At 39.0% G+C, this 274,377-nt stretch overlaps 1 protein-coding gene across 4 annotated transcripts; it reads right to left on the reverse strand.

The window, feature by feature from the left end:
- Positions 1-27,786: 27,786 nt before the first annotated feature.
- On the reverse strand, positions 27,787-170,443 carry WARS2 (tryptophanyl tRNA synthetase 2, mitochondrial). 4 transcript variants are annotated; one of them, XM_057500600.1, is made up of 7 exons: positions 170,310-170,402; positions 149,639-149,721; positions 107,111-107,368; positions 70,038-70,118; positions 66,681-66,766; positions 30,561-30,679; positions 27,787-28,853 (listed from the first exon to the last, which is right to left on the reverse strand). In XM_057500600.1, the coding sequence occupies exons 3-7, from the start codon at positions 107,357-107,359 to the stop codon at positions 28,405-28,407; spliced, it is 984 nt and encodes a 327-aa protein (XP_057356583.1). In that variant the 5' UTR covers positions 107,360-107,368; positions 149,639-149,721; positions 170,310-170,402; the 3' UTR covers positions 27,787-28,404. The 4 variants fall into 4 exon arrangements, with proteins under 4 accessions (XP_057356583.1, XP_036780336.2, XP_057356582.1 ...); XM_036924441.2 differs by lacking the exon at positions 149,639-149,721 and having other exon boundaries at positions 170,310-170,443; XM_057500599.1 differs by lacking the exons at positions 70,038-70,118; positions 149,639-149,721 and having other exon boundaries at positions 170,310-170,443.
- Between the last annotated feature and the right edge of the window lie 103,934 nt (positions 170,444-274,377).

The raw sequence follows: 274,377 nt of genomic DNA on the forward strand, positions 1-274,377 counted from the left end.
AGTACTGGACAAAATTCAATATCCATTCATAATACAAATTCTCAATAAAATGGATATAGAAGGAACATACCTCAACATGATAAAGGCCTTATATGACAAACCCAGAGCTAACATTATACTGAATGGTAGAAAGCTGGAAGATTTTCCTCTAAGATCATAAACAAGACAAGGTTGTCCACTCTCACCACTTTATTCACCATAGTACTGAAAATCCCAGCCATAGCAATCAGGCAAAAAAAGACAAAAGACATCCAAATTGAAGGAAGAAATAAAACTGTCACTATCTGCAGATAACATGACATTCTATGTAGAAAACCCTAAATACACCACCAAAAACACTATTAGAACTAAAAATGAATTCATTCAAGTTTCAGGATACAAAATTAACATACAGAAATCTGTTGTGTTTCTTTATACTTAACAATGAACTAACAGAAAGAGAAATTAAGGAAATAATCCCATATTTAGGAATAAATTAAACCAAGGATATGAAATTCTATAAAGTATTCTGAAAACTATAAACAACTGATGAAAGAAATTGAAGCTGACAGAGATAAGTGGAGAGATATACTGTGCTCATCGATTGGAAGAATTAATATTGTTAAAATGTCTGTGCTACCCAAAACAATCTACAGTCAATGCAATCCCTATCAAAATACAAATGACATTTTCAACAGAACTAGAACAAACAATCTTAAAATTCGTATGGAACCACAGAAGGCCCCCAAATAGCCAAAACAATCTTGAGAAAGAAGGACAGAGCTGGAGTATCATGTTTCCAGATTTCAAACTATACTACAACAAAACAGCATGGTACTGGCACAAAAGCACGATGAACCAGAATAGAGAGCCCAGAAATAAAGTCACACTTACATGGTCAGCTATTCTACAGCAAAGGAGCCAAGAATTTGCAATAGGGAAAAGACAATCTCTTCAATAAATCATGTTGGGAAACCTGGACAGCTACATATAAAAGAATGAAACTGGACCACTTTCTCATACCATATTAAAAAATAAATCCCAAATGGGTTAAAGATCTAAATGTAAGACCTGCAATTATAAAATCTTAAAAGAAATATAGGTAGTAAACTCTTGGACATTGGTCTTAGCAATATTTTTTTTTGTATCTACCTCCTCAGGCAAGGGCAATAAAAGCAAATATAAACAAATGGGACAGCATCAAACTAAACAACTTTTGCATAGCAAAGGAAACTATCAACAAAACAAAAAAGCAACCTACTGAATGGGAGAAGATCCTTGCAAATGATATATCCAACAAGGGATGAATATCCAAAATATATAAATTATACAACTTAACACCAAAAAAAAAACCCCACAAAAAATATAAGCAATCCAATTGAAAAATGGGCAGAAGACCTGAATACACATTTTTCAGAAGAAGACAGACAGATGGCCAGAGGCACAGGAAAACAAGCTCAACATCACTAATCAATAGGGAAATGTGAATCAAAGCCACAGTGAGTCAAGAATGGCAGGTATAAAAAAAACAACCCAACAAATAGCAAGTTTTCACAAGGATGTAGAGAAGAACCCTTGTGCATGGTTGCTGGAAATGCAAATTGGTGCAGTCATTATGGAAGACAGTATGGAGGTTCTTCAAAATTTAAAAATAGAAATACCATATGATCCAGCAATTCCACTTTGGGAAGTTTACCCAGAGGAAACATAATCATAAATTCAAAAAGATATATATGCACTTCTATGTTTACTGCAGCATTATTTGTTAAAGTCAAGATATGGAAACAATATGTGTCCACCAATAAATAAATGGGTAAAGAAGATGTGATAAATATTTATATAAAATGGAATATTACTCAGCCATAAAAAAGAATGAAATCTTGTATTTGTGACAACATGGATGGACCTAGATGACCTTATGCTAAATGAAATAAAACAGAGAAAGACAAATACTATATATGTGGAGTCTAAAACACATAAGAAAGAAAATAAAAACAGACTAATAAATACAGAGAACACACTGGTGGGGGAAGAAATGGGTGAATAGATAAAGAGGATTAAAAGGTACAAAATTCCAGTTATAAAATAAATCAATCATGGGGATATAAAATACACATAGGGAATATAGTCAATAATATTGTAGTAACTTTGCATGGTGACAGATGGTAATTAGACTTATAGTGGTGATCATTTCTTAATGTATATAGATATTAAATCACTGTGTTGTATACCTGAAACTAAACAATATTGTATATCAACTATTCTTCAATTAAAAAATGACACATTTCTTGAGTGAGTGTGTCACACAAAGCAAAACTATTTTTACTGGATTGTGAGGAATTGACCATGCTTAGGGGATATAAGTTTCATCTGCCTGACTAAGATGTAATAAACGGAGATCAGAGACTCGGTGTTCATGCTTTTATTGTATACAATGTTTTGCACATTGCTGGGTGCACTGATCAATCATCTTGGAATATGGTGAAAGGGAAGAGTTAAGATGGGAAATGTTAAGAGAAATTTATTGTGCAGGCATCCTTTTCATCAATTCCAGGTATCCTGTTAGAGGGACAGTAGTGGTCCAAGGGTGGGGAAATTTCTGTTCAGACTTTTCCTTGAGTTGAGACATATGTGTGCTCTCTGTATTTATTAGTCTGTTTTTATTTTCTTTCTTTTGTGATTTAGATTCCACATATAAAGTATTTGTCTTTGTCTTATTTCATTTAGCATGAATATGCCCAAATCCTCTCCAGAATCAACATCCTCTCCTTCCCTGCCTTTCCACACTGGGCTATGAAAGCATAGAGAAAGAGATAAGTTGAACTGAAATTGACTCTTCCATGCTATCTCCCATCCCCACTTCCCCACCAATAGTTTTGTAGCTGCTCCACAGTAAGCTGTGATGACTGGTTGATTTAGTGGGTTTGTGTGCATACTAATGAGATCATCACAAAGGTTCCATCCAACTAGTTTAGCCTTATTTTAAGTACATCCATGATAGCCTATAGATGCATGTTATTTGGCCAAAGAGAACTGAGAAAGGGCCACTCTTAATATATCCTTACCGAAGGTTATATTTTTGGAAAAAGTATACCAATGAATTGGATTTTCCCAAAGGAGCCGAGGCATCATATAAGTTTATGTACCTGTGTCAGACTACGTAATGAAAATAACTTAAAACCCACTTTCAAGGAGCTTTCTGTTTTCCACCTCTTTTTATATTTTTCATTCGAAATTTCCCCATGGCAAACATTAGAAACTCAAGATCAAGTTGTTTGATATTTTCTTGTGGTTTTCCAAATACAAAGACTTTATGCTTTCCTGAGGAGGCATATCATTAGTACCCTGTACCTAGATGTAAAGCACAGTACACAAACATTTAAAATGCTGGCCTTCCTGACAAAGACTAGTTAATCATGTGGTCACTCATTATGTTTCCACTTTAGCATGCCCAGAAGTCTCACGTATTTGAATGGAATGTTGGGTAATTTGAAGGCAAACAATGTTGGGTTTGATTCTAAATCCACCAAATCAGAAGTATTTTCTATCTACAGCTACACATCCTGCCTGTTATCTCATAACTGTCACTAAGGCAGGACTCTTTCTTTGATCAGTTAACAATGTTTTTAAAGGATTCAGGGATTGAAGGCACAGTCCTTCAAAGACATAACCCTGGAACTCTATATATTATTCAGATGATTGCCTAAAACATTTATTTATTTATTTTTGGTATCGTTTATCTACAATTACATGAGGAACATTATGTTTACTAGGTTCACCCCTTAACCAAGTCCTCCCCACAACCCCCATTACAGTCACTGTCCATCAGCATAGTAAGATGTTGTAGAATAACTACTTGTCTTCTCTGTGTTGCACAGCCATCCCCGTGCCTCCCCCCACATTATACATGCTAATAGTAATGCCCCCTTTCCCCCCCCTTATCCCTCCCTTCCCACCCATCCCTGCCAGTCCCTTTCCATTGGTAGCTGTTAGTCCTTTCTTGGGTTCTGTGATTCTGCTGCTGTTTTGTTCCTTCAGTTTTTTCTTTGTTCTTTTTTTTCTTTTTGGTATCATTAATCTACAATTACATGAAGAACATTATGTTTACTAGGCTCCCCCCTTCACCAAGTCCCCCCCACATACCCCTTCATAGTCACTGTCCATCTGTGTAGTAAGATGCTGTAAAATCACTACTTGTCTTCTCTGTGTTGCACAGCCCTCCCAGTGCCCCCCATGCACTAAACATGCTAATCGTAATGCCCTCTTTCTTTTTCTCCGCCCTTATTCCTCCCTTCCCTCCCATCCTCCCCAGTCCCTTTCCCTTTGGTAACTATTAGTTCATTCTTGGGTTCTGTGATTCTGCTGCTGTTTTGTTCCTTCAGTTTTCCTTTGGTCTTATACTCCACATATGAGTGAAATCATTTGGTACTTGTCTTTCTCTGCCTGGCTTATTTCACTGAGCATAATACCCTCTAGCTCCATCCATGTTGTTGCAAATGGTAGGATCTGTTTTTTTCTTATGGCTGACTAATATTCCATTGTGTATATGTACCACATCTTCTTTATTCATTCGTCTACTGATGGACACTTAGGTTGCTTCCATTTCTTGGCTACTGTAAATAGTGCTGTGATAAACATAGGGGTGTGTCTGTCTTTTTCAAATTGGGCTGCTGCATTCTTAGGGTAAATTCGTAGAAGTGGGATTCCTGGGTCAAATGGTATTTCTATTTTGAGCTTTCTGAGGAACCTCCATACTGATTTCCACAATGGTTGAACTAATTTACATTCCCACCAGTAGTGCAGGAGGATTCCCCTTTCTCCACAACCTCACCAACATTTGTTGTTGTTTGTCTTTTGGATGGTGGCAGTCCTTTCTGGTGTGAGGTGATATCTCATTGTGGTTTTAATTTGCATTTTCTGATGACTAGAGATGTGGAGCATCTAATCATGTGTCTGTTGGCCATCTGAATTTCTTCTTTGGACAACTGTTCAGCTCCTCTGCCCATTTTTTAATTGGATTATTTGTTTTTTGTTTGTTGAGGTGTGGGAGCTCTTTATATCTTTTGGATGTCAATCCTTTATCGGATCTGTCATTTATGAATATATTCTCCCCATACTGTAGGATACCTTTTTGTTCTATTGATGGTGTCCTTTGCTGTACAGAAGATTTTTAGCTTGATATAGTCCCACTTGTTCATTTTTGCTTTTGTTTCCCTTGCCTAGGGAGATATGTTCATGAAGAAGTCACTCATGTTTATGTCCAAGATATTTTTGCCTAAGTTTTCTTCTAAGAGTTTTATGGTTTCATGACTTCCATTCAGGTCTTTGATCCATTTTGAATTTACTTTTGTGTATGGGGTTAAACAATGATCCAGTTTCATTCTCTTACATGTAGCTGTCCAGTTTTGCCAACAACAACTGTTGAAGAGGCTGTCATTTCCCCCTTGCATGTCCATGGCTCCTTTATCAAATATTAATTGGCCATATATGTTTGGGTTAATGTCTAGAGTCTCTATTCTGTTCCACTGGTCTGTGGCTCTGTTCTTGTGCCATTACCAAATTGTCTTGATTACTGTGTCTTTGTAGTAGAGCTTGAAGTTGGGGAGTGAGATGCCTCCCACTTTATTCTTCCTTCTCAGGATTGCTTTGGCTATTTTGGGTCTTTGGTCATTCCATGTGAATTTTAGAACTATTTGTTCCAGTTCTTTGATGAATGCTGTTGGTAATTTGATAGGGATTCCATTGAATCAGTAGATTGCTTTGGGCAGGATGGCCGTTTTAATAATATTAATTCTTCTTAGCCAAGAGCATGGGGTGAGTTTCCATTTGTTAGTGTCCTCTTTAATTTCTCTTAAGAATGTCTTGTAGTTTTCAGGGTATAGGTCTTTCACTTCCTTGGTTAGGTTTATTCCTAGGTATTTTATTCTTTTTGATGCAATTGTGAATGGAATTGTTTTCCTGGTTTCTCTTTCTATTAGTTCTTTGTTAGTGTACGGGAAAGCACAGATTTATGTGCATTAATTTTGTATCCTGCAACTTTGCTGAATTCCAATATCAGTTCTAGTAGTTTTGGATTGGAGTCTTTAGGGTTTTTTATGTACAATATCATGTCATCTGCAAATAGTGACAGTTTAACTTCTTCTTTACCAATATGGATTCCTTGTATTTCTTTGTTTTGTCTAATTGCCATGGCTAGGACCTCCAGTGCTATGTTGAATAACAGTGGGGAGAGTGGGCATACCTGTCTTGTTCCCGATCTTAGAGGAAATGCTTTCAGCTTCTCACTGTACAGAATGATGTTGGCTGTGGGTTTTTCATATATGGCCTTTATTATGTTGAGGTACTTGCTCTCTATACCCGTTTTGCTCAGAGTTTTTATCATGAATGGATGTTGAATTTTGTCGAATGCTTTTTCATCATCTATGGAGATGATTATGCTATTTTTGTCCTTCTTTTTGTTTATGTGGTGGATGATGTTGATGAATTTTCAAATGTTGTACCATCCTTGCATCCCTGAGATGAATCCCACTTGGTCATGGTGTATGATCCTCTTGATGTACCTTTGAATTCAGTTTGCTAATATTTTCTTGAGTACTTTTACATCTGTGTTCATCAGGGATATTGGTCTGTAATTTTCTTTTTTGATGCAGTATTTGCTTGGCTTTGGTATTAGGGTGATGGTGATGCTGGCTTCATAGAATGAGTTTGGGAGTATTCCCGCCTCTTCTATTTTTTGGAAAACTTTAAGGAAAATGGGTATTATGTCCTCTCTGTATGTCTGATAAAATTCCCTGGTAAATCCATCTGGTCCGGGGGTTTTGCTCTTGGGTAGTTTTTTTATTACTGCTTCAATTTCGTTGCTGGTAATTGGTCTTTTTAGATTTTCTTTTTCTTCCTTGGTCAGTCTTGGAAGGTTGCAGTTTTCTAGGAAGTTATCCATTTCTTCTAGGTTTTTCAACTTGTTAGCATATAGGTTTTCATAGTATTCTGTAATAATTCTTTGTATTTCTGTGGGGTCCGTCATGATTTTTCCTTTCTCGTTTCTGATTCTGTTGATGTGTGTTGATTCTCTGTTTCTCTTAATAAGTTTGGCTAGGGACTTATCTATTTTGTTTATCTTCTCCAAGAACCAGCTCATGGTTTCATTCATTTTTTCTATTGTTTTATTCTTCTCTGATTTTTACTATGTCCCTCCTTCTGCTGACTTTAGGCCTCATTTGTTCTTCTTTTTCCAATTTCGATAATTGTGTCTTTATACTATTCATTTGGGATTGTTCTTCCTTCATTTAATATGCCTGGATTGCTATATACTTTCCTCTTAAGACTGCTTTCGCTGTGTCCCACAGAAGTTGGGGCTTTGTGTTATTGTCATTTGTTTCCATATATTGCTTGATCTCTATTTTAATTTGGTCATTGATCCATTGATTATTTAGGAGCATGTTGGTAAGCCTCCATGTGTTTGTGAGCTTTTTTGCTTTTTTTGTACAATTTATTTCTAATTTTATACCTTTGTGGTCTGAGAAGTTGGTTGGTAGAATTTCATTCATTATAAATTTACTGAGGCTCTTTTTATGGCCTAGTATGTGGTCTATTCTGGAGAATGTTCCGTGTGCACTTGAGAAGAATGTGTATCCTGCTGCTTTTGGGTGTAGAGTTCTATAAATGTCTATTAGGTCCATCTGTTCTCATGTGTTGTTCAGTGCATCTGTGCCCTTACTTATTTTCTGTCTGGTGGATCTATCCTTTGGAGTGAATGGCATGTGGAAGTCTCCAAAAATGAATGTATTGCATTCTATTTCCTCCTTTAATTCTGTTAGTATTTGTTTCACGTATTTTGTTGCTCCTGTATTGGGTGCATATATATTTATGATGTTTATATCCTCTTGTAGGTCTGACCCCTTTATCATTATGTAATGTCCTTCTTTATCTCTTGTTACTTTCTTTGTTTTGAAGTCTGTTTTGTCTGATACCAGTACTGCAACACCTGCTTTTTTGTCCTTGTTGTTTGCACGAAATATGTTTTTCCATCCCTTGACTTTTAGTCTGTGTATTCTTTAGGTTTGAGGTGAGTCTCTTGTAAGCAGCATAAAGATGGGTCTTGCTTTTTTATCCATTCTGTTACTCTGTGTCTTTTGATTGGTGCATTCAGCCCATTTACATTTAGGGTGATTATTGAAAGATATGTACTTATTGCCATTGCAGGCTTTAGATTTGTGGTTACCAAAGGTTCAAAGTTAGCTTCTTTACTATCTTACCATCTAATTTAATTCACTTACTGAGCTTTTATAAACACAGTCTGATGATTCTTTATTTCTCTCCCTTCTTATTCCTCCTCCTCCATTCTTTTATACGTTAGGTGTTTTATTCTGTGTTGTTTTGTGTTTCCTTTGACTGCCTTTGTGGGTAGTTGATTTTATTTTTTGCCTTTAGTTAGTATTTGGTTGGTCTGCTTTCTTTTCTGTGATTTTATTTTCTCTGGTGACTTCTATTTCCCCTTAGGAGTCCTTCCATCTAGAGCAGTCCCTCTAAAATATCCTGTAGAGGTGGTTTGTGGGAGGCAAATTCCCTCAACTTTTGCTTGTGTGGGAATTATTTAATCCCTCCTTCATATTTAAATGATAATCGTGCTGGATACAGTATCCTTGGTTCAAGGCCCTTCTGTTTCATTGCATTAAATATATCATGCCATTCTCTTCTGGCCTGTAATGTTCCATGGTCTAAGAGGCTGTTTCTTCCCCAAGTTTGGGGAAGTTTTCAGCAATTATTTCTTCAAGTACACTTTCTATCCCTTTTTCTTTTTCTTCTTCTTCTGGTACCCCTATAATGCAGATATTGTTCTGTTTAGATTGGTCACACAGTTTTCTTAATATTCTTTCATTCCTGGAGATCTTTTTCTCTCTCTCTGCATCAGCTTCTCTGCATTCTTGTTCTCTAATTTCTATTCCATTTATGGCCTCTTGTACCTCATCCATTCTGCTTTTAAGTCCTTCCAGAGATTGTTTTATTTCTGTTTTCTCCCTCCCAACTTTATCCATTAGCTCTTGCATTTTTCTCTGCAGCTCCATCAGCATGGTTATGACCTTTATTTTGAATTCTTTTCAGGCAGATTGGTTAAATCTATCTCCCCAGGCTCCTTCTTGGGGGTTGTCTGTGTGATTCTGGTCTGGATGAAATTCTTCTGCTTTTTCATGGTGATAGAGGTAGTCATGGGCAGTTGGTCCATGTGTTAGCTGGGAGAACAAAGTCCCTTCCTGCTTGCTTGTCACCTTCCTCTCCTGTGAGAATGGCGACCCCTAGCAGCTTGTGCTGAGCAGCTGCATGCCAACGGGGTCTCTTGAGTCTGGCCCAGGTAGCTGTGAGGGAGGTTCTGCACAGCTGCTGTGGGCATGGCTGGTCTCAGGCTGCTGCTCTGCTATGACAGGGCCGCACTGGAGGGGGAATGGGCGGGAGGCTGTTTATCACTGTGAGGGTCCTCAGAGCTGTGCTGCCACCCAAGGGGTTAGGGCTCCCAGAGTTCCCCAGGATTCCCAGCTACTAGGCTCAGTGTGCCGGGACGCTTCCATCTGTCTGTGAAGCTTCTGTCCCTTTAAGACTTTCAAAAGGCACTCACATTTCTTTTGTTCCAGGGGCGCCATCTATGGGAACCCGCTCACAGGTTTTACTGTTCCGTTTCCCTAGTATCCAGCACACCACGCACTGTGTGTCTGTGCTCCCAGTGTGGATGACTAGGGCTTGGTATTTAGCAGTCCTGGGCTCCCACTTCCTTCCTGCTCTGACTCCTCTCCTCCCACCGGGGAGCTGGGGTGAGGGCTGTGCTCGGGTCCTGCTGGGCCGTGGCTTGTATCTTACCCCTTTCGTGAGGTGCTGGGTTCTCACAAGTGTAGATGTACTCTGGCTGTTGTACTGTATCTTCTGGTCTCTCTTTTAGGAATAGTTGTATTTGTTGTATTTTCAAAAATATATATGGTCTTTAGAGGAGATTTCCACTGCCCTACTCACACCACCATCTTGGCTCCTCCCAGTCTGAAAACATTTTTGGAATGTCTCTTTTGGGAATGTCTTAGGGGGTTTGCTAGCCACATAAAAGATGGCATCATCACTTGTCCCAGTACTCTTTTCCCCTTTGCCCACTAATATGGGTGCACTCCCATACAGAGGAACTGACTCCAAAAGCAAGGAGCATCAAGTGCAAAGCACCATCTTTGCCTAGAAAAATTATGTCACTTCAATAATGTCCCAGTGACAGAACACACAGCAAGCAAAGTGGTGGTCTAAAGTAACTGTGGGTTAGTCCCAATTACATCCAGTGGCTCCAGACCTCCAGAACAAAGTAGCCCCAGACTAGATTGCTAGATGGGGTATGCCTGCCTGGAGAGCCCCAGGCATCCAGGGTCTCTTTATTTTAGAAAGAGCTTGTTCCAGGATAGCATCCATATTTGGAAGTTTTTGAGATGCTCTAAGAAGGTATCAGAGGAATTGAACTGATTTAGCTGTCAGACCCTTCACCTTTCCACCCCCCCCCCAAACAATAACAAACAAAAGAAAACAAAAAAACCCAAATGCTTTAGACTAGGAGGAATCAGACTAGGAGGGCCAAATGGTGTAATTATTAAAGTTTGCTGATGGGTTAAATGATGATACATTGTCTATAAGTTAAGAAATAACAACCCAATGGCCAACCACATGTTTCTGAATGCTCCCAACACAATCTTCCAAAGTACAGAACAAGGGGAGACTCTGTGCTCACTACTACTGGCCCAAGCCTGCTACCTATAAGGTGCTGGAGATGTGGGGAATCTCATGCTCCAGCCTATATACAATACTGGGAGCTGGAAGTGGAAGCAGTGTCTCCTTTTCTCTCCCTTGATACTTCCAGAGCATTATCCCTTTCCTTCCCCCAAAATCCCTGGTTTTGGGACCCATGCCATCAACTTGCAGACTTCCAAGGCCACTCCTCTTCATTTCTTACTGATTTTACTCCTGGTTCACTCTCACTGTCTGCAGTGCTACTCTGGGTATAGTTTGTGGTTGTGCATTGAAGTAAATGATTTTAGCTTCTAGTAATTAATGATCCTCTAATGAGTGGTCCTAGCTTCTTTGACCTTCTGTTCTCCAGAGATCATACTTTTCACCCATATATCAACAATCATTCCTTAGGCTATACCTCAAATTTTGTAAATACCAAGAATTACATACCCATAATTTTCAATTCAAGTTCAGACCAACATCTCTTGCCTTTCTGGCTCACTCTGTCAATTCTTTGGCACTACTGGGACCTTCAACCAATTGATCTTGTCATCTTTTCACTATTTTCACAATTCTCACAGCCTCACTCCCCCCTTGCCCCATCTGGAGACCATAGGTCATTGTTATACATATTTAGGTTCCTTGACACTTTGCCCTTTTGTACAATTACTTAGCAAAGCATAGCTGTAGGTTAAATCTACCTTTTCCTATATTCTGTCTATACTCACATAGCAGAATGTGGCTGGAGCAAACCAACCAACTGCTTTGACTGCTCTCTTAAACTCATGTCCCTTAGCCTCTAGAGGGCCCTTAGATGCTGCCTGGCAACTATATTACATTTCCGTGGTCTATTCCCTTTCCTTTTTCCTATATGACTCTCTCACACCTCCTCTTCCTTTCTCTTCACACTTCCCAGCGTGTCCTCCTTCATCCTAATTCTCTGCTGTGGACCTTGATTCCTGTTTAACGAAGAAAATTAAAGGAATGAAGAGACTTCTACTTGCCTTTCTAAACATGTAAAAAAATCCATCTACATCTGTGTCCACATATTCTTCATTCTCTGCTCTGTTCTTCCATCTAATCCTACCCTATTCATGGGCTCTAGATTCCATCCCTTCTCACTTACTTAAGAACATTGCTTTAGTAATTGTCCTCTCTCATTCCTGTATCATCAAATGTTCCTTCTCTACTGGATCATTCTCATCAGCATACAACATGCAATTTTTCCCCACTTAAAAAGTAACAAAACTCTTGACTTTCTTGACACTAACATATTGTCCCATTTCTCTGCTTCCCTTTAAAGCATTACTTTTTGCAAGGATTATCAAGGTCACCACCTCTCATTTCTCTTTTTCCACTTCCTCATAAACCTATTCAACTTTTGACCCCACCATCCACCCAAACTGTTTTTATCAAGGTCACCAATGACCCTCACATTGTTAACCCAATGGTCCTTTTTCAGTCCTCACCTTACTTGACACATATTAGTCCTTTTTCAGAAAACAGCCTTTTCACTTATCTTCCAGGGCAATACTCTCTCCTGGTTTTCTTTCTGTCATGTTGGCCTTTCTTTCTCAGTCTTCTTGCATATTTTCTCATTTCCCTCTACCTTGAAACAGGATCAGTCCTTGAACCTCCTGTTTTCTCTGTGCACACTCACTCTTTTAGAGATTTCATCAAGACTCCTGGCTTTAAATATTATCTTTATATTGATGATTCCCAAATTACTATCTCTAGCCCAGACCTTTCCCTGACTTCTAGTTTTAAATATCCAACTGCCTGCCAAACATCTGCACATGTCCAAAGCCAAACTCTCAATCTTTCCAATTTGTTCCTCCTATAGTCTTTCCCATCTCAGTAAACAGCAACTCCATCCTTCTAACTTCCCAGGTCAAAAATCTTGAAGATATCCTTGATACTTTTTTTCTCTCTCAAATATCATGTACTATCAGCAAATCCTGTTAGCTCTACTTTCACAAATGTATCCCAAATTGACCATGTCTTACCACTTCCAACATTATTGCTCTACTCCTTGCCTTCCCTCTTACATGGATGATCAAAATAATCTCCTCACTGGTCTTTCCACTTTCATCTCTGACCCTTGTAGTTTATTTCACCAACATAATAGTCAGCATGAACGTTTTATAGCTTAAGCCTGCAATGGCCTTCCAGTTCCATTGCCTTAAAGTAAAAGTCAAAATCCTTACAATGTCCTGTAAGGTTCTGACCACACTTCAGTTGTGACCTCATCTACCACTCTCCCTCTCATTCACCCAACTCTAGCCATGCTGGACTCCTTGCTACTCTTTTAATAAGTCAAGTGTGCTCCTGCTTCAAGGCTTTTGCATTTGATGTTCCCTCTGTCTGGACTGATCTTCCCCTGGATATTACATCACTGCCTTCTTCATCTCACTCAGTTTTATGCTTAAATTTAACTTCAGTGAAACCATCCTTTATAACCCTATTTAAAAGAAGCCCTCTATGTTGGCTAGGGCTGCCACAGCAAGATACCATAAACTGTTAAACAGAAATTATTTTTCTCACAGTGTGGAGGCTGGAGATCAAGGTATTGGCAGGTTTGGTTTCTTCTAAGGCCCTTTTCTTTGGCCTGCAGATGGCCACCTTCTTGCTGTGTCCTCACATGTTCTTTTCTCTGTGCACAAGCACGTCTGATATCTTTTTTGTGTACTAATCTCTTCTTACAGAGATCTCAGGTTGGATTAGGGTCTTCTCTAACTGTAGGTCCTCATGGTAACTTACTTACCTTTTTAAAGGCTCTACCTCCCAATAAGGCACATTCTCAGGTGCTGGGAAAGGGTGTCAATATATGAATTTGGGAGCAGGGGGAGAAACTTAATTCAGGCTATACACAGTCCATCCCTACTTCCTTTATATTTCCGCATAGACAGCACTCCTTACCTTATGATCTACTTTTTGCTTTCTTTGCTTGTTTATCTGTCTCTCTCTACCATAATGCCAATTCAAAGAAGATAGGGATTTTTACCCATTTTGTTGGCCACTGTACCTGTGTCCAGAGCAATGCCTAGCACATGGTAAGCACTGAATAAATATTTGTTAGATTATTTAATGAATGAACATAGTTATTTTCCTTCTGAAGCCTTCTGGATTTGCAACCCCAAACTCTCTCTCTCCTCTCAGAGTAGTTTTCTGTCAATAAGCATTTATTTAGCATCTATTCTGTGCCCAGTATTGTGCTTCAGACTGAGAGTTAATTCACAAAACAAAAACAATAATAAAACCCCCAAGATATAAAAATGTAAAAATCTTTTTACAACAGTTTCTACTCAAATGCGCTTACAAACAAGTATATATGTGATTAAAAAAATAGAAATTTATGGTTCAAACTTTAAATAAAATCAGTAGATTGGTTAGTGCCAAAGTATACAGGGAAGACTTATCTGTAAAATAGGGATAATAATTCTTATGCTTTATATAGATTTGTGAAGATGAAATATGGTTATAGTTAACCAATCACTTCTTCATATGTTAAATTAGGGAAAGATCAGAAAGTTACAAGAAGAAAGACAGAGACTTCTGGGGGCTGTATAAGCTCTCTTATGGAAGGTTCATAAGGATCAAGAGGTCTTAACCTGCCTGGCAGTACCCAGAGGCCTGCTGGGTCTGGTCAGCCAATATAAGCAGATCACAATGATGTAATTCCTGTAACATGAAGCCTTGCTAGGGTGCAGTGGTAGGGCATGCTGGAGCCTCACAGAGGAGCCCCTCTTTTGCCTGACCATGCAGTTCCATTTACTCTCAATAAAAATGCAGTAAAAAGTTCACTTGCGTCCAAACTGTTGAATGCTTTTGACTCCAAATTATTTGGAATAGAAATTCTGGCAGACAGTATTTTGGGGAAGAAGATGGATGAAATGTCCTTAAAGTGAAAGAAGGAAATAAAGTGGTTATATTTTACTGGACTGGATTGTAGTTTAATCACACTGCAAGATTTTAAAAACATATAAGCTAGAGCTAAAATAGTTTCTAGCAGCAAATGACTTTGTGTTCCTAATGGGTGGGGGAATTAAACCCTTTCTTCAAAAGAATCATACAACTTTGGGGAAGTTGGGCAACATTAACTGCTACCTCTTCACTATGACAGAGTCTAGAGTGCCTGAGTCTCAAGCCTGGCTAGTTTGGGGATGTGCTAACTCTTCTTCTTTATGTTAGCACTATACAAAGTGTTTAGCTCCTATGCCAATTACATAAGATCAGTTTACTGTGTATAATATAATAAAATTTTATTTAGCTTTTGGATTATCTATAGATCTCAATTACTTGGATTGTTTCTTGCTAATAAGAATAATGGCAAACTGACTTTAATCTGAAATCATAATGAAGTCTTTTATGAATTGCATCCATTTTCTTTCCTCTACATTTATCATTCATTAAATATGAAGTGTGCACAGGTTTTATACAAAACACACTAAATAAAAGTGTTTATCTTAGGCATTCTCCTTTCCAACCAACCACTAAGACCACATTGGTAGAGTTTGTTCTAGCCTACAAATTTGAGCACTGAAAATTATGATAATATGGGTGGTGACAGGAAAGATGATAGCTTCCTCTTATGAATTGATGTCACAGACTTTCAGAAATAATTTGAACATTCCTAACTTGTGTTTAATGTCATTTTATGACTTTCTCACTCATAAATTTAATCCAGGCTCAACTGTTTTTATTTCTAAGCTATATAATCCTTTATAGGGTAATAAGTACTATAATTTAACCACCCACAGTGTAAAAATAACTCCCTCTTCTTATTTGTCTCTCTTGGCTTCAGGAGATCCTCATTAATTCTAGTATTGATGATCAAATTTCTGTTTACTCTGTTTTGTGGAGAAAGTGAAGGTTCCTTTGGCCAGGATTCTCATCTAGCCCTGCTTGGCTTGCTCACTACACACATGTGGGCAATACGTTGTTATTGATTCTATAAAAAGAGCTTTCCCAGTGCTCTGGGCTGCTGCAAGACTGCAGGAGAGCAGAGAAAGGAGTGGTGGCAGCGCCTAGGACAGAGAGGCCCAGAAGCTGAGACCAGCTTGCTACATGCAGACTTGCTCTGAGTGAATGGGATTCTAGTGATTGACTTGCTACTGTGGGAATAAAGTTGGGTATAAACCCTTTCACCCCAAGAACGTTCCACTGTCATTTTTTCGGTCTCACTGAATCCATAGTGAACTTGTCTGGGGCTGAAATCCATTGGCAAGACTATCTACAAATGTAAATTCAGTTATTTCCCCTTTTAGGATTTACATAGACCAAATGACCTAAATTTTCAGGCTGTCTATAATCACACACACACACACACACACACACACACACACACACACACACACACACACACACACACACACACACAAAACTAAGCTAAATTATTTTGAGTTAATTTGATGAAAAAGGGAAGCAGGCAGGAAATAGCAGAAAGTCATAACAATACTTATGTTTTCAGGACTCATTATCCTTTTGCACCACTTTCTCTCCAGTGGAACTCCTTGACAGGGGATTTTATTCCTTTTTTATCCCCCCAGTATAGTGGTTCTCAAACATTAGTGTGCATCCTGATCAACTGACGGGCTCATTAAAACCAACTGCTGAGCCCCACACTCAGAGTTTCTCACTCAGCCAGTCCACGTGAATTGGCACAGCTAAGAATTTCCAGGTGAAGATGATGATGCTGGTCTGGGAACCAGACTTTGAAAACCACTGCCTCACTATGTAGGAGGCTCTTACAAAATGTTGGTTTAACTAAATTGAAGTAACACCACTGGAGGGAAGACATTAGACCAAGGGGTTGGTAAGATTAGTGTATTACATAGTGGATCTGTGGCATCTTGCTACACTGATGGACAGTGATTGCATTGGGGTATGGGTGGGGACTTGATAATATGGGTAAATGTAGTAACCACATTTTTTTTTCATGGGAAACCTTCATAAGAGTGTATATCAATCATACCTTAATAAAAAATTTTAAAAACATATTAGTGTATTAGTTGTGATAAGAGCTAAAGAACTATAACAAAGAGATCCCAAGACAAAGTGGCTTGAATATGATGAAAGTTTATTTCTCACATAACAGTCCAGAATTAGGTGGGAAATCCAGGGCAGAAAGGGAGCACTGCTTGCTGAGTCCAGGGACCCAGGATGAGCAGTTGATTGTCTCCACCTGTAGGGAAAAAGGAGGTTTGTATGGCCAGGATACTCACCTGACCCTAATCTACTGATGATTCAATTGGCCTACTGCTAGACTAATCCTTCCACACCCATAGACAATAAGCTATTATTGATTTATTCACTATATAAAGAGCTCTGCCCAGTGCTCTGGGTGGAGACAGAGATGGAGGTGGATTATGGACCTGCAGATTGCTGGATGCCGACATGATCTAGTGCTCAACCTATTGCATAGTATTCCATGGAGCTATCGTGGTGTCTTGCCAATGGGTTTCAGGAATGACAGTGGAACGTTCTTGGGGTAAAGGGTTTATTACCCAGCTTGTTCTCCAGGCAATAGGTTGAGCACTAGAATTATCTCTGCATCCAGCAGTCTGCTGGTCTGTAATCCACCTCCATCTCTGTCTCCACCCAGAGCACTGGGCAGAGATCTTTATATAGTGATGCTGTCAATAATAGCTTATTGTCTATGGTGTGTAATCAGTAGCCTAGCAGCAGGCCAGTGACATCATCAAGTAGGTTAGGTTCAGGTGAGGATCCTGGCTACAGGAACCTTTACTTTATCCACACTCCACTACTCCAGGATTCTTATCTCACAAGCTACACATTCTCGGTCTTCCACAGTGGTCCCTGTATGAGAAAGCTGGAGCACTGTAACCAGATTCCACAACAGCAACAGGGGATAAAAACAACATAGAGATAATAACAAAAATTAAAATTCAACAAGATTTTGATACAGGTAACAAAAATTTTAATAATCTTCAAGCATAAGGAGGTTATTTCAGCTATATTCAAAACCAGCTCTACTCAAAAGAGTTCATGACTCACACTTAGTAGTGGTAAGGATAGAGAGCTCCATGCACCCCAGCAAGTAGCAGTTTTATTTGCTAGGGTGTATGACCAATCCACAAAGATCTTAAGGACAATAAGACACATGTTTTAATGACACCAACATAGGTAAATCTTGTCTATCAGGTAGGATGCATGCAAGAGAGTGGTCCTGTGATAGGACTGCAGTGGGAAGGGGGTCCCTTCCAGATCTAGTATACCATACCTTTACTCCTCTCCCCATGGGGATTACTGAGGGGGTCTCTAGATAGTGCTACTGGAAGTGTATGCACTGGCCATATAATAAAACAAACTCCCTGGTAAGATGCTCCTGCCTTCTGGAGATTTAGGATATACTACTGTGATCTTTGGAGGCACTCTACTATTACTGCAGGAATACACAGGAGGCTAGCTTCCAGGCCTTGTCCCCAAGGTGCCAGGAGAGCCAGCCATCGTTAGTCCATGTGTCAAAATGTCCAAGGCTATGTCCACTCAATGGAGTCTCTGGGGTTCAGTGCAGTTGGTACTGGCAGCAAGATATCATTCTGGTGGCCAAACCTCAGCTTCAGTGATTCTTCCTTGGTTTGTACTTGCAGTTGTATAGGAGAGGGAGCAATGTGTGTTAGCATGTCTACAGAGCTCAGGGCTCCCTTTCAGGGTTTCTCATTCAAATGCCGTTAGAACTGTTCATAAACGGACTGACCATCCCAGCAGACTATCAGTGTCTGACTTCAGTCTAGATTTTAACAAAAGATTTTACCTCCTTATCATGCCTGCCACAGTAGGATTGTATGGCACATGAAACTTCCATTTGATTCCCAGCTGTCACACTCATTCTTGCAGTGTATGTCCAGTAAAATGGGTGCCCTGATCACTCTCAATTACCTGTGGTTGGCCATAGGCTGCAAAGAGACACTCTAGGCCTCTTTTTTTTTTTTTTGGTCATCGGTTGGTCTGCACAACATGTAGGAAAAGCAACCAGAAGTCCAGTAACTGTGTCCACACAAGTCATGGCATATTGGTACCCTTCTGACATGGGCAGAGGCCCAATATAATCTATCTGCCACCTGACAAGGGGTATCAGCCCCTCAGCTATTGCCTCATGTTGCTGTGGAACTCAAAGTAAGTCCCTTTTAGAGCATACAACACACTCCCACTGGGCTCTGCTGACTTCTTCAAAGGTCAAAGGAAAGCCCCACTAATGGACTACAGCCCACATTGTCTTTTGCCCCACATGGAATAAACGCTGATGTAACCATTGGGCTACATCAGAGGCAGGCTTTCCTTCTAGCTAACGTACTTGGGCCAATTCATATGCTTCATCATTTCCTGGGGATTCCAGTGGCAAATGACCTGTCACATGATATACTGTAACTGTTTTAGTCTGACCACAAGCCCATAGGTCTTGCCACAATTCCTGCCCCCAAAGTTGTCAGTGACCAACCACCCAGTTGGCATGGTACCATGTTGGTAGCCACAGGGTCAAGTCCTGGTAGATAGCCTAGCTGTCAGTGCAGACAACTATTGGGGAGGGCTTCTGGTTGATCACAAGCCACACTGCCCACAACTCTGCCCATTGACTTCTCTTCCCTTCAACCGTCTTCCATTCATATTGTTTCAGTCTTAGGGTGGAAAGCTATGGCCCTCCATTTTGGGGGATTCCATAGCTAGAGCCATCTGTGTACTATGCATTTTCAGGTATAGGGGCTCTTCCCTCCCAATAGGGACTCTCTGTTACTAATGGTTCTAATGTAAATTCTTTCTGCTTTTCACTAGTATATGTCATTGGCTCCAATAAGCACTAGAGTTCTTTACTCAAGGGGCTACTAGAGAGGGTACTTTGCTGCTGTGGGTAAACACCCCACTTGATCAGTGTAGGCATTTATACCATACCACTCCTTGGCTTTTGGGTCCAGTCTCATACCCACCCCATGATGGGATAGGTGGTTATTACCTTTATTGAGGCCATTCCAGTGATAGGTCCTGTAGCCAGCAAGGTGTGAAACATGGCAGCCAATTATTTTTCTATCAAGGTGTATTGTATGTCTTCCCCTTTCCAGAGTTGTGACCAGAATTCAATAGGTTGGTGAGTTCGTTCAAGCTGCTGCCAGAGACCCCAGCCATAACCATCTTCAGTCACATGAACATCCAGTTCACAGGGCCTTGATGGGTCTATCACACTGAAGGTCTGCATGGCCTTGACTGCCCATTTTACTGTATTAAAGGCAGATGCACATGCCTCATCCCAGTCCCACCTGACACCCTTTTATATCAAGCAGTATAAGGGCTTCAGAATTTGTGCCAAGTGCAGAATAAACACTCTCCAGTAGCCTAGAAGACCCCAAAACTCCTGTAACAATGCTACAGTTGTAGGGGTAGGAAAGGCCTGGACTTTATCTATGACTGCTTCTGGTATAACTTTAGTCTTACCCAACCAGACGACCCCCAAGAATTTGACTGATAAACCAGGTCTCTGAACCTTGATGCTGTGAACCTTGACAGCCCATCCTTTCTCCTGTATATGTTGCATCAGTCTAGTTGCTACACCTTCTAGATCTGAAAGAGAATCAGACGTGAGCATGACATCATCACTATAATGGTACAGCTGCACCACTGGGGGTTTCTTCTATGCTGCCAAGTCCTGGCCTACAAGTCCATTACAGATGGTGGGGCTGTGGAGGTATCCCTGTGGAAGGACAGTGAAAGTCCATTGCTGTCCTTCCCATGTGAAAGTAAACTATTCCTGACTTTACTGATCAATGTCAATGGAAAATAAGGCATTAGCAAGATCTACCATATAATGTTCCTAGTTCATGTCTGAGGGCATTCATCATATTTGCAATAGAGGGGACAGCAGCATGCACATAATTCATGGTCATATGCCAGGAGCCATCTGGATTTTTTACTGGCCACACTGGGGAATCGAAAAGACTATGTGTGGGCTTTATTATACCCAACTTTTCCAGTTCCTGAAGGGTTTCTCCAATTTCTTTGTGCCCTGTAGGCAATTCATATTGTTTGGTATTAGTCACCCACCAAAGCACAGGCAAAGCTTTGGGCGGATGCCTAGCATGTCCTCTCAGAACTGTGTTTACCACACATATTCTCAGTCTGAACTCACCTACAGTAGTCTGAAAACATAGACCCTTCAGTATATCAATCCCCAAAATATATTCATGGATGGGAGTTTTTGGGGTTAGATGCCCTATTCCCAAAGGGATTTGGGCTTTTTTCACTCTGATACCTTCTGCCCGTATCCATCTATAATAGTGGGGGTCCCAGGAAACCACTCAGGGTTACCATGAATCAGTGAACATTCAGCCCCTGTGTCCACCAGAGCCAAGACACATTGTATGTTCGCTGGGGGCCAATGGATAGCTATTTCAGCATGTGGTCTCTGGTCCCCCCATGGTCCCTCAGGGCAGATACCTTGACCTTCCCCTCATTCAAATGGTGTTCCCCAATCACCTTCCTGTGTGGATTCAAGTGAGGTTGGGTCACCCTCCAGCAGGAAGTCTTGTAAACACACAGGCTGGACTTGTGGCTCTGTTGCTGGCCTGTCTCTTTTTTCTTAATGGCTGGAAGTGCTGTTCTGGTTTCAGTTGTTGCCATAGCTCTAGTAAGATCCTATTTGACCTACCATCTAATTTCCTCCCATCTGCTCCTGCCCGTACTAAATCAACCCACATCTGGGTCCTTGTAACCCTCATGGGGCTCTAAATTCTTCCTGTGAGTGGCAGACCTTATTTCTTTCTGCGTTCTCATTGCTTCAGCCCCTCCTAAGTCTAATACTGTATGGTTAACCTCACTTATGGGCTGCCTTAAATGAGGGGTAAGAATGGCCACTAGAGACCCAAAGAGGGAATGTGGGAGCCATCTGAAGCACATCATTTCTCATCCCTGCAGTAAAAGGCTCCTCATATCAGCCATAATTCTCTGGACTGTAGGTCTCATAACACCTGTTGGAGCTCAGCCATCTAGCAGGGGAGGATGGTAAACCACCCTGATTGGGCCACACAGCATGAAGTACAGCCATAAACCAATCAAGGAGGGAGTGATTTCCTGGGGTCTGATGTGCATTTTGTAGTCACTGCCTCAAAGCAGGATCAATTGCCAAGGCAGCTTTCCAATCTCTGATCCCAACAGAACAATTCCATCTACCCCTAAATCCCACAGACACAGGAGCCACGCTGATGTTGACTCTGAGGGCTTCTGCCTAAACCGGGAGCCCAAATCCACCAACTCAGCCTAAGTATAGGGGCAGAGCATAGAGTGCTCCAGGACCTGGGGAGGGGCTGCATATCTCCTGGAGGAACCCTCAGTTGCTCTGTGCTTATTTTTCTACAACCACTGGTTGTGCTTTCAATAGAGGAGGGGTCAGTGTCCCTGGCACCATCCCTTCATCCTTCCCCAGCTCCTCCATTTCTGGGGCTGATGGCACCTTTCTCTCACCTCCCCCGAGTGCCTCCTCTGCTACAACCTTTATGTTTTCTACGGTGCCTCACAGCAATGCCAGCTCAGTCTTCAGCAGCTCTCTTACTTCACCTCAATGCCTCACAGCTGGCATTCTTGCACCGCCTCTTCTGTACTTTCCTCAGGAGTACATCCTTTACCTCCATGGCCTTTTCCTCCTTCAGAGCACCTGGCAGAACTGCTGTCTCATTCTGTAAGGAATCTTTTACCTCCTTCACTGGACCTCAGAGCTCACTTTCTCACACTGCTGTTTCTTGTGGATTTTTCAGGGGTCTGTCCTTTTCCTTCATGGCCTTCACCTCTTCCACAGCACCTCATAGTGATGCCACTTCAGTCACCAACATATTTTTACTTCCTCAATGGCACCTCACAGCCGGCGTTCTTGTGCTTTCTTTTGCATCGATGCCATTTCATTCTTCAGTGAATCCACAGCAGTTCACAGCTCATGTTCTCATGCTGCCAGTTCTTGTGTCTCTTTCAGGTGCATGTTCTTCTCATATGTAGACTTTTTTAATACTGTGAGAAGCAGCCAACCCACAGTCCCCGCTGCCTCATGGGCACTCTGCTTCTCAAAGGATCTGCTTACTATATCAAGAGCCACCCCTACAGCCTCAGGTGTTACCTCCACCTGCCTCCAGTCCTGGGGTGGGGCCCAGCCCTCTAATAGGCAAGCCACCTCAGACCACATACCCACTGGGGAACAGTCAACTGTCTCCCCATTCATAGAGGCAGCCACATGAAGCACCCCTCCCATAAGGGCAGCTTGTTCTTTTCTTTGGTCAACAATGAATCCTGTTGATATTGCCAATTGTCTTGCCAATGGGTTTCAGCCCCTGCAAGTTCACTATCAATTAAGTGAGACTCAGGAATGACAACGGAATGTTCTTGGGGTGAAAGGGTTTATTACCCAGCTTCTTCTCCCAGTGATAGGTTGAGCACTAGAATTATATCTCTGTCCAATAGTCTGCAGGTCTGTAATCCTCCTTCATCTCTGCCTCTATGCAGAGCACTGGGCAGAGCTCTTTATATAGTGACTCAGTCAATAATAGCTAATTGCCTGTGGGTGTGGAAGCTGTAGCCTAGCAGCAGGCCAGTTACATCAAGTAGTTTAGGTTCAGGTGAGGATCCTGGCCATAGGAACCTTCACTTTATTCTCACCTGGCTTTCCATATTCATCTCCACATGGACAAGGAACCTGAAGGTTTACATTGTGCCTCATTTCTAATTCTTGGTGTTTAGATGGTACTTTTAAAACAGGTGCTCCACAAAATGGTTCTTCATTGCATATATTAGGTTGATCCACATGGACCTACCAGTTTTGTTGGTAAAAAAATAATAATCAAATATTGACAATTCTATATGGTTTAATCTAATAATTCTATTCTCACTTTGCCCACATGGTGTATGGGTTTGTTTTTCCCTAAGTGCTTTCATATTTCTGTTTCTGATTGGAAAGCTCTTTCTCCTTACTTTATCCATCTTATTCCTTCCTTTAACATCTTGGTTAATCACTCATCCCATGCTGACCTAGCATTTTCTGGCTAATATCTCTGCATTCTTCTCTAACTACAGGCATATTTTATTTCCCCTGTGCCTTTCACAATGTAGGCCCTACACAAATATTTGTCATAAGGCTGAATTACATATCTGAGGATAGGTCACTGAGGGTCTGAACCCCAGGTTCCTTCCTTGGACAGAAGAAGATCCCTGTCTAGCCAAGATAATGCGATTGTTGAAAGTGGGCTTAAAACAATCAACAGTAAAGCCTCCAGGTTGTTCTGCTGGTGCGGTGTTTGAAAATGTTATATGCTAAGTGATAGGCAATCTACTTTCAGCTCAATTTCAGGAAGGAGTGGATTCTACCCAGCCAAAGCAATTTCAAAAGACCCTTCTGGTTGACAGAGTAAAAGAGAATGTTGATCACAGAGGGGAAAACACATAGTTAATGAGAACAGACAGAGTCATCACATTAAAGAGAAAGAGCTGCTGTGTGGAACAGTCACCCCCTGTACCTAGGAACACAGGCACACAGTGCTTGACAGCATGAACTGGAGGAAAACAAAGGCTGTACAGCCTAAAGACTATGCTGTGTGCACAAATGAAGAACTTTTGGGGAATAATTATAAGAGCATTGAAGCAAGAGGAAGAGGAAGGGAGAAGGGAGGCAGGAAGGGAGAAGTGAGGGCTAAGATCATGGGACACACAGGACAGAACCACAAGTGCTGAGAGAAGAATCTAGACTAGTCAGAAAGGGGCAGACCACTCCCTTGGACACACTAGTTAAGGTGTACACTGGGTTCCTAACTAGGGGAAGCTAGAGAAGAATAGTAAGTGTGTAACTTTAGGCAAGTTGCTGAATCTTACTTATTTGAAAAAGTAGCACTGATAGTGCCTATCTTATAGGGATAATGTAAACACTAAATATTACATATGAACACACAAAGTGCCCAGCACATAATAACTATGTAATATGGACAGCCTTATTACTCAAGTATTGTTTGGGAAACTATATGGTCTGTCATTCTCAACTAATCCTTTCACCTTCTCCATGAATTCTCCATGTGAAGAACTCTCCAAGGAGACTCATGAACTGTATACATTTAACCGGTCTCACACGCACACATACACACAAATAAATCAGTAAGCTGAATGCCTTAAAACAAGTGTCCAAAAGGCATTTCTGTGAAGACGGAAATATTCTGTATTTGCACTGACCAGCATACTAACCATTAGCCCGTGAGAGTACTGAGCTCCTGAAAGACCTCCTGCAGGGGCCTCAGTGGCCTAGTGGGTCTCTGGATCAGATGGCCTGAATCTGCCTCTTATAGCTGAATTATGTTAGGCAAGGTACTCAGCCTCCCATGCCTTGGCTTCATCCTTAGTAATATGAGATTGATAATAATATCACTGTAGTGAATCATGAAGATTAAATGAGAAAATACATAGAAAGCAGTGGTTCTCAAAGTTTAGATGCATTGGAATCACCCAGAAGCTGTTACAACACAGATTACTGGATTCATCCCCAAAGGTTTTGATTCAGTGGGTCTGGGGCAGAGACAGAAAATTTGCATTCTTAATCAGTTCTTAGGGGGTGCTCATGCTGTTGGCCAGGGGACCACACTTGGAAGACCATTTATAAGACCTGTAGTATGGTACCTGGTATGTGTGAGAATTCAATAGTGTTTGTTTTATCATCAGCATCTTCATGGTGTACATCAAGGTTTCTGGAAAAAAAAAACCCTGTACCTTATTAGGGATCTCTAGACCATTTTTCTTTTTTTTTTTCTTTTCTTTTCTTTATTTTTGAGAGGGCATCTCATATTTATTGATCAAATGGTTGTTAACAACAATAAAATTCTGTATAGGGGACTCAATGCACAATCATTAATCAACCCCAAGCCTATATTTCAACAGTCTCCAATCTTCTGAAGCATAATGAACAAGTTCTTACATGGTGAGCAAGTTCTTACATAGTGAATAAGTTCTTACATGGTGAAGAGGGCAAGGGCAGTCATCACAGAAACTTTCGGTTTTGATCACGCATCATGAACTATAAACAATCAAGTCAGATATGATTATTCATTTGATTTTTATACTTGATTTATATGTGAATCCCACATTTCTCCCTTATTTATTTATTTATTTTAAATAAAATGCTGAAGTGGTAGGTAGATGCAAGATAAAGGTAGAAAACATAATTTAGTGCTGTAAGAGGGCAAATGTAGATGATCAGGTCTGTGCCTATAGACTAAGTATTAACCCAAGCTAGACAAGGGCAACAAAACATCCACGGATGCAGAAGATTTCTCTCAAAACAGGGGGGTGAGGTTCTAAGCCTCACCTCTGTTGATCCCCATTTTCTCACCTGATGGCCCCCCTGCGACTGTGCCTGTCTTAGGTTGTTCCTCCCTTGAGGAATCTTACCCGTCTCTGGCTAACCAGCCGTCTTCCGGTCTAGCCCATTTTCTGACATTATTTTGATAAATGTTTATGAAGCACCTACAAAGGGAAAAATATCTCTTCTGTATTCCAAGAGACAGCCTGTCAAGGAGGGCTTGGAGTAGGTACAGCTACAGAGCACCAGGTTACCTGACCATCATTACTACCATCTGAAATGCCTTTCATCATTTCAACTCTCCACAAGACACAGAAAATTTAAAAAATCGCCTTTTGAGGTGAGCCACAAGCTAGATTTCTCTCTAATTCTTCTTGATAAAAATGATGTTCTGAGGCCTGTAAGTGGTAGATGGAAAATATGTGAAAACACATCTAGGCTCTTGACTCTTATATCAACTTCCTGAGATCCTGGGTACATCCCTCAATCATGGACCTGGATTTTGGACTTGATGAGCTCTCAAGTCACTTTCAAAAACATCAGCAGGATCCTCACAAACCCAACCTCACCTGTGCAGGGATTTACTCCTTGGAAGTTATCATAAGTCATCTAGTTTTTCTCCTCTGAGATTCTTTCTGTGGTCCCTTTAGTTCTTTGGATGAAAGGTGTTGGAAGAGGATTAACAAAAAAAAACCCCAAACAGACAAAGACAATTGGCTTGATAGAGTCATCTTTAATTTTGTCATTTTCTAGTATTCATACTATGGTTCCTTTGGAATAAAAAAAAAAAAGCCTTGATGAAAATATGCCCCAAGAGCCTCTAGGACTATAGACACCATTCCAGGAAGAGATCCAAAAAAGGGTCTTTCAATTTGGATTCTGAAATGCAGTATTTTATGTTATTTATATCTGTTCTAATAAAGGACCACTCACTCTACTTCCTTCTCTTAAGAAACATGAGTAAAAGTTCTTTGCAAATATCCTAGTCTTTTATGTGTAAAGGGTGAGGATTGTTCCTACAGGTAGAAAACTTATAAACAATTTCTGTTACAAAATCAGTCTTACTAACAGGTCCTGATATGGTAAATCAGGATTATCTTTTCCATTTTCAAGAAGTGCAGAGAAGCTGGCTTTAGAGTGACTTATTACTTAGAGAGACTGGGACAGAGGTGAGATGAGAAGCTCCCACTTACTAGGAAAATCTGATTTGTCAGGTCTGACTACTGTTGTAATCTGACAGAATATACTTTCAACTGTCTCCACAATAAGCATAGGAAACAGAACTTGGGACCTGAGTTGGGGATTTTGAGGAGCAAATGTGATCAAGTTTGGCGGAAGCCAGATTTGAAGCAGGCAGCTATTTGTTGAATTGCTAATATAAGCAGTATCAGTGGTTCAGGTTGTGTATTTTCAGTACTCACCTTCAAAATAGGAATATCTGGAGTCTCACACATGCTGTCTCTCCGGGTTTTGTGCTGATGAAAAAGCACTGCTCTCAGGAGTAAAGGTTTTAATCTCAGATTTGCTTCTTACATCCTGAGTGATACCATACAAGCTAACTGTACTTTCTGAGCCTCACTTTCCTCAGGTGTAAAATGGAAATTCCTCTTTTGCATATTTCACATGGGGTTGGTGAGATTCAACTGAGAGATGAATACAAGGAAGTATTTATTAAGAACAGCATCCAGGGACCTGTGCTCTTGTATAATAAATAAATCAAGCTGAAATAAAGCAACCTTCTCATAAGATTGTATCATGTATTTCTGAACTAAAAAAAAAAAAGCTGGAACAGTCAATGTGGTCTAAAGGGGAACAAAGTAATCAGTTTAAATACATTAAGGCAGGTGCCATCTCAGTGACAAATGAGTGATGGTAATCAACTTATTTTTATAAGATCTGAATACAAACTGGTCCAAATGACATCTCAAAGATTGTAAGGCTAAGACCTCACATACTACTTTTTAAAAGAGTTAAGATAAAGTGAGCACCTGAGCTAGTACATACTCCACAGAGAGACACAAATGATACACTCATTTGCTAAATTACTGTTAACTGCCTCAAATTTACATAGATAAATTCAGGCCAAGGAGTGTGCCTCAAATATTTGAAGATTCAGGTGGCTGTACATTCTCTGTTTTGTTTGTTTTGGTTACAGCAGTTGCTGATTGGGATTCAACACTGTTCTATTTGAAGGCTACAAATCTTATTCATCAAATGAAACCAGTGATTATGTGTACCAAATTAAATGTCCCCAAACTATAACTTTTTGCTTGTGCAGAAAGCTGCCTTTATTGGAGTGCACTGACCACAAGACATGAAAGCCATTTTGTGGTTAGTCGATTAGTGGCAACTTCCTAGAGAAACCCCACCAATTTCTTCACCTCCTGGCACACAGGATATGCTAATTCTTTGGCTTTAACTGATCCAACTCGTAAAACCTTCTCTAAGTGGCCTTTGTCCATCTTCAGTTTTTCAATTTCACTCTTAATTGGAGCAAATTTCTCAATCACAGCATCTGCCACCACCAGCTTGTAGTGTGCAGTGTCCATGCCAGCACTGCGGCGGACCACTTCCTCCACAGAGAGTCCTGTCACTGCGGCGTGAATGGCAACCAGGTTGGACACACCCCTGCGGCTGTCTGGGTCGTAGGTGACCTCCGAGGTGAAGTCCGTCACAGCCTTGCGGAATTTCTGTACTATCTCCTCTTGGCTGTCTGTTATTCTGACAGTGGCCAGTTTATCAGGATCTGATTTTGACATTTTGACAGAAGGATCACGGAGGGATTTTACCTTCTTCATGGATGCTAGGTAAAAACACCCCAGGCACATATCGAAAACAAAAACAAAACAAGAAAACATGAACAATATTAAAAAAATCACCAGGAATGTCAGTGTTTAGACCTTAAAAAGTGCCAAGAATACTAAGTGACTTTATTATTTTTATCTGGTATATTATCTCTATTATGTTATATTCATACTATATTTATTTTGTAGTATACTTATACATATTTCTATTTGAATATATAAATATGAAATACTGTGAAAAATTCAAGCAATTTATGTAAGCATGAAAGTAAAGGTCATCTGAAATATGTAATAATACTGTATACATTTTGTTAATCACATTTTCTTGCACCTTTCAGTGTATACATACACATAAAAATGTATAATCTTACACAAATGAAATTATATCAGTCATATAGTTTTTCCTGTGTATACCATTTTAAAAGTATCTCTTTTTTCTCCCTCTTTTTCTTCTCTGATCTTCCCTAATAGCTTATCACCCTCTGCCCACAACCACTGCCCTTCCTACCTCCAACTGATTTTAACAACCTGTGGCAATCCTTCCATTTCTTTACCAACACACACACACACACACACACACACACACACACACACACACACACACATACATGTATGAGGGAGAAGTCACTTGGTTACTACTCTGATAGAATCAAGATGTTAAGTTGTGCTTCACAAACCAGTGTTATTAATAATTGCCTATTTTATGGCTATTACGGAAACAAAGTTTAAATAGGTAAAATAGTAATAGGCCAAAACATTAACATACTTTTTATTTCTAAAAAAAGGTTGACTTCAGTGCATGGGGTACCCTGAATTTGTGTGAACTGTTGGAATGACTTAGAAATTATACCTGCCTTATGCTTCTAACTTGATACTCAGCACGTTATACCCCTTTAAAATGCTATCAGTTTAATGAAGACAGACAGAGCTTAGGTTCCGTGAAGCTTGGCCCTGCCATACATTTACACTGCTACCAAAATATTGATAGAGATTTACACAGCTTCTTTCCTCAAGAAGATTCCAGACTAGCACAGCCTTGAAAGTTGCAGTTGAGGTTTCAGATTCAGTAAGTAGATTGTATACTCCATCTTGGCTGTACATTTAAGAAGTCGGAGTGTAAGAATTACCAATTCCTTATTTTATCTAGATTGATTCAGCAGTTCTCCTGTGCATTTAGTTTTATTGTGAATAGGGAAGGCAAGGTAAACTGGTTTTGAAATCAAAGAGCTTAATTGTAGAACTCAGCTTTGCCACTGTCTACATACACTACTCGGACGTAGAATCAGCCTTGCCACGCCTTAGTTTCCTCATCGATACAATAGGGAAGAACACCTGTTCTACCAAGTGAAACGTGTTTATATATATATATATTTTTCATTATAAAGTATTACATAATTTACCTTATATAAACTATATATATATAAACTAAAAAAACCCATTTTCTTATACAATACTTTATAATGAAAATGGTTATTTTTAGTTTTTAGTCTCTTCTATACTTTTCTATTTTGGTTATTTTATTCAATAATCCAATGAAGTGTACCAGTCCTACATTACAGAAAAATATGGAGATTCTGGTTACAAATCCTGAAGACTGTCCATGAGAAAGCCAAGTTTAGACCCAAGAAAGTTCCAAGCCTTGGTCCATTATCCAATCTTCTTTTCAAAACACACCTTGATTTAATACTCTTACGTTTGTTACTTACTTAGGATGGATTTGGGCACTGGGAAGAACTCCCCATACTTCTTGTTAAACCCTCGTGCTAGATCCTGAACTAGCTCCATGTGCTGGACTTGATCTTCCCCGACAGGAACGTGTGTGGACCTTTAATAAAAGCCAGACAGAAAAACTCAGCAAGGCTCCTGCTTATACTGCAACAATATTGCAAGCAGCTGCATTTCCCGTGCCTATTTCACTGTTAGGTGTTCAACAAATGTTCACCAACTACAGAGGGAATGTCGAGACCTAAGTCTTTATCTGTGTATCACATTAATGTCAAAGATAGGTTTGTCTACTCTAGTTCTGTTTCTTCCATAGCAGAAGAATATAGCCATCAACACCAGTGTGACAGGATCTTGTGGGGAGAGAGAAATGCTATCTTAAATAGCATATGCTCTAAGCAGTTGTATTTTAAAACCACTCCTCAGTACATATTATCCTAGCCTTGAGCAGATGCTTTTTACTTTAGAGCTTGTGCTCACACTTGAAAGATACTCCATCCACTCTTCAAATCAAAGATGGCAGAAGGTTCTTCAGGCAAGAATTTTTTCTCCCTGTTATACACGGAATAGCTCAAGGTCTTTTTGGAATATGTGCCTACATTTTCAAGTAAATTGCAATTACAGGACAATGAATATGCTGCAGAGAAGTTAATGAATAAAATCTATCAGTACAACGTAGATGGACCTCAAAAACAATGTTGAATTAAAAAAGCAAGTTGCAGAAGACATGTACAATACACTGACATTCATGTAAATCTTAAAAGTGCATATGAACATACAATATATAGTTTACAGATGCATATATAAATACAAAACTCCCTAGAAGCTTCTCCACAAATTCATGGCAGAAGTTGCCTCCAGAAAGGAGGAAAGAGAATGGGTATAGAAAAGGAACAAAGAAGATCAGGATTTTATTCTGTGATATTTTATTTAAATATAAAGATGTGAAACAAAAACTATCAGGATATAGGGATTTTATTTGTAATTATTTTAATACCATATGTAAATTTACGATATTCGATCACAATGAGGTCAACAAGGGGCGTTAACAGCTATAGAAAGTCTTGATGAGAAAAACTTTATACAGGTATCCCCTGCTCTTCAGGCATTTGTTAAGCCATTTTGCTTTTATGAAAGACCTACATTAGCAACTGTTTTCGCTAGCGGAAAGAAATACAAAGAGGATTTTCACTTTCATGAGAAAAGGTGAACAGCAAACATAGCATTCAGCGTTGGGGTTGCAGCGAGAGCCGTTAAACCGGCAGCGCGCACCCAGCGCAGCCAGTGGCACTGCCACGCCCCTTCCCTGGAACCACACTGGGAGTCTCTCAGCGTCAAGCCGCCCTAGCTTTGAACTGTGTGAGCAATCTGGGCTTTATCTCGGTTTATTTGGTGCATCCTAAGGTATCAGAAAAGCCCGAGAGGTTATTTTTTTGGGGTCTGGCAACGCTCAAAGAATTTTCCATATTAATTAATTGCTGCTTTGCTTTATGCCATTTTGGCTTATGAAAGTTTTCATAGGAATGCTCTACTTTTGGATAGCATTCTCCTGGTTTCCCCCCTGTAGTTAAATATTACTAGGGCAGGAGATGGGTGGTTTTAGTTCTTTAATGCTTGGCTGAGGAGTTTACATTTGATAATACAGAAAGTAAAGTGCTGTAGTTTCTTGATCAAGGAAATTTAATGTCCTGTGAAAACAGCATCCTTAATGTGAACTTGGATATTTCCATGGTACCTGTACATTCTGACTGGAAAAATAACAGCTTTACAAAACAGCCACAAAAAAGGAAAACTGCTAGAAAATTATGGCACTTTGCTATAGAGAGGAGAATCTCCTAGCCAAGTAGTTAATTAGTGGTTCTTGAAAAACTGGAAGAGAGCTTATTATTTTCCTGTTAATTACTCTCCACAGACTACTGGTCCATTTAATAAAATTGTCTAGAGCATAGGAATTGATGTTAGTTTTGACTAGCGTAAAGACAACCACTATAATAAAATACTTGAGAACATTTTGAAAAATTTGAAATATCCCTGCAATCATTTTTTTTGCAAATTACTTTCCAGTCTTTGTTGTCTATATAGATGCATATTTTTTATATATGCATGCCATCTTTTATGTTAACATAAGACACTTCCCATGTTTCTATGTGTTCTTCATTAATAGAATTTTAATAGCTTGCATAAGAATGTTCCTTTACTACAGTTAGAGAACCATAAGGAACTTATTTTATGGCAGATTCTTTTGAATATTCATATAGTGGGAAATTTTGATTTGAGTAAAAAAGTTATTTCTTACAATAACCCAAAAGTCCTGTGGAGACAAAGCTGGTGAATGAATGTTCAATGATTTCTGGTCAAAACAAGGTATGACTGTCAGTTGATGAAACTTGTATTTGTATCATAAAATATTTTGTATATATATATATCCAAAAGAAATGCTGATAAATGTTTTGATTATAGGCATAAGAATAGGTTTCAAAGCAACTCTTTGACACTTCTTTTGCACTTAAGTTATAAAAAGAAATAAAATATATTTATTAAAAAATCCCTGAAAATTAGCCATATTTTCACATAGTCCCTCAAACGCAGTTGTGTGTGTGTGTGTGTGTGTGTGTGTGTGTGAGAGAGAGAGAGAGAGATACAGTATAGCATTTATTTACGAGCATAGGTTTTGGGGTCAGGTTAGCTTCAAATTCCAACTCTGCTACTCTCATTTTGTGTGATTTTTGAGTAAATCATAGAATATCTATCATAGGCAACTTTCCTACTGTAAAATAGGAGTAATAATATTTACCCTATACTATTGTGGTGGAGATGAAATAGGACAATGAATATAAAGTGCTTTAGCACAGTGCCTGAAATCTTGTATGTCTTCAAATGATGTCTGCAAAATAGAATTCTAAAGTGGTATATTGTATCACAGAAAGCTGCTTAAGACACACCCCCTATACAAGTAGAGTTTCACTCCTTATCTGACTCTGATTCCAACATCTCTCTACCTTGGCCAAAAGGAGGGCAGGTTGCAAGAGAAAAGAACGCTAGGGTCATCATGTTACTATTAACGAAGTAGATAGTTAAGAGCTGATGAATATTTATTTGCTTATGTGTAAATTTTCAAAGGAGAGTAAAAAGAAAACAGTATCAGCACAGAGCAATGTGTTGGCTTATTTTTCTCCTTTTGTCCCCTAGGTGTTGACACTGCTAAAAACATTCTCTTGGCTCTCTGGTTCTCTCCCACCATTGAGGAGGTTATTAACTTCCACATGAGGATCCACATATCTCTAGTCTGATTTCTAAGGTCTCTAGCTCTGCCATCTCTTGAAGGATTAGGTTGTATCTTTGCCTTCCTACTAGAAAATGGCACTAAATACCCCACATTTACTCCCAAACTCAACACTGAAGAATCAACATTCCAGTTTTGAAATGATGTTGGCATTGTGTCTAAGACAACCTGTCTCAATTTCTTACTAAGATACCCATGAAGACAGAGAAAATATAAATAACTGAAAACCAGCATCAAGAGTTAAAACTAAGGACAGAATTTGAGAAGACTATCCATTGACTGTGAAGATCAATAGAACTGAAATGAAAATAGTAACTGAGCTTCTTGTGGTATCTACTCAGAGCAAATGTTCCATTGCTGGAAACCTCTTCCAACTGGGGGTAAAGGCAGACAGCCTTATACTGCAGCCAGAGTGATGCTAACCCTTTTCTCCTCATCAGCCTGATTCTTTCCACATTCAGTCATGACAGCAGGTCTCAGAAAGTAACGGACGAGCAGTGGAGGCAGCAGGAACTGGTCACGGGGTGGTGCATTCTCACAAGAGTGAGAACGTAAACCCTATGAGCACAAAGATTTATTTGTCTTGTCCCTACTGTGCCCCAGGACATAGAATGTTTTCTGGCAAGGGCTAGGCAGCAATCAAGGAATATGTGTTGAACAAATGAATGAATGAAAAAGTAAAGATGAGAGACTAAAGCAGAATAAGACCAGAGAGCGGGTATCCTGGTGACTGCTCTTTTTCATGTAACACATCTATTTAGAGAGTGAAAGAGCCAGGCAGGCAGTAGGAGAAAACTCCATCTCAGGCCAGCAGAAAAGTTGAGCGACACAGGCAATCAGATTAAGAGTGCAGCATACTGTTCTGAACAGGAAACTCAGCTAGCATCCAGGTAGTCAGAAACCAGAATGCAAGGGCCTTTTGTATATTTTTGTCTATTGGCAGATACCATTTCAGGATTGTTATCTTGTTGCCATATGGATTTTAAAAGCCCAACACATAAAAACTGGACAAAAAACAAGTAAAAGACCCCAAAGTGGGGCATATAAAAATACTGTGGGACCAGGAAAAGGAAACTTTACCCTTCAGACCCTGAGGAAGATGTAAAATGAACTTCTACAAGAATAGATAGTTCATTTTGTTTTTTAAAGAAAACTACTTTGTGACTTCAATAGGATTCAAAAAAGACAAGGCTGTTATACAACAAGGGCAAGAAACCACAAAAGGAGAAAAATACAGGTGGTGACAGGAAACAATACAATGAACAGAAGTGAAATAGAGAAAGCCTAACACAAAATGGAAGAATCAAGAACAGTGAGAAGAATCCTAAGGACAGGTCTGATTTAAGGTGACAGTCCTCCTACAGGAAGACCTCAGGACCATCTGAACAGAGCAAAACCTAAAACTGAAGGAAACTTCAAGGAGTCAAACACAAACAAGTAAGCAAACAAAACTGAGTATGAGTATGGAGGGGCTCGACAAGTTTCATGAGAAAACACTAGAGACTCACACCAAAACACAGCCCAGAAAGAATTCTGAATTATAAGGTTAAAGAAAATGTCCTATATGCCACAGTCAGAAACAGAAACAAAAATAGGGAAAACAGATTAATAATACAACAATGGAACAATGTTTACAGGATTGAGAGAAAAAGGTAGTAAAAACCTAGCCAAGCTATCTTTCATGTGTGAACTATAATAACTGTTATAATGATAATAAAGTAGATAATAGCAATTGAATAAACACTTCCTATTCATTGTACATTTTGCTAAGCACACTTTATGCATTATTATGGTACATAATCCCTTTTTACAGATGAGGCATGTCAAACAGAAAGAAATTCTCTGGCATGAAAAAGACTGGGAAAAATTGTGAATCAAAAGTAAGGACACAAAAACTCAGAAATGGGGAGGCTGAGGTATAAAAACTATGAACACCAAAACTATAAAGTCTAAATTCTGGCTACAAATTGAAATAGAAAATAATGTAATCTGAAACCAATCCACTTATAACTACAATCTGTTGAAAATCCCAGGGAGTGTGATCAAAAGGGAGTGTGAGCATAGGTTGAAGTTCTAAAACCAATCATGTAAGATGCTAGCCTCCAGCGTCCCTGTGACAACCTCTAAACAGAGCATACCTGCACCTTCCATTTTTCACTATGAAGGTTCTCCATTCTCCTGCCTGCCTTCGAGTCTCTGCAAAACACAAATGATGACTCCCTTACTCTAGCAAGCTCTGAATTGTATTTGGGTGGTCTTTGCTTAATGACCTAAAAGCGTAACCACTGTACATGATTAATCATTTTTCACTTGGAGAATAGTCAACAAATAACTCAAAGAATATTTTTGAAAAGTGAGAAAAGAATGGACACTGGCCAGACAATATATGACAAGAACACTTGATCCAAACTTCTGGAGCAACCAGCTCAGGAAGTCACACAACATCTACAGCAACTGGTCCAGAATAATCAAGACACGGTCAATGATTGCCAATGAGTCCCAATTCTTTGTCCTCACTTTGTCCAATGTAGGACCAACCAGAGAAGTCAAAGAAGCTCCCCAAACCAATCACATAAAATGCCCCACTTCTAGTTAGCCAACCTCCAGCTTCCCTGTGAGAACCTCTAAACAGAGCATACCTGCACCTTCCTTTTTTTACTATAAAGCTTCTCCATTCTCCTGCCTGCCTTTGAGTCTCTGCAAAACACAAATGATGGTGGCTGACTCCCTTACTATAGCAAGCTCTGAATATCCTGTTTGTTTGTTTTGGGTGGTCTTTGTTTAAAGATGATCACTACTAGAATAAAAAAAGATAAAGGGAAAGAAAACACAATCTATACAGCCAAAGACACAAAACAAGGAATCATGAGAATCAGAATTATTTAATAATGTGGAAAAATACAAGATAAAAAACCAGAATGTAAATTTTTTGGAGAATACATAAAACATGCATTCCCACACAAATAGAGGCCACAGTGGTTACAGTGGGGACTCTGGCGTTGGGCAGTTCTGGGGTCAGATTTTTGTTCTGTCACTTGCCAGCTAGACCTTCTCAAGTCTGTTTTTCCACTTTAAAAACTGACTAATAGTTGTTCCTACTTATGGGATTGTTTGAGGGGTGAGTATAATAACATACAAAGTTGCAGTCTAGTGCCTGGTATATAGTATGCAAATAAGAAATATCAGCTTAAAAAACTGACTTGAAGAAATGTACCAATACGTTAATAAGAATAGAAATAGCAGTAATTTTTAACTTTTTCCTACTGAATATAAGAACATTTAAGGTATGTTCTACTGACTCTCCCACTAGACCCTATAAACAGAAAATGGATTCATGTATCCTGGATAGTCCACAGTTCAGATGTCTAAGTCGGGGGTATGGACCTGCTGAACACACTGCTCATCCATCCTGCTGGAATGTTCCTTCCTTGGCTCCTGCCCGCTGGCTCCCTTATTTCAGGTTCTAAGCTTAACTACCACCTTGTCAGAGAAGCCTTCCCTGACCACACTCTCCAAAATTGGTTCCACGCTTGTTTTTTTTTCATGTATCCTATTTATTTTCTTTATGGTATGAATCCCAATCTAATTACTTAATTTGTTTGCTTATTTAATTGTATTTGTTCTCTTTGCTGCTAGAAGATAAGCTTTTTGAGAGCTTGTCTTTTCTATTTCCAGCACCTACTAGAGTTGCCTGGTACATATGATGAGCTCGATAAATACTTATTGAGTAAATGTATGATTTTAAGAGGAAGTCATTATAATCTACATCATTATATACCAAGAGAGAAATTAAAATCAGTTTGTGATCAGTATATAGGATAAGGGCATGGACTCTGAAGACAGACTGAGTTTAAATCACAGCTCCATTAGCTGCTAGGTGAGTTATCATAGCCAACTTTTTTATCTTTGCTAAACCTCTGTTTCTGCTGTAAAATGGGAGCCATAATGGTGCTTGCCTCATACAGTTTTTTCAAGGATTAAATGAGATAACCAAGCACAGCACTTGACGGTAGAGCTCAATAAACACTAGCTAGTGATATAATATATATACTTATTAATATCTGACACGATGAAAGACAAAATGGTAAAAAGAAAGATACTATTAGGGATCTTGGTGTGGGGTACGTTGTGATTTTTTTAATACCAGGATTGTTTTCCTTTTTAATAACTAATTTATGCCATAAACACAAATATCAGCGTATAATCCCAGAGACAGTCACAGACCAGGGCAGCAATCCTGAGATAGCTAGAAAACATATTTGAAACTGACAGTTCACATATCTGATCAGGTATTCCCAAAATATAAATGGCGTGTTACAGGAATTTTGAGAATTCTTTTAATTTAAGAAAAACAGGGACAGAATTATGAATGTAAAGGTAAAACACAGGGACCATGACAATGGATCACGAAATAGTTTCTCTTCTTTTGAGAGTCAGTAAATGAGTCAGAAATGGATTTAGGAAACTCTACGGAATGATTAATAGGACTATGTCCATTACTCTTTTCCATATATCCTGGAGCAGAAGATCAGCCACTCAATGAGTAGCAAAAACAAAAATATTCCTTTTTGTTTCCCTCGGTGCCCATAGCCCTGCACGTGCTTCTGAGGTGTACACGTACAGACCCCACCTTTCTAAATTTCTCTTCTTAGATCAGCTACTCCTGTCTTGTAATTATAGTCAGGCTGACATGAAGAGGTCACCTTGACTCCCCCAGACCAAATTAGCCAACAGGGCAGGTTTAAAAGCAATTACAGTAGCCCATAGGAAATCACAATGGACTGCAACTAACATAGAAAAAACAATTACCATAATCAATACACTTTAAGCACATCAAAATGAGTGTTTCCACATGTCAAAATGGTTCCAGATTCACAAAGCAACCAAACTAAACAGAAAACACATTTAGTTTTCATAATGACTCTGCATGCATCTTTGCCTGATGTTGGATCCTTGCTTTTTTTTTTTTTTTTTTTTTTTTTTTTACAATTCTGTGATGCTTTGCTTTTTAAAAAAAGGATTAGAAAAATTTTAATTTTTTTCACCTGGTCCTATTGCTCCACTTGAATTTTTCATCTGATTTTAGTTTATTTGTTTCTAGTCCTTCGTCCCTCTGCTCCTGCTGCTCCATTCACCTCCTGTAATTTATCTTGGCCATTACTTCGCAGCCATTGAGTTTACACTTGACAGTGATTCAGCCTGTCTTTGATTCTGCTCACTTATGGGGCTTATTCTCTTCACATCTTCACCCTCTCTCCTCATAGCCTTCCTTTCACTTCAAATAATTTAGTGCTGTTCTTTTAAAATTTATACCCTATATAATGATATCCATATTAATATATCTTCTTTTTCCCCACTTTTCTTTCTTTTTTTTTTAACTTACCCTGGCTGTGCTTTCTTAGACACAACATAAAACAAAAGTATTTCATAATTCTGATTGTAATAACTTCTGTCATGTAATAATGCTTCTGATCTTCTTTGGTGACTAAGCCATTTTTCTTTTGTTCAGTTCATTTCTGTGTCCACGTTTACTCGGGATCCACCCCACCCCTCTGGCAGAATTAGTGTCCAGATGAATAATCACTGACTATATATATGTGTGCACAGAGATTTATTCTCTTACTGTTTTTTTTCCCTGCTTCTTTGGCTGTGTTTGTGAGTTTTCAGTACTGCCGCATTTAACTGAGTGTGTGAGGCTAGGGTGTGAGTTTGGTGCTCTTTTTCCTTCGGTGAAGGATTAATTCACCATCACAGGCTGCTTGTTGGATATGCTATAATGGTTCTCTAATTTAGCAATTATTTATTCAAGACCTATGATGTGCAAGGCTGGTGCTGGGTGCTGTGAGAGAGACAATGAAGGTTTTACCTTCTAGGGAGTTAAGGCCTCTGGGAGGAGAGGGAACCCCAAATGAAGATGTAAATTCTGGCTAATCCTCTTTTGGTGCACCTTATCTCCCTGAAAGGCAACAGCATCCTTCTGGTTGCTTAAGTCAGAAACCTAGGTCATCCAATATCTCCTTCTCACACACATTCAATCAATTACAAAGTCCTTTCGTCCGAAAATCTCTCAAATGTGTCTACTCTTCATCTTCACTGTCACCATCGAGGTCCAAAGAGACTAGTGAAAAAGCCTCTCAGCACACTGCCCCAGATGCTCTTGTCTCCCTGTAATTCGTTATCTGTATTCCAATCAGTTTTCTCTTGAAAGCATAAAATGGATCATTTCACTCTGTCCTGAAAAATGTACAAATAGCTTCCCATTGTGTTTAGGAGGGTGAATTGGATTGCCGTTGACTGCTCAGTGCATTCCATCCCTCCTATTCTGTTTGGTGATTTTCAGGGACTAGCAGACTGAAAACATTTCCCAGACTCCCTTCCAGTAGGGTTCTTGTTTAGCCAGGCACTTGCCTGATAGCTGCAAGATGAAAGAGAAAGAGAAGACATGATTGGTTTCACAGTAGTAGGTGAGTATGAGGATATTAGTAGATTGCAGAAATGCGGCTTGGCCAGTGACTCTCAGAATATCATAAACATTTGCAATAGAATGGCCTCCTAGAGAAAGGACAGAATTCAAGAACTGGAAGTGTCCAAAGCAGTTGAGGAACTGATTATCCCAGTTGTCCTCAATGGCAGTAGTCTGAGCCTCAGACATTATGGTGACGCAGCTCTTCTCTGGGATTACCAAACCTGAAGTTTCTGACCAACCATCTTACTCCATGTGTCTGTTTTTGGTTGGTTTTGGTTCTGCTTACTCAGTTCCTTCATGCCTCGGTTTCCTCATTTTTCCTATGTCATTTCAGCTTTTGGTTTCACTATCTTCTTACCATTTTCTCATATTTGTCTGTTCAAATTCTTAAGAAAAAGTGATTATCACAAGAAATCATTCTTATTTCTATTTTAGTAGACTTAGTGATACCTCTCATTTCTTGATCTGTAAAACAGGGATAATACCACTTACTGTTCTTAATTTGAACAGATAATGTGTACATAGGAGCTAGTAAGGTGCCTGGCAAATAATGCTCACCATGTGTTGATTCTTCCCTTCCCTTTCCCTCAAGTCCATGTCTAGTGCTGTTTTCTAGATTAGTGACATTATAACTTAATAAGTATTTGCTATATGTTACTAAAAACTATGTGTTCATGTATTATATATGTTATTAATATGTGTAATACATAATATATATATGGAAAGAATATTTACTTAATATAGAGCCAGCCATTTGAAATTAGATATTCAGAAAAATAATGCAGATGCAAAATAAAAATTAGAAACACTTGCTACTTTTGAATATTCTGTCTTTCTTCAAATATCTGCTACTTTATTACACTTTCAAGCTTAAGATGGTCTCAGCTCTCCATTCCTTACCAAGTTCTGCCAAAACAATGACATAAATCTTTCATATACTTATCTGGAAGGCTCCTCTTTCATTCCTTTCCCTGATGTTTGTTCTCCAGCCCACATATCTCACTCTAATGCTGATTTTGACAGAAGCAAACTCTAAATATATGTTTTCCTGCATCAAAGTTTTATGAAGAGGCCACCTACAGATTTACTGGTGGGAGAAAATACAAACTTTTTGTATCTATCTATATTTGTTTTTATATCTATCAATATTTATAATGTAAATATTCTTAGGCATTCTGGCTGGGACACTTTTCAAAATCCAGAAATATCTGAAACAAAACCAAACAAAACTAAATGAAAAGTACCCCCAAGTGCTTGAGCTCTGTTATAAGGAAAACAAGTACAATGGCACAAGCTAAAAATCAGACCTGGGTTTAAGTCCTGTCTCTGCTACCTATTGTCAAGTAATTAGGAATTTCTAAACTTGGGAGGAAGCATAATGGGACAAGATGAGAAATGTGTGTTAGCAGAGTAAATGCTGTATGAAGCAGAGCTGATTTCATTGTACTCGTCTGCATGCTTTGTACAGGTCTAAATGACACACACATGCCCAGGGAATGTGGGATATGTGTGGTGTGGCAGTGGCTTGCAAGAGAACCGTCTGAAGGAAGATGGCAGGAGAAAAAGAGCTCACAGAACAGAGTCTATGAGCTGGAGCACATGCACCTGGCAGTAGGAGGCCTGGCCTGAGACCAGAGTGGGGAAAAGGGGTGGGATGTAAGGCTGTTTCTCTTAAAAACAGGGGCATGTAGATGTCTGCTTCATGTCTATGATCTAATTATGATCTAAGACAGACAGTTTCTAGGCTAAAGGGGGAGAAAGTCAACTTGAATATAGATAATTACCTAGTGTTATAAAAAATACTTTTTATATGCTTTAACAAATTATATGTAAAATATCAGAATCCTTATGTATCTTAATGGAGATAGATAAGAATCTGCCACCATAATCCTCCTTTTAGAAAAGAGGAAAAGAAAGGCAGATCATGGCAAGCTTAGCACATCTTCTAACCACCAAATAGAACAGAAGGAGTTAAAGAAGGAATAATTACAGCATGGGAATTTCTTTGCTAGTGGGAGTGGTCTGGAGACAACTGAGGCTGGATAATGACTACTTATCCTCGGAAACATTAACTAACTGTAAGAACCTGCTGACGTCAGGCAATGTAAGGCAGACAGCAAAATTTCAGAAAGCTCTTAGTGTTTACCTGCTACCTTTGAGATAACTATTGTGTAAAAGAGGATATTGACAACCTTAAGCCTGGCTCAAGAAAAGGAAACATATGACAGATTTGGGGATCTTAAGGAGCTATTTCTGCCAATGTTAGCCTTTTTTATATACTGCTCATCCTTTAAAAATGTGTGTATTGGCTATATAGTAGGTAATAACAATTCATACATAATTTCATAACTCCCATTAACCCACTTGGTAGATGAAAGAAACTAAGATTTTATCATTCTGCCAATTGTATTTTGGGCAATTGATAAAAATAAATTCATCATCACTTTAGCATTTATTATCTTGTACTGTTTTGGTTGTTCATGTAGTGATCTTGTCCCATAACATAACCACTGGCTCTTTAAGGAAAGTCAGCACTAGCCTAAGGCCAAAATCATGCCCCAACGCTCCACTGCTCACTGCTGGCTGCACAGCTTTGGGAAAATTGTTGGCCCTCACTGGGTTGCATTTTTCAAATCAGGAAATTGAAGAAGAGTCCCTTTCAAGTTCCTTCCTCCTTTGTGTCCCATGGCTTCGGAAGGCGGGTAATCACTCTTGTTCAAGTTTACTCTTTGTCATAGCCCTGAGCTCACAGGACCCTCCCATTATATCTCTTGAACTGCTAAGGAAATCTACTGTGTTTGGATGCTTCTGCATCCTGGTGCTGTAAATCTCAGCCTCTGGTTCTAGAAAGAAGTTGCCCTTGAAGAGAAAACCAGAGATGAGATTGTAATCATTACAGACATAGTCACCATCAATCACAATCAAGTGACAGCTCCCAGTCACAGCACTGCCTGGCCCACATTTCATTTTAATCCTCTAATAATCCTGTGCAAGATAATTATTATTCCCATTTCATAGGTGAGAAACCAAGGTTCTTTACAGAACCTTCTAGGTAAATATGCCACTTTGCTAGGAAATGTATTTTTAGATTGCCATTAGACTTTCACTTGCTATTTCTGGAGAAAAGTTCTAGACTTCCCAGGATAAGTCAAAATTACTTATTATAAATAATAAATGCCATCAGAAGTCTAGCTCTCAAGTTAATACAACAAATAATATAATCCTTATATATAAGATTTTTTAATCAGAATAAAGTTGATGTATATCATATTGCTTTCAGATGTACAACACAGTGACTCAATAATTATATACATTACTAGGTGCTTGCCATGATTAGTGTAGCTACCCCATTACCATAAAGATATTATACTTTTATTGGTTATATTCTCTATGTTGTACTTCCATTTCTATGACTAATTTATTTTACAATTTGCAGATTGTACCCTTTTATCTCATTTGCCTATTGTACCCATTGCCCCCCACACCTCCAAATAGTAAACCACACTCTGTTGTCAATATTTATGGGTTTATTTCCTTTTTGTTTATTTGTTCTGTTTTAGTTTCCACATATAAGTGAAATCGTATGATATTTGTCTTTTTCTGCCAGGCTTATTTCACTAGCATGATACCCTCTAGGTCCATCCATGTTGTCATAAATGGCAAAACTTCATTCTTTTTTATGGCTGAGTAATATTACATTGTGTATATCTACCACATCTTCCTTATCTATTGATGGTCACTTGGGTTGTTTCCATATCTTTGCTACTGTAAGTAATGCTGCACTGAACATAGGTGTGCATACATATATATTTTCATTTCAGGTATTATTGATATACAATTTTTTTTACAACTGTAATCAATATTTATTGCATACTTACTATGTGACAGGTATTTTTCTGAGCACTTCATATTCAAAGTCTTTAATCCCTAACTCAATTCCATGAAGTTACATTCTATTATTACTGCTATTTCATCTATTCAGAAATTGAGGCAAAGGAGGACAAAGAGGTAAATCTGTCCAAGTTCATATGAGAAGTGGTTGAGCCAGGATTGCAATGGAAGTGAAGTATTGCCTGTTCTGTCAAGTATGTTGTATTGTGCTGGTTTGCTCTATATACATTCATTGATATACAATTTTATGAAGGTTTCACATGAGCAACATTGTGGTTTCAACATTCACCCATATTATCAAGTACCCCCAACCCCATTACAATCACTGCCTATCAGCGTAGTAAGATGATATAGAGCCATTACTTGTCTTCTCTGTGCTATACTGGCTTTCCTATGACCTACCTGTATTGTGAGTGTTAACTATAATGCCCTTAATATGCTTCTCCCTCCCTCCCCACCCACCCTCCCCAATCCCTCCCCTTTGGTAACTGCTAGTCCTTTCTTAGAGTCTGTAAATCTGCTGCTGTTTTGTTCCTTCAGTTTTGCTTCCCTGTTATACTCCACAAATGAAGGAAATCATTTGGTATTTGTCTTTCTCTGCCTGACTTATTTCACTGAGCACAATACCCTCTAGCTTCATCCATGTTGTTGCAAATGGTAGGATTTCTTTCTTATGGCTGAATAGTATTCTATTGTGTGTTTATACCACCTATTCTTCATCCATTCATTTACTGATAGACACTTAGGTTGCTTCCATATCTTAGCTATTGTAAATAGTGCTGTGATAAACATAGGGGTGCATATATCTTTTTGAAACTGGGCTCCTGCATTCTTAGGGTAAATTCCTAGGAGTGGGAGAAGGAGGTGGTGGCATGAGTAGTTCAGCAGAAATCTCCTCCCAAAAACATATGTATTTTGGAAAATACAACAAAAGCAACTATTCCTAAAAGAGAAACCAGTGGATACAGTACAACAGCCAGGCTACATCTACATCTGCAAGAACTCAGCATCACATGAAGGAGGTAAGACACAAGCTGTGGCCTGGTGGGGGACCCAAGCACTCCTCCCACCCCAGCCCCCTGGCGGGAAGAAAGGAGTTGGAGTGGGGAGGGAGTGAAAGCCCAGGCCTGCTAAACAACCAGTTCTAGGAATCCGCACTGGGAAAGCAGACACACGGTGCACAGTGTGCTGGATATTAGAGAAATGGAAGGGCAAAATCTGTGAGAGGGTCCCTGCATATGGCTCCCCTGGGACAAAAGAAAAGCAAGTGCTTTTTGAAAGCCTTAAAGGGAAAGGAGCCTCACCACTGGATGGAATCATCCAAGTACACTCAGCCCAGCAGCTGGGAATCCCAGGGAATTCCAGGCAACCAAACCCCCTAGGCAGCAGCACAGCTCTGAAGCAACTCACAGTGAAAAGCAGCCAGCCAGTCATTTCCCCGGCCAGAGCGGACCCTGACACACCGGCCAAGTAGCGCATGAGCTGGTGGCAGCAGCGGCCAAGTGAGCAGCCTGGGAGCGGCCTCTACGAGCCGGTGGTGGTGGTGGCAGCAGCAGCCAAGCAAGTGGCCCGGGAGTGGCCCATGTGAGCCTGCGGCGGCGGTGGCCTAGTGGCCCCGGAGCGACCACACCCCCAGCAGTTGCCCAGAACCTCCTCCCAGTGCACAGCTTCCCAGGCCAGACTGAAAGGCTGCTACCAGCGTGCAGCTGCCTGGTGGGGGCACTGCTCTTGCAGGAGAGTACACCTGGTACGCCTGCCACTCCCCACTGGGCTCTGCCCTACCCTGATGGGGACCCCACACACAGCAGCTTAGGGGATTAATTCGGAGTGCGGGTAACTGACACAGGCAGCGGAGAAGGGCAAGGTGACCAGCAAGCAGGAAAGGACTTTGTTCTCCCAGCTGACACATGTGCTACCTGCCTACAGCCACTGCTATCACCATGAAAAGGAAGAAGAATTTGGTCCAGTCCAAAATAGTCCAGACAACCCCTGAGAGAGGGCCTGGGGAGATAGATGTAACCAATCTCCCAGAAAAAGAATTCAAAATGAAGGTCATAACCATGCTGATGGATCTGCAGAGAAATGTGCAAGAGCTAAAGGAGCAAGTACAGAGGGAGACTACAGAAATAAAACAATCTCTGGAAGGACTTAATAGCAGACTGGATGAGGTGCAAGAGGCCATTAATGGAATAGAAACCAGAGAAAAGGAACACAGAGAAGCTGATGCAGAGAGAGAAAAAAGGATCTCCAGGAATGAAAGAATATTAAGAGAACTGTGTGACCTATCCAAACAGAACAATATTCACATAATAGCTGTACCAGAAGAAGAAGAAGAAGAGAGAAAAAGTGTCTTTGAAGAAATAATTGCTGAAAACTTCCCGAAACTGGGGGAGGAAATAGTCTCTCAGATAATGGAGGGCCACAGAACTCCCAACACAATGGACCCAAGGAGGACAACACCAAGACACATAATAATTAAAATGGCTAAGATCAAAGACAACGACAGAGTATTAAAGGCAGTCAGAGAGTGAAAAAAGGTCACCTACAAAGGAAAACCCATCAGGCTATCATCAGTCTTCTCAACAGAAACCTTACAGGCCAGAAGAGAATGGCATGATATATTTAATGCAATGAAACAGAAGGGCCTTGAACCAAGGATACTGTATCCAGCATGGTTATCATTTAAATATGGGGGGATTATACAATTCCCAGACAAGCAAAAGGTGAGGGAATTTGCCTCCCACAAACCACCTCTACAGGGTATTTTGGAGGAACTGACCTAGACGGAAGCATGCCTAAGGCTAAATAGATGTCACCAGAGAAAATAAAATCACAGCAAAGAAAGAAGACCAACCAAACACTAACTAAAGGCAAAAATGAAGTCAACTACTCACAAAAGCAGTCAAAGGAAACACAAAAGCACACAGAATAAAACACCTAACATATAAAGAATGGAGGAGGAAGAATAAGAAGGGAGAGAAATAAAGAATCATCAGACTGTGCTTACAAAGCTTAATAAGAGAGTTAAGTTATACAGTTACCTGGTAAAGAAGCTAACCTTGAACCTTGGTAACCACGAATCTAAACCCTGCAATTGCAATAAGTACATATCTTTCAATAATCACCCTAAATGTAAACAGACTGAATACACCAATCAAAAGACACAGAGTAACAGAATAGATAAAAAAGCAAGACCCATCTATACGATGCTTACAAGAGACTCACCTCAAACACAAAGACAAACATAGACTAAATTCAAGGGATGGAAAAAGATATTTCATGCAAACAATAGGGAGAAAAAAAGTTGTAGCAGAACTGGTATCAGACAAAATAGACTTCAAAACAAAGAAAGTAAAAAGAGACAAAGAAGGACATTATGTAATGATAAAGGGGTAGTACAACAAGAGGATATAAACATTATAAATATATATGTACCCAATACAGGAGCACCAACATATGTGAAACAAATATTAACAGAATTAAAGGAGGAAATAGAATGTAATGCATTCGTTCTAGGAGGCTTCAACACACCACTCACTCCAAAGGACAGGTCTACCAGATAGAAAATAAGTAAGAACACAGAGGCACTGAACAACACACTAGAACAGATGGACTTAACAGACATCTACAGAACTCTACACCCAAAAGCAGCAGGATACACATTCTTCTCAAGTGCACATAGAACATTCTCCAAAATAGACCACATACTAGGCCACAAAAAGAGCCTCAATAAATTCAAAAAGATTGAAATTCTACCAACCAACTTCTCAGACCACAAAGGCATAAAACTAGAAATAAATTGTACAAAGAAAACAAAAAGGATCACAAACACATGGAGGCTTAACAACATGCTCCTAAATAATCAATGGATCAATGACCAAATTAAAACAGGGATCAAGCAGTATATGGAGACTAATGACACCGAGAGCATAAATCCCCAACTTCTGTGGGACACAGTGAAAGCAGTTCTAAGAGGAAAGTATATAGCAATCCAGGCCTATCTAAAGAAGGAAGAACATTGCCAAATGAATAGTCTAAAGTCACAATTATTAAAACTGGAAAAAGAAGAACAAATGAAGCCCAAACTCAGCAGAAGGAGGGACAGAATAAAGATCAGAGAAGAAATAAATAAAATTGAGAACGATAAACCAACAGAAAAAATCAATGAAACCAAGAGCTGGTTCTTCAAGAAAATAAACAAACTAGATAAGCCCCTAGCCAGACTTATAAAAAGAAAAAGAGAATCTACACACATAAACAGAATCAGAAATGAGAAAGGAAAAATCATGACAGACCCCACAGAAATACAAAAAATTATTAGAGAATACTATGAAAATCTACATGCTGACAAGCTGCAAATCCTAGAAGAAATGGACAACTTCCTAGAAAAATACAACCTTCCAAGACTGACCAAGGAAGACACAGAAAATCTAAACAGAACAATTACCAGAAAAGAATTTGAATCGGTAATCAAAAAAATACCTAAGAAAAAAACTCCTGGTCTGAATGGATTCACTGCTGAATTTTATCAGACATACAGAGAAGACATAATATCCATTCTCCTTGAAGTTTTCCAAAAAATAGAAGAGGAGCAAATACTTCCAAACTCATTCTATGAAGCCAGCATCACTCTAATACCAAAACCCGGCAAAGACCCCACCAAAAAAGAAAATTACAGAACAATATCGCTGATGAACATAGATGCAAAAATACTCAACAAAATATTAGCAAACCGAATTCAAATTTACATCAAGAGGATCACACACCATGACCAAGTGGGATTCATCCCAGGAATGCAAGGATGGTACAACATTCGAAAATCCATCAACATCATCCACCACATCAACAAAAAGAAAGACAAAAACCACATGATCATCTCCATAAGTGCTGAAAAAGCATTCGACAAAATTCAACATCCATTCATGATAAAAACTCTCAACAAAATGGATACAGAGGGCAAGTACCTCAACATAATAAAGGCCATATATGACAAACCCACAGCCAACATCATACTGAACAGCGAGAAGCTGAAAGCATTTCCTCTAAGATCGGGAACAAGACAGGGATGCCCACTCTCCCCACTGTTATTCAATATAGTACTGGAGGTCCTAGCCATGGCAATCAGACAAAACAAAGAAATATAAGGGATCCAGATTGGTAAAGAGGAAGTCAAACTGTCACTATTTGCAGATGACATGATATTGTACATAAAGAACCCTACAGACTCCATTCCAAAACTACTAGAACCAATATGTGAATTCTGCAAAATTGCAAGATACAAAATTAATACACAGAAATCTGTTACTTTCCTATACACTAATGATGAATTAACAAAAAGAGAAACCAGGAAAACAATTCCATTCACAATTGCATCAAAAAGAATAAAATACCCAGGAATAAACCTAACCAAAGAAGTGAAAGACCTATACCCTGAAAACTACAAGACACTCTTAAGAGAAATTAAAGAGGACACTAACAAATGGAAACTATCTCGTGCTCTTGGCTAGGAAGAATAAATATCGTCAAAAAATGGCCATCCTGCCCAAAGCAATATGCAGATTCAATGCAATCCCTATCAAATTACCAACAACATTCTTCAATGAACTGGAACAAATAGTTTTACAATTCATATGGAACCACAAAAGACCCTGAATAGGGGGCTTCTAGCTTCCCAACTTCAAGCTGTACTACAAAGCCACAGTAATCAAGACAATTTGGTACTAGCACAAGAACAGACCCACAGACTAGTGGAACAGAATAGAGAATCCAGATATTAACCCAAACATATATGGTCCATTAATATACGGTAAAGGAGCCATGGACATACAATGGAGAAATGACAGCCTCTTCAACAGCTGGTGTTGGCAAAACTGGACAGCTACATGTAAGATAATGGAACTGGATCATTGTCTAAACCCATACACAAAAGTAAATTCAAAATGGATCAAACACTTGAATGTAAGTCATGAAACCATAAAACTCTTAGAAAAAAACAGGCGAAAATCTCTTGGACATAAACATGAGCGAATTCTGCATGAACATATCTCACCGAGCAAGGGAAACAAAAGCAAAAATGAACAAATGGGACTATATCAAGTTGAAACTTCTGTACAGCAAAGGACACCACCAATAGAACACAAAGGCATCCTAGAGTATGGGAGAATATATTCATAAATGACAGATCTGATAAAGGATTGCCATCCAAAATATATAAAGAGCTCACGCACCTCAACAAACAAAAAAGCAAATAATCCAATAAAAAAATGGGCAGAGGAGCTGAACAGACAGTTCCCCAAGGAAGAAATTCAGATGGCCAACAGGCACATGAAAAGATGCTCCACATCGCTAGTTATCAGAGAAATGCAAATTAAAACCACAATGAGATATTATCTCACACCAGTAAGGATGGCTGCCATCCAAAAGACAAACAACAACAAATGTTGGTGAGATTGTGGAGAAAGGGGAACCCTCCTACACTGCTGCTGGGAATGTAAACTAGTTCAACCATTGTAGAAAGCAGTTTTTAGGTTCCACAAAAAGCTCCAAATAGAAATACCATTTGACCCAGGAATTCCACTTCTAGGAACTTACCCTAAGAATGCAGCAGCCCAGTTTGAAAAAGACAGATGCACCCCTATGTTTATCGCAGCACTATTTACAATGCCAAGTAATGGAAGTAACCTAAGTGTACATCAGTAGATGAATGGATAAAGAAGATGTGGTACACATACACAATGGAATATTATTCAGCCATAAGAAGAAAACAAATTCTACCATTTGCAACAACATGGATAGAGCTAGAGGGTATTATGCTCACTGAAATAAGCCAGGCAGAGAAAGACAAATATCAAATGACTTCACTAATATGTGGAGTATAAGAACAAAGAAAAAACTGATGGAACAAAACAGCAGCAGACTAACGGTTGCCAAAGGGAAAGGGACTGGGGAGGATGGGTGGGAAGGGAGGGATAAGGCAGTGGGAAAGGGGGCATTATGATTAGCATGTATAATATGGGGGCGGGTCCTGGGGCAGGCTGTTGATCACAGAGAAAACAAGTAGTGATTCTACAGCATCTTACTATGCTGATGGACAGTGACTGTGATGGGGTATGTGGGGGTGACTTGGTAATGGGGGGAGTCTAGTAAACATAATGCTCCTCATGTAATTGTTGATTAATGATACAAAAAAAAAATTCCTAGGAGTGGAATTCCCGGGTCGAATGGTACTTCTATTTTTAGTTTTTTGAGGAACCTCCATGTTTCGTTTCACAATGGTTGAACTAGTTTACATTCCCACCAGCAGTGTAGGAGTGTAGGAGGGTTCCCATTTCTCTGCATCCTTGCTAGCACTTGTTGTTCCTAGTCTTTTCTATGTTGGCCATCCTAACTGGTGTGAGGTGACATGTCTTTGTGGTTTTAATTTGCATTTCTCTGATAATTAGTGATGTGGAGCATCTTTTCTTGTGTCTGTTGGCCATCTGAATTTCCTCTTCTAAGAAGTGTTTGCTCAGATCCTCTATCCATCTTATTAATTGGTTTATGTGTTTTTTGGGTATTGAGGCATGTGAGCTCTTTATATATTTTGGATGTTAACCCCTTATCAGATAAGTCGTTAATGAACATATTCTCCCATACTGTAGGATGCTCTTTTTTTCTGCTGATGGTGTCCTTTGCTGTATAGCAGCTTTTTAGTTTGATGTAGTCCCATGTGTTCATTTTTTATTTTGTTTCCCTTGCCAAGGACATGTGTTCAGGAAAAGGTTGCTCATATTTATATTCAAGAGATTTTTGCCTATGTTTTCTTCTGTGAGTTTTATGGTTTCATTGATTTACATTCAGGTCTTTTATCCATTTAGAGTTTACTTTTGTGTATGGAGTTAGACAATAATCCAGTTTCATTCTCTTGCATGTAGCTGTCCAGTTTTGCCAAGGCCAGTTGTTGAAGAGGCTGTCATTTCCCCATTATATATCCATGGTTCCTTTATCATATATTAATTTACCATATATGTTTGGGTTTATATCTGGGCTCTCTATTCTGTTCCATTCATCTATGGATTTGTTCTTGTGCTAGTACCAAACTGTTTTGATTACTGTGGCTTTGTAGTAGAGCTTGAAGTCAGAGAGTGTAATACCCCCAGCTTTGTTCTTCCTTCTCAGGATTGCTTTGGCTATTTGGGGTCTTTTGTGGTTCCATATGAATTTTAGAACTGTTTGTTCTAGTTCACTGAAAAATGCTGTTGGTATTTTTATAAGGATTGCATTGAACCTGTAGATTGCTTTAGGTAGGATGGCCATTTTGACAATATTAATTCTTCCTATGCATGAGCATGGGATGTATTTCCATTTATTGATGTCTTCTTTAATTTCTCTCATGAGTGTCTTGTAGTTTTCAGGGTATAGGTCTTTCACCTCCTTGTTAGGTTTATTCCTAGGTATTTTATTCTTTTTGATACAAATGTAAATGGAATTGTTTTCCTGATTTCTCTTTCTGCTAGTTCATCATTAGTATATAGGAATGCAACAGATTTCTGTATTTTGATTTTGTATCCTATAACTTTGCTGAATCCAGTTATTAGTCCTAATAGTTTTTTGGTGGAATCTTTAGGGTTTTCTACACATAGTATCATGTCATCTACAGATAGTGAACTTTCTACTTCTTCCTTACCAATTTGGATGCCTTTAACTTCCCTTTCTTGTCTGATTGCTATGGCTTGGACTTCCAGGATAATGTTGCACAAAAGTGATTAGAATGGACATCTTTGTCTTGTTCTTGATTTTAGAGGAAAAGCTTTCAGCTTTTCACCATTGAGTATGATGTTGGGTGTGGGTTTGTCACGTATGGCCTTCATAATGTTGAGGTATGTTCCTCCTATACCCATTTTGTTGAGAGTTTTTTTTATGAATGGATGTCGAATTTTGTCCAATGATTTTGCTGCATCTATTGAGATGATCATGTGACTTTTACATTTCATTTAGTTAATGTGGTATATAACCTAGACTGATTTGTGAATATTGAACCATCTTCCTATCCCTGGAGTAAATCCCACTCAATCATGGTTTTATCATGGTATGATTCTTTAATGTATTGTTGAGTAAGGTTTGCTAATATTTTATTGAGGATTTTTGCATATGCTTATCAGGGATATTAACCTGTAATTTTCTTTTTATTTGTAGGGTCTTTGTCTGGTTTTAGTATTGAGGTAATACTGGGCTTGGAATGAATTTGGAAGTGTTCCTTCCTCTTCAGTTTTTTGGATTAACTCTTAATATGGGTGGTAGAATTCACCTGTGAAGTCACATGTCCTGGACTTTTATTTGTTTGGAGTTTTTTTTAACCCTGTTTCAATCTCATAACTAGTAATCAATCTGTTAATATTTTCTATTTCTTCCCAAGTGACTCTTGGAAGACTGTATGTTTCTAGGAATTTATCCATTTCCTTTAGGCTGTCCAATTTACTGGGACATAATTTTTCATGGAATTCTCTTAAAACCTTTTGTATTTCTGTGGTGTCAGCTGTAACTTCACCTTTCTGATTTTTGTTTATTTGTGTCCTCTCTCTTTTCTTGATAAATGTGGCTAATGATTTTCTATTTTGTTTATCTTCTTGAAGAACCAGCTCTTGTTCATGGTTATTTTTCTGTTGTTTTCTTAGTCTTTTATTTATTTCTGCTCTGATCTTTATTATGTCCCTCCTCCTACTAACTTTGGGCTTTATTTGTTCTTCTTTGTCTAGTTCCTTTAATTGTAGGGTTAGATTATTTATCTGAGATTGTTTTTATTTCTTGAGGTTGGCCTCTATTGCTATGTACTTCCCTCTTAGAACTGTTTTTGCTGCATCCCACATATTTTGAACTGTTGTATTTCTGTTTTCATATGTCTCCATGTACTGTTTGATTTCCTCTTTGATCTGTTCTTTGATCCATTGATTATTTATCTGTTGTTTGGCCTCCACATGTTTGTGTTTTTCCCAGTTTTTCTTCTTGGAAATGATTTCTAGTTTCCTACCATTATGGTCTGAGAAGATGCTTGACACAATTTAAGTCTTCTCAAATTTGTTGAGACTTGTTTTGTGTCCAAATATGTGATCTATTTTTGAGAATGCTCCATGTGAACTTGAGAACAACAGGTATTCTGTTGCTGTTGGGTAGAATATTCTGCATAATCTGTTAAGTCAATATCATCTAATGTGTCATTCGATGACTCTGTTTCCTTTTTTATTTTATATCTGGATGATCTATCCATTGATATAAGGAGGGGTGTTAAATTCCACTACCATTATTGTGTTGCTGTCAATTTCTCCCTTTAGGTCTGTAATATTTGGTTTACATATCTATGTGCTCCTATGTTGGGTGCATAGTTATTTACTATTGTTATATCCTCCTGTTGGACTGATCCATTTATTTGTCTTGTTCTTGTTTGTCTCTTGTTAGTTTCTTTGTTTTGAAGTCTACTTTGTTTTAAATAAGTATTGCAACTGCAGATTTTTCATCCTTATTTACATGGTACATATTTTCCACCACTTCAGTTTCAGTCTGTGTATATCTTTATGTCTGAAGTGAGTCTCTTGTAGGCAGCAAATAGATGGGTCTTGTTTATTTTAATCCATTCATCTACCCTATGTCTTTTGACTGGAGCATTTAGGCCATTTGCATTTAAAATACTGATTAATATGTATGTACTTACTGCATTTTGTTAAATGTTTCCTGGTCATTTTTCTTCTGATTCTTTCTTCCTCTCTTGCTCTTTTCTTTTGTGTTTTGTGACTTTCTTCAGTGTTATTAGTGGGTTTTCTTCTCTATTTTGTATATCTACTAAAAATTTTTGGTTTGTGGTTACCATGGGGTTCTTATATGGTATCTTATGAATGTAACAATCTATAATAAGTTGATGGTCATTTAAGTTTGAACACATTCTAATAGCACATATTTTACTCCCCCTTCTCCATATTTTATGAATATAATATCTACTTGTATACATTTTTATTAAGTGATTCCATTACCTAATTTTTTTATATAATTGCTTTTGCTACTTTTGTCTTTTTGGCCTTCATACTAGCTTTTAAGTAATTGATCTACTACCTCTAATATCTTTGCTTTACCAGTGGAAATTTTTCCCTTTCTTAAATTCTTGCTTCTCTTTGGGTTTTTTTCCTCTTAAAGAAGTTCCTTTAACAATGCTTGTAAGACTGGTTTAGTAGTGGTGAACTCTTTTAACTCATGTGTATTCGTGAAGCTCTTACTCTCCTTCAACTCTGAATGATAACCTTGCTTGGCCGAGTATTCTTGGTAGGTGGTTTTTTTTCCATTCAGCACTTTGATATATCATGCCATTCCCTTCTGTCCTGTAGTTTCTGCAGAAAAATCAGCTGGTAACCTTATGGAGTTTCCCTTATATGTAATTAGTTGCTTATCTCTTGGTGCTTTTAAGATTGTCTTTGTCTTTGATCTTTGACATTTTGATTACGATGTGTCTTGGAGTGCATTTCCTTGGGTTCATCTTGTTTGGAGCTCCCTGTGCTTCCTGGACTTGGTAGACTTTTTCTTTCCCCAGGTTGGGGAAGCTTTCAGCTATTATCTCTTCAAATAGACTTTACACACCTATCTCTCTCTCTTCTCCTTCTAGGACTTCTATAATGTGGATGTTAGGACATTTGATGTTGTCTCAGAACTCTCTTATCCTATTATCATTTAATTCTTTCTTCCTTCTGCTGTTCAGCTTCAGTGCTTTACATTACTATCTTCCAAGTCACTGATCCATTCTTCTGCCTCTTTTAGTCTGCTGTTCACCCCCTCCAGTGTATTTTTATTGCATCTATTGAGTTCTTCATCTCTAATTGGTTCTTTTTTAGACACTTGGTTGAGATCTACCTTGAGTTCTGCTATTGTTTTCTCATGTTCAGTGAGTATCTTTATAACCATTGCTTTTAAACTCTTTATTGGGTAGATTGGTTAACTGTTTCACTCAGTTTTCCTCCTGCATTTTTTTTTTGTTCTGCCATTTGGAGCATATTCCTCTGTCTCCACATTTTGTATGAATTTCTGTGATGAGTTCTATGATTCAGTTGAAATGGTTTGCTCTTCTAGTCTTGAAAGATTGGCCTTGTGTGGCAGAGTCTGTTGTGTAGACTGCATGTGCCTCATGGTTTTGGCATGGTAGTGGCTGAGTAAGTGTGAGGCAGGCTTTTCCTGGTGCTGGGGCTTCCAGGCCTTGTCCCTTGGGGCACAACACTGGGGGCCCATTGGTGGGGCTCCTGGGTGGACACCTGTGGTTTCTTCACTGGTGAGGGGAGGATGGTGAGCCAGCAGTGGGTTTAGGGTACACTCCAGGTAACTCCAAGATTGGTGCCTGCTAAGTCCCCTGTCCCTCCTCACCTATATGCCCATGCATACTCTTGGCCACTCAGGACAGCTCCAGATTCCCACTGACAATGTGGAGTCAGGCTCTGTTCATGTTCCCCCTTGGCCCCTGAGTGTTCTGGACTGCTCCTGGGAGTTCCTGCACTGGTGCCACTGATATTGCTGGTGGCCAGATCAGACCCCCTAGGTGCATGGCTCACACTCCCGTGAGCCGGGGAACTTTCAGGTTCTACTAATTGGGGCTGGATTGGTGGATAACAGCAAGCAGTAAGGTGGGACTTCTGGATTGCCTGCAGGTGTGTCTGGGTATGAGCAGAGGTCAGGGGGCTGCCAAGATCAAAGTCTGAGATTGGTGTACACACCCAGATATTGTTCTTGGCCATACTAAGATGTACAGGGGTGCAAACAATGGCTCCAGCAAGCTCTTCCAATCCCAGATTGCCTCCAACTGGTTTCCTTGCCAAGCAGTGGATATGTAGTTCTGAAACGTGGCTTCTTTCATTTATGGTCTAGTTGCACTTTAAACTGCCAGGCATTTTTCCTGTGCCGCAGGGTAGTAAGTCCAAGCTCCCAGCTTCTCTTTTGCTGCCTCTGGAGGTTCTAGGTAAGCCCCTCTTAGATCCTGGATCCTAGCTCCACATCTTCTGCAGTGTGAGCTTTCAGACTTTATTTGAGCATTTCTTTCACCAGACTGGGTATGAAACTGGCCAGAGTTTGACTGGGTCTAGGATCAGACTGGGTCTGACTTAGAAACTGGACTGAATACTCTGATGGACTGGTAGGACTTTCCTATAAGTTTAAAGCAGAATGGATGGTAGTCCACATCTAGTAAAGGGCATTCTTTATTTTTCTTTTTTGACTTCCATATTTTTTTTTGAGAGGGCATCTATCATATTTATTGATCAAATGGTTGTTAACAACAATAAAATTCTATATAGGGGACTCAATGCACAGTCATTAATCAACCCCAAGCCTATATTTCAACAGTCTCCAATCTTCTGAAGCATAACAAACAAGTTCTTACATGGTGAACAAGGTCTTACATAGTGAAGAAGATCTTACATGGTGAAAAGTGCAAAGGCAGTCATATCACAGAAACTTTCGGTTTTGATCACGCATCATGAACTATAAACAATCATGTCAGATATGATTAGTCGTTTGATTTTTATACTTGATTTATAGGTGAATCCCACATTTCTCCCTTATTATTATTATTTTTTTTAAATAAAATGCTGAAGTGGTAGGTAGATGCAAGATAAAGGTAGGAAACATAATTTAGTGCTGTAAGAGGGCAAATGTAGATGATCAGGTCTGTGCCTATAGACTAAGACTTAATCCAAGCTAGACAAGGGCAACAAAACATCCACGGATGCAGAAGATTTCTCTCAAAACAGGGGGGTGAGGTTCTAAGCCTCCCCTCTGTTGGTCCCCAATTTCTCTCCTGATGGCACCCCTGCGACTGTGCCTGTCTTAGGTTGTTCCTCCCTTGAGGAATCTTACCCGTCTCTGGCCAACCAGTGATCTTCCAGGGCCATACAGGGAAATGTAAAGTTGGTAAGGGAGAGAGAAGCAATATTCTTTGAAAAGGTTAGCTTTTTACTTCTTTGCAGATTTATGCCCTGTGGCTTCTATGCCCAACATTTGTCTTGAGGTATCTTTACCACCTGGAAGAATTACGATACTCGGTAATTTTCGATATGAGGCATGAATTCTACTAAAGGGTTGTAATTAGGAAGGAAGAAGAAAAGCTATAGAAGTAGCAGACGGAAGAAAACATGCGAAGATTGATTATTTCTTTGACATATCTTCTTGTAGAGTAACATAAGCATGTATAGGTTTTAAACTACTAATTAAATTGCGCACATACATTAACATAATAGGAATATGGCTACATAACAAAAGCAGATCTACAATTACTGGCCATATCCAGTGAAACCAAGAAAACCAGTTAGGTACCATAGGTATTTGTGAAAACTTATCAATGATATGATGGATATTGTCTAACTGAATTTGAATAGTTTGAGAAAAATCAGACAAATTAAAACAACAGATTCCTGGGAACTGTTCACATCCCATGTATTCTTTCAACAGTAGATAGTCTATAGTCGCAAGATTTTTCAGCGCTACAACTTGCACTTCTCCTAATTCTTGGTTGAGTTCTAACGGTATAGATTCAGTCAAATTTGTTGTTTTACTGTATGCACAGGCCAGCTTAGATATCTCCTTCTCGATTCCAATGGCAAGTCCAGGAACCGGTGTGATGAATGCAGCTACAACTTTGTTGAAGTTTTTTGATGTTCATCTTCTGGAATGACTCTTCCAGAGGATGTTGATGTTGGAAGTTCTTCTTCATATCGTATCTTAATTCCTTTTCTGTGTAGCCAAATTAGGCTTTGATCCTCTGTATAAACACAAACAAACCCTTTGCCCACACTTTGATAAGACCTTTATAACATTGTGAAGAACCTATTGGAGATCACCACATAGGAACTGCTATTTTTTTTTTTAAGAAAAAGGAATATTATCAGAAAAATGTACTTCCATAGCTGATCAGTTGACACCCTTTTGAAGATCAAAATTAAGGATATGTAAAGCATGCATTAATCGTTGATTTGCAGTTAGTTTTATCCTATCAGGGACTAATCCCCCTTTTCTTTCTCTATTTTTTTTGTTATCATTAGTCTACAATTACATGAAGAATATTATGTTTACGAGGCTCTCCCCTATACCAAGTCCCCACCACAAACCCCATTACAGTCACTGTCCATCAGCATAGCAAAATGTTGTAGAATCAATACTTGTCTTCTCTGTGTTGCACAGCCTTCCCCTTTCTCCCACCCCCCAGATTATGCATGCTAATCATAACCCCTTTCTTCTCCCCCCCCTTATCCCTCCCTACCCACCCATCCTCCCCAGTCCCTTTCCCTTTGGTACCTGTTAGTCCATTCTTGGGTTCTGTGATTCAGCTGACGTTTTGTTCCTGCAGTTTTTCCTTTGTTCTTATACTCCACAGATGAGTGAAATCATTTGGTATTTCTCTTTCTCCACTTGGCTTATTTCACTGAGCATAATACCCTCTAGCTCCATCCATATTGTTGTAAATGGTAGGTTTTCTTTTCCTCTTATGGCTGAATAATGTTCCATTGTGTATATGCACCACATCTTCTTTACCTATTCATCTACTGAGGGACACTTAGGTTGGTTCCAATTATTGGCTATTGTAAATAGTGCTGCATTAAACATAGGGGTGCATCTGTCTTTTTCAAACTGGGCTGCTGCATTCTTAGGGAAAATTCCTAGGAGTGGAATTCCTGGGTCAAATGGTAAGTCTATTTTGAGCATTTTGAGGAACCTCCATACTGCTTTCCACAATGGTTGAACTAATTTACATTCCCACCAGCAGTGTAGGAGGGTTCCCCTTTCTCCACAATCTCACCAACATTTGTTGTTGTTTGTCTTTTGGATGGCAGCCATCCTTACTGGTGTGAGGTGATATCCCGTTGTGGTTTTAATTTGCATTTCTCTGATAACTAGCAATGTGGAGCATCTTTTCATGTGTCTGTTGGCCATCTGAATTTCTTTTTTGGAGAACTGTTGGTTCAGTTCCTCTGCCCATTTTTTAATTGGATTATTTGTTTTTTGTTTGTTGAGGTGTGGGAGCTCTTTATATATTTTGCATGTCAAGCCTTTATCAGATCTGTCATGTACAAATATATTCTCCCATACTGTAGGGTACCTTTTTGTTCTATTGATGGTGTCTTTTGCTGTACAGAAGCTTTTCAGCTTAATATAGTCCCACTTGTTCATTTTTGCTGTTGTTTTCCTTGCCCAGGGAGATATGTTCAAGAAGAGGTCACTCATGTTTATGTCTAAGAGATTTTTGCCTCTGTTTTTTTCTAAGAGTTTTATGGTTTCATGACTTACATTCAGGTCTTTGATCCATTTCGAATTTCCTTTTGTGTATGGGGTTAGACAGTGGTCCAGTTTCATTCTCTTACATGTAGCTGTCCAGTATTGCCAGCACCATCTGTTGAATAGACTGTCTTTTCCCCATTGTTTATCCATGGCTCCTTTATCAAATATTAATTGACCATATATGTTTGGGTTAATGTCTGGAGTCTCTAATCTGTTCCACTGGTCTGTGGCTCTGTTCTTATGCCAGTACCAAATTGTCTTGAATACTATGGCTTTGTAGTAGAGCTTGAAGTTGGGGAGAGAGATCTCCCCACTTTATTCTTCCTTATCAGGATTGCTTTGGCTACTTGGGGTCTTTGGTGTTTCCATATGAATTTATGAACTATTTGTTCCAGTTCATTGAAGAATGTTGCTGGTAATTTGATAAGGATGGCATCAAATCTGTATACTGCTTTGGGCAGGATGGCCATTTTGACAATATTAATTCTTCCTAGCAAAGAGCATGGGATGAGTTCCCATTTGTTAGTGTCCCCTTTAGTTTCTTTTAAGAGTGTCTTGTAGTTTTCAGGGTATAGGTCTTTCACTTCTTTGGTTAGGTTTATTTCTATGTATTTTATTCTTTTTGATGCAATTGGGAATGGAGTTGTTTTCCTGATTTCTCTTTCTATTGGTTCACTGTTAGTGTATAGGAAAGCCACTGATTTCTGTGTGTTAATTTTGTATCCTGCAACTTTGCTGTATTCCGATATCAGTTCTAGTAGTTTTGGAGTGGAGTCTTTAGGGTTTTTTATGTACAATATCATGTGATCTGCAAATATTGACAGTTTAACTTCTTCTTTACCAATCTGGATTCCTTGTATTTCTTTGTTTTGTCTGATTGCCGTGGCTAGGTCCTCCAGTACTATGTTAAATAACAGTGGAGAGAGTGGGCATCCCTGTCTTGTTCCCGATCTTAGAGGAAATGCTTTCAGCTTCTCGCTTTTCAGTATGATGTTGGCTGTGGGTTTAACATATATGGCCTTTATTATGTTGAGGTACTTGCCCTCTATATCCATTTTGCTGAGAGTTTTTATCATGAATGGCTGTTGAATTTTGTCGAATGCTTTTTCAGCATCTATGGAGATGATCATGTATGTGGTTTTTGTCCTCCTTTTTGTTGATGTGGTGGATGATGTTGATGGATTTTCGAATGTTGTACCATCCTTGCATTCCTGGGATGAATCCCAGTTGGTCATGGTGTATGATCCTCTCATGTATTTTTGAATTCAGTTTGCTAATATTTTGTTGAGTATTTTTGCGTCTACATTCATCAGGGATATTGGTCTGTAATTTTCTTTTTTGGTGAGGTCCTTGCCTGATTTTGGTATTAGGGTGATGTTGGCTTCATTGAATGAGTTTGGGAGTATTCCCTCCTCTTCAACTTTTTGGAAAAGTTTAAGGAGAATAGGTATTATGTCTTCTCTGTATGTCTGATAAAATTCCGAGGTAAATCCGTCTTACCTGTGGGTTTTGTTCTTGGGTAGTTTTTTGATTACTGTTTCAATTTCTTTGCTCATAATTGGTTTGTTTAACTTTTGTGTTTCTTCCTTGGTCAGTCTCGGAAGGTTGTATTTTTCTAGGAAGTTGTCCATTTCTTCTAGGTTTTCCAGCTTGTTAGCATATAGGTTTTCATAGCAGTCTTTAATAATTCTTTGTATTTTTGTGGAGTCTGTCATGATTTTTCCATTCCCATTTCTGATTTTGTTCATGTGTGCTGATTCTCTTTTTCTTAATAAGTTTGGCTAGAGGCTTATCTATTTTGTTTATTTTCTCAAAGTACCAGCTCTTGGTTTCATTGATTTTTTTCTATTGTTTTATTCTTCTCAATTTTGTTTATTTCTTCTCTAATCTTTATTATGTCCCACCTTCTGCTGACTTTAGGCCTCATTTGTTCTTCTTTTTCCAGTTTCGATAATTGTGATGTTAGACTATTCATTTGGGATTGTTCTTCCTTCTTCAAGTGTGCCTGTATCGCTATATACTTTCCTCTTAAGACTGGTTTCGCTGCATCCCACAGAAATTGGGGCTTTGTGTTGTTGTTGTCATTTGTTTCCACATATTCCTTGATGTCTATTTTAATTTGTTCGTTGATCCATTGATTATTTAGGAGCATGTTGTTGAGCCTCCATGTCTTTGTGAGCCTTTTTGTTTTCTTTGTAGAAGTTATTTCTAGTTTTATACCTTCATGGTCTGAAAAGTTGGTTGGTAGAACTTCAATCTTTTGGAATTTACTGAGGCTCTTTTTGTGAGCTAGTATGTGGTCTATTCTGGAGAATGTTCTATGTGCACTTGAGAAGAATGTATATCCTGCTGCTTTTGGATGTAGAGTTCTATAGATGTCTATTAGGTCCATCTGTTCTAGTGTGTTTTTCAGTGCCTCCATGTCCTTACTTATTTTCTGTCCAGTGGATCTATCCTTTGGGGTGAGTGGCGTGTTGAAGTCTCCTAAAATGAATGCATTGCATTCTATTTACCCCTTTAGTTCTGTTAGTATTTGTTTCACACATGCTGGTTCTCCTGTGTTTGGGTGCATATATATTTAGAATGGTTATATCCTCTTGTTGGACTGAGCCCTTTATCATTATGTAATGTCCTTCTTTATCTCTTGTTACTTTCTTTGTTTTGAAGTCTATTTTATCTGATACTAGTACTGCAACGCCTGCTTTCTTCTCTGTGTTGTTTGCCTGAAATATGTTTTTCCATCCCTTGACTTTTAGTCTGTGCATGTCTTTGGGTTTGAGGTGAGTTTCTTGTAAGCGGCATATAGATGGTCTTGCTTTTTTATCCATTCTGTTTCTCTGTGTCTTTTGATTGCTGCATTCAGTCCATTTACATTTAGGGGACTATTGAAAGATATGTACTTATTGCCACTGCAGGCTTTAGATTCGTGGTTACCAAAGGTTCAAGGTTAGCCTCTTTAGTATCTTACTGCCTAACTTAGTTCGCTTATTGAGCTGTTATATACACTGTCTGGAGATTCTTTTCTTGTCTCTCTTCTTATTCCTCCTCCTCCATTCTTTATATGTTGGTTGTTTTATTCTGTGCTCTTTTGTGTTTCCTTTAACTGATTTTAGTGGGTAGTTGATTTTATTTTTTGCCTTTAAGTAGTATTTGGTTGGTCTGCTTTCTTTGCTGTGATTTTATTTGCTCTGGTGACATCTGTTTAGTCTTAGGAGTGCTCCCGTCTAGAACAGTCCCTCTCAAATACCCTGTAGAGGTGGTTTGTGGGAAGCAAATTCCCTCAACTTTTGCTTGTCTGGGAATTGTTTAATCCCTCCTTCATATTTAAATGATAATCGTGCTGGATACAGTATCCTTGGCTCAAGGCCCTTCTGTTTCATTGCATTAAACATATCATGCCATTCTCTTCTGGCCTGTAAGGTTTCTGTTGAGAAGTCTGATGATAGCCTGATGGGTTTTCCTTTATAGGTGACCTTTTTCTCTCTAGCTGCCTTTAAAACTCTTTCCTTGTCCTTGATCTTTTCCATTTTAATTATTATGTGTCTTGGTGTTGTCCTCCTTGGGTCCTTTCTGTTGGGAGTTCTGTGTATTTCCGTTGTCTGCTCGATTATTTTCTCCCACAGTTTGGGGAAGTTTTCAGCAGTTATTTCTTCAAAGACACTTTCTATCCTTTTTTCTCTCTCTTCTTCATCTGGTACCCATATAATACGTATATTGTTCCTTTTGGGTTGGTCACACAGTTCTCTTCATATAGTTTCATTCCTGGAGATCCTTTTATCTCTCCCTGTGTCAGCTTTTATGCATTCCTGTTCTCTGTTTTCTATTCCATCTATGGCCTCTTGCCTCTTATCCATTCTGCTTATAAATCCTTCCAGAGTTTGTTTCACTTCTGTAATCTCCTTCCTGGCATCTGTAATCTCCCTCCCGACTTCATCCCTTAGCTCTTGTATATTTCTCTGCATCTCCGTCAGCATGTTTATGATTTTTATTTTGAATTCTTTTTCAGGATGACTGGTTAGGTCTGTGTCCTTCTCTGGTGTTGTCTCTGTGATCTTTGTCTGCCTGTAATTTTGCCTTTTCATGGTGATAGAGATAGTTTGCAGAGCTGGCACGAGTGACGGCTGGAAGAACTTCCCTTCTTGTTGGTTTGTGGCCTTCCTCTCATGGGAGAACAGCGACCTTTAGTGGCTTGTGCTGGGCAGCCACGTGCAGAAAGGGCTTCTGCTTCCTGCCCGGCTGCTATGGAGTTTATCTCCGCTGTTGTTGTAGGCGTGGCCTGGCTCAGGCTGCTACTCCGATATGGTGGAGCTGCGTTGGAGGGGGAACGGCCAGGATGGCTGTTTATTTCTGTGAGGGGCCTCCATGCTCCCTGCTGCCCAGGGGGTTAGAGTACCCAGAGATCCCCAGATTCCCTGCTGTCCCAGGATGCTTCCGTCCAGCTGTGCATTCCCTGTCTCTTTAAGACTTCCAAAAAGCACTCGCTTTTCTTTGTCCCAGGTGCAACGTCTGCAGGAGCATGCTCACAGGTCTTACTGTCTTGTTTCCCTAGTTTCCAGCACCTCACGCATGCACTGTCTGCGCTCCAGTGCGGATGACTAGGGCTGGGTATTTAGCAGTCCTGGGCTCCCTCTCCCTCCATTCTCTGACTCCTCTTCTCCTGCTGGGAGCTGGGGTGTGGGGTGCTCGGGTCCCGCTGTGCCAGGGCTGGTGTCTTACCCCCTTCGCGAGGCGCTGGGTTCTCGCAGGTGTGGCTGTAGTCTGGCTATTGTCCTGTGTCTTCTGGTCTCTCTTTTAGGAAGAGTTTTCTTTGTTGTATTTTCAAAAATATATGTGGTTTTGGGAGGAGATTTCTGCTGCTCTACTCATGCCACCATCTTGGCTACGCCCTCTAAAGGGCATTCTTTAGTTGTAAAGCTAAGCAGATATTCTTCTGGCTGTTTCCATCATAATTGCACAAGGGCTCCGGGTTCATACCATAAGGTACATATATTGTCATTTCCATGTTATAATCATGTTTACATGCAAAGAATCTTAGTTTTCCCAGGGGAGAATCACTTTTATGGGTCAAGGATTTAGGGGGTAAAAGAGGTGGAAAAGGCTGATGGAATTTCTCTTTTTCTTTAGAAGCTTTCACAGTAGCAAGTCTTGGCTCTAAGCGCATGCTGATCGGAAGGTTTTATCCCTAGAAGACCAAATAGAGGGCCCAGGTGGGTGATGTGGGGATAGCAGGGAAGAATTGGGAAAGGAGTGGGGTCAGAAACCCTGGCCAGCAGTACAAAGAGCACAGGTGTCAGCATCTTCTGGTCGTATAGTTCTGAAACCTGTAAGTGGCAGCAATAGCTGACTAAATGTACTGTGGGTCCAGTAAAAGGGCACCCTATATCATGTTGAAAAACTTGTGCTCCACCTGCAGGTACAATACAGTAGCCACTAGACACAAGTGGCTATTTAAATTTAAATTAATTAAAATTCAGTAAAATTTAAAATCTAGCTCCTCTGTCCATTTCAAGTGCCCAATAGTCACACATGGCTAGTGGCTATGGTGGTGGAAAGCACATGCACATTTCCATAACTGTAGGCAAATTCTATTGAACAGCATCAGTCCAGAATCTAGATTATATGAGAAATCAACCTTTAAAACTCTTAAAGTGTATTACTGGCAGAGTATACGTTGCATAGTGGTTAAGGGCAAAAACCCATTATCAAACTTTCTAGACTCAAATAGTGGGTCCAAACTTTTCTAGCTACGTGACTTTGGGCAAGTTGCTAACTACTCTGTGCCTTAGTTTCCTCATCTGCAAAATGAGGATTATAATAGTGCAATTTTCATAACGTCGGTGTGAAGGTTAAATAAATTTCTGTTAAGTACTTATAATGGTTTCTAATTAGCACTTATTAACTTTTTAATAGCACTTATTATTCCACATAATAAGTAGAAGCACTTAATAAGCATTTACTGTTAGGAGGAATAATAAGTGCTACTTTAGTGTTAGTTCTTAATAATTACTAGTTTCCCATTTAAACATACTTTTATAATTTAGTAGCTATTACTGGGGAAGAGATGCAAACTGATCCACCTGTCTGAACCTTTCTAAATCCCACTTCCCCATGAACCATATCTTTTTGGGATAGGTTAAAACACTGTTGTCAGTATGAATATGTATAGAACCAGGGGTGAACTCTGCTACTTACTTGTACAACAGAATGTCAGCTGCCTGGAGTACTGGGTACGTGAGCAGGCCAACGATTCTTTTGTGCTCCTGTGTAGCAGCCTTTGCCTATGAGGTGAGAAGAGAACAGACAAAGAAATCTTACATGAACCTTAATTATACTGCTAAGTTAAGAAAACTTTTAAAAAAATTAAAGTATAGTTGATATACAGTATTGTACTGGTTTTAGGTGTACAATGCAGTGCTTTGACAGTTACCTACATTATTAAATGCACACCCTAATAAGTGATCTGTCAATGTAGAAATAACAATACTATCTGTCAACATAGAAAGATATTACAATATTATTGACTATATTCTTTATTCTGTATTTCATCCCCATAAGTTTTGTGCCTCTTTATCCCCTTGACCTATTTTACCCACCCGAAGTTAAGAAATCTTTAAAGCAAGTAAAGGGTAATCTGAAACCACCTGTCATAATATTACATCTGTGCTCCTTTTAACAACTCTAGCCATCTTCTGGATAGCTTATCTTTATGCTGCAGGCTTAGGCCAGAATAAGGTAAATCTGCTTCATCATTGCCCCTCTAAGGGATCCTGCGCTGCCACTATTTCTTATTCATTTAATTAAAGTAAGGGTGTAAGAATTTTCCTGGTTCCAAATCAGTTACATAAAAACAAGTAAGATCAGAAAATATCACAAAATTAAATTTCTATAAATTAACATGAGTTAAGATCAAATGCCCTATATATCTATGGAAACCTACCAGAAAGTCCCACACTGTGCTATTGACAAAGCTGTGATGTTCCCTTAAAATCATATTTTAAAAACCAAAAACAAAAAATCATAGCATTTAAAAAATAAAACCCAGAGGAATTTTAATCTAACCAATTCTAAATCTGTCTTGAGGTTTAGGTACTGAAGCAGAAAGGGTAAAGCAATCCCAATGAACAGGACAGTCTATAGAGACCAAAATATTTTCTTAAAAATAAGGGAATTTGATGGAAATAGAGGTGATATTAAAGCCTCTAACATTAGAAGTATTTAATAACCAAGGAACAATGGGTGTCAGCTATAAACTACTGGTATGTAACTACTGAATAGTAACCTTAGTGGTACTAATTTGCTGCAGCTGAACATTCCCTGAGAGGTAATTCAATTTTCTGAGCAGAACTAAATATTGTGTGCAGTTTACTGGTAATTGTTTCCAAGGTTTAGATATATCATCTTTTGTAAAGTGATAAATGGATATTTTGGTATGTAGATATTATTCATTTAGTTACATGAATCACTTCCCTGAGGTCCAATTACTTCTGAATGAACTGAACAACTTTACACATAAACCTGCATGATTCTGAGGACCATGCTCACATTACCAACAACTCAGGCTTCCCCTAGCAACATGCAGACATACCCTTTGAGTCTGGGTCCAAAAAGCAACAACTTCCCTCTTTAACGATCTTAAAGTCAGTGCTCCATAATTTAGTTTCATACTTAACTTTTCTGGTTACTTCAAGCAGTTTCTGGCTCACAGCAACTAATGCTATAAGCTGTTCAAAGGAAATTTGAAAGTTTGAACATAAAATTTCCTCAGTACTTCTTATTACAAGACCCATGATAAAGGCCAGTTCACAATGATCACTAGGTAACGATCAAGAAAGTTTAATTTGGAAATGAGCAAATGGGAAAAGAACCCCATTTTTAAAAATTGCTGTTGCATTAGATTTATAGTCTTTTTATATTAGAATACTGGATCTTGAAATTACAAAGGACAGGGGAGAGGTGGAGAGCACTAATATTTATTGAGTGCCTATTATGTGCCCCAGATGCCTTACAGCTGTGTCATCTCATTAATCCCCCAAATAACCCTGAACTCAGTCCTCTACCCCAATCAAAATCAAGCGAGGTGCCCTCAGATCCTCCCATAGCATTAACACCCTTGCCTCTGAACACTTCACACCCTTTCTGATTGCTTGTTTAATTGTCTCTTCCCAAACAGACTACATGCCTTGTGGAAGAAGCTGTACCTGTCCATCTTGCTGACTGCTGTACTTCCAGTACCTAGTGTGCTGTGAGACTCATGGAAGGCATCATCAGTATTTGTTAATGAAGAGATGCTCTAGAATAAAGCTGGCATTTAAAATCTATGTTTCACACACAAATAAAATATCACATACTAGTGGTAAGGCTTCTCCAGAATACAGGTTTCCACTCTATCCAAAAGTTCACCTTATGCCACTTTGCTTTTATGATAAAGACCTACATTAATATCTGTTTTTGCTAACCAAAAGAAATCTGAAGAGCATTTTTGCTTTTATGAGATGGTAATTGCATTTTCACTTTATGCCATTTCGGTTTACCAAAGGTTTTGTAGGAATGCTCTGTTTGTGGAGGGCAGGGAAACCTACAGTGAAGCATTCCCTAGTAATGTGTTATTAGTAGGGCCTTATACACTGTTTTAGAATGGGAACATTTCTCATTAAATTAATAATCACTTCTTATAAAAAGGATTTCAGCATTCAACTTAGTGTTAGAGCATTAGGATAAATTGGGAAAGTCTTGCCTAATACCAAAATACAGTAGAGAGTTTGGCAAAATTTTGTTTCTAATTCCTAGCAGGTAATGATTCAGTAGCATTACAAATACCAGTTATTCAAGTACTGCCACTTTAAAGCTCTGTCTGTTTCTTTCTGAAGGCTTCTCAACAAGCTTTTGAGGAAACCAGTGGCTCTAAAAATATGTAAGAAAGAAGCTTGAAAATTAAATTAATGCTGATGTAGTTGAGGGCTACCTATCTTTGTGTTAACCAATTGCAAAAATAGATGGAAATAAAGTACTGTGAATTATCTAATTTACTTTCTCAGTTGAACTTTTTGAAAAAGTACAGCCTTAATTTTTCTGCGGGTTTGAACTGTTGCCTGGTCTCAACTTGTTTAAATGCTAAATAAAATATGTTGTCTCTTCTCCCCACAATGTAAACATTTGTGCCTTACTGCCAGTTAAGTCCAGTAGAGATAGGAGGTAGCTTCAGAGTCCAGTAATCCAGAAATTGTGATTGTTAATTATAATGTGGTAGGTTCAGAGTCACTACCAAATTCTAACCAAAGATCACTCTGATTCAACCATACACATATAAAATCAAGTAATTAATAAGTTGGATATTTCGATGCAGTTTTTAAGTTGGAAGGAATCTCAGTGAACCCTTTCACTTTCCACTTAATACCCTGAGGCAGAGATTTAAAGATGCTGTTATAGCCACTAGTGAGTAGCAGCCCAGGGGGCCAGTAAGTTCAGGGTTCCCAGAGACCGATGCAAAAATAAACAGAGAGTGGGACTTCGATATCCTTTCTGTTTATTAGTCAAATCACTGGCATTTACCTTCCACTGGTGCAGATGTTGTAATCGGGGTAGACTGACCATGCAAGTAAGGATCCAACTTAATTGTATGTGTTCAGACACCTAAAGAAATAAAATAGAACGCGAACAAAGGTGGTCAATATTTTCTTACATATAGTGTAAAATTAAACAGATAATAGGTATTACCTTAAATGGCTGAAAAGACCCCAAATCAAGGTGGTTAAAAAAAATAACAGCTGGATGGGGCTGATTCATGATGTATAGAATTTTAAATGAAGAAGATATCTTCAAAACTAACTGATACAATTACTAATATAGTGTTTAAATCCTTTTTGCAACATCCCTAACAAGTGGCTGGCCAGAGACTGCTTCAACATCTTCAGTGAGAGGATTTCATTATGTCCTGAGGCATTTTTAGAAAGCCAAGTAGTTTAAAAGACATATGCACACACACATACATACACACAGAACACACACAAATATTCTCTAAATAACTTCTAAATGTATGAAAGCAGCTATAATACCTTACATGTAAATGGTAGAGAATGATATCAGACTTAAAATTAAAGATTGAATCCTTTGGACCTAGAGTAATTTGAAATTTAGGAATTACTTTATCATTCCAAAGGGTGTTTCTATAGTTTCTGTGTCTTCTTCCTCCCTTTTTTCTTCAGAAGAGGCCTAATCAATAAGAAAATATAACCTTTTCTCAATTTGTTTTTGTTTTCACCAAATTTGATAAAGTAACCAAACCTGGCAACAACTGGGAAGATTCTTGGGTCCAGGCCAGGCTCTCATGGATGACCTAGTGTTTAAGGCCTATGTATTCCCTTTCTGGACCCTGAGGATTCTAAGCCCTTCATCCATTGTGGCTTTTTTCTGTGTGTCCATATGATTTCCTTAAAAAGCAGTGACTGTTGCCAACTCTGAAAAGTGGCCCCAAATGCATCTTTGTGGGTTTTGCAAAGGGAACATAAAGTAATGGAGCTGGATCAGCCCAGGCCTGTTTTACTAGCAAAGAATTGCCATCTGGTATAAGATGGTTTCTTATTTTTTTCCTCAAGTCATGGAGAGGGAAGAGTTGTTTTTCACATGTTTGACAAGGAATCACTTTTAAAGTTTTGCACGTTGCTGGGCTGAATCTGTCATCTTTCTTCCAAGAGGCATTTGGGTTTCATTGAGGACAGCACTGTCTATATACAAATTGCTAACTGCTGCTGTACACAAACAGCTCTCAGACAAAAACAGTAACCCTGGATGGAAGCAAGAGGATTATAGTTGCTTCTAATCATCAAGAAAAACACATTCTCATTAGAACTAATAAAACAAGAGCTGTGTTTGGCATGAAGAAGTAGGAGAGAATTTTTTTTCTTCTTAACTAAATTGGGTAAAGGAATGAAAACGCAGAAAGTAATCACGGACATGTGCAATGAGACAAGCTGACTCCTTTCCTTCAGCTTGGGCTGAAATACTCAGTTGTGGTGATATGTAAAAATTTACCATCAGGGCTCCATGAAATCAAGTGTTTTCCTTGGAGTAGCTTTTTATTTGGATATATGGAATGAAACTTATTTAATATTCTGGTATTTCCAATAAGGGACATAAAATTAATCCAAATTATTCTTATAAAGAAAAAAATAGGTAAAAGTTCAAAGGCAATGAATTTTCACAATTTATTATGAATAATTAGATAAGAAGGGGTAGTATACTTGAGGATTTGGCTCTCTTCATTTACTCATATTTATGACAACTGCTTGGAAAGGTTCAGATTTCTATCTGGGGAAAAGTGAAAATGGTATCTAAATATAGTTATTTATTTATACAAAATAAATAACAAAATAACAATATGATCTGTTTTAGCCACAGAATAACAAAAGCATGGAACAAACAAGGTGGCCTAGTCACCATCCACAAACAAGTCAACAGTGATAGAAGATTTCTGACCCCCTAATTGTAACAAGTAAAGACACAAATTCTTCAGTTAGAGCAGTTTCGCCCATCTTGTTCACTGTTGTAAAACAGAGTACACACTGTAGGTGCTTAATATCTTTTGAATGTATGAACAATATCAAAAGCTGCATAAAGAATGGTATGGACCGAAACCAATCCATTCAATTTAGCGACAGACTTGTTGATAATGCAAACAAAACAGTTTCCAGGGAATGAACTGGGATGGAAGCTAAACTGGAGCGGACTGGGTTGAAGTGTGACTAGGCAGGAGGTGAAAACAGATGTACAAGAAGTATATAACAGAGCAGTTAAGAGCTCTATCTTTGGAATAAGGCTGCCTCGATCTGAACATTAGTTCTGCCACCTGTTATGTGGGATTAATGGGATTAATACATAAATCAAGTAATATGGAAATCAAATGTACAAATGCATATGACCTGATTGTTTCTCCTACGACTCCTGATGCATGATCAATAAGAAAATGAGTAAAGACAAAACAGTTCCTACAGCTCATGACCGCCCTCACTTGGTTTCGGTGTCCTTGAGGAGCATCACGCCCTAGGGCTGGACTCAAGGTCAGATAATGATTGTGTGTTGAACCCCCTACTCAAAATTCTTTGGATGTTTGGGTTCATTTGCTCAATAGATATGAGGAGTGCCTTTTCGGCATTACTCTTGCATTGTTATGCCTTGAGTCCCCTGGCTGGCCCTTTCAGGTCTTCGATGTCTCATCGTGTCTCCTCCCTTATCTGCCGGTCAGAGGCAGGGAGGGACCGACATGTTAGCTGGGTGACTGTGTAAGTGACCTATATCTCAAAAAAATGTTTTAAAAACTATGTGCAGGTGGAGTTCATCACTATTCCTTGAGGCATCACCAATTATTCTGTGGCAATAAACATAACATAGTTTGACTAGTGCTGATATTTGGATCTTTGGCAGTTTTCCTCTGTATAGGAAGTAGGTGACCCTCAAATCAAAGCCAACTCCAGATCCTTTCAAAGTGGTTATAGTGAAGAGACTGGATTCTCCTTGATGAGAAAGATAAACATACCAGAGCTGTCACTGTGTTTGATGAGACTTCCATCCCACTTACCCCTGTTCCAATCAGGATTTCCCCATGACCACTAACCTAGGAGTGCTCATCACAGTCAGCGATGGTGATGGGTAACTCACAGTCGCTATCTCACTCGACATATTTAGCAGCACTTGACACAATTGATCACTTCTTCCCCTTGATCCACTTTCTTCACTTGGCTCCCCAGACACTATTATTATAGTTTTTCTTCCTATTTCAATGGTTTTCTTTTTGGTTTTGGTTATTTATTTATTTATTTACTTGTATTTATGTATGTGTGTATCATTAATATACAATTACATGAGCAATATTGTGGTTACCAGATTCCCCCATTATCAAGTCCCCACCACATACCCCATTACAGTCACTTCCATCAGCATAGTAAGATGCTACAGAGTCACTACTTGTCTTCTCTGTGCTCTACTGCCTTCCCCCTGCCCCCCTACATTATGTGTGCTAATCGTAATGCCCCTTATTCCCCTTCTCCTTCCCTTCCCACACACCCTCCCCATTCCCTTTCCCTTTGGCAACTTTTAGTCCATTCTTTGGTTCTGTGATTCTGCTGCTGTTTTGTTCCTTCAGTTTTTCTTTGTTCTTTTGCTCCACAGATGAGTGAAATCATTTGATCTTTGTCTTCTCCGCCTGGCTTATTTCACTGAGCATAATACCCTCTAGCTCCATCCATTTTGTTGCAAAAGGTAGGATTTGTTTTCTTCTTATGTCTGAATAATACTCCATTGTGTATATGTACCACATCTTCTTTATCCATACATCTACTGATGGACACTTAGGTTGCTTCCATTTCTTGGCTATTTTAAATAGTGCTGCAATAAACAGAGGGATGCATATGTCTTTTTGAGACTGGGAAACTGCATTCTTAGGGTAAATTCCTAGGAGTGGAATTCCTGGGTCAAATGGTATTTCTATTTTAAGTTTTTTAAGGAACCTCCATACTGATTTCAACAGTGGTTGAACTACTTTACATTCCCACCAGCAGTGGAGGAGGGGTCCCCTTTCTCTGCATTCTTGCCAGCAACTGTTGTTACTATTCTTTTATTTTATTTTATTTTTATTATGGTATTATTGATATACACTCTTACAAAGGTATCACATGAAAAAACAATGTGATTACTATTTACCCATATTATCAAGTTCCCACCTATACTCCAACGCAGCCAATGTCCATCAGTGTAGTAAGATGCCACAGATTCAGTTTGCCTTCTCTGTCCTACACTGTTTTCCCGATGAGCACACACAATATGTGTACTAAACATAATACCCCTCAATCACCATCTCCCTCCCTTCCGACCCACCCTCCCACATCCTTCTCCTTTGGTAACCACTAGTCCCTTCTTGGAGTCTGTGAATCTGCTGTTGTTTTGTTCCTTCAGTTTTTCTTTGTTGTTATACTCCATAAATGAGGGAAATCATTTGGCACTTGTCTTTCTCTGTCTGGCTTATTTCACTGAGCATAATATCCTCCAGCTCCATCCATGCTGTCGGAAGTGGTAGGATTTGTTCATTTCTTATGTCTGAATATTATTCCATTGTGTATATGTACCACATCTTCTTTATCCATTCATCTACTGATGGACACGTAGGTTGCTTCCATATCTTGGCTATTGCAAATAGTGCTGCGATAAACATAGGGGTGCATATGTCTTTTTGAAAAGTTGTATTCTTTGGGTAAATTCCAAGGAGTGGGATTCCCAGGTCAAATGGCATTTCTATTTTTAGTTTTTTGAGGAACCCCCATATTGCTTTCCACAATGGTTGAACTAGCTTACATTCCCACCAGCAGTGTAAGAGGGTTCCCCTTTCTCCGCATCCTCGTCAGCATTTGTTGTTCTTAGTCTCTTCAATGCTGGCCATCCTTACTGGTGTGAGGTGATATCTCATTGTGGTTTTAATTTGCATTTCCCCGATGACTAGTGATGTGGAGCATCTTTTCATGTGTATGTTAGCCATCTGAATTTCTTCTTTGGAGAATTGTCTCTTCATATACTCTGTCCATTTTTTAATAGGGTTATTTGCTTTTTGGGTGTCGAGGCATGTGAGTTCTTTATATATTTTGGATGTTAACCCCTTGTCAGATATGTCATTTACAAATATATTCTCCCATACTGTAGGAGCCTTTTTGTTCTGATTATGGTGTCCTTTGCCGTAAAGAAACCTTTTAGTTTGATGTAATTCCATGAGTTCATTTTTGTTTTTGTTTCCCTTACTCAAGGAGATGTGTTAAGGAAGAAGTTGCTCATGCTTATGTTCAGGAGATTTTCGCCTTTGTTGTCCTTTAAGAGTTTAATGGTTTCATGACTTACATTCAGGTCGTTGATTAATTTCTAGTTTACTTCTGTGTATGGGGTTAAACAATAATCCAGTTCAATTCTCTTGCATGCAGCTTTCCAGTTTTGCCAACACCAGCTGTTGAAGAGGCTTTCATTTCCCCATTGTATGTCCATGGCTCTTTTATCATATATTACTGGACCATATATAGTTGGTTTTATATCAGGGCTCTCTAGTCTGTTCCATTGGTCTATGGGTCTATTCTTGTGCCACTACCAAGTTGTCTTGATTACTGTGGCTCTGGAGTAGACCTTGAAGTTGGGGAGCATAATTCCCCCAGGTTTATTCTTCCTTTTCAGGATTGCTTTGGCTATTCGGCATCTTTTGTGGTTCCATATGAATTTTAGAATGCTTTGCTCTAGTTCATTGAAGAATGCTGTTAGTATTTTGATAGGAATTGCATTGGACCTGCAGATTGCTTTAGGCAGGATGGCCATTTTGACAATATTAATTCTTCCTATCCATGAGCACAGGCTGTGTTTCCATTTATTGTTATCTTCTTTAATTTCTCACATGAGTGTCTTGTAGTTTACAGTGTATAGGTCTTTCACTTCTTTGGTTGGGTTTATTCCTAGGTATTTTATTCTTTTTGATGCCACTGTGAATGGAATTGCCTTCCTAGTTTCTTTTTCTGCTAGTTCATCATTAGTGTATAGGAATGCAACAGATTTCTGTGTATTAATTTTGTATCCTGCAACTTTGCTGAATTCAGATATTAGATCTAGTAGTTTTGGAATGGATTCCTTAGGGTGCTTTATGTACAGTATCCTGTCATCTGCAAACAGGGACAGTTTAATTTTTCCTTGCTGATCTGAATGCCTTTTATTTCATTGTGTTGTCTGATTGTCGTGGCTAGGACCTCTAGAACTATGTTGAATATAAGGGGGGAGAGTGGGCATCCTTGTCTTGCTCCTAATCTTAAAGGAAAAGCTTTCAGCTTCTCACTGTTAAGTATAATGTTGGCTGTGTGTTTGTCATATATGGCCTTTATTATGTTGAGGTACTTGCCCTCTATACCAATTTTGTTGTGAGTTTTTATCATAAATGGATGTTGAATTTTGTCAAATGCTTTTTCAGCATCTATGGTGATGATCATATGGTTCCTGTCCTTCTTTTTGTTGATGTAGTGGATGATGTTGATGGATTTTTGAATGTTGTACCATCCTTGCACCCCTGGAATAAATCCTACTTGATCAAGATGGATGATCTTTTTTATGTATTTTTGAATTTGGTTTGCTCATATTTTTGTATATATTTGTTCATTAGGGATATTGGTCTATAATTTTCTTTTTTTGTTGTGTCTTTGCCTGGTTTTGGTATTAGAGGGATGTTGGCCTCGTAGAATGAGTTTGGGAGTATTCTCTCCTCTTCTACTTTTTTTGGAAAACTTTAAGAAGGATGGGTATCACATCTTCACTGAATGTTTGATAAAATTCAACGGTAAAGCCATCCGCTCCAGGGGTTTTGTTGTTAGGTAGTTTTTTGATTACCAATTCAATTTCGTTACTGGTAATTGGTAGGTTCAGATTTTCTGTTTCTTTCTCAGCCGTCCTTGGAAACTTGTATTTTTCTAGAAAGTTGTCCATTTCTTCTGGGTTATCCAGTTTGTTAGCATATACTTTTTCATAGTATTCTCTCATTGTTCTTTGTATTTCTGTGGTGTCTGTAGTAATTTTTCCTTTCTCATTTCTGGTTCTGTTTATATGTGTAGACTCTTTTTTTCTTGATAAGTCTGGACAGGGTTTTATCTATTTTGTTTATTTTCTCGAAGAACAAGCTCTTGCTTTCATTGATTCTTTCTATTGTTTTATTCTTCAAGATTTTATTTATTTCTGCTCTAATCTTTATTATGTCCCTTCTTCTACTGACTTCAGGCCTCATTTGTTCTTCTTTTTCTAGTTTCATTAATTGTAAGTATAGACTCTTCTAATGGGACTGTTCTTCTTTTCTGAGGTAGGCCCATATTGCAATATACTTCCCTCTTAGCACAGCCTTCACTGCATCCCACAGATTTTGTGGTATTGAATTATTGTTGTCATTTGTCTCCATATATTGCTTCATCTCTGTTTTTATTTGGTCATTGATCCATTGGTTATTTAGGAGCATGTTGTGAAGCCTCCATGTGTTTCTGGAATGTTTCATTTTCTTTGTGTAATTTATTTCTAGTTTCATACCTTTGTGGTCTGAGAAACTGGTTGGTACAATTTCGATCTTTTTTAGTTTACTGAGGCTCCTTTTGTAGCCTAGTATATGATCCATTCTTGAAAATGTTCCATGTGCACGTGAGAAGAATGTGTATTCCGTTGCTTTTGCGTACAGAGTTCTGTAGATGTCTGTTAGGTCTATTTGTTCTAATGTGTTGTTCAGTGCCTCTGTCTCCTTACTTATTTTCTGTCTGGTTGATCTGTCCTTCAGAGTGAGTGGAAATTTTAAGTCTCCTAGAATGAATGCATTGCATTCTATTTCCCCTTTTAATTCTCTTACTGTTTGTTTCACATACGCAGGTGCTCCTGTGATGGGCACATGGATATTTATAATGGTTATATCTTCTTTTTTTAAATTTTGGTCTCATTAATCTACAATTACAGAAAGAACATTATGTTTACAAGGGTCCCCCCCTTCAACAAGTCCCCCCCACATACCCCTTCACAGTCACTGTCCATCTGCGTAGTAAGATGCTGTAAAATCACTACTTGTCTTCTCTGTGTTGCGCAGCCCTCCCCATGCCCCCCACACACTATACAAGCTAATCGTAATGCCCCCTTTCTTTTTCCCCGTCCTTATCCCTCCCTTCCCACCCATCGTCCCCAGTCCCTTTCCCTTTGGTAACTATTAGTCCATTCTTGGGTTCTGTGATTCTGCTGCTGTTTTGTTCCTTCAGTTTTGTTTTGTTCTTATACTCCACATATGAGGGAAATCATTTGGTACTTGTCCTTCTCTGCTTGGCTTATTTCAGGGGAGATCCACCCATGTTGTTTTGAATGGGAGGATCTGTTTTTATCTTATGGCTGTGTAATATTCCATTGTGTATATGTACCATATATTCTTAATCCATTCATCTACTGATGGACATTTAGGTTGCTTCCATATCTTGGCTATTGTAAATAGTGCAGCGATAAACATAGGGGTGCATCTGTGTTTTTCAAACTGGAGTGCTGCTTTCTAAGGGAAAATTCCTAGAAGTGGAATTCCTGGGTCAAATGGTATTTGTATTTTGAGCATTCTGAGGAACCTCCATACTGCTTTCCACAATGGTTGAACTACTTTACATTCCCACCAGCAGTGTAGGAGGGTTCCCCTTTCTCCACAACCTCGCCAACATTTGTTGTTGTTTGTATTTTCGATGATGGCGATCCTTACTGGTGTGAGGTGATATCTCATTGTGGTTTTAATTTGCATTTCTCTGATGATTAGCAATGTGGAGCATCTTTTCATGTGCCTGTTGGGCATCTGAATTTCTTCTTTGGAGAATTGTCTATTCATATCCTACACCCATTTTTTAATCGGGATATTTGCTTTTTGTTTGTTGAGGCATGTGAGCTCTTTATATATTTTGGATGTCAATCCTTTATCGGATCTGTCATTAATGAAATAAGTTCTTCCATACTGTAGGATACCTTTTTGTTCTATTGATGGTGTCCTTTGCTGTACAGAAGATTTTTAGCTTGATAGAGTCCCACTTGTTCATTTTCGCATTTGTTTCCCTTGCCCGGGGAGATATGTTCATGAAGAAGTCACTCATGTTTATGTCCATGAGATTTTTGCCTGTTTTTTTCTAAGAGTTTAATGCTTTCATGACTTACATTCAGGTCTTTGATCCATTTGGAGTTTAGTTTTGTGTATGTGGTTACATAGTGATCCAGTTTCATTCTCTTACATGTAGCTGTCCAGTTTTGCCAGCACCATCTGTTGAAGAGACTGTCATTTCCCCATTGTATGTCCATGGCTCCTTTATCAAATATTAATTGGTCATATATGTTTGGGCTAATGTCTGGAGTCTCTATTCTGTTCCACTTGTCTGTGGCTTTGTTCTTGTGCCTGTACCAAATTGTCTTGATTACTGTGGCTTTGTAGTAGAGCTTGAAGTTGGGGAGCAAGACCTCCCCACTTTATTCTTTCTTGTCAGGATTGCGTTGGCTATTTGGGGTCTTTGACAGTTCCATATGAATTTTTGAACTATTTGTTCCAGTTCATTGAAGAATGCTGTTGGTAATTTGATAGGGATTGCACCAAATCTGTATATTGCTTTGGGCATGATGGCCTTTTCGATGATATTAATTCTTCCTATCCAGGAACATGGAATGAGCTTCCATTTATTAGTGACCTCTTTAATTTCTCTTAAGAGTGTCTTGTAGTTTTCAGGGTATAGGTCTTTCCCTTCCTTGGTTGGGTTTATTCGTAGGTATTTTATTCTTTTTGATGCTATTGTGAATAGAATTGTTTTCCTGATTTCTCTTTCTATTAGTTCATTGTTAGTGTATAGGAAAGCTACAGATTTCTGTGTGTTAATTTTCTATCCTGCAACTTTGCTGAATTATGATATTAGTTCTAGTAGTTTTGCAGGGGAGTTTTTAGGGGTTTTATGTACAATACCATGTCATCTGCAAATAGTGACAGTTTGACTTCTTCTTTACCAGTCTGGATTCCTTGTATTTCTTTGTTTTGTCTGATTGCCGTGGATAGGACGTCCAGTACTATGTTGAATAACAGTGGGTAGAGTGGGCATCTCTGTCTTGTTCCTGATCTCAGAGGAAAAGCTTTCAGCCTCTCACTGTTCAGTATGATGTTAGCTGTGGGTTTATCATAGATGGCCTTTATTATGTTGAGGTACTTGCCCTCTATGCCCATTTTGTTGAGAGTTTTTATCATGAATGGATGTTGAACTTTGTCATATGCTTTTTCAGCATCTATGGAGATGATCATGTGGTTTTTGTCTTTCTTTTTGTTGATGTGGTGGATGATGTTGATGGATTTTCGAATGTTGTACCATCCTTGCATCCCTGGGATGAATCCCACTTGGTCATGGTGCATGATCCTCTTGATGTATTTTTGAATTCGGTTTGCTAATATTTTGTTGAGTATTTTTGCATCTACGTTCATCAGGGATATTGGTCTGTGGTTTTCTTTTTTGGTGGGGTCTTTGTCTGGTTTTGGTATTAGGGTGATGGTTGCTTCATAGAATGAGTTTGGGAGTATTCCCTCCTCTTCTATTTTTTGGAAAACTTTAAGGAGATTGGGTGTTATGTCTTCTCTGTATGTCTGATAACATTCCAAGGTAAATCCATCTGGCCCGGGAGTTTTGTTCTTTGGTAGTTTTTTGATTACCAATTCAATTTTGTTGCTTGTAATTGGTCTGTTTAGATTTTCTGTTTCTTTCAGGGACAGTCTTGGAAGGTTGTATTTTTCTAAGAAGTTGTCCATTTCTCCTAGGTTTTCCAGCTTGTTACCATATAGGTTTTCATAGTATTTTCTAATAATTCTTTGTATTTCTGTGGGGTCCGTCGTGATTTTTCCTTTCTCGTTTCTCATTCTGTTGATGTGTGTTGACTCTCTTTTCCTCTTATTAAGTCTGGCTAGAGGCTTATCTATTTTGTTTATTTTCTCAAAGAACCAGCTCTTGGTTTCATGCATTTTTTCTATTGTTTTATTCTTCTCAATTTTATTTATTTCTTCTCTGATCTTTATTATGTCCCTCCAGCTACTGACCTTAGGCCTCATTTGTCCTTCTTTTTCCAATTTCAATAATTGTGACATTACAATATTCATTTGGGATTGTTCTTCCTTTTTTAAATATGCCTGGATTGCTAAATACTTTCCTCTTAAGACTGCTTTTGCTGCATCCCACAGAAGTTGGGGGTTTGTGTTATTGTTGTCATTTGTTTCCGTATATTGCTGGATCTCCATTTTAATTTGGTCATTGATCCATTGATTATTTAGGAGCATGTTGTTAAGGCTCCATGTGTTTGTGAGCCTTTTGCTTTCTTTGTACAATTTATTTCTAGTTTTATACCTTTGTGGTCTGCAAAGTTGGCTGGTAGGATCTCAATCTTTTGGAATTTACTGAGGCTCCTTTTGTGGCCTAGTATGTGGTCTACTCTGGAGAATGTTCCATGTGCACTTGAGAAGAATGTATGTCCTGCTGCTTTTGGATGTAGAGTTCTATAGATGTCTACTAGGTCCATCTGTTCTAGCGTGTTGTTCAGTGCCTGTGTCCTTACTTATTTTCTGTCTGGTGGATCTGTCCTTTGCGGTGAGTGGTGTGTTAAAGTCTCACAAAATGAATGCATTGCATCCTATTTCCTCCTTTAATTCTGTTAGTATTTGTTTCACATATATTGGTGCTCCTGTATTGGGTGCATATATGTTTATAAGGGTTATATCCTGTTGTTGGACAGAGCCCTTTATCATTATGTAATGTCCTTCTTTATCTCGTTACTTTCTTTATTTTGAAGTCTATTTTGTCTGATACTAGTATTGCAACACCTGCTTTTTTCTCTCTTGTTGTTTGCGTGAAATATCTTTCTCCAACCCTTGACTTTTAATCTGTGCATGTCTTTGGGCTTGAGGTGAGTCTCTTGTAAGCAGCATAAAGATGGGTCTTGCTTTTTTTATCCATTCTATTACTCTGTGTCTTTTGATTGGTGCATTCAGTCCATTTACATTTAGGGTGATTATTGAAAGATATGTACTTATTGCCATTGCAGGCTTTAGATTTGTGGTTACCAAAGGTTCAAGGTTAGCTTGTTTACTACCTTACTGTCTGACCTCACTCGCTTATTGAGCTGTTATAAACAAAGTCTGATGATTATTTCTTTCCCTTCTTTTTCCTCTTCCTCCATTCTTCATAGGTTGGGTGTTTTGTTCTGTGCTCTTTTTAGGAGTGTTCCCATCTAGAGCAGTCCCTCTAAGATACCCTGTAGAGGTGGTTTGTGGGAGGCAAATTCCCCCAACTTTTGCTTGTGTGGGAATTGTTTAATCCCTCCTTCATATTTAAATGATAATCGTGCTGGATACAGTATCCTTGGTTCAAGGCCCTTCTGTTTCATTGCATTAAATATATCATGCCATTCTCTTCTGGCCTGTAAGGTTTCTGTTGAGAAGTCTGATGATAGCCTGATGGATTTTCCTTTGTAGGTGACCTTTTTACTCTCTCTGGCTGCCTTTACTACTCTGTCCATCTCCTTGATCTTTGCCATTTTAATTATTATGTGTCTTGGTGTTGACCTCTTTGGATCCCATCTCTCGGGATTTCTGTGTGCTTCCACAGTCTGAGCAACTATTTCCTCCCCCAGTTTGGGGAAGTTCTCAGCAATTATTTCTTCAAAGACACTTTCTATCCCCTTTTCTCTCTCTTCTTCTTCTGTTACCCCTATAATGTGGATATTCTTCCTTTTGGATTGGTCAACAGTTCTCTTAATATTGTTTCATTCCTGGAGATCCTTTTATCTCTCTCTGCATCAGTTTCTATGCATTCCTGTTCTCTGGTTTCTATTCCGTCCACAGCCTCTTACATCTTATCCATTCTGCTTATAAATCCTTCCAGTGATTGTTTCACTTCTGTAATCTCCCTCTGGACTTCTGTAATCTCCCTCTAGACTTCATCCCTTAGCTCTTGCATATTTCTCTGCAGCTCTGTCAGCATATTTGTGATTTTTATTTATTTTATTTTATTTTATTTTATTTTTTTTAATAATTATTTTTTTATTGAAGGGTAGTTGACGCACAGTATTACATTACATTAGTTTCAAGTGTACAACACAGTGGTAGAACATTTATATACATAATTCGAGGTTCCAGCTATCACCCTACCAAGATGTTACATTATCTTGACTATATTCATTATGCTATACATTACATCCCGGTTACTTATTTATTTTACCATTGGAAGTCTGTCCTTTTTTTTTTTTTTTTTTTGTGAGGGCATCTCTCATATTTATTGATCAAATGATTGTTAACGACAATAAAATTCTGTATAGGGGAGTCAATGCTCAATGCACAATCATTAATCCACCCCAAGCCTAATTTTCGTCAGTCTCCAATCTTCTGAGGCATAACAAACAAGTTCTTACATAGAGAACAAATTCTTACATAATGAATAAGTTACATAGTGAATAGTACAAGGGCAGTCATCACAGAAACTTTCAGTTTTGCTCATGCATTATGAACTCTGAACAGTCAGTTCAAATATGAATACTCATTTGGTTTTTATACTTGATTTATGTGTGGATACTACATTTCTCTCTTTATTATTATTATTTTTAATAAAATGCTGAAGTGGTAGGTAGATACAAGATAAAGGTAGAAAACATAGTTTAGTGTTGTAAGAGAGCAAATGTAGATGATCAGGTGTGTGCCTGTAGACTATGTGTTAATCCAAGCTAGACCAGGGCAATAAAACATCCACGTATGCAGAAGATTTCTCTCAGAACAGGGGGGGTGAGGTTCTAAGCCTCACCTCTGTTGATCCCCAATTTCTCACCTGATGGCCCCCCTGCGACTTTGCCTGTCTTAGGTTGTTCCTCCCTTGAGGAATCTTACCCGTCTCTGGCTAACCAGTCATCTTCCGGGGCCATACAGGGAAATGTGAAGTTGGTAAGTGAGAGGGAAGCCTTATTGTTTGAAAAGGGTTGCTTTTTACTTCTTTGCATATTTATGCCCTGTGGCTTCTATGCCCAGCATTTGTCTTGAGGTATCTTTACCACTTGGAAGAATTATGATACTCGGTAAATTTGATATGAGGCACGAATTCTATTTAAGGGTTGTAATTAGGAAGGAAGAAGAAAAGCTATAGAAGTAGCAGGCAGAAGAAAACATGGGAAGATTGATTATTTCTTTGACATATCTTCTTGTAGAGTAACTTCAGCATATATAGGTTTTAAGCTACTACTTAAATTGCGCACACACATTAACATAATAGGAGTACAGTTACATAACCAAAGCATATCTGTAATTACCAGCCATCTCCAGTGAAACCAAGAAAACCAGTTAGGCACCTTAGGCATTTGTGAAAACTTATCTATGACATGGTGGATATTGTCCAACTGAACTTGAACAGTCTGAGAGAAATCAGACAAATTAAAACAACCCATTCCTGGGGACTGTTCACATGCCATATGTTCTTTTAACAGTAAATAGTCTGTAGTTGTAAGACTTTGGAGCGCTACAATTTGCACTTCTCCAAATTCTTGGTTGAGTTCCAACACTATAGATCCAGTCAAATTTGTTGTTTTACTGTATGCACAGGCCAGTTTAGATATCTCCTTCCTCATTCCCATGGCAAGTCCAGGAACGGGTGGGATGAGTGCATCTACAGCTGTAGCAGTGCGTGGATCTTTGTTGGGGTTTTTTGATGATCATCTTCTGGCATGAGTCTTCCAGAGAGTGCTGATGTTGGAAGTTCTTTTTCATATCGTATCTTAGTTCATTTTTGGGGTAGCCCAATTAGGCTTTGATCCTCTGTATAAACACAAACAGACCCTTTGCCTACACTTTTATATGCCCTTTATACCCTTGTGTAGAACTCGTTGGAGGTTACCACACAGGAACTGCCCTTTTTTTTTTTTCTTTGTTTTTGGTATCACTAATCTACACTTACATGACGAATATTATGCTTACTAGGCTCTCCCCTATACCAGGTTTCCCCTATAAACCCCTTTACAGTCATTGTCCATCAGCATAGCAAAATGTTGTAGAATCACTACTTGCCTTCTCTGTGTTGTACAGCCCTCCCTTTTCTCCTACCCCCCCTTGCATGTTAATCTTAATACCCCCCTACTTCTCCCCCCCTTATCCCTCCCTACCCACCCATCCTCCCCAGTCCCTTTCCCTTTGGTACCTGTTAGTCCATTCTTGAGTTCTGTGATTCTGCTGCTGTTTTGTTCCTTCAGTTTTTCCTTTGTTCTTATATTCCACAGATAAGTGAAATCATTTGGTATTTCTTTTTCTCCGCTTGGCTTGTTTCACTGAGCATAATACCCTCCAGCTCCATCCATGTTGCTGCAAATGGTTGGATTTGCCCTTTTCTTATGGCTGAGTAGTATTCCATTGTGTATATGTACCACTTCTTCTTTATCCATTCATCTATTGATGGACATTTAGGTTGCTTCCAATTCTTGGCTATTGTAAATAGTGCTGCAATAAACACAGGGGTGCATCTGTCTTTCTCAAACTTGATTGCTGCGTTCTTAGGGTCAATTCCTAGGAGTGCAATTCCTGGGTCAAATGGTAAGTCTGTTTTGAGCATTTTGATGTACCTCCATACTGCTTTCCACAATGGTTGAACTAACTTACATTCCCACCAGCAGTGTAGGAGGGTTCCCCTTTCTCCACAGCCTCGCCAACATTTGTTGTTGTTTGTCTTTTGGATGGCAGCCATCCTTACTGGTGTGAGGTGATACCTCATTGTAGTTTTAATTTGCATTTCTCTGATAATTAGCGATGTGGGGCATCTTTTCATGTGTCTGTTGGCCATCTGTATTTCTTTTTTGGAGAACTGTGTGTTCAGTTCCTCTGCCCATTTTTTAATTGGGTTATTTGTTTTTTGTTTGTTGAGGCGTGTGAGCTCCTTATATATTCTGGACGTCAAGCCTTTATCGGATGTGTCATTTTCAAATATATTCTCCCATACTGTAGGGATCCTTCTTGTTCTATTGATGGTGTCTTTTGCTGTACAGAAGCTTTTTAGCTTAATATAGTCCCACTTACTCATTTTTGCTGTTGTTTTCCTTGCCCGGGGAGATATGTTCAAGAAGAGGTCACTCATGTTTATGTCTAAGAGGTTTTTGCCTATGTTTTCTTCCAAGAGTTTAATGGTTTCATGGCTTACATTCAGGTCTTTGATCCATTTTGAGTTTACTTTTGTATATGGGGTTAGACAATGGTCCAGTTTCATTCTCCTACATGTAGCTGTCCAGTTTTGCCAGCACCACCTGCTGAAGAGACTGTCATTTCGCCATTGTATGTCCATGGCTCCTTTATCAAATATCAATTGACCATATATGTCTGGGTTAATGTCTGGATTCTCTAGTCTGTTCCATTGGTCTGTGGCTCTGCTCTTGTGCCAGTACCAAATTGTCTTGATTACTATGGCTTTATAGTAGAGCTTGAAGTTGGGGAGTGAGATCCCCCCTACTTTATTCTTCTTTCTCAGGATTGCTTTGGCTATTCGGGGTCTTTTGTGTTTCCATATGAATTTTTGAATTATTTGTTCCAGTTCATTGAAGAATGTTGCTGGTAGTTTCATAGGGATTGCATCAAATCTGTATATTGCTTTGGGCAGGATGGCCATTTTGACGATATTAATTCTTCCTAGCCACGAGCATGGGATGAGTTTCCATCTGTTAGTGTCCCCTTTAATTTCTCTTAAGAGTGACTTGTAGTTTTCAGAGTATAAGTCTTTCACTTCTTTGGTTAGGTTTATTCCTAGGTATTTTATTTTTTTTGATGCAATTGTGAATGGAGTTGTTTTCCTGATTTCTCTTTCTGTTTGTTCATTGTTAGTATACAGGAAAGCCACAGATTTCTGTGTGTTGATTTTGTATCCTGCAACTTTGCTGTATTCCGATATCAGTTCTAGTAGTTTTGGGGTGGGGTCTTTAGGGTTTTTTATGTACAGTATCATGTCATCAGCAAATAGTGACAGTAAAACTTCTTCTTTACCAATCTGGATTCCTTGTATTTCTTTATTTTGTCTGATTGCCGTGGCTAGGACCTCCAGTACTATGTTCAATAACAGTGGAGAGAGTGGGCATCCCTGTCTAGTTCCTGATCTCAGCGGAAATGCTTTCAGCTTCTCGCTGTTCAATATAATGTTGGCTGTGGGTTTATCATAGATGGCCTTTATTATGTTGAGGTACTTGCCCTCTATTCCCATTTTGCTGAGAGTTTTTAACATGAATGGATGTTGACCTTTGTCAAATGCTTTTTCAGCATCTATGGAGATGATCATGTGGTTTTTGTCTTTCTTTTTGTTGATGTGGTGGATGATGTTGATGGACTTTCGAATGTTGTACCATCCTTGCATCCCTGGGATGAATCCCACTTGGTCATGGTGTATGATCCTTTTGAAGTATTTTTGAATTCGGTTTGCTAATATTTTGTTGAGTATTTTTGCATCTACGTTCTTCAGGGATATTGGTCTGTAGTTTTCTTTTTTGGTGGGGTCTTTGCCTGGTTTTGGTATTAGGGTGATGTTAGCTTCATAGAATGAGTTTGGGAGTATCCCCTCCTCCTCTATTTTTTGGAAAACTCTAAGGAGAATGGGTATTATGTCTTCCCTGTATGTCTGATAAAATTCCGAGGTAAATCCATCTGGCCCGGGAGTTTTGTTCTTTGGTAGTTTTTTGATTACCGCTTCAATTTCGTTGCTGGTAATTGGTCTGTTTAGATTTTCTGTTCCTTCCTGGGTCAATCTTGGAAGGTTATATTTTTCTAGAAAGTTGTCCATTTCTCCTAGGTTTCCCAGCTTGTTAGCATATAGGTTTTCATAGTATTCTCCAATAATTCTTTGCATTTCTGTGGGGTCCGTCGTGATTTTTCCTTTCTCATTTCTGATACTGTTGATGTGTGTTGACTCTCTTTTCCTCTTATTAAGTCTGGCTAGAGGCTTATCTATTTTGTTTATTTTCTCAAAGAACCAGCTCTTGGTTTCATTGATTTTGTTATTGTTTTATTCTTCTCAATTTTATTTATTTCTTCTCTGATCTTTATTATGTCCCTCCTTCTGTTGACCTTAGGCCTCATCTGTTCTTCTTTTTCCAATTTCGATAATTGTGACATTAGACCATTCATTTGGGATTGCTCTTCCTTTTTTAAATATGCTTGGATTGCTATATACTTTCCTCTTAAGACTGCTTTTGCTGCGTCCCACAGAAGTTGGGGCTTAGTGTTGTTGTTGTCATTTGTTTCCATATATTGCTGGATCTCCATTTTGATTTGGTCATTGATCCATTGATTATTTAGGAGCGTGTTGTTAAGCCTCCATGTGTTTGTGAGCCTCTTTGCTTTCTTTGTACAGTTTATTTCAAGTTTTATGCCTTTGTGGTCTGAAAAGTTGGTTGGTAGGATTTCAATCTTTTGGAATTTTCTGAGGCTCTTTTTGTGGCCTAGTATGTGGTCTATTCTGGAGAATGTTCCATGTGCACTTGAGAAGAATGTATATCCCGCTGCTTTTGGATGTAGAGTTCTATAGATGTCTATTAGGTCCATCTGCTCTACTGTGTTATTCAGTGCTTCCGTGTCCTTACTTATTTTCTGCCCAGTGGATCTATCCTTTGGGGTGAGTGGTGTGTTGAAGTCTCCTAGAATGAATGCATTGCAGTCTATATCCCCCTTTAGTTCTGTTAGTATTTGTTTCACATATGCTGGTGCTCCTGTGTTGGGTGCATATATATTTAGAATGGTTATATCCTCTTGTTTGACTGAGCCCTTTATCATTATGTAGTGTCCTTCTTTATCTCTTGTTACTTTCTTTGTTTTGAAGTCTATTTTGTCTGATATTAGCACTGCAACCCCTGCTTTCTTCTCACTGTAGTTTGCTTGAAATATGTTTTTCCATCCCTTGACTTTTAGTCTGTACATGTCTTTGGGTTTGAGGTGAGTTTCTTGTAAGCAGCATATAGATGGTTCTTGCTTTTTTATCCATTCTGTTACTCTGTGTCTTTTGATTGGTGCATTCAGTCCATTTACATTGAGGGTGACTATTGAAAGATATGTACTTATTGCCATTGCAGGCTTTAAATTCGTGGTTACCAAAGGTTCAAGGTTAGCCTCTTTAGTATCTTACTGCCTAACTTAGCTCGCTTATTGAGCTGTTATATACACTGTCTGGAGATTCTTTTCTTCTCTCCCTTCTTGTTCCTCCTCCTCGATTCTTCATATGTTGGGTGTTTTGTGCTGTGCTCTTTCTAGGAGTGCTCCCATCTAGAGCAGTCCCTGTAAGATGTTCTGTAGAGGTGGTTTGTGGAAAGCAAATTCCCTCAGCTTTTGTTTGTCTGGGAATTGTTTAATCCCACCGTCATATTTGAATGATAGTCGTGCTGGATACAGTATCCTTGGTTCAAGGCCCTTCCGTTTCATTGTATTAAATATATCATGCCATTCTCTTCTGGCCTGTAGGGTTTCTGTTGAGAAATCTGACGTTAGCCTGATGGGTTTCCCTTTATAGGTGACCTTTTTCTCTCTAGCTGCCTTTAACACTCTTTCCTTGTCCTTGATCTTTGCCATTTTAATTATTATGTGTCTTGGTGTTGTCCTTCTAGGATCCTTTCTGATGGGGGTTCTGTGTATTTCCGTGGTCTGTTCGATTACTTCCTCCCCCAGTGTGGGGAAGTTTTCAGCAATTATTTCTTCTAAGATACTTTCCTTCTCTTTTCCTCTCTCTTCTTCTTCTGGGACCCCTATAATACGGATATTGTTCCTTTTGGATTGGTCACACAGTTCTCTTAACATTGTTTCATTCCTGGAGATCCTTTTGTCTCTCTCTATGTCAGCTTCTATGCGTTCCTGTTCTCTGATTTCAATTCCATCAATGGCCTCTTGCATTCTATCCATTCTGCTTATAAACCCTTCCAGAGTTTGTTTCATTTCTGCGATCTCCTTTCTGGCATCTGTGATCTCCTTCCGGACTTCATCCCATTTCTCTTGCGTATTTTTCTGCATCTCTGTCAGCATGTTTATGATTCTTATTTTGAATTCTTTGTCAGGAAGACTGGTTAGGTCTGTCTCCTTCTCTGGTGTTGTCTCTGTGATCTTTGTCTGCCTGTAGCTTTGCCTTTTCATGGTGATAGGAATAGTCTGCAGAACTGGGACGAGTGACGGCTGGAAGGACTTCCTTCTTGTTGGTTTGTGGCCCTCCTCTCCTGGGAGAACAGCGACCTCTAGTGGCTTTTGCTGCGCAGCTGCGTGCAGACAGGGTTTCTGCTTCCTGCCCAGCTGCTATGGAGTTAATCTCCGCTGTTGCCGTGGGCGTGGCCTGGCTCGGGCAGCTACTCCAAAATGGTGGAGTCGCGTTGGAGCAGGAGCTGCTGGGAGGCTATTTATCTCCGTAAGGGGCCTGCCTGCTCCCTGCAGCCCAGGGGTTAGGGTGCCCAGAGATCCCGGATTCCCTACCTCTGGATTAAGTGACCCGCCCTGCCCCTTTAAGACTTCCAAAAAGCACCCGCCAAAACAAAACAACGACCACAAAAAAATAAATAAATAAATAAATAAATAAATAAAATTTTTTTAATTAAAAAAAAAAAGTTTTTAATAAAAAAAAAAAAAAAAGGGGGGTGGTCGTTCGTTTTTCTTTATTCTCTGGTGCCAGCCTCAGGCCTCTGCTCACCGGTCTTTCTGCCCTGTTTCCCTAGTATTGGGGTCCCTATCCCTTTAAGACTTCCAAAAAGCGATCGCCAAAACAAAACAGCAAAAAAGCAAAAAAAAAAAAAATGGTCGCGCTCTTTTCTTATGTCCTCTGTCGCCCAGCCTCCAGTGCCCGCTCACTGTTCTTGCTGCCCTGTTTCCCTAGTATTGGGGTCCCTATCCCTTTAAGACTTCCAAAAAGCGCTCGCCAAAACAAAACAGCAAAAAAGCAAAAAAAAAATGGTCGCGCGCTTTTCTTATGTCCTCTGTCGCCCAGCCTCCAGTGCCTGCTCACTGTTCTTGCTGCCCTGTTTTTCTAGTAACGAGCGCCCTGCACTCTGGCCCGGATGGCTGGGGCTGGGTGTTCGGCAGTCCTGGGCTCCGTCTCCCTCCCGCTCTGCCTGCTCTTCTCCCACCGGGATCTGGGGGGAAGGGCGCTCGGCTCCCGCGGGGCCGGGGCTTGTATCTTACCCCCTTCGCGAGGCGCTGGGTTCTCTCAGGTGCGGATGTGGTCTGGATATTGTCCTGTGTCCTCTGGTCTTTATTCTAGGAAGGGTTGTCTTTGTTATATTTTCATAGATATATGTTGTTTTGGGAGGAGATTTCCGCTGCTCTACTCACGCCGCCATCTTCCGCCCCTCTCTGTGATTTTTATTTTGAAATCTTTTTCAGGGAGACTGGTTAGGTCTGCCTCTGCAGATCCTTTCTCAGATGTAACTATCTTGGACTGGACCAGATTTTTTTGCCTTTTCATGGTGATAGCAGTGGCTGTAGGCAGGTTATGGGTGTGTCAGCTGGGAGAGAAAAGTCCGTTCCTGCTTGCTGGATGCCTTGCCCTTCTCCGCTGCCCGTCATGGCTATCTGCACTCCTGGAGCAGCCACCGGGTTAATCTCCTAAGCTACTGTGGGCGGGGTGTCTGTCACAGCAGTGCAGAACCCTTCGGGGAGTGGCAGGCACGCCAGGTGTGCTCCTCCATGCTAGCGGCAACACTGCCAGGCAGCTGTGTGGCAGCAGAGGCCTTTGGGTCTGGCCCAGACGGCTGTACATTGGGCTGGGATTCCAGTCAGCTCCTGGGAGCACGCCTGCACCCTCTGGCTCCGCTGCCGCTGTGCACGGGGCTTTTCCACGCAGGCTTCTACTGGGCTCTGGCTTCATTGCCACCAGTGCGCACAAGCCACGCCCAGGCTGTTTGGTCGCACCACTGTAGGCTAGCACAAGCCTCTCCTGTGGCGCACAGATCTGCTCTCGTTTCCTTCCAGCACTTCCGTCCCCAGTGCGCACTCCCACTCTCCTGCTACTGGGCCCGTGTGTCGGGGTTCACGCCAGTCGGAGGAACAACTGGCAGGCTGCCCAGTCCTGTGAGGGGCTTCAGAGCTGCACTGCCTCCGTTTAGGGTGCCTACGTTTCCCTGGTATTCCCAGCAGCCGTGACAACTTCGTCCAGCTATGGGGTTCCTGTCTCTCTAAGACTTGCAGAAAGCACTCGCTTTTCTTTTGTCTCAGGGGCACCAGTTGCGGGGACCTGCCCACACATTTTGCTTTTCCGTTTCTCTAATATCCAGCACCCTGTGCACCTTGTGTCTGCATTCTGGGTGTGGATTTCTAGAGCTGGTTGTTTAGCAGTCTTGGGCTTTCACTCCCTTCCCGTTCCGACTCCTTTCTTCCCGCCGGGTTTTGGGGTGGGGGAGTTTTTTGGTCCCGCCTGGCCGTGGCTTGTATCTTACCCCCTTCATATGATGTTGAGTTCTCACAGATGTAGATGTATCCTGGCTGTTGTACTGCATCCACTGGTGTCTCTTTTAGGAATAGTTGTATTTATTGTGTTTTCATAAATATATATGTTTTGGGGAGGAGATTTCCTCTGAACTACTCATGCCGTCATCTTCCCATCTCTAATATATCTTCTTGTTGGATTGACCCCTTTATCATTATGTAATGTCTTTCCTTGTCTCTTGTGACTTTCTTTGTTTTGAAGTCTATTTTGTCTGATACAAGTACTGCAATTCCTGCTTTTTCTCCCTATTAGTTGCATGAAATATCTTTTTCCATCCCTTCACTTTTAGTCTGTCTATCTTTGGGTTTAAAGTGAGTCTCTTGTAGGCAGCATATAGATGGGTCTTGTTTTTTTTATCCATTCAGTGACTGTATGTCTTTTGATTGGTGCATTCAGTCCATTTACATTTAGGGTGATTATCGATAAGTATGTACTTATTGCCATTGCAGGCTTTAGATTCGTGCTTACCAAAGTTTCAAGGTTAACTTCCTTACTATCTAAGAGTCTAACTTAATTCACTTAATATGCTATTACAAACACAATAAAAAGTTTCCTTTCTTCTCCTCCTTTTTCTTCCTCCTTCATTCTTTATATACAAGGTATCATATTCTGATCTCTTTGTCTATCCCTTGATTGACTTTGCCGACAGTTAATTTAATTTTGCATTTGCTTAGTAATTAACTCTTCTACTTTCTTTACTGTGGTTTTATTACCTCTGGTGACAGCTATTAAACCTTAGGAACACTTCCATCTACAGCAGTCCCTCCAAAATAGACTGTAGGGATGGTTTGTGGGAGGTAAATTCTCTCAGCTTTTGCTTATCTGGAAATTGTTTAATCCCTCCTTCAAATTTAAATGATGATCTTGCCGGATAAAGTATTCTTGGTTTGAGGCCTTTCTGCTTCATTGCATTAAATACATCATGCCACTCTCTTCTGGCCTGTCAGGTTCCTGCTGAGAAGTCTGATGTTAGCCTGATGGGCTTTCCTTTGTATGTGATCTTATCTCTCTCTCTGGCTGCCTTTAACACTCTGTCCTTATCTTTGATCTTTGCCATTTTAATTACTATATGTCTTGGTGTTGTCTTCCTTGGATCCCTTGTGTTGGGAGATCTCTGCACCTCCATGGCCTGAGAGACTATCTCCTTCCCCAGATTGGCAATTGCCTCTCCCTCTTCTTCTTCTGGTACCCCCTATAATGTGAATATTGTTCCATTTGGATTGGTCACACAGTTCTCTCAATATTCTTTCGTTCTTAGAGATCCCTTTTTCTCTCTGTCTCAGCTTGTTTGTATTCCTCTTCTCTAGTTTCTATTTCATTTATCGTCTCCTCCACCATATCTAATCTGCTTTTAATACCCTCCATTGTGCTCTTCAATGACTGGATCTCTGACCGGAATTCATTCCTGAGTTCCTGAATATTTTTCTGTACCTCCATGAGCATGTTAATATTTTTATTTTGAAATCCCTTTCAGGAAGATTCATCAGGTTGATTTCATTTGAATCTTTCTCAGGTGTTGTATTCATAATTTTACTTTGAACCAGTTCCTTTGACATTCCATATTTGTATATGGTGCCTTCTATTGCTTAGTAGCTCCTCTCTGGAGCTTCTCAGCCCCTGAAGTAATGTCAGGGGTCGCAGGGGAGCAGTATTGTTGCCTGGAGGGAGGAAAGAGCTCTTTCCTACTTCCCAGTTGCTATGCCTGCCTCCATTGCCAGAACCAGTGGGCCGAGCACACAGGTATAAGCCTCTAAGCTTTGCATTTGTAGGTGTTGTAGATGGGGCTTCCCTCTGGCTGGCCTAACACCAGCATAGGGTTTTCCGGTTTGCAAGCCAGGTGGGGCTGGCCGGGAGAAAGGCACAGCAGGCTGCATATCACGGAGGGGGTCCTTCGAGCTGTGTAGCCAGCCAGGGAGCTGGGGCACCTGAAGATAGTGCTGGGCAGAGTGCCTGCAGACAACTTTTTCTACCTGTCCTTTCGCCTGAGTAGTAAGCTGTGAGCAATCCTTGCCCCTTTAGCAGCCGTCTTGCTGTTAGCAAGTCTTGCAGACTGCCCGCCTTTCTTCTGTCCCAGAGCAGCCGGATATGGATCCCTGCTTTCCACAAGTGGGTGGAATCTCAGTCTCTCCAGGTATTCTGCCTGTCTTAGCTTTCTAAACCCTTAATCACAAGAGTACAATGAAAGCACCATGAAATGTAGGTTTGTGCTCCCAGAGCAGATCTCTGGAGTTAGGTATGCAGCAGTCCCAGGCCTCCACTCCCTCCCTGCTCCATTTCTCTTCCTCCTGCCAGTGACCTGGGGTTGGAGAAGGGCTTGGGTCCCGCCAGGTCATGGCTTTGGTACGTTACCCTGTTCCGTGAGGTTTATTCTTTCCTCCAGGTGTATACAGTTTGGTGCAGCTCTCTTTCCTGTTGCTCTTTCAGGATTAGGCTTGTTAATTATATTTTCATATTATAAGCAGTTTTAGTAGGAAGCCTCTCTCACACCTCTCACACTGCCCTCTTTAATCCTCAATGGTTTCTTTTCTCAGCCTCTTTGTGTGGTTCCTCTTCTCTCCTATCTGTCAGTATTGCAGAACTCTAAGTTTTTGTCTGCATTTTTTTCACTTTTATTCTTTTCTATACCCTCTCTTTTTGAAATTTCATCTCATACCATGGCTTTAATTACAGTCTATATAACTGATGACTTTTAAACTTGGAACTACAGCCAGACCTCTTTGCTGAACTCCAGACTCAAATATCCAGCTATCTATTCTACCATTTTTTGGGCATATCTAATGGACAACTAAAACTCAACACATCGAAAACTGAACTCCTGATCTTCTAACCCAAACGTGCTCTCCCCACAGCTGTCCCCTCTGATGTGGCAACTGTGTCCTTGTAGTTATATAGGCAAAAACCTCGGAGGCATTCTTCATTCCTTTTTATCTCCCACACTTCATATCTAATCCATCTGCAAATCTTATTACTTCTATCTTCAAAATATATCCACAATCTTACCACCTTTCATCACTTCTCCTGCTACCGGTATGGTCTAAGGCACCATCACTCTCACCTGGGTTACTGTAATAACCTGGTAACTGGTCTCCCACTCTAGTTCCCAAACAGTGTATTTTTAACATTGCAGCCAAAGCAGCCTTTTAAAACATAGATCATGTCACTTTTCAGCTCAAAATCCTGCATTTCTCATTTATTCAGAGTAAAAGCCAAAATTCTTACAATGGCATATCAGACCAGCATGACTGCCTCTCCCTATTCCACCCTATAGCACCTGTGATTTGGATACCTCTCCCCTCTGCCTTTGTTTCCTCTCCTCCAGCCTTGCTGGATCCCTTTTGTTCCCCAAACACAACAGGCACTCTCCCACCCTATGGGCTTTGCACTAGCTCTTTTCTCTGATAGGTATTCTTTTCCCCAGATACCTACCTGGCTAATTCTTTCACCTTTGCTCAAATATTATCTTATCAAGGTGGCTCACCCAGCCTGCAGTTTAAAATAACAATCTGTTTCCCTCAATGCCACTTCCAATTCCCCTTATTTCCCTTATTTTTTTCTGTATAACATCACATTCTAATATACTTTATGCTTGACTTAAAGTTATTTATTTTGTTGTTACCCCAACAGCATGTAAGTACCATGGTGGCAATGACTTTTATCTCATGTATCAACATGAGACAATTCAAAAACATACTGCTGTATGAAAAAATAAAATTGCAGAATGGTGCTACAATGTGGCTCCACTTAAATAAAAATTTTAAACCACACAAATAAAATTATTAGATACTGTTCATAGACTTATATGTGAGAACAGGTACGAAAAATTGGCTAGACTGACACACATTATATTCAAGAGTTTAGTTGCCTGGGGATAGAAAAAAGGGATGAAAGGAGGAGGGGTAAAGGGAGTAGACAAAGAAAGGATTAAGGAGGACTTCAACTTTATAATTACTTTTTTAATATAAGGAAGTCAATCAAATATGACAAAATGTTAACAATAGTCATCCTTGCTGCTGGGAACATGAATGTTGTATTATTTTCTGTACTTTGCTATATTTAAAACATTTAAAATGCATTTAACTAACAAAAAGAGTACAGAAGAGCATGACTACAAAAGCTATTTCTGCTAGGTATCAATCAAAGTCATTCAAGCGATTAGCTGGTCTAAGTTACTCTCAGTGCCCCTTAGGATTTTACTATTTCTCATATAAATGTTATCTCCCCAGGAATCAGTTCCTGTAAGTTTTGGTTAGGACACTTGGAAGACTATTTGGACTCACAGATTCCCATTTATTGTTTCCTCTAGGAAACTAGCAATTTCATGCTGCGTTATTTTTATTAGACTCTTATCATCCCCATGATAAATCCCCTTAACAGGAACTCTGTTTGAGGATCTGATTTTAATTAAAATAACTATCATCAAAGATAAACTTTCACTCCCTCTTTTCAACTGGTCTGCTTCCTGTCAGTATTTACATTTGCCAATGAACACCTTTCTGTACACATTTGGATTTTTCTATTCTTTTTCTCAATCCAATAATCCAAAGGTAAAGAAATAACTTCAATCAGTCTGCTCCTGACTTAAATGTCACCACTGTCTAAATTCTACTGAGTACTGTGCATATGTGAATATTGTGTATATATGTTTTTTTATCTATAGCACTATATTGGTCAGCTTTTCTTGGCTATGTTGGGTAACAAATAACCCCAAATATAAGTGGTTTATAGCAATGGCTTCTTTGTCATTTACACCACATAGTGGTAGCCATAGGACATCTATGACTCTGCTCCATTCACCTTGTCATGCCAGAATCCAAGCAGAGAGGGCACCCCATGTCTGAACTGCACTGGTCTCAGAACAGAAGGAAAAGGAGCAAGGGAGTTAGAAGAAACATGGAGTGGCTTTTAAAAATTATGCTTAGGCTTGGCATTTATCACACCCACTCACTTTCCATTGGCTAAAGCAAGTCATACACAGACAATGCCAACATCAGTGGGGCAGCTTCTTCTGTAGGATGCCCTGCTCAGTCACGTGGCAATGAATGAGGACATAATCCTCATACATGGGGGTTAGCAAACTACTGCTCATAGGCCAGGTCTGGTCTATGGATTGTTTTTGTTCAGCCTGGACTAAGAAAGGTTTTTACATCTTTTAAGGGTAGTCAAATTTAAAAAAGAGAGAGAGAGAGGAGAAGGTAACAGAAAAGGAGATGGTTAAAGAGAAGAGATGGTGATGATTGCAGTGATGACAGAGAAGGCATATGGTCTGCAAAGCCTAAAATGTTTACTATCTGGGCCTTTACCCAAAATTTGCTGATCCCTGTTCTTATAGAAAATGAGCACTAATGAAAATATTCTTAAAATGAATGAACAGATGAGAAATCTCAGCAGGGAAATAAAAAAACTATAAAAAAGAACAAATATTCTATTAATGGAAACCTATGATATCTGAAATATCACTGGAAGGACCTAACCACAGATTTGGAGGACAGAAGAAAAAGTCATGGAATGAAAAGATAGATCAATAGAAATTAATCATTTCAAAAAAGAGAAAAAAGATTGAAAAAAAGGATAACTAAATTTTCTGGGAGCAGGAAGTTGGGTGCTGTTTTCTCTTTTAGGGGGAAACTATTTCCTATAGTTATTTTTACATTAAACTATTCACAGGTTATTGCACTGCTTGCCAATACAGAAATGGTAGTGGGGGATGAAAACTCCACAGCAATGTGACTGATTTAAAGGACTCCGTTAGCCCATGGAGTCTAGTAACTAACCCAGTGACCAGGTAAACAAAACACTTTCACCTAATGTAAGAGAATCTGACTCTGAGCTAACAGCCTACCAGATAAGATATTACTGTTATCTACCAGATAAGATAGCATACGTTAAAGATATTGCTAGGCATTGCTGGGCAACATCGCTTATAATAAAAATATCCCTGATTGGTACATTGCTTTTAGACTGAGAAGACTATCAAAGTTGATGGAAAGTCATAGTTTGTGTTTTCCTTAGTATGGTGGCTCATATAGCTGGCACATCTCTTTCAGGGACGGGAGAGCTATACCTATGGAATGGGAAAAAGGATATTGGCTCCCAGGGGAAACGAAACTTCTAAATCAAGATGGATTACAGACCCACTGAAGTGGCTCCCATCTTCTGGCTTCTAAGCTGTCACCTGGAGAGAAAAGAGCTCCTGGACCTATACGTGTATTACTACATGGACTGTTGCAGCAAGGACTCCTGCTTAGAGGAGTTATCTTGCTGGCACACTGACAGTCTTATTCTGTGCCCTTCTAAGTAGTCTGGTACCAAGCATGGCCTGTGGTGGTTTGTGACTCTGCATATTTACTTGAACCTAAGAAAGATAGCCTGGTGACCACTGGGCATGAACACTTAAAACTGATCTGCCAAATGGGATTTATGAACCTCACAGGATATACAAGACCATCTACCAAACATAATAGAAAACAGAATTTTTATTAATATGCATTTTTTATTTTGATTTAAAAATTTTCACTTTATAGGTAACTTATACAATGTATATTATAAATGTATAAAATATGTATCAACCTTAAGGGCAAGTCACATAAATTTTTTAAAGATAGGCATGAACTGAAATGTTTTGAAATCACTGAATTAGAAAATTCAAATTATTTTCCAGCACAAATTGGTGGATAGTTTGTTAAATTATCAAAGGACTGGAAACAGAGACCATATTCTCAAACTAAAATGCAATTAAATCAGAAATCGATTTTTTCAATGCTGTTTTTAAAAAGTGCTATGTATTTAGAAATTAAAGAACACATTTCTAAATAAATCATAGACGAGAAATAATAGTGGAAATAGAAATCATTTAGAAATAAATTATAGGGAAAATACCACACATCACAACTTTGTGGATGCTGATAAAACAGTACTTAGAAGTGTTTACTCCTGAATGTCTATTTTAGAAAGGAAGAATGGCTGAAAATTAGTGAGGTCGACTAAGTTAGAAAAAGAGCAACAAAGTAATTTCAAAGAAGGAAGGGAGGAAATAATGAAAGTAATAGAAAACAAAGATATAATAAAGAGGCTCACAAAGCCAAATTTGTTCTCTAAAAAGATTAGAGAGGTGTCTAGCAAAACTCATCAAGGGGAAAAAAAGGAGGAAGGGAATTTCAAGGAAAATAACTCACAGGTGTTGATAATGATAAAATTTCAGTTTTCAAGTGAAAATTAAAATTTTGGAAAATTAGCACACATCACTATATGCCAGCTTCCCAATACTTAAAAACTTTCCTGATATGATCTGTGTTGATATTAACAAATGCATTTTTAATATTGTAAATAAAATCGGTCAAAATTGTAAGACCTACAAGATTGTAAGATCTATTTGTAGATAAGATAACTCAGTCTTAAATGTGAAAAACTTTAAGAAATGTAGGAGATAATAAAGAATAGCTTTATTCTTAGGCCAGAGAAGAACTTAACAATATACCCCAGAAACACAAAACCATAAAAGAAAATATTGAATTGACTGCATTAAAATGACTTCTATATAACAAAAAACAGAATTAAAAAATTTTAAAAAGCAACTAACTGAAAAAATATTTAACAGACAAAGGATTAGTATTCAGGATATCTAAAGGACTTCTCTAAATCAATAAGAAATACAAGACAAAGAAAAACAAATAGGCAAAAGATACGAACAAATAATTCACAGAAAACTGAAGCGTTAAAACCTGAAAAAATGTGTAACCTTATCAGTAATCAGGGAAATGCAAATTAAAGCAATAACAAGATAGCACATCTTCTTATTATTAATAAATGTCTAATTATATTAAATATTGCCGTAAACAAAAAGGAACTTTTCTGTTAGTGAAAAGTAAATGAATGACAATTTGGAGAGCAATCTGGCAATATCCAGCAAGGTTGGTGATGTATATGTCATATATCCTCATGATTCCACTCTCTGGTATGAACACCTATAAAAGTTTCCACATGTACACAAAAAATACATACAAGAATGCTCACTGTAGTATTGTTTGCAGTAACGAAAAGTTGGAAAAAATCCTTGGCCAGGAAAATGGATAATACATTGTGATAGATCCTAACAACAGAATATTGTAAAGAAGTCAAAATGAATAAATCTTAACCATGTAATGCTGCACACAAAAACAGAGATGCAGGAAGATATGTGCAGTATGATTACCATTTATAGTAAGTTTTATAACATGCAAAATAAATAATATGGATTGTAATGGCCAAGTCATATGCAGTAAAAAGTATAAACACATGGGAATGGTGAATATCAAATTCAATATAGTGGTGACCTCTAGGAAGTTAGAGAGTGGAATGGGATTAGAGAGAACCAAACAAATAATTTCTACTACTAATGTTTTATTTCTTAAAAAGAAAAACAGCTATATGAAGCAAGTATGCCAAAAGGTTAGCATTTCAAAATACAGCCATTCCAATTCATGCTTCTGTGAATGTTTGAAGTGTTTCTTAAAAGTTCCCGAAAAAGCTTTGACAATGAACTCTTCTGAAAATATTTTATTTTTAGACAGTCACTGTCATTAGTTTGATCTCCATCTTCTAATTCCACTCTACCCTTAAACAAATCTTCACAATATAAAGGAACCTGGGGTGGGGCAGTAAGTGTGTCGTAGGGCAGGACGACAGAGAAAGTAAACATTTACAAGCTATTATATAGCATATCATTTAAATATCTCTATTACAGACATTAAAAATGTGGGTCAGTGAGCTTGAGCAACAGTGTATCTCAACAAGAAGAGGTCACGGTGAGATTCAAGCCAACTATACCTAGCTTCAAAACCTGTGCTTTTCCTACTCTTGCTCTTATAATGAAAAATAACTCTTTTTGAAGGTATAACTCAGATATGACCTAATCCTGAGGTCCAGGGTAGATGCAGCACAAATACCAGAGATTGCTCATCAAGTTGCCCAGGAGCACAGAGCTCAGGAAGGAAGTGCTCCTAGTGGAAATGTTTTAGAGAAGGAAATACATGAGGAGTTTGTTTATATACTAATTCTCCTAACTTATCTTTATTATTCATGCCATGGACCATTTAGATCCTTTGCCTCTCCCTAGAAACTTTGGGGGTGATAACCATTTTACACATGGATTCCTCAAGCCCATCAATCTATACAGATGCTTGTTTGCTTATTTTCTAGTGCAAGTTGAATATGCACCTGTGATTGGCAGCCTAACAACTTTGAGTTCAACAAACATAAACATGTACTCAGATACATTTCTGAAATTACTAGGACAAGTGAAAACATGAGAGATTGTGTCCAGGTTCAGGCATTGGTTTTATACCTCTACGATAATGGACAATGAGTCAGGCATAACTTTCATTTGTACACCTTGAGCCAAGATTGATGTAAACCAATTCATTTGGCCTTCACTCAGAAATGGGTTCCCCCTTAGCCCCCTTTCCTTTATTATTATTATTATTATTGATTTTAGTTTCCTGGGAAACAAAACATAACTCTTTAGAGAATGAGGCCACATTCCAAAGCTGCATATTCCTCCCTTGACTCTTTTCTGGACTGTTTTGGACCCTCTGTAATATAAAGTCTGATGGTTGAAACTGTCAGCAAGCCAGCGCCTTAAAGCTACAAACTCAAGGCTTTCATCTTCCATCTGCAGGGCTATTAGATTGCAAGGAAAGTAACAACAAAAGATATGGAGACATGCACCTCAGAGACAGCTGTGGGAATCAGACTGGATCTGCACTCAGGCCTGCTGGAAGTAACAGACCATTGCCTCTGGCATCGGGATAGAAACCTCTGCTAAACACACATAGGAGGGTCTGCTCTTCACACTCTCCTCTCTCTTCTCTCTCTCTCCTCTCTCTCTCCTCTGTCTCTCTCTCTCTCTCTTGCTCACTCTTGCTCTCTTTCACACACACACACACACACACACCTTTCAGAGGAGAGGTTCTATAAAGTTTTTCACATATGGCAAACATATTTTAGGGGAAGCACCATGACTAGAGGCCAGTGGGAGAGGAAAAAAAAAAAAGAAAATAATGAGAAAAATCTTCAGTAAGTCTAAATTGTTCCAGTCATACTGCTGAGAAAGAATGCAAAGGATTGGAGATGAAAATTATTGGTAAAATCAATATTATAACATAGCTAAATTCTTTCCATACTTCAAATGTTTATTAGAGCTCATTCTAATATACAAGAGCACCCAGAGAACTAGACTTCATATTTAGTTGTAAGTACTTTGCTCTAACACAATGGATATATGTGAAAAGAGCACATTATATAATATTTAAAAAAATACTTTTCTCTAACACAATTTCAAGAATTATTAATTTTACTTGTAAATAGCTGTGTGTGTTGCAGGGGATGCAGGTATAACTAATTTTAGTTAACTGACTCCCTGCACTTTAAGTATAATTGTTTTCTAAATTCCTGTCCTCTAAGTTACATATTTAGTGATCAGTTAAATGCTTAAATGCTTAAATGCCCTATAAAACTCCCAAGATAAAGGAACTAACAAGAAACCTTGTTAAAATTTAGACAACTGATCTCTGAGCTATTTTTTCATAAGAATTGAAACAACTGACTTGAGTTATTGGTACAATAAATTAGATCATCTGAACATAAAATAACCTGATGATAAAAAGTAGTGAGTGTAAGAAACATGGGCCTGATGTTTTCAGGGGCCTCATTCTGCAGGGGCTTTCTAGAAACTGAGTTTAGACTTTTGCCCTGAGGGTAGGAGAGAGGCGCTGATATACTCTAAGTAGAAAAATGACCTTGGCTACGATGTGGGGAATGGACTATTAATTTGCGGGACTGAGGCAGGGTGAAAAAGTAACTTCATTGTCCAGGCAAGAAATCATGAGCAATTTGAGATCAGCACCGGTTCTCTGTTGCCCCTCTGCCATTTGCTCTTGAGGAAATGCATGTGGGGGGCAGAATACAGTTCTCTCCTCATGACTACATCTTCCAAAGTGGTACCTTAGGAAGAAAAAAAGAGTCCTGGATTTGCCACCTACAAGCTGTGGAATCCTCAGGTCGCTAATGAAGAAGATGTATTTGTTAAGTATTTATTAAGGACCAAGAATCTCCTGAAGATGGTTTCAAATATATTTTCTAATTTAATTAATCTCTTCATACCTTAATTTATTTATCTTTAAAAGAAGAGTAATGCCTAACTCACATGCTGTTTTGAGAATTAAAAGAGAGGTCTATACAGGAAAAGGCCTAGTAAGTCTTACATATTTAAAAATATTAGTTTTCTAATAAGTATGACTTTCGATGTTGTTTTTCTCCTAGGTCTAAGAATGCTATGTGTATTTTCTTGTCAATCCCCATCTACTGGAGACTCCACAGGTTGACTCCACAGACAGTTGTTAATTATTGATTATTGTATCACAAGACATAAAATATGAACAACATGATGATTCTTTCACCTTCTAGAACACTGCATATATAGGGCCTGGAGCTTAAAATAACAACTGTTTCAGGCAGACTAGCTTATTTGATTAGACTTCTGCTTAAGAATGGTTCTAAGAAGCAAAAGCCATTTCATACCTTCACAGTTTCAAGAAAAAGCTTGAGGAAGAACTTCCCGTCATGCTCCAAGAACAAATTGAAGCTTTATGGCCATTCTCAAGGAATTGATGTCTAGGCACTCTATAGGCACTAGGTAAGCATAGTTTCTATTCAAACTATTAAAAATGGTGATAAGCAACTATGCGAGATGATAGTTTATAGACACTAAACATCAGCTAACACACATTAGTGCAAGGAGAAAGCAACAAAAAAATTAAAGTTTACTTTTATGTTAAAAAAATCTGATTTTATAGCAAATAGAAGAAAATATATCAAAGGCATTAGAAAAACGGGAGTATTAAAAGTCAAAGCTTTTAATTTTTTTGAAGTGCAGAGAGTAAGAAATAAAACACAATTTGATCAACAAATCAAAAGGTATATTAAAAAAGAAACTTAAGATACATAATCAAATGTAACTTGTAGACCTTGCAATCAAGGATCATCATTCAAACAAGCCACCTATAAAAGATATTTGGGGAGAATCAGCATAATTTGAATACAGACTGGGTGTTAAATGATAATATGGAATTATCATTACCTTTGTAGGTGTGATGACAGTATTGAGGTTAGGAAAGAAAATTTCTTAAGTTTAAAGAGAAGCACACTGAAGTATTTATGGAGTGAAATGCCATGACATGTGGCATCTGCTTTAAACCTTCAATGAGGAAAATAACATCAATGAGACAAATCACAAAATGCTAGTAAGTGATGGGAGCACAGTGTGCTATTATCCCTCCTCTTTCATAGATACTTAATAAAGTGTTCTTTATTACATAAAGAAGGAAAGAAAACCTGATAAAGTATCCAGCCCATCCAGTGAGTTCTAATAAGGTTGGTTGCCCGAGTTACAGAAGGAAATCACCCAAAGTGTATCCTGAGGCCAGAAAGACACTTTTCATACTGTCTTTGTGGGACAAATCATGGAAGTGGGCTAGTGAGTACTTCCCTCACATTTTACTGGAAAACTACCCAAATTCCCCTGAGGAAGCTGAAGCCAGGGTAGGAGGAACAGAATCGTGAGGCCGTTTAGAGTTGTACTAAGGCCACTGAGGAGACAGGCAACACCAGACACCTGCACTCTCCCATCTAGACCCATGACCACTTTAGGAATAAGTGAGCTTGCTAGGTACCATAAAAAATCATAGAGAAGGTGAATTTTATTGTCCCTCACTTATGAGGTAGTTCTCACAAAGTCTCCTGGATTCTGCGTTACTTTTTCAATTGCTGTTTTGAACAACAAAGTACTATGTGTCCCTCAACTACTGCAAATATTAGATGCTTATGGAGATCATTGCCAAAAATTCTTAACAAAGGGGAAAAAATCATGTGGCAATCATTTTTGGGAATATGAGCTCAAAGTGCAAGTATCGGATGTGATTGTAAGTAAGCCTTTAATTTTAAAGGTTACTTAAATAAAGCAATCTGACAAGTGGTTAATTTGTGGAAATTAGATAGTTTTACCTACAGGAAGTATGGAAATAAGTACTGAGAATACAATCTTTAGAAACAATATCACAGAAGGATCAAAAGAGAGTTTGTATCAGAAACAGCTTAGCTGGAGTGAAGACGATATGCTATGGAAAATGCATTAGATGACATAAAAAGTAGCTCTAATGATGACCAGCATTATAATGCCAATGACGGATATGAAGAATTTGAGGAAACATTGTTTTATGAAATACGAAAGGCACTTTTCTGTGAGGCAGAAGGTGAGAGTGCTCCTGAGGTAGGATAATCAAGAGGGTGAGAGATCTGGGGACAAATAGTTTGAGGAAGGGAAGCCCTATGGGGTAAGGACCTGTAGGGTAAGGATGGAGTGTAACAAATACCTCTAATATGTGCAAAGCAGTCATGTGGAAGACAGAGTTGATTTATGATGTATTTTCAGAGAGCACAAGTTAAATGAATGGAGTGAAGTTACAGGGAGGCAGTTGTTTTCTCAATATAAGTGCTTCATAACAACGAAATCTGTCCAAGGTCAAATTTGAAAAGTCATTGGTACTTAAAGGCTTCCTGACCAATTGTAAGGAAGGAAATTGAAGTAAATTGTCATTAGATTCTACTGTTTTTTCAAATTATCTCCAAGTTGGCAACATGTTTAAGTTGATAACTGCATTTCTTTTTTGAAGATACTCTTTTCTTTTATTACATATTTTTAAATGTTTGTTTTGTGTGAACTAGTATATTAAGTTTTACAGCAAAAAAAATATGTAAAAATAATGATTGTCAGAAGTGTATGATCTAGGAAGGAGATATACACATGAACAGCACATACTACACATGAATACCCATTAGCATGTGCTGAAATGTGTAACCATTCCTTTGCTGGGCTTTGTCATGGGGTTAAAGCAAATATGTAATGAGGGCAAGATCTAGTTAACATTTTCTTCTCCTTTGCTAGGGAGTCTCATAAATGTCCTGTCTCTAGTCCAGGCTATTTGCCTGTCCAAAAGTAAACTGATTCATCCATAGTGAAGATATGAGTCAAATATTTTGGCTTTGTTCTGGCGCCTTTCTTGGCTTGGACTCAAGACACTGGACATAGTCTTACTATTCCCAGCTAGTTCTCTCAAATCTTATCAAAAGCTATTATACAAAGAATGAACAATGGGAATTATCCAATAGGCCTTCCAAATGCAATATCCAGTAAAGCAACAATGGACTTACATAAAACCACTGGTTGCTAAATTCTACCCTTGATCACCAGATTAGTCAAAAGCATGAATTCATCAGTTTGAATGCAACCCAGTATAGAAAAATAATTCCAGGGTTAGAAGGACTAATAAGATTCAAGTTTTTGGTACATGAAGCACTATAAACTCACCAAGTAGAGTGGAGGAAAAGATGAAAAATAATTCTGTATTATAATGACAATGATATGACTTCAGGGAAAACATGAAAATGAAATAATCACATTTAATGAAGTCACTCTGGAACAATTTTTTAAAAACCTTAAAAACAGGAGCTATATAAATCATTCAAATTTTTCCTTAAATAATATGAAAATATGTCTTGGTTCTTAACATAGAAGCTGACCTGAGATTGTTGGAAAAGGATGCTTTTCTCTGGGTTTATGCCACAGGCAAGAAGAGCAGCAGTCATGTCCAAAATGCTCTGCCGAAGGATGGCTGGGTCTTGGGGGACAGTGATGGAGTGAAGGTCAACGATGCTGTACAACATGGAGCCATGTTCCTCCTGTAATCTCACCCAGTTATTAATGGCTCCCAGGTAATTGCCAAGGTGGGGGATTCCTGTAGGCTGAATGCCAGAGAATACCCGCCTCATGGCATCTTTCTGGAACAGAGGAAAACAAACATAGCTGCTTTAGAGGCAGAATCTACAAATCCTATGCCCAGGTTAAGTTATGATGGCTAGTCCTGTTTTTTAAAACTGTACTCTGACAGTCATCATCCTAATGCATTCATTTTGTGTCTACTCTGGGTAAAGCACTGTTAGGTGCCTTTAGAGACAGAAAGGATATTTAAAATGTGGGGGGTTTTTTGCACTCTAAAATTACAAATACAAAGGCACATATAAAAGAGGCTGCCTGCCCAAGAGAATGCAATCTCATTGGAGATATGTTTATGAAAAGGTAAGTAACAGTAATATGTGGCAGCATGTTCATGATCAGTTTAGAAACATACATAGTGGGGTACAAGCAGGGTTTCACATGAGGAAAAGATGACTGGATCTGGGAATTAGTGAGAAAAACTTCAGACAGAATAAAATTTCACTGGCATTTAAAAGGGCCTCAAGATTTTTCATGTGATTTCATTCATTTGGCAGTTAAGGCAATAAAGGACATAGCATAAGGCTAAAGGTCATTGCTATTCACCTAATTTTCTTTAAAATAATTGCTGATATAATTTAGTGTGCAGTATCTCAGTCTGGAAATCAGGAAACCTACACTTTTTAACATTACTTCTTGATAAAGTTATTTAACTTTTCATGCTACAGTTCCTATTTTGAAAAAATCAAACAATGCTTTTTATTTCTTCAAAGGAGTTTTTTTTTTAGATAATTATTTTTTATTGAAGGGTAGTTGATGCACAGTATTACATTACATTAGTTTCAAGTGTACAACACAGTGGTAAAACATTTATATACATAATTCCAGGTTCCAGCTATCACCCTACCAAGCTGTTACAATATCTTGACTATATTCCTTATGCTATACATTACATCCCGGTTACTTATTCATTTTACCATTGGAAGTCTGTCCTTTTTTTTTTTTTTTTTTTGTGAGGGTATCTCATATTTTTTGATCAAATGGTTAACGACAATAAAATTCTGTATAGGGGAGTCAATGCTCAATGCACAATCATTAATCCACCGCAAGCCTAATTTTCGTCAGTCTCCAATCTTCTGAGGCATAACAAACAAGTTCTTACATGGAGAACAAATTCTTACATAATGAATAAGTTACATAGTGAACAGTACAAGGGCAGTCATCACAGAAACTTTTGGTTTTGCTCATGCATTATGAACTATAAACAGTCAGTTCAAATATGAATACTCATTTGGTTTTTATACTTGATTTATATGAGGATACCACATTTCTCTCTTTATTATTATCATTTTTAATAAAATGCTGAAGTGGTAGGTAGATACAAGATAAAGGTAGAAAACATAGTTTAGTGTTGTAAGGGAGCAAATGTAGATGATCAGGTGTGTGCCTGTAGACTATGTGTTAATCCAAGTTAGACAAGGGCAATAAAACATCCACGTATGCAGAAGATTTCTCTCAGAACGGGGAGTGAGGTTCTAAGCCTCACCTCTGTTGATCCCCAATTTCTCACCTGATGACCCCCCCTGCGACTGTGCCTGTCTTAGGTTGTTCCTCCCTTAAGGAATCTTACCCGTCTCTGGCTAACCAGTCACCTTCCGGGGCCATACAGGGAAATGTAAAGTTGGTAAGTGAGAGAGAAGCCTTATTGTTTGAAATGGTTAGCTTTTTATTTCTTTGCATATTTATGCCCTGTAGCTTCTATGCCCAGCATTTGTCTTGAGGTATCTTTACCACTTGGAAGAATTATGATACTCGGTAAATTTGATATGAGGCACGAATTCTATTTAAGGGTTGTAATTAGGAAGGAAGAAGAAAAGCTATAGAAGTAGCAGGCGGAAGAAAACATGGGAAGATCTGATTATTTCTTTGACATATCTTCTTGTAGAGTAACTTCAGCATGTATAGGTTTTAAGCTACTACTTAAATTGCGCACACACATTAACATAATAGGAGTATAGTTACATAACCAAAGCATACCTGTAATTACCAGCCATCTCCAGTGAAACCAAGAAAACCAGTTAGGCACCTTAGGCATTTGTGAAAACTTATCTATGATAGGGTGGATATTCTCCAACTGAACTTGAACAGTCTGAGAGAAATCAGACAAATTAAAACAACCCATTCCTGGGGAATGTTCACATCCCTTATGTTCTTTTAACAGTAAATAGTCTGTAGTTGTAAGATTTTGGAGCACTACAATTTGCACTTCTCCTAATTCTTGGTTGAGTTCCAACAGTATAGATCCAGTCAAATTTGTTGTTTTACTGTATGCACAGGCCAGCTTAGATATCTCCTTCATTCCCATGGCAAGTCCAGGAGATGGTGGGATGAGTGCATCTACACCTGTGACAGTGCGTGGATCTTTGTTGGGGTTTCTTGATGATCATCTTCTGGCATGAGTCTTCCAGAGAGTGCTGATGTTGGAAGTTCTCTTTCCTATCGTATCTTAGTTCATTTTCGGGGTAGCCCAATTAGGCTTTGATCTTCTGTATAAACGCAAACAGACCCTTTGCCTACACTTTTATATGCCCTTTATACCCTTGTGTAGAACTCATTGGTGGTCTCCACACAGGAACTGCCCTTTTTTTTTTTTTTGGTATCACTAATCTACACTTACATGACAAATATTATGTTTACTAGGCTCTCCCCTATACCAGGTCCCCCCTATAAACCCCTTTACAGTCACTGTCCATCAGCATAGCAAAATGTTGTAGAATCCCTACTTACCTTCTCTGTGTTGTACAGCCCTCCCTTTTCTCCTACCCCCCCCATGCATGCTAATCTTAATGCCCCCCTACTTCTCCCCCCGCTTATCCCTCCCTACCCACCGATCCTCCCCAGTCCCTTTCCCTTTGGTACCTGTTAGTCCATTCTTGAGTTCTGTGATTCTGCTGCTGTTTTGTTCCTTCAGTTTTTCCTTTGTTCTTATATTCCACAGATGAGTGAAATCATTTGGTATTTCTCTTTCTCTGCTTGGCTGGTTTCACTGAGCATAATACCCTCCAGCTCCATCCATGTTGCTGCAAATGGTTGGATTTGCCCTTTTCTTATGGCTGAGTAGTATTCCATTGTGTATATGTACCACTTCTTCTTTATCCATTCATCTATCGATGGACATTTAGGTTGCTTCCAATTCTTGGCTATTGTAAATAGTGCTGTGATAAACATAGGGGTGCACTGATCTTTCTCATACTTGATTGCTGCATTCTTAGGGTAAATTCCTAGGAGTGCAATTCCTGGGTCAAATGGTAAGTCTGTTTTGAGCATTTTGATGTACCTCCATACTGCTTTCCACAATGGTTAAACTAACTTACATTCCCACCAGCAGTGTAGGAGGGTTCCCCTTTCTCCACAGCCTCGCCAACATTTGTTGCTGTTTGTCTTTTGGATGGCAGCCATCCTTACTGGTGTGAGGTGATACCTCATTGTAGTTTAATTTGCATTTCTCTGATAATTAGCGATGTGGAGCATCTTTTCATGTGTCTGTTGGCCTTCTGTATTTCTTTTTTGGAGAACCATCTGTTCAGTTCCTCTGCCCATTTTTTAATTGGGTTATTTGTTTTTTGTTTGTTGAGGTGTGTGAGCTCTTTATATATTCTGGACGTCAAGCCTTTATTGGATGTGTCATTTTCAAATATATTCTCCCATACTGTAGGGATCCTTTTTGTTCTATTGATGGTGTCTTTTGCTGTACAGAAGCTTTTCAGCTTAATATAGTCCCACTTACTCATTTTTGCTGTTGTTTTCCTTGCCCGGGGAGATATGTTCAAGAAGAGGTCACTCATGTTTATGTCTAAGAGGTTTTTGCCTATGTTTACTTCCAAGAGTTTAATGGTTTCATGACTTACATTCAGGTCTTTGATACATTTTGAGTTTACTTTTGTATACGGGGTTAGACAATGGTCCAGTTTCATTCTCCTACATGTAGCTGTCCAGTTTTGCCAGCACCACCTGTTTAAGAGACTGTCATTTCGCCATTGTATGTCCATGGCTCCTTTATCAAATACTAATTGACCATATATGTCTGGGTTAATGTCTGGATTCTCTAGTCTGTTCCATTGGTCTGTGGCTCTGCTCTTGTGACAGTACCAAATTGTCTTGATTACAATGGCTTTATAGTAGAGCTTGAAGTTGGGGAGTGAGATGCCCCCTACTTTATTCTTCTTTCTCAGGATTGCTTTGGCTATTCGGGGTCTTTGGTGTTTCCATATGAATTTTTGAATTATTTGTTCCAGTTCATTGAAGAATGTTGCTGGTAGTTTCATAGGGATTGCATCAAATCTGTATATTGCTTTGGGCAGGATGGCCATTTTGACGATATTAATTCTTCCTAGCCACGAGCATGGGATGAGTTTCCATCTGTTAGTGTCCCCTTTAATTTCTCTTAAGAGTAACTTGTAGTTTTCAGAGTATAAGTCTTTCACTTCTTTGGTTAGGTTTATTCCTAGGTATTTTATTTCTTTTGATGCAATTGTGAATGGAGTTGTTTTCCTGATTTCTCTTTCTGTTGGTTCATTGTTAGTATATAGGAAAGCCACAGATTCCTGTGTGTTGATTTTGTATCCTGCAACTTTGCTGTATTCCGATATCAGTTCTAGTAGTTTTGGGGTGGAGTCTTTAGGGTTTTTTATGTACAATATCATGTCATCTGCAAATAGTGACAGTTTAACTTCTTCTTTACCAATCTGGATTCCTTGTATTTTTTTGTTTTTTCTGATTGCCGTGGCTAGGACCTCTAGTACTATGTTAAATAACAGTGGAGAGAGTGGGCATCCCTGTCTAGTTCCTGATCTCAGAGGAAATGCTTTCAGCTTCTCGCTGTTCAATATAATGTTGGCTGTGGGTTTATCATAGATGGCCTTTATTATGTTGAGGTACTTGCCCTCTATTCCCATTTTGCTGAGAGTTTTTATCATGAATGGGTGTTGACCTTTGTCAAATGCTTTTTCAGCATCTATGGAGATGATCATGTGGTTTTTGTCTTTCTTTTTGTTGATGTGGTGGATGATGTTGATGGACGTTCGAATGTTGTACCATCCTTGCATCCCTGGGATGAATCCCACTTGGTCATGGTGTATGATCCTTTTGATGTATTTTTGAATTCGGTTTGCTAATATTTTGTTGAGTATTTTTGCATCTGTGTTCATCAGGGATATTGGTCTCTAGTTTTCTTTTTTGGTGGGGTCTTTGCCTAGTTTTGGTATTAGGGTGATGTTAGCTTCATAGAATGAGTTTGGGAGTATCCACTCCTCCTCTATTTTCTGGAAAACTTTAAGGAGAATGGGTATTATGTCTTCCCTGTATGTCTGATAAAATTCCGAGGTAAATCCATCTGGCCCGGGGGTTTTGTTCTTTGGTAGTTTTTTGATTACTGCTTCAATTTCGTTGCTGGTAATTGGTCTGTTTAGATTTTCTGTTTCTTCCTGGGTCAATCTTGGAAGGTTGTATTTTTCTAGGAAGTTGTCCATTTCTGCTAGGTTTCCCAGCTTGTTACCATATAGGTTTTCATAGTATTCTCTAATAATTCTTTGTATTTTTGTGGGGTCCGTCGTGATTTTTCCTTTCTCGTTTCTGATACTGTTGATTTGTGTTGACTCTCTTTTCTTCTTAATAAGTCTGGCTAGAGGCTTATCTATTTTGTTTATTTTCTCAAAGAACCAGCTCTTGGTTTCATTGATTTTTGCTATTGTTTTATTCTTCTCAATTTAATTTTTTCTTCTCTGATCTTTATTATGTCCCTCCTTCTGCTGACCTTAGACCTCATCTGTTCTTCTTTTTCCAATTTCAATAATTGTGACATTAGACCATTCATTTGGGATTGCTCTTCCTTTTTTAAATATGCTTGGATTGCTATATACTTTCCTCTTAAGACTGCTTTTGCTGTGTCCTACAGAAGTTGGGGCTTAGTGTTTTTGTTGTCATTTGTTTCCATATATTGCTGGATCTCCATTTTAATTTGGTCATTGATCCATTGATTATTTAGGAACGTGTTGTTAAGCCTCCATGTGTTTGTGAGCCTCTTTGCTTTCTTTGTACAGTTTATTTCTAGTTTTATGCCTTTGTGGTCTGAAAAGTTGGTTGGTAGGATTTCAATCTTTTGGAATTTTCTGAGGCTCTTTTTGTGGCCTAGTATGTGCTCTATTCTGGAGAATGTTCCATGTGCACTTGAGAAGAATGTATATCCTGTAGCTTTTGGATGTAGAGTTCTATAGATGTCTATTAGGTCCATCTGTTCTACTGTGTTGTTCAGTGCTTCCGTGTCCTTACTTATTTTCTGCCCGGTGGATCTATCCTTTGTGGTGAGTGGTGTGTTGAAGTCTCCTAGAATGAATACATTGCAGTCTATATCCCCCTTTAGTTCTGTTAGTATTTGTTTCACATATGCTGGTGCTCCTGTGTTGGGTGCATATATATTTAGAATGGTTATATCCTCTTGTTTGACTGAGCCCTTTATCATTATGTAGTGTCCTTTGCTATCTCTTGTTACTTTCTTTGTTTTGAAGTCTATTTTGTCTGATATTAGTACTGCAACCCCTGCTTTCTTCTCACTGTTGTTTGCTTGAAATCTGTTTTTCCATCCCTTGACTTTTAGTCTGTACATGTCTTTGGGTTTGAGGTGAGTTTCTTGTAAGCAGTATATAGATGGGTCTTGCTTTTTATCCACTCTGTTACCTGGTGTCTTTTGATTGGTGCATTCAACCCATTAACATTGAGGGTGACTATTGAAAGATATGTACTTATTGCCATTGCAGGCTTTAAATTCGTGGTTACCAAAGGTTCAAGGTTAGCCTCTTCAGTATCTTACTGCCTAACTTAGCTCGCTTATTGAGCTTTTATATACACTGTCTGGAGATTCTTTTCTTCTCTCCCTTCTTGTTCCTCCTCCTCGATTCTTCATATGTTGGGTGTTTTGTGTGGGCTCTTTCTAGGAGAGCTGCCATCTAGAGCAGTCCCTGTAAGATGTTCTGTAGAGGTGGTTTGTGGAAAGCAAATTCCCTCAGCTTTTGTTTGTCTGGGAATTGTTTAATCCCACCATCATATTTGAATGATAGTCGTGCTACATACAGTATCCTTGGTTCAAGGCCCTTCTGTTTCATTGCATTAAATATATCATGCCATTCTCTTCTGGCCTGTAGGGTTTCTGTTGAGAAGTCTGATGTTAGCCTGATGGGTTTCCCTTTATAGGTGACCTTTTTCTCTCTAGCTGCCTTTAACACTCTTTCCTTGTCCTTGATCTTTGCCATTTTAATTATTATGTGTCTTGGTGTTGTCCTTCTTGGATCCTTTCTGTTGGGGGTTCTGTGTATTTCCGTGGTCTGTTCGATTATTTCCTCCCCCAGGTTGCGAAAGTTTTCAGCAATTATTTCTTCTAAGATACTTTCCATCTCTTTTCCTCTCTGTTCTTCTTCTGGGACCCCTATAATACGGATATTGTTCCTTTTGGATTGGTCACACAGTTCTCTTAATATTGTTTCATTCCTGGAGATCCTTTTGTCTCTATGTCAGCTTCTATGCGTTCCTGTTCTCTGATTTCAATTCCATCAATGGCCTCTTGCATTCTATCCATTCTGCTTATAAACCCTTCCAGAGTTTGTTTCATTTCTCTGATCTCCTTTCTGGCATCTGTGATCTCTTTCCGGACTTCATCCCATTTCTCTTGCGTATTTCTCTGCATCTCTGTCAGCATGTTTATGATTCTTATTTTGAATTCTTCGTCAGGAAGACTGGTTAGGTCTGTCTCCTTCTCTGGTGTTGTCTCTATGATCTTTGTCTGCCTGTAGCTTTGCCTTTTCATGGTGATAGGAATAGTCTGCAGAACTGGGACGAGTGACGGCTGGAAGGACTTCCTTTCTTGTTGGTTTGTGGCTCTCCTCCCCTGGGAGAACAGCGACCTCTAGTGGCTTGTGCTGTGCAGCTGCGCGCAGACAGGGTTTCTGCTTCCTGCCCGGCTGCTATGGAGTTAATCTCCGCTGTTGCTGTGGGCGTGGCCTGGCTCGGGCAGCTACTCCAAAATGGTGGAGTCGCGTTGAAGCAGGAGCGGCTGGGAGGCTATTTATCTCCGTAAGGGGCCTCCCTGCTCCCTGCAGCCCAGGGGTTAGGGTGCCCAGAGATCCCCGGATTCCCTACCTCTGGATTAAGTGTCCCGCCCTGCCCCTTTAAGACTTCCAAAAAGCACCCACCAAAACAAAACAACGACCACCAAAAAAAAAAAAAAAAAGAGAGAAAAAAATTTTTTAATTAAAAAAAAAAAAAGTTTTTTTAATTAAAAAAAAAAGGTGGTCGTTCGTTTTCCTTTATTCTCCGGTGCCAGCCTCGGGCCTCTGCTAACCGGTCTTGCTGCCTTGTTTCCCTAGTATTGGGGCCCCTATCCCTTTAAGACTTCCAAAAAGCGCTCGCCAAAACAAAACAGCAAAAAAGCAATAAAAAAGAAAATTGTCGCGCGCTTTTCTTATATCCTCCAACACCCGGCCTCCAGTGCCCACTCACTGTTCTTGCTGCCCTGCTTTCCTAGTATCCAGGGTCCCCTGGGCACATACTGTGTCTGCGCTCTGGCCCGGATGGCTGGGGCTGGGTGTTCGGCAGCCCTGTGCTCCGTCTCCCTCCCGCTCTGCCTATTCTTCTCCGGCCGGGAGTTCGGGGGATGGGCGCTCGGCTCCCGCCGGGCCGGGGCTTGTATCTTACCCCGTTCGCGAGTTGCTGGGTTCTCTCAGGTGCGGATGTGGTCTGGATATTGTCCTGTGTCCTCTGGTCTTTATTCTAGGAAGGGTTGTCTTTGTTATATTTTCATAGATATATGTTGTTTTGGGAGGAGATTTCCCCTGCTCTACTCACGCCGCCATCTTCCGCCCCCTCCTCTCAAAGGAGTTTTTAATTCTGTGTAATTTTTAAAATTATGAAAACACTTTAGTCATGCTCATGTTTTCCCACTGGTTTACACATTCTAATACTGAAGTTATAATAGGAAAATGAGAAGAAAAAATTTAATACACGGTGAGAAAAATGTTATTTTCCCCTTGAATGACTGTGCATTCTATAGTGAAAAACCAAAAATGAGTGTTTATCAGTAAATATTCTGTAACCAAATGGTTCTGAAAAAATAAAATGCATTATCACTTTTAATGACAAAAAATACTAATTACGGCAGCCATCATTTGCTGGACTACTATGTTGCAGGCATTTATGCTTAATTCTTCATATACATTAATGTTTTTAATCATTATGATGTCCAATTTAGGAAGCATTTTATTATCTCCAGTTTACAGATGAGAAACACTGAGGTTCACAAATCTTAATAGACTGCCCATGGTCACAGAGCCAGTAAGTGGTGAAGTTGGAGTACCAAGCCAGATATCATTGACTTCAAAGCCCATGTTTGTTCTTTCCACTGGCTACCATGTTTTGCTTAGCCACCATCAATTAAGACATAATTACATTCATTGTATTAATTTGGCAATTTTTCTGTAGATTTGAAATCTGAAAAAAAATTTACGGAGGTGGCATGGGAAGAGGACATTCTGATATCTTTGTGTATTGTGTGCCAACTTTCTCTAGTGTATATACCTTATTTATATATAATGAGGTACAAATTATGTAAATGCAACTGTATCACAGTGTTCTAAACTATTTCTAAGTAACAACTTGTGATTTCTATGACCAACTCCTGCTTCTACACATTCTCAGTATTTTTCCAGTATTGTAATGTTTTTTAAATTTTTATTTTTTATTTTTTTATTTTGGTATCATTAATATACAAATACATGAGCAACACTGTGGTTACTAGATTCCCCCCATTATCAAGTCCCCACCATGTACCCCATTACAGTCACTGACCATCAGTGTAGTAAGATGCTATAGAATCACTACTTGTCTTCTCTGTGCTATACTGCCTTCCTGGTGACCCCCCGCTACATTTATGTGTGCTAATCATAATGCCCTTTACTCCCATTCTCCCTCCCATCCCACTCCCCCACCAATCCTTTTCCCTTTGGCAACTGTTAGTCCATTCTTGGGATCTGTGAGTCTATGGTTGTTACGTTCCTTCAGTTTTTGCTTTGTTCTTATGCTCCACAGATGAGTGAAATCATTTGGTACTTGTCTTTCCCCGCCTGGCTTATTTCACTGAGCATAATACCCTCTAGCTCCATCTATGTTGTTGCAAATGGTAGGATGTGTTTTCTTCTCATGGCTGAATAATATGCCATTGTGTACATGTACCACATCTTCTTTATCCATTCATCTACTGATGGACACTTAGATTGCTTCCATTTCTTGGCTACTGTAAATAGTGCTGTGATAAACATAAGTGTACATATGTCTTTTTGAGACTGGGAAACTGCATTCTTAGGGTAAATTCCTAGGAGTGGAATTCCTGGGTCAAATGGTATTTCTATTTTAAGTTTTTTGAGGACACTCCATACTGCTTCCCATCATGGTTGAACTATTTTACATTCCCACCAGCAGTGTAGGAGAGTTACCCTTTCTCCACATCCTCAGCAGCATTTCTTGTTCCTATTCTTTTCTATGTTGGCCATCCTAACAGGTGTGAGGTGATATCTCATTGTGGTTTTAATTTGCATTTTCCTGATAACTAATGATATGGAGCATCTTTTCATGTGCCTGTTGGCCATCTGAATTTCTTCTTTGGAAATAGTCTGTTCATATCCTCCACCCATTTTTTAATATGGTTATTTTTTTTTGGGTGTTGAGGCATATGAGTTCCTTATATATTTTGGATGTTAACTCCTTCTCAGATATGTCATTTACAAATATATTCTCCCATACTGTAGGATTCCTTTTTGTTCTGCTGATAGTGTCCTTTGCTGTACAGAAGCTTTTTAGCATGATGTAGTCCCATTTGTTCATTTTTCATTGTGTTTCCCTTGCCCAAGGAGATGTGTTCAAGAAAAAGTTGTTCATGTTTATATTCAGGATATTTTGCCAGTATTATCTTCTAAGAGTTTTATGGTTTCATGACTTACATCCAGGTCTTTGATCCATTTTGAGTTTACTTTTGTGTATGGGGTTAGACAATAATCCAGTTTCATTCTCTTACATGTAGCTGTCCAGTTTTGCCAACACCAGCTGTTGAGGCAGCTGTCATTTCCTCATTGTATATCCATAGCTCCTTTATCATATATTAATTGACCATATATGCTTGGGTTTATATCTGGACTCTATCTGTTCCACTAGTCTGTGGGTCTGTTCTTGTGCACCAGTACCAAACTGTCTTGATTACTGAGGCTTTGTAGTAGAGCATGAAGTCAGGGAGCATAATTCTGCCTGCTTCATTCTTCTTTCTCAGGATTGCTTTGGCTATTCGGGGTCTTTTGTGGTTCCATATGAATTTTTGGACTATTTGCTCTAGTTCATTAAAGAATGCTGTAGGTATTTTGACAGGGATTTCATTGAATCTCTAGATTGCTTTAGGCAGGATGGCCATTTTGACAATATTAATTCTTCCTGGCCAAGAGCATGGGATGAATTTCCATTTATTAGTGTTCTCTTTCATTTCTCTTGAGTGTCCCGTATTTTTCAGGGTATAGGTCTTTCACTTTCTTGGTTAGGTTTATTCCTGGGTATTTTATTATTTTTGATGCAATTGTGAATGGAATTGTTTTCCTGATTTCTCTTTCCACTAGGTCATCGCTAGTGTATAAGAATGCAACAGATTTGTGTGTATTAATTTTGTATCCCACAACTTTGCTGAATTCAGATATTAGGTCTAGTAGTTTTGGAGTAGATTCTTTAGGGTTTTTATGTCATCTGCAAACAGGAACAGTTTAACTTCTTCCTTACCAATCTGGATGCCTTTTATTTCTTTGTGTTGTCTGATTGCCATGGCTAGGACCTCCAGAACTATGTTGAATAAAAGTGGGGAGGGTGAGCATCCTTGTCTTCCTGATCTTAAAGAAAAAGCTTTCAGCTTCTCACTGTTAAGTATACTGTTGGCTCTGAGTTTGTCATATATGGCCTTTATTATGTTGAGGTATACTTGCCTTCTATACCCTTCTAGAGAATTTTTATCATGAATGGATGTTGAATTTTGTCAAATGATTTTCATTATCTATGGAGATGATCATGTGGTTTTTTTCCTTCTTTTTGTTGATGTGGTGGATGGTTTTGACGGATTTTCGAATGTTGTACCATCCTTGCATCCCTGGGATGAATCCCACTTGATCATGATGGACGATCTTTTTGATGTATTTTTTAGTTTGGTTTATTAATATTTTGTTGAGTATTTTTGCAGCTTTGTTCTTCAGGGATATTGGTCTGTAATTTTCTTTTTTTGTTGTCTTTGCCTGGTTTTGGTATTAGAGTGATGTTGGCTTCATAGGATGAGTTTGGAACTGTTCCTTCCTCTTCTACTTTTTGGAAAACTTTAAGGAGGATGTGTATTAGGTCTTCACTAAATGTTTAATAAAACTCAGCAGTGAAACCATCTGGTCCAGAGGTTTTGTTCTTTGGTAGATTTTTGATTACCAATTCAATTTACTTGCTGGTAATTGGTCTAATCAGATTTTCTGTTTCTTCCTGGGTCAGCCTTGGAAGGTTGTATTTTTCTAGGAAGTTGTCTATTTCTTCTAGGTTATCCAGTTTGTTAGCATATAATTTTTCATAGTATTTTCTCATAATTCTTTGTATTTCTGTGGGGTCCATAGTGATTTTTCCTTTCTTGTTTCTGATTCTGTTCATGTGTGTAGACTCTCTTTTTCTCTTAATAAGTCTGGCTAGAGGCTTATCTATTTTGTTTATTTTCTCAAAGAACCAGCACTTGGTTTCATTGATTTTTTCTATTGTTTTATTCTTCTCAATTTTGTTTATTTCTTCTCTGATCTTTATTATGTCCCTCCATCTGCTGACCTTAGGCCTCATTTGTTCTTCTTTTTCCAGTTTTGATAATTGTGACATTAGACTATTCATTTGGGATTGTTCTTCCTTCTTTAAATATGCCTGGATTGCTAAATACTTTCCTCTTAAGACTGCTTTTGCTGCATCCCACAGAAGTTGGGGCTTTGTGTTGTTGTTGTCATTTGTTTCCATATATTGCTGGATCTCCATTTTAATTTGGTCATTGATCCATTTATTATTTAGGAGCATGTTGTTAAGCCTCCATGTGTTTGTGAGCCTTTTTGCTTTCTTTGTACAATTTATTTCTAGTTTTATACCTTTGTGGTCTGAAAAGACGGTTGGTAGGATTTCAATCTTTTGGAATTTACTGAGGTTCTTTTTGTGGCCTAGTATGTGGTCTACTCTGGAGAATGTTCCATGTGCTCTTGAGAAGAATGTGTATCCTGCTGCTTTTGGGTGTAGAGTTTTGTAGATGTCTATTAGGTCCATCTGTTCTAGTGTGTTGCTCAGTGCCTCTGTGTCCTTACTTATTTTCTGTCTGGTGGATCTGTCCTTTGGAGTAAGTGGTGTGTTAAAGTCTCCCATAATGAATGCATTGCATTCTATTTCCTCCTTTAATTCTGTTAGTATTTGTTTCACATATATTGGTGCTCCTGTATTGGGTGCATATATGTTTATAAGGGTTATATCCTGTTGTTGGACAGAGCCCTTTATCATTATGTAATGTCCTTCTTTATCTCGTTACTTTCTTTATTTTGAAGTCTATTTTGTCTGATACTAGTATTGCAACACCTGCTTTTTTCTCTCTTGTTGTTTGCGTGAAATATCTTTCTCCAACCCTTGACTTTTAATCTGTGCATGTCTTTGGGCTTGAGGTGAGTCTCTTGTAAGCAGCATAAAGATGGGTCTTGCTTTTTTATCCATTCTATTACTCTGTGTCTTTTGATTGGTGCATTCAGTCCATTTACATTTAGGGTGATTATTGAAAGATATGTACTTATTGCCATTGCAGGCTTTAGATTTGTGGTTACCAAAGGTTCAAGGTTAGCTTGTTTACTACCTTACTGTCTGACCTCACTCGCTTATTGAGCTATTATAAACACAGTCTGATGATTATTTCTTTCCCTTCTTTTTCCTCCTCCTCCATTCTTCATAGGTTGGGTGTTTTGTTCTGTGCTCTTTTTAGGAGTGTTCCCATCTAGAGCAGTCCCTCTAAGATACCCTGTAGAGGTGGTTTGTGGGAGGCAAATTCCCCCAACTTTTGCTTGTGTGGGAATTGTTTAATCCCTCCTTCATATTTAAATGATAATCGTGCTGGATACAGTATCCTTGGTTCAAGGCCCTTCTGTTTCATTGCATTAAATATATCATGCCATTCTCTTATGGCCTGTAAGGTTTCTGTTGAGAAGTCTGATGATAGCCTGATGGATTTTCCTTTGTAGGTGACCTTTTTACTCTCTCTGGCTGCCTTTAATACTCTGTCCCTGTCCTTGATCTTTGCCATTTTAATTATGTGTCTTGGTGTTGACCTCTTTGGATCCCGTCTCTCGGGAGTTCTGTGTGCCTCCGTAGTCTGAGCAACCATTTCCTCCCCCAGTTTGAGGAAGTTCTCAGAAATTATTTCTTCAAAGACACTTTCTACCACTTTTTCTCTCTCTTCTTCTTCTTCTGGTACTCCTATAATGCAGATATTGTTCCTTTTGGATTGGTCACACAGTTCTCTTAATATTGTTTCATTTCTGGAGATCCTTTTATCTCTCTCTGCATCAGCTTCTATGCGTTCCTGTTCTCTGGTTTCTATTCCATCAATGGCCTCTTGCATCTCATCCATTCTGCTTATAAATCCTTCCAGAGATTGTTTCACTTCTGTAATCTCCCTCCAAACGTCTTCCCTTAGCTCTTGTATATTTCTCTGCAGCTCTGTCAGCATGTTTATGATTTTTATTTTGAATTCTTTTTCAGAGAGACTTATTAGGTCTATCTCCTTCTCAGGGGTTGTGATTTTGCTCTGTATCAAATTTTTCTGCCTTTTCATGGTGATAGAGAGTGTTTACGGAGCTAGCGCAAGTGATGGATGGCTGGGAGAACATCCCTTTTTGTTGGTTTGTGGCCTTTCTCTCCTTGGATAACAGTGACCTCTAGCGGCTTGTGCTGGCAGCTGCGCACAGATGGGGTTTCTGGTTCTTGCCCGGCCACTATGGAGTTTAGCTCTCCATTTGCTGTGGGCATGGCCTGCCTTGGGCTGCTGCTCCAATATGGCAGAGCCGTGTCAGAAGGGAAACTGCCAGGAGGCTGTTTATCTCCGTGAGGGGCCTCCAAGCTGCCCTGCTGTCCAGGGGTTAGAGTTCCCAGAGTTCCCCGGGATTCCCAGCTGCTGGGCTGTGTCCTGGGATGCTTCCGTCCAGCTGTGTGGTCCCTGTCCCTTTAAGACTTTCAAAAGGCACTCGCTTTTCTTCATCCCCGGGGCGCAAGCTGTTTCCCTAGTATCCAGCACCCCACGCACTGTGTGTCTGCTCTCTGGGTGCAGATGGATAGGGCTGGGTGTTCAGCAGTCCTGGGCTCCCTCTCCCTCCCCGCTCCAACTCCTCTCCTTCTTCTGGTTGCTGGGGTGAGGGGCGCTCGGGTCCCTCTCGGCCGTGGCTTGTATCTTACCCCCTTCACGAGGCGCTGGGTTCTCACAGTTGTGGATGTAGTCTGGCTGTTGTCCTGCGTCTTCTGGTCTCTCTTTTAGGGAGAGTTGTGTATGTTGTATTTTCAAAAATATATGTGGTTTTGGGAGGAGATTTCCACTGCTCTACTCACGCTGCCATCTTGGCTCCACCTCTGACTTAGTTTTTTATATTGTGGATAATAGTATTTTGTCAATTAAACATGTGGCCAATATAGTCGCTTCTTTTATGGCTGTCTTTATCTTTTGATGAAGAATTAGTCTTCATTTTACCAAATGCATAATTTTTGACTACAGATTCGTATGTCATAGAAATTTTTTAATACCCTGAGGTCTTGAAGATATGAGTGTGTACACATAAATATATATATAAATCATACATGTGTGTATGTGTGAGTTGTTTTAAATTTATCTTTCACATTTAAATCTGTATCCATTTGGAGTTTTTTGCAAATGGTGTGAGGTAGGCATTCAGTTGACGCCTCTGCCTGCCATGTGGATACCTGATTATTCCAGTACCATTTATTGAAAAGACTGTCTTTCCACACTGCTCTGGAGTGTCACTTCTTTCATAAATCAAATATATCTATGTGCTTGCGTCTGTATCTATTCTTTCTCTTCTGTTCCACTGGTCTATTTGTCTATCTCTGCACCAGTACCACGTTGCCTTTTTAATAAATCTTGGGACCTATTAGAGCAAATCTTTCTATCTTCTTCTTCAAGAGTATATTACCCATCCATGGCTTTTTACACTTCTCAATATATTTTAGAATCATTTTGAAATGTTCGAAGAGGAAAAAAAAACTCAGATTTTTTTATTAGGATTACATTGAGTCTATAGATTGCTTTAGAGAGAACTGGTGTCTTCATAATATTGGGTCCTCTGATACAGGAAATCATATAGTATATGTAGATGTAATATAAAACATGGTGACTATAGATAATAAGACTGTATTGTAAAACTGAAATTTGCCAAGCGTAGAACCTAAATGTTCTCACCAATAAATAAATAATAAGTAAGGTGATGAATTGTTAATTAACAAGATGGGGGAACCTTTCACAATGTATACATAAATGAAATCACCATCATGTACACTTTAAATATCTTACAATTCTATTTGTTAATTATTCCTCAAAAAAGCGAGACATAAAAAAAAGGCTTCATAACTAAGACTAGTTTATGTGAGTACTAAGGCTACTTTCAAATTTTGTCCTTCTTTTTCCCCAAGAACTTCAAATCCTACAAATACAGTCTATTTTGCCCATATCTGCTTTTTTCCTTTCTTCTCCTGAGATAACAGCCCTAAAATAGAATGCTACATCCTTCCGATGTATTAGAATTCCTTGGTCCAGAATTGTACTTCATCCAAGCACTCAGGAGACCTAAAAGATTTGTGGCTTTGAGGATGTGAAAAATATATTTGAAGTAACTGAGAACAAATATAATCTTGCTACTTAAAACCACACACACACACACACACACACACACAGCCTTCAAAAGATAACTCCCTAAATCATAATTCAGAAAGATTATTTTAGAAATAATTTGTAGTTAAAAACTGAGGCTGGGAGAGAGAAAGAGAGAAATTAGCATAGAATAAGTACATATCAGTGAGGCTTCCTCCAGTACCTTAGGACCTTAACAGCCTTAGGTTCCTGATATGGGAATAAGCAAAGGTACTTTCAGTGAGGTAATGAATGATTAATGGGCTTCAGGGACTGATAGATGAAGAGAGAAAGCAAAGCAGAAAAACAAGCCTGAATTTAATAAATGAAAGAGGAAAAAAAATACCATCTAGAAATACTTGACCTAGGATGAAGAGGGACTGTTTATGCTAATATAAAGGGTTATAAAGACTAGGAATATCAAGCTCAGAAAAAGAATATGCATACTTACACATAAATTCCTCCATGGTCAAACTAAGAAATTATTCCCCAGGAGAAATGGAGAAACTAATTCTTAAGAAAACAAGAGAAGAAAAGCACTAAAGGACAGACTGTGTGATTAATAAGAACGGTGACCAGTGGGAATGGACTAGACATGATCTAATAATGCATCTTTTCTATTCTCTAGTTTCTGTGATTCTATACATCCATGCAACGGGAATGGTATTATTGAGAAATAAGAGTGACAAGAAATGTTTTGTTTAATTCTCAGTAGCTATTAAAAAATACAGCCTCAAAATAAGAGTTGGATTTCTGGTCTTAAAAATATACAGAGTGTCCTGCTCTTCTGTGGTGAGTTTATGTTCCCATATGTTCCCCCTGTAAGAGTCAGCAGGCAGCCTGACAGCATGGCAGGGGAGCTACGGCCTGGTACCATGACATCACAGGGCTGGAATGTGAGGACTGGGTGGTGGGAGGATGGGGGTTCTGTGTTCAAAAGCACTGGAGTTGGAAAAGAATGAAAACGAAAGGAGCATGGCTTCCCAGTGGACAGGAGGCAAACCACAAAGAAAACAGCTTCAAGACAAGGTCACAGGCATTCTTCACACTCACGGGGAAGTCTGGAGCATTATCAACCTATCATCCTATCACAGTGAACAGAGGACAAAAAGGGAGCATTTTACAAAATAGGGCTTCATTTTTATTTCAGGTGTTATATTCTCAACAAATGCCACTTCCAATCAGTACATTCACTGGCTCATTTTGTAGCAGAATCGGCATTGCCAATAGGCAGCTTCAGCCCTGGGATTTGATAATATTCCAGAAGACAGGGTGGGTGTTCAAATCAAAAGGAGAACATATTTATCAGTCTGACAGACCATTCCTGTCCTAAGGTACTGAGTATATCCCAAACTCAACATTATCTTAATTACTGTACCCAAAAGCCATGGAAAAATCCAAAGCTGCTAATTATGACAAAAGATAAGTTTTGTGACTAACTAAAGACAGCTTCTGTCCTTAATCCCAAGTGAATAAAATACATCCAAAGACGACTGCCTATTGGCTTTGAAACACTTTCAATTTTGGCATGGTGGTGGGAAGCAAAGACTTCAACTAAAGATTTTAAGACTCTTATTACAAAGCCCTGCTTGTATTCAGCTGTAACATCAATTAGTCATTCACACACCTGTATTAACTACACTCAAAGGTAAACCAAAACCTTGGCTAACAGCCACTATGTCTAACTGGCTCCATAAATGTCATGTCATCACAGGTTATGCTAAAAAGTTATCAACAACATTATGAACTAATTGGTTTGAAAATCTCTTTCTATAAGTCTATTTATTCTTCTAATTATGTATAAATAAAAAATACAGCTTAAGACTCACTCTTTAGCTCTCTCTGTTAGTATTTCTGAATTTTATCATATATCAACCTACTATTTCAATGCTAGGTTCCTTGACTATATCTTCAACATTTTCTTGAAAATGCCTCTACTTCCAATTAGTGATTTAAGAGCTGAAACAGATGAGATCTAGCATAGAAATAGCACTTCAGCCCTGGTGTGGAGGAGCTAGATGCTTCTCTGAAGCCTTCTTTGGCCCCAGCTCAGCATTGTTCTGCCACCATCAGCTCTTTCTTCCAGAAAGTATGAAAAGCCTGGGATCTGGAGAGAAAATGCTGATTCAGCACCACAAAAAATGGGTTCATTTCTGCTTAGAAATGAAACCAGATGCTCAGACTTGGGAATCAATGTAGAAAATATTAATTCAGTATAAGAGAAAGCAGGTCTTATATCACCCCAAAATAAGAAACAATATGTAGGTCAACAATTAAAACTGAAGGAAAAAAATTTTAGAGAGCAAAAAGGAGTAATTAATTCATTAGACTGTAAGTTCCTTAGAGGCATAAATGATAAACACTTAATATATATTGTTAGAATGGTTAAAGAGTTTAAAAAGAATAAACTTTATTTTTAAAAAAAGTTTCCTGCAGATTTATTTAAGCTACTAACAAATTTCGAGACTATTTGTCTATTTTCCCTCCCTGCACTCTGCTATCCTGCCATCCGTCATGTGATGGAATGCTTCTGAAGATGTATTTTCCTTCTTGTGATGAGCTTTAGCTATCCAAAGCATTCCCTGGCACTCATACATACCTTATCTTGTTTGATGGACATAGGAATTATTGGCCTCACTTTCCAGGGAAGGTTTAAACAACCTGCACCAGATCACAGGCAGGTAGGCCAGAGCTGAATCTGAGTTCTCACCACTGGACTCCAAGTTCTGCCTCCTTCCTTCTCACTGGGCTGCATCTAGTTTAGAACTACTTAACTTTGAGGTTGGCCTAACCTTTAAGTACCCTCCTTCCTATTAACGTTTCCTCTCCACATGCATGCTACTTAGAAGGGGAAAGTGTGCAGCAGAGATGTTTACCAAAAAGCCCAGGGACACAGCTGGTAGGACAGCTGGGACCCGAATCGAGAAATCCAGAGCTCTGCTCACCAGATCTCATAACACCATTGCCCAGGTTTGTATACTTATCATGTTCTTTTCTTCAGTAGCTCTTTCTTTTTAACCTCAACATCTCTTTGGGCTTATATTCTCCAGGTCTTTCTTTTCTGTTTTCTTTCTTCTATATCAAACAGCAACTCAGCAAATGTCTCCTTAGCAGACAAAGATGATAAAATATAAAGTCTGGTGATTCTGGCTCCCAGGAAAGATTGCACTGTCACCTCAGGGCAGCTAAACTGAACTTAAGTGCAAAGGTTATCTGTAAGTACAGAATAAACTGGCAAGTCCTTTTAGTTTTTATTGGAAAAGTAATTAAAACTAAATTAACATATTATCTAAACATGACAGAAATAATCATAACAAGTTATGTAGTGACAAATCCTTTTAATTCCTTATGGTAACACTGCTCTCTAAACCAAATCAGCAAGGGTCAAATTCTTGACATAAACATCTTAAACGTCACTGCATAATGTACTTTTATATTGAATGGAATGCAGGCAAGAGATTAAGAAGTACCTAAATTTTTAAAGTATAAAGAATGACCTGAAATGCTTAAGAAAGGATTAGTTTTTCCTCTAGAAAATTCAAACATTGACCTTACAGTGCTGGAGATTGTCCTGAGAAGTGATTTATCATTACCTCTTGTGACCAACTGAAGGTGTACCCTAATAACCGCTGTCACTGGTCACACATCCACAGCAATGCCTACCTGATGTGCCATATTCAGCTGATCAAGCATATTTACTTTTTGGCCAGCAGCTGAGAGATTTGGCAACACACACCAAAGTCCTCAATCTGTTACTGTTACTACAATGATTAGATTACAATGGTTTTAAAACTTTTCTTCTTTAATTACATACCCTTTTAAATGTAATATTCTTACTAGATGTGCCAATTTGTAGAACAGTTCAAAGAAAAGCTTGGGAGGTAGCTGGATGATGGGAGAGTTAGTAAGGGGCCCTGGTAGGCAGGCCCCATCTACTCCTCTACCCTCACCAGAACCGACATCTGAGGGGCTTCCTGCAGCACAGGTTTGAAAACCATATGATTCAAGACATTTTCAAAGTATTAATAGTTGCTGAAAATAAAGAAAGATTGTCTTTCCAGGGTAGTAGGAAAAGTAAAGGAAAATAAAGCTCTTTAAAAAGAAGTTTGGGGATAAAAATGAAAATACTGCCTATGCTGACTTAGCTCTCTATGTAACTCCTGACTTTCTTCTTTTTTGGGGTTAAGGTTCAAAGTTTGTGTGGCAGTGATGCCCTTCCCAGTCACCCTCCATGGTCCTACATGAGGAGGTGACCTAGTTAGGTACCATTTTCATGTAGCTCACTCCCCTCTGCACTCAAAGCTGTCTCACCATCGTGGATGGATGCCCTTCACCTCTTTCTCTGTCTGGGACCAATCGTCTTCAAGGCCTAACAGTCTCTCCCTGATGTTAAACCTGTTAAATACATCTTCCTTCTCCCTACCAAACACACACACACGTGCGCAAACAGTCAGCTTCTCTGCCTCTCTGCAGGCAGAACAGATCCCTCCTTCATCAATTCTTCATTATCGCACATATCACATTGGTAACTTGCTAAATATTTTCTTATTTGCTTAGTAAATATTTTCCTACCCAGCATATGAACTCCTCCAGGGCGGGCTGTCTTTTTTATCTTTATAACCCCAGTATCCCCAGTGCCAGTTACATTGTGAGCACCTAATAAATGTTAACGGAATGAAAAACAAATCCCCCTCCCCAACTTTGGCTAAAAATTTAAAGGGTACAGTAACTATAAACAAAATGAAACAAATGTCACAGTTATAGGCAGTTCCCAAGCAAGTTATGTTCTAAGAGTTTGCTTGATAATTACTTTTCTGAAACTCAGAAACTCAATTCTTCAAATGGTAGTTAAGACCCTGGAAGGCAGCCCACTGAAGCCTCGTTGAGCTCAGTATTCCTGAAGACTGGTTTTAACAGCACGATTTCAGATATACTTAATCACCATTTATAAAATTGTTTCTGGGGGAAAGTGAAATCCAAGTCCCATTTGGGGACACCAAACACCTCCCCAGGCCTGGCTCTGATTCTGAAGTAGAAAGGGCCAGAGGGCAGCAATCAATCTGGTATGTGGAGGTTGCATTTGCATATATAGCAGACTTTTAAAATTACAGTGTATGATTCCTTGGAGGTAGACCAATATGCTGAGGCTTCCTTAAGCATCCATTGGCTCTCCTAACACTAATATTTTGAGTATGGATCGCTCTGGAGGCAGCTGCCCTGACCACTGCTGTTGGGAAAGAAAAGATAAGAAAGGTGGGAGGAAGGTGTTTGAGTGAAGGTTCTTAACAGTGTGATACCTGTATCGGCAACAGTGCCACAACAGCGACCTTATCAGAATGCAGATACCTGGGTCCCAATCCTGGCCCACCAGCTCAGAACTCCTATGGATGGTTTCATTGTCAGAACTTCTCGCTTGAGGGTTTTGGCCCTCGTCAAGTTCACTATGGATTCGGTAAGACCGAAAAATGACAACGGAACGTTCTTGGGGTGAAAGGGTTTATACACAACTTTATTCCCGCGGTGGCAGGTCAGTCACTAGAATCCCACCTACTCAGAGCCAGTCTGTGTGCAGCAAGCTGCTCTCTCTGCCTCTGAGCCTCTCCTCTCCCAAAGCCGTCTCAGTCTCTGTTCTCGGTGCTGCCGCTACTCCAACCTCTGCTCTCCTGCAGCAGTGCAGCCACGCAGCCATGCCACTGTGTTGCCCAGAGCACTGGGCGGAGCTCTTTATATAGAGTCAGTAACAACATATTGCCCACATGTGTGTAGTGAGGCAGCCGACCAGGGCCAGGTGAGAATACTGGCCATAGGAACCTTCACTTTATCCAGGATTCTTGCTTCTCAATCTATGTGCCCTCAATCTTCTGCAATAGTCTCTGTGTGAGGAAGCTAGAACATTGTAACCAAATTCCATAATAACATAATACAATACACAAATAACAAATTACCACAAATTATAATAACCCTCAAGCCTGAGGAGATCCACTGCTACCAAGTGGTCATCCTGGCTGTATTCAGACCAGTTATGCTCAAATGAGTTATCCAAAAGGACCATGGGTGGGCCTTACACTACCCGCCTTCTCCAGCCTCTCCAGCAGAAGAGTCTTACAGACATATAGGTCAGTCTTGTCACTTTGTGTCTGGCTTCTGCCAGAACCACTGCTCTGGTTTCAATTTTTGCCACAGCTCCAGTAAGAGCCAGCCAAAAGTCTATGTGACTTTCCATCCAATTTATTTCTGTCTGGTCCTGCCTTTATCAAATCAACCCACATCTGGGTCCTCGTGACCTTCACAGGGCCCTTTAAGTTCTTCGTTCGAGTAGCAGGCCACCATATTTACTTTTGTGCTTTCATTGCTTGGGCCTGAGCATGGGAGCACAGCACAGAGTGCTCCAGGACCTGGGGAGGGGGCTGCACCTCTCCTGGAAGAACCCACAACTGCCAAGTATTAATTTTCTTTTGGGCTTTCCACCAGCCTTCAACAGGAGGGGCTAATGCCTCCAGCAGGCCCTCCACCCCCACCTGTTCAAGAAACCTCTGCTCCTCCATGTCTGGGGCTGATGGCTCTACTACATCCTTCACCTGCCCCACAGCACCTGGCAGCCTGCACTGTCGAACTGCTGCTTCTCAAGCCACTGGTTCTTGGGCCACTGCTCCTTCTTGTGCTGCTTCCTCTCAGGCTACCATGACATCCTTTACCATTTCCACAGCACCTCCAAGTGATGCCATTTCAGCCACCAACAAATTTTTTACCTCCTCAATGGCACCTCTGAAGCTCACATTCTTGTGCTGCCTCTGCTCATGCTTCCTGCAGAAGGATGTCTTTCTCCCTTATGGCCTTTCTCATTATTGTGATAAAAAACTTCCTACTGTTCCCACAGTCTCACAGGCACTCTTTCCCTAAGGAATTCCCCATTTTGCTGAGGGCCAACTTAACTGCCTCAGATGTGGCCTCCAACCCCTCCCAGTCTTGGGGTGGAGCCCAGTCCTCTAGGAGGCAAGCCACAGCGGACCACATGTTCACTGGGGGACACTTGAATGTCTCCCCATCCATACTTGCAACCCACTGAAACACTCCTCCCATGAGGGCGGACTGTTCTTTTCCTTGATCAACAATGAATCCTGCCGACTATGCCAATTGTCTTGCCAATGGGTTTCAGCCCCAGGAAAGTTCACTGTGGATTCAATGAGACCGAAAAATAACAATGGAATGTTTTTGGGGTGAAAGGGTTTATACCCAACTTTATTCCCACAGTGGCAGGTCAAGCACTAGAATCCTATCCACTCAGAGTGAGTCTGCATACAGCAAGCCACTCTCTGTCTCTGGGCCTCTTCCCCCACAGCCATGTCAGTCTCTGTCCTCAGCACTACTGCTACTCCATTCTCTGCTCTCCTGCAGCCATGCAGCCATGCCACTGTGTCACCCAGAGCACTGGGCAGAGCTCTTTATATAGAGTCAATAGCATTGTATTGCTCACACATGTATAGTGAGCTAGCCAACCAGGGTCAGGTGAGAATTCTGGCCACAGGAACTCTTTTATCCACAATGGGTGTGGGGAAAATAGAAGTTCCTATGGCTGGGATCCTCACCTGACCCTAAACTACTGTAATGATGTAATTGGGCTAGTGCTTCCACACCCTAGGCAATAAGCTATTATTAACTGAGTCATATAAAGAGCTCTGCCCAGTATTCTGGGCAGAGACAGAAATGGAGGTGGATTATAGTCCTGAAGACTACTGGATGCAGATATGATTCTAGTGATTGAACTACCACCATAAGAATAAAGCCAGGCAGAAACTCTTTTACCCAAGAATATTCCAATTTCATTTCTCGATCTCACTTAATCCATAGTGAACTTGCATTGGGTTGAAACCCTCAGGCAAGACAGACACTTGTATAAATTCTTAAAATTCACATCAACTACATAAAATGAGATACAGATGAAAATGCTGAATTAAAAGAAAAGATACTTTCTAGGCCAACAATTCTTAATCTTGGCTGCACTGTGATCATCTGGAAGTTTTAAAAAATACCTATACCTGCGTATTTTTCTCACTCAGAAAATTCTGACTTAACTAGTTCTGGATTTGGTGTGAGCATCAGGAGTTTTAAAACCTCCCCAGGTGATTTTAATGTGTGGCCAAGATCAGAAAAACACTGTTCTAAGCCAACTACTACATAATTATTCTCCAGAAATGCCAGCCTGCCAGGAAACATACATAAAGACTGTAAAAATGTGAAAACTATGTTCACTTTCTTATAACTTACATTTAAAGATAATGAAATCCCTGAGACAGTTATTTGTTAATGCATGAAGATCAAGCAAGTTATGAAGGTGTGGTTAGAGTTTCTACTTTGGTGAGAAAAGACACCTGTGATAACTGCCTTGCCAATGGGTTTCAGCCCCGGACAAGTTCACTATGGATTCAGTAAGACTGAAAAATGACAATGGAATGTTCTTGGGGTAAAAGTGTTCATACCCAACTTTATTCCCATGGTGGCAGGTCAATCACTAGAATCCTGTCCATTCAGAGCGAGTCTGCGTGCAGCAAGCTGGTCTCTGCCTCTGGGCCTCTCTATCCCACAGCCAGACAGTCTCTGCCCTTGGCACTGTCACTACTCCAGTCTCAGCTCTCCTACAGCCTTGCAGCAGTACAGCAGCCCAGAGCACTGGGAGGAACTCTTTATGTAGAGTCAATAACAATGTATTGCCCACACATGTGTAATGAGCTAGCCAACCCAAGCCAGATGAGAATCCTGGCCATAGGAACCTGCACTTTATTCACATAACACATAAGAACACTGTCTCTGATGGCTAGGCAGACTTGGTAATGTACAGTTCCATGAATCCTTATGTCTCAGGATTCAAGTGCATGTAGCCTTGACCTCACCAAGAAAATAATCCCACTAAGAAAGTTTTGACATCAGAATTGTAATAGATAGAAAGCATTATGCAGCTCAAAAATTTAAGAACCATTTATATAATTTGACCCAACCATTCAATGAACAGAAACTTGTCCTACAGAAATATTAACACAAGAATGTAGGGATACCTGGCATTCCCTACATGATTACTTAAAAAATACTAGTGCTGAGTGCCATCCTCAGGGATTCTGACTTACAGAATTAAATTTGTTATTTAATAGCAAAGGAATTATATGTAAGTAAATGCCCATCAGCAGGGGAAATTGTAAATACATCACAGTTTTATTTATTTATCTATTTTTAAAATTGAGCTATCATAGATATACAATATTATGTTGGTTTCAAGCATACAACACAGTAATTACACATTTACCGACTTTATTAAATCCCCACCTCAACTTGTGTAGTTACTATCTATCAACATGGGAAGATGTTACAGAATCATTGGCTATATTCTCCAAGCCGTACTACCATCCCCATGACCAACTTATATTATGACTGAGAATTTTTGTGCCCCTTTCCCCCCCGCCCCTCCCTACTCACCTATCCAAACCCTTCCCCCATGGTAACCACCAGTCACTTCTGTATCTATGAATCTATTGCTATTTTGTTCATTTTGTTTTGTTTTGTTCTTAGATTCCACAAATAAGTGACATCATATGGTATTTGTCTTTCTCTGCCCAGCTTACTTCACTAGGTCGATCCATGTTGTTGCAAATGGCAGGACATTTTTTTATGGCTGAATAATATTCCATTGTGTATTTATAACATATCTTCTTTATCCATTCATCTACTGATGGATATTCAGGCTGCTTCCATATCTTGGCTATTGTAAATAATGCAACAATAAACATAGGGGTGCATATATCCTTTCAAATCAGGTATTTTGTTTTCTTTGTGTAAATTTCTAGAAGTGTAATTATTAGGTCATTTTCCCAACACCAGTTATCGAAGAGACTGTCTTTTCCCCATTGGATATTCATGGCTCCTTTATTGTATATTAATTGACCATATATGCATGGTTTTATATATGGGCTCTCAATTCTGTCCCATTGATCTATTGGTCTATTCTTGTGCCAGTACCATACTGTTTTGATTACCATAGCTTTGTAGGATAGCTTGAAGTCAGGGAGCATAATACCCCCAGCTTTGTTCTTTTTCAGTTTTATTTTTGTATGATGTAATACTGTGGAAGAGATAAGAACATTAGTACTGAGAATCTGCACAAAGTGGAGGAGAAGGGTCCAACTCTGGACCCAGATGTCAAGTTCAATACCAGCTCTGCAGCCTACTAGATGTATTTCTTTGTGCAAGTCACAGAACTTCCTCATCTATAAAACGGTAATAACAGCATCCACTCAAGGACTGGGATCAATGCTTTGCCCACTCTGATTTTACATAAACATTTGTTTAACAGATGCATGTTGACAAAAAAGAATATACTTTCAAATAAATAATGGTTACCCAAGGGGAAAGTAATGACTTCCATTTTGATACTTTTGTATTGTTTAACTTTTTTTAAAGGGTATAAACATTTTCTGCAGCCAAATTTTAAAAACTGACTAGTTTTTCTGCATTATATTAATTGACATGTAGTTATAAGAGTCATTTACTAACAGGAATATCAGTTATTACCATTTTCATCTTACATAATGGGAAATAAAGAAATACATAAAATTAGGTGATTTATTAAGCTCACATAAGAAGTTATTTGTAGGAAGGAACTACAATGGAAACAATATAGTATAACAGAAAAGGCCAGAGTTTTATGGATGGTACAGTGCTAGATTTAAATTCCTTCTATATATACCTCCTAGTACCTTGCATAAATTCTTTAACATCTCTGAACCTAAGTTTTATTATTTGAACAATGGAATTAACAATAATAATGGCTAACATTTCTTGAGTGCCTAAGATGTGCAAAGTACTATAGCAAGAGCTATGTATGCATTATTTCATTTAATCTTCAAAAAGGCCCTATGATGTAGGTAGTACTGTCATCTCTGTTTTACAGATGAAGAAACTGAGATACAGAGGGCTACAGTGAGTAGTGAATAGCTAGTAAAGAGCTTAATCAGGACTTGAACCTGGTTAGATCAACTTCAGCTGTATATATTTTGAGGGAGACTGAAAATATAGCAAGGCACTCAATAGATTATTTGCTTTTATTCCTCTGATATAATAACTGATTCTACCTTCTAGAATGGATGACACAAAATCCAATGTTATGTTATAATGAACTTCTAAGGGAATGTGTGATTCTTTTTCCTGAACTGTGCTTGGAAAAGATAACTGCCCTACATACTCGCTGTTTTCATTTAGAAGTGGTGGCCCCTACCAGGGCAGGTGACAGGGACAGTGGTTCGTATTCATGTGGGCAGCAGCTTCAGTGCTAATTCTAAACACAGGTGGTGAGAGAGACAGCCAACAGGAAGGGGGAAGGAATCATTGCTGACATGTGCAACTGGGAAGATTGATGGCTTCCCTCCCTCTTTTTCCCCAATGCGTTGGCCTGGGGGCAGAGATGCAGGAGCTGCTGTGCTAGGGACAGTAAAATACACAGCGCAATGTCTACCTTGTTGCAATGCTGATTAATGAGACTGAAATGACACAGAAAACAGGCAGTGCTTCAGAAAGAGTTCACAGGCCTTTCTTTCTTTAATGATTTCAACAAAAGCAGTTCCCATAAACCACTGGGTTTGAACTGGAACACCCTGTGGTTAGAGCAAGGCTGGGGTATGTTTGATGAAATGTGTGGAGCAGAGTGTGGGAGTGTGAGGGGAGTCTGCAGTGAAGTCAGTCCACTTACAATTGGGTTGGCCCGAATTCAGTGTGAATTCCTCTCCTCCTTCTGCCTGGCCAAAAAACATCACAGAGTTCCAGGTTAGAGAGTTATTTGCCTACCTACCAATGTAAGGAGGACATGAAAATCACTGTCACAAAGAATTCCACCCTGTTAAAAGCACTCTTGCTTTTTAGAGCTGGGAGAAAGTATTGCTAACATTTCATGTTTTACCACAGCTGCATAATGTATACATTAAAACATTTTCTTTTTAAAAAATTAACTGTAACACCAATTATTTTTTGTAGTACTTACTATCCACTGTCTATTGGACATACCCATTTGGATTTCCCCACAGCAGCACTTCAAACTTAATACTAAATTCAAAACTAAATCTACTGACTCACAACCTTTCAGTCATCTCCCTCTTGGTTAATGACACAACCATCTACTCAACTGTCCCAATCATGAGTCATCCCTGGTGCCTTCCTTTTGCTTGCCAGATCTACAGCGTAAAATCCTGGCTCCTGCAATTACTAGGTAGGTGATCTTTGGCAAGTACTTGTGCCTCAGTTTCTTCACCAAAAATAAAAATTTTAATAGTACTACTTCATAGAATTATTTCAAGAATTAAATAAATAAGTACATGGGTGGGGAGGGTGAGGAGGCTAAAGGCACAAAAATTCTCAGTCATAATATAAGTTGGTCACAGGGATGGTAGTACAGCATGGAGACTATAGCCAGCGATTCTGTAACATCTTCCTATGTTGATAGATAGTAGCCACACTAGTTGGGGTGAGGATTTAATAGTGTGGGTGGCTCATGAACGTTTGTGTTGTATGTTTGAAATGAATATAGGACTGTATATTAACTATATTTTTAAAAAAGAATGAAAGAAAACAGTGCCAAGGCGTGTCATCCTCAAATTATAGGAAATAAAAGATAAAAATCTTGAGAAAAGCCAGAGGGAAAAAAATCTTATCTGTAGAAGAGCAAAGATAAGAATTATATCCAAAGATGGGGGAATATATTCATAAATGACATATCCTAAAAAGGGTTAACATCCAAAATATGTAAAGAACTCACACACCTGAATACCCAAAAAGCAAATAACCCAATTAAAAAATGGGCAAAGTATATGAACAGACAATTCTCCAAAGAAGAAATTCAGATGGCCAATGGACCCATGAAAAGATGCTCCACATTGCTAATCATCAGAGAAATACAAATTAAAACCACAATGAGATATCACTTCACACTAGTTAGGATGGCCAACATCCAAAAGACAAACAACAACAAATGCTGGCAAGGATGTGGAGAAAGGGGAACCCTCCTACACTGCTGGTGGGAATGTAAATTAGTTCAATGATTGTGGAAAGCAGTATGGAGGTTCCTCAAAAAACTAAAAATAGAAATACCATTTGACCCAGGAATTCCACTCCTAGGAATTTACCCAAAGAAAACAAGATCCCTGATTCAAAAAGACATATGCACTCCTATGTTTATTGCAGCACTATTTACAATAGCCAAGATATGGAAGCAACCTAAGTGTCCATCAATAGATGAATGTTTTTCAGCCAAGCAGAAAGAGGAAAGGAATTCACACTGAATGGATAAAGAAGATGTGGTACATATACACAATGAAATATTATTCAGCCATAAGAAAGAAACAAATCCTACCATTTACAACAACATGGATGGACCTACAGGGTATTGTGCTCAGTGGAATAAGCCAGGTGGAGAAAGACAAGTACCAAATGATTTCCGTCATTTGTGGAGTATAACAATGAAGCAAAACTGAAGGAACAAAACAGCAACAGACTCACAGACTCCAAGAAGAGACTAGCAGTTATCAAAGGGGAGGGGTTGGGGAGGGTGGGTGCGGAAGGAGGGAGGAGGGGATTGAGGGGTATTACGATTAGTACACATGGTGTAGGGGGGGTCACAGGGAAGACAGTGTAGCACACAGAAGACAAGTAGTGACTCTGTGGCATCTTACTAAGCTGATTGACAACGACTTCAATGGGGTATAGAGGGATTTAATATGGGTGAATGTAGTAACCAGAATGCTTTCCATGCAAAAACTTCAGAAGAGTGTATATCAATGATACCTTAATAAAAAAAATTATATTCAAAGAAACAAGGCACACAAGAATAGAATGGAGTGAAATATTTAAAATGTTGGGAGAAAAATATGCAAACATGGAAATCTGAAATTATCCTTCAAAAGTGGAAGAGAAATACTCTCAAACAACTAAAAATTTAGGGAATTTATTGTCAGTAGACCTACTTTAAAGAAATGTTAAAACAAGTTTTTCAGAGAAGGAAAATGATGTTAGTCAGAAACTCAGATCTACCAAAAAAAAAGGGAAGGACATCAGAAAAGGAATAAGTGGAAATAAGTGAAGGTAAAACAAAAAAAATTTATTTTCTTATTCTTAATTGATTTCACAGATATTTTGAACAGTTTGAATAGTTTGTTCAAAATTATAAACATGTATTTAATTGCTTATATATATACACACATATACATAAGGATATATAAGCATGCATATAAAAGTGAAATGTATATATAAGAAATGAATCAGAGCTGTAATACAGGAATGAGAAAGAAAAATTAGGGATATTGACTACTTTGTTATTATAATGTATTTGTACTACCCATGAAGTGGTATAATGTTATTTGAAAGTGTCCTTGGATTAGTTGTAAATGTATATTGCAAACTCTAAGGCAACCACTGAAAAATATTTCAAAAAGAAGCATAATTAACATGCTAAGAAAGGAGAGAAAAAATGGGATCATATAAAATGCTCAATAAAACCAGAAAATGCATAAAAGGTGTGGAAGACAAAAATAGGAACAATGAACACAGGCAATTTAAAAACTAACATGGTAGACATTAATCCAACTACATGAATAATCACTTGAAATGTCAATGATTTAAATACATCAACTAGAAGACAGAGATACATGTGGGAATACACAGATGATGTTACTGCCAAATGTCAATGAAAAGATAGATAAAAGAGGCCTGAAACCTCTCTTAAAGTATACTTGAAACCAATATACCTCTTGGGTTTATCAAACAAGATTTACTTGTCTAAAAGAAACAGAGAGAAATCAGCATAATTAGTATATAACACAGAGATCACTAATAGCTTCACTGATAGGTAGAAATTTGGGGATGATAACTTCTGCACTAAAGACGGGGTCTAATTCCTCTCCTTTTGAATGTGGCTAATCTTAATGACTTTCTTAATTCAAATACAGTATGACAGGGACATCCAAGGCAAGGCCATAGGAAGCCTTGTACCTTCTGACCCGGCCTCATGGGACACTCATTCTTAGGGCTTAACTTCCCATGACATGAAGTAAACCCCCAATATAAAAAATAACTAATAAAAAATTTTTTTAAATAAATGAATATATAAAAAGTGTTTAGAATGGTGCTTGGCACAAAGAAAATGCTCATTAAATATTAGCTATAATTGATCTTAAATGTTCCCACCATCAAAGAAAAATTACAATTATATGAGGTGATGGATGTGTCAACTAACCTTTGTGGTAATCATTTCCCAATATGTATGTCTATCAAATCATCATATTATATACATTAAATTTACACAATGTTTTATGTCAATTGCATCTCAGTAAAGGTGGACAAATATTAGCTATTATTAACACAATCTAATCAATTATTAAACCATCAAAAATGTTACCCGGTACAGTTGCAATTATCCATCTCCAGCAATGTAGTCTAACTCCAATCATCTCACCTATGCTGCTTCAGTAGCTCCTATCTCACTTTTGTATCCTCCATGCCACCACCTGATATATCTTTTTAAAATAATGAATCTGTACTGGTTCTTCCTTTACTACAGGGTCAAGTCCAAACCCCATAATTTAATAAAATCCTTGATAATCTGAATTATACCATGTCTAAGCATATACAGATTGCTTAGACATGGTAGGGGCACGTAACTCCATGGATGAAGCTTAATTAAGGTGAACTCCTATGAGAAATTTTGGGTTAGCATTTATGTTTAACATTTTATAATATACTGTTTTTCATTAATCATCCTAGCCCCAGAGCCAATATCATATTCAACTTAAACCACAATACCAATCTTTAGGACCTACAATTGAACGCCCAAATGCAAAAAACAAAATTTATATAACAATTGACATTATTCTAGACAAGACTAAATTTAAAGTATTTCCTTTGCTTGGTATAGTGGGTTGAACATGTCTCCCTCAAATTCATGTCCACGTGGAACCTCAGAATGTGTCCTTATTTAAAATAACTCACAGATGTAATCTTAAAATGAGGTCATACTGGATTAGAGTAGGCCCTAAATCCAATGACTGGGGTCCTTACAGGAGAGAAGAGACACAGACACAGAACAAAGAGGGCTATGTGTCAACGGGGGTAGAGATTGGAGTGGGGCAGTTACAAGTCAAGGAATGCCGAGGATCACAGGGAACCACTAGAAGCTAGGAGAAGTCAAGGAAGGAGTCTTGACACCTTGATTTCAGACTCCTAGCTACAAGAACTGGGAGATAATACATTTCTGTTGTTTTACCCTATCCAATTTGTGGCACTTTGTTATGGCAGCCTTCGGGAACTAATGCATTTGACTAATGCAGTAAACTGATATGGTGAGTCTTTTGGGATCTGCAATCTGCCAGGCTACTGAGCTGCTCCTCCAGAGCTGTGCACACCGATGCCGGGGCAAGGCAGAACAGAAAACAGGCCTTCAGCCTCAGCTATTGTTATTGACCAAACCACAACTACACATAGGTAGTGATGCTGAGAGGCAAGAATCATTTTTGGATAGACAACATCACATAAACAAAAAGTCAAGACCAGCTAAGGGTGTTTTATCAAGGAGGAAGTTGCTGTACTTTGTTCTGGGAAAATCAAAGTTACAGATAATATTTGCATTGATTCTGCACAATTACTGCACATGGTCAGCTTTGCTGCATTTATTTCTTACATCTAAGTAGCAGCTCTGAAATTTTCACTATGCTGTAATCACTCATAAAAATGCAAATTTCAACTTAGCATACACACTATTTCCCTTGATAAAAGTAGTGTACAATTTTTCTGATAGAGCAGTATGACAAGCACTACTGAACTTTTATGACCTGTTGTTGTTGCCTTTGAAAAGACTATTTTTCTCTTTGAAACCTTAAGAGATTCTTCTTGGCATAATTACCACAGCCCAAGTGGTTTTGAAATACAAGTTTTCTCAGGTAATAAACAGTGAACTATTTTGCTTACTTTTAAAAACCAAGTGAACGGATTAAAGATGGCGGTGTGAGAGGTGAGACAGAGACCTGCACCTAAAACCATATATAATATGAAAATATAATTAATACAACTAATCCTGAAAGAGCAAAAGGAAAGAAGACTGCACCAGACTGCATGCACCTGGGGAAAAGAACAGACCTCATGGAACAGGATAACATATGAAAGCTGTGACCTAATGCGACCCAAGCCCTTTCCCCACCTCAGCTCACCAGCAGGAGGAAGAGAAACAGAGCTGGGAAGGAGTGGAGGCCTGGGACTGCTGAACACCTAGCCCTGGAGATCTACTCTGGGAGCATGAAACTACATTGCATGGTGCTCTGGTGATTAGTAGGGTTGCAAAGCTAAGACAGATGGAATACCTGGAGAGACAGAGATTCCAGCTGCTTGTGGAAAACAGGAATTCATATCTGGCTGAGCTGTGCGGGCAGTCTGAGAGACTTCCTAGCAGCGAGAGGGCTGCTAAAGGATTGCACAGAGCTTACTGCTCAGGAGAAAGGACAGGTAGACAAAATTGTCCAGGTGTACTCTGCCCAGCAGGTTGGGAACTCAAAAGATCTTTAGGTGCTCCATACCCTGGCTTGCTACACAGCTCCAAGGCCACCCACCATGATACACAGCCTGCTATGTCTTCCTTGCAGCTAGCATGCACCCATTTCACAAACTGGCAGCCCCTGCTCTGGTGTCAGGCAGCCAGAGGGAAACCCTGCCTATGGCAGCTACAAATACAAAACATAGAGGCTTACACCTCTGTGTTTGGTCCACTGGTTCTGGCAGTGGAGACAGGCATAATAGCTGGGAAGCAGGAAACAGCTCATTCCTCCCCCCAGGCACCACTCCCCTATGACCCACGACATTGCTCCAGGGGCTGAGCAGCTCCAGAGAGTAGAAGTCTGGGCACTAGAAGGCACCACATACAAATATGAAATGTCAAAGCAACTTGGTCTAAAGCAAAATCTCAACACCAAAGAAAGGAAAGAGTGAGACTGAATTAATAAATCTTCCTGAAATACATTTCAAAATAAAAATAATAAACATGATCATGGAGGTACAGAAAAATATTCAAGAACACAGGAATGAATTTATGACAGAGATCCATTCATTGAAGAGCACAGTGGAGGGTACTAAAGGCAGATTAGATATGGTGGAGGAGACAATTAAAAAAATAGAAATTAGGGAAGAGGAATACAAAGGAGCTGAGGCACAGAGAGGAAAAAGGATCTCTAGGAATGAAAGAATATTGAGATAACTGTGTGATCAATCCAAACAGAACAATATTCCTATTATAGGGGCACCAGAAGAAGAGAGAGAAAAAGGGAAAGAACGTGTCTTTGAGGAAGTAATTGCTGAAAACTTCCCCAATCTGGGGAAGGAGATAGTCTCTCAGACCATGGAGGTGCACAGATCTCCCAACACAAGGGACCCAAAGAAGACAACACCAAGACATATAGTAATTAAAATGGAAAGATCAAGGATAAGGACAGGATATTAAAAGCAGCCAGAGAGAGAAATAAGATCACATACAAAGGAAAACCCATCAGGCTACCATCAGACTTCTCAGCAGAAACCTTACAGGCCAGAAGGGAGTGGTATGATGTATTTAATGCAATAAAGCAGAAGGGCCTCGAACCAAGAATACTCTATCTAGCAATATTATCATTTAAATTTGAAGGAGAGATTAAACAATTTCCAGATAAGCAAAAGCTGAAAGAGTTTACCTCCCACAAACCATCTCTACAGTGTATTTTGGAGGGACTTCTATAGATGGAAGTGTTCCTAAGGTTAAAGAGCTGTCTCCAGAAGTAATAAAAAGGGATAGACAAAGAGTACAGAATATGATACATAATATATAAAGAATGGAAGAGGAAAAAAGGAGGGGGAAAAAGATCCTTTAGATTGTGTCTGTAATAGCATACTAAGTGAGTTAAGTTAGACTCTTAGATACTGAGGAAGTTACCGTTGAACCTTTGGTAACCACAAATCTAAAGCCTGCAATGGCAATAAGTACATACCTATCAATAATCACCCTCAATGTAAATGGTCTGAATGCACTAATCAAAAGACACTGAGTCAATGAATGGCTAAAAAAATAAGACCTAATTATATGCTTCCTACAAGACACTCACTTCAAATCCAAAGACATACACAGACTACAAGTGAAGGGATGGAAAAAGATATTTCATGCAACTAATAGGGAGAAAAAAGCAGGTGTTACAGTACTTGTATCAGACAAAATAGACTTTAAAACACAGAAAGTCACAAGAGACAAAGAAGGACATTACATAATGATAAAGGGGTCAATCAATCCAACAAGAAGACATAACCATTATAAATATCTATGCACCCAACAGAGGATCACCTACATATGTGAAACAAATACTAACAGAATTAAAAGGGGAAATACAATGCAATGCATTCATTCTAGGACAGTTCAACACTCCACTCACTCCAAAGGACAGATCAACCAGACAGAAAATAAGTAAGGAGACAGAGGCACTGAAAAACATATTAGAACAGATGGACCTAACAGACATCTACAGAAAACTCCACCCAAAAGCAACAGGATACACATTCTTCTCAAGTGCACATGGAACATTTTCAAGAATAGACCATGTAGTAGGCCACGAAAAGAGCCTCAGTAAATTCAAAAAGATTGAAATCGTACCAACCTGCTTCTCATACCACAAGGGTATGAAACTAGGAATAAATTAGGCAAAGAAAATGAAAAATCCCACAAACATATCGAGGCTTAATAACATACTTCTAAATAACCAATGGATCAACAACCAAATAAAAGACATCAATATATGGAAACAGATGATAACAATAATTCAACACCGCAAAACCTTTGGGATGCAGCTACTGCCATGCTAAGAGGAAAGTATATTGCAATACAGGCCTACCTCAAGAAAGAAGAACAATCCCATTTGAACAGTCTAAACTCACAATTAACAAAACTAGAAAAAGAAGAACAAATGAGGCCCAAGTCAGTAGAAGGAGGGACATAATGAAGATTAGAGCAGAAATAAATAAAATTGAGAAGAATAAAACAATACAGAGAATCAATGAAAGCAGGAGGTGGTTTTTCAAGAAAATAAACAAAACAGATAAACCCATAGCCAGACTTATCACAAAAAATAGAAAGTCTACACACATAAACAGAACCAGAAACGAGAAAAGAAAAATCACTATGGACACCACAGAAATACAAAGAATTATGAGAGAATACTATGAAAAATTATATGCTAAAAAACTGAATAACCTAGAAGAAATGGACAACTTTCTAGAAAAATACAACCTTCCAAGGCTGATCCAGAAAGAAACAGAAAATCTGAACATACCAATTACTAACAATGAAAATGAATTGGTAATCAAAAAACCAACTAAAAAGAAAACTCCTGGATCAGATGGCTTCACCACTGAATTTTATCAAACATTTAGTGAACCCATCCTCCTTAAAGTTTTCCAAAAAGTAGAAGAGGAAGGAATATTTCCAAACTAATTCTATGAGGCCAGCATTACCCTAATACCAAAAACCAGGCAAAGATACAACAAAAAAAGAAAATTACAGACCAATATCCCTGATGAACATAGATGCAAAAATACTCAACAAAATATTAGCAAACTGAATTCAAAAATACATCAAAAAGATCATCCATCATGATCAAGTAGGATTTATTTCAGGGATGCAAGGATGGTACAATATTAGAAAATACATCAACATCATCAACCACATCAACAAAAAGAAGTAAAAAAAAAACACATGATCACACACCTGATCATCTACATTTGCCCTCTTACAGCACTAAACTGTTTTCTACCTTTATCTTGCATCTACCTACCACTTCAGCATCTTATTTAAAATAATAATAATAATAATAATAAGGGAGAAATGTGGGATTCACATATAAATCAAGTATAAAAATCAAACGAATATTCATATTTGACCTGATTGTTTATAGTTCATAATGCGTGATCAAAACCAAAAGTTTCTGTGATGACTGCCCTTGTACTGTTCACCATGTAAGAACTTATTCACTGTGTAAGAATTTGTTCACCATGTAAGAACTTGTTCGTTATGCTTCAGAAGATCGGAGACTGATGAGAATTAGGCTTGGGGTGGATTAATGATTGTGCATTGAGTCCCCTATACAGAATTTTATTGTTGTTAACAACCATTTGATCAATAAATATGAGAGATGCCCTCTCAAAAAAAAAAAAAGCTTCTGTACAGCAAAGGACACCAACAACAGAACAAAAAGGCATCCTACAGTTTGGGAGACTATATTCTATATTTGTAAATGACATATCTGACAAGGGGTTAACATCCAAAATATATAAAGAACTCTCATGCCTCAACACCCAAAAAGCAAATAACCCGAATAAAAAATGGGTAGAGGATATGAACAGACAATTCTCCAAAGAAGAAATTCAGATGGCCAACAGGCACATGAAAAGATGCTCCACATCACTAGATATCAGGAAAATGCAAATAAAAACAAAAATGAGTTATCACCTCACACCAGTTAGGACTGCCAGTATTCAAAAGACTAAGAACAGCAAATGCTGGCAAGGATGTGGAGAAAGGGGAACCCTCCTCCACTGCTGGTGGGAATGTAAGCTAATTCAATTATTGTGGAAAGCAATATAGAGGTTCTCAAAAAACTAAAAATAGCAATACCACTTGACCCGGGAGTTCCACTCCTAGGAATTTACCCAAAGAATCATTTCTCAGATTCGAAAAGACATATGCACCCCTATGTTTATTGCAGCACGATTTACAATAGCTAAGCTATGGAAGCAACCTAATTAATCAGTAGATGAATGGATAAAGAAGATGTGGTACATATACACAATGGAATACTATTCAGCCATAAGAAAGAAACAAATTCTACAATTTGCAACAACATGGATGGAACTGGAGGATATTATGCTCAGTGAAATAAGCCAGGTGGAGAAAGACAAGTACTAAATGATTTCCCTCATTTGTGGAGTATAACAATGAAGTAAAAACTGAAGGAACAAAATGGCAGCAGACACACAGACTCTAAGAAGAGACTAGCGGTTACCAAAGGGGAGAGGTTGGGGAGGGCGGGTAGGGATGGAGGGAGACAGGGATTCAGGGATATTATGATTGGCACACCTGGTGTCGGGGGGATCAGGTGGAAGACAGTGTAGCACAGAGAAGGCAAATAGTGACTCTGTGGCATCTTACTACACTAATGGGCAGTCACTTGCAATGGGGTATGGGGCATGATAACAGGGGTAAATGTAGTAACCACATTGTTTTTTCATGTGAAACCTTCATAAGAGTATATATCAATAATACCTTAATAAAATAAATAAAAAATAAAAATAAAAACCAAGTGAACATGTCTATAATTTTTCTTTGAAGCTCTTCAGAAAGAATTCTTAAAATGCTTTGTATGTATTAAATAAACTTGGGGAGCAAAAAGGAAAACTCTCATTTGGAAATGTGTGGGCCAACCATTAATTCACAAGTCCTCTTTATGCTTGAAAGATCCGGATAACCAGGAAACCCTTGATTACAGCCTCTAATGTTAGAGAACAAATAATCCAACATATTTTTGACATACTATATAGCTTCCTCCATGTCACGTCTTTGGTCCTCTTACCTAAGTTCTGAAAAACCTGCCAGTCTATATGTAGATGTGGAGACTGTCCTGTCAAAGTGTCAGCACTGGGGCATTTCAGAGGTTTCAATGCCTCACATTTGCTTATAAACCTTAGCATTTTGCACAAATCAAGGACCTAGCTCTTCCTCTAAAACTTCTACCAAATTAGATTTTCCACTCATAATTAGAGGCAAAATCAAGGTTCTGATATGCATTCTGTGTGTGTGTGTGTGTGTGTGTGTGTGTCTGTATGTGTGTGAAATAACTCTCCATTTCATAGTCAACTGTCCCATTATGCCTAATAAAATTCAATAATATTTCTTTGATGAAGATAGCCTTTCCTTTACTGCTTGTTTATACAAACTGGTAATTTTTTTCATTGTTATGTTTTTCATGTACTGTTGCATAAGCTGCAGAAACATTTATCTCACTTCCACAGTAATGCAGTGTCATAGTTTTTTCTCTAATTCCAGTTACTCCATTTGGAATTTCTGCATTCTTGTACTAATGAAGTTGTAAATTTATTAACCAAAATCATTATTCTCATTTATAGTTTAGTTTTATTCCCAACAACTTCAAAAGTTGCCTATATTCCCTAATGAATATTTATCATTTCTCTTTTGTAGTAAATACTGTTTACAGTAAACTTTCAACTCTTATTTTATTTTTATACATTTTATATATTTATATGGGTATGTTTTGTTTTTATAAACATGCTTTCAGTCACAAATGGTAATATTTCAACATCTTCACCTCAAAATCAGCACTCACACTCAAAATGTAATGATTTTAAATGCAATTTACTTCTGAGTTTGAGATTCCTCTCCCCTTCCAATTGGAAATTTTTATGTTGTAGATAATTCTCTTAATGACTAAATTATCATAGGTAAAATAATTCACATAATAGAATATTACTCTTATTTTGAACAATTTCAATCACATGATTAGAAAGTGCATCTTGAAGGTACATTGTTTTTCATTTGCTTAGATGACAAATTACTATATACTGAACAATTATTAATGATAAAATATTTGGTACCACAAGGGACAGGTACCAAAATCAGTAAACTCTTTGATATTTTTATAAAAAATAACAACTTTTGTTTTAACACTATCAAAAAATCAGAGTTGCTGAGAAAGTAATCACAAATGCTCATATCTGAAACCATCCAACAGTGAAGAAGAGCGAGAAACATACCCACCAAGTGGAACAGGGCTGTGTGTACACACAGGCAGAATCCCAGCTAGTGAAGAGGATGCTCTGGAAATGTCACCAGTTAAGTTAAACTAAAGTCATTTACTTTATTTCCTATCTTGAAGAGAATTAAAAAAAAAAAACCTTTGCAAAAAATAGACCTACCATATGATTCATGTAAAAAGCTTGAAGCATTTTTACAAGTTCTCCCATGTTTCCAGCAATTTTACTTTTTTTGCTTGTCCCCACCCTACCAGCACTGCTGAGTTAATAAGCCCCAAGTTGACTTATTCAGCCTTTTTCTGCCACCATTCCAGTCCATGGGCTGTGTACGCCTCTTAGTAGCCTGAAGCAGCCATTTTTCCTAAACTAACTTTTTGCACATTCAGTTCTCTCTGCCTGATGTGCCTTTCTCTACATGACAAATTTCACATTACCTTTTAAATCCCAGTTCAGAGGTCATCACATTTGTAAAGTCTTCTCTACCTTCCCAAGGTGAGTTACTTGCTCCTATAAGCACTTGTTGTAATGCTTTGTTGTCTATCATAGCACAGGGTTGCTCTGTAATTTACTTTTCCTGCAAGCCTACTACCCTCACCAGCCAGTGAAATCCTCAAAGGTAAGCAACATGTATTTATTCCTAACATCAAGAGGGTGGAGGTTCAGTTATGTATCTGAATGAAGTAGAAATGAATACTAACCACGTGAAGCTTATGGAATGCAGGAGCTGGAAGTCCGGTCATAAGTTCCAGATCACTCTGCAGCCCCAGGGGAGGGGAGGATGATGGAAGGACATTTCCAAGACTAGTAGGACATTATCAAATTATCCCTTCCCAGATTACCTGGGCAAATGCTAGCCATCTTAGACAACAGTACCTACAATTGTCAGAATATTTTTCCAAATTCTTATTGTAATTTTAGTTGAATCTGTAATAAAATACTCTTAGAATAAATATGCTGAAACTATTTTTATGAACATCTTATAAAGTTGCTCAACTTTCCTTAGAATGCAATCTTACCTTAAAGTTCAGAGTGGATTTTATATGATTATTTCCTGACATTTTATTTTAATAATATGCTGTTGAAGAGACTCAGCAGTATACAGGGAGCTCATAGCATATATATGTATAAATTCGGTTTGATTTTTTTTTTACCTTTTCCATCCTTAGGCAGAGTGTGTCTAACCTACAATACAGAGCTATTTCCTCTTTTCTGGAAGACAAGCATGGTGTGCACCCCAGCAGGCACCCAGGAACACACCTAATCAGGCAGGGGCAGAAACAGAGCAGAACACAACAGGATCAGGATGTTTTGAGTTGAGGTAAGGAATGGGAATTATGGGAAAACTGAGTGGAAATGTGTTTATGTTTTTTGAATCTGAATCTTTAAAAGGGATAAATTAAGAATCTCAAAATTAACATCAGATGTTGTGTTGATAACTTCAACATGACAAATAACCTCTTACCAAAATATTTTGAAATCTAGTTCCTCCTCCTCGCACCTGCTGCTGCTACGGTTCAAGGGCCAGGGCTTCCACTGCGACGGCTCCTAACAACCAAAGCCACATGAAGAAAAATGTTTTGGTCCTACGAGCGTTCATGGTAGCAGTGAAAAAAGAGCAAACTCCTAATGTCAACTGGTAAGTTGAGGAGAAATGTATATTTTAGTACCAGAATCATTTCAACTTCCCTTTGTTAGGAAATGATCAATTTGTAACATTAGTTCATTGATATAAAACCAAAACAAAGATCATGCTATTTTTGTTAGGAAGGATAATAAATTTTCCCAGTGGACAAGTGACACTTTATTAGCCTCATCTAAGGAGACGTCTTCCATATATAACTCTTGCATGAATAAGAGAGTTACATCACCAATTCCCTTTTATTCTCATAGAAAAATAAGACTGGAGGTCTTTTTGTTTTCTTTTTCAAGCAGTGTCTTTCCCTGCTCTGCCTTTTCTTCAAAGTTTTTTCATTGAGTAAAAGCACATACCATTAAATTTGGACTCTTGATGTTCACTAATCACATCTGACATGGGATTCCTAATAAAGGTTCCCCAGCCTCTTTGCCACACACACTAGTCACCCGATTTTAAATAGGGATATCTGAACTATCTTTAAGTTACCTCTACATTCAGATGAAGCAGCAAAAGCAGGAAGGTACAGATGCTTTGTGGGGCCATTGAAACTGCAAATATGGGCACAAGTAGGACATTCCTGAACTTAGGCCATATTCAAGAGCTGTAAGTACCAGAATAGTGTGTGCTAGATCTGACTCACCCTTCACCCAGCATTGCCAAAATGAAATGGCCACTGCTATCCCTCATCCTACAGAAAGCGACACGCAAAACTGTGGGCTTATAGCAAGGGTACCATCTACTTTACTAAGTCCTATTTCCAAACTACAGACTGTTGTGGGATTAGTTTAATCATTATATTTAGTTTCACCTTAAGCCTTCACTAGGGGTCAGGAATAGTTTAAATCAGTCGAAATACTTTCAGTAAGGACATACTAGATACCAGACAATCCACCCATCCATCCATCCATCCATCCATCCATCCTAGTATTTATTGAGTACTAACCATGCACTAAACACTGTGTTGGGGGGCGTGGGGGATACAGTATTAATAAAACACAGTCCTTGCCTTTGGAAACCCTACAGTCCAATGACAATGGTGCCACACCCAGCTAATCGCTGGCCCATTTTACTTAGAGCCAATTTAAAATCTCAAGTTCACTTTAGCCCCTAGGGCCTTCCCTCCATTTATAAGATGACATTAATTCTTACTTACTGAGTTCGGTATGTAGTGTCATCCTCTCTACTCTGTAACTCTAAATATTTCCATATAGCCATCTTCTCTCTTTTTTTTTTGAGAAAAATCCCTATAAGACCAACCCTGTCCCACAGTGCTACTGATTCTATCCTTTCTTGTGTTGTTCAGACTATTTCTCCATTAAGTTTTCCTTTTCTTTCTTCCATCTCTAATCTTTATTTCTTTATACAGTCTTTCCTACTGTGTAGAAATATATAGAGGTTTACTCCTATGTGGAGTTATTTCTCCCTAGCCTACTCTTCCCAAATACTGCTATGAGACAATGCCACCACCCACAATCTATCCCCCACTGTGACATCCCCATGATCTGGTTTCTCACCTACTAAGCTAATAAAGCTTTTCTAAAACCAGCAGTGATCCCCTAATCCTTTAATCAATGGCTTTTTCTGTCTTGCTGTTCTTCAATGACCTCTTTGAGTCTATCAACTGATGCTGCTTATTATCATCCTTTAAAACATTCACTTTTGATTTTCATTGAGCTACATCGCATTGTTTGTATTTTAGCCTCTCTCGTTTCTCCAATTTTGTCTCTGTTGGTTCCTGGTTTTCTATTCTCATTCACTAAATGAGGTCCTACCTCATAGCAGCAGTTTTCCATCTTCTTTCTGCTACAATAGAAAGGAGCTCCTTTCCTCCCCTGTCCTTGCTCTCCCCTTGGATTAAGGAATCGCTCTTTGGAATGATCGGCTTCAAGGACCCTGACTGGACCATGTTTGTTTCCAGACGAGCCTTGCCCTTTCTGCCATCCCTGTAAGCCTGTCTTAGAGCCAGGCCTGGCTCCCTAAACTCTGTCTTCCCTCATTCAGGAGATCAAATTAATTCTTGTGCCCTTTTTCTCAGGCAGCTGGTAATTCACATCCCAACATTGGGGTTTGGGTTTAGGTGAAGAGTCTTAGTCTAAGTTTATCAGAGCTATACATTGGTATATCAGGCTCATGCTGAGTTGATAAGAAAATAGATCTTAATTCTCATATGTCACTGTCTCTATATATTATCTAACTTTTAAAAAAATCTAATGAAATGAAGAGGAGAAAAAAAAGGTGACAATATGGCCTGAGGCCCAGGGTGCACCATTCTCTTTCAAACCGTTTGTGGCTTGAATATTAGATTTTAAATACATGCTTCTTATAACAAGCCCAATAATATAGAGATATATAAAGAAAGAGGTTAAAAAAAAATACTTTCTTTCTTCACATTATACCCCACTAAAGCAATCAACATTAAGACTCAGGAGTGCACACATACCTTTATAAGATAGGAAAACATTTATATACGTAGAATACATTTAAAACAAAATAGGGACCATATTAAACATTAGTCTTACCTTACTTTTATTCTCACTTTATGCTATAGTCAATATATGTATGTGTAAAAAATTCTTTTTAATATCTTAACGCCCATAATATTAAGATCCTTTCCCCTGCACACCTATACTTTTACAATAACCTTCCTATTGCTGTCTTTGCCTCCATTCTCTTCCTCTTCAAAATCACAGGACATAGGAATATTAAAAATCATTATGTCAAACAGCAACATTTCAGATGAAAAACCTGATGCCTCAAAAAATGAACTGAATTGCCAAAGAACACCAAATTACTGGGAGAGAAAGTCATTCATTCATTCAACAAATATTTGTGGGCATCTACTATGTGGCCTTCATATTGTGTAGCTTAATTCCAGGAAGAGACATGCAAAACATAGGCAAATAAATAACCATGATAAATACAGACTGTGATTAGTACCAGGAAGAAAAAGCAGGGTGAAATAACAGAGGAATGGGGAAATGATTACTTTAGATAGGAAGGACACAAAAAGATTCTTGGAGTAGATGACATTTGAATTTTTATCAAAAATAAGAGAAAAGACAGATTGAAAGAAGAGGCAAGATAAAAGCATCCCAGAGGGAAAAAACAAACAAGCCAACAAGAACAGAGAAGAGACCAGTGCAGTGTCCTGGGTGTACAGTGAGCAAGGGGAGAGAAAGAGGCAGGAAATATGGTTGGAAAAGCAGATAGGAAGCAGGTCACACATGCCTAGGAGGCTATGGCAGGAGCTTGGATTGGGAAGTGATTCAAGGATTTTAAGTAAGGAGTGATATGATCAGATTTCCATTTTTCTAGGATTACTCTGGCCTCTAGATGAAGAAAAGATAGAAGGCAGTTGAGAATGGAAGCAGGGAAATCATGGCTGGAGCAGAGGTAAACAATGATGGTGGATTTGATTAGGTTATTGGCAGAGAAATGGAGAGATGTAGACAGATTTGACAAGTGTTTAGAAAGAAATTTCAATATACTTGCTGATGGACTGGGCACACAGCTGAGGAAAAGGGTGGAACTGAGGATGAATCCTAAGTATTAGTTGGTGAAACTGGGACCTGGGGCCATTTACTGTTCTGTTTTGGACGAGTTAAAGAAGCTTCCTAGTCCTCCACATGGAAATGCTAACTGGGTAGACGGATACAACATGAGCCATAGAAGAGAGCACTGTGACTTTGGAAAGAGTCCACATATTCCTGGTATTTGAAGCCATAAAGTGGGACAAGTGCCACCACAAAGAGCCTGCGGTGGGGAACTCCAGAAGCTGCTTAGGGGCTCTTCAGCATACAGAGGTCCGGGGCAGGGAGGGCAGAAGCCGGGAGGTGTGACCAGCAGGTGCACCAATGAGGGAGGCAGGAAACCAAGAGCGTGGGGCATCCTGCAAACTGACTCACCATGGCAGTGTTTTATAAAAAAGGATGGAGACAAATGCCACTGATTGGTCAAGCAATATGATGACTCAGTGCTGACCACTGGATTTGGTGATGTGAAGGTTACTGAAGACTTTGACAAGAACAATTAGAACAGAGAGGTAGGACTAGAAAACACCTTCCAATAGGCTATTTTAGGAAGTTAAGAGAGAAAGTATTGACAATTTTAATGGAAGTTTTACCATGAAAGGGAGCAGAGGAGTGAACCAACAGTTAAAGGGAATTACAGGGGCAAAAAATGTTTTTTTTTCAAGATGGGAACTATCAGAGCATTTTGTATGGCAATAGGAATTATCCAGACTGAGGGAGACATTTATGATGCAGGAGATGAGAGAAAAGAATATAAGCACCGGTGTCAAGTCCTTCAGAAGGTGAGCAGAGAGGGAACCCAGAGCACAGATGGATTGAGTGATCAACAGGAGGAGCAGGAACATGACTCCCGCTGTGACTCGAGACAACAGAGAACACGGCATAGACGCTGGAACAAAAACAGAGAGTGTGTCTCATTCTATTCTCTGAATGAAGTGTGAAGTGAGAACTGCATCTGTTTGCCAGGAGGAAGGGAAGAGTACAGAACTAGAAATAAATAACATGGAGTCTCAGGGAGCTGCCTCTCAGAGAGGAAAACCCAGTTTACTAGATAAGCACAGTTTTCAGGCACTAGTAAGTGCCTGTTTCAGGACTGTGGTCAAGAATGTCAAGTCGAAGCAATTAACCTACTCTGTAATGTTCTGCACTGTGTCTGGCTGCTTGGGGGTAAGTGAGAAGATGAAGAGCAGGCTGGGTTTTGATGAATGTACTCAAGAGGGAGAGACTGCAAAGGGATAAAGGACATCTGCAAATGGGGGACAATGATGCTTCACCATGAGGAGTGGGTGATGGGTCATGAGAAAGGAGGCAGATTGATAGCTTAGGGGACACGACTGGGTCGGGACATGGTTGGAGTGTGAGTGCCTGACTAAGTGAGCTGCAGGCCAGTGGGTGGGTTTTAGAGAGTAGGAGAGTAGCATTTGTGAAGCTATGCAACTGTGAGTGATGGCGAGATCTCCAGCGGAAGCCACGTGCACCACTCAGAAGTCTGACTGTGAGCAACAAACTGACGCTGGCCATCTAAAGTAGAAAAGCCCAGGTAGCAGACACCACCCAGCTAGGGTGTTATCACAACCACAGAGGCCGCTGCCACCGTGACTCTTACCCTCCACCCCTTCCTCTCCTAGCCTCCCCACTGCAAGATTCACAGGCCCAGGCGGGTGAGTCCTATTGCGTGAGCCCAGGGCATGTGCTTCTCTTTGCTCATTCTACCTTAGGGCTGAGAAACCGAGGAGGAACCTCCCCTCTCGCTTCCCTAGTGGCAAAACCGGTTCTGCCTCTTACCAAAGCTCCCACGTTGAGGGCATTCTTTATAACCAAGAAGATAAGATAATACAACTAAGTACAGACAGGTAATGGCAATAAAAAAATTTCTTTGTTAAAAAAGGACAAAAGATAAAAAATAAATACTTTTTTTTTTAATCCTGGGAATTCGTGAGGGACTGAGCTGAGATCAAGAGATGACTGATGATAGGGAGTCACCATCCTGAGAGGCCAGCACTGTTCTAGATACTGGTGAGGCAAAGGTGAGCACAAACAGCAAATCCCTGAGCTGGTGCTGCCGTCCAGCAGGGGGCTGGGTGTCCGGGCTCTGTCCGGCACGGTGTGCGGCAATGTCAAAGCCAGCGAGGCAACAATGTGATCCCACATCTCCCTCCCTCCAACTTTTTCTGTTTGCGAATCCCTAAAGTTCTTTCAGCAGAACTTAGAATCTTTTCATTTATGATAAATATTAATTATGATAAAGCTTAAAATGCTAAATACTTAATTAAGGTAAAAATTACTGAACTTCTTTAAACTAAAGTGCATCAGATAATAACAGTAACAGCAGCAGTAAATATATATTGAGCACTCCACTGTGCCAGGCTTTTTCTTCACATACCTGACTTAACTGTCACAACAAACCTATAATGTAGGTACTACTACGAGTCCCATTTTACAGATATGGTGCCTAAGGCACAGAGGGGTTAAGTGACTTGGTTAGGAGGTGACAGGGCCAGGAAGTGATATCACAGTCTTTTCTTTGTTTGCTTGTCAGTTTATTTTTTAAGCCAAAGAGGGGATCTGAGAGCCGGTATACACTACAGGAAACACAAGCCACCAGCTACAGAAAGGGCTGGGCTGGCCTGAAAGGAACTGGATAGAAGCTATGAGTATGTATACAAAGCTCAGCAGAGATAACTCTGCTAAGAATCATCGACATTGCTTTGCTTGATTTATAGTTTTAAGATTTTGTTTATTTTTCTTAATCTAAGAGAACTACTTGTTATTCCCAATACCAGGCAATCTGAAGGTGAAAAGCACAGCAAGATTCTGTGAGTAAAGCCTCTGGATGATAAGATGGGAGTGCAGAAAGTACCAGTTTTGAGCAGAATAAATAATGACTTTAGATCTCCTGGATACCCTGAATAAGGCACAAAACTAGAGTGCTGTTGTCCTTGACACCCCCTGCAGTAAGCAGCCAGAACCCAGCAAGGGCTTCTCCAGCTTCCAGGTGAGAGATACGGGAGTTGCTCTAGTATTTAGGGTGCAGCGTGGAGACCATTCCTGTCCACAAGGAAAAGTAATGTCCATGGCTAGGGTTTGGCGTCTCTTCCTGCCATCCGTTCCCTGTATAGGAGACAAAGTAGCAATTGCCCTACGATTGTACCTACTACAGAAGCTATCCATTCGTCCCTAAGCACACCCTGCAAAGACTTAAACCAAAGCTTGCTATTGTTAGATGGCCTCCAGCTACCTTAAAACACAGCCATATGCTCCCTGATCTTACAGGTCATATTGTGCAAGGCTCTTTCCTGATCCCTGGGCAGAACAAATGACATGCCATCGCTTGCTGTTGCTTCCTATACACATTTTTTAATAACAGAATAAAAAGAAAAAAAGCCAGCCACAATTGGCTCCAGTTGGTGTGAATAATGAGATGCGGTTGTCAGATTCCTGGAAAGCTGCCAGCATGATCATTAGCTGGCCAGAGACTGGGCCAGCTTATAAAGAGGATAAGGAATACAATTTTAAATGAGGTCAATTTAAGGAGACTAAATGTGGCATTTGGTGTGTGGGATGAAACAATCTATTAATTAAAATCCTCCTTGCATCAAGTGTTCTCCATTAGAAAGGGGATAGATTGGGATGAGATGGAGCTTCCTCAATTTTGGAAATCAAGCTCTGGCCAATTAAAATGTGGTCCTTTTTTGAAGTCTATGATGGAAGAATCCTAGCTTTGACAGGTTGGCAGAAATCTTTGTGATCTATTTTGCTGGGATATATATTGTCACTGCAAAAATAAAACATACTACAAAACTGGAGAGCAGACCTTGCCTGTGATCATTAGACAGACTGGACCGAGTGCCTCAAGCCTTTGATGCCCCTGACATATTATTTTCTGGATGGTGTCCAGCAACCCAATGCAGAATAGCTTTTTCTCTACTGTATCCAGATGGCAAATGGAAGAGATCAAATTCAACAATTTCAGGGCTAATCTTAATGGATGTGAAAGGCTGGCTTCTCTACTAGCTTTTCAGGGATCTACAAGACAAAAAAGGCCTTTGAACAAAAGGACAAATAATTGGCTTTTTTTTTTTTTCCTCTCTTCAAAACTAAACCATGGATGTGGTAATATGGTTCAAATCCATCTTCTGGTTGAAAAGGACAGCCAAATATCTGATCAGTTCTAATAACTGACAGTCTCGTGACACTTTCTGTGAAGTTTGGATGGGTGTTGCTCTTAATATTCTGGACAGCTTTTTTTTAATCCATGCAAGCAAATATTTTTAATCTTCTCCTATTTCCTCCAAACGTTTAATAAATATATATACTCCTAAATGTTTAAGCAGCAGCATCTTATAGTAAGATTCTCACACTACCACTAAAGACTGAATTTTAGAGTTGGCTAGCATGAACCTTATACATTTGTGTATTGTATAAGCATATACTATAATTTCACTATAAAGCCATCTGTACAGAAAAGAATACGGTGTGAAGATATACCTCATTCTCCAACAAGAGGTTTTATTTATTGAAGTACCAGAAATACTTCATCATAAAACAATTTCATGTGGAAGTCCTATGGTGTAGATCACAAGACCAGTTTTGTTATTAGTAAGTGGTAGAGGAGGCAACAATTAGGCAAAAGGGAAAGAAGGGAGTTAAGTTTACCTTCTGTGAGTTAGTCAGCAAAACAGAGACAGATCAGCTTAAAGTAGGAGTTCTTAAACTGGTTTTATGGACTTGTGAAATTGCACACAAAGTTTTGAGAGTTTATGTGCATTTTTTTCTAGGTAAAAGGTCCACATTTTAATAAAAGGAAATAGTGACTTCCCCCAGAAAATATATGAGAACTCTGAGGACAAGACTTAATAGAAACAAGCTGAGGTATATTGACATGTCTAGAGAAAGAATATGTCTCCTGGAGGGATAGAAGCTTAGAAAAGCAGCTCTATTGGGAAAACCTTGGCTATGCATTTTAAAAAACCGTTCAAGGGATACAGTACTGTGTGCGGGCCAGGAATATGCTGCCCGAGGAGGAGGTAGGTCCCATGATGGAGATGGAGCTTTGGGTTGTTATAACTTGATTACACTTGTCAATGAAGTGATCTAGTGAACTCCTATGCTGATTCCATACCCATCAAGCTATCTTTTTTAATGATCTGGCTTCCCAATTAAATTTGCCTGTAAGTAAAGACTATGGTAATCAGCAAAGTAGCTGGTATTCCTGATTATTCTAAATTCATATATCACACAGGCACATATGCATTGGTCTATGAAACATTTCCTCACTTGGTTTCTAGGATGTCACCTTTTTCTACTTTTTTTTCTACCTATCTGGCTACTACTCTCTTGGCTGGTTCTTTTCATCAGCCCAATCTCTTACTGTTGGAATGCTCAGTGGCTCAGTACTTGGACTTCTTCTCTTTATAAAAACACTGCCTAGATGCTAGATCGCATCGGGTCTCATAACTTTAAGCAGAGTCTATACCAAGGACTCCCAAATTTATATCTCTAGACATGTCTCTTGAGCTTTGGTCTCATATAGCTAACTGCTTTCTGGATATCTCCACTTAGATGTTCATTAGGCATCTACACTCCACACATCTACGACTCAACTTTTGATCTTCCCCCCAAAGTTTTACTCCTCTTGCAGTTTTTACCATCTTAGTAAGTGGTAAATTCATTCTTCCAGCTGCTCTGGCCAAAACCTTGGGATCAATCTTGACTCTTTGCTTTCTTTCATCCTATATCAAATCAGTAAGAAAATCTTGTTGGTTTTACCTTTAAAATAAATATCCAGAATCTGACCACTTCTCATGAAATCATCTTACCACTCAGCCAAGCCCAGCCCATCGTCATCTCTTGCTTGGATCGTGTACTAGGCTTCTAAATGGTCTCTTTGATTCTATTCCTGCTCCTCTGTATTCTGTTCTTAACACAACAGAATGAAGCTTTAAAACCGATGTCAAATCATGTCATTCCTCCAAACAATGTCTTTAAATAGGTTTCCAACTCAATCAGAGTAAAAGACAAGGAGGTCCTTACAATTGCTTCTAAGGTTCTATACAACTGACTTGCCCACTTCTACCTTCAAGCTACCTTATTTAATAAATAAATGTAGTCATGTCCTACTACACTATTGGGAAGCATAATGCAAAACCAACCCACAGTTAGGACCCTGGCTCCCTTCCCTTTTTCACTATGTGCATTTTGTGTGACAAATTACTTACCATCTGTTTTACAAAGCCTCATCTGTAAAATGGTACTAGTAATAGCATTGTTTTATAGGGTTGTTATAAGAAGTAAATGACTAAATATTTGCAAAGGATTTAGAAAAGCATTCAACACATAGGAAGTACTATACAGTATTTGTTAAAGCAAATGCTCACTTTTCTTCAGCCACACTAGCCTCCCTGCTGGTCTTCAAATACCCCAGGTTAGTCCCTACTTCATGGCCTTTTCATTCTTGTTTTCTTCTACCTGGCATGCTCTTCCTCCACATATACTCTCTGTATATGTTCTTACCACCTTCAGATCTGTCCTCAAATGTTACCTTCTTGGAGCCCTTCACTGACCACCCAATTTAAAACTGCAGTCACCATCTCCTGTCCCTGCTTTACTTTTTCTCCCTGTCCCTTATTATCATCTAACATATATCTTTTAACTACTTGTTTATTATTTGTTTGTCCCTCTAGAATGTAGTATTTTTGTCTTTGTTCTTCAATGGTCTATCTCCAACACCTTGCACCTGGTAAGTGTTCAGTATTTGTTGAATACATCAAGACATATAAAATATTCATGACCTTATTACTCCCATGAATTAGAGATGAGAACAGAGTTCACCAGGTGATATATCCAAATAATACTTTACTGAACAGTCTTTTAATAGTTCCGGAGACATTTGAGTACAAATAGGCAGAAATGTCTTACATGACTACAAAAATGGGAGAACAGATGTTTACACTTATTTAGTCCTTTGTTGTTATCTTCCACCTCCAGAATACTGTCTCAAATAGATTAAGGCTTAGGAAACTGTCTCTCCTTATACCCTAACCTCATCATCCAAGAGAGTTCAGCTATAAGGCCAGACTATCCATCCAACACATTAGCACTCAGTACTTCTGCTTGATCTCTCTAACATCAGTCACCTGTTCCCAGTGACACACTGGACCTTGTCATCACGCAGAATTCCTCCATTTTGAAATCATAAATGCCAATATTCTATACAGTCTGAAACCTTCTACTTTTCAATTCTTTCATACTTTTATTCTCACTATTCCTGCTCTCCAACCTCATTTGGAAAGCAGAGCCTCTGGTTTTTCCATGTTTTCCTGATATAGCAGTCCCTATCTGTCCTCTCTTCTCCCCTGTGAGCTTGGCCCCAAACAGTTGAACTATGCTCTCACTAGCCACCCCACCTCCCTTGCCATTAGGTCTCAGTAGCTGTGTAAAGACTCTAATCCTAGATTAATGCTACAGAACTCATTCTTCATTTATACACCTCAGTAGCTTCCAATCTGTTAATGACAAACCTCAAAATGATGCAAAATCTACCCATATATTTAATGTAGTTTCCAGTTACAAACCACTAACCTGCTCTATTTCCTCAGGATTTAAGCCCCCTGAGAGAATTATACTCATCAGGTTTTGGAGTTCCTAGCTTTCCCATCCCATTCCCAGCAAAATATACTAGACCCACAACCATCTCTACCTCTTTCTCCTAGTCTCAGAGTTAATTTGCCTCTCCTATTGTTCACTCATTTGCTCTGGATTGCACTTCTTCTGTTTCTTTCCATCTCTTTCCTATATCTTCCATCTCTCCATCTTTACTGGCTCCTGTAATTAAGCTTAGTCTCTTCCACCTCCAGAAATTTCGCTTGGTTGGGCTATTCTTTATAACTCCCTTCACCTTCCCTGACACTGCCTTCTTGTTAAGGCTCTTCTAAAGAACAATCCTCTCTTCCCTACCTCTCATCTCACTATAATTAAACTTCTGCACCAATAACTATTCTAAAGTTATTGTTACTAATATCATTAGTGATATGCCAATTATAAACTCTAATGGATCATTTTTAGTCTTTCTTGTACCATGCCACTATTTCACTCAATTCTTCTTTGAAATTCTCTGCACCTTTGAAATCCTTAGAGCCACACTCACACTCTAATGACTCTCCTCCTGTCGCTGTCTCTTTTTTGGAGTCTTCAACTCTGGTCTTTCTCCCAGAGTTTGAGCCTAGGGTTAAAAACCTTTGACTTTGAAAAGTTATTTTTTTCTCACTTTACATACTTTTCTTGATAATCTCTAAAAAGAAGTCACAAACTTAAGTGCTTTTCAGCTGATAGTAAACACATCAATGGTCATAGCTTTGCTACCCCTTTTCGAAAAGTTACGCCTCTCTCTCCCATCCCTTCTAACAAGTGGTCAAATGGAAGCCGAATGGTCCTATCTCCACATGGTTAATCTAAAGATGGGCATTTGATGAGGAAAAGATAGTCTCTTCAATAAACAGTGTTGGGAAAATTGGACAGCTACATGAAAGAGAATGAAAGTGGATTACCATCTAACTCCACACACGAAAGTAAACTTGAAGTGGATTAAAGACCTAAATATAAGTCATGAAACCATAAAATTCTTAGAAGAAAACATAGGCAAAAATCTCTTGAACATAAGCATGAGGAATTTTTTTCTGGGCATATCTCCCCAGACAAGGGAAACAAAATAAAAAATGAACAAGTGGAACTACATCAAGCTAAAAAACTTCTGTACAGCAAAGGACACCATCAACAAAACAAAAAGATAACCTACAATATGGGAGAATATATTCATAAATGATTTATCCAATAAGAGGTTAACATCCAAAATATATAAAGAACTCATATGACTCAACACCAAATAAACAAATAACCCAATTAAAATATGGGTAGAGGACCTATAAAAGACATTTTTCCAAAGAAGAAATACAGGTGGCCAACAGGCACATGAAAAGATGCTCCACATCGCTAATCATCAAGGCAACACAAATCAAAGCCACAATGAGATATCAGTTTACACCAGTCAGAATGGCCACTACTCAAAAGACAAGGAATAAGTGTTGGTGAGGGTAGAGAAAAGGGAACCCTCCTACACTGCCTGTGGGAATATCAATTGGTGCAGCTACTGTGGAAAGCAGTATGGAGACTCCTCAAAAAACTAAAAATAGAAATACCATGTGATCCTGTAACTTCACTTTTAGGAATTTACCCAAAGAAATCAAAATGTCTGATTCAAAAAGATATAATACCCTATGTTTATTGCTCCATTATTTACAATACCCAAGATATGGAAGAAATGAAAGTGTCCACTATACATGAATGAAGAAGATGTAATTCATATACATGGTCGAATATTATTCAGCCATAAAAAGAAAGAAATCCTGCCATTTGTGAAATTATGGGTGGACCTAGAGGATATTATGCTAAGTGAAATAAGCCAGATGGAGAAAGACAAATACCACATGACTTCACCTATTTGTGGAATCTAAAAACAAAATAAAACAAAATTAAAAAAATAGCAGTAGACTCAGAGACACTGAGAAGTGGCTGGTGGTTACCTATTAGGATGGGTGGGTGGGAAGGGGATAAAGGGACACAAAAATCTCAATCATAATATAAGTTGGTCACTGGATGGAAGTGCAGCACGGAGAATACAGCCAATGGTTCTGTAACATCTTCCGATGTTAACAGATAGTAACTGCACTAGTTGGGGTGAGGTTTAAAGAATGTAGGTAACTGTTGAAACACTGTGTTGTATACTTGACACCAATATAATACTGGGTATCAACTATACTTCAATAAAAATTAAATAAAGATGGGCATTTGACTTTCAAGAAGACAGGGATCATGGAAGTCTGATCAAAATGTTTGCTATTTAGACAAAAAATAAGACTAGAGCATAAGCTGGGTCTTTAGTTGAGTCACAGATATATTAATATATTCCCAATCAAAATTAAGGACACATGATCTGCTAAAGAATTTCTGTTCCATTTTAGAATGCGAAAAGCAATATGCGAGATGTCATGTGGATGCTGAAATGTTGGAATTTCCAAGACATTTTAGAGATTTATGGGTACAACTGGTCCTAGATTAACAACATGTCTAGCCACTGTAGTCACAGACCTTATTCAGGAAGATGCTGCAGTTAGCCCCTTCTAACAGACATGACATTCTATGATAGTTCTATGATTATGCTGTGTTGATTTAAGGATTTATTAAGCATGTTAAAGATAAATTGGTAAGCAAATAGAGAAGTAAAACTTTCCTTAACAACTACTGAAATGCCACTAAGACACTATAAAAGAAAAAAAAAGACACTATAAAAGAATTGTAATGTACATATAAATTCTGCTTGAATCACACTACTCCACTCTTTATAATGGTACAAAGAAAAATGAAACAGCATTAGACTGTAAGCTCACAAATGGCCTTATATTCTAGAGTGTAACAGTGCAGTGAGACTAGGGCTGTTTTCTCCAAACACGCACAGCATAGCAAGATCTATAGAGCAAGGGACTAGGCATGGTTTGACAGGTTGTTTTAAAAAAACTTAAGATGGACAATTAAGAAAAAAGGCAATATTGATAACAATAAACGAGCTTTTCCTTTCCTTCAAGAGTTGAAGAAAGCACATTCATGATTTATGATGGGAAAAAGCATGTCAGTTGTTTTGATAATATAGCACATTTATTAAATCAGATAGTCTTTTGAGACAAAACTACACTGCAAATAAAATCTTCTCATCTTAATCCTGAGTATGTCTACATTTTCCTATGTATAGAGGTAACAAACTTTAGTATAATAGATAGAGGTTGCAAACCTCAGTATAATTAGCTACACTAGTGAAAAATAAATTTGGGCTAGAGAGGCCATAAGAATCAGTTATAAAAACAAGTAGAAAATTCACAGCCTACTTGTAACATCATCGAAATAAAATCAGTATTATCTTCCAGTCACTCAAACATCTGGAAACTTAGAGCAATAATAAGATCAGTTATAAACTGCAGCAAACACTGAACATCTGTAATTAAATATATAAAAATATACACAAAAATGTAAGGTTTAAATTCAACAATATGCTAAATGCCAATGGAATGCACTTATGTCTTATCTCATTTTGTTTTACTTTTCACTGAATTCATTCACTCAGTAAATACTTACTGAGCTCTATTACAGGAATTATTATGCCAAAGATCTAAGAAATAACTCATTTTCTTGCACATATAGTTATCCTAGCCAAGTCTCTAGAAAACTTGGAGATTCTATGAACTCCGTGGTAAGGGATCTATGTAAAACAGCATAGCCTAGATTAGTGTTTTGAACCTGGACTGTGGAAGGTCTTGGATGTGGGGCTATAAGAAGGCTGAACTTTATGAGAAGCTCCCCAAGGTTCCTGAGCAAGGAACAATATAATCAGAGTGCTGTTTTGGGGGACTCATCTTGTTGGATTGTTTTTTGTGGGGAATGAGAAGGAGCAGGTTAGTGTGGAGATGGGGGGGGACAAAGGATTATTAAGATTGATAAGGGTGAAGGACAGGAAGTTTGCTGAGTAGAATTATATGTTTTTGAAGAAATAAACATCATCAAGCACAGAGGACCCACCAGATGCTGTGCTTTAGCCAAGTGTCTTTATATATATGGCAGGATCTCAAATCCACATAAAACTCCTACAATGTATTATTATTAAAGCCTTTGAGATGAGAAAACTGAAGTTTAGTGAGGTCAAATAACTTGTCTGGCACCACAGAATTAGTATGTGTTGAAGCCAGGCCTAATTGACCCCAACAGTCCTACATCTTCTGCTTTACTACACTTCCAATTATCGAAGAGCTAGTCAACTTTAAAATCATAAGTATAATATTCATGTGACTATTTATCCCATAGTCACATGCTTCTCTAGGTTACTGCGTTTCACAGCTTGGAGGCATGGGGGTGGCTGGAATTTTGCCAGCCATTGGAGAAGCCAAAGTAGTCTGCACAGAAGGATTTTCCTCCACAACCAAGATAGCCAGATAACTTGTATACACAGAGGGCCAACCTGGCTCGCTCCCAGAACTGACAAGGGCTCCGTGTAGTCTGGTCCCTAACATCTCCCTTGGGACTCCACCCTCATCATGCAACCTTAGCCTCAGCCCAAGGGACTTCTTCTTTATTCCAGCAAATTTATGAACTGGCTGATAGACCATTTTCCCCTTGGGAGGACAGGAATCCAAATCAAGAATTTGAGTAAACAGCTCCATTTCCCTTCACCATTACAATGTCCTGCTTTCTAAGGGACCCAAGGTAACAGTGAGTAAAGCATGGTGCTGAATGAATATCCAGTAGAATGGCTCATGCAAAACCTCCGTTCATGGGGAGTGTAAGGAAAAGTTTATGAGATGCCTTTTATTTGGTGTTTAAAATAAACTGTTGAATGTTTCTAGTTTAAAGCTTCAACATCATTCTAATCAATGTACTAATTAGTAGTAATTCACTTAAGTTCACTTAGTGAATATAGACTCCCCTAAGAACTCCTCGGAATGAGAATTTTCTAGAGTAGAATTCTTACTTAACCCTTGCAGAAACGGCCAACAACGCTAATTACTTTCATTTCTCCCATCTTCTTACTTTGCACCTCTGCTACTTTTGAAGAAAGTACTAGAGCCATAAATCCCAGCTAGACCCTAGATAGTGGTCCCCTGGTCATCCATCAGCTTCAGCACTCACCACTTCCCCTCTGCCTGCAGGGCTGTGCACAGGTTGACTTTTTAACTATGACTGTGTATAAACCAAACTTCTTGAACGTACCTTGGGACTCATGTGTTAAAAGCCCTTATTTTACACAGGGTAATCCTAGTGGCAGTAGTCAAATTGAGACATGGAGATAAATTTACAAGACAGCTTTGCTCCTTTCTCATAATTCATTGAGCCCAACAAGACTGTAGAACAGCAACAAGGATGATTTATAATTTCTACTCTGCATGTAACATGGCAAGATATATAAGTGGTTTTCATAGCACAGATTTAAAAGTTACAAGGCAGTTATCAGCATATTATCATGGGAAATTTGTTTTGGAATTTAGTGTTATTTTACTATAGTTAGTGTATAGAATTTGGCATCAGGCTACCTGGGTTTACATTTTGGATCTAACACTTGCTAGCTAGGTGCATTATTTAACCTCTCAGTACCCTCATCTATAAAATAGGGCTAATATTAACACCTACCTCATTGAGTTATGAAGATTAAATGAGCTAATGTATAAGTCAAGTGCTTAAAACCATGTTTGGACATGATAAGCACCCAAAAAATGTTGTTAGTACCACCTCCCTCCATCCTCATTATGTCTAGTAATAACTGAAATACTGGTATTTACTTCTTTAGATTCATCATCATTACAAAACTGGTAAAAAAAATGGGCAGACACAATAAAATTTAATCACTGAATAAAAGTTTTAGATGGTTAAATAGTGAAACTTTATTGTACTCAAAATTAAATGAGAATATGTAAACCATTTTGGAAACTACAAAGTGTTATATTAGAACAGGATATTATTATTAGTGAGAATAATGTATTCCACATGAAAATGTTTATAAGATATGATTTATTTTATTTTATGCTTTCAAATAGCTTGATGAAAAATACTATCCTAAGCAGCTGGGATAAGAAGCAATGTAACCAACATCATTCATTCAGAGCTGCATCCACAGTGAAGTTACATGGCTTGGTAATGACTCACAGCCAGAACACCAGGACAAGAATGTGAAGGAGAAACTGACATCCCTGCTGGTTGGTATCCTGGCCTAGAGGGTAGGAATGGAGAAGTGGAGGTTGTGAGAATCTCCATGGGTTAGAAATCAGGGTGGCTCAATTCTGCTTTTTAGGAGATAAATGGGTAGTCAAAAAGGCAGTACCTTAACTAACCAGAGGCAGGTTCAAGAGATGCAAGTAAGACTATGTGCTAAGAAAAAAAGAGAGTGGTAGATGAATTTTGATAAATGACTATAGAGGACCAATAGAACCCAGATGATGGGGTGATGCAAAAACCTACAGATTGTTGGTGCTTCACTTAGTAAGCAGGGAAATTAAGAGAAAATGTTAAGCATTCCTTTGGGAATAGAAGATAGAGTATTGCTAAGGAATGATACCTATAGAGAAAACTGTAAATGACTGAGCAGAGTTAAATTAAATAATGCCGGAGTCAATGTATCACCTCTGTGCCTACAAATTATCTCTGCAAGTAGTGTCACACTGGAAGAGCAGCTTCTATTCTAAATGAGTAAATTTCTCCTGTGGAAATACATTGCCTATTTTTTTGTGGCATGATTCCTTCATCTAATGGTGAAACTTAGTGGCCATTAACAATAGGAATAGTATGTTAATACTGGCTAAACCCAGTTGGGACAGCTAAAAGTGAAGTAAGTTGTTCAGCTGTGATAAAGTGTGGACATTTTATACTTTGACTGAATAATTACAAATTTTCTTGCAAAGAAAGGTCTACTAACCATCAGTATTTCACTCTTTGCAAAATAAAATCATAAGTTAGCACTTAAGAATAGATTCTGTGTTTGGCCAATGATGACAGGCTTAAATTTACCTAATGCCATCAGCATTTAAACATATCATGTCACATCTTCATTCCTCTGGCTGTGTGACAACTCTCATCTTGGCAGATTTCAACACCAGGCAACACCTGGCAAAATAAACCACTTTCATACAAATTGGAGACACATCACAATGAGCAGGTCCATACACTGTTATTCCTGTTTCTCCCTATTGCTTATATTTTTTTATTTTAAACTTGAGTCTACATCTAGCTTGAAGGGCAAAAGACTGCCTTTGAGATGGTTAAAGGCCCCCAATGCCAACATTATTACCCAAGATTTTGTATTTTTAAGAAAACTCAAAACAATCTAGGAACCACTACAGTTTTAGTCACAAAGCACTGCTACAGCTCATCCACTTTTGCTTCTCACCTCAGGGAGCCACTACAAAGCCAAAAGTAACAAGCAATCAGGCTATTAGCTTTTGATAGAATCGTCCATATGATAAGTATACATTTCTTTCTATTATACGGTACTCTTGCAAAATGATTTTTGTTTTCTACAAAGGTTATGAAATACCATAAAAATGTCCAATGCATCTGGTTTGGAATCCAATTCTTCCTTCACATATTTCTGCATCTGTTCACAAAATCTCTTTGACTTCAAAGGAAGCTTTCCAAGAGAAAAAGAAGATACAGGAAAAGTGGCCATAAATTTTTAGGAGTCCTTTTCTAAAGCCATTTTAATAACAGCACTATAGGACAAGTATCTCTCTCAGAGAACTAAATAGCACAGATGATATTAAAGACTGTGCATTTATACGGAGATTTATGCTTTAAAACCTTATTCTGGGTCTAAAAGTGGTAAATTTTCAATTTAGAACATGTGAAAAATACAGAAATCTTAAAGGAGAAAATGTAAATCACTTCTAATCCACCATTTAGAAGACCAAAGTAAAACACAAAAAAGCAAGGATGATTGTTTCCTTCCACTCTTTTTTTTCCTGTGCATATATTTATATAAATATTTATTTACAAACAATATTGTAATTAAACTCTGAATGTAATTTTGTATCTTTTCTCAATTGGTCTTTCAAACTATCATTTTTAATGATTGAAAATTATCTGTAGATCTGTACCTTTAAAAAATGTTCTTGCTTACATTTAATTCTTATTCTACTCAAAACTAAAAGGTTTGAAAACAGTAATCTGTTGTGCAAATTCCACAACATTCCATATTTTGTAATTAGTATTTGTTATTTATAGGTTTCTGTGATCTTAATGACATTAAAATGGGGGTAATGGTCTCAGTGACTTTTCCCTTATCCTTTCTCTGCCATGTATTGTCCATAAAACATGCATGCAACATGAGCTAATCAGCAAGGAGCGCTATCAGGAGCTGCTGTAGGCCATATGAGAATTTTGCTAGATGATAACTGTGCCAGTCTGATCAGGCTACTTCATCTCTCTGTGCTTTTCTTAAAAGGTAAATAAGGGTGTTATGTGGATCCCCTCTAAAGCTCCTTTAAGCTCAATCAGTCTATGAGCCCGTTTGTTTAAAATGCTCTTTAGGTTGGTTTTCCTAGTGAACTTAGGTTATTAGAAATAATAATATTGCAACTTTAAAAAATATCTTTGAGTATCTAAAGAAACTAATGATGGTAACTTCAGAAAATATAGAGGAGAAACAGTAGAAATACATGTATATTTATTTATACTTCTTTTGCCATGAGGGTAAGATTCCAAATACTGACAAAACGGGTTGAAGCGCCGTGTCCACGCTCTCAGCACAACAGACTAACGGTAACGGCACAGTGCTGCCAGGCGCAGACAGGATGACGCACTTGGGCAGCCTGCTCAAATCCCTTCAGAGCTTGCTAGACAGAGGTCTACTTTGGGGCAATGAGGAATCAGAGTGGAAGATGCACCGACGCTTGCTCCAGTGCCGCACTGGCAGAGGGAGGACGTCAAGCGGTGACACCAATTTAAATCGCCCAATTCCTAACAAGACGTCTTCTCTAATTTCTCCGCTAGCCTCTTGGCTAGCTGTTAAGGAAAGGAGGCTGAAAGAGTAATGAGAAGGTGGGCAGTTCTGGAAAGACCTGCCCTTGGGGCTCTGATAAATTCAGAGGCTCTTGGCTTCCCGCGTCGCCCAGCAACTGGGGAGTTGCCTCTGGGACCCAGCAGCAAAGTGCGCCGGCGACAGCGTGCTCCTCCCACCCGGGGCGCGGTACGCAATCACGTCTCCTCGCAGCGCCGCCGCGCTCCGAGTGGGAGGGTAGTGTTTGACAAGTTCCCCTTAGCACTGGAACGGCTATTCATTCTCCAGAGAAAACAGAAAGAGAAAAGCAAATGAAGGGGATGTGGGGGACAACAAAGACCTAGTGGTACGGGAAAGTGGCTGGAGAAGTGCCAGCTTTGATTACCTGGCATGCGGGAGCAGCTGCGGGTCCTTTATGACGTGCCCGGATGAAGCTCCAGCACTCACGCGCCTTTCGCGTTGAGCGCAGCGCCATCATGAGAAGGGCGGAGCCGTCTTTTGTTGAGTGACGTCTGCCCCAAGAGCCAATCCCAGATTCCCAGCGTTTTTGCTTGCTACGCATGCGCTCATGCCTTCGGGGCGGGCTGCTGGGTGGCTACCGCGGGAGTGGAGTCCGGGTCGGCTCCGGTCTTAAGGAGTAGATGAGGAAATGAGTTGGGGTGGTGCTTGGCCTTAATGTTACCCACTTGCGATGTAGTCTAGGGAGGACTTCCTGGAGGGAGAAATCCTTTCGGGGATACTTGTAGCAGCATTTTAGACGGGAAGAAAGTCAAGTTGTCTTTCAGATACTAGCTCTCCAGTCAGCTTTTGAAAAATTTCTCTAGGAATGGGGCCTTCACAATCCTCTTTGAAGGCAGTAAGTGGTCCTTTCAGGCCTGTGCGACCTCGTTGATTCATTCGATCTGCAGAATTTTGTTGAACCCCACCGTCTGCTGGGAATTGAACATACGAAGAAAGATACGTATCTTGCCTTTAAGAAGTATATGGCCTAATGGAGTAGCAGATAATAAATGATGCACTGTTTTAGGTGTAGAAACAAACACCAAGATTCCGGAGGAGTGGTGGTTAAGACTGGTGTTTTAAACTAGTCCAGAAAGGGCTTCAAAAGAAGGTGATACATGATACAAGAAACTGTTTTGTGTTTCAGATTAAATCAAAAGAAGGGTTACCACAGTACTCCTGCCTCTGTTATTCCACCCAAAAAGTTCCCAGGCAGATAAGAACCTATCACTAAAAATATAACTGGGAGAGATTTGTTAGAATTACTTCATGTGTTTCCTTGTATCTACCCATTGAACAAAAACCAAATTACCACATTTCCACAGGGAGAGGTTGGAGATTAATGGAATAAGGATGCCTATGCTCTTAACTGAAATCTAACAGTTAAGACAAAATTTATAAATTAAAACCATGCATTAGAATCTCAGGAGTGGTACAATACTCGTGATGTTCAAGCATAACTGATGTAATACAGAAATAAGCAGGGAAGAAACTGTAGGGATGAAGCAAAAAAAAAGAACAACTAAGAAAATCAAATCTCATTCTTAACAAAACTGATCAGTTTGGTTTTGTGTTTTAAATTTGAGGTGCTTGTAGTACTACCAAGTGTCAGGCCCATTAGGTAGACTGGCCTAGAGCTCAGGAGAGAGAGCTGAACTACAAAACACATGGTAATTGAAACCAAGGACGTCTTTAAGACCATCAGGTAGAGTTTGTGGAATAAAAATGGTTGTACGATGGAAATTAAAAGTAACCACCAAAAGATATTTTAAACCCAAAAATGTGATATTACTGATACTACCCAGGACAGAAACCTTGCTGGTGGAAGTGATGAATGATCTTTATAAAGATATATATTCCTTCTCAATGCGGTGTTATAAATGCCTAAATGTTTTGTGCCGATATATATAGCAAAGCATTACAATACAGTTTTTTACAGCTACCTTATTAATTAGATTAAGTAACCCTTGGAATTAGCAAGACTAGACTTCTGAGATCCTCAGCCATCTGGATTGTAAGAGAAAGCCCAGCAATAAGAAGCAGAAAACTGTCAAAAAGGGACTGCCCATTTAATTTTCTCAAGCAGTAATTTTAATCTTTTATCTACAGCTCACATGACTGAACTATGTCCACGAGAGATATTTCCAAGACATACTTCTATTGAAGAGAGCATATCAGAACACAAGTGTAATCACTTCCATATCTGTATTTTTTAAAGTAAATTATTTTCAAACTTAGAAGTATTAAATTTTGTTTCCCACCATAGTGATGGCCTGGTGACTCAAGTGTCTCTCAGACAGCAAGGTTGCCTCTTTGGCAAGGACTGTTTTGTATTTCCTATATTTCCTTCAGCATGTAGTATAATGCCTTGTGCAGAGTAGGCACGTCTCTTAAGTCTAAATTTTATTCTGAGAAAGTACACAACTAATTGTCAGAGGTTGATAGGCTTTTAATAGCCACAACAGACAGCTGACAGCAGAAAAGACACTAGATTTATTAAAAGCAAGCTAGTTTTGTCTGCTTTTGTACCTTTTTACAATGGCATTCTGAAACCATCTGTTTTTGGGAGAAGTATTACCATTTAAGCGCACCATCTTCTGCTCTTCAAGGAGTGTGCTGTATTCAACATAGTTTAAGAAGTATTTTAAATGTTAATCCTGCATCTTCAGAAAGATATGTTATTCAGTGTATCTTTTAGAGAAAAACTGTGTAATACCCTTTTGACCCTTTTGAAATACTTCAATATAAAATGTTTCAAAAGTTTGTGTAATGCAGGGTTAGTTTGGTTATGTGGGAAGTTCACTTATGGAACATTTCATTGTCCAAAAGTGCTGTTTAAGTGAAGCACCACTGTAGTTATTGGCAATATTGTACCACTGCTATCATTTGTTAAGCCAAAAAACTTCAGTGAAATGGGATATAAGTGTTGTATTGAAAGCAGACTTTAGAAAAGCAGACATTAGATATACTTAAACAATGAAAAACTTCTATAGTTGTATACTCTAGCATGCATTGTATATCTACATATGTTCATGCTTACAATTTTGAAAACTTATTTAAAATTTGATTTCTCATCAACACTTTTATTTTATAGTAAGTTCTAATAATTTTTCTCTTTCCTTAACATTCCCTGCAAATCCCATCGTGCTTGAAACAATAGATTAAAACCAGACTGGCAGTTGGGGAACGCTCTCTATTGCAACCATGTGTGTCAGAAGAAAGGATTAGGTTTCCTTGCCTAGGAACATCAAGGGGAACCTCCACCTCTGCAGACACACCTCTATTTCTCAATAATGGAGAGTTTATATCCAGTTAGATTTAAATGGGATAAGGAGAGAGTTTAAATCCATTCATAGCTCTAGTAGTATAATCAGCCCTCAAGTCTCAAAGTATCCAATTTTGTTTCTCTAATTTAATTCTAGGTGTCAGGTTGGTAATAGATGTGATCAAGGTAATGGAGAGTTACCCTACACATTTATTCACTTAAAGAAGAATTTTGCAGAATGCAAAGACTAGATGCCATCTCTGTTCAAAACTTACTTAAAGCACAATCCATTCACCTCTGACCTTTCATTTATATTGAATATGTTTTTTGAATATTGAGGAAGAAATTTCTTAATGAAGTCAAACCTTTCTTTTCCTAATTTGGTGTACAGCTACAGTTCTCTGGCCTCACCATCGTGTGTATATATATATATATATATATATATATATATATATATATATACACACACACATATTAATTGAAGTATATTAATGTACAATCTTTTGTTGATTTCAAATGTACAACACAGTAGTTAGCCATGGTATTAAATCCTCACCCCCTCTAGTGCTATTACTATCTATCAATGTAGAAAGATGTTACAGAATCCTTGACTATTCTCCATGCTGTACTACTGTCCCCATGACCAACTTATATTGTGATTGTGAATTACTGTGTCTCCTTATCCCCCTCACCCCTCTGGGCAGCTATTCTCAACCAAATAAAACTGGCCCTACTTATCCTGTCATGGTAGGGTTAGGTTACTGAAAAACAAAATGTAACTTTTCTCATCCAACATGAGCATGAAGTGGCTTTCCACAGATCTCTTTTCAAAGGGTAAGTAAGAAGAGTATCTTGACCTATTTTCATACTCTCTAGCTACTTGCAGTGGCAGTTCACTTAGTTTCCAGCTGTATTGCTTTTGTGTTTTTCAGAAATAGATGAATTGCTTTGTAATTGGCAGTCACAGTGATTCGTATGATAGCTGCTAACCCAAAGGAAGTCATGCAATAGGTGCTGTGGTCTTAGGAGTAGAATATAGTCACTGTCCATCCAAGCGTGGCAGGTGTGTGTGTGGAAGTGGATAGAGACATGGGTAAGAGCCCTGCCCCTCTCTCCTTCCACCCTCTGATCTTCTGATCTTTTGGTTCCTCATACTCTGAACCTCAGGGCAAAGTAACATGATTTTTCTGGCCCATAAAGGTCAGTCCTTCCATCCATCTCTTGGAAGCATAGGGTAAGATGCAGAATGGTAGACAGTACATCTGTTAGGGCCAAATGGAAATATTCAGTACAGAACTACTAACATTTGACAGAACTTGAAATATAACTGAAAAAAATTATACATACCTAAATCTTCTTAGGATAATTTCCTAACCAGGCATTAACTTGAAGTCAAGACCATGTAACAACAAAGTGCAATACAAGAGAAGGCCTCAGTAAATATTGGCAGATTAAGTAAATGAACAAATGAACACATGTGAGGGGAAAGAGGGAAGTGTACAGTGGGATATTTTAAAGATAGTGCAGGGAATTGGGGAAAAAATTTTAAAGCTTAAAATAAGCCCTGGAAACATTTAAAAAATCTCTTGATATATGTTTGCTTTCTTGTGGTTTGCTCTTTCCACTAAAAAAGCAGAATGCATAAGATATTCTGATTAGTTGAGGGTTATTACTTAGGTTCCAACTAATGTTTTATATATAAATTAAATTACTCCTTTTCCTCCATTCTGCTTGTATTTCTCTTTAGTCAGATCCCTGTGAGAGGGAGTAGCATTCCTGTGATGGGTAAAATAATTTCTAAGGAAATTATTCAAAACACAATTTTTGTAAACACTATGTGAAGATATGATTTACTTCCAGATTCAGCCCCTGCACTTGCATCATCTCTCTATTTATCATCAAGTTTTCTGTTTGCCAGCATTTCTTTTTAAGAATCTGTCCATATCAGTTTTGCATCTAAGAGAATCAACTTCCATTAGGAGAGCTGAGGCAGAGGGAAGCTAGAGAGAAGAGAGTGTGTTCCAGGAGGCAATGGATGTATTGAAAAGAACACTGGACTTTATTCCCAGTCCCAATTCTGCAATAACTAACAAAGTGACATTGGAAAGCCCTTAACCTCTCCACCTGCTTTTCATCTGAAAAAAATGGAAATGGTTGAGCCAGCAGACTCTCAAGCTTCCTTCCAGCCCCTAACAATTACAGAATTAACAATTAACAGTACAAACTTATGCTCATATGGGTGTCACATTTTTAATTCAAGGATCTCCTGGTACTTTGGAGATAGACCTACAGGCCAAAAATATCCTCCCATTTTGACTGATGGTCCTGCTGGAAGCTCAAGGACTCTCTAGATTGTACATTGTGAAACTGTAGAAGACCCAGAAACTGTGTGTTGGATAATCTGGTGTTGGAGGGATCAAACCAAATGGAAGTAAAGAGAGTACTGTTAATGAGAAAGGCATTAGACAACAAATTTATCGCATGCATCTCCTGGGGAAGGGGTGGGAGGCAGTTTGGGAGGTAGTGCCAGGGAGGAGAACCTGGAGACAGAGTAGGAATTGGAGGCGAGGGGAGAACCAGTTAACTGTAAAGTCTGTGAGTGATACTTTTTATTAGTACCTTGCTAATAAGGTACGAAATGATTAAAAAAGCTATCATTCTTCCCTCCTTCCCTTCCTCCTTCCCCTCCTTCCTTCCTCATCCTTCCCACACTTACTGTCCACATACTATTAATCTGGGACTTCTCAGGTACTCCACAGAGGATAAAGACCCACCAAGGAGAAGCTGAGTATTGCAGGTAAGGTTTCTTGTAAACTTGTTAAAGTACAACAGAATAGTGGCCATTCCATCACATCAGCATGGTAGAGTAAATTCAAGTCCTCCATTTTAAATAATTTTAGCAGCTCGATCAATTCAGTAGGAGTACACAAAGTCACTGATAGATGAAGATGCACTTCTTCAGGCCCCTCTCCTGATGGACATGCACAGCTCTCACACCAGCCCTGGCTACACTTAACCATTATGTGGTCACTGTTAATTACCACTCCAGTAAGAGCAAGACCCACAAACCTAGGGCACAGAAGGTCACATAAAATAGGACTGGTTTCTCAAAGAAGAGCTTCCTTTTAGAAATACCATCTTTATAGGTGCTTGGGAATCAAAGAAGGAAAGAAAAGAAAGGGTCCCTTAGCACTGACCTTTACTGTTTTAGGAAGATCCCACTCCAATCCTGGTGCCAATCCTTTTGCTAAAAGAATAGGGTCTTGTTTCCTGGAACACTCAGCTTAACTCTCATAGATTCTAGACCTTTCTGGTGACTTGACATTTAACACCATGAGGTGATGGAGTGGATGGAGTGGGGAGATATGATGCTAATAATACATAAACACAAACTCTAGAGGAATTGATATTCTATTTTCTACCTATCTAAATAAGTCTGTCACATACCAGGCACTGTGCTAGGTACTAAGTACACAAAACTGAGCAAGGTGCTCTTCATGCTCTTCAAGATCATAATTTAAAAGGGGAAACTACAAAAAGGAAACAGAATTTCAGGGGAAACATCTGTGTATCAAAAAGACCTTTTAATTTCCTTTAAGTCATATCTTAGGGGCAGTCCTGGCTCCACTACTTATTGGGCCAGTAAGTACTTAGATCTTCTCTTTCTCTGCCTCATGGGTAAATAGAATAATGGGCCTCAAAGGTGTGTACATCCTAATGCCCAGAAACATGGCAAAAAGCGCTTTGCAAATGTGATGAAGTTAAGGATTTTGAGATGACATGATACTTTGAATTGTTGACTTCTGACATTCCTTCCCTCGGCCTCTTTCTTGCTATTAGATTTATTTGTTATTCCTTAATTCACTCAGCCAGCATTTACTGTATAGATTGATACATCTGTTTAGCTAAAGAAAAAGGAAGGATATGGAGGGGAAACATTTACATCTTTATGTAACTTTTTAAAAAACAGGATGATTAAGTGTGTGTGTATTTTACTTAATTCGAGGATTTCCAATGTTTTTCCATTTGAAATATAGGAACAAATATTTTCTGAGAGTTATTCTGAGCCAAGTTTTGGTAGACACTGGAGATAAAGGAAAATTCCAGAAGCACATGCTTACATTCAGAGCATCAGAAGGGTGATAAGTGAACAGAGGATTGCCCCACTGTAAGCAAGTGTCTCCAGGGAGGAGTCGGGTTTTGGGTGAAGGCCTCATGGGGGCATCTCAGCCTGCCTGGAGGACAGCGTTGGGATGCAAGAGGCAGGGAAGAGAGAATCCCAAAAGGAACACATTGACTGAGTCGTCTAATCTTTATCAAGGTTTGGGCCCTTTGGGCCTGACTATCCCTGCCTCAGGTGTTTTGCTAACTAGAGCCAACTGTTTTACAGGTGCCTTTCCTTCTGTCCTGGGAAGTCCAAAGAGGGGAGGTGTGTGCCTGGTCCCTTCACTCACTGCCTCCCATCTCCTGGCATGACACAGGCATGTTTTAGGCCCTTTCCCAGGAATCTATTTAGAACCGGCATCCTGTGAAGCCCACGATGAGATAAGGGGGGAACTTGGAAGAAAACATGATGAACATGGACAAAGCCAAGGGGAAATATGTGTGCTTTCATTTGCTTTCCCCAGACAGGATGCTTTCATGCTACTTTGTATAATCCAAACATTATGTTGCTCCTTAGTGTGTTGTGAAGATGTGGGTCTATCATAAAACCACATGAGACATGTTCTTCTCCCAAGATGGAGTAGCAGCCCTCCTGTGCTCCCTTAACACCTGTGCTCCTATGTTTCATAGGGTCTGTCACACCCTATCCCATTTTCTGTGTTCTACATGGCCCCTCAGATCCATCTAGAGCAGTGACTCAATAAATATCTGTTTCATTAAATTGAATAGTATAAAATGATGCAGGTACCAGTTTGGGAAGATTTTGAAACATCAGAAGTCAAACTCTTATTTTGGGAGGTTGAAAAATGTTTTTCACTTTCAATTGATTATTTCTAAGAAAAAAATGTTCCCACAGTGCACAAATAAATATTCACCAATTACATTTCAGCCTGATTTGACAGGCTGAGGAGGAGCTGTGCGTTTAGTCACAGTAAAAACAGTTAATGCCCTTTAACTTGATATTGTGTATGAGAAGGAGCACAGTGTATATGAGGGCAAAATACTTTGAAAACTAAAGTGGGTGCAGTTGCTGTTTCATGTTTTCACACAACTGTAACAGAAACTGCCCGTGTGCTCAGTCACTTGCAGACGGAAGCAGATATCAGTGTTTGGATGCGAGGAGGGGTTGCTTGTTGTACAGAGCCCTCAATCATTCTGGGCTTAGCCAGGGTAGATGGTTTTCCACGTCTGGAATTGGTCATGGATGGTGGGGGAGGTACTCTAGGTTTTCTTCATTAATTGGTGACACTGGATTTCAAGATATCTTTGACCAGTAACACTGTTCAGGTACCTTCTTATGGAGGTCAACTCTTGATTATTTTTAAAATTCAGATCAAACAAGTACCATGACACATCCTGGTGCCATATCACGCCATTCCTGACTTCTCAGAAGGAGTTGACACCAATTGTCTTCTCTGGCAGGGATTACTAGCCCTGGCTTTGCAAAGTTCCATGGACTCTGCAGTTCTCCAGGGGAATTGCAAAATACTCCTAAATATTCTAAAAGTGAAATTAAATATTCATTTTGTTTTGATTTACATATGCCATCCAGTGCTTTTAAAAGATGTCAGTACTGTGGAATGACATGGCCAACCACCATATGCTGCAACTCTGAGATACAGCTGTGAATTCTCAGAAAAGATGTTGATGGTCCTGCAGTCCAGTGTTCTCTAATTTTTCACACTGGCCAGCTGTGATGGCTTGCCAATACTTCTTTCTCTGTGGCTTGTAAAAAATTTAATAGATCCAAGGATGGTCAGATATTGTTCCAGAAAGCCTTATTCTAATGAGTTCTAGTAATTCTTAGTCTTTCTCAAATAAACATTGGTCAAATCTTCTCCAAGAAAAAAGTAATTAAGCATTCACATTTTACAATTGTAATGTAATTTTGGTATGAGAAGAACTGTTTCCTGGTTTCCAGGGTCTGGAAAGTAAACATACAGCAAACAATTAGGAATGTTAGGTTGACAGTCAGGAAGGCAGATGCTCCGCACATCTCCATCCCCAAATCCCCACTTCATATTTCCTGCTCTTTTCCTTTGTGCTTAAGTGTATCTTGGTGTGTTGCCTGGGAGTTTAGATGTGCTTATAACACAACAAAGAATTATGCAAGACAAAGCCCAACTGGCTTTTATTTTTCCTTCCAGCCCAACTATAACTTAGACAAAACCAAAGCATTTTCTTCCCTTATGTAGGATAGCTATTAAAAAGGAAGAATGTAGAGAAAAAGAAAACATCCAGGGGGGATAGTGGGAAATGAATGCATTGTGATTTACTTAACAGAATTGTAAGGAGTCATGCCCAAGAACATGGAAATTGCTTATTTAAAACACTGTTTTTTCAATTTTAAAAGAATACACGCACATGGTAAAAAAAAAAAAGAAAGAAAACAAACTGTAAAAAAAAATACAAAACAAGACGTAAAAGTTCAATTCTCCAAAATCCTACCCCATCTCCTGAATACCACTGCCAAAAGAAACACTGTTAGTCATTTATTTTGCATCTTTCTGAACAAGTGTAGGCATATTACAAAGATGTCACAAACTCCCTATAAGCTCTAAAATTTGATTTTTTCCCTTATTGTGTCTTAAGTATCTTTACATATCAGTATCTATTCCTCAGTTTAAAATAACATTATAAGCTTCATAGATCCATTGAATGAGAATATAATTATTTGTTTACACAATCTATTTTGGCTGACATCTGGATTTTTAGATCATTATTATTGCAAACAAAGCTTTGGTAAACACTTTTGTGAATATATTTTGTACACATAAAATGAATATGATAGTTGCAGGGTTTCTAAATTTCTAAAAATGGAGTGACTATTTTTGAGACTGTATGTATTTACATCTTGATAATTATCTCCTAATTTATCCCTAAAGATGTTAACCAATGTATACACCCAGCAACAATGTATGACAGCATTTTCCACCTGCTCCCATCCCTAAGAATTTGTTTTTATAAATAAAAACTTATAAACACTATCATAAATCACCTCTGGATTTAAGGAAAATCTTCTACTTTTTGGCTTTCCTAGACTTCTATACTATGTAAATGTAATATAATGATACTTTCTTCTGTTACTAAGAAAGGTTAAAGAAATTCAGAACACTTGTTTGTAACTGTTTTGGGAATAAAATTTCACTTGTAAAGCCCAGAATATGAGACCATTCATCAAAAGAAGGTCATAGGAGAAAGTAATTAGAGGCAGAGCTCTGTGTGATAAGGGCAGGCTGATAGAGGGAAAGGAATATATCTTACAGGCAATCCACCAGTAGAACTAGGGGAAATAACCCTGTGGTATCAAGATGCAGGAGCCCAGAGATAGCTATAAATGTCTTGCAATGTTACTGTGTCCTCTTAAGCCCTAGAATGAGAATGCATTTTGTAGAGATACCTATAATGCAAGTGACAATGGTCAAGAAGTACTGCACTTAGTTCCCTTTTCTTCTAACCTAAGGACAATACAAGCTGTGCTTGTCATTTCAAATTCTTCTAGAAAAGAGTGTGCAAGCTTGGCTCTTTCTCCAGGTTTATATATTTTCATTACTTTAGAAAACCCACATGTCCTATTCTACTGCAGTGTGTTTTTCAGGGCAATAATTCTTCTTAAAATAATATCAAGGGAAAATATCTGAGTCACAACAATCTGAAGTCCAATCTGTTCTGCTACAAAAGATGTTTCTCTAACATCAAGCATCTCATACACAGTTGGTAAACAGGAAAAGAATGTCAGTATAACATGGAATTTGTAGGACTCAGACATGATTTTCCTAGGCAAGAAGACCTGGAATAGCAGGAATAAAATTATAACCTTCATTGTAAAGGAAAATTTTTCAGTGTTGTGGCTGTTAAGCATTAGTTCTTTCAGCTGCATTTTAAGAAATGTAAAACTAAGTGATGATTGCTGATGGTAGTACAAAACTGTAAATACCCAGAGAGCTGGAAGTGGACAATGTCTAGCATTTACTCTTGGTTAGGGGCTTAACTGTGTCGCCTCACTAATTAATATGTCGAATTCCTTACTCCAGTACTTGAGAATATGACTCTATTTGCAGATAGGACCTTTAAAGAGATAATTAAGGCAAAATGAGGTTATATGGGTGCATCCTAATCCAACATGATTGTTGTCCTTATGAGAAGAGATTAGGACACAGACAACACACAGAAAGAGGACAGGCCATGCAAGCACACAGCAGGAAGGGGGTCTGCAAGCCAAGGATAGAGGCCTTGGAAGAAACCAAACTTGCCAACACCTGATCTTGGATTTCTAGCCTCCAGAACTGTGAAAAAGTACGCTTTTGTTGTTTAAGCCACCCAGTCTGTAGTTTTTGTTCTGGCAACCCTAGCATACTAACGCCCTCTTGGACACAGTCTCGGAGATATAGTGCCACAAAAATGAAACCACATTATTGCAGCATTATTTACAATAGCCAAAATACAGAAGCAACCAAAGTGTCTATCAGTAGATGAATGGATAAAGAAGATGTGCTACATATTATACAGTAGAATATTTGTTTTTCAGACATAAAAAAGTTTTTTTCCACTTGCAACAACATGGATGGACCTAGAGAGGATTGTGCTAAGTGAAATAAGCTAGGCAGAAAAAGACAAATACCATATGATTTTACTTTTACGTGGAATCTAACAAAATAAAACAGCAAACAAAACAAATAGACTCATAGACACCGAGAAATGACTGGTGGTTACCATGGGGAAGGGATGGGGTGTATAGGTGAAGTAGGTGAAATAGGTGAAGGGGATAAAGAGGCACAAATCTGTCATAATATAAATTAGTCCTGGAAATGAAAGTACAGCATAGAAAATATAGTCAATAATACTGTAACATCTTTCGATTTTGAAAGCAACTACCCTAGTTAGTGCGAACATTTAATAATGTAGATGACTGTTAAATCACTATGTTGTATACTTGAAAACAATTTATAATGTTATATACAAACTATACTTCAATTAAAAAAAAGAAACAACATATAATTAAAATTATTCATCGTGATAATATTTATGATAACAAAGAAAAAGAAAAAAAGAATGACCTATTTCCCCCATGGACACTGGTAAACTGTGGTATATTCCTACAATGGAGCATGGTGCAGCCATGAAATGACAGTAAGGAAGAGCTCTGTGGCCTGATAGGAAGTGATTTCCAGGATACACTCTTATGTGAAAACATAACAAGGTGAAGCAGAGTATGTATAATATGTTACCTTTTGTGTTAGGAGAAATAATAATATGTGCATGTATATGCTTATTTTTGCAAAACTGACAAGCTGATTTGAAAATTTATATGTGGCTATTTTGATTGGGAAAGTACTGAATCTATGACAGCTTGGGGAGAACTGACACCTTGACAGTCTTGATCCATGAATGCAGTGTATCACTCCATTTATATAAGTATTTGAGAATTGCAGCAATATTTTGTAGTTTTCAGTATACAAATATGAAACATCTTTTGTCAGGTTTATCCCTATATTATATTTTTCAATGCTAATATAAGTGATATTTTAAAATTTCTAATTGTTGCTACTATGAAATATAACTGGTTTTTGTATATTGATCTTGTGTTCTCCAAGTTTGCTTAAGTCATTAATTAGTTCGAGTAGCTTTTTGTAGCTTCCCTGGGATTTTCTACATAAATGATCATATCATCTGTGAATAAAGACAGTTGTACTTTTTTCTTCCCAGTTGGAGGCCATATGTTTCTTTTCTTGTCTATTGTCTATAACCTCCAGGATAATGTTGAATAGAAGTGGTGAATCTTTGACTTATCCTGATTTTGGAGGACTTCTTTCACCATTAAATACGTATTAGCTGTAGGTTTTTTGAAGTTACTGTTTGTCAAGTTGATTATGTTTTCTTTTAATCTTAGTTTGCTGAGATTTTTTAAAAGTCAGGAATGGATATTGAATTTTGTCAAATGCCTTTTCCTCTATTGAGATGATCACAGGTAGATCATCTTTGACTATATTTTTTTCTCTTAATATGACTGAAAAAGCATGCCACTTCCATGTTGAAAGATATTTTTGTGGACTGCATAATTCTAGTTTAACAATCTTTTTCTTTGAGTGCTTTAAAGATCTTCTCTATCTTCTTGCTTGCATAGTGTTTGACAAGAAATCTGTATAATTCTTATTACTCTTTATCTGTACAATTTTTTCTGGCTTCTTTTAAGATTTTCCCTTTATCACTAGTTTTAAGCAATTTGATTATGATATTCATTGGTGTAATTTTCTTGATGTTTCTTGTGTTTAAAGTCCATTGAGTTTCTTGGGTCTATGGGTTTATATTTTTTTCACCAAATTTGAATATATCTAAGGTTTTAGTTTTTCAAATATTTTGTACTTTTCCCTTTGCCTTCTTCCCTTTAGTGACTCCAATTTCACACAAATTTGGCTGCTTGAAGTTGTCCCATGTTTCAAAGTCTTTAAAATTGTTTTCTTGTCCTTTAAAAAACAACAGCAAAATTTCTGTGCTTCATTTTAGATAGTTTCTATTGCTATGCCTCCAAGTTTACTTATTTTTCCTCCTATGACTCGCTGCTGTTAATCCCATCCAGTGGATTTTTCATTTCAGACATTTTAGTTTTCATCTGTAGTTCAATTTTAAAAAATCTTCCATGTCTTTATTTTATACGTTCAGTATTTGTTATAGTTTTGAAGCACATGGAATATAGTTATTTTGCTGTGCTTATTTATTAATGCTATCGTCTATGCCATTTTAAAGTATTTTTTTATTGATTTTTTTTCCTCATCATTATGGGTTTTATATTTTTCTGATCTTTGCTTGCCTGATCATTGTTTATGAGATGCCTGACATTATGAATTTTATCTTGTGGAATGTTGGGTATTTTTTTCATTCTTAAATACTGATGCACTTTGTCCTGGAATATGGTTAAGCTATTTGGAAACAGTTTGATACTTTTGGATCTGGTTTCTAGGCTTTGTTTGGAAGAACCAGAACAATAGTTAGCCTAGGGCTAATTTTCCCCACTACTGAAGTAAGAACTTTCTTGTTATTAACCTTAGCCTCATGAATTATGAGGTTTTCCACTCTGAATGATGGGAATGGTCACTATCCTGGTCCTTTATGAATCCCAGGATAGTTTGTTTATCCTATAAGGTGGGTCATTCCTTGGTCTCAGGTAGTTTCTTCACTCACATGCTTGATCAGTCACCACCTGAAACTGTGAAGGAGACCTTCTCTAGCTCTCAGTTCTCTCTCTGTGCAATCCTCTCCTGTGTGCTCTGCTTGGAGAGTTCAAGCCATGCTGGCTTACCTGGGCTCTCAGTCCCTCTCATCAGTTTAGGGAGATGACCGGAGATGGCCTGGAAACGCTCTTCAGCCCTAGGCAGTCCTAGGGCTCACCTCACTTGTTTTCCTTCAGCTGGTGATTGCTGGCCTTCATTGCTTATCTCCCATAGTATGTCCCCTCCCTAATTAATATGTTGAAGTCCTTAATCCAGTACTTCAGAATATGACTCTATTTGCACATAGGACCTTTTAAGAGATAATTAAGGCAAAATGAACTATTGTTTAATATATTTGTCCAGGCTTTTTTTCTTTTTTTCAGTTGTTTTACACAACAGGGTAAATGTAGTCCTTGATACTCCATCTTGGCCAGGAGCACAAGTCTTGCACTTCTGTTTTTATGCACTTCAGAATTTCCCCTGAGGCAGCCTGCAGCTGATCTGCTTTCCTGAGCTGTTCAAGTTTATTTCCCACATAATAATTACTGGTTTTGTTAGCACTCTGATTACAAAGTTGAATATGTTTTCCTCTATTTTCCTTTTATTTTAACATGCAATTAAATATATGCAGTGTTTCTGAGTATATTGTGATATAACAGTTACAACCTGTATAATTTAAGAACCAGTGTTATAGTTGGCATAAACTTTAAGCAAAAGCAAAGGACACATAAAGATTTATTTTTATTAGCATTTTCAGAAATGAAACTAAGTGGTCAGATCTTTGAAGGTAGGTTTCATTTGTATGAGTCATTGTATTTTCCTTTCCCATAGTGCCCACCACATAGATCCTCAAAACCATTTGTTGATTTGCTGTAATAGATTTGTTGGTAGTCCAGGAATATGTTGCTATTTTCGTTATTACGATTATGACTCTTAGGCATTGACTGTCTACTGTAAGTTAGGCACTCTGCCAGGCACTTTATACAATATGTAATTCAGTCTTCACTACAACTGTACGGTATAGAGATTTTTTATTCCCTTTTATAGATGGGGAAATGGATTCAGGGAAGTTAAATGATTTGCTCAAGGCCCCATGGCTAATAATTGGTACTATTATGATTCCAAACCCCAGGTCTGTCTGATTCAAAGCCTATACTGCTTTGTCCTGTTACATGAAACATAACAAAGCTTAGTGGTTCTTTTCTCCAACAGGAACTCTCTTATTTTTCTTTAATCCTCTTAAAGAAGGGAATAAAAAGAAAGTCGCTTAAGGACAAGAGAGTCCAACATGGCAGAGTTGATCGAGGAAGTATTCATCTTGAGGTTTCCAAAGTTACTTGTATATCAGAGTGATTTCACAGGGTTGTGTTATATGTGAAAACCAGGAACAGATTATGTTTTCAATAAACACAGTAAACTAAAATTAAGCCAGAATCCCTTGTTTCCTTTTAAAATAACCTTTACACTTTCTACTCATAGAAAAGTATTTATTCTTCAAGTGCACTCCAGTGTTTTCAGTCGTGATGGAAAATGTATTTTACTTGGAGACTCTTTTGAAAGCTGTGCGAGGGCTTCTCTTAGGAAGGGCCTAAACTTGATGAAAAATTGAGGTTTGATCTCAAATAGTTTTCTTAATAATGTTGTGGTATGGACTGAGCAGGCATGTTCCCTGGAAAAAAAAAAGAGTATAAAATTATATTGACCTCACAATGGCACATTTTACAGTTTCCCATGTGTTGCTCCTCTGTAACCAGAAAGCTAGATTTCATATTACTTGGGGGATGGGTTTGAGCCTTCAAAGGCCATAAACAGGGGCCTGTCAGTGGAGGAAGTCAAGGAACATGAGGCCAGATTGTCCTCACCAGAGGAGAAGAAGCCCAGATCCATGGACAGGGCACAAAGTTTATCTGAATTACCTTCCATCTCAGTCAAGGTTTAACATTAGGTCACTGGTGCCTATCACTGTTGCAATGTGGGATTATTTTTATTAAGCATTTCATGTTTGTCCAAGAGCTTTCAGTCATTAATCATTTAACTCTGTTCCCCATGAGACTTCGGTGAAGTAAATGGGAAAGAAAAAGCACAATTCTTATTTTCCAGATAGAGAAACTGAAGCATTTTTGTTTGCCACTATTACATGCTGAAAGAGGTAAATCCATACCTTACAATTTGGGAGAACCAGCCAGGAGTTTGATGAGCTTTTGTTCCACCACAGAAGTGAGGTTTTCTGTTTTTATACAAAACGGACTTTCATATTTTTCATTTTGAAAGAAATGTGATTGATACTGAGGTGTACCAAAGGATATTTGGAATCCAAATATGCATTTAAGTTTAAGTAGCAAAGATTAAAAGGCAGAGCTAATCTTGAATTTTCTAGTAAGAAAGAGAATATTAGCAAATACGTCCAGTGTGGTTGTGAATAGCCAATAGCAAGTTACAAAGGGACTCTGAGACTTTGGCATGGGGAGTTTGCTGCTGAGAATTAATGTGGTGGCCCTCCTGGAGGGGGTGTGCTTTGAATTTCAATTAAAAAAGGTTTCAAAGACAGTATGTCCTTTAGCTCAGATGCTTTGAAATATCTTTTCTGTTTTTTTTTTTCTATGGAGTGGAAACACCACCAAAAATTTGCCAAATATCACAAGAAGGAGGAATTGACCAAGGGGTCCACAAGGGCACATTTCAGAGTAATGAAGAGGAAATGAAAAGTTTTCTGACTGAGATCTTTCATGTCTATTAATAATGAGGTAGTTCAGGGGGCAAATGGTTAGGGTGGTGGGGGGAAGGGTGTCAGTGGAAGCCATTAAAACAGACTAGATAAAGCACAGAAAGTCCACATCAGGAATCAACATGTCCTGGTGGTGGTAGGGAATACAGTTAGGGCTAGAACCAATTTACTTCCTTTGGCATAAGACAGAACTTGGATTCAAATCCATTTAGAAGCTATGTGACTAAAAATCTCTGATTCCTCCTTTTTAAAATGGTATGAACAAAGCTTTCCAGATGTGATATATGTTGGTCCCTAGCTCACTGGGTGAACAGATGATGATAGAGTATTTCTGGAATCCAATCCTACAAGTGGGTGGCTAGCATCAATTACACACAAAAATGATGTGATCTACACAATACATCCCACTTCACACTCCACCAGAGCTAAATGTATCTTCAAGTCAACTCTAAAGCCAACCTACATGAAAAGAAATGTGACAGAGGGGAACTCAGCGCAGTATTAACTAATGGGTGTTAAATACTTAATTTTGTAGACTTTACAAAAATATATAATCATGCCCACACATAGATGAAGCCCTTACCAGGGCCATGGAAGTTCTCATACCATTAGCCTCAAGGTCAGCTGCTTCTGTATGTCATGAGAATGTGCTGAAAATTCTGTCTCCCATATTGGTAAGTCTTGCTTGAAGTGAGGAAGATGGTAATGGGAATTTAAGGTTAGAAATTCAAGAGACGCCCTGAAGGCAACAACTTGTCCAACCACAGAGTTGAGATATGTCTCCTTCAGTGGTGGTGAATCTAAATTAAATGGAGTCTTAAGGGTCTGATGGTGGCATATCAAAGAAACTCTTTGTTCCTCTTGTATTTTGCTGTCCCCCCTCCTCCCCTCCAGTATTGGTTAGTTACATTTGAGTTCAAAAGTCCTCTTTGAAATTTCTGTGGTTACCTGACCCTGAACTGTTTCATCTTTCAGAAAATCCCTTCTTGGAGCACCATGATTTCTTCAGAGCACAGTGGTACCTGTAACTGGTAGAGGTAAGCTGGGAAGTTTGTCAAATGTGTCTCAGGGCCACTCCACATGCTCCTGGGCAGAGATACTTTTGAAACTGGTACAAGCAGCAGTTGGGAAATGAACCTAGTGGTATGATGGTCATTCCAGAAATGTAACCCCTCAGAAATGTGCTGCCCAGTCTCTTGTAAGAAGGGTAAAACAAATAAAGCTGCCGGCTATTTGGAGCATACTCTGGCTCCTTCCACATCTGCAGGACATTTAGCTCCTTGCATCTGGTAATGTTTGTGCAAATATAATTCCATATTCACTAATAATTCCTGGGGCTAAAGGCCCCCCCCTTGGGTAACCTTGTTAATATTCTCTCAAGATCTGGTGTGAACGCCTCATAGCATTTTGATTAGAATTCAATCTTGTGTTTTTTTTTCCTCTCTGTCTCTTTCTCCCTCTCTCCTCTCATGCTTTTCTGGCCCCCGGTTTCCTGGCCACCCACATCAGGAGACATTCTCCCTCCCTTCCACTCTCCATTCTCAGTTTCAAGGAATTTCCTTGTGTCAGAGGCACAGTGTGATTGACATATTTTCCCTTTCTTAAGAGCAGTCATCTCAGTGTTTGATTTAACCATCTCCTTATGAGGCTCGCGCAATCATTACCTGGCTGAAAAAGACCTCGTCACCCTCATGCTCAAGCACCAGGCTCAAACCCACGTTTTTCAGTATTTTTATAGACTTTTAAATTGATTCCCCTTTTTTCTACATTTTTTTTTTTTGGTTGGCACTAGCAAATGATTCCCTAGTGTGTTGTACCCTGAGCCTTAAAGAATTTTAGTTATCCACAAACAGGTAGACCAGCTGCCTCCTGCCAAGTGTCCTCTGCCTGCCAAGAAAAGCATTTACTCTTCTTTGGATGTAGGAGAAAGAGTGGATATATAATAAGCTCTCTAGTTTTGAATTCACCAACTCTACGTTGATTGTGCTCCTTTAGTTCCTCAGTCTTACTTGACCAGCTTATTTGTCTCTCAAGAGAAAAAAATAGAAAACAAAAACAAAAGCAAATTAGCCAATGCCTGAAGAATTTTATTTTAACTCAAGAAGAATTTCTTGGCAGTGAAGTTCTTAATGTTGGAGTGATTCTGGAATGCATGCACTCTCTCTCAGACTGCCTTATCATCAAATTACTATGGGCTATAAGAGTTTCTGCTGGAAGGGGATGAACTAGATGACCCTGGAAGGCCATTTGCAGTTTTTCAGTTTAACAGCAATCTCTTTCTTTTCTGGAAGGGCCACACTTCTCAGTGTTGTGCCAGTCTGTCTTAAGGGGATTACTCATGTCTTTCCAGAGTAGCCTGAACCATAGCCCACTACCCTCTTTAATGAATCACATGCCCAGCTGCTGATTATGATACGTTGCCTACCTAAAGCCCCCAACTGCAGGCAGCTCTGTTGTAAATAATTATATTCTTAAGTAACCTCCAGTACCCCAAATCCCATTGTTTCAGGAGGAAATGAAGCACTGGAAGACAGAGGCTTGGATTGGCAGTAACAAAATTAATTTTTTTCCTCTAGAATTTCAGTAATAAAGGTAGCTTTAATAAAAAACTATTTGTGTATAGCTATAATATCTTAATTCATTGTACAAAGCCAGCATTCAGTACATTTCACTTTTAATCAGGATTAATAGCCTGTCTCTAGTGATTACTAAGAGCACTCTTATTAACACAGAGTGACATAAATGTTTGTCATAATTATTGTCCATGTTATGATAAAGCATAAACCCAACCAACCAAAGCAGGTATATGTTCTTACATTGAGAGTAACAGCTGGCATGTGTATGGTGATGTGCATCTCAATACACACTGAAAGTACGTGTATTGTAAATTGTGTTTTTGATTGATGTTATATTCCATGGCTTTAGGAAAAGTCATCTGTAGAGGAAATGCCTATTATACAAGCACTCCTAAGAATACATGTCAGTCCATGGTCTACCTAGACCAGTACAATTATGGGATTTTGTGTAAAAAGTAATGATATAAACACTATAAAACACTGGCCCAGAAAGGTTAGGACTTGAAGACATTTCCATCTTATCTCAATTTCTTATTACAGGTTTCTAAGAGTCATTCACTGAAGTCAAGACCTGAAGAACTCAGGTGGTCCACAATGTATCTAAATCTTTTCTGTACCCAATTTTTATTTTCAACCTATATGCTCACTTGAGATAATGGGTTTCATAAATTCACTTTCTGTTTTATAAAGCAGTACTTCCTCTCTTTTTTTGTGTATCTGTGTCTTTCAAACTCAAGGGTTTCACCAAGTTCTACTATTCCAGGATTTGGTTAAAGAATCTATGGTTCACCATTCTTATATCCTCCTGATTTGGAAGCTTTAATAATATTTTTATTACATATTCCACCTGTCTGCCCAGTCCCTCCGCCACCACTTTCCAGATGGATAAATAGGAGTTTTTAAAGCTTGTGTTGATGTGGAACCCCTTACTCTCCTCCTAAATTTTTAGCTGATGATATCAGAACCCTCTTTAATACCTAAATCATGGTGACTGGTCTTGCATATCTCAGTTCATGTTGGCATAGGCTGGGATTTGTTTTTAAAAGAGTACATGTAACATATCCATATCCTTTTATTCTATTTTTCTGCAATATTTCTCTGTTTAAGATAAAAAGACCAACTTCTCACCATTAATAAGCTTAATACTTAAGCCAGTAATTTCTGAATTTTTTGAGAAGTGTAAATAATTTTTCAAGTGAAAACCTATTTAAAATGCAAAAAAAAGGAATATGGTGTAGGCAGCAGGAGCTGGGGACCAAAGCCTAGTTCATTTAACCTACCTCTGATCTCTGAGGTACTCCACAAAACTAGGAAGTTCCATGAAAAATGCTTTGAAAATCATCAAGCTTACCAATCGCCAAAGTAAGCACCAACCAGCACTCACTTGAAAAAGCTGGAACTGTGTCTAAAATGCACCCATCCACATTCTTTCTTTACAAATTCTTAACCAAGAGTTTCTTTACAAAACATATAATTTTGAAATGTATTCTTTATTTCAGGTCACTCAAATATCCTCCAGACCTCACCTATTCATGGTTATAAATGTGATCACATACATGGGTCAGCATAAGTTCACGGACCTGGTAACCCTCATCTGTGGGACAGCAGGACCCCAGCCGCTTATGAGGTGTTCTTACCCTTTGGTATTTCTCAGGGGCTTCCAGGCAATACCTTCCTTGTGACCCTTACAACAGTAAGGACAACTTAGATGTATTGTCTCTGAATGTGAAGTGGCTCTCCACTCTCTGTGGTTCCGTGCAAACCAGTGCTCTCTGAGGTCACTTCAGCTACAACCACAGCCTCTGGGTACTGCTCTCCACTCTGCCCAAGAGTGGGCATAGACCCTTGTTTAATACACCACAGCACAGCCAAGAATGGGTTATAACAATATCACTTTTTTTTTGTACAGCCTCAAGTATAACCAAAAGGAAATACACACCAAAATCATAATTCAGCTGTTAGCTCTACATCCTTATGATGTCTACTGTAGGCTACACTTCTGCCCAGCTACTGTACAAAAACTTTCTACCCAATATCCATTTGCTCCTTCTTTTGTTACAGAAACACAATTTTATTTGAGATGGCAATGAATCAGGCTAAAAGGATAGCTCTCCCAGCATCTCTTGCAGCTAGATACAGTCACAAGAGTAATGTTACAAAGTGGGTTTCTGGGAAGGCTCCTTACAGGAGCTGATACAATTGGGAGATGCTTCCTTTTTGCCTTTCCTGCTACCTGAAATGAGGATTTGATGACAGGAGCTATGGTAGCTATGTTGGAACATGAGGTTGCTTCGAGTCGGGGCACCAAGTGCTGAGGATGACATAGCAGAGAGGAGATGGAGTCATTGATTTCTTGGTGAATCACCACAGTATCCTTTGAGTTATTCTGGACTTCTTAATGTGTGTTTGGGCTTTCTGTAATCTGTAGGCAAACCTAATCATGGCATAGCAGTGGTGAGCCTGCCTTCTGCCCTTGCTATGGGGCAGCTTAGCACCTGACCTGGTTGCATATGGCAGAATCTAGCTTTCCTCCATCATGGGAAAGCCCTTCAGTATGTCTAGACTCTGCAGAGCCTCTTTCCAAAAGAACCAGAGCCCAGAGAAAAGTAATTCTCTGCTTACCCACAGTCAAACCCCATTGCCAATTTTTCATCTCCTCACTCAGAAGCTGCCTCTTTTCCAGGATAATTGAGTGTTATAATGATTATTCCCACAGAAACCCACTCTCTGCCCACAGGGGTGTGGCTCACCTGCTGCTTCCAGGAATATGCACATAGGCTCATGTTTCAGCCATAGCTCAGTTCCTTCATCTGATAAATGGGGAAATTTTAAAATAAACATAAACCACAAATGGTTTTAAAATATATTCTTAGGTATTAGCTTTGGAATCCTTACCACAGCACTTCTTAAATTTTGTTTTTGGCTCCTCTTACCATTTATTGCATCTTCTTAGATACACAGCAATACGTGAATATAAACCCTAAAATGTACTCATAGATTGGTGCATTCACACATACATGCACACATAGATTTTTATATATCCTCCCACATATGTATAATACTCTTAAGCATATACTCTGGCACACTGATACACAAGTTCAAAGAAATATGGATTGAGGTTTAGTTAATAGGAAATATAAGGAATGGATTAGATATGGCAGCTAAAAAACCTAGGCAGGTGGATTACAAAAGAGCAAGTAACCCTCATGGCACTTATTAATGGCATGGCAGTAATATAAATTTTCTATATGGTCCAGGGATAAGGCTTAATGAGGGGCTTATTAGGGATGTGAGCCTCATGTACAGCCCAGTGCTGCTCTAAGCTGGCCTAAACCAGCCAGACCATCTCACCAGTGGTTCCCTGGTAGTAGAAATATCGCATCATGAGCTATCATGAAATCCTCGATGGCTGCAGAGAATGGCCACCTTGTTTTCCAGTCTCATCATAGTCACCCAAGATTTGAAATATGAATGAATGGTTAATATACTCTGTAACCCTCCCACCACAAAGACTGTCTGACCTTCTCATTGAGTATGCATGGGAAAGGGAGAAAAAGCAAGCAAAGAGGCCACTTGGATCCAGAAGAGCACCAGTTCAAGGAGATGGGTAATGGAACAAGGGAGCTTGAGTAGAGATGAAGGGCCTCTGTGGTGACATCTCATTCCCTTGACCTGGAAGCTGGTGTGACCTTGTAACTCTGCGAAGGTAGAGAGTTTCTAGCATGTTGTGCAAGGAGCAAGACTGACATTGCTTTCCTGGAGAGGCTGCTGTGGAGATAGAGACAGACAGAAAGACTGAGTCACTTTGTTTTTCTTTTCATATTTTCGTATTTCTCCTACTTACATCCTCGACTGATCCTCTCCTTTCCTGGTGTTTGATTACTTGTATGTGCTAACCACAGCCTGGCCCTTCTGTCATTTAGCCAAATTACACACATTTAGGTCTTTTCATCTTTCTTTATGAACCAGTCTCTCCAGTCTATTTAATCATTTTGTCAGTTCTTTTCTGAATTCCACCCAATTTAAAAATAAGCTAAATTCTCCACCCCTGTGGATGTAAAAGCAGGCTGTTGCAGACTCCTGCAGAGCTCTAGCCTTGGTTTGATGCATGTAGAGGAAAGATATCCCCATGTTTTAAACTTTTTCCAGTTTTTCTCAGCAGTGACAGCCTGGAAAAGGCCAGGCAAGGTAGGTAAAGGGGCAAGAAACTTGGCTGGCCAGAGCTGGAGACCGTGGTGATGGTGCTGGGTTTGTTTAAAATTTTTCTTATTGATTGATTGATTAGCTGATTAGTATACGTGATAGTTTCCAAAAGGTATAAAAATATGTATCATGAACAGAAGGTATTGCTTCTATTCCTGTTACCTACTCACCCAATTCTGGAGAAGCAGCAAAGTTACTTGTTCTATGTGTGTTTTTCCAGTTTATTTTATGCACTTACAATCAAATATGTGTTTTTACCCATGTGTGCATGTGTATCTCCCATGTCCACTTTCATACAAATGGTGATCTAGTACTACATGCATTGCTCTCCTCTTAGCTTTTTCTCTTAGCAATATATCTTGGAGATTTGGAGATGGTCTATATTCACACATAAATAGCTCCTTAAGTAATTTTTATGGCTACGTTGTATCTACACTGAATATGTGTTGTAATTTTGTAGTCCACAATTAATGAGAATTTATTTTAAAATTTTTATTTTTTTATAGTCACTATCAATTAACATTTAGGGATCTTACCTACTTCATATTACTGACAATGCTTCTGAATAACTTACACATTTTGCACATGTGTGAGTAGACATGTAAGATGAATTACTGGGTTAAAAGTTATGTGCATCAGATTTTCTAGTTCAAATTGGACTGATTTGCCAACTTACAGATCCACTAATAATGTATGAGAATATATGTTTCCCCATAACCACACACACACATACAAAATTTTTAGAGTTTTGACAATCTGATGGAAAGAAAATCAGTTATTTTTGTGCATTTCTTTTATTATGAGTGAGGTTGGTTTCTTTTCACAAATTTAAGATCCATTTGAATCAGTGGGCAATCCACCTGCTTTTTCACATTTATATTGAGTTGTTGGTCTTCTGTTGATTTAGAGGGACTGTTTATATTTAAGGAAATTAGCTCCTTGTGGTATGTTACAAACATACTTTCCTGTTCATCATTCTTTTCTATTTACATAGATGAATATATTCACCTTCTATTTCATGATTCCTGGGTTTTGGTTTTATGACATACTTAGACCAGTTATTCCCACTTTGAGATTGTTTTTAAAAATTTCTGTAGTTTTTTCCAGTATACATATAAATGACAGGTAAATCAAATTTCGTTTCTCCAGATGGCCACTTAGTTGTCCCATTGTCATTTATTGAATAATATATCTCTTATCCATAGATTAAAATTTTTTCCTTTATAATATGTAAAATTTCCATTGCATTTGTACTTCCTTTTGAAATTCCTAATCTGTCCTATTTAACTATCATATCAGTGTCATGTTATTTTAATTATCTGTTGCTTTAAAAATTGTTTTATTGTCTAGTAGAAATAGTTCCCCTCATTACTTTTCTTTCCTAGAACTTTCCTGTTTTCCTTGCTTTTTTTTACATGAATTTTAGAATCAGGTTGTCTAATCCAAAACTTCACTTTGGCATTTAAAAAAATCAAGGTCAAGTTAAATTTATAGATTAATTTAGGAAAGTAGGCATCTTTATGATATTACTTTCTCCTACCTGAGAACATGATATTCTTTTTCATTTGTCTATGTTTGTGTGTATATTTCTTAGCAGCAGTTAAAATTTTTGTTCTCATAAATTGTGCCTATTTCTTGGTAATTGTATTTCTTTTTGGTTGCTATATAAATTGAGATTATCTGTCATCTCTTCTAACCATTTGTATGTGTGTGTGTGTGTGTGTGTGTGTGTGTGTGTGTGTGTGTGTGTGTGCTTTTGCTTTCTGCTGATTAATTTTATAATCACCAGGCACATTCCCAAATTCTCTTCTGTTCTCTCTAGTTTTCCTAAAGGTTCTTCTAGGCCAGGGTTTCTCAACCTTGCACTATTCACATCTTAAGCCAGATAATACTTTGCTGTTGGGGTCAAGGGGTGGGTGGAGAGGACTGTGTTGTCCTGTGTACTGAAGGATGTTTAGTAGCATTCCTCACTCCCTACTGGGGTGGGGATAGGGGTATGCCTCTGTTTAAGAACCATTGTTCTAGTCCATAACCCAGGGAAAGTTTTCATTATTTCCACCTACTCCCAACCCCTGCTCTATTACACACAATTGGGTCTAACTGTGTGAGTGGAAATAGCTAAGGCCAATGTTCTGTTATGAGAACAAACTGTGGCTAGAAGTAGCCATGGAAGTGATGGTTATTCATAGTTTAATCATGCAGGCTTAACTATGTAAGTATGTAGGCCAAGCTACATGTAGAAATCAGTCACAGGTTCAAATGTCATGAATTTAAAAGTTGAATATAATAAACAGAAGGAGGCAGAATCTGTTTCAGTATCACAGTTTCAATTTTAATTGTGTGGTGTTTGGCATGTTCTCCAGCTATTTAATGTGTGATCACCGTCTTCCCAGTAGATTGAATCATAGCATCTCAGACTTGAAGGGATATTGTAATTTCTTTGAGGCATGCCACTATTTCTTTCACCCCTTTAACACCCTCAGCTGTGATGTACCACTTTTGCATTTTCTACAAATATTTACCACAGTACTGGGTACATGGCAGGTGCTCAGTGAAGTTCATATTTTGCTTATATAATCCTTTCAGCCTGACAATTTTGGGTTCTTTAGGGATGACACTGTGGATTAGCAGGAAACATTTAGTGTTTGAAATCAAAAGATCTGCATTCAAATCCTAGCTAAGAGGCATTAGATTTTTCACTGTACACACAAATTACCTAATCTCTGAAAGCTGTTACAAATATACTTACACTGTAGGGTTGCAGTGGAGATAGATAAGATTATATATACAATGCAACAAGAACATAGCAAGAGCACAATTTATTTTTAATTCTCAGTTAAAACTCAGGCACTTGATATGTGATATAGCTATTATTATCATTATTACTATGTGAATACAAGTTCTTTATCTGAAGAATTGAAACTAAATCTAAATGTTTTATTAAAAGTTTAAAGTATAAATTGAAATATTGGGAAACCGGTTCAATAATTTTGTTTAATACTCTAGTAGGTCAGATATTTGTGTAAGCAACATCCATACTTATTTCTTACTTATTGGAGATAGACTCTTTGAAAAGGCTGAATAGTCTGGGCCTTATGATTAAATCAGTCAGCTTTGTGGGTGATTCCTGTCTATGGAATTCAATGTCAACTAAAGAATAACATATGCAAATGGACAAAACTTGTTCTTAGTCATGTTCTCTATGAAGTGAAGTAGAGTTTAATGATATTAATGTTTAGCTGAACTTGCTTATTCTTTTGTTAAAGCCTTTTTCAAATTTTGGAATGTCACGCACATATAGAAACTTATATAAAACTTAAATGTACTGTGTAATAACTAAGCAAATAATGGGTAACCTCTGCTCAGATTAAGAAATAGATTAAGAACACTACCAGCCACCAGAACAATGTATCCCTTTCACATCACAATCCTTCCTCTCCCTATTTTTCTTTATGATCTTACCACCTATGAATATGTCCCTTATTAGTATAGTTTAGGATTTTTTTCTATCCTGTTTTTAAACTTTACATAAATGTAATGGTACTATAGCTACTCTTTAGTGTCTGGCTTTTTTTAATTTGTCAGATTTACCTGCGTTTTTGCTGTATAATATTCCATTGTATGTACATAACACAATTTATTTATTCATTATGCTGTTGACAGACAAGTGAGTTATTTTTAGTTTGGGGCAAATATAAGCCATATTTCTGTGAGCATTTTTTTACATGTATTGTGGTTGACAAGTACAGTAGAGTCTCTAGGCTTAAGTACCCAGAAGGAGAATTCTGGGTCATGGGGCATATGGAATTTCAAAATTAACAATTTTCAAAGGAGGTTGCACTAATTTATATTCCCACTAACAGTGTGAAAGTTCCCAGGGCTCTACATCCATGTGCATATTGAATTGCCCCAGCACCATTTACAGAAACACTGTCCTCTTCCCATTGCTACGCAGTTCCCCTTCTGTCATAAATTCCCCTTCTTTTGTAAGTCAGATTCCTATATAAGCATGAGATTATTTCTGGGCTCTCTTTTCTGTTGCATTGAGCAATTTACTAATTCTTTTCCAGTTGAATTTCTTAATTACCATAGCTTTATAATAAACCTTGCTAATCTGGTAGAACAGTCCACCCTCTTTGTTCTTCTTTAGAAGTGTTTTGACTGTTCTGGCTTTTCACAATTTATTACTGATTGTAGAATTAGTTTGTCAGATTATGCACGCACACACATACACATATGCATGCACATACAGATATGTGTGCACATATGCACATACATATGCAAAATCTTGTTTGGAATTTTATCAAATCTATAAAGCAGTTTTGGATATCTGACATCTTTATGATACTGAATTTTCCAAATAATGAGCTGTATATATTTCTTCATTTTCATAGGCTTCTTTAATGTTTCTCAATAAAGTGTTATAATTTTCTTCTCAGAATTCTGGCATATCTCTTGTTAGATGTACTCCTAAGTAGTTAATTTTCTAAGTGCTATTTTAAAAGGTAGTTTTCTGTATTTTTATTTTTAACTGTTTGTGGCTGGTATATAGAAGTAAAAATAATTTTTTGTGTATTGATTTTATATTCAGCAACTTTTCTAAATTCTTATTAAGTGTAATTATCTGTAGCTAATTTTTGTTTTTCTACATATACAATCATGTCATCTTCTAATAATGAATTTTGTTCCTTTTCTTTCCAATCCTTTTACCTATTATTTATTTTTCTTGCCTTACTGAACTGGTTAAGATCTCTAATGCATTGTTAAAAGAAAGCAGAAGACAGAAGAACATCTTGCTTCTTTCTTACCTCCAAGTGTTGTCAGGCAGCTGCATCTGGGGAGGCCTCTTCCTGCTCACTAGGTGAGACCTCAGTCTGGATGGGGAAGGTTCTTGACTCTGATTGAGAAAGAATTCTGGAACAGGTCAGACAAGTGTAGGTAAGGAAGGAATTCATTAAAGAGAGAGTAGTAGTGAATGGCAGCAGCTGAGCAGGCAGTGGAGGGCAAGGGAGAACAGAAAGAGGAAAGGGAAGCTCATTGAGCCCTGCTCTGCACAGGACAGGTCCCTTGCCAACTCCCAAGGCCAGGGTCACCTGGTGTCCAGGGTCCGCTTGAATCGGCACAACATGGGAACTAAGTCTCTACTGCCCTGGGATTTGGGGAAGGTGCAGTCACTGGATGGAGTAATAATACTATGTTCTGAGAACTTCCCAAAGGCAAAGAAAGGAGATTTGGGCCAGGCTATTAAAGAGCATGATCATAAAGCTACAGTCCTGTCCATGTCACCCAGGCAACAGAAACTTGAAGCCTAAATCAGAGATCTTAGCAGCCCTTTCCTATTTGTTTGAAGTAGAACACAGAGAGAGAAAACTAGTGTTTAAGTTCAGAAAATTGAATGAAATAGTGAAGTAACAAAGATGCTTACCACTGGATAAAACACAGTAAGTTAAGCAGTGAGAAGTCTTTGTTTAAGACAAAAAGTACACACATGAAGAAAGGTAAATGTGGGAAACCTCAGAGAAGAGACACACTTAAGGGCTTAGGATTCTGTCTTTTAAGGCTTTCAAGAATGCAGCAAAGGGCCAGGGTGTGGGACTGTGGTTTGATGCTCTCTCTCCTGTGAGAGACATTATGTCACCATCCATAGTCAGTCCTCTAGGTATTCTGTAAGATAAACTTAACACAAGGAATTTCTTGATTCTGTTCTTCTCCAAGATAGTGGTTACCCTCAAGCAGTTGGGACATATTATTTAGGACTGCTTGCCCTCCCTTAAGATATGGTCAGTTAGTGGCTGATTACTGTAAAATTTGTTAGGAATTTTACCTCCTAATTCCCTGGTTTTTAAAATGGAATCTTAGCCTTGCAATGGAGTCCCTCTTGTTTTTACTATACTATTTATATCCTGGCATTTTTCATCATAGGCAGAAAAAAACATCTTGATGCTTGTCCCATGTCCCTGTTCGATGTCAAAAGGAGAAGCTTTTCATTTATACATAATTAAAATAACTTCACCATTATGTGTGATGTTGATGTATGTTTCTTTGTCATATTAAAGGTTTCCTTTTTATCATAAGTGAATGATGAATGTTGTCAAATACCCTTTCTGCATCTATTGAGATGATTACATGATTTTCTCCTTTATTATGTGGGGTAAATTAAATCAATGTATTATTTTAAGTGCGAAATCAATCTTGCATTCCAGAGAGGAACCCAACTTGGTCATTACATCTTTTGTTTTAAATATATTGCTACATTTTCATTGCTAGGATTTCCTGGATTTTCATATCCTTTTTCAGAAATGAAATTGACATGTATTTTTCTTTCTTGAAATGACTTGTAACTTTGTGTTATCAATGTTTTTCTAGCTTCATTTGATGAATTGGGTAATTTATAATCCTTTTGCATTTTCTTGAAGAGTTGGTAAAAGAGTAAAATTATTTCTTCCAAGAATTTTTATTTTCCTACCATCAAATAGGTACACACAGATTTAGGACTCATACCTTCCTGGTGAATTAAACTTTTTATGGTTGTGAAGTGATCTTGATCATTAATAGTGCGTTTTTTGCCCAAAAGTTCATTTTGTCTGCTATTACTGTATCTCGAAGCTTTTATTTGGTGTTTACAAAATATATCTCTTCTACTGTTTTTCTTTCACTCTTTATATATATGTATATTTTAGGTGTATTCTTATAAATAGCATTTAATTACTGTTTTTTAATCCAGTGTAATAATCTTTGTCTTTAAAATATTTAACCTATTAACAGCTAATATTATTACTGGATATATTTGGGTTTAAATCTGTATCTTCTTTTGTGCTTTCCTTCTGTTTTCTTTTCTCCTTTTTTTAAAAAAACTTCTTTTAAATTGTTTTCATTCTGTTTTTCCTTTGCTTTAAAGACATACATATGATTTCTACTATTTTGATTATTGTCATAGTAATGGCAACATCATCTGTAACATTAATGAATACCTTTCACTTCACCTGAAAATTGTGAAGACATTAGAACAACATAACTTCATTTAAATCTTTTTCACTAATGTACTACTGTTGTCATTCTAGTTTTTAAAACCAAGAAGACAATATTAATATGGTATTACATAGTCAATATTCATTTAAATGTATCCATTTTTACCACTTTTCTTGTGGTTTAGAACTTTCTGATTCTCTAAGCTTCTCTGGAATCATTTCCTGCTTTTCCCGAAACATATCCTTTAGAATTTCCTTTAATACTGGTCATCTGGTGATAAGCTCTGGTTTTGTATTTTAAAAATTTAGTCTTTCATTCTCAAAGGATAGATTTGTTGGATGAATAATTCTAGGAGGGTAGTTACTTGGATTCTTCCCACTGAAGTTATTATTACACTGCTTTCTGGTTTCCATCGTTGCTTTTGAAAAGTCAGCTCTAAGTCTAACTGTAGTTGATTTAAAGAGGATCTGTGTTTTTTCTCTGGTGCTTTTATGATTTTTGTTTTTGGTAGTCTGAAGTTCCATTATGATATATCAACACTATATATAAACATAAAAACACCAATTTATTCCACTAGGGAAGTGCTGGACTTCTATTTTTTTATTTTACTTTATTTTTATTTTTAAAATTTTGGTATCATTAATCTACAATTACCTGAGCAACATTATGGTTACTAGACTAACCCCATTATCAAGTCCCCACAACATACCCCATTACAGTCACTGTCCATCAGCATAGTAAGATGCTATAGAGTCACTACTTGTCTTCTCTGTGTTCTACAGCCCTATCCATGAACCCCCCTACATTATGTCTGCTAATTGTAATGCCCCCTTTTCCCCCTTATCCCTCCCTTCCCACCCATCCTACCCAGTCCCTTTCCCTTTGGTAACTGTTAGTCCATTCGTGGGTTCTGTGAGTCTGCTGCTGTTTTGTTCCTTAAGTTTTTTCTTTGTTCTTATACTCCACAGATGAGTGAAATCATTTGATACTTGTCTTTCTCTGCCTGGATTATTTCACTGAGCATAATACCCTCTAGCTCCATCCATGTTGTTGCAAATGGTAGGATTTGTTTCCTTCTTATGGCTGAATAATATTCCATTGTGTATATGTACCACCTCTTCTTTATCCATTAATCTACTGATGGGCACTTGGGTTGCTTCCATTTCTTGGCTATTGTAAATAGTGTGGTGATAAACATAGGAGTGCATATGTCTTTTTCAAACTGGGCTGCTGCATTCTTAGAGTAAATTCCTAGGAGTGGAATTCCTGGGTCAAATGTATTTCTATTTTTAATTTTTTGAGGAACCTCCATACTGCTTTCCACAAAGGTTGAACTAATTTACATTCCCACGAGCAGTGTAGGAGAGTTCCCCTTTCTCCATATCCTCACCAAGATTTGTTGTTGTTTGTCTTTTGGATGGTGGCCATCCTAACTGGTGTGAGGTGATATCTCATTGTGGTTTTAATTTGGATTTCTCTGATGATGAGCGTTGTGGAGCATCTTTTCATGTGGCTGCTGGTCATCTGAATTTCTTCACTGGAGAAGTGTCTGTTCAAATCCTCTGCCCATTTTTACATTGGATTATTTGCTTTTTGTTTGCTGAGGTGGATGAGCTCTTCATATATTTTTGATGTCAACCCTTTATCAGATCTGTCATTTATGAATATATTCTCCCATACTGTAGGATGCCTTTTTGTTCTATTGGTGGTGTCCTTTGCTGTACAGAAGCTTTTCAGCTTGATATAGTCTCACTTGTTCATTTTTGCTTTTGTTTCCCTTGCCTGGGGAGATATGGTCATGAAGAAGTTGCTCATATTTATGTCCAAGAGATTTTTGCCTATGTTTTTTCCTAAGTGTTTTATGGTTTCATGACTTACATTCAGGTCTTTGATCCATTTTGAATTTTCTTTTGTGTATGGGGTTAGACAATGATCCAGTTTCATTCTCTTACATGTAGTTGTCCAGTTTTGCCAACATCAGCTGTTGAAGGGGCTGTCATTTCACTAATGTATATCCATGGCTCCTTTATCATATATTAACCATATATGTTTGGGTTAATATCTGAACTCTCTATTCTGTTCCACTAGTCTGTGGGTCTGTTCTTGTGCCAGTACCAAATTGTCTTCATTACTGTGGCTTTGTAGTAGAGCTTGAAGTTGGGAAGCAAGATACCCCCTCTTTTATTCTTCCTTCTCAGGATTGCTTTGGCTATTCGGGATCTTTTGTGGTTCCATATAAATTTTAGAACTATTTATTTCAGTTTGTTGAAGAATGCTGTTGGTATTTTGATGGAGATTGCACTGAATCTGTATATTGCTTTAGGCAGAATGGCCATTTTGACAATATTAATCTTCCTACCCAAGAGCATGGGATGAGTTTCCACTTGTTAGTGTCCTCTTTAATTTCGCTTGAGTGTCTTGTAGTTTTCAGGGTATAGGTCTTTCACTTCCTTGGTTAGGTTTATTCCTAGGTTTTTTATTCTTTTTGATGCAGTTGTGAATGGAACTGTTCTCCTGATTTCTTTTTCTGTTAGCTCATCGTTAGTATATAAGAAAGCAACAGATTTCTGTGTATTAATTTTGTAACCTGCAACTTTGCTGAATTCAGATGTTAATTCTAGTAGCTCTGGAGTGGAGTCTTTAGGGTTTTTTATGTACAATGTCATGTCATCAACAAACACTGACAGTTTGACTTCTTCTTTACCAGTCTGGATGCCTTGTATTTCTTTGTTTTGTTTGATTGCCATGACTAGACCTCCAGTACTATCTCAAATAACAGTGGGGAGAGTGGGCATCCTTGTCTTGTTCCCAATCTTAGGTGAAAAGCTTTGAGTTTCTCGCTGTTAAGTATGATGTTGGCTGTTGGTTTGTCATATATGGCCTTTATTATGTTGAGGTACTTGCCCTCTATACCCATTTTGTTGAGAGTTTTTATCATGGATGCTGAATTTTGTTGAATGGTTTTTCAGCATCTATGGAGATGATCATGTGATTTTTGTCCTTCTTTTTGTTTATGTGGTGGATTACGTTGATGGATTTTTGAATGTTGTACCATCCTTGCATCCCTGGCATAAATCCCACTTGATCATGATGGATGATCTTTTTTATGTATTTTTGAATTTGGTTCGCTAACATTTTGTTGAGTATTTTTGCATCTATGTTGAGCAGGGATATTGGTCTGTAATTTTCTTTTTTTGTGGTGTCTTTTCCTGGTTTTGGTATTAGAGTGATGCTGGCCTCATAGAATGAGTTTGGGAGTATTCCCTCTTCTTCTACTCTTTGGAAAACTTTAAGGAGGATGGGTATTAGGTCTTCACTAAATGTTTGATAAAATTCAGCAGTGAAGCCATCTAGTCCAGAGACTTTGTTCTTAGGTAGTTTTTGATTACCAGTTTGATTTCGTTGCTGGTAATTGGTTTGTTCAGATTTTCTGTTTCTTCCTTGGTCAGCCTTGGAAAGTTGTATTTTTCTAGAGAGTTGTCCATTTCTTCTAGGTTATCCAGTTTGTTAGCATATAATTTTTCATAGTATTCTCTAATAATTCTTTGTATTTCTGTGGTGTCCATAGTGATTTTTCCTTTCTCATTTCTGATTCTGTTTATGTGTGTAGACTCTCTTTTTTACTTGATAAGTCTGGCTAGGGGTTTATCTATTTTTTTTCTTGAAGAACCAGCTCTTGCTTTCATTGATTCTTTCTATTGTTTTATTCTTCTCTATTTTATGTATTTTTTCTCTGATCTTTATTATGTCCCTCATTCTACTGACTTTGGGCTTCATTTTTTCTTCTTTTTCTACTTTCATTAATTGTGAGTTTAGATTGCTTATATGGGATTGTTCTTTTTTCCGGAGGTAGGCCTGTATTGCAATATACTTTCCTCTTAGCAGAGCCTTGATTGCATCCCACAGATTTTGCGGTATTGAATTACTGTTGTCATTTGTCTCCATATGTTACTTGATCTCTGTTTTTTTCATCATTGATCCATTGGTTATTTAGGATCATGTTGTGAAGCCTCCATGTGTTTGTGGGATTTTTTATTTTCTTTGCGTAATTTATTTCTAGTCTCATACCTTTGTGATCTGAGGAACCAGTTGGTACAATTCCAATCTTTTTTAATTTACTGAGGCTCTTTTTGTGGTCTAGTATATGATCTATTCTTGAAAATGTTCATGTGCACTTGAGAAGAATGTGTATTCTGTTGCTTTTGGGTGTAGAGTTCTGTAGATATCTGTTAGGTCCATCTGCTCAATTGTGTTGTTCAGTGACTCTGTCTTCTTACTTATCTTCTGTCTGGTTTATCTGTCCATCAGAGTGAGTGGAGTGTTGAAGTCTCCTAGAATGAATGCATTGCATTCTATTTCCCCTTTAATTCAGTTAGTATTTGTTTCACATATGCAGGTGCTCCTGTGTTGGGTGGATATATATTTATAATGGTTCTATCTTCCTGTTGGCTTGACCCCTTTATCATTATGTAATGTCCTTCTTTGTCTCCTGTGACTTTCTTTGTTTTGAAGTCTATTTTGTCTGATACAAGTACTGCAACTCCTGTTTTTTTCTCTAATAGTTGCATGAAATATCTTTTTCCATCCCTTCACTTTTAGTCTGTGTATGTCTTTGGGTTTAAAGTGAGTCTCTTGTAGGGAGCATACAGGTGGGTCTTGTTTTTTTGTCCATTCAGTGACTCTCTGTCTTTTGATAGATGCATTCAGTCCACTTACATTTAGGGTGATTATCAATAGGTATGTACTTTTTGCCATTACAGGCTTTAGATTCATGGTTACCAAAAGTTCAAGGTTAACTTCCTTACTATCAAAGAGTCTAACTTAACTCATTTAATATGCTATTACAAATGCAATCTAAAGGTTTTTTTTTCTTTTTCTCCTCCTTTTTCTTCCTCCTCCACTCTTTGTATAGTAGGTATTGTATTCTGTACTCTTTGTCCATCCCTTGATTGACTTTGGGGTTAGTTAATTTAATTTTGCATTTGCTTAGTAATTACCTGTTCTACTTTCTTTACTGTGGTTTTATTACCTCTGGTGACAGCTATTAAATATTAGGAACACTTCCATCTACAGCAGTCCCTCAAATATAGACTGTAGAGATGGTTTGTGGGAGGTAAATTCTCTCAGCTTTTGCTTATGTGGAAATTGTTTAATCCCTCCTTCAAATTTAAATGATAATCTTGCCAGTTAAAGTAATCTTGGTTCCAGGTCCTTCTGCTTCATTGCATTAAATACATCAGGCCACTCCCTTCTGGCCTGTAAGGTTTCTGCTGAGAAGTTTGATATTAGCCTGATGGGCTTTCCTTTGTATGTGATCTTATTTCTCTCTCTGGCTGCTTTTAATAATCTGTCCTTATCCTTGATCTTTGCCATTTTAATTACTGTATGTCTTGGTGTTGTCTTCCTTGGGTCCCTTGTGTTGGGAGATCTGTGGATCTCCATGACTGAAGAGACTATCTCCTTCCCCAGATTGGGGAAGTTTTCAGCAATTACCTCCTCAAAGACACTCTCTATCACTTTCTCTCTCTCTTCTTCTTCTGGTACCCCTATAATGCAAATATTGTCCATTTGGATTGGTCACACAGTTCTCTCAATATTCTTTCATTCTTACAAATCTTTTTTTCTCTCTGTGTCTCAGCTTCTTTGTATTCCTCTTCTCTAGTTTCTATTTCATTTATCATCTCCTCCACCATGTCCAATCTGCTTTTAATACCCCTCCATTGTGCTCTTCAATGATTGGATCTCTGACCAGAATTCATTCCTGAGTTCTTGAATATCTCTCCTTTCCTCCATTAGTATATTAATGGTTTTTATTTTGAACTCCCTTTCAGGAAGAGTCATGAGGTCCGTGTCATCTTTCTCAGTGGTTATATTAATTTTACTCTGAACTAGATTCTTTTGGCATTTCATATTTGTATATGGTGCCCTCTAGTATCCAGAAGCTCTACTCTCTGGAGCTTCTCAGCCCCTGAAGCAATGTCGGGGGGTCGCATGGGTGCGGTATTGGTGCCTGGGGGAGGAAAGAGCTGTTTCCTGCTTCCTGGCTGCTATGCCTGCCTCCACTGCCTGAACCAGTGGGCCAAGCACACAGGTATAAGCTATTGTCTCAGAGCAGCCGGATATGGATCCCTGCTTTCCACAAGCAGCTGGAATCTCAGTCTCTCCAGGAATTCTGCCTGTCCCAGCTTTCCAACTCCATAATCATGAGAGTACCATGCAAGCACCATTAATTGTAGGTTTGTGCTCCCAGAGCAGATCACCGGAGTTAGGTACTCAGCAGTTCCAGGCCTGCTCCGTTTCTCTTCCTCCCATTGGTGAGCTGGGGTGGGGGAAGGGCTTGGGTCCTGCCAGGCCACAGCTTTGGTATGTTATCATGTTCTGAGAGGTCTGCTCTTTTCTCCAGGTCTATGCAGTCCAGCACAGTCCTCTTTCCTGTTGCTCTCTCAGGATTAGTTGTATTAATTATATGTTCATATTATATGTGGTTTTAGGAGGAAGCCTCTGTCTCACCTCTCATGTCACCATCTTTAATCGGCACTGTATTACTTTTTAACACACAGGGAGGGAGTTGAGTCCATGCCTGGTATTAGATGAACAAATCCCAAGGGATGTAAGGAGGCAGAAATTTGCCTGAGCTCTTGGCTCACACACGGAGCACAATGGCAGCTCTCTGAAGAGAGAGTCCTTTGCACCCAAAAGCCCTGTTTATTTTCTCCTCAGCAGAAGGGGTGGCATAGGTCAGATGAAATGGTGCATCCTGAGGAATATTTATTGACCCAAACTGTCATGCTGACAGACATGTGGACAGGCAGACATAGAGGCCTCACTTCTCTGCTCCCAAGGTTGTGACATGGCTGACATTTCTCTGCATGGGTCCTGATCACCAGCTGCTCCTGGGGATGCTGGTGTCTAACTGATGGGGATCAACACAGACACTGTGCCACATGATTTCTGTGCTGCCACCCAAGCCTCTGCCAAATGGTGGTCTCAAGATGTTTCCTGTTCTTTCAACCCACACATATTGTCACCTAGGCAGTCTCTATTTCAGCCTCTTCTCTACCAATTCTTTCATCTCCACCTTAATTCCATTGCAAGAGATGGAGGTGGGCAAATTAGTTGTGCATTTTAAAGAGGGAAGTCCTGGGTGACACCCAAGAGTGATTTTTCTTGTAAAGAAATGGGCTCTGCTTTTGTTATAAAAAGCAATTGTGCAGTCAGAAATGTAACTTCTCTCTTATTAGTATTTTTCCGACCATTTTCTGGGTTTTCTTTCCTGTCTTTCCCATCATTGCTGACTTTTAAAAATTACATTAATTTTTATTTTGAAAACTTATTATTATAATGTAAGACAAAAACAATAAAATGCAAATGTGCAGGTTAAGATTATTGTTTCAAGGCTTAAGTTTTAAATAGTTTAATAAATACTTAGTGTCTTGTACACACTACCCATGATAGAAAAATGTTTCTAGTCAACAAGAAGCCCTCTGGAGGTCGCTCTCTCAACCACCCCTCTCCCTGCTCTCCAGAGTTAGCATTATCTTAAGTTTTATTGCTCTGCTTACCACTTTTCTTTACAATCTCATCAGCTAACTGTATGTTCATAAACACTAGCTTAGTTTTGCCTGTTTTTTTAAAATTGAAGTATTATGGATATACAATCTTGTATTGGTTACAAATACACAACACAGGGGTTTAACAGTTACCCATATTATTAAATCCTCACCCCCACTAGTGCACTCCCTATCTGGAAGTGTTACAGATTCATTGACTCTATTCTCCATGCTCTACAATCATCCCCATGACCAATTTACATTATCATTGAGAATTTTTGTGCTCCTTTATCCTTCTTCCCCTCCCCACCCACCCACCCTAAACCCTCCCCCTTGATAACCACTAGTCATTTCTCAGTGTCTATGAGTCTACTGCTGTTTTTTTTCATTCTCTTTTTGCTTTGTTTTGTATTCCACAAATAAGTGAAGTCATATGCTATTTGTCTTTCTCTGCCTGGCTCATTTCACTAAGTATAATACCCTCTAGATCCATCCATGTTGTTGCAAATGACAGTATTTCTTTTTCTTAATGGCTGAATAATATTCCATTGTGTATATGCACCACATCTTCTTTGTCCGTTCATCTATTGGTGGGCACTTAGGTTGCTTCCATATCTTGGCTACTGTAAATAATGCATCAACATAGTGGTGCATATATCTTTTCAAATCAGGGATTTTGTTTTCTTGGGGAAAATTCTTAAAAATGGAATTACTGGGTTGTATGGTATTTCTGTTTTTAGTTTTTTGGGGAACCTCCATACTGCTTTCCACAGCAGTTGTCCCAACTTACATTCCCACCAACAGTGTAGGAGGGTTCCTATTTCTCCACAGCCTTGATAACACTTGCTATTTTTTGTCTTTTAGATCGTGGCTATCCTAACTGGTGTGAGGTCATATCTTATTGTGGTTTTAATTTTCATTTCCCAATGATTAGCAATGTGGAGCATCTGTTCATGTGCCTGTTGGCCATCTGTATTTCTTCTTTGGAGAAATGTCTGTTCAGGTCCTCTACCCATTTTTAATTAGGTTATTTGTTTTTTGGGTGTTGAGGCATATGAGTTCTTTTTATATTTTGGATGTTAACCCCTTATAAGATAAGTTGTTTATTAATATATTCCCCCATACTGTAGGTTGCCATTTTTGTTATGCTCAAGGGGTCCTTTGCTGTACAGAAGCTTTTTAGTTTGATGTAGTCCTCACTTGTTCATTTTTTATTCTGTTTCCCTTGCCTGAGGAGATGTGTCCAGGAAAAAAATTGCTCATAGTTATGTTCAAAAAATTTTTGCCTACCTTTTCTTCTAAGAGTTTTATGGTTTCATGTGTTACATTCAGGTCTTTGATCCATTTCAAATTAACTTTTGCATATGGAGTTAGACAGTAATCCAGTTTCCCCAGCACCAGTTATTGAAGAGGCTTTTCTCCATTGTATATTCATGGCACCTTTGTCATATGTTAATTGATCATATATGTGTGGGTTTATATCTGGGCTCTCTATTATGTTCCATTGATTTACGGATCTGTTCTTGTGCCGATACCAAATTGTTTTGATTACTGTGGCTTTGTAGTAGAGTTTGAAATCAGGGAGCATAATCCCCCCAGCTTTGTTCTTCCTTCTCAGGATTGCTTTGGCTATTTAGAGTCTTTTGAGGTTCCATATGAATTTTAGAACTACTTGTTCTGGCATTTTGACAGAGATTGCATTGAATCTGTAAATTGCTTTAGGCAGGATGTCCATTTTGATAATAATAATTCTTCCTATTCATGAGCACAGGATAGATTTCCATTTATTTGTGTCTTCTTTAATTTCTCTCAAGAGTGTCTAAATAGTTTTCAGTGTACAGGTCTTTCACTTCCTTGGTTAGGTTTATTCCCAGGTATTTTATTATTTTTGATACAGTTATAAATGGAATTGTTTTCCTGGTTTCTCTTTCTGTTAGTTCATTGTTAGTATATAGGAATTCAATGGATTTCTGTGCATTAATTTTGTATCCTGCATCTTTGCAAAATCCAGTTAGTTCTAATGCTTTTTTGGTAGCGTCTTTAAGGTTTTCTATGTATAATATCATCACATCTGCAAATAATGACAGTTTAACTTCTTCCTTACCAATATGGGTGCCTTTTATGTCTTTGCATTGCTTTAATGCTGTGGCTAGAACCTCTAGTACTCTGTTGAATAAAAGCAGTGAGAATGGGCATCCTTGTCTTGCTCCTGATCTTAGAGGAAAAGCTTTCAGCTTTTCACCTGTAAATATGATGTTAGCTGTGGGTTTGTTGCATATGGCCTTTATTATGTTGATGTACATGCCCTCTATACCCATTTTGTTGAGAGTTTTTACCATGAATGGATGCTGACTTTTGTCAAATGCTTTTGCAGTATCCATTGAGGTGATCATGTGGTTCTTATCCTTCTTTTTGTTAATATGGTATTTGATACTGTTTGATTTATGATATTATACCATTATTGCATCCCTGGAATAAATCCCACTTAGTCATGATGGATGATTCTTATATGTATTTTTTAAATTTGGTTTGCTAATATTTTGTTGAGGATTTTTGCGTCTATTCATCATGAATTTTGTTCTGTAATTTTCCTTTTTTGTGGTGTCTTTGTCTGGTTCTGTTTTTAGTGATGCTGGCTTCATAGAATGAACTTGGAAGTATTCCCTACTCTTCTGCTTTTTAGAATACTTTAAGAAGGATGGGTATTAGTTCTTCTTTAAATGTTTGGAAGAATTCAGCTATGAAGCCATCTGGTACTAGATTTTTGTTTGTTGGGAGTTTTTTGATTACCAGTTCAGGTTCATTGATGATAATTGGTCTCTTCAGATTTTCTGTTTCTTCTTGGGTCAGTCTTGGAAAGTTGAATTTTTCTAGGAAGTTGTCCATTTCTTCTTGGTTGTCCAATTTATTGGCATATAATTTTTATAGTATTCTCTAATAGTTTGTATTTCTGTGGTATCCATTCTGACTATTCCTTCTTTGTTTCTGATTATTTTCCTCTCACTTCTATATTTCCAAACTAGGTTCTCTGATTTTGTGTGCTCTATTTTTCTTGATAAGTCCTTGCTTGGTTTTTAATACATCTTTTAATCCACTCATATCCTTCTTCTTATTTTTGTTTACAATTAATTTATTGAGGAACTTGGATCACTTATTTGCAGAGTTCATCCTTCTATAAGCTGGGCTTCCCCAGAGCATATAGTTTAGTCTGTTCCTCTCACTTCTATATTTCCACTTATTCCAATCCAGGTTCTCTTTCTTTTTCCTTGTTTTGACATGACAATCTCACAGGTGATATGTTCTTCATCAGAAAGCACATATGTCCCAATGTCTCTCTTTTTGTGCTAATAGAAGTCATTGATGTCCAATACTCTGTTTCTTAATTCATTAAGATTACACTGATATTCTAGCTCTATTATTCTTTCTTCATGAATTTGTTGAAATATTCTAATTAAGTACCCATGTAGTTTTTGTTTTTTCAGTGATACAATTTGCACAGGAAAGGCAGGTTAAAAGCTATTTTTAAAAAAATAGTTGTTTCCCTAGCATGTTCTAAAGATATCAATTAACTTTTTAGAATTGACTTTGTAAGTATATAAGCAACTAATCACGTAATTCACTGACATCCATTCAGAGGATTTCACTTTTCCTAAAAGAGAGAAAGAAATCAAGGGCAGGGAACTGGCAACCCTGACCTAGGGGAGAGGTGAGGCCAGCAAAGTGGGTACCTAGACAGGAGCCCAGACAGCAGACAATCCTCACATTTGCTTAGTGTTGACCTTCCATCTTCCAGTCAAATACGTTCCTGTCTAAGGTGTCTAAAGCAGATTATGTTTGCCATACTGATGTGTAGTTAACACTTGAGAAGGGATTCAAAAGAGGCCCCTCTGAAAGACTCTGCCTTTCTTTTATTCTCAGTCTGTGATTCCTTCTTGAGATTTAGCAGCTCATTTCCCATTATTCCCCTTCCTCTGCCCAACGTCATTCCCACCCCCTTACAGGGAATGTCTGCAAATATCAAGTGCATCTTAATTCACCTCCAATTACTGATTGATGTCTGTCCTATTTTCTTCCTTTAGGAGTAGCTAGGGATTGTGGATCTGGACTGCATTAGGGTGAGAGTTGGGGGGTGTGGGGTGAGGAGACCGGTGCTGTTTGCAACTGGAGGAACTTTTCAAGGTGAGAAGATTAGTTTCTGGCAGGGTCCTTATCACCCTTTGAGCACTACAAAATTATTCTTTAAAATTTTTTTATTGATATATAATTCACATACCTTACAATTTATTGCTTTCAAATGTACAGTTCAGTGGTTCTTTATATATTCAAATGGTTGTACTTCTATTATAACTACCTAATTCTAGAAATTTTCATTACTTGTAAAAGAAACCCTGACCCAAGAGTCTCTCCCCAGCCCCTGGCAAACACTAATCTACTTTCTGTCTCTCTGTGTTTTCCTATTCTGGACATTTCATTTAAATGAAATTATACAATATCTAGACTTTTTAAATCTGGCTTCTTTCTCTTCAGTTTTCAAAGTTTATCCATGTAGTAGCATATATTAGTGCTTCATTTCTTTTATGGCTGAATAATATTCCATTGTATGGATATAGAACATTTTATCTACTCATCAGATGATGGACATTTGGGATGTTTCCACCTTTTGGTTATAATGAATAGTGTTTCTGTGAATGTATACAAATTTTTGTGTATACATATGTTTTCAGTTCTCTTGAGTGTATACTTAGTGGAATTGCTGGGTCATATAAGTCTTTTTAATTTTTTAAGGAACTGCCAAATTATTTCCCAAAGAAGTTGCACCATTTTATATTCCAAGTATCAATATACAAGGGTTCCAGTTTCTCCAGATCCTCAACACTTGCTATTTTCTGTCTTTTTTATTTTTGCCATCCTAGTGATGAAGTGATATCTCATTGTGGTTTCAATTTACATTTCCCCAATGACTAGTGATGTTGAGCATCTTTTAGTGTGCTTGTTGATCATTTACATATCTTCTTTTTAAAAATACTGTGCATGTTCCTGGAGAGACTTGCCTTTTGTTACCAGTTATTTCTAATTTTCTTCTTTTGACTGTCCTTTGCCTCTTAGAATAACAAGAGGAAGCCCTAGAGTATTCTGCATACCTGCCCCTTGATCCCTCTTTACTTGGAGAGGGCTGCACAGCAGAAGCAGCAGCCTCAGAGTGGGAGCAGGCTGGAGAGAGGGGTATAATGTTCTTGTTTGTGCAATTTGAAAAACTCCCTAAGGAGAGTGACAAACCAATCTCTTAGTGCCTATCTCTTTGGGTCATATTATTGAACAGTTTCTCCTTTGACATATATAAAAGAATAAGGAAAGAAGAGGTCCTAGAAATCGTGTTTCTTTGTCATATTAAAAAAAAATAGTCCATGAAAAATTTGATGAGACATTCATGGCCACGACTGGTTCCAGGCACCTGTTCTGCCTTCCTTCTTCCCCAACTCTTCTTCCTGCTCTGGCACTGAAAGGCTTCTGAGTGGCTCTCAGGTATCCTGTCAGCAAGTAACATAATAAACTCTATTTAGTCTTGAGCTGCAGAGACTCCCTCATGTCCCCAGGGCAATAAAAGTTATGAATGAGGCCCAGATATTATCTGTGTGCTTAGCATTGTGCTGGATGCTGGGGGGAAGATACAAGAATGATACATTAGTTTCTTTTTCTCTCAGTTATTCAGCAAACCTCTTTTTTTCTCATACATTCTTTTTTTTATTAAAGTATCATTGATATACAATCTTATGATGGTTTCACATAAACAACACAGTGGTTCAACATTCACCCATATTATCAAGTTCTCACCCCCTCCATTGCAGTCACTGTCTATCAATGTAGTAAGATGCTATAGAGTCATTACTTGTCTTCTCCGTGTTGTGCTGCCTTCACTGTGACCTACCTATATAGTGACTGTGAATTATAGTGCCGCTTAATCCCCTTCTCCCTCCCTACCCACCTTCCAAACCCCTTCACTTTGGTAACCACTAGTCCCTTCTCCATGTCTGTGAGTCTACTGCTATTTTGTTCCTTCTGTTTTTCTTTGTTTTTACACTCCACAAATGAGTGAAAACATTTGTATTTGTCTTTCTCCACCTGGCTTATTTCACTGAGCATAATACCCTCTAGGTCCACCCATGTTGTTGCAAATGGGGGGATTTCTTTTCTTTTTATGGCTGAATAATATTCCATTGTGTATATGGACCACATCTTTATCCATTCATCTATTGATGAACACTTAGGTTGCTTCCATATCTTTGCTATTATAAATAGTGCTGTGATAAATATAGGGCTGCATATGTCTTTTCAAATCAGGGATCTTGTTTTCTTCAGGTAAATTCCTTGGAGTGGAATTCCTGGGTCAAATGGTATATCTATTTTTAGTGTTTTAAGAAAACTCCATATTGTTTTCCATAATGGTTGAACCAATTTACATTCCCACCCACAGTGTAGGAGGGTTCCCCTTTCTCTGCATTCTCACCAGCATTTTCAACATACCTCTTTTAGCACCTACTATGTGTCAGACTCAGTGCACCCCAAAGGAGATCAACTTGGGGAAAAATAACTCAGAACCCAAATCAACATTTGATGTATTCCATGTGGATGGTCCCCATATGAAGTAGAGACTGAAAAGAGAAGAGGCAGGCGGAGTTTTGAATAATGTCGAATAAAGGTGCAGAGTCAAGGGGGAGTGACCAGTGGTGCGGCTCCCAGCATTGGCCAGAGAAGCTTGAACAGGAAGCCCCAAACTCAAGGAGGGAGGAATAACATTACCATGGCACTCAGGCAGAAACAATGTTTTTGAGCCTTTGTGCATTTTCCTGACCATCTCATCTCATACCTTATAGGAGGGCTTCTTATTCCATATGGAAGTATTATTATGAAGGCAAGAAGTAAACAATCCATCATCAACTGCTAGGTCAATATAACCACTTTAAATATAATCTTATTGAGCTCCCTGAACCTTTTCAATTGCCATTTCCTTTTCAGTCAGTATCAATTAGTTCTCCATTGCTGATTAGTTTTCTTCTTGATAAGCAAAGATTTTGAATCCATCTTGATTAAAGCTGCAAGGCCCCAATCCCATCCTGCCAGCTTCCTTTGAAGTTCATGTAAACTATATTCAGATCAGCTGCCCAGGGCAGAGAAAGATGAGCTATGAGCTGTGACAACATGAGGGCGCCAGGCCAGATGCTTCAGGGCAGTCAGTTTCCTTCTGGGAATAGAATCACTAGAGAGTTTCATCTGTCTGGAATGGTTTAGGTGTGGCTAAGGGGGAAAAACACAAAAATCCAACAATGAAAAGATTTCTCACGTCTCTTCCAGACACTGTCCAAATTACACTAGGATCTATTTGGTAAAGCTGGTGGCAAGCTTCCCAATGCTCAGGTTTGCCCACAAGTCTGGATTCTTCCAAGATGTCCCATTTGCCAAATTGGAGCATTGGTTCACTTTACAGAGGAAATTCAGAAGGGAGAGTGTAGGGCTTCCTTAAATATATACCTGGTATTATCCTTACATTTGTGCAGCAGCCACTCTTCCTCCTGCCCTCTTACAAGACTGACTTCCTCTTTTATTTCTCAAGTCTCTTGTTTTTTTTCTTTATTCTCCCTCTCTGTTTCTTTCTATTTCTCTCTGTCTTTCTCTCTGTGAACCAATATCTTCCCTTATTTGCTTCTTCCTCTTCCAGTTATTCTTTCTTTATACACATTTTCAAGTAGAAGTCATGGCTCTGATACTAACACATTTTAAATAAGCCACTTTACCTCTGCAGGAAACAGTTATTCATCAGTAAAATATAATGATCCTTAAACTTCCCTCTAATGCTAAAATTCTATGATTCTCTGAAATACCTATAGAACTTTATTCTCATCTCTTAAAATCTGTGGAAATTGACTGTATCATGGCTGACAGCCTAAGTGATCACTAAATCCCTTCTTTCTCTTTGGGGATCCCTTTTCCCAGCATCAATACTAGAAAGTCAAACACAATTTCTGTCCCATGCCCCACCCACAATCCCAGAAGCCTGAGAATGATAGTGGTGTGCCTCTGCAGCAGCAGCTTCAGACAGTTCATCAGCATCAGAAGCTCAGGATCTGGAGAAGAGGAATAAGAAGAGGAAAAAGCCAGAAAACCCAATTTTTTGAAAAGAGATTTATTTTGTGGTGTTGAACTCCAAAGATTACTATACTTAGCTCAGATTGCATGCCCTTTCTATGCCACATATTTTTAAGTTCTTTCCCAGATAGAATTTCGATGAGAGCACCTCCCTCACAAAAAAGACTGATTTTTATTTCCCATATGGTACATGCTAGCAATTCTGGCATTTGACCACATTCATGTAAACATGCAGAGATACCTATAAATTATTGCACTTACCCCAGTTTGAATTTCCAACTATGTACTACAATCATTACAGCTGTTCTTACTTTGGCCTCAGAAGATATTTTCATCCATTTGTATGGCTGATTAGTCATTTAGACTGTAGGCTACATTTATGACATTGTTTGGGGGTGGGGAACATAAAAGATACTCACTGGAGGCACCTAAGAACCTATATATAAGGCAACAGTTCTGCAAACTGGTGCAGGTCCCCTAACCCAAGCCCTCCCATCAGAGCAATACTGGACCATCAGTCACCCAGAGCTGCCCTCCTCTTTGAGAAGACTTCAGGAAAACCTGGGTTCTCCCCCAGAATATTTAGATTGAAGAGAGTGTGAGGCTGGGAGAACTAACAATATCACTTTTAAAGCTCTGGGCCTGATTTAACAGATCTGAGGCTTGTTGGTAGGGAGATGACCCTTGTGGGCCTTAACAATAGTGTTGCAGGAATCTCAGCAGTAAAGACTGAACAGCTTCCCCACTCAACTCTCTCCCTCTCATCCCCAGCACAGACCTCACTGCATAGCTTAGGCTGAGCTCAGATGCCCTAAAGGACTGGAAATCTTGGGCTTTAGCCTGGTGCCAACATCTGGGGCAATCTGCAGGGGCTCGCCGGGGCAGCCGCTACCTCCCACAGCTCCTGCGATTTAGTACTTGGGAATACTTACTCTGCTATCATTATTTATAATTAACCATGCAGTTTATTCACATAGCATCTTAAGTTTTAGTCACTTTTCCCCCAAATAACTTTCATGTTTCATTTAATTTTTTATTTGCCCCTCACAATCACCAAGCTAGACAGCCTGTATAAAGAGGTGAAATGATGATACTCAGTTTAGGGGCAAATCAGTGGCAGAGACTAGATTAGAAGTCCGGAGTCTTGATTCTTAGACCTGTGCTGTTTCTACCAGAGTTCTTTACAGTGAGGATAATAATAAACAGAAAACGCTTCTGCCATCCCTTTTATTTTCATTTTCGTCTATAAAACTTTGACATATTTTATTTATGTCAGTTCTCCTGAGATCAGTTTTCATGAAACTCTAGTACTTTACTGGCTGTCCTCCATGCTCAAACAATGTTGGGTAAGATCTCCAGTCTTGTTCTGATTTATTCAGCAGATGGAGAGTTATTATCAATATGTCTTCAGAGTTTGAGGGGGTATTTTTGGATGGTAAAGTTAGTTTCCATTCATCATCATTTTTGCTGGCTTTGGGGGCTCTGATTTTTGCTGTATGAATGTAAATCACGAAGTTGCATTCAACTTGGTCCATTTTCAAAGCCAGAAGAATAGAGACCAGAATGCAGAAATATATGGTGGCCTTTGTCAACTTAGTGAACATTTTTACGTGAGGGGAAAACCAGCATTGACTCAGAACTTTATTCCTACTTCTTTAGAGCTGGAAGAGGTCACAGAAAACAGTTAGTTAATTCCAGGTCAAGGCTCTTGTTCTCACCGATACAGAAAATGAGACCCACAGAAGTCTGGAGACTTGCTGAGATCACAGTTTCTTGATGGCCGCGCTGGAACAAGGTGTCAGGTGATTTATTCTGGGTCTGAGGCATTATCTGTGAAACTACCAAGCCTCTCAAAGACAAGGGCTGGCTACACCTCAGGGATGCGGAGGAAGATTCCATGAGATTAACTCAACCCAACAAACACTCCCTGAGGCCAACCACAGGGAAAATCAGCAAGGTGCCGGGTGGAACCCACAAAGCTCGAAAGGGCGGATAGGGCAAGTCTGGCTCCGTCCTTTCCTCAGTTCTGTTCTGAGGGGCACAAGGATCAGGCCTCTGGGGATATTGCTATGTCTGCATTGAAAAATCCACTCTGAGGACTAAAATCTTTTATTTGGATGGATGGAACCCTAGCCTTTTCTTTATTTCCTGCGGTAACAAAAAGGAAGGCCATAGAGAGGATTTCCTAAGGAACCGCAGGAAGACTACAGAGCTAGGGAGAAGGAATGCATTTTGCATGTGGAAGTCGGAGGGTTCCTAGGCCCAGAAAGGAGCCTTCTCATTATTAATGGTGGCTCTGCCCCAGCTGTGGCTTGGAAATGGAAGAGACAGAAGGTAAAAGAGACCCACGTGTGGGTTAGTGTTGCTCTGACCACAGGTGTGTGCTTTGGACACCAGGCCTCACTGACACTCGGGAAGGGCAGGAATCCTCACTGGTCAGAACAAGGGTCCCTGCTGGCCACCTTTCCCCTCTCTCAGAGGCAATGAACACAGAGTATGTGTGTTGGTCGGTGTGTGTGTGTGAAATTACTAAAAATAGCCATGGTCTTTGGGGCCCTATCTTTCCGAGGAATCAATGGAATTAGAAATGAGATATTGGCTCTAATCAGTCACACATGTTGGGTTCTTAGCCCCTAGGAAAGAATTTCTGACTGCGGCTCCTCACCCAGTGGGGAAACTGCATCTACAGCTGTGGCAGCCCCGCACCCCCCTTCTGTCCTCTGGAGGGTCCAGGACAAAAGTATATGCTGTACTTAGTATATGCTGTCACTCTGTCATCTGGTCTGATCTGAGGTGGCCAGACTTCTGGCTAAGCATCCCCTATGTGGCTTTTCAGCAAGTGTAAAAGAATTTCAAGGCACACATAGATCCAGACAGAGCCAAGAACTGGGGGCTGGAGGAGCATTCCATCCCCCCTTTGTCATATTTGCTTAGGTTTCTGAGATGTAGGGGTGTTTGGAGAATTAGGCATGTGGTGAGAGGATGGGCTCTTCTGTTTGTTTTGTTTTACTTTTTATTTTACAAAAACTTAAACCCAGGAATAAATTGCAAGAGGCAGTCCAACGAATGCTGGAGTGCCCCTTACACAGATGCATGATTGGTCAGCAGGTTTTCACGAAGGGTGTGAGTCTCAGTATGGTCCCCTGACTCCCCTCATCAAAATGCCCCCCAGAGCCCTTCACTCAGGACCCTGGGGCGGCCTCACTCTCTGTGGTTCCCCAAGCCACACCGAGGTGCTGATACCTACAAACTGCCCTCTTGGGAGGCTCACACAGGGTCAAGTGTCTATTAATTTGCCCCGTAGTTCTTTGTGTTACCAGCCCCACCAGCTCCAATGAGTGGTGAGAATATTGTGCTGATACCATCTCTTTATGCCCTCATTATATCTTCAAAAAAAATAAACAATGAGGATCAGCCCTTTTTCTTTTACTAACATAGCATTCTTCCGCTTAGCTACTGTGCATGACCCTTATTCAAATTCAACAGACCTCTAATGAAAGTAAAATCTCATGGTAAGGTTCTTGCCAACTTTTTAATACTTAAGTTTAATTTATGATTTATACTGAAAGTTGGTTTTATAGCCCTGGGCCTGTGCTTAACTAGAACAATCCTCTGTGCATTATTTGTGTATGGGTAATGGATGTGAATACATACACACTCACACAAAACACTGGTAGAACATTTAAATGTCAACATTTAAGTGTTCCAAAGGGAGGAAAGAACGAAGTTAATTCTGGAGAGATTCTAAGACCAAAGTCTAATCTACAGTTGTTTGTATTTTGGAGTCTGCATTATATCATTTAAAACAACAGGAGTTAAGGGAATGAGGTGGGTACAATGAAACAGGACTGGGATGTGTGGTCAGAGAGTGAACAGCAGATTAGGTGTTGGCACATTAAAATTGTAACCAGGCAGAAGAGACATGGCCAGGTACAAAATTGCAGCCCATCCCCAAATCCTCCTTCAGATCAGTAAATGTTTCTCCTACATATCTGCATTCCTTGTAACCCCACTCATGCAGTTTCTAAATTTTGTAAGATTTAGAATTTTCTGTGTGCAAATTTTCTGTGTGCAAGACTGCACAGAGCAGGTGCTCAGCGTTTGCTGAATGCTCATATGAGTGCCATTCCTCAGCTTCTTTTGAAGGTGCCACCAGCACGTCAGGGCATAGAGGAGGCCTGAAGACCTGTGATACTGCCCCTGAGGCCCACATTTTGGTCTCTCCTACACTTCTGCTGCTCACAGCTGATGTTCCACAGCATCAGGAACCACATCACTCACACGCAATAGTGTGTGAATGTCACCTGGCAGCTCTGACTGTGCCCCCAACAGTCAGAAGGACCTGTGGCTGCAATGGACACAGTTTCCAGGGCTTAGCAAATTGAATTAGTGTGGTTCATGTTGGCCCTCCTATTGCTCACTCACTCACAAAGGCTGCTCTTCAGTAGTTGTGTGCTGTTTTTCCAGGGAAGCCTAGGGGCTATATATCCCTTCAGGGAGCTAACCCTTCTCCTCACACCAGTACACTTTATCCTCAGCCTTCCTAACCCTTTTCTATAAGCATCATTAAACACTGACAGTATCAGGGATGCTTAAAGTTGAAGACATTCACTTTATTGAGGCTGTAACAGAGGCCTTAGAGTCATGGCTCTTGGAGAAATGAAGGGTAAATATGATATTTTGGGCACACACTTTTTCAATTATAGACAGCTCAAATTGGGTATTGCTCCTCATCCATCTCAATCTGAAGGCTGGTGGGGAGGTTGCTCCTAAACATCTTTGCACACTTCATCTCAAACCCCACTCATGCAGTTCCTAAATTTTGTAAGATTAATCAAATCTAAATCTTGGGAGTACACACACTGATTTATATGAGTTTTGGCAAACAGGCACATTGAATAAAAACCTTCTTAGCTGGAATGACAGCATTAGGGGAAGGAGGGCCAGAGAACCATACCAGAGCACCCTGTTTTAAGGACCCAGTGGCAGCTCCTGGAACTTAGTTAAAGGATTCTAAGCTTGGTGTTATGTTAAGTCAGGAGCCTCCAGGTAACACGGTAAGGATCAGTGTGCTCCCCATCCTTAGACTTGCTTTTGAGCTCTGGTTCCCATGAAGGAAAACTCTAGAAAGTCCAGTCTCAGAGGAAATGGCACCAAGCTGTGGAAGGATTCTGTTGTAGGAGCTGGAGGCAATGGACGAGAAGCTGGATTCAGCTCAGGCTCAGGAACACATCTTCTAGAAAGATGCCCAGTATTCTACTGTGCAGGAGCTGAAGGGGTCAGTGAATTTGGACTTAAAGCCAATGCTGTCCAAGAAGGTCCAGCACACAATGAATCAATACAAATCAATAAGGCAGTGATCAGTATAGGATAGCAACACTTAGTTAGGCCTGGCAGGGGTTTCTGGTTCTGGGTTACCATTTCATTATAAGCATTTCCCTGCAGCGAGTTAACCTGGATTTCAGCCTTAATCTTCAACAGACAAGTTTGTCCTGTAAGAGCACTGAAAGTTGAAGCCTTTTGGCTGGCAGTGCCCCATTCCACTGCCATGGGAGGAGAATGGATAGGGTCTGGCTGGCTGGCTAAGTGGGGTAGGCTCAGGGCAGAGCGCCAGCCCACAATGGAAGCATTTAGTAGGAAACAGAGGCAGAAGCCCTGTCACCACATTGGACCATCTGATGGGATACAGGGATAGCTACTGCTTGTCAGCCTCAGCACCAAGTGCACCAGATACAATGCAGATGCATAGCAACATGATGGCTCCAGACTTTCCATTAAGGGTTTGAACCCCTGGAAAAACACTGGCCTTTGTTAGACTGGCTTCAAGTTAGGTGGGTCTGGGCCCTGGAGCTCCATGGGAAGGAAGAACTCTTTCTTTCTAAGACATATGTCAAAGGAACAGCAGACTCTAAGAAGACAGAAGAGAGTTCAAAATCAGCACCTAGGAAATCATTATTTAAAATAAACACCTGAACAATATCCAATATGTGTTATTCTACATTTTCTTTTAAGGTCTTTTGTAATGTGGGACTATAATCTCCCAATCTATTACATGCACTGGAACTTTTTCCTGAAAAGATAAGGAAACTGTCAGAGAGAAACTGTGCAGCTCCTTGCATAGCAGGCAGCATGAATTCAGAGCACAGTTTAACCTGGTGTACCAGGTGTCTGGCCTAACTTTGCAGAGTTCATTGTTCTCTGAGAAATAAGATTAACATGCAGGAAACCACAGGGCCCCATAGAAACCAGATGGTGGATGCCACAGAGACTCAGAGAGATGAGTGATAAATGTAGTTCAGGGTCACGGGAAAAGGCATAAAGGACAAGTGGGATATACAATTGGCAGGGAAAGAATGAGAGTGACAACAATTGGAGAAGCACAGGGCACTCCCTGGGCCTCTGGCAATGGTCTGCAGCAGAGGGAGGCTAGAGTGGGCATGGAGGGAAAAGAAAGTGAGATATTTCCTTTTTTAACCTTTCACTTTAGTCCAGTCCAACAATGCCCTGGAGATTTGGAAGGATCTTGAATCACTTCTGTGGCTTCAGATCCGCTCAAAGGCAAAGTTGAGGATGCCAAATGATTTCATTCAGTGTTCGGGTCTGGTCATTAAATCTAGGTCAGTAAACATAGTGGGTTTGGCCTAGAATTTGCTAGGAACCTTTTTGCATATTTCCCCTAAAATTGCCATGTTGCTGTCATTAACAGCTACAACACTAATAATGATATGCAAACTCTCAATCCATGTGCCAGGCACTGCTTTAAGCCCTTTCAGTGTATTATTTCATTGAACCTGATGAAGTAGGAAAAAGTATCATTCCCCTTTTATGGATGAGGAATCTGGGACATAGACAGCTCCTGCTTCAACCACTACCATCCCTGCCTCTCCTAAGTTACCAAGAGGGTGGCCACAGTGTGATACAGTGGCAGGCCCAGCTCAGTGGCAGGTGCTTTGTTTGGCTGTGCGTTTAATTATTATTATCACTTGTTCTTAAGTACCTTGCACCAGCTCAGAAGAAACATTTGAAATACGTGCCTGATCAGAGCATGGCTTCCTTTCTGGCATGCTGCAGGACTTGCAGTGGTGATCTGCTGGGCTGCATGCTTCCTGAACTGCATTTTGCATTCTGTAAATAGAATTGGCTCCGCATATGGGTGCTGTTCGCCTGGGCACACTCTACAAGGTAAGGCTTCAAAGCACATCTGCCCTTCGACAAGAAGATATGAAACTTGAGTTACCACAGGTTACAATTCTCTTCATGTGATTAGATCAGATCTCTAAAGAATTTTAGTTTCTTAAATTTTACTGTGTTTTACTATGAGCAGAGTGTCTTGCCAATGGGTTTCAGACCCGGGCAAGTTCAGTATGGATTCAATGTGACCAAAGAAAATGACAGTAGAACGTTCTTGGGGTGAAAGGATTATACCCAACTTTATTTCCACACTGGCAGATCAATCACTAAAATCCTGTTCACTCAGAGTGAGTCTGCATGCAGCAAGCCAGTCTCTGCCTCTGGGCCTCTCTGCCTGCAGAGTCATCCTGCACAGCCGTCCTGTGGGCCTCTGTCCTCAGCACTGCCACCACTCCAGCTTCTGCTCTGCTCTCCTGCAGCAGTACCACCATGTCGTCCAGAGCACTGGGTGAAGCCCTTTATATAGAATCAATAACAATGTGTTGCCCACAGGTGTGTAGTGAGCTAGCCAACTAGGGCCAGGTGAGAATCCTGGCCAAAGGAACTTTCATTTTATCCACACAGCATGGTAGATGTTGTCATGATACAGTGATAATAGGAAAAGGACTCTGACTTCATTTATAATGCTCTGAGGTAGGCAGGGTATATGCAAATAATTGTAACACAAAGCCAAACAAGCATCAGAATGTGAGCATTGGAAGAGCTAGGCTTGGTTCTGGTCTTCACTACCTACAGGACTTACAGGCTGTGTGATTTTAGGAAAGTCACTGTCTTGCCAGTGAGTTTCAGCCCCGGGCAAGTTCACTGTGGATTCAGTGAGACCAAGGAAGGACAATGGAACATTCTTGGGGTGAAAGGGTTTATTACCCAGCTTGCTCTCCCGGCTATAGGTCAAGCACTAGAATTACCTCTGCATCCAGCAGTCTGCATGTCTGTAATCCTCTTTTGTCTCTGCCTCTGCCCAGAGCACTGGGCAGAGCTCTTTATGTGGTGACTTAGTCAGTAATAGCTTATTGTCTACAGGTGTGGAAGTAGTAGCCTAGCAGCAGGCCAGTTCAATCATCAAGTAGTTTAGGTTCAGATGAGATTCCTGGGCATAAGGAGTTTCAGTTTTCCCCACAGTCACTTAACTGCACAGAGCTCAATTTGCTAATTTGTACAATAGAATAAGAATTTATCCTACAGGCTGTCATGATAAGTTAAATATCTTGATAAGCATGTTGTAGAAATGCTGAGAAGTATTATAAAATATTGATTACTATATGTGGATAAAATGAAAGTTCCTGTGGCCAGGATTCTCACCTGGCCCTGGTTGGCTAGCTCACTACACACGTGTAGGCAATATATTGTTATTGACTCTAAAGAGCTCTGCCCAGTGCTCTGGGTGACACAGTGGCATGGCTGCAAGAGAGCAGAACAGAGGTTGGAGTGGTGGCAGTGCTGAGGACAGAGCCAGAGGACAGCTGTGCGGGCAGACTTGCTCTGAGCGGATGGGATTTTAGTGATTGACCTGCCACCATGGAAATAAAGTTGGGCATAACCCTTTTACTCCAAGAACATTTTACTGTCATTTCTTTGGTCACACTGAATCCATAGTGAAGTTGCCCAGGGCTGAAACCCATTGGCCAGACACTGTATCTCAAATATATTCAAAACTCCAATAGAATTTGTACATGTTAAGGAGAGAGAGTGGAAGCTCCTTAGTAGGAGTTTCTGCTAACTTTGGTAGTGGATAATGGACTCTTGCTGTTTAGCCCTATTCCAATCATTTCTCACTTTCTACTTTGAGATATGGAGCCTCTGTGGTTGAATATCACCTCCATATGGAGAACTAAAGGGAAGTCCTAGGAAGGAAAGGCAGGAAACCCAGGTGAGAATGGAGTGGTGCTGCTGGTGAATGATTGGCAGAGGTGGTTTTCAATCACAAAAATATACACCCATGCTCACCCACTGTCTGTCCCCATCTGGGCATTCATCCGGGAATGTTCTAAATAAGGCAAGGCTTTGAAGGACACCTGCTCTTTGGTAGAAAAATGAGCCCTCTACTATTATTCCTAATCATTCTCTACTTTTAATTATGTCCAGTCTTCCAAATAGAGGATAAGACATTTGCACACATCTAGATTTCCTCTTATAAACAGTTATTCATTTTTTTCACTCAATAGGTATTAATTGAGAGCTTATTATGAGCCAGGCCCTGTACGGGACACTAGAGCTTTAGCCATGCATAAGACCCAGTCTCTGACCTTACAGTCTTTATAGTCCCATGGAAGAGGCAAATGGGCAATTTCAAAATGATATGTTAGTTGCTTCCAAAGAGGAAGCAAAGATGCTCTGGAATTAAGTTTTGGAAAGTGCCGGATGTAGCCTGAGGGCAAGGAAGGGAAGCATCCTCAGAGGAAGTGGCAGGGGAAGGTGAGCTGCTTATCAAGAGCCTGCCCCTACAGAAACCTACTCATCTCTGAATGGTCTTGCAGGCTTTATAACATGAATGGCTTTTTACAGCCATGGGGCAGCATTTGGATTTTCCCTCCTGCAGTGGTGGGCTGCGGGGGCAGGCATTAACTAATAAAATGGCAATGAGTTTCTGAAATAGCCAAAGCAGAACTTCATTGTCTTCTGGTGAGTACATTGACAGGCATAAGAGATTTTAGAGTCAAAGGGCCTGGGCTTGAATCCCATATCTGTTGACTGCAAGTCATGTGGCCTTTGCCAGTTCATTTAGCTTCAGCTGTTAAAAAGAACCTAATGAGTATGTCAATCTTAACAAGGTTGTTAGGAGAACAGACGGAGATGATGTTAGTGAAAAGATGTCTATACTGTAAAGCACCGTGTAAATGTTAATTTCTAGTATTGTTTTTGGTGCTGAAAAGAAACACTGGGATAATATCCTTTTGTTTAGTATCTTCTCTGTTGTACACAATTCTTGGTTTTTCAGCAGTGTAAATGCTAGTAGTTTGTTTTTCACATGTAATGAAAATCCTTATTAGATGTGACGCTTCTAAATTTGGTGTACAGCCTAGCATATACAAGAGCAAAAAGGAAGCCAGCATTTAGTTCTTTCCTGTGCCAAACACTTGGCAAACATTGGCCCATTTAATCTTCACTACAACACTTTGACTTAGTTATTGTCCCCATTCTACAGCTTAGAAAATCCATGTCAGAGCTGTGTAACTTGTCCAGATTAATAAGCGGCAGAACTTCGATTTGAAAGACTTGCCTATACTGATTCTAGTCCTAGATTATTCCACTACACTGTGCTGTACAGAACACGAAGCTGGTACTTAAATTAAACTCCCCACATCTTTTTCTCTTTTAGCTCCCGCAAAACGAAGGCCTTCCTGAGATGGCCATGCCTGTAACAGATGACTCCATAATCGCAGTTTATTAGGCTGCTCCTGATCCAAGCTGAATCAGTGTCTTGCCTGAGGGGGATTTCAGCCCCGGGCAAGTTCACTCTGGATTCAGTGAGGCCAGATAACAACAACAGAAAGTTGGGGGTAAAAGAGTTTATACCAAACCTTATTATCGTGATGGCAGGTTGAGGGCTAGAGTAACATCTGCCTCTGGCAAGTTCACAGTCTGTCTCCATTTCTGTCTCTGGGCCTCCCCGCTTCTATTCAACCACTGGGAAGAGCACTGGGTAGAACTCCTCATATAGCAATGCAGGCACCTATGGCTCACCACCAACAGTTGTGCAAGCAGGCAACTGCAAGCATTGCATGTGTGTAGTGGACAAGTAGATTAGGGGCACGTGAGGATCCTGCCCATGGTAACTTCCATTTTCCCTACAATCAGTCATCTTTCTCTTTCTGGAGTTTGGAACTGAGATACTAAGCACCTGAGCCAATCATCTGTGGGAACCAAGTATAAAGGACAAGCAGAGGTTAGGGCCCGAGGCCACAGCATAGCAAGACAGATTCAGTTGCAGGCTCAAGAATGGAGGAGCAACCCCCACAGGTCAGAAGAAAATGACATCCTGGGAGGAGGACGGATCTGCACAAACAGGATCAGAGAGTGGGGACCCGGTGCCACTGAAAGTGAGCTGGGTGAAGAGCTATCTCAGCCCCTGGTGGCCTTCCAGCTTCTAGCTCCAATTCCCAAGATATCCTTAAAAACAATCTCCTTCTTTAGTTAACTGGTCCTATAGTCAAACAGCCTTGATTAAAACAGTACACAATAAATACTTGTGAAATGATTAGCTGATTGATGTCTCTCTTATTACTTCTGTCCTAAGCAGCCATGTACTACACTTTATTGATTTCAGTATCATTCCTTGCTCTATAAGTCATTCTCACCAGAATGGTCCTAGGGTCATTGTTCTAGAAGGATGAATAAACAATATTTTAGAAATCATTCACCTAAGAAAGGTGACAAAATACTGGAACAGAAGTATTTGAAAAACATTCATGGAAATGAAAAAAATTCATGGAAATTTTTATTTATGCAAATAAATGAAATAATGTCTCTAAAATCCACATAATGCTCTATTTCAATGCATTTTTAGAATTAATTTTTGTTATATGCTAGGATTTTTGGTTCCATTCTTAGTAATAGCAAAATTTTTTACCAAAGTAGGAAGGCATACACTGAAAAGCAAAGAGTAGTCTTTCTTGGGACTAACAAAAAACAGTGCAGATTGCATATTTGTCTTGCCAGTGGGTTTCAGCCCCCAGAAAGCTTGCTGTGGATTCAATGTGACCTAAGAAATGACAGTAGATTTCTTTGGGGTGAAAAGGTGTATTACCCGGCTTGTTCTCCTGGCAGTAGGTCAAGCACTATAGCATCTCTGCCTCCGCTCAGAGCATTGGGCTGAGCTCTCTATATAGCGCAATAATAGCTTATTGTGTAAAGGTGTGGAAGCAGTAGCCTAGCAACAGGCCAGTTACATCATCAGGTGGTTTAAGTTCAGTGAGGATCCTGGCCATAGGAACCCCAACTTACCCACAATATTGCTTAGAGAAAAAATCCTGCAGCAGACTTTAAGTGTCCAAGAGACGAATACATTACGGTCTTAATACAGCAGCTGAGAATAGGTAAGCATCCCTTTTTAAAGCAGTGCATGGAAAATAGGGAAAGGCTAAGTTGAAGAGGTTACCTCATCTCTATTTTAAACTCTATTTCTTTCACAAATCTTGTTCCAAATGTTACTTATTAGCCTTTTAAATGTGAACCTATACTAATGTAAGTAAATTTTTAATTTTTTTTTTTGTTTACTCTAAGTTCCATTTTTGTGAAAGGAAAGGCCTATCTTTAGGAAACTGTGCTGCATTCTTTCTGCCTCAGTTGCCCAGGCCGAAGGAGGTCCAGGATATTGGAGCTGTGGCCCAGGCAGCAGTTTTCTTAGTTCCTGGACAGGAAAGGACCATCACCTTGGGAGTGCTGACCCAGACTGATGGAATGACCACAGACATCACGATACCAAAGTGGGACAATACACTGATTTTATTTCCAGTGTGAATTCTGAGTATATGGCACCCTTGCCAGCTGTGAGAAATGGAAAATTTATTGAACTTGGAAGCAAGGCCTGAGTTGCCTGTGTCACTAACACTTATTTGCTGTGTGGTCTTGTACAAACTATTTAACTTCTCTAAGTTCAACCTTTTCATTGGTGACAGGAAAAAGGTGCTTGAGAAGTCTTCATTTTCTAAGAGTATGAAGAATCTTCTAGAGGGGTTGTGAATAGGATTAATAAAACCCTATTCACTCTGACTAGCATGGTGTCTAGAGCAAAATGGGCACTCGAAGCTGCTTGCTCCTTTGTTCCTTCTGCCACTCAGTGCTGAGCACTGGTAAGACTCCAGCAAGTCAGGTCCTGTCAACCAGAAGAATGTGATCAGCGGCACCTGCTGCTCTGCCCTAGTCCAGCCACTGTCTTTCTGTTGCCTGGTGGGAAGAAGAAGGTATGAACTGTTCATGCTGCCTGAGCAGGTAGAACCCATGTTGCTTGGGACTTCCAGCACATGGAGAGCAACTGACTCTTTCCCATATTTGGGTTTCAAAATAAAGTTGCTAAACTACATAGAGATCTAGCTTAAAACTGGAATGATCAAGTGGTTCAGGTGATCAGTATCTGAGAAACAGGAAAGATGGCTTCATGAGAACCACTTAGAAAAGGAGGCATTAGCAAGGGTGGGCATGGTTTGGAGGGCGTCAGCATGTGCAGGGGGCATGGAGGTTGTGGGGACAGGAGGCAGAGAAGGATGCCTCAGCGTTCCTTCATCAATGGTAAATTGCTTTGTAAAGGAGGATTCCCCACTCATGATCAATAAGCAGTTCTCAGCTGATAGTCTTTAAAGCATATAAAAGTGTGGAAGCAATCATATCATGCGGGAGTTTCCATGGGGCCGAGGCGTGCTGAGGTGGAAGAATGAAAGCTGCCCTAGAAAGCTCAAGAGAGAGAGGACAGGAAACAGCTGTGAGCATCTCTGGAAGGAAGAAACCATAATATATACACATAGGGTGAGAAAGAGAGAAAAGGATCAGGGATACAGGGCAGCAGGAAACAGCACATTTCTACTTATTTCACTTTTGAAAACATAGTGGTCTTGTTAAAAAAAATTTTCAGGAACTGGCTTACACTGTATGAGAATTTGTTTTTAACAACTGAGTAAACAAATCAGGCTTTAACTTTAAAAATGCAGTTTTCCACCTCTATTGTTCACTGCCTCATCAGTGTGGGCTTGAAAGTACACAGTAGATCTACAGAGTTTAATAGTAAAGTAGACAGCCGAGTTTTAACTGTACCCATTGATTTAGCTTGTGCCTGTTTAGGATTGGATGAAACTGAACAGACTGCTTTAAAGATGGAAAACGGTCTATTCTGCTTCTTTTGCATGGACTAGAGGTTCATTGGTCTGTAAAGCAACCAAGATGCTAAGAATGTATGCTGGGAAATGAAATTAAAAGAAATGTGGGGAAGGGGAGATAGCTACCACCTATTGTGCTGTGCATCTACCTAATCTTTCTGAGTCTTCATTTCCTCATCTGATAAATGACAATAAATACCCCCTTAGTGGGCTGCTTGTGAATATCAGATCAAACAAGGACATGTAACAGGGCTTGAACTGCAGGAGTAGGTAATGAGCAAATAAATGTTGGTGCACTTTCTCTGGCAGATGCACAGGTACCACCATGTCTTATACAGAAGCATTTGTTAACTACTCTGTGGAATGTGCTTTATGTCCTCTAAGGCAAATGGGGCATTGGTGATCGGGTCTAAGTTTTCTCTTCTTCCAGCCTCAAAGGACAAGAGTTAATTTAGGGGAATGGATATTTTGTTTGTGGATATTGGGGGGAGTGGATATGGCTATTCTGATGTCTCTGCTAATCAAACACTAGATGGTTGCAAGGCAACTGAAACAACTACATTTTCTGGCATGGTTTACTCACTGCTGGCCTGTAGAAAGAGCCTTAGAGAGTTTCCTAAGAAAAACTCAACAGAAAGTGTCTGCTCCTCTTGGATACCATGCTAGGCACTTTCCTCAGACTTACCCTAGAAATAATATTTCCACTTTAAGAAATGGAAGACAACCTCTGTGTGAGAGATTGGCTTGCTTGCAGACTTATTACAGTGTTTGTATTCTGGGGCTACAGATAAATACTGAGCCTGAGTTCCTTGTGAGCTGATGGAAGGGGAAGGAAAGGACAAAGAGTAAGGACCAAGTTCTGTCAGTATTGATGTAAAATCCTTATTGCTTCTGCTGTGTACACCTCTGCAGCACTCGCAGGCAAGCTCCGGGGGTATCCAACACGTGGAGTCTCTGCAGCCACCCCACAGCCCTCTCTGCATGCCAGTGCAGACAGCTACTCATGAGAGGGGCTGTTTCAGAATCAACTTCATTTCATAGATCAGCTTCATTTCATTGACAGATATGCCCAGGTTAACCATGAGTCCTTCTCTGGGGAGGGGCAAATTTGTGGGATGATTTACATGGATATTCTTACTCTGTATTTTCGCTATTCTTACAATGATAAAAGAAACTACCACTTGTTAAAAACTTGCTGGCATTTTACCTCCATAACCTCATTTAAATCTCACAACAACTTATGAAGAAAATATCATCCTCATTTTATAGACAGGAAGGCTCAAGGATGTTAGGAGGCTTGCTGAAGATCACAGTAAGTGCCAAAACAATATTGTACAGTGCCGTCTTTTTAATACTCGACCATGTGGTCTTCCCACCTCACCTATATAGAGTCTCTCAAATAATCTCTACATAGAAACGGGGCAAACTTGGGCTCTGAGATTTCAAGTCTTCAGTTCTCCTGAATGAAGTGCTTCCTTTAGTTAACTTCCATTCTCTAAATCTTTACACTGGGATAAATTTATGGATCAAACATAGGAAAGATGACCTCGATCCCTTCCATGGTTCCTAAGTTTGTGGTCCTGAAACCTAGGCAATTCCTGCTGAATTTAGCTCTGAATTGTTCGTCATCTGCCATCATGAATACTAACATGATTCTTGATTCTTTCTTCCTAATGTTTTCTGTATTCACTACTTGCCATCTAATCCCACAGTCACTGCTTTCCTATATTATTGTAATAGTCTCCTAACTTCTCCTTGCCTCCAGGCCTTCCCTATTTTAATCCTGCCTCTAGATAAATCTTCCCAAAATATCATTTGTGAATGTCAATTCTCACTCAGAAAAATTCCATTGATATGATGCAGTCATTTAGGCTGATGTTGGAGAGGAACAATTAATGACATGATATGGAAAAAATGCTCACAGTATGTGATTAAATGAAAAAAAAATTACAAAATACACCAAACATTAATAAGAGTGATCTATGTGTGTTAGAATTATGACTTTATCCTCTTTTTTGCTTATCTAGAGTTATTAAAAATTTTGCAATGAACAGTATTCTTGTAATAAAACAAAAAATAGAAAATACTTTAAAAAATAACAAAAAGGCACAGAGTATAAAACTGAACAATAATGAGATTTCATTTTCTACAATTCAGTTGGCAAAAAAAGTAACAGTTATAATAGCCTGTGTTGGCAAGGTGAGAAAAAAGGCACACTTGTTCAGTGTAAGAGGGAGCATAGCTGATTCATCCTTTGTGCAAGATGATGTGAAGCATTTGTCAAAGTGAAAACTTTGTATAAGCTTTGACCTAACACCTAATTTTAGGAAACCATGGTATAAAAAGATGCTTCTCAAAGTTTGATCTAAACCAAGAGCATAAATCACCTGAGAACTTGTTAAAGATGCAAATTCCCAGGTCCAATACCTGACCCACTAAATCAGAGACTCTGGGAGTGGAACTCAGGAATCTGAGTTTTAACAAGACTCCTGGGTGATTCTGAAGCACACTCAGAGGCTGAGGCTTACTGCTACTGAAACACTCTTCCAGAGGAAGTACCTTTTTGCAAACAGAGGTAGAGGGTAACTAATGATATACATTACTACCTTATTTATAATGTAAAACTGAAAACAGTCTATGTACTCAAGAGGGAGATTGCTAAATAAATTATACTCACTTTGCCTGTGACATACTATGCACTGGTAAAAAAGAAAAAGAATTAGCATGGAAAGATCACTACTATATATGGCTTAGTAAAAAAAAAAATCACTTTGGGAGAACCAAGATGGTGGCATGAGTAGAGCAGCGGAAATCTCCTCCCAACTATTCCTAAAAGAGAGACCAGAAGACACAGGACAACAGCCAGGCTACATCCACACCTGTGAGAACCCAGCACCTCACAAAGGGGGTAAGATACAAGCCGCAGCCCGGTGGGAGCTGAGCACCCCTTACCCCAGCTCCCCAGTAGGAGGAGAGGAGTTGGAGCAGGGAGGGAGAGGGAGCCCAGGACTGCTAAACACCCAGCTCTAGCCATCCGCACCAGAGCTCAGACACACAGTGCATGTGTGGGGTGCTGGAAACTAGGGAAACAGGACAGTAAGACCTGTGAGCGGGTCCCCACAGCTGGTATACCTGGGACAAAGAAAAGTGAGTGCTTTTTGAAAGTCTTAAAGGGACAGAAACCCCACAGCTGGGCGGAAGCATCCCAGGACACTTAGCCCAGCAGCTAGGAATCCCAGGGAACTCTGGGTGCCCTAACCCCCTGGGCAGCAGTGCAGCTCGGAGGCCCCTCACCATGATAAACAGCCTCCTGCCCGATCCCCCTCTGACGTGGCTCCACCATATTGGAGAAGCAGCCCGAGGCCGGCCATGCCCACAGCAACTGCAGAGCTCCACAGTGGCCGGGCAAGAATTAGAAACCCCGCCTGCAGACAGCTACCCAGCACAACTGCTAGGGGTTGCTGTTCTCCCAGGAGAGGAAGGCCACAAACCAGCAAGAAGGGACTTTCTCTTAGCCAACACATGCACCAGCTCTCCACAAATACCTCTATCACCATGAAAAGGCAGAAGAATTTGATACAGACCAAGATCACAGAGGCAAACCCTGAGAAGGAGATAGACCTAACCAATCTCCCTGAAAAAGAATTAAAGATAAAGCCCATAACCATGCTGAAGGAGCTGCAGAGAAATATGTAAGAGCTAAGGGATAATGTCTGGAAGGAGATTATAGAAATGAAACAATCTCTGGAAGGATTTATAAGCAGAATGGATAAGATGCAAGAGGCCATTGATGGAATAGAAACCAGAGAACAGGAACGCAGAGAAGCTGATGCAGAGAGAGATAAAAGGATCTCCAGGAATGAAACAATATTAAGAGAATTGTGTGACCAATCCAAAAGAAACAATATCTGCATTATAGGGGTACCAGAAGAAGAAGAAGAGAGAAAAAGGGATAGAAAGTGTATCTGAAGAAATAATTGCTGAAAACTTCCCCAAAGTGGGGAAGGAAATAATCGATCAGACTATGGAAGTGTACAGAACCCCCAACAGAAGGGACCCAAGGAGGACAACACCAAGACACATAATAATTGAAATGGCAAAGATCAAGGACAAGGACAGAGTTTTAAAGGCAGTTAGAGAGAGGAAAAAGGTCACCTACAAAGGAAAATCCATCAGGCTATCATCAGACTTCTCAACAGAAACCTTACAGGCCAGAAGAGAATGGCATGATATATTTAATGCAATGAAAGAGAAGGGCCTTGAACCAAGAATACTGTATCCAGCACAATTATCATTTAAATATGAAGGAGGGATTAAACAATTCCCAGACAAGCAAAAGTTGAGGGAATTTGCCTCCCACAAACCACCTCTACAGGGTATTTTAGAGGGACTGCTCTAGATGGGAGCACTCCTAAGACCAAATAGATGTCACCAGAGAAAATAAAATCACAGCAAAGAAAGCATTTCAACCAAATACTAACCAAAGGCAAAAAATAAAATCAACTACCCACAAAAGCAGTTAAAGGAAACACAAAAGAGCACAGAATAAAATAAAACAGCCAACATATAAAGAGTGGAAGAGGAGGAATAAGAAGGGAGAAAAATAAAGAATCACCAGACAGTGTTTAAAATAGCTCAATAAGCGAGTTAAGTTAGACAGTAAGATACTAAAGAAGATAACCTTGAACCTTTGGTAACTACGAATATAAAGCCTGCAATGGAAATAAGTACATATCTTTCAATAATCACCCTAAATGTAAATGGACTGAATGCACCAATCAAAAGACACAGAGTAATATAATGGATAAAAAAGCAAGACCCATCTCTATGCTGCTTACAAGAGACTCACCTCAAACCCAAAGACATACACAGACTAAAAGCCAAGGGATGGAAAAAGATATTTCATGCAAACAATAGGGAGAAAAAAGCAGGTGTTGCAGTAGTATCAGACAAAATAGACCTCAAAACAAAGAAACTAACAAAAGATAAAGAAGGACATTACATAATGATAAAGGGCTCAGTCCAACAAGAGGATATAACCATTATAAATATATATATGCACCCAACACAGGAGCACCAACATATGTAAAACAAATACTAACAGAACTAAAGGAGGAAAGAGAATGCAACGCATTCATTTTAGGAGACTTTATGCCACTCACTCCAAAAGATAGATCCACCAGGCAGAAAATAAGTAAGGACACAGAGGCACTGAACAACACACTAGAACAGATGGGCCTAATAGACATCTATAGAACTCTACATCCAAAAGCCACTATTCACAATGGCCAAGAAATGGAAGCAACCTAAGTGTCCATCAGTAGATGAATGGATAAAGAGGATGTGGTGCATATACACAATGGAATATTATTCAGCCATAGGAAGAGAAAGATCCTGCCATTTGCAGCAGCATGGATGGAGCTAGAGGGTATAAATAAGCCAGGCAGAGAAAGACAAACACCAAATGGTTTCACTCATATGTGGAGTATGGGAACAAAGAAAGACTGAAGGAACAAAACAGCAGCAGAATCACAGAACCTAAGAATGGACTAACAGTTACCAAAGGGAAAGGGACAGGGGAGAATGGGAGAGAAGAGAGGGATAAGGGTAGGGAAAAAGAAAGGAGGTATTATGATTAGCATGTATAATGTAGGGGGGAGCATGGGGAGGGCTGTGCAACACAGAGAAGACAAGTAGTGACTCTACAGCACCTTACTATGCTGATGGACAGTACTGTAATGGGTTTGTGGGGGGGACTTTGTGAAGGGGAGACCCTAGTAAACATAATGTTCTTCATGTAATTGTAGATTAATGACAAAAAAAACTGCCAAAAAAAATCACTTTGCCAAAATAAATATCTAAAACATCAGTAACCACAATCAAGGTATATACTCTGTATACTCATGGTTTATTTTTTCAAACAATAAATTCATTTATTACCTATGTTAAAAAAATCCTCCCATTGTTTCCTATAAGATAAAACCCACACTTCTTTGACCAGTGAAGGTCCTTTATGATCTGCTTCAAATCTGATTCTGCAACTCCAAGCTTCTCTTCTCCCAGTAATTCCATGAAGAAACTCTGTTTCTATCAAGCTATTCTGAAAATGGCTTAATACTTAGTGTTCTTTCCATTTTGTAGTGAGGAAAATAAGAAATATGAAAGTTGAGTGATGCATGACAGCATTTGAACCTGTGTCCAGTTTACCTTGTTCCAACGCAAGTGCTTGTTCCACTCCTCCAGACTGGAACCTGTGAATATGTTATATCACATGGCAAAAGGAGCTTTCACACAGAAGTAAAGTCACCTTAATATAGGGAGATTACATGAGTGGGTCCAGGGAAATCACATGGGCCCTTAAAAGTGAAAGTAGAAGACAAAAGAAGGTGAGGGAGATGTCACAAGGGAGGGAGAGGCAGGAGAGACTCAGATCACAAGAGTCAACCTGCCATTGCTGGTTCTGAAGGTGGAGGAAGAGAAGCAGGAGCCGAGGCCTGCAGGTGACCTCCAGCAGCTGGCAGCAGCCGTGGGCTAACAGTCAGCAGGAAAACAGGGACCTGAATCCTACATCCACAGGGAACTGAATTCTGCCAACAACCTGAATGAGCAAGAAAACAGATTCTACCATAGGTCTCCAGGAAGCCATGCAGCCCTGCTGACACATTAGTTTAAGCCTGGTGAGACAAATACCAGACTTCTGACCTACAGAAATGTAAGATAATAAATAAATGTTGTTTTAAGCTCCTAAATTTGTGGCAGTTTTTAATGGTGGTATATTAGTTTGCTAGGGCTGCTATAACAAAGCACTACAAACTGGGTGGCTTGAACAACAGCAATGTACTCTTTCACAGCTCTGCTCAAAATCAAGTTGTCTGCAGGGCTGCTGCCTTCTGAGAACCGTGAGGAAAGGATCTGTTCCAGGCCTCTTTCCTTGGCCTGTTAGTGACCATCTTTTCCTTATATCTTCACATCATCTTCCCTCTATATGTGCCTCTGTGTTCAAATTTCCCCTTAATATAAGGACACAGTCCTATTGGATTTGAACCTTAATGACTTCATTTTAACTTCAGTACCATGGTATCTCACCTAAGGGGGGATTTCAGCCCCGGGCAAGTTCACTCTGGATTCAATGACCGAATAACAACAATGGAATGTTTGGGGGTAAAAGCTCTCACCCCAAGCTTTATTCTCATGATGGCAAGTCAAGCGCTAGAATCATGTCTTCCTCTGCCAAGTTCTCAGTCTATCTCAGTCTCTGTCTCCAGGCCTCTCTGCAGCTGCAGCTGTTGGAGCACTGGACAGAGGTCTTTATATAGCAACACAGACAATAGTGGCTTATTGACAACACGTGTGCAAGCATGCATCTGTATAGTAGGCTAAGTATTACATCATTCCACATGCATGTGAATAGTGGGTGAGTAGATTAGGATTAGGTGAGGATCCTGGCCATGGTAACTTCCATTTTCCTTATACTTGGTAAAGACCATATCTCCAAATAAGGTCACATTCTGAGATACTGGGGGTTAGAGCACTCCATACACACACACACACACACACACACACACACACACACACACACACACACATATATATGTGTATAAACACACACATATATTATTTGTAAATTATGTACTTATATTTTATTTATAAATTTAATATACCTATTTCCCCCTTACCATGTCAGTTGAAAGGACCTAAAGGCAATTAACATCACTGTAGCAATGAGCACAACTAGTACCCAGATATTAATTTCTAAATATCACTTCCCACTAAGGAAATCAGGGCTCTTTGGAGAAATAACTGCTCTGGCTCTGGTGCAGTGCTAATACAAGTTAGCCTGGGGAATCCTTTTGTACTACAAAGAAAGGAAACACTTAAAGATTAATGAGATCATGTCAAATCGACACAGAATCCTTCTTGAAGCTGCTCCCACTGGCCAAGTTTGGGATAATTTGAACATCAAAAAGAAAATGACAATAATGGATTATAATCCATTGATGTTTTTTGGAAAAACTCCATAGGTCCATAATCATACTCAAAAAAAGGACTTTTACGAAAAAGAATTCCATCTAGTAAGTATAAAATGAGTAGTAGAAAATCCCTATATTTCAGCCCGTAAGGTAATAATTGATTCAGGCAAGGATCACCAGCAAATGCTAACCACAGAGTAAAAGGTTTTTGGATAACAAGATGTTCACGCTGCATCAGTATATGACCTCACAAATTATATATTAATTACAAAGGGGGAAAGGTACCTTTTTTAAAAATGGGGAGATTTGGTAGTTACTACTTTATGTGATCAAACTTAGCCTCACCAGTAGTGCAACAGTCTGACATTATTTGAGCCTTTTGATATGAGGAACATTTAATATGAGGTACACGTGTGAATTATTTTTGCCAAAAAATATTTAACTTGAATCTCACCATAAGGACCAACTACATAAATGCAGACTGTGGCCCATTCTGTAGACAACTGGCCTGGACTCTTCAAAAAAGTTAATGTCTTAAAAAAAAAAGCTACAACTATAAAAGAAGTCAGGGGGATCATTCTAGATTAAAAGAAACTAAAAAAACCACCACATGCAACATGCAACCTTCACTGTATTCTCAATTTTTAAGGAAATGCGACAAAAGACATTTGGAGGAACAAGTGGGGAAATTTTACTGGGCAATATATATTAGGTAATATTATGAAATATGTTGCTAATTTTTTCTTAAGTGTTGTAATGATGTTATGATTATGTTTGAAAATGTCCTTATTCTTAGGAGACATGTGCTAAAGTTATTTGGTTCAGTGCCATAATGTCTGCAAGTTATTCAAAATAGTTCAAGAAAAATATAGTGTACTGGAGCCAGCTTTTACCAGTTCCTGAGAGCAGATTAATATTCAGGAATTTTGCAAGCCATTTGTTAAACCATCAGTTTAAAAGTAGCTTGAAATCAGCCATAATGGGAGTTTTTACACCACAGATATTGGCAAATACTACAAATGAGGGCTTCCCCCCCACCCAGAGACCCAATTTATCAGCACACCGCTGTATATGGAATCAAGTGTTAATAATTAGCAAAACAACTCAAGTGTATATTGTGTTCAGCATGATATTCTTTTGTTTGACCTTTGGGACGTTTTAAAATTTTTCAAAATAAAAAGTTGGAAAAAACAGAAAAGAAAAAGTCCTTTACTCCTGGGAATCCTGAAAACCAAAGAGAGAAGCATGTGGCAGACAGAGTGAGAGAGGGCACTTGGGAATCTCCCAGGTGAGGTTCTATATGGGTCAGCAGCTCCAGGTGTGCTATGGAAGCCTCTGCATGAGGCCAGCCTGGTCCCCTCAGGAGAAGGGACCATTTCCTCATTGTACACGAGTCCCCTGTCCTTCCTTCCTTCTGGGCCTGGCATGGAGCTGCTGTGTTGGTGGCTTGCCCAGGTTTACAGGATCCTATGGGGAAGCTTCTATTTCAATACCTTTGGATGAAAGGTCTAAGGTAGACTGTGCTTGCATGGTAACGAAGGCAACTGGGTGACAGCCTGGGCCTCTCTTCCTTTCCTTTCCATTTGCCTTTCCACCACCATCCCTTCTCCTCTCCTGTGCTCTCTTGGTGTTATCACTTTCATTAGGAATGCCCTCTCCATGCCTCTTTCTGGCTCATTTCTACCCACTCTTCTAGAAGACTCTCAAGACCCACCTCCTCTATAAAACCTCCCCTGATAACCTTTGCTCTTCTTATCAAGCCTCATGGCACTGATGTCCATATTATACCCTCTCATATTATGTTCCCGCATTGAGTTGTGTGGCTGATTTTTTAACTGATCTGTAAGCTCCTGGAGGGCAGGAATTTATTCAATATATACTTGTTGTATAAAAACACTCCTTTCTCTCAGAGGTTAGCGTAAAATACCTGTTGGATGGGTTGCATTTCCTTCCTCTCCATATCTTCTTAATTCCCTTATTTTAGTTTTCCATTGTTCTAACCTTCTTCCCACCTTATTTCCTTTCCTATGTTTGTCCCAGGCCTGCCTACGCTCTCTGCAGCTTATTTTTTGCCTCTTCTTTTCTCCCTCTACTTAGTCCACCAAGGCTGAGGGCATGGCTGGCCCCTTGCTCTGGGCCTCTTCTAAGCCCAAGGGCCTGCCCTTGCTCACGGAACTTTTGCTCACCTAATTCCAAGGCAAGCAGAGAAGCTGCCTCAGAGAAACATCCATGCATTATACACTGTCCTAATTCAGGCTATCCACCCCCAAAGATTCCGGCTTCACAAAGGAAAAGGCGTCAGAGTGGCATAACTCTCCGACATCTGCATCACACATTTTTTCTCTCCCATCCCCTCTCTACTCACCACTACCCCCCTTGAATTCTCTGGACTGAGTCTTGTGGTAAATTCTCACACATTTTCTCAATCTATATGCAAACCAGGTAGGATTGACGGCTGAAGAAAGCTGCACATTGCCTGGGCTCAAAGTTATCTATTCTTCCTCTGAGGGAAAATCTCTAAGCTCTGTGATGATGCCTGGAAGCCGTGGCCCTTGTCCTACACTCTGCCCCAGCCCGGCTAGTGCCTGACCCCTGCTAATGTGTGGGACCCTTGGCAGCAGAGAGTCAGGGGAGGTAACCAGAGCCCCCTGCATGCCGGTGATTCATGTTCTCTGAAGGGATCAGAGTGTTATTAGAAACCTCTCCTGCCAAATGCAGGGCAAATGTAATCAATTTATTAATGCTGAAAAACCAATGTGTGAAATTGGACCAAGAGGAAAGGGGCTCCAGCCCCTCTCCCCACTTCCTGCTCTCTGGCAGTGGCAGAGGGAAGCTGGCAGACAAAGGGCTCTGTCTTCTGCAGGAACACTTTGCTGTCCTAATCACATGTGATGGTGACAACAAATATTCCTGGCTGAAGCTTCAAAGGGCTGGGAGATAATTGTATCCACCATCCCCAGCCTGGTTGTTTGCCTCAGCCTGCAGCTTGCAGGCTGTAAAAGCACTCATTGGGCAGGAAGGTGGGGAGCTGGGTCTCGCTCTGTCCCACCCTGCTTCTCACTGTTGGGAACAGGTGAGAATGGAAGAATAAGAATGCTCTGTGTTCATAATGTCTCTCACCTACAAGTGGGCCACTTAGCCCTTTCCTATAAACGATCTTAGATTGGTCTTGTAGTGTTTCATGCTGGTTGCAGTTTCTCTCTAACCAAGAGAGTTCCTTCAGAGCAGAATGCATTTTTATATGCCTCATTGGTAACTGAGTTAAAGAAGACATTAGCAGCTACCATTTATGAAAGTATTACTGTGTTGTATGTCATTATTATACATCATCTCATTCAGTTCCCTCACAGATACCCTCATGATGTAGGTATTGTTATTCTTCATTTTCAGTTGTGGAAACTGAACTCAGAGAGTTAAAAAGCTTGCCCAAAATTATCCATTTAAGTACACAGGTGTCAAGCCCATATCTATTTAATTATGCTTCTCACCACCCAAGTCTAAGGAGTGGAAATCATATGAAATTCTTGGGTAAGCTGGTGGGATTGTCAAGAAGCAAATTTGGGGGAATTTTCTTGGTAAGGCTGCCTTGGGAAGTCTCATATTTCAAATTACCAGTTTTCAAAGAATTGACTTACCATAAAAACAATGGACACACATTTCACAAGAGCATATACAATCTTTATGATGATTCAGAGAAACCTTAGAAACATATAAAATGTCAGATTTTTTTTGGATTGGCATCATTGTTGCATAAGACTACAGGGGTAGGAGATGAGATTCTGGGTGTTTTAGATTTTGGCCAAATGTCATTTGGAATTTGTCACCATGTACCATGTCTTAGTACCAAAGGTAAGGTAGGCTAGCAGAGAAGTCTGATTAGCAAATATTGAATTAGTGTCTTGTTAATAGTTCTTTTATGAAGGATTAACACTTGTTAACTGAAGAGAAGCTTTTTTTAGTTGATTATGGACATGATTATTTGAAGGTGCTGATGCAGTCCTTGTGCCGAAATGCTATTAAATTCACAAGTTCATTTCTTTTGGAAATGTGCTTCATGCATTACAGTATCATGTTCTGATTGGCAAGATGTGCTTAAAGGGCAGAGCTGCCCTCCATTTCTGGAGGCTTCTCTCCTTCTCCCCTTTCCAGTGATATGTAACTGAAGCTGCTGTGTGTCACAAATCAGGAGTATCTGTATCTCCATTTGCAGGGAAGGAAGGTCAATTCCAGGATCCCTGAGATCTAGAAAGAAATTTTAGCTTCATCCTGAATTAAAATCCAGGCCAGTTCCTCTTGTTCATTTTGGTATCTAGAAGAGTGTCCCTATTTCTTCCTTTGACTCCTATTAGTTGTAATGCTTCCAAATTTTCTTAAGGGAATAAAATGGTCACTAAAAAAAAAACCTGTAAACCAATAAAGTTAAAGTTCTATATTTAAAAGTGACTTTTTAATGTCTGAAAAAAGTGGACACAGGTTTCTTTTCTCTACAATACGGCAGCACTGAAGGACCTCCTGAAGACCTAAACATTGGGCTATCCTCTGAGAGTAGAATTAGTAAAATTCACACTCAGTGGCAGTGATTAGCCATCTAGTATAAGAATAACAACTCCAAAAATAATGATGGCAGTAATAATAATGCAAAGGATTGACTATGTAAGTGTCAATCCAACCAAAAGCTGAGCTAGAACTCCTCCCAGGAGACATGGCTAAAATGTAAGTATAACTTAGTAAAAGAAAATGGAATGAAATATATTCTGTTCTATCTGGAGAATGACTGTACACAGAGGTTGGTCCTAAAGAATAAAATGGAAAATCTGAAGAGTACTGATCCTAATCCTTAGAGGTGAAGGAGCCATTTCTAAATGGCTTGGGCATTGTGGTTTTCTTGTAAAAGCTTTCCTACAGCGAAAGATCACTGACTGGCACTTGATAGGCCTGGCCTGGCCTGCAGACAAGTTTTGTTTGGTCCACATTGTAATTGACTCATAATATTTTTTAAAGTTTTCAACTAATGTCATACAGAAAAATTCAGGTTTCTAGCTTTTACTGAATAATTGGGAAGAGCTGGGTTATTAAACAACTAGCAACAAAGGGCTAGAGCTTTATAGTAGCACCTGCTACCTTTTGAAAGGTGTGCAATCTCCAGTTTGCCAGTCTCCACTACTTCCCATCATCACCTGCTCCCTGGTTTACTCGTTTGTGTTATACTCTTTTGAGCATCTGTTGGTTTTTGAGTATGTGACTCCCTAATGGGGAAGCTTGCATTCAGTTACTTGAGCTGAAATAAGCTTCTTAAAACCCTGAATTCTCTTTGTTCTCATTCTGTGGTCAGCGTGCAATCTTCTGAGAATTTGGCTTCGAATGTAATTTGCCTAGAGGAAAGCATGCATTGATCTGTCCTGAGCATCTTGCTCTATATGAGGAGGTGCAGGTAAGTGTAAAAAGGCTTTGGCTTTGGAGTCTGATGGGTCTGGTTCCAATTCCAGCAGTGACACTTACTATAAGGTCATCATGAGGTCTCTTGGCACCCTGCCAGTTATCTTTTCCTGCAGATACTGCCCCAGGTCACCTTGGGCCACATACCAGAATGTCCAAATTGCGAAACGTTTGCATGAACAAAACTGATGCCCCTAAGTCGCACATTCCAGCAGCCGAAAATCCAACCAAACTACCAACAACTTAAGTTTCTCTAGATATTAGGTATTTGAAAAGGGTAGAAAGCTATTGATCAGGAACACAAACTCTGAGGGGGCTATCTTTTCAGAGAGGCAGACAGGGAAATGGCAGCTAGAACATGGATTCTGAGCTTTGAAGGCTAGTATTCAAATCCTAGTTCTCTCCTTTAGTCACCAGCAGAACTTAAGAAAGTCAGTGATTGCTCTGGGTCCCCAGAATAAAAGTTCCCTCCCTACATACCTAACAGAAACTTTGTAAGGGTTAAATGAAGCAAAGCATGGAAGACACTAGGTAAACTGTGCAAACTGTGGAATTGTTTAAAAAAAAAATCAAAATTTTTATAAGTCCCAGTAAATGCAAGAGTGGAAATAGTAAGTAAGACCCAAGAAGCCCAGACCAGGAGTTTCTAGCTTTCCAGAGTAACATTCATAAGTAAAAGATTAGTGCCAGGCTCGGAGCACCGTAATATCAAAGCATGGATTGTGCAATAGTCAGATTCTGATTTTTGAAATGAAACAAGAAGATCCAGTGATGATGGGGTGGGGAAAGGAGTCTCACCAACACTGTCAGTCTAAGTATAAACTGGAGCAAAGAAAGCAGTTTGACAGTACCTGTCAAAATCTAAAATGTGTCTGCCTGTTAACTCAGCAACTCCCTTCTAGGAATTCATCCCACAGAAACACCGGCACAGTGGGCAATATCACCTGCACAAGAATAGTCAAGGCAACGTTATTTATAATGTAAAATTAATAGGAGGATGGTTAATTCTCACTGACTGCTACATAGTCATTACAAGAATGAAGTTAATACTTATATACTGAAATGGAATGGGGTCTGTAATGTGTGACTGAGTGAAGAAAAGCAAGGCTTCAGTGCAATACAAATACAGTAACCATATGTTTAAAAAATAACCTAGGTATATGTAGATACCTAGAATAAATCTAAATATACACAGACCGAATTTTTAACATTGATTTCCACTGGGGACTGGGAGTGTGAGAAAGGGACTTCACTTTGTCCTTTATATACTTTCATGTTCCTTAATTGTTTTACAATGATCAGGTATTACTTTGTGATTCTAAAAACACAATTAAAAATCAAAAAGGAAAAGTGAAACCAATATTTAAACTAGGGAAAATAAAATACAATCAAAGAGCTAAAACTGAGGGCTGGAATAAGACCAAGGAATGGAAAAGAGGCACAGAGCCCAGAGACCAGCATGCCTGAGGGCTCCCCAGCCGTTGCTCCCACGCACCTGACTTCCGACACTTGAGGATGAACCCGTCCCCCTGGACGCGTGGTGCTCTGGTGGAGACCTAGTCAGTGTCGGCCTGGTCGCCGCTCCTGCACCGGTCCTGTGAGCTTTGGTTCCATTTCTGAAACTGAAGGTTGCAACCGTTGCTTCTAAACGAAGAGCTGCGCCTATGGGGCAGGCACGGGGCTTCTGAGAGAAGCTGTCCTGCTGTGTGTGAAAGTTTGACAGACAGTGCCTGCACCTTCACTTCTGTTCTGTTTCTATGGTGACTCCTCCGGGCTTTGCCCTCAGATTGGCCATGGATTCTGCCTCTGTCTCTGCTCCACTGCTCCAACCTTGTGTCTTCTATTGTGGTAACCCGCTGTCCAATTTTGGCCAATTCCACAACTGGGTTTTCTTCAGGGCTACGCTTGGGCATTTTCCTCACACTTGCTTCCAGCATCTCCAATCCTCTCCCAGCCCTACTTTTGACTTTGTCGTTGGCATAGCCAGTGAAGAGGCCAGCATGCGTCCAAACAGATATGGAGTGCCCAGTAACTCACACATGGGACACCTGGGACAGCTGCTTCCTTGAGAGAACTTGTCCTTAACTTCCCACGGGGTTCTCAGTGAGATGAAGGAAAGTCAGTGGGAACGTCCTGCAGAGCCACAGTGCTATTTGTTCCCAAAATTTGGGGAGCAGCTTGCCTAAAATGGTATGTTTATAAGTTACAACCATGTGGAGGGGGGTGGAAAGCCACCAGCTTGAGCCAATCTATTCCTTGCAGCTTGTCTGGACACCGACCTCTCCAAATGACAATCCTTATTTTTTATTTCATGACAGAAAGAACATGTGGGAAGATTCCAGTAGTGAGCTTAATAAACTGTCTTTTAAACTACAGAGAGTGAATCAGAGCTGTGGCTTCTCAGAGTGAGGAACTTTTCTTCTTCTTGGCAAGCAGGCTGGGTGATATTTGTGCATTGACAAGGAAGATAGAGAGATAAGGTCTCTCCCAAGGCTGGGCTGGAATTGAAACCCAACCTCAATTAAGTTAAGAAATCCTCAGTTGAGACTGTCTGGCTCCCTTTGCCCTGCCAGCTTTTAGGAGCTGAGACAGGATCTCCTTAGGACTCACAAGAGAGAAGCATTTTGTAATAAAATAAAATATACCTTCACTTCTCTATGGCTTTCAAAATAATCCTTCAGCATGAAGGGTAATTTTCCCTTTTGAATACCAGGTCTGGATTTCCTGCCAAGAAAACAGACGTTAGACACGCAGTGTACCCATAAGCCATAAAGAAAACTGGTATATCACATTTGAGAACTTAAGAAAATTTGTATGGAAAAAAGTTCATAGCTAAAACCCAAGGACAAATAACACATTAGTAAAAATATTCAGAACATGACAAATAAAGGGTTAATTTTCTTAATTAATTTTCAAAGAGCTTTCCCAAGATAAAAAAGAAAGAGCCCAAAAAAGCAAACAAATAAATAGATTATATTGGAGTTCTCAGAAAAAGATAAAATATGAATGACCTGAAATATATGAAAAGATGTCTAACCTCAATAAGAATTTTTAAAATGCAAATCAAAACAACAAAAAGATATCATTTCAATCAAACAGGCAAACATTAGAAAGTTTGATATATCTGATATTGGAAAGAAAATAAAATAAGAAAATTTGTATACTGTTGGTAGGAATTTTAAATTGCTGAAAACATTTTGGAGTCCTGTTTGGCAATATGTTTCAAAATTTTTAAATGTCCCTTGAACCACTCCCTAAGAACTTACCCTAGAGATACACTTACAGAAATAGGCTAAGTTAGGGAAATAATATAAAAACCCTGAAAAAAAACAAATATTCATCAACTTGAGATTCATTAAATAAAATTCTCTTTTATTGCTACAGTAGAATACTGTTTGGCTGTTATAAATATTAAGTAAATGTCTATGTGTTGGGATGGAAAGATTTTCTCATATGAGAGGAGAAAACAAGATGCAGGGCAGCATGTTTAGTATCACCTCACTTATAAAATGTGTATGATTATACATAAGCCATTTTTCTGAAAGTTCAACAAGTGTTAATTTTTGGCAGAAAGATGTGCTGGGAGATGGTATGAGATGTTTTACTTGTCTTTCTGCACCTCTCTATATCACTTTTTCCTATGTGCCTACATTCCTGTTATTTAGATAAAATAAAATAAAAAGTTAAAAGCACAGCACAGTATATTGTGTGATAAGTAGAGGTGGGTGCCATGGGACATAGAGTTTGGGCACCATAACCAGTCTTAAGGCAGGAAGACTGTCACGGAAGCCTTCTTGGGTCAAAGAAGCCTGTGCTTAGTTTTTAAGGATAAGGAATTGTTAGAGGAAGATCAGAGCCAGAGTGCTCCAGGTAAAGAAAATGTTATTTGCAAGGGAATGGAGGTGAGAGAGGCAAGAATGTTTAGGGAATTTAAATAATGGTTTGTTGGAGTACAGAGTTATTAAAAAAAAAAAAAGCTGGCTAAGTAGAGGCCAAATCATTTACTGCCTTAAGGACTTTGGACTTTCTCTTCAGGCAAGGAGAAACTACTAAAGAATTCCAAGTGAAACAGTGACTTGATTCAAACCTATGAACCCTTACTTTTGTCCATCATGAGTTAGAGTAATAACAGGGACAGTCATGTAACTTCAAAAGGGACAATAGGAACTGGGACCCCAAAAAGTGAAAACTGGAGACAAGATAATTAGGAACCCAGCAGGCCCATGGGTCCCTGGAAAGTGACACTAATCAGATACTGGGCATGTGGCAGGAGCCAACCTGGTGTGAGCCCTAGACAAACGCAGAAGTTGGCTGTTGGAAGTGCAGTGGGTATTTTGATGTGTTGCTTTGCAAGTATTCAGTCAAATGCTAATCTAGGTGCTGCCATGAATACATTTTGCAAATGTAATTTAAGTCTATAATCAGCTGATATAAAGTTGGGGAGATGATCTAGGTGGGCATAATTCAATCAGTCCAAACACCTTTTTAAGAGCAGAACTGAGGCTTCTCTGAAGAAATTCTGCCTGTGGACAGCACCTAGCTTGTGCCCAGGAGGTCCAGCCTGCCCCTCCTGATGGCCTGCACCATGCATTTTGGACTTGCCTGGCAAGCCCTTACCATCACAATAAACCTATTCCTTAAAATAATCTCTTAACACATATCTACTACTGGTTCTGTTTCTCTGGTTGAATCCTGACTGATAAGGTGTCACAAGATGGAGTAAATAAAATTACTAAGGAAGAGGAAATACATACGTGATCTTACCCAATAAATCTTCATTGAGTGTAGTATTTTTCCCCTGAAATCTTCCTCAAATGTCCCTTACTGAGACACTCAAGAGTTCCACTGCTATGCATTCTTATCCTGCCTTTGTTGATCATGTACCTGGAATCTCCCAGTTCAATTTATTACAATAAAACTTCTGTATCAGTCAGGACTCTCTTCATTATAAGGGATAGGACCCCAAGTTAAACTAACACAAACCAGAAAAGGGGAATTACTGGAAGGCACAAGCCATGGAGGTTCTGTTCTAAAACGTCAGGGATCAGAACTAGGACATTTCAACCTAACAAGACCCCCTGTCTTACTTCATTCCTTCTTTCTGTGTGTTTTCTACCTCATTTCTTTGACGTGGCAGGTATTATGGCTCCTGGCAGTCCTTAGCTTCTACATCCCCAGTATTTGTTTTAACAAATATTTGTTGAGAACCTTCTGTACCTTGCATAGTTCTCAATTCTAGAAATACAGCTCTAAACAAACACAGAAACTCTACCCAATGGCACAGGAGTCAGTTAATGAACAATATATAATATGATGTCATTATTATTTGATTGTAATGCTTTTTTGAAAGAGGAGAAAGACTCTTCAAGCTTTAATTTTTAAGTTGAACTGCAGAGAAGGTTCTGATTGAATAGCTTTGGGTCCTGTTCCCACCTCTCCACTCTGACAAGCAGTCCTCACTCAAGTTTCTTGGTTGTAGTTGATGAGGGGCATAGGGGAAGCAATTACTAAATGAAAGAAAAATACATTTCCCAGAAAAGAAAGAGCTGACTAGATAGACAAAAACCTTTTGTAACTTTCCACAACTCTTTTATTGGATTTACTGACTTGCTATTTTGTTATCCCTCAGGTGTTCAAAGACATACATCCTGTGAATTTAAGGATAATCTGTGGGGAACCAAAGTAAGAAAAGAACAGAATAAATGCAAAGTTGTTCAATAATTTTATTGTGTTAGAAGACTCACTGTGTGTCTACATCAGAGAAGGACCATCCTGAGGTCATCTAACCTGGGATGGGAAAGGTAGGAGAGAATTCCTTGACAACAACTTTAAAAATATGTGGGCTGTTCACACACCATTTGTTTATTCATAAATTCATTAATACCCATAAAAATAAATATTGAGTATATTCCGTATTGATTATATGTTGTATGCAAAGCAAATATCCTAAGCTCTGAAACAAAGGTACAAAATGCACAGTCTCTGTCATCAAAGAACTCAAAGATGAAGGGAGAGACAGGCATATTAAACACATCATGAAAATGCACTCTGGTGAGTTCCGTGGTGCACATAGTATGCTGGCAAGAGTGAAGGCAGTGCTTAACTCTTGAAGAAATCAGAAAAGGCTTTGGGAAAGTGGTGACATTTGAAACAGGCCTTAAAAGATACAAGGAGTTCTCTAAGTAAAGGTTACAGGGCAGACACTCCAGAGAGAGAAAACAATGACTAAGCTACAAAGGCTTGGAAATGAGTAAAACCATGACAAGGAAGGAAGTGAGGCTGGTGGCTTATAGCAGAGAAGGGAGTGGAAGTGAAATTGTGAAGGATGCGCACATGACAGTCACACGACTTTAGGCTTTTCGATCCACAGGCAACAGGAGCTACTGGACGATTGAGAGCAGGAGAGGTGTCCGGAGAATCTATATTTTCGAAAGAGAATTCTAGAGGCTGTCAAGGAAGAGTGAGGTCTGCAACTGGCACTTTAGGAACTGTGGAAACAGTCGTGTAAGAGGTATTAAGGAATAAAGTCATCACAGGATTAGAGAGGACAGGAGAGAGCTGATAAACAACTATAAAGAGGGTAGAGAGGACATGATTTATTGAATTTCTATCTTGTCCCCAGGCCCAAAATAGCTATTTTATACACTTTATATTTTCATTCTGGACAGCAACCCTATGAGGGTGTAATGTCCTCCTTAAGAAATTGAACATGGGTGGGTCTGACACAGAGGCATTAAATGGCAGAGGCAGGATGGCAGCCAAGGTCAGCGGGATCCGGAGCCCGTACTGTTCTCCCTGCTCTCACAGAGTCAAAAGGATTGATGATTAGAGCTCCGTCACCCACACCTTCCTAAAGTTTGTGGGAAGCAGTGCGTGTGCCGCAGCCTCTAGCAGCCCCGGGGAGGAAGGTACTCTGTTAGGTTACCCGTGCTGAGGGAAGAACTACTTATATCAAGTGAAGCTTGGAGGCCAAGCAAGTGTTCACTCTCAGTCTGTATTCGTTTTCTATTACTGTTGCTGTAACAAATTGTCTTAACTTCATGGCTTAAGACAATACAAATTTACTAGTTTATAGTCCTGTAGGTTAGAAGTTTGACAACGGTCTCGCTGGGCTAAGATCAGGTGTCAGCAGAGCTGAGTTCCTTTCTGGAGGCTTTAGGGGTGAATTTTTCCCTCACCTTTCCCAATTTCTAGAGACCACCGCTTTGGCTCATTGCCCCCTTCCTCCGGCAGTGGCAGTCCCATCCTTTTCACATGCCTTCTTTCTCTTCCACAACTGGAGAATCCAGGGTAGTCTCCCCATTTTAAGGCCAAGTGATTAACTCCACCTGCAACCTTAATTCCCCTTTGCCGTGAAACAAAACGTATTCATAGGTTCTGAGGATTAGCATGTGGAAATCTTTGAGGGGCCATTATATTCATTCTGCCAACCACACATTTCTTAATGTAGTTTTAGATTTGAACCTTGTACTAGTTCTAGAATTTACAAGGAGAGGCCCGGGGAAGCAGTGGCAAGCAAAGAGTTAACTAGCCATCCGAGAAACACAAGGACCCTCTTGACAATGTTGAATGTGGCGCGGACCTGTGGGCCGAAAGCCGGGCTGTTGAGGCAGGCAGCTCACATCTTCGAAAGTTCATCAAGCCGTGACCAGTGGAAACCAGGACGCCAGTCACCTGGGAAACCAAGTAAACATAAACATACAGCCATCCATCACTGCCATCTGGAAAAAATTGGGTAGTGAGGGTCTTCCTGTTAGGCCCTGTTCCGTATTTATTTGTGTAGCTGGAGATCCCAGCCCAGCCTTTCTGTCAGCGATGCTTCAGTGAGGTATATGGGGCTGAATCTCAGCCTGGAATTAAAACATACCACCTTTCTGTGTGAGTGTGGATGTAAATATTGCCCAGCAGACAGACCACTCAAGAGATAGGGGTCCATTTTTCCAAGTCTAAACAATCTCTGTCAGTCAGACAGGGAGGCCCATGTGCTTGTTGGTAACATCTTTAGAAAAAGTCTGAATCCCCAGAGAATGCTGCACGTGTTCTGCTCTATCCAGGAGCTATGGTGTCCAAGAGTCTTGTCCTGCCAGCTCCATCTAGATCCGTGACTTCAGATGGACATGTGCAGGGAAAAGATGGTTTTACATGAGTTCACTGTGCTAAGTGATACACTAAGTTACATGGCCTCTTCCCCCAAGAGTCACTGTTGGTCAAGAAAGTTTTCGGTAGCTTCTCCAGCAGTGGTGAGAGATTTACCCTGCTCCCTTCACATGTTCTCACCCTGTCCCCCAAGTGATTCAAAGATATTTACAAGGCAGTTGGCTGGAGTTTTCAGGGGCAAGTCTGAGGTATGGATCAGAGCAAAGTGAAGTGACCCATACAGGGAGCAAACCTCTGACCTTGGCCTCCTAATTACTGTATCCTTACAGACTCAGCTAGAAGAGCACACCCTTCATTCAGGCCCATAAGCAACACTGAAACACTCCAAGGCTGCCTGGCTGAACACTCAGACCAAGCTATACTTCCTAGGATCATGTCCCTCTCATCTTCAACATGCATTTGCTGACCACTAGTTTGGTGATTCTGAGTCGAACCAAACACATTCTTGATGACCGTGGAGTGCTGTGGGCTGCACAGGGACACCTCCATCCTGGCTCATGGCTATAGCACCACCTCCTGAAGGGCTTAAACTGCGTAGTGGTCAGTCCTTGGATGGCACATAGTAGATGCTCAAAGCATGTCAGTGGGAAATGAATTTTTTAAATGGATGAATTAGTGAGATAAATAAAATTGTCACAAATATCCTGACTTGACTTTGAAAGGCTCTCAATACCCCAACATTCCTTATTACTTGTTTCATGGATGGTAGATACCCTAGACCAGTACTGCCTTAGAGATAGACTACAAGCCCAGATACAAGCCATATACATTTAAATTTCTAATAGCTACATTAAAATATAAAAAGAACCAAAAGAAATTGATTTTCATATTATTTATAATTTTATGTATATTTTTATTTAACCCTATATATCTAAAATATAATTTTACATGTAAGTTACATAAAAATTATTAATGAGATATTTTTCATTCTTTTTTGGTGCCAACTCCAGCAGCACACCTCAGTTCAGATTATCCACATTTCATACAGTCACATGTGGCTCTGGCTACTGCACAGAACAGCCTACCTCCAATACCCCTCACTTTCGTTGGTCAATATTATTATTTGTTAACATCTAAACAACCCTTAACAAAGAATCTTTACTTTTACTTACTCATTAGTAATGACCATGTTGATAAATGCCATTATTTCCACTTTATAGCTCAAGAAACAGGCCAAATTTCAAGCTAGTAAGTGATAGAGCATGGACTTGAAACCAGATGTTCTAAGTCTTACACTTCCCAACACACCACATCCTGCCATTCTGACTGGGAACCTTAACAGAATGTAGAACCAGATGGGGCTGTCTCTGAAAGGCTCCAGTGAGGTGACTCTCAGCTTTAATTAACTATCATGTTATAGCTAATTTAGGTCAAATGGTTTAGGCAGACATAGCTACATTATAAATGTCATGTAGTGATGACATTTAAGACTGACTCAGGGATCAGTTGTCCACAGGCTTCAGTTTGAGAGCAACTGCCCTGCCTAACTCTTTCCTCAGTTCATTGTTTTTAGCAGCTCTCCCAACTCTGGCCGGGCACCTTCTGATTCTGAGAAGAAACGCAAGGCTAACTGTAGAGAGATGCATTTCCCCTGTGCCATTACATGCAGCTCCCTACTTTCCATTGTTTTCTTCATTTCAGAGCTCCAGGAAACTTGTCTGAATCTCTTAGTCCTGCTTCCAGAAAGAAAATTGAACTCACCTTCATTCTTTTCTTTCTGATTTCCAAATAGTAACAGTATTTGATAGCACTTCCCAATTTTATTCCCAGTGACCTATGGCCTCTGCTCTCTCCCAATTATGCTCTTAGATAGGCTTAATTATGGTTATTTTGTAGCATTAATTTTTGTACAATCTGGCTGACCTATCATGTCCCTTTGCTTGGAACTCTGATGTTGTGATTTTCCTCCTGAAATCTAAATTTTCTTTGGAAAAGGCAACCTGTTTCTCACCCAAACCATGTCCAAACAGGTCTGGTCCCCAGACCTTATCTGGTGTGAAAAGAGTCTCAGTGTAGAGCACAATAAATGACTGTAGTCTAATTTTAGACTAGATGGTTCTGAAGACTATGTTTCTTCTCTGTTGACCCCACTCCTTACCCCCATCAGACCAACTCCAAAGGGAAGGACACTGACAGGCATCAAGAACATGAGGGAATGAACACAGGGATATTCATAACACATATGTGGTTCTGCTATCTTCCTGATGAGGACACTTTTATAGCTTAGTACATTCTACAAGATGAAGTCCGAATTCTTTAGTCATGCAATAAAAGCCTCCATGTCAGGACTCTTCCTTTCTCCCCAGCCTCCTCTTCTATCCCACCTCATACCACATGCACCCACACCCTGCAGCCTTCCAGAAAACAGCTGATAGGTTCATGCCTCTGATCTCTATACACAAATAGCCAGTTTTCCCACCCTCCCATCTGTACACCTTGCCAACATTTACTCATACAGAGTCTTACCTGAAACCCCCTCAGATAGTATTAACCACTCTTTCCTTTGTGAATCTCATCACACCCCAATCCTCTAGCACAAAGCTTATAACATTCTGCTGTACTTTTTGTTTACAAAGCTAAACAGAAGGCACTGGAGGCAAGGACCATATCTTAGTTATCACTGACCTTCCTTTGCCTATCAAGATGTCTGGTGCATGAAGAAGCACTTTATTTATTTATTTATTTACTTATGAAGGAAGAATAGGTGGTTATTACAGAAGGAGGCAATGCCCCACTCTGGAAAGGGTTTTTGTCAACTTGGCCTCACTTTGCTCTTCCTTCTCTTCTCTAGGAGACATTTAGAGATCTAAGTGTAAGGAAGGCTCCTGGAGTATCTAAAGACACTGAAGAATGATTAAAAGTAGGAAGATACTGGAGTGAATATATGGAAGAAAGAAAATGGCCCTGTTGAGTTTCCAGATTTTATAGTGTTTAGATCAAGGCAAGCTCTAGTCTGCACCTGGCAGAATGGCTAAAACTCCAAAATAAAACCCACAGTCTTTCTGGCTAAAAGAGCCAGGGTATGGGGCAACTGCAAAGGTAAAAAACTAAGGGGGAATCTCTAAAAGGCTAGATACGAAGAGGGGGAAGCTCAACTGTCCTTATCTTTGACCAGCCCTTGAAATACACTTATATAGGGCACATACATACACTCACATATTTCTCTAGTAAAGCTAAGAGAGCTGAACACAGATTTGAGCTGTACCCCCATAAGGAAAACATTAAATGGATAATAAGGACATATGATGATACCTTTACACCAATAAATTTGACAACTTAGATAAAATGGACAAATTCCTTGAAATATGCAAATCAGCCATGCTTACTCAAGATAAACTGCACAGTCCTATATTTACTTAAAATTTTGAATTCATAATTTAAAACCTTCCCAAAAGACAACTCCTGGCCCAGATGCTTCACTGGTGAATTCTGCATTTAAGGAAGATACTATAGCAATTCTGTGAAACAGAAAGCATAATGGGAAGAAATATTTACCACCTTATTTTATAAGGTCAGCATTACCCTGATACCGAAATCACGCAGGCATTATAAGAAAATAAAACTACAATTAATATTCCTCATAAATACAGATGTAAAAAATTTCTACAAAATATTAGCGACTTGAGTCCAGCCATATATTTAAATGATAATACATCATGACCAAGTGGGATTTGTCCTTAGGATGAAATATTGTTCAATATTTGAAAATCACTCAGGGTAATTTACCAAATCAGCAGATTAAAGGGAAAAAAACATGAATATCTCACTCAATGCAGAAAGATCACTTGACAAAATTCAGTACCATTTATGTAAACACTAGGCAAACCAGGAATTACAGGTAACTCTCAAATTGGTAAAGAACACATGTAAAAAACCTGCAGCTAATACCAGACTTAATATTAAAAGACTGAATACTAACTACTATCAGAAACGAGGCAAATATGCCCACTATCTATCACCACTCCAATTCAACATCATAGTGAAAGTCCTTATCAGAGCAATAAAGGAAAAAAGAAATAAAAGGCAAACAAATTAGAAAAAGTAAACAAAACTGTCTCTAATCACAGGTAACATGATTGCCTATGTAGAGTCTGGATATACTTGGGGAAAAATCTATTAAAATATGTGCAATATTAAACTGAAGGAACAAAATGGCAGCAGACTCAGAGACTCCAAGAATGAACTAGTGGTTACCAAAGGGGAGGGGTGTGGGAGGGTGGGTGGGGAGGGAGGGAGAAGGGGATTGAGGGGTATTATGTTTAGTACACATGGTGTGGGGGATCACGGGGAGAACAGTGTATCACAGAGAAGGGACATAGTGGATCTGTGGCATCTTGCTGCACTGATGGACAGTGACTGCATTGGGGTATGGGTGGGGACTTGATAATGTGGGTGAATGTAGTAGCCACATTGTTTTTTTATGTGAAACCATCATAAGAGTGTATATCAATCATACCTTAATAAAAAATAAAAAATAAAAATAAAAATATGTGCAATATTTGTATACTGAAAACCTAAAATTATGAAAGAAACAAAATACTTAAAATAAATGGAAAAATACATTGTGCTCATTAATTTGCAAGATTCAATATTGTTGTGATGTCCGTTTTCTACAAATTGATTTACAGAGTTAATGCAACTCCAATCAAAATCCAAGCACATTTTAAAAATAGAAATCCAAAAGCTGATTCAGAAGTTTATAAGAAAAATCAAAGGAATTAAAATAGTCAAAGCAGTTTGAAAAATAAAAACAAAAAGACACATATTACATGTTTTCCAGACTTATCAAGAAACCACATTAATCAGGGGAGTGGGGTATTAGTGAAATGAAAAGCATAAAGATTAGTGAAGAATCCAGAAATAGGCCAAGGACATTCAAAGAAAAATGATGGTCTTTTCAGCAAATGATGCTAGAACCATTGGCTATGCATTAAACCATGTACAAAAATTAATTGGAAAAATGGTCACAGACCTAAGTGTAAAACCTAGAAGTTAAAAAATTCTGAAAGAAAACTGGAGAAAATCTTTGTGATCTTGAGTTTGATACTATTTATTAAATAGGATACAAAAAGCACAATCCATAAATGAAAAAATTGATACACTGAACTTTACCAAAAGTAAAAGCATATTGAATGACTTTGAAGAAGACGTTAATACAACACATAGAACTAGGAGAAAATATTTTCAAAACACATACCCAAAACAAATGAAGGACTCTCAAAACTCAGTAATCAGAAAACAAACAGCCCATTTGAAAACAGCAAAACGTTTGAATAGACAACATTAGGAAAATACAAAATTAAACAACAACAGATACTACCTATATTTGAAATGCTACAGGCAAGAACGCAGAGAAATGGAGCTTTCATACATTGCTCATGTGAACACAATGTATAGCTACTTTGGAAAACAGTTTGAAAGTTTCTTAAAAAACAAAATAAGCAATTGGCATAAAACTTGGCAATCCCACTCATAGATATTTACCCAATATGAAAATGAAACATATGTCCACACACAAACATAATGCACAGATGTTTTAGTGGCTTTATCTATAATTACCTAAACCTGGAAACTATTCAAACGTCCGTCAACTAGTGAATGAGTAAATAAAATGTGATGGTATATCCACACAATGGAATATTAGTCAGCAATTAAATAGAATGAACTATTGGCATATGCAACAACATGAATAAATCTCAACAGTGTGATGGTTAGAGAAAAAAACAAGGCACAAAACACTATATACTGCATGATTACATTCATATGACATTCTGGAAAAGGCAACCATCTTAGTGGACTGGAAACAGGGAGGAACTGGACAAAGCAGCCTGAGAGAATTTATGGGTTGAGGAAAATGTTCTATTCTTTGATTATGGTGGTGGCTACTGGACTGTATGAATTTGTCAAAATTAAAGTGCATCTAAAATGGATGCATTTTACTGTACAAAAATTGCTCTTCAAAAAATCTGACTTTAAAAAAGGAACAATGTTCTTTGTGACAAAGTAAAGCAGTTTTTTCATCAGATCGAAGAAGACACAAATCTAACCTCCTTCTTCCTATTTGACCTCACCCCTTGATAGAAAACAGAAATGGTGAAATTGATATTTGCTGAATGGAAAAGAAAACATGAGGTTATTTTAAGTGTAGAAAATTAAGTATAAGTTTCAAATAATGAATTAAGGATGCATTGTGATAACTGAATTATGGGTTATGACAAAGGAATGAACAAGTGATACTTGAGATGTATATGAAAACTTTCGCTTATTGAGTATCAAGTAAAGTTTACTTCCCAGATGAGATTACCATGGATCGTAACTTGAGAATTAAAATTCACAAAACCAGGCTTTTGAAAATTTTATTTGATTTTAAATCAACATCTTTTTGGTAGTTTTTCTTTTGGCTACAAAACTGGAACTAGATTTCATAAGAAAGCTACCTTTCAGGTAATGTACTCTAGTTCATTTATAACTGAATGATAGTGCCACTTTCAGAGGCATGTTTTTATTACTAAAGAGGAAAGTAAAAGGCTTAGGTAAGTTTCAGGATATATAATTTAAGAAGAGGAATTCAGCCAGTTTAGCTTACAGATAATATTTTGAAAAACTGGAAATTTTTAAGTAGCTAAACCTTATATAATTTGAAAAATCATTTCAATTTTTAAAAATTCATGTCATTTAACTTTTATAAAATTGAAGTCAAATGGATAATATAAGCAAAATATAAATAAATACCACAGACACTATTTTTAAATTAATGTATCATTGCTATACAATCTTATGAAGGTTTCCATGAACAGCATTGTGGTTTCAAGATTCACCCATATTATCAAGTCCCCCCTACCGCATTGCAGTTACTATCTATCACAATAGTAAGATGTTACAGAGCATTATTTGTCTTCTCCATGCTGTACTGCCTTCCCAATGACCTACCTATATTGTAAGTGCTAATTATAATGCCCTTTAATTCCCTTCTCCCTCCCTTCCCACCAGCTCTCCCCACCCTCTTTCCCTTTAGTAACTGCTAGTCCCTCTTTGGAGTCTGTGAATCTGCTGCTGTTTTGTTCCTTCTTTTTTGCTTTGTTGTTATACTCCACAAATGAGGGAAATCATTTGGTACTTGTCTTTCTCTGCCTGGCTTATTTTACTGAGCATAATACCCTCCAGCTCCAACCATGTTGTTGAAAATGGGAGGATTTGTTTTCTTCTTATGGCTGAATAATATTCCATTGTGTATATGTACCACCTTTTCTTTATCCATTCATCTACTGATGGACACTTAGGTTGCTTCCATTTCTTGGCTATTGTAAATAGTGCTGCCATAAACATAGGGGTGCATATGTCTTTCAAACAGGGCTGCTGCATTCTTAGGGTAAATTTCTAGGAGTGGAATTCTCGGGTCAAATGGTATTTCTATTTTTAGTTTTTTGAGGAACTTTCATATTGTTTTCCACAATGGTTGAACTATTTACATTCTCAACAACAGTGTAGGAGGGTTCCCCTTTCTCTGCATCCTCGCCAGCCTTTGTTGTTGCTTGTCTGTTAGATGTTGGCCATCTTAACTAATGATATCTTATTGTTGTTTTAATTTGCATTTCCCTGATAATTAGTGATGTGGAACATCTTTTCATATGCCTGTTGGCCATCTGAATTTCTTCTTTAGAGAAGTGTCTGTTCAGATCCTCTGCCCATTTTTTAATCAGCTTATTTGGTGTTTTATTGTTGGAGCCTGTGAACTCTTTATATATTTTGGGTGTTAACCCCTTATCAGATATGTCATTATAAATATATCCTCCCATACTATAGGATGCCTTTTTGTTTTTTCAATGGTGTCCTTTGCTGTAAAGAAGCTTTTTAGTTTGATGTGGTCCCATTTGTTCATTTTTGCTTTTGTTTCCCTTGCCCGAGGAGATGTGTTCAGGAAAAAGTTGCTCATGTTTATATTCAAGAGATTTTTGCCTATTTTCTTCTATGAGTTTTATGGTTTCATGACTTACATTCAAGACTTTGATCCATTTCAAGTTTACTTTTGTATATGGAGCTAGACAATAATCCAGTTTCATACTCTTATCTGTAGCTGCCCAGTTTTGCCAACACCATTTGTTGAAGAGGCTATCATTTCCCCACTTTCTATCCAAGGCTCCTTTATCATATATTAATTGGCCATATATGTGTGGGTTTATATCTGGGCTCTCTATTCTGTTCCATTAATCTGTGGGTATGTTCTTGTGCCAGTACCAAATTCAATTATTACTGTGGCTTTGTAGTAGAGCTTGAAGTAGGGAGTGTAATCCCCCTAGTTTTGTTCTTCCTTCTCAGGACTGCTTTGGCTATTTAGGGTCTTTTGTGGTTCCATATGAATTTTAGAACTATTTTTTCTAGTTCATTGACGAATTCTGTTGGTATTTTGATAGGAATTTCATTGAATCTGTAGATTGCTTTAGGCACAATGGCCATTTTGATAATATTAATTCTTCCTATCCATGAGCATGGGACACAGACAGTATTTTTCAAAGGACTTTTGGATTCAGATTTGAAAAGTATTCTGCAGTTTTCTCTAGTTTCCTACTCAGTTTAATAGAAATTCAAAATACTTAATCTTAAAGAGTATATAGTAAGAGATATTAAAAATAACTTTATACCAATAAATTCAAAAATTTCAATTCAAATTCCTTGAGTAACATGAGTTATCAAGTAAACAAAATTGGAGTGGAATTCGTCCTTTAAAGATAGCAGTTTTTTTCTAGAGGATATTTAATTTTGTATGCTTTCTGCCTGAGGCTACAGCAACAAGAATCCAATAAGGGAAGATCACTCTTGCTAGTTTGAGGAGTCATTAAATGGAGTTCAGGACTACTAGTGCAGATAGTGAAAGAGGACATCTTAGAAAGGTAGAATCCAAAGAAAGGGCCCCCAAAATGTGCATATAAACTCTGCCTAAATCCCCAATTGACCCCTATGCATGAAGGGGGCAGACTCCAAGGAGTCCAATGAAAAGAAACAGTGGAGGTTTGAAAGAACTTAATAAAGATTTTGGCTAGTGCCCATGATAAGGGAGAGAGTTTGGGTTTGAGTCTAACCAAGTTAATTCCTTGATAAGAAAAAGCAAAACCAACCCTCTTCAGTGGAAGATAACAATGTCTAGTCTTTACAGTGTGCCATCCAAAATGTCTAGCACATAATAGAAAATTATAAGACACACAAAGAAATAGGAAAATGTGATCAAGAAATATAGTAGTCAAATGAAACTCACTCTAAGTTTACATAGATGTTGGCATTAATAAAGGCTTTAAAGTAGCTGTATAAATATTTTCAAATACTTAAAGGAAAGCATCATTATAAGTACTGAAGAGACATGGAATCTCAACAGAGAAATGGAAACTATTTAAAAGTATGAAGTGGAAATTCTAATGCTGAAAACTAAAACATCAGAAATAAATATAATTGACTGGGATTAAGAACAGATATGAAAAGGCAAAAGAAAGGGTCAATAAGCTTAAAAAATAGATCAATTGAAATTATCCAACCTAAAGGACAGAGAAAAAAATATTGGGAAAGAAGTATAACCAAAGCTTTTGTGACATGCAGGACAAAGTCAAGTGGTCTAACTTAAGGGTAATTGGAGTCTCAGGAGAAAGAGAAAAAGTGGGACATAAAAAATATTTGAAAAAATGAGTTTCTAGAAATATGTGAACAAAGCTCAATAAATGTCAATTAGGATAAATACAATGAAAATCACAACCAAGCATATCATAGTTAAACCACTGAAAACCAAACATAAGAATAAAATCTGGAAGCAGGCAGAGAAAAGTGAAACATTGTATATGAGAACATCAATTCAGATGATAGCTGGCATGTCATCAGAAACAAGAGAAGTAAAAGACATAGGGTAATGTCTCTGAAAGTGCTGAAGGTGGAAAAAAGAACTACAAACATAGAATCTATACCACTGAAAATACCCTTCAAATGAGGGCAAGGATGGTGTAGGTCCACTCACCCAATTTTAGCTCTGATTTGTTATTCCAAGGAACAGCTTTCACTCCAGGTGCAGTAAAGAGAGGCCTGGTCTTGACACACAGCAGCCTTTCAGCAGGATAAATAATCAATAACTAAAAAAAAACACATGTACAGTGCAGAGATAGAGTAAGGGATGGCAAGTATGAATATGTTCAGTGGAGACAGACTGCTTCATTCATCCCTTTTTCCTTGAGTTATTCCATCTTTTCTTCATTTTGCCTATATTTTAGTAACAGAGTGATGGATTTATATATTTTTTGAATTCAGATTGTTTTCTGACTATAAACGTAATATATTATCCTTTTAGAAAAGAATACAGAAAGCTACAAACAAAACAGAAATTATTTATAATTCAATGATACAAAGACAAACACTGTAAATCCTTCGTTGAATTTTCTTACCTTCTTTATATATCTATACATAAATTTTGTTCTACATAAATAAACTGTTTTATTGAAGTATGATTGATATACAATCTTATATTGGTTTCATGTATACAACACAGTGGTTCAACATTACCCATGTTATTAAACCCTCCCTCTCACTAGTGCAGTTGATATCTGTCAACATAGGAAGATGTTACAGAATCATTGGCTATATTCTCCTTGTTATTTAACATCCCCATGATCAACTACTTATATTATGATTGAAAATTTTTGTACCTTTTCATCCCCCTCAACCTACCCTAACCCCTCCTACATGGTAATCACCAGTGACTTCTTGGTATCTATAAGTCTAATGTTATTTTGTTCATTTTGCTTTGTTTTGTTTTTATATTCCAAAAATAAGTGAAATCATATGGTATTAGTATTTCTTTGCCTGATTTATTTCATTTCCATAATACCTTCTTATTTCATCTATATTGTTGCAAAAGGCAGGATTTATTTCTGTTTTAGGGCTGAAAAATACTCCATTGTGTATATCTACTATTCTATTTATTTACATCTATTGATGGACACTTAGGTCACTTCCATATCTTGGACTATTGTAAATAATGCAGCAATAAATAAAGGGATGCATATATCTTTTTTTTTTTATTGAAGGGTAGTTGACACACAGTATTACATTACATTAGTTTCAGGTGTAAAACATAGTGATTCAACATTTATATACATGATAATTCTAGGTACCAGCTATCACCATACCAAGTGGTTACCATATTTTGAGTATATTATTTATGCTATACATTACATCCCGGTTACTTATTTATTTTACAATTGGAAGTGTGTACTTTTTGTTTGTTTGTTTGTGAGGGCATCTCTCATATTTATTGATCAAATGGTTGTTAACAACAATAAAATTCTGTATAGGGGAGTCAATGCTCAATGCACAATCATTAATCCACCGAAAGCCTAATTTTTGTCAGTCTCCAATCTTCTGAGGCATAACAAACAAGTTCTTACATGGAGAACAAATTCTTACATAGTGAATAAGTCACATGGTGAACAGTACAAGGGCAGACATCACAGAAACTTTCGGTATTGCTCATGCATTATGAACTATAAACAGTCACTTCAAATATGAATACTCATTTGATTTTTATCCTTGATTTATAGGTGGATAAAACATTTCTCTCTTTATTATTATTATTTTTAATAAAATGCTGAAGTGGTAGGTAGATACAAGATAAAGGTAGAAAACATAGTTTAGTGTTGTAAGAGAGCAAATGTAGATGTTCAGGTGTGTGCCTGTAGACTATGTGTTAATCCAAGCTAGACAAGGGCAATAAAACATCCACGTATGCAGAAGATTTCTCTCACAACAGAGGGGGTGAGGTTCTAAGCCTCACCTCTGTTGACCCCAATTTCTCACCTGATGGCCCCCCTGCGACTGTGCCTGTCTTAGGTTGTTCCTCCCTTGAGGAATCTTACCCGTCTCTGGCTAACCAGCCATCTTCCGGGGCCATACAGGGAAATGTAAAATTGGTAAGTGAGAGAGAAGCCTTATTGTTTGAAAAGGTTAGCTTTTTACTTCTTTGCGTATTTATGCCCTGTGGCTTCTACGCCCAGCATTTGTCTTGAGGTATCTTTACCACTTGGAAGAATTATGATACTCGGTAAATCTGATATGAGGAACGAATTCTATTTAAGGGTTGTAATTAGGAAGGAAGAAGAAAAGCTATAGAAGTAGCAGGCGGAAGAAAACATGGGAAGATTGATTATTTCTTTGACATAACTTCTTGTAGAGTAACTTCAGCATGTATAGATTTTAAGCTACTACTTAAATTGCGCACACACATTAACATAATAGGAGTATAGTTACATAATCAAAGCATAGCTGTAATTACAAGCCATCTCCAGAGAAACCAAGAAAACCAGTTAGGCACCTTAGGCATTTGTGAAAACTTATCTATGATATAGTGGATATTGTCCAACTGAACTTGAACAGTCTGAGAGAAATCAGACAAATTAAAACAACCCATTCCTGGGGAATGTTCACATCCCTTATGTTCTTTTAACAGTAAATAGTCTGTAGTTGAAAGATTTTGGAGCACTACCATTTGCACTTCTCCTAATTCTTGATTGAGTTCCAACAGTATAGATCCAGTCAAATGTGTTGTTTTACTGTATGCACAGGCCAGCTTAGATATCTCCTTCTTCATTCCCATGGCAAGTCCAGGAACTGGTGGGATGAGTGCATCTACAGCTGTAGCAGTGCGTGGATCTTTGTTGGGGTTTTTTGATGATCATCTTCTGGCATGAGTCTTCCAGAGAGTGCTGATGTTGGAAGTTCTTCTTCATATCGTATCTTAGTTCATTTTTAGGGTAGCCCAGTTAGGCTTTGACCCACTGTATAAACACAAACAGACCCTTTGCCTACACTTTTATGTGCCCTTTACACCCTTGTGTAACCTCATTGGAGGTTACCACACAGGAACTGCCTTTTTTTTTTTTGGTATCACTAATCTACACTTACATGATGAATATTATGTTTACTAGGCTCTCCCCTATACCAGGTCCCCCCTATAAACCCCTTTACAGTCACTGTCCATCAGCATAGCAAAATGCTGTAGAATCACTACTTGCCTTCTCTGTGTTGTACAGCCCTCCCTTTTCTGCTACCCCCCCCATGGATGCTAATCTTAATAACCCCCTACTTCTCCCCCCACTTATCCCTCCCTACCCACCCATCCTCCCCAGTCCCTTTCCCTTTGGTACCTGACAGTACATTCTTGAGTTCTGTGATTCTGCTGCTGTTTTATTCCTTCAGTTTTCCTTTGTTCTTATATTCCACAGATAAGTGAAATCATTTGGTATTTCTCTTTCTCTGCTTGGCTTGTTTCACTGAGCACAATACCCTCCAGCTCCATCCATGTTGCTGCAAATGGTAGGACTTGCCCTTTTCTTATGGCTGAGTAGTATTCCATTGTGTATATGTACCACTTCTTCTTTATCCATTCATCTATCAATGGACATTTAGGTTGCTTCCAAATCTTGGCTATTGTAAATAGTGCAGCGATAAATATAGGGGTGCACTGATCTTTCTCATACTTGATTGCTGTATTCTTAGGGAAAATTCTTAGGAGTGCAATTCCTGGGTCAAATGGTAAGTCGGTTTTGAGCATTTTGATGTACCTCCATACTGCTTTCCACAATGGTTGAACTAACTTACATTCCCACCAGCAGTGTAGGAGGGTTCCCCTTTCTCCACAGCCTCGCCAACATTTGTTGTTGTTTGTCTTTTGGATGGTGGCCATCCTTACTGGTGTGAGGTGATACCTCATTGTAGTTTTAATTTGCATTTCTCTGATAATTAGCGATGTGGAGCATCTTTTCATGTGTCTGTTGGCCATCTGTATTTCTTTGTTGGAGAACTGTCTGTTCAGTTCCTCTGCCCATTTTTTAACTAAGTTATTTGTTTTTTGTTTGTTGAGGCGTGTGAGCTCTTTATATATTCTGGACGTCAAGCCTTTATCGGATGTGTCATTTTCAAAGATATTCTCCCATACTGTAGGGTTCCTTTTTGTTCTATTGATGGTGTCTTTTGCTCTACAGAAGCTTTTCAGCTTAATATAGTCCCGCTTATTCATTTTTGCTGTTGTTTTCCTTGCCCGGGGAGATATGTTCAAGAAGAGGTCACTCATGTTTATGTCTGAGAGGTTTTTGCCTATGTTTTCTTCTAAGAGTTTTATGGTTTCATGACTTACATTCAGGTCTTTGATCCATTTTGAGTTTACTTTTGTATACGGGGTTAGACAATGGTCCAGTTTCATTCTCCTACATACAGCTGTCCAGTTTTGCCAGCACCATCTGTTGAAGAGACTGTCATTTCGCCATTGTATGTCCATGGCTCCTTTATCAAATATTAATTGACCACATATGTCTGGGTTAATGTCTGGATTCTCTAGTCTGTTCCACTGGTCTGTGGCTCTGCTCTTGTGCCAGTACCAAATTGTCTTGATTACTATGGCTTTATAGTAGAGCTTGAAGTTGGGGAGTGAGATCCCCCCTACTTTATTCTTCTTTCTCAGGATTGCTTTGGCTATTCGGGGTCTTCGGTGTTTCCATATGAATTTTTGAATTATTTGTTCCAGTTCATTGAAGAATGTTGCTGGTAGTTTCATAGGGATTGCATCAAATCTGTATATTGCTTTGGGCAGGATGGCCATTTTGACGATATTAATTCTTCCTAGCCACGAGCATGGGATGAGTTTCCATCTGTTAGTGTCCCCTTTAATTTCTCTTAAGAGTGACCTGTAGTTTTCAGAGTATAAGTCTTTCACTTCTTTGGTTAGGTTTATTCCTAGGTATTTTATTTCTTTTGATGCAATTGTGAATGGAGTTGTTTTCCTGATTTCTCTTCCTGTTGGTTCATTGTTAGTATATAGGAAAGCCACAGATTTCTGTGTGTTGATTTTGTATCCTGCAACTTTGCTGTATTCCGATATCAGTTCTAGTAGTTTTGGGGTGGAGTCTTTAGGGTTTTTTATGTACAGTATCATGTCATCTGCAAATAGTGAAAGTTTAACTTCTTCTTTACCAATCTGGATTCCTTGTATTTCTTTATTTTGTATGATTGCCGTGGCTAGGACCTCCAGTACTATGTTAACTAACAGTGGAGAGAGTGGTCATCCCTGTCTAGTTCCGGATCTCAGAGGAAATGCTTTCAGCTTCTCGCTGTTCAATATAATGTTGGCTGTGGGTTTATCATAGATGGCCTTTATTATGTTGAGGTACTTGCTCTCTATTCCCATTTTGCTGAGAGTTTTTAACATGAATGGATGTTGACCTTTGTCAAATGCTTTTTCAGCATCTATGGAGATGATCATGTGGTTTTTGTCTTTCTTTTTGTTGATGTGGTGGATGATGTTGATGGACTTTCGAATGTTGTACCATCCTTGCATCCCTGGGATGAATCCCACTTGGTCATGGTGTATGATCCTTTTGATGTATTTTTGAATTCGGTTTGCTAATATTTTGTTGAGTATTTTTGCATCTACGTTCATCAGGGATATTGGTCTGCAGTTTTCTTTTTTGGTGGGGTCTTTGCCTGGTTTTGGTATTAGGGTGATGTTAGCTTCATAGAATGAGTTTGGGAGTATGCCCTCCTCCTCTATTTTTTGGAAAACTTTAAGGAGAATGGGTATTGTGTCTTCCCTGTATGTTTGAAAAAATTCCAAGGTATATCCATCTGGCCGGGGGTTTTGTTCTTTGGTAGTTTTTTTATTACCGCTTCAATTTCGTTGCTGGTAATTGGTGTGTTTAGATTTCCTGTTTCTTTCTGGGTCAGTCTTGGAAGGTTGTATTTTTCTAGGAAGTTGTCCATTTCTGCTAGGTTTCCCAGCTTGTTAGCATATAGGTTTTCATAGTATTCTCTAATAATTCTTTGTATTTCTGTGGGGTCCGTCGTGATTTTTCCTTTCTCGTTTCTGATACTGTTGATTTGTGCTGACTCTCTTTTCTTCTTAATAAGTCTGGCTAGAGGCTTATCTATTTTGTTTATTTTCTCGAAGAACCAGCTCTTGGTTTCATTGATTTTTGCTATTGTTTTATTCTTCTCAATTTTATTTATTTCTTCTCTGATCTTTATTATGTCCCTCCTTCTGCTGACCTTAGGCCTCATTTGTTCTTCTTTTTCCAATTTCGATAATTGTGACATTAGACCATTCATTTGGGATTGTTCTTCCTTTTTGAAATATGCTTGGATTGCTATATACTTTCCTCTTAAGACTGCTTTTGCTGTGTCCCACAGAAGTTGGGGCTTAGTGTTGTTGTTGTCGTTTGTTTCCATATATTGCTGGATCTCCATTTTGATTTGGTCATTGATCCATTGATTATTTAGGAGCGTGTTGTTAAGCCTCCATGTGTTTGTGAGCCTTTTTGCTTTCTTTGTACAGTTTATTTCTAGTTTAATGCCTTTGTGGTCTGAAAAGTTGGTTGGTAGGATTTCAATCTTTTGGAATTTACTGAGGCTCTTTTTGTGGCCTAGTAAGTGGTCTATTCTGGAGAATGTTCCATGTGCACTTGAGAAGAATGTGTATCCTGTTGCTTTTGGATGTAGAGTTCTGTAGATGTCTATTAGGTCCATCTGCTCTGCTGTGTTCTTCAGTGCTTCCGTGTCCTTACTTATTTTCTGCCCGGTGGATCTATCCTTTGGGGTGAGTGGTGTGTTGAAGTCTCCTAGAATGAATGCATTGCAGTCTATTTCCCCCTTTAGTTCTGTTAGTATTTGTTTCACATATGCTGGTGCTCCTGTGTTGGGTGCATATATATTTAGAATGGTTATATCCTCTTCTTGGACTGAGCCCTTTATCATTATGTAGTGTCCTTCTTTACCTCTTGTTACTTTCTTTGCTTTGAAGTCTGTTTTGTCTGATATTAGTACTGCAACCCCTGCTTTCTTCTCGCTGTTGTTTGCCTGAAATATGTTTTTCCATCCCTTGACTTTTAGTCTGTACATGTCTTTGGGTTTGAGGTGAGTTTCTTGTAAGCAGCATATAGATGGGTCTTGCGTTTTTTATCCATTCTATTACTCTGTGTCTTTTGATTGGTGCATTCAGTCCATTAACATTTAGGGTGACTATTGAAAGATATGTACTTATTGCCATTGCAGGCTTTAAATTCGTGGTTACCAAAGGTTCAAGGTTAGCCTCTTTAGTATCTTACTGCCTAACTTAGCTCGCTTATTGAGCTGTTATATGCACTGTCTGGAGATTCTTTTCTTCTCTCCCTTCTTATTCCTCCTCCTCGATTCTTCATATGTTGGGTGTTTTGTTCTGTGCTCTTTCTAGGAGTGCTCCCATCTAGAGCAGTCCCTGTAAGATGTCCTGTAGAGGTGGTTTGTGGGAAGCAAATTCCCTCAGCTTTTGTTTGTCTGGGAATTGTTTAATCCCACCATCATATTTGAATGATAGTCGTGCTACATACAGTATCCTTGGTTCAAGGCCCTTCTGTTTCATTGTATTAAATATATCATGCCATTCTCTTCTGGCCTGTAGGGTTTCTGTTGAGAAGTCTGATGTTAGCCTGATGGGTTTCCCTTTATAGGTGACCTTTTTCTCTCTAGCTGCCTTTAAAACTCTTTCCTTGTCCTTGATCTTTGCCATTTTACTTATTATGTGTCTTGGTGTTGTCCTCCTTGGATCCTTTCTGTTGGGGGTTCTGTGTATTTCTGTGGTCTGTTCGACTATTTCCTCCCCCAGTGTGGGGAAGTTTTCAGCAATTATTTCTTCTAAGATACTTTCCATTTCTTTTCCTCTCTCTCTTCTTCTTCTGGACCCCTATAGTACGGATATTGTTCCTTTTGGATTGGTCACAGTTCTCTTAATATTGTTTCATTCCTGGAGATCCTTTTATCTCTCTCTATGTCAGCTTCTATGCGTTCCTGTCCTCTGGTTTCAATTCCATCAATGGCCTCTTGCGTCCTATCCATTCTGCTTATAAACCCTTCCAGAGTTTGTTTCATTTCTGCGATCTCCTTTCTGGCATCTGTGATCTCCCTCCGGACTTCATCCCATTTCTCTTGCGTATTTCTCTGCATCTCTGTCAGCATGTTTATGATTCTTATTTTGAATTATTTGTCAGGAAGACTAGTTAGGTCTGTCTCCTCTTCTGGTGTTGTCTCTGTGATCTTTGTCTGCCTGTAGCTTTGCCTTTCCATGGTGATAGGAATAGTTTGCAGAGCTGGGACGAGTGACGGCTGGAAGAACTTCCCTTCTTGTTGGTTTGTGGCCTTCCTCTCCTGGGAGAACAGCGACCTCTAGAGGCTTGTGCTGGGCAGCTGCGTGCAGACAGGGTTTGTGCTTCCTGCCCGGCTGCTATGGAGTTTATCTCTACTGTTGCTGTGGGCGTGGCCTGGCTCATGCAGCTGCTCCAATGTGGTGGAGTCACGTTGGAGGGAGAGCGGCTTGGAGGCTATTTATCTCCGTAAGGGGCCTCCCTGCAGCCCAGGGGTTAGGGTGCCCATAGATTCCCGGTTTCCCTACCTCTGGATTAAGTGTCCCTGCCTGTCCCTTTAAGACTTCCAAAAAACACCCGCCAGAACAAAACAACGACCACAAAAAAAAAAAAAAAGGTGGCCTCTTGTTTTTCTTTATTCTCCGGCACCAGCCTCAGGCATCTGCTCACCGGTCTTGCTGCCCTGTTTCCCTAGTATTGGGGTCCCTATCCCTTTAAGACTTCCAAAAAGCACTCGCCAAAACAAAACATCCAAAAAAAAAAATTGGTCGCTCTCTTTTCTTATGTCCTCTGGCGCCCGGCCTCCAGTGCCCGCTCCCTGTTCTTGCTGCCCTGATTCCCTAGTATCCAGGGCCCCCTGTGCACGCACTGTGTCTGCGCTCTGGCCCGGATGGCTGGGGCTGGGTGTTCGGCAGTCCTGGGCTCCCTCTCCCTCCCGCTCTGCCTATTCTTCTCCCGCCGGGAGCTGGGGGGAGGGGCGTTCGGCTCCCGCCGGGCTGGGGCTTGTATCTTACCCCCTTCGCGAGGCGCTGGGTTCTCTCAGGTGCGGATGTGGTCTGGATATTGTCCTGTGTCCTCTGGTCTTTATTCTAGGAAGAGTTGTCTTTGTTATATTTTCATAGATATATGTGGTTTTGGGAGGAGATTTCCGCTGCTCTACTCACGCCGCCATCTTCCGATCCCCTCAGCATATATCTTTTTAAGTAAGGAATTTTTCTTTGGGTAAATTCCTAGAAGTGGAATTACTGGATTGTATGGTATTTCTATTTTTAGTTTTTTGAAGTATTTCCATACTGCTTTCCACAGTGGGTGCAACACTTTACATCCCACCAACAGTGTAGTAGGGTTCTTTTTTCTCCACATCCTCACCAACACTTATTATTTTTTGTTTTTTGGATAGTTGCCATTATGACTGGTGTGAGGTGACAGTTCATTGTGCTTTTGGTTTACATTTCCCTGATGATTAATGATGTGGGGTATCTTTTCATGTGCCTGTTGGCCATCTGTATGCCTTCTTTGGAAAATGTCTGTTCAGTTCCCTGCCCATTTTTTTTAAGTGTTCACGTACTGTTTATTACATTTATATGCTCACCATTTAAACACCTGGGTAGTTAATTAAACCTTTCATTTTTTTTAGAGGGCATCTCTCATATTTATTGATCATATGGTTGTTAAACAACAATAAAATTCTCTATAGGGGACTCAATGCACAATCATTAATCAACCCCAAGCCTAATTCTTAACAGTCTCCAATCTTCTGAAGCATAACAAACAAGTTTTCACATGGTGAACAAATTCTTACATAGTGAATAAGTTCTTACATGGTGAACAGTGCAAGGGCAGTCATCACAGAGACTTTCAGTTTTGATCACGCATCATGAACTATAAACAATCAGGTCAATTATGATTATTCGTTTGATTTTTATACTTGATTTATATGTGAAACCCACATTTCTCCATCATTATTATTATTATTATTATTACTTAATAAAATGCTGAAGTGGTAGGTAGATGCAAGATAAAGGTAGAAAATATAGTTTAGTGCTGTAAGAGGGGAAATGTAGATGATCAGGTGTGTGCCTCTAGACTAAGTATTAATCCAAGCTAGACAAGGGCAACAAAACATCCACGGATGCAGAAGATTTCTCTCAAAACAGGGGGCTGAGGTTCTAAGCTTCGCCTCTGTTGATCCCCAATTTCTCACCTGATGGCCCCCCTGCAACTGTGCCTGTCTTAGGTTGTTCCTCCCTTGAGGAATATTACCTGTCTCTGGCTAAACAGTCATCTTCTGGGGCCATACAGGGAAATGTAAAGTTGGCAAGTGAGAGAGAACAGTATTGTTTGAAAAGGTTAGCTTTTTACTTTTTTGCAGATTTATGCCCTGTGGCTTCTATGCCCAGCATTTGTCTTTAGGTATCTTTACCACTTGGAAGAATTATGATACTCGGTAATTTCGTTATGAGGCACAAATTCTACTTAGGGGTTGTAATTATGAAGGAAGAAGAGAAGCTATAGAAGTAGCAGACAGAAGAAAATATGGGAAGATTGATAATTTCTTTGACATATCTTCTTGTAGTGTAACATAATCGTGTATAGGTTTTAAATTGCATGCACACATTAACATAATAGGAGTGCAGCTACATAACCAAAGCAGACCTACAATTACCAGCCATATCCAGTGAAACCAAGAAAACCAGTTAGGCACCCTAGGCATTTGTGAAAACTTATCAATGATATGATGGATATTGTCTAACTGAATTTGAATATTTTGAGAAAAATCAGACAAATCAAAACACATTCCTGGGAATTGTTCACATTCCATATGTTCTTTTAACATTAGATAGTCTATAGTTGCAAGATTTTGGAGCACTGCAACTTGCACTTCTCCTAATTCTTGGTTGAGTTCCGACAGTATAGGTCCAGTCAAATTTGTTGTTTTACTGTATGCGCAGGCCAGCTTAGATATCTCTTTCTTCATTCCAATGGCAAGTCCAGGATCCAGTGGGATGAATGCAGCTACAACTGTAACAGCACCAGGATCTTTGTTGAAGTTTTTTTATGATCATCTTCTGGAATGACTCTTTCAGAGAATGTTGATGTTGGAAGTTCTTCTTCATATCTTATCTTAATTCGTTTTCTGGGTAGCCAAATTAGGCTTTGATCCTCTGTATAAACACAAACCCTTTGCCCACACTTTGATATGCCCTTTATACCATTGTGAAGAACTTATTGGAGATCACCACACAGGAACTGCTTTTTTTCTTTTTTTAAGAGAAAGAAATATTATCAGAAAAATGTACTTCCATAGCTGATCATCTGAAATCATTTAAATGATCAAAATTAAGAATATTTAAAGCATGCATTAATTGCTGATTTGCAGTTAGTTTTATCCTATCAGGGAGTAAACCCCCTTTTCTTTCTTTTTTTTTTTGGGGGGGGTATTTTGGTTATCATTAATCTACAATTACATGAAGAACATTATGTTTACTAGGCTCTCCTCTATACCAGGTCCCCCTCACAAACCCCCTTACAGTCACTGTCCAGCAGCATAGCAAAATGTTGTAGAATCACTACTTGACTTCTCCGTGTTGTGCGGCCCTCCCCTTTCTCCCACCCCCCCCATTATGCATGCTAATCATAATATCCCTTTTCTCCTTCCCCCACCCCGTATCCCTCCCTACCCACCCATCCTCCCCAGTCCCTTTCCCTTTGGTAACTGTTAGTCCATTCTTGGGTTCTGTGATTCTGCTGCTGTTTGGTTCCTTCAGTTTTTCCTTTGTTCTTATACTCCACAGATGAGTGAAATCATTTGGTATTTCTCTTTCTCCACTTGGCTTATTTCACTGAGCATAATACCCTTTAGCTCCATCCATGTTGTTGCAAATGGTAGGATTTGTTTGCTTCTTATGGCTGAATAATATTCCATTGGGTATATGTACCACATCTTCTTTATCCATTCATCTACTGATGGACACTTAGGTTGCTTCCAATTCTTGGCTATTGTAAATAGTGCTACGATAAACATAGGGGTGCATCTGTCTTTTTCAAACTTGAGTACTGCATTCTTAGGGTAAATTCGTAGGAGTGGAATTCCTGGGTCAAATGGTAAGTCTATTTTGAGTGTTTTGAGGAACCTCCATACTGCTTTCCACAATGGTTGAAATAATTTACATTCCC

This window comes from Manis pentadactyla, chromosome 4, assembly GCF_030020395.1.
Source record: "Manis pentadactyla isolate mManPen7 chromosome 4, mManPen7.hap1, whole genome shotgun sequence".
In the NCBI taxonomy this organism is placed as follows: Eukaryota; Metazoa; Chordata; class Mammalia; order Pholidota; family Manidae; genus Manis; species Manis pentadactyla.

What these genes read in the sequence shown, in the direction of transcription:
- WARS2 (XM_036924441.2), bottom strand. Translation starts at nt 170,402, where the DNA reads ATGATGGCGCTGCGCTCAACGCGAAAGGCGCGTGAGTGCTGGAGCTTC. An exon ending in GCTGACATTCTGTTGTACAA is followed by an intron (nt 30,680 to 66,680) that starts GTAAGTAGCAGA and finishes CTTTTATTAAAG; the next exon opens with GTCCACACACGTTCCTGTCG. An exon ending in AGTGCCCAAATCCATCCTAA is followed by an intron (nt 28,854 to 30,560) that starts GTAAGTAACAAA and finishes GTTTTTACCTAG; the next exon opens with CATCCATGAAGAAGGTAAAA.